Source organism: Felis catus, chromosome B1 (assembly GCF_018350175.1).
Source record: "Felis catus isolate Fca126 chromosome B1, F.catus_Fca126_mat1.0, whole genome shotgun sequence".
NCBI lineage: Eukaryota > Metazoa > Chordata > Mammalia > Carnivora > Felidae > Felis > Felis catus.
Window position 1 is genome coordinate 14,233,419 of NC_058371.1, and position 243,793 is coordinate 14,477,211.

General features: G+C 45.1%; 3 protein-coding genes, 1 long non-coding RNA gene and 1 pseudogene across 7 annotated transcripts; 3 read left to right on the forward strand and 2 right to left on the reverse strand.

Moving 5' to 3' along the window:
• Nucleotides 1–4,662: 4,662 nt before the first annotated feature.
• WWC2 (WW and C2 domain containing 2) lies at nt 4,663–214,960 on the forward strand. 4 transcript variants are annotated; one of them, XM_045055201.1, is made up of 24 exons: nt 4,663–5,056; nt 27,110–27,217; nt 105,895–106,004; nt 117,859–118,062; nt 118,876–118,952; nt 139,060–139,139; nt 144,667–144,796; nt 148,200–148,346; nt 149,374–149,447; nt 153,128–153,370; nt 159,028–159,117; nt 160,166–160,785; nt 163,847–163,976; nt 164,807–164,887; nt 164,986–165,072; nt 167,708–167,900; nt 169,534–169,698; nt 182,294–182,424; nt 184,595–184,793; nt 186,022–186,186; nt 187,568–187,660; nt 190,269–190,511; nt 209,512–209,639; nt 212,156–214,960. In XM_045055201.1, the coding sequence occupies exons 1-24, from the start codon at nt 4,926–4,928 to the stop codon at nt 212,220–212,222; spliced, it is 3,696 nt and encodes a 1,231-aa protein (XP_044911136.1). In that variant the 5' UTR covers nt 4,663–4,925; the 3' UTR covers nt 212,223–214,960. The 4 variants fall into 4 exon arrangements, with proteins under 4 accessions (XP_044911136.1, XP_023108084.1, XP_023108085.1 ...); XM_023252317.2 differs by lacking the exon at nt 27,110–27,217 and adding an exon at nt 14,602–14,888 and having other exon boundaries at nt 4,917–5,056; XM_023252316.2 differs by lacking the exon at nt 27,110–27,217 and having other exon boundaries at nt 4,664–5,056.
• LOC102901929 lies at nt 124,437–125,032 on the forward strand (annotated as a pseudogene).
• Nucleotides 214,961–215,723: 763 nt separating the features above from the next.
• Nucleotides 215,724–216,766, reverse strand: LOC101095096 (claudin-22). Its single transcript, XM_003984603.3, has one exon. The coding sequence runs from the start codon at nt 216,717–216,719 to the stop codon at nt 216,057–216,059; it is 663 nt and encodes a 220-aa protein (XP_003984652.1). The 5' UTR covers nt 216,720–216,766; the 3' UTR covers nt 215,724–216,056.
• Nucleotides 216,767–218,278: 1,512 nt separating this feature from the next.
• LOC101087918 (putative claudin-24) lies at nt 218,279–218,941 on the reverse strand. Its single transcript, XM_045055202.1, has one exon. It carries the CDS (start codon nt 218,939–218,941, stop codon nt 218,279–218,281), a length of 663 nt encoding a protein of 220 aa, XP_044911137.1.
• Nucleotides 218,942–222,777: 3,836 nt separating this feature from the next.
• Nucleotides 222,778–241,037, forward strand: LOC109498717. Its single transcript, XR_002155577.2, has 4 exons — nt 222,778–224,362; nt 224,672–225,583; nt 234,308–234,424; nt 240,809–241,037. It is a non-coding gene; the product is annotated as an uncharacterized LOC109498717 (long non-coding RNA).
• The last annotated feature ends 2,756 nt before the right edge of the window (nt 241,038–243,793 follow it).

A 243,793-nucleotide genomic window follows, 5' to 3' on the forward strand; every position in this document is an offset into this window, starting at 1 on the left:
CTTTTGGTTTTGGGGGTAGATTTCCGTGATGCATCGCTTACATACGACACCCGGGGCTCATCCCAACAAGTGCCCTCCTCGGTGCCCATCACCCATTTTCCCCTTTCCCCCCTCCCCATTCATCCTCAGTTTGTTCTTTGTATTTAAGAGTCTCTTATGGTTTGCCTCCCTCTCCCCTGTTTGTGTCTATTATTTCCCCCTTCCCTCCCCCATGGTCTTCCGTTAAGTTTCTCAAGTTCCACATAGGAGTGAAAACATACGATATCTGTCTCTCTCTGACTGACTTATTTCACTTAGCATAATACCCTCCAGTTCCATCCACGTTGCTGCAAATGGCAGGATTTCATTCTTTCTCATTGCCAAGTAGTATTCCATTGGATATATAAACCACATCTTCTTTATCCATTCATCAGTTGATGGACATTTAGGTTATTTCCATAATTTGGCTATTGTTGAAAGCACTGCTATAAACTTTGGGGGTACATGCGCCCCCATGCATCAGCACTCCTGTATCCCTTGGGTTAATTCCTAGCAGTGCTACTGTTGGGTCATAGGGTAGTTCTATTTTTAATTTTTTGAGGAACCTCCACACTGTTTTCCAGAGCGGCTGCACCAGTTTGTATTCCCACCAACAGGGCAAGAGGGTTCCCGTTTCTCCACATCCTCGCCAGCATCTATAGTTCTCCTGATTTGTTCATTTTAGCCACTCTGATGGGCGTGAGGTGGCATCTCAGTGTGGTTTTGATTTGCATTTCCCTGATGAGGGGCGACGTTGAGCATCTTTTCATGAGTCTGTTGGCCATCTGGTCTACTTTCATTTTAGATATCACTCATCTTCCTGCCCCCCGGGATTTAGACATTGACCGTGGGGGTTTTGTTTAATGGCAGCTCATCCCCTCAGACTATGACTACCAGGAAGGTGTTAAGCCAGGTAGAGAAGAAGCGAAATGAGGGCCAGAAAACAGACTCCTCAGTGGCCAGTGTATAGCTTCTTAGACTGGGGGAATCTGCTATCCTCTGCCACTTATTACCTGGAGCCCAAATGAAATCTGAATGTATCTATTTATAAAATAGGGATCATCTTTACTTCATTTTTATAGATATGAATATAGATGAAATAAGATTTCATTGTCTTGGGGCGCCTGGGTGGCTCAGTCGGTTAAGCATCTGACTTCGACTCAGGTCACGATCTCGCGGTCCGGGAGTTCGAGCCCCGCGTCGGGCTCTGGGCTGACGGCTCGGAGCCTGGAGCCTGCTTCCGATTCTGTGTCTCCCTCTCTCTCTGCCCCTCCCCCGTTCATGCTCTGTCTCTCTCTGTCTCAAAAATCAATAAACGTTAAAAAACAAACAAAAAAAAAGAATTAAAAAAAAAAAGATTTCATTGTCTTAACCATTAGGAATTCTCCAGGAGGTTGGTACTGTGCAATTGTGTGAACTCAGAACAGCAGAGTTCAAACTTGATCAAGATAAAAAAAAGCGGTAGAGGGCAGTGAGTTTCTTGTCACCTTAACCGCTTTTGTGCGACCAAATGTTTCCTGTGCCTACAAGTGGGAAAGAAGGAGTGAGCTTGTCTCTTAATTGCTTTAGAGTTTTGTTTATTTACTGAACGCACCTTTTTGAAGTCCCGCAATTTATGGAACAATAAATGCCATTTTACCGCGGTGTGTTATTTTGGTATGCTCATCGGTTTTAGAAGTTTGGGTAAAAATATTTATCTGAGGGGCACCTTGGTGGCTCAGTCGGTTAAGCAGCCCACTTCGGCTCAGGTCGTGATCTCACAGTTTGTGGATTCGGCCTCCGCACTGGGCCCTGTGCTGACAGCTCGGAGCCTGGAGCCTGTTTCAGATTCTGTGTCTCCCTCTCTCTCTGTCTCTGTCTCTCTCTCTCTCTGCCCTTCTCCCGCTTATGCTTGCTCTCTCTCAAAAGTAAATAAAGATTAAAAAATATTTATCTGAAAGCTTATCAAATTTGAAATTGTACCACGAAGTATTTTGCAGTTATTCATTCTAGTGAAACAAATTAAGTTGTGGCAACTGGAAAGTTACTTTTTTTTTTTTTAATAGCAGGATGTAGACATTTTAGTATAATACATGCTTTTTAATGGGTAGGTGCGGGAGCCTGGAAGGAAGGCTGAAACAAGAATAGTTTGGCTGCGTTGCTGAGTGATGTTATTAGTATACTAGAATGCAAATTTTAGCCATGCAAGTAAGTGAGCCAGTTCAGAGTGGTCCAAAACAAAGCCCCTTCACCTTCTCACACCTTAGTAGTGTGAGAGATTAGTTTCAGACAGGCCTCATTTTTTTCACACCATTCAGAAGTCCAAATTTAAGATTACCCACCAGGATGTCACATGTCACTGGGACCTGGAGAAGCTTGCCTTGTGTGATCACGTCTTGACGAGTGGAGTGGGGGCAAAACAAGAGACCGGGAGTTGGGGGCTTCTCTTTGGAAGACCTAGAAGGACAAAGGGATTGAATTCATTGGATGACTCCCTTCCTCACCTTCTGCTTTTCAGAGTTTCTGGTGCTTTAAAGTTTCCACGCCAAGTGCAAATACAACTCTAAGACTCCGGCGGGAGAAGGCAAGTCCAGTGGCTGCCGTGAAGCTGTTCCGAGCCTGGCCCTCAGTCCTTACTCTTCAGGACCTCACTCCTCCCTCCTCCACCTTCAAGACTGACTGCAGATGGCCGGACTCCCTGGGAATCTGAAAGCCCTCGACATCTCTGGGGCAGCTGCTACCCCAAACCTCGGTGTGCTGTACCATTGTCAATCCTGAGTCACTTGACTCCCTTACTGGTCTGTGAACCCAGGAGACAGGACTTTGGTCCAAACGCTCGGAAAGCCCCTGTCCCCTGTCCGACGCTGTGTCCTGCACAAGGTGGGGAAGTCATTTTGTGTTAGCCGGCAGGATTAAGCGAATTCATACCAGGAGGTGAATGACTGAGCTCCGGGACCCTTATTTTAGGGTGTTTTACTTTTAAAAATTTATTTATTTATTTATTAAAAAAAATTTTTTTTAATGTTTATTTATTTTTGACAGGCAGAGCATGAGCGGGGGAGGGGCAGAGAGAGAGGGAGACACAGAATCCGAAGCAGGCTCCAGGCTTTTAGCTGTCAGCACAGAGCCCCACACGGGGCTCGAACCCACGAACAATGAGATCCTGACTTCAGCGGGAGTGGGATGCTTAACTGACTGAGCCACCCAGGTACCCCATACTTTAAAAGAAGCTGTTAGTAACCCGGAAGAATATGAATGGGGGATGGTGTAGACCCAGCTGGAGAATACTTTTGGGCCTGGAAGACCCCCTCCCAGACCCAGGGGCTGGGGGCACTGAATGCCCTGCGACAGGGCTCTGCCAGTCCTACCGCTCCTGGCACTGTCCTACCCGGAGCCCGAGGTCCAGCCCCTGGTCAGTGCCCACCGGAACGCAGGAGGGGCTGAATAAAGAACTGCTTGTGGGCTAAGAACGATCCACGTTCCATCTAAGATTCATCCAGGGCCTAGGAAAGCCTGGCTTCCGGGCCGCAGTGGGCTCCCTCCAGCGTGGTGGCCCACACCTTCTTGGCCACAGCGGGGTTCGGGTGGGGGACTTCCCGCCGCGGGGGCTGGGCGGAAGGGACCGGTTCCAGGATTTGTCCACGTCCAACTGTCCTAAACCCCTGCAGCAGAGACCAGCGGCAGAGGGGCCCTGATGGCTGGCCTGGCCCCCGCGGGTTGAGCGGCCCGACCGGCGGGAGGCTAGGGTGCCTTCTGCTCCCTGGCCCGCGTGGGGGTGGGAGGCAGTCGCTTCCCAGGATCAGGCTGGAGTTTCCCCCACAGGCCACAGGGGCAGGCGTGTCACTGCGCTCTGGGACCGCTGGACCCGCCTTCGCTTTCCGCCGCGAGGCCCGTGGCCTCTGGGCTGAGGTCATGGAGGGCCAGGCGCCCTGCAGAGGCCCCAGGGGCGACACCGCCCCGGACACGCCACCGACACGCTTCTAAGCGCTTTCGGTGCTTTTTACACTTTTCCACCACCCCGAACCGCCCTCGGGTGCCGAAGTAGCCCAAGGAGCGGCGTGGGGAAGCCTTTGTGCCCTCGCTGCTTGCTGGGACTTTTTCTTCCCGAAGAGAGCTTCCCCCACCCCTTTCCTCTCGAAAGTCTTGTGGTTTCCCTAGAAGTCGGAAAGAAGTTGCGAAGGTTGCGGAGCGCTCTCTGGCTCTTTTCTGTCCCGAAACTTTAAAAATCCCAAGGCGTGTGGCCGCCGGGAGATACTTGGGGTCAAGGGGAGGGAGCGAACAGCGCATTCCTTCGCCCTCTTCCCGCCCACCTGGTCCCCCAGCTCCCCTCCACCGCCCCCGCCCCGGGCTCGGCCCGGCGCCCCAGTTCTTGCAGCAGGCCCCGGGAGCTGCAGGGTTAAGCCCTGGAATGTGGCGGCGAGGAATGTGCATGCAGATGAGCCCAGCGTGGGGAGGGGCGGGTGAGGGCGGGCCCGGGGCGGGGCGCATGCTAATAGCATGCAAATGAGGAGGCCCGTCGCCGCCGGGGCCGCCGCTCCGCGGAGCTTCCCGGATCCGAGCCCAGACGGCGGCGGCTCGGGCAGCCTGGGCGCCGCGACCCTCGGCGGCCACAGGGGGACGGGGAGGAGGAGGAGGAAGAGGCGGAGGCAGCGGTTGCAGCCGCGAGGAGGAGGAGGAGGAGGAGGAGGAGGAGGAGGAGGAGGGTTCGCTCGCCTGCTCCGACGCAGACATGGTGGACTGATCCCCGGCGGGGCCGAGAGCAGGGTTTCCTGAGGCGCCCCCCGCGCGTGGCCCCGCCGCGCCCCGCGCCCCGCAGCCCCTCGCCGGCGCCCGCGTCGGGTGCGGCGGTCGGGCCGGGCATTCGTGTTCCCGCCGCGTCCCGCGCCCGGTCCCTATGGAGGCGCCGCTCGCCGGCGAGGCCGCCGACCATGCCTAGGAGGGCCGGGAGCGGGCAGCTGCCGCTACCCCGGGGCTGGGAGGAGGCCAGGGACTACGACGGCAAGGTCTTCTACATCGACCACAACACCAGGAGGACCAGCTGGATCGACCCCCGGGACAGGTGGGCGGCCGGGCCGCGGGTGGGCGCGGGGACCCGCCTCAGTAGCGCGGCGGCTGTTGTCCGGGAGATCCGGCCGATCGGCGGCGCCCGCGGCGCGGGGGGCGTGGGGCGTGGGGCGTTGCCGGCCCCGGGGTGCCGGGAGGGGTCTCGGCAAGGAGGCGCGGGACCCTCAGCCGGCGAGGAGCCCCGTAGGGGGCCAGTTGGAGCCGCCCCTTCCAGGGCCTCTTTGCCTTGCTCCCTTCTCGACGCCCCCTGGGACCTTTAGACACTCCCGGCCGGGAGGCGAGGGTGGCATTGGCGCTCCGGGCTGGCACTCCGTGTCCAGTTAATGGACCCCGAGGGGCCACCTGAGCCCCGTGGCGAGCTCGCTTCCGCCTGAAGTGGGCCAGATTTGCGCTGGAGGGTGTCTTCGGCCTTTGGGAGGAGGGGACGGGCCGGGAGCCTCCTGGAGAAGGCCTGAGTGCAAGGTGGGGAACCAGCCAACCAAGCCACCTGTGGCATCTTCTCTTGGCTGTCCTTGGCTCCCTGCCTTGGCTGCAAGCTCTTGACGGGGCGCGCCACCGGTCAGGCCGGAGGTCCTGGGCGCGGAGGGGGGCTCCAGGCACCCTTCCTCGCCGAGCCCTGGCTGTGGGTGTGATAAGCTCTGCCCCTCAGAGTTTAGAAACACTTTTTTGGGGGTGGGGGGGGGGGTGGTGGTGTTACTGCGTACTGCCCTCACCAGAAACCTTGAACTGAGTCCCCACATCTTGAAAAGGCAGATTGTGTTTTGAAGAAAGAAATGCAGTGAACATTGGAACAGACTTGAGCTTATCACGATTTCTTGTAGTTTTCAACCCACACTTGTTAGCTCTGCTCGGAGGTAAAGAGGGGAAGCATCACCAAATCATCGTCTAAGAAGTTCCGGAGCTGAAGTTTTGCTGCATGTTCACAAATGTTGGTCCTTTATCCCGTCTTGTTACCCTTCAAAGGAAAATTTCTTATAGTGAGATTTATTATAAGAATAATAGATATTCCTAATTGTAAATTTGTAAGTTGGCCATTAAGGAGGCCAATTTTTACAGTTCCTAACTGTAAATTAGGGGTTTATAACCTTTTTTTTTTTTTAGGTGCTTCTACTAAACACTGCCCCGTTTCTCAATCTGAAGCTGGAAGAGTTTCATACTATATGTTCTCAATTAACTTTTCTCTTACGAATATTGTTTTTGAAACCTATTAACGAGTAATTATAAAAAAGTCATAAATGACATTATTAATTTATGGAACAGTCCTTATTAAATTATCCATGAAGGTATCAGTTTTGGTTTCCCTTCTGAAATGAGAAAAGGCACCTTGCTGAGGTTCTGGCTTGCCCCAGCCTGGCTGCCTGTTGCTGGCCTGATAAAAAGTTATGACAAGCATCACACCTTCACAGTTTCTCCAGACGTACTGGTTGTTGTCATAAACTTCCTGCTCCAGGTCAGTTATGTGACTTCTGCCCTTGCACTTGAAACTATTTAACAGATAGTAAATGTCAGTGATGATGGTGTGCACCCAGCAGTGACTTTTAAGGCACCTGTGTAAATATTTGGCTTTTACAGTCCTGTGGTCATTCTGCTTTCTGATACTTGGAGTTTCAGGCTATTGAAATCACAGTGAATTCTTGAAATATTTAGGCATTTCAGAGTCTCTTCATTTTGCATCTTCTATTATATTGTGTCATTTGTATTTACCAACAGAGATTACAAGAATATGTAATGCCCGGGGAAAGCAAATAGAAAGTGAAGTAAGAAATGACTTGGCTTATCCATATCACTACTTCTTAAACAAGTTAAGCATGCCTTTTATTTTAAACTGTTAATGGATTAACAATTATTATGAACTCTGTTTTCAGGAAACTGGGTAACCAATAACCAGTTCATTTGATGTGGATAAACAGTTTTGACTAAGATAACTTGTTATGATCCTAGTTTTCTGTGCAGCGGTTAGATCTTTAAGTATTTGGCAATATAAATTTGGGTTATACACATTTCTGGATCTCACTCTGAGTTTTAAAAGATTCTAGGAGATCAGGGTCAATATTGACAATACTTAGTTTAAATTTGATTGCTTGCTTTTAGGGCAACGAAGTGACTGTAGGTCTTGCTAAGTTGTGTGAGAGATGGTGGGAGAGGATATTTGGAGGATATATTGAACTCTAGTCAATTTTGTCAGACACGCACCAAACTTATGGAAAAAGAGATGTGACACGGGCCTTTTGGGGTGTGCCCATTCTTCTACAGGATCACATGACAAATCCTGAAAGAAAGTGAGTTGATAAACTGTGGGTAGGCAGTATTTTGGAACTTTCAAAGTCATTTAATTAAAATGGTCATGATGACTTACCCAGTTCTATTTATGTTAAGAAAAACTCTGACGGTCTATCAGAATTTGTGAAGTATTCCCGATTGTATAGATGAATATGCATATTTGTGTGTGTGGGGGAAGCTGGAGGCTTTTGTGAGAACGTAATTTTGTTCAGTAAGTAGTGATTTTGGAATACCGAAGTATTAAAATTGCCCCAGCACTTATTGACTGAGTAAGCTTAGGTGAGTTTGTGAGTCCCTCTAAACCCCCGTTCTCAACTCTAAAATGGAGGTAAGACCACCTACCTCATGGCTATAGTTAGGGATCCATAATTAGGGCCCAGCTGAATGGTCATGGGTGTGGTGGTGTCATTCCAGTTCACGAACTGAGGGGTGGTTCAGGTTACCCCTGGAACTAGTGGGTGTACCAGCACATATTTATTCAGTATTTATTGTGTGACAGTCACTGTGCTAAGCTCTTTAACAGTGATCTCCTTCTATTCTCCCATTAGTCCTATGAGGTCGATGCTAGGATTGTCTTGCAGTTACAGAGGAGATGGAGAGACGCCATGGCTGTTCAAGGTGGCCAGGATTTGAAGCCAGGTAGTTGGACTCTAGAACCTGTGTCCTATGTCATTCCTCCAGACTGCTGGAACACCTGGACGTGCTTAGAGGTGTCTGGGTGGAGTGGAACTTCTTTGCCCGGTGTTGATTTCTCAGGCCGATTGACCTGTCTTTATTGGTCTTCAAAGGTTCCTGTTAACTTTTTATGATTCTTAGATACATGTAGGATCTGGTTCATGAACGCTTTGAGCCTCATGGGTTGAAGGCCTGCCAGGTTGACCCCACTGAACAGCAGTGCAGGGCCAGCTAGAACTTGGAAATTCATTGCCCTCTTGGGCACATGAGAAGTTCTGTCTGGGGAAGAGTTAAGGGCTCTGTCTCGTTCCTGAATAGACGGCAATTTTACGATAACGGGCTTGACTTTACCCGCCCATCACCGTTCCTGGGGAAATCTCCCTGTCCATGATTCCTTGCTCCCCTCCCCCACCCCCCAGCGGGTCAGCTGTTATTTTGCGGGTCTACTCCCTCCCTCACCTCTTATTTTGCCCACCGTGGACACCCTTTTGACCACACCAGTTGGTGTTTATGGTGGCCCATGGATCATGGCCAAATGGTGTGGTGCTTAAAAAAAAAAACAAAAAACGGCTACATCCAACATAGGAGAAAAAGGTGGGATGGATTCATTGCCTCTGAAGGGACCAGGGGGCTAAGGTGGGCAGGCCTCAGAGACTTGGGTGAATGGTGGTACAAACTCTCAGTAGGATTTTTCTCATTTTCTGTGCTTGGATTGACTGTTATCCGGAGATACAATCACTTTGTCTAGGTGAACGTGAAAGATTTACCAGCACACAAAAACTTGCTGATTTATATAGTCTTTGGTTTATGGCTAGGGTCAGATATTGAGTGCCCTGTGTGCTTTCTAACTGAAGGGAAGAAGTTCTGGGGGGTGGGGAGGGTGACCGGGAGGAGGAAGAGGATGTCAGCTGGGTATCCTTGATGGCTGAGCTAACTCTTGGCTCTCTACACCCAGTTTATGGCACGTGATTAGGCTCTGAGGAACTCTGTATTGTCTTTCTTTCAAAGTCAAAGCAAGTAATTTTGCTAACCCTCCTGCTAGGGTGTAAATTCCTCAAGAGACCTAATTGCTTATTACTGCTTTCTGTGTCCTTTGTCGATGGTACGTGTTAAATGAATATTGCTTAGGTCAATTAATGAAGAAAGTTGTTAAATTAATGAAAGAATGCTAGTTGAGCTACTCTCTTATTTCCAGTTGCTTATTGTTCGGCTTTCCGAAAATAAACCCATAACCACCAACAACCAGAGACAATTGATTTTCCAGTTAGGTTAAAAATAATGAGAGAATGAAGCCGCTACATTTTGACTAATCGTATAAATATGGGAATTACTTCTAAGAGCAAAGAAAACAAAATCAGTCCTTAACAGTCTTAATCACGGCTGCCGATGTCATAGATTTTGCCGGAAGTCGTTCCTCCCCGGCCGGCCGAGTTCGGGTGCCAAGTGGTTACTGTGAATTATTTGAGTGATTATGGTTTTTGAAGTGTGGAGAGGTTGTTAAAAGAAGGGTTGTTTTTGTTTTTTTGTTTTTTTGAAAAAAAAAAAAAACAAAAAAACACAAAAAAACAACAACCCACTCTGGGAAGCACTAATTTAAACTCCACTGTGCTGTCTTCCAAAAATTCCCAAAGAAGTATTTCTTGTTTTCAACACAGTGTGCTGTAACGCTTGCAGGAGGGCATAGTGGTTGCTTCGTATTAGTACTGAGATTTCTGCAGTGACTTTAATAGTCCATACTTGGCAGTTTCATTTTTGTTGCAAGACCCAGGGCCATACTTGCTTTTTCCAGAAAGACTATTATCTATGAATAAGTGATTTTTTTTTTTTTTTTTTTTTTTTTTTGTAGCTGCAGATCACTAAGTTGTGAGTTACATAGTCAGCCCTTGTGAGGCGTGGCCTGCCAAGGCCCTGCTCTGCCTGCCTGCGCCTTAAAAATGGCGCCCTCTAACTCGTTTCCGGTAAATGTCTGTAGGAAAAAAAGATGCCACCATTAAAGAGGGGCGTGGCCACCTTCATTCTGCCGACGGGGGAGTTACTGAAGTGGTAGCACGCAGGGTGAGCCCTCATGCAGTGTAAATTCCTGCAGTTAGGGCCTGGGTCTGTGTATGCGCTGGTCCTGTGAACTTGATTTAAAATCGGTTGACCTGATTTCTTATTAGAATTTTGGACTAATTTCTTCATTTCTGAAGCTCCTGTTATTGGAAAAATGATCACAGACGTATATAGAATAGGAAAAGGGAATTTTCAGGACAGTGTATGTATAAGGTGTGGGTTAAAAGTAACATTTCAGAATGCTTTCACTGTCTTCAGTGGCTTTGCTTTCCAGTTACTTATTTTATTTTTTATCGACAGAAAAAAAAAATCGCATAAAATTCACCATTTTAACCATTCTCAAGTGTACCAGTAAGTGATTTTTAGTATATTCCCAGGGTCGTGCACCCATAGCCATCATGTAATGCCTGAACATTTTCTTCACTCCAGAAAGAAACCCAGTACCCGTCCGTTCTCCGCCACCCCGGCTGCCTCTGGCAACCAGCAATCCTGGACATTTCATGTAAATGGAGTCATAACAGTGTGTGTCCTTTGTGTCTGGCACAGTGTTTTCAGGATTCATCTGTGTTGTAGCATTGTGTCAGAGCTTCATTCCTTTTTATGACTTGGAAGAATATTCTGTTGTATGGCTACACCATACACACTGCGTTTATCCATTCGTCAGTTGATGGGCATTTGGGTTGTTTCCCCTTGTTGGCTCTTCTGAATAATGTTGCTGTGGACATTCACGCGTCGTTTTCGTATGGACGTATGTTTTCAGTTCGCTTGGGTAGATACCTACCAGTGGAACTGCTCCGTCATATGGTAATTCTATGTTTAACTTTTTGAGGGATCTGCCAAACCATTTTCCAGGGTGGCTGTGCCATTTCCCATTCCTACCAGCAGTGTCCAAAGATTCGAGTTTCTCCACATCCTCACCAACACTTATTTTCTGTGTGTGTGTGTGTGTGTGTGTGTGTGTGTGTGTTTGTGTGTGTGTGTGTGTTGTAAAGTATTTCTAGTGGGCATGAGGTAGTATCTTACTGTGGTTTGGATTTGCGTTTCCCTTTTCAGGGTGTTTTGATAGCCTTCATGTGACCCGAAGCTTCCCCGCCTTTCTTCTAGCCTTTTAGTCCTTCCCACTCTCCCCACCTTTTTGTGTCCTCTTGCTAATTACCTGACCAAGACAAGTTAGGTAAGAGACATTAGTTCTTTTTAGTCTCGCATCGTGCTTCCCTGTTTCCCCTTTCTGACCCCTTTGAATCATTTTAACACTGAAGTTGAAGATACAAGTTATTCAACAGTTTTTACTGTGCCAGCCAGCTAAGTGCCCTGGACTCCCCAGCTCAGGCTACTCACTGTGTCGTTTGCATAAGCACCATTTAAAAAGTGAAAGTAGGGGCGCCTGTGTGGCTCAGTGGGTTAAGTGTTGGGACTCTTGATTTCGGCTCAGGTCATGTTCTCAAGGATTGGGAGATCGAGCCCCGCATGGGGTTCCACACTGTCTGCTTGGGATTCTCTTTCTCCCCCTCTCTCTGACCTTCCGTGCTCAAGTGCACATACTCTGTCTTAAAACAGGTAAAATTAAAAAAAAAAACTTAAAAAAAATAAAAATCTTAATTTTTTTTTTTTTAAAGTGAAAGAAAGAAGATTTGGGTAGTGTGCGTTAGATTTTCTTTAGCTATCCCTTTAATTTAGCCTAACAGTGAGGAGGAAGAGTTGAGAGGAATTAAAAGTAGAAGACAGTGACAAATCATATTAACTTTTGTCTTCATCTCAAATATGTTTAAGAGGCATAGATGTGAATCATATAAATAATGAATGATGATGTATGTGTATATGTGTATAGCCAACTTATTAAAAATGATTTTGACGTTTAAAAGCTTTTAGTTTAGTCCTATGTGGTAAGATTCAAGTTCATTTTCATTATGTTCATTTTTTTATTTTGTAATTTTTTAAAGTTTATTTATTTATTTTGAGAGAGAGAGAGGGAGCGCAGGAGGGGCAGAGAGAGAGAGGGAGAGAGAGAATCCCAAGCAGGCTCCGCACTGCCAGGGTGGAGCCCGATGCTGGGCTCGAACTCATGAACGTTGAGATCATGACATAAGCCGAAACCAACTCAAAAGCAAACGTCGGACACTAAACTGACTGAGCCACCCAGGCACCCTATTAATTTTTCTTTTTTCAAACAGTTGGAGGAAACCTGGCAAACACTGCCTCAGCCAGGTGATCAAGGTGAATGTCAACAGTGATGGTGACTCCCGTTGAGGTACCCTTGATACGATGTGATGACAGTGGCACTTTTTCTAGGTGGTCTTCCTCCCCCCAAACTAGCATAACCCCAGTGTAATCATGAGAAAAGCACCCACCAAATCTCAGAAGAGGGACATTCTACAAAATAACTGCCCCATACTCCTTAAAACTATCGCGATCATCGGAGACAAGGAAAACCTGAGACACTGTCACAGCTGAGAGGAGCCTCGGGAGGCATGATGAGGAATGTAATATGGCATCCTGGATAGGGTCCTGGAACAGAAAAAGGACATTAGATAAAAGCTAAGGAAATCTGGAAAAAAGTATGGATTGTAGTAATAATAATCATAACATCCTTATAGGGGGAACCGAGTGTGGGATATATGGAAGTGATGCGAACTGCGTTTTTTCTGTAAATCTAAAACTGTTCCCCCAAAACAGTCGAATTTAAAAAGATTACAAAAAAAAACCACGCAAAACAGTTGGAAGTGTTTTTCTTTAGTCAAAATGTAACTGTGCTATATAATTATGGTTTTTATGGTATCCTCGAAAAGCAGGGGTGGCCAAACTATGGCCCAAGGGCCAAATCCCAGCCTGCAACCCTCTTTCCATATAACCCCCCAGCCAAGAATGGCTTTTACGTCATTAAAAGGTTGTAAACAAACAGCAACCCCGAAATAGTACGTGGGCCACAAAGCTTCAAACACCTACTCTGGCCCTTGACGGAACGATTTTGCCGACCTCTGATATAAAGTGAGGTGATAAAGTTTTTAAAATACTTTATGTAAGCATTTCAAAGAAACATTGATCTTCTGTGATACAATGGCATGTTTATCAGTCATCCTTGATCGTTCGTTTATGCCACAAGTAGCCCGGGCTCTGTGCACTGTGTGCTGTAATGATGAATCACACACGGATGCTGAAGGTGAGGAGTTGCCTTGATTTTCTTATCACTTTTCTTTTAACGGCACGCAGCGTGTCACGTGAAGTTTTCCAAACCCATTCTTCTCTGAAGTAGCTGGAATTGTACGCAGGGACCTGAGAAAAACAGGCAAAAATGAACTTTTGGAGATACCATAGTTGTACCGTTTGCCATTGGAAGGATAAACATAGTGATCCGTGGTGATGGTTGGAAACACTGATTTCCCCGTGATAGACTGATGGTATTTATAAAATCACCAAGTGGGTGGTGATGATCAAGTAGAAAATAAGTCCACGTTTGACCTTGATAAAGCGGGTGCCTGTCACAGCCAAGGGTGTTCCAAAGCTGCCGTGAAAGGCTAAGATTGTATTGCTCTGTGAATGAATTTTCCTGTGCTGTTAGCCCTGATGCCAATAAAGAAATCCTAGTTCTGAGAGACCCGTGGGGAGCAGCACTGAAGACGGAACCAGCTGGGCAGTTGGGCAGGATAGTGGGGTAACAGAGTTAAGCTCCGGGACCCGGTCTTTGACTCCTGTACCACTTGAGGAGTTGAGGTGGTCCCGACAGAGACTTTGAACAGAGGTGAACATCATTTACCTTACTTTGGTCTCAGTGGCAGTAGGGGTAGAAAATGTAAAGAAATGTATAGGTTATCTTTTTTTTTTTTTTCTTTTAGAGAGGGAGCGGGGGAAGGGCCGGGGGCGGGGGGGAGAGAGAGAGAGAGAGAGAGAGAGAGAGAGAGAGAGAGAGAGAATCCCAAGCAGGCTCCGTGCTGGCTCTAAACTCCTGATTAAGAGCCTGTCTTCGGGGGAGCCTGTGGAATGTGTTGTGCACGTCACTGACACGGCTCCCTTCTGTGAGAAGGTAACTTTATTAAGTGGCACTGATCCTCGGTAAAGTTTAAAGCTTGGGACACAACGCGTAAACCGCGGAAGAGCGGGAGAGCACGCGGTTTCAGGCAGTGTAAAACTTTGCTCTGCAGCTTCCTTAGTGGGATGGTTTTTCACAGAGGTAGACGTACACGTGGGCCTTTTTTTGTTTTTTCTTTGAAATCCTAAGCGCGAACGAACGTGTGGGATCCGTGTCGTGCGTGGCATCCCCGGGCTGCCGGTTTTGTCGGCTGACGGGTGTAGGCCGGTTCATCTGTGGCTGGTCAGCGGTTCCGTCCACGCTGTGGGTTCCTTCCCTTTTTGCCGATCGTCCGGGTGTTTGAACTTGCTGGGGGTTTGCTTTCTCGCCTTGCTTACTTTCTCCCCTCATTGCCTCCCTTCCCCCCTTTCTGCTAAGTGGCCCAGCTCATGACATTTCTCATAGGACCGATGACTGTAAACCGGTATTTAACTTGGCTAGACATTAATGCCCTGGTTTGCTGTTTGCAGATCCAGACTGCGGGGCTGACTTGGATGTCTAATACCCTGTCCGCACCCCCACCGGAGGGATGCCTTTCGATGTATATAGATGCATTCTTGAGAGATTTCCTAACGTCTCGTGTGTAAGGAGCATCTGTGTGTCTGCATCACTAATGTTCTCGTAAAATTGAGTTCAAGTCAGTTGAGGACGGAGACCCGCTTTGCACGTACGCCGTTCCTTTGTGCTGTCTGCTCACACTGCCGGTCCCCACGGGACGTTTAAGAACCGCAGAGCCCCGTGCCCCTATACACAAAATGTAAGTATTCGAAGGACCTTCGTCTTCTTCCAGCAGCCTCCATAATCTGTCCCCAGCCTACTCTTGACTGACTTGACCCTCTAGTCACTCACACACTCGTTGATTTATTCGACCCTTCATCAAAGATTTGTTAAAAACACTACATGCCTAACACGTGTCTTGGGGACATGGCATGGAAGGGGAGAGGCAAGGTCTCTGCTTTCATGGATTTTACATTCCAGTTCAGGGAAGAGAAAGGATAAAGGCAGTAGTGAACGTGTTTTGATGAAAATAAACAAGGTGACACGGTAAATGGTGTCAGTGGCAGCTGCTTTGGGCGGGGTGCTAAGGAAAGGCCTTTCTGAGGAGTGGACGTTTAACGAAGACATCAGGGTGAGAAAGAGCCATCCCTGGGAAGATCTGCGAGAAAAGTGGCCCAGGCAGAGGAGAAGGCTACGGGGAATCCTTGTGTCATAGCTGCTGGGAGTATGTGGCCATTTAAATGAATCAAAATTCAGTAAAGTTAGAAACCTACTTTCTCAGCCTCACTAGCCACAAGTTAAGTGCTCAGGGGCCACACGTGCAGGTCTAGGGCATTTCCATCAGGGCAGAAAGTTCTACTGGACTGCACTGTCCTGAAGAGCTAAGGAGGTTGGTACGTTCAAGGAGCTGAGTGACAGCCCGCGTGACTGAGGTGTAGAGACACAGAGGGACGAGGGTCTCGTGAGAATGAGCCGGAGAGGTGGAAAGGGGTCCGATCGGGTATGCCTTGTAGATCGTCAACGCTTTCAGGGCATTTGGGAGCCGTGGAGGAGTTTTAGGTTGAACGGAGGTGTGGTGTGCCTGTGTGTGTTCCTGTCTTTCCATTAAGGGCGCATCGCTTTGCAAGACCTTACCCATTTTTAAAAAGAGGTCACTGCTCTGTGGAGACGGAGTAGTGGATGTTACTGCAAGGAGGTGATCGAGGGGAGAAACCATGAGATCTTGGCTTTGGCGGTGGAGAGAGCAGTGAATGGATGGGGGTGTTTTTTAGGTAAAAGTGACAGAATTGCTCATGCGTTGGCTCTGTGAGGCGTGAGGAAAGGGGAGGAACGAGGGATTTGCTGGCACACCGATGGGGAAAGGGTGGAGTACGGCCGGTTGGGATGCAGTTGGGTCGGTCATCTGGAGTAGCTCTGTTTCAGATCCGTAGGTCTGAGATGCCTGCTAAGACGTACACATAGATACCCAATAAGCAGCTGGATATAGAGTCTGGAGTTTGGAAGACAGCTCAGAGCTTGAGATAGTAAATTTGGGTGTAGATGGATAGCATTTTTAAATGGTGGGATGGGATAAGGTCCCTGGGAGAGAAGGAAAAGAAGAGGGGCCAGGACTAAGGACAGGCCTGAGGCTCAGTACAGGTCTTTTTTGTTCGTTTGTGAAGCCTTGTTCCAACTAAGATAGATTGTTTACTTATCGTCATTGGAAAATCCCTTATACGTTGTACCAGGTGAAAAATGATGGGGACAGAGATGACGGTCATCGTGATGGCCATCACTGAAGCCTTCACGTATGTCATCTCGGGCCCCCTGAGGGTACGTACTGTGTCTGTCTTGTTCACCGTTGCATTTCAGCGCCTAGTTCTGTGGCTTCATAAATGTTTATTAAATAAGTGAAACCTTTGATAGGTACCGTTATTGCCCCCATTTTAGGAGGCTGAGGCTTCGCAGGTTGAGCGACTTGTCTCGGGCACAAAGCTGTTAAGGTGGTGGCGGCCGAACTCATCCGTGTCTCTCTGACTTCAGAGCTGCGTGTTCGGCTATGTTCTGCCTCTGACAACCACCAAGAAGAGCCCTTGGCCTCTTCTCTGGGGTTGGAAGTCATAACGAAGTTTCAGCACTTGGAGCTCTCCCTTAACAGCTTAGCCACATGCTGTCCGCTAATGCCTTCATCCTCGCGGGACTTGGTTTTTGCATCTGTATCGAACCAAATTGTGCACTGTGTTGTCACCGTTGGGTTAAGTCCCGTACACTGTGGTTTAGTCAGGTCCCTCCCAGGACAGCCAGCACGTCTTGTGAGTAACCTTGCGTTGATTCTGTCACTTGTGCCTTATTCCAACGCTTTGAGTTCCTTCAGAGGCCGAGATCCCATATGCGATATATCCTCTTTATCCTTGTCTTCTGGTGCTAAAAACCCTTTGACCTTGTACCACAACCTTCTCCCAATCCAGGCTTCTGTGGAAGCGTCCCTTTCGCAAGTGTGCCTTATGCTACCTGCACCCTTCCAGGTGAACGATTAGTAAGGATAGAGAATTTTCAAAGCATAAAGCTGAATCCCAGGTCTTCCAGATTCTTTTCTAGAGCTCTCTTTCATCAGTGTAAACCCTGGTGGGTGATCCATTCATTGTCTGAGAATACCTTGGTTTTACCTCGAGTGTGTACCTTACAGACCTTGACTGAAACTGCTTTTTACTTTGACTTGTGGTTGAGCGTAAGTCTTGGGGGGGAAATCATCTTTTTCTGTAAATTGCTATGCCCCAGTTTGCTTTATATTGCTTGGATTTGGAGTCAAGCTCTAGTCATCATAAATGGGAAGTGATAGAAACTGAGAGAGTGTGTGGTATATTTTTGTTTGATTTACTAATGCTGTGAAACTTACCTGGAAGAATACAAGCCCTACTAAAACGATGGTTCTTAAGGAACCTCGTAGCTTGTATATTCTTTAACCTCGGCACAAGTCGCCGCACTTGTTTTGGTCTTTGTGATAGCTAAACAATATATCGTGTATCTGCTTCTGCTTGGGAATCTAGTATTCTTACATTTCTACTTTTGACTTGGTTTGAGATCCAAGTTTGTGAATTTTAATTAAATGCTTAGATGATGCATGTGAAAAATCTTTTGTTCCTGTGTTGCTATGCGCAACGGTTGTTAAAGTTCACCTTCCCCTTTCTAAAGAAATGTAGACAAATAAATACATGAATTGTAATGCTCAGAAAAGGGTCATCATTTAGTGTTGTGACTGTTCTGCTTATAAAATAAATCGTTCCTGTGACCATAATTATCACAGCGAAGGGAAGAATGCAGTAGAAGTGAATAATCATCCGACACATTGACAAAACATTCCTAAAATACTATTCAAATGAGGAAAGACTTACGGGGCTGCAGCGAGTAGCCCAGCGTTGAGTCCTTTTAGTCGGTGCGTCTGACTGCGCTTACTGTTGTGGCTGAAAAGAAGCTGTGTGTAGAGTGGTTTGCATAGAAAAAACCATGACTTATCTGAAATCCCCCAACCTTTTTTCTTTTTTTTAAAACCCTGCCTCGCATCCCCCCACACCACACTTTATCTCACTCTTAGAAGACTTCTTTTGTCCTGACAGTATTTGTTTCGTTGCTTTCCACCCTCCTTCCGTCTAAACTTTACTGACTCCTGGTGATTGCTTAGGCTTGCCGTTTGATTCTGTTGTGTGATTTTTGATTACACTCCTTTGTGCTGTTTAAAGTAGCAGTGTTTACCTAAATGAGTGGTGGCTGCCAAGGACTCAGGTTGGCCCATTTGAATGAAAATCGAGAGAGCGTTGCCCGATGCATTTCCCTGAGCTCACTCGCCGAGGGGCGCTAGGAATTTGGCCGGACGGGGAAGCCAGCTCCCCGGTCAGAGGCAGGAGGGCTGGGAATGGCCGTCTTAGGGACTTACAGTGATAATGTAATTCATTCTCCCGAGGGGAATGCAGGACTCCGGGAAGAGACGCCCTTTGCCTCCTGCTTTCTTGCCTCCGCCCAGCCCGCTCTGGAGAACGAACCCCCCCACCCCCCAAGTGCCAATCCTTTACACGGTTTGCAGGGAGAAAACAGGACTTTCTTCTCCCAGATTTCAGCACCTCCTGCGGAGCTCTCCACCTCGAGGAAGGGGTGTGGGTTCCTCCGCACGCCAGCGTCTCTGTAGCCGCGTGCTTTGGATGTTGGGAAGCAGCGATTTCTGTTTCAAACGGAAGTCTTATTTTTAATTCTGAAAATATAAATTGGGCTTTTGCTTTTTAGTTTTTGGTTTAAGATGCCAGTTTTAAAAGCACAGGCAGAGTGTTAGCATGCTAACTCTGAAATACATTCTGGGGCGCCTGGGTGGCTCAGTTGGTTAAGCGTCCAACTTCGGCTCAGGTCATGATCTCACAGTCCGTGAGTTCGAGCCTCTCATCGGGCTCTGTGCTGACAGCTCAGAGCCTGGAGCCTGTTTCAGATTCTGTGTCTCCCTCTCTCTCTGACCCTCCCCCGTTCATGCTCTGTCTCTCTCTGTCTCATGCTCTGTCTCATGCTTTGTCTCTTATCTCAAAAATAAATAAAAGTTAAAAAAAATACATTCTGGGAGAAGAGTCGAAATTTAAAATGAGCATGTAGTATTTGGGACGGGTATTCATTCGCCCAAACCCTGCCTCTTGTGTACGAAGTTCATTTCCTTTCCACTCTTGTCAATTCTTTTCCAAGGGCCATCTTTAAGTCCTTTATTGTGATATTCACCCACGGTGTTTATTATAGAGTTCCTAAGCAATCTGTCCAAAGAACTTGAATTTGTTTATTGATGGGTTTTTCAAGAAAGTCACAGTGGAAAGTCACATTTCTGGCTGGAAATCATCTAGACATCTGGTTTTATCAAGGTATCAGAGGTGACGTCCTGGCGGTGGAGATGAAAAGTTACCTTTGCAAGTATGGAAAAGATGTTTTTACTACTTTAAGATGAACTCCTTCTAAGTTAACTAATAATTTCAGGATTAGGAAAAAAAAACAGGTAAGCTGGTTTTCCTTTTGTGGCCTTGAAGAGTAAAATGAAGAATCACTTCGTTGGAAAACCAGTTATTTAGAATTTTTAAGGTCACAAGGTCAGTTGTTTGAAAAAGGGTGTGTGTGTGTGTGTGTGTGTGTGTGTGTGTGTGTGTGTACATTTCATTGAAAAACACCTTTATTCATGTTGAACAGTCATGGCACATAGAAATGAAATACTGTGAACTGATAAAGACGTATGGGTGCCAAGATACAATGAGAAATCTCTGCTGTGGTCCCATCTGAGTTAAAGCATGAACGCACTCCTCCACACTCCTGCATTCTGATACTTGTCAACTGGAATGGTTTTGAGCAAGGAAGCTTTATTATATTAGCAGCTACTTCGGGGGAGGAAGACTGCAATTGGGATAAAAACTTGGATTTTCTATGATCACTTCTGGGCCACATTTATTATTATGTACATAACTTCTCACTTATTGAAACAAAGCTCCTCTTTACAGAGAAGAAAAAGCCCAAGTATTTTATAACTAAAGAGTGTTTGTTAAAATCATAATATCCCTAAATTTCCATTAATTAATATTGTATAATTTTCACCCCTCTGAATTTTTCAGGAAATTCTCTAAGCGCCTCTGGGATAAGACGGATGGAATAAAACACATTTATTAATTTGTGAATGTTATTTATTGTTCTTAAAACTAATATTGTGGAGGAAAACAATGAGATTGTTGATATGTGTGATTCTTGCTGATGATTGTTTCCCAAAGATAGAAGTAGGAAGATGTCCATAATCTGTTGGTTGTCTGTGGAGAGAACATTTCTAATATCTACATATTTTAGTCTTGCCAGGTAAAATAGTTTAAGTATTATGCAGTTGCCGGGTTTAGTTCGAAAATTAATTTAAAAAGTTACATTAAAAAAATAAAAATAAAAATAAAAAGTTACATTTTATTCAGTGGGTATCATCTACACATGAAATATCTTTCTTCTCTTTGAGTGAGGACTGTTCTAGGGGAGTGGACAAACCGTGGCCTGGAGGTCAGATCCTGCCCACATTTGGTTTTTTAATGGCCTGTTACCTAATCAAGGGTTTTACGTTTTTAAGTGGTTGAAGAAAAATCAAACGAAGAGGATTTTGTGATGTGAAAATTACGTAAAATTAAAACTTTTGTGTCCATAATTCAGTTTTATTGGAACATAGCCACACGGATGTGTGCATGTTGTCTACTTTTAGACTATAAAGGCAGAGTTGAATAGTGAGACAGAGACTCCTTGCTCCCAAAGGCTGACTTACCTGTTATCGGTCCTTTTTAACAAAAAGTTTGCTCAGCCCTCAAATAAGATAATACTAAAAAAAAAAGTAGGAATGCATTTCTTTGTGGAAAACTATTGATGACAGTGAGTCTTCTTGGTAAATCGTTTACCCTAATTTGGCCTCACTACATAGCATGTGTACTAGATCTATGGCTGTGTGTGTGTGTGTGTGTGTGTGTGTGTGTGTGTGTGTGTGTAAACCAACTCACCTCCTTTGCTTCTCTTTGCTGACTTTTTCTTACTTGACTTAAATTTCATTTTGCTATGTTATGTTTTTATAAGCCACCATCAATTGAACTCGTAGAATTGGTAACCATAACAGCATTCCAGTTATTTTTTGAGGGCCTTTTATGTGCCGGAAGTATGGTAGGTGTGTTAAATATATCATCAATTATCATAGCTTTTTAAAAAAGTTGTCAGAAAACACATAAAATTTACGATCTTAACCTTTTTTAGCATGTAGTGCGGTAGTGCTAACAACATGCACATTGCTGTTGTGTCACAGATCTTTAGCACCTTTTCATCTTGCAAAACGGAAGTGGTATCCCCTGAATAGCTCCTCTTTCCCCCTCCCCCGCTGCCGACAACCACCACTGGCGGTTTCTGAGAGTTTGACTTAGCTTCCTCGTGGAAGTGGAATCGTGGAGTACTTCCCTTTCTGTGACTGGTGTATTTCACTTAGCATAACGTCCTCAAGGTTCATTCATTCATGTTGTTGCACGTGACAAGATTTCTTTCTTTTCTAGGGCCGCATAATATCCCGTAACTTGTATATACCATATTTTCTGTTTCCATTCATCTGGTGATGGACATTTATTTATTTATTTAAATTTATTATTATTATTTTTTAATCTTTATTTTTGAGAGAGTGAGAGAGAGACAGAGTTGAGAGCAGGGGAGGAACAGAGAAAGGGGGAGACACAGAATCCGAGGCAGGCTCCAGGCTCCGAGCTGTCGGCACAGAGCCCGACGTGGGGCCCTGAACCCACGAACCGCGAGATCATGACCTGAGCCGAAGTCCGACACTCAACCGACCGAGCCACCCAGGCGCCCCTTACTTTCTTTTTTTTTTTTTTTTTTTTTGGTGATGGACATTTAGGTTGATTCCATCTCTTGGCTGTTGTGAAGAACGTTGCCATGAGCATAGCTGTGCACATATCTCTTTGCGATCCTGTTTTTAATTTTTTTTCGATACATACCCGAAGTGGGACTGCTGGGTCGTATGGTAATTCTATTTTTATTTTTTTAAAGAACTTCCATCGTGTTTTCCATAGAGGCTGCACCACTGTACGTTCTCACCAGTAGTACAAAAGGGTTCCAATTTCTTCACATCCTGGGGCTCCTGGGTGGCTCAGTCGGTTAAGTGTCTGACTCTTGGTTTTGGCTCAGGTCACGGTCTCGCGTTTCCTGAGTTCAAGCCCTGCATTGGGCTCTGTGCTGACAGTGCAGAGCCTGCTTGGGATTCTCTGTCTCCCCCCTCCCCGCCCCTCCCTTGCTTGCTGTTTCAGTCTCTCTCGAAACGAACAAATACACTTAAAATTTTTTTTAATTTCTTCACATCCTTACCAACACTTGTTATTTGCTGTTTCTTGTTTGTTTTAATTTTTGTTTAGTCGCTATCCTCATGGGTGTGAGGCGATACCTCACTGTGGTCGTGGTGCGCATGACTGCTGATGGTGAGCATCTTTCCATATGCTTCTAGGCCGTTTGTATATCTTCTTTGGAGAAATGTCTATTCGAGTCTTTTGCCCATTTTAAAATTGGGTCGTTTGTGTTGTTTTTGAGTGGAACAAGTTCTTTGTATATATCAGATATCAACCTCTTATCACATATATGGTTTGTAAATATTTTCTTCCAGTTCGTGGATTGCCTTTTTACTCTATTGCTTGTTTCCTTTGTTGTGCAGACTTCTGAAGTTTGATGTAATCATACATGTCTATTTGTGCTGTTGCCTGTGCTTTTAGTGTTGTAACCAATAAATCATTGTCAAATCCAATATCATGAATCCTTTCACTATCTTATATGAGGTTTAGTTTCTGGTCATGTCTTTAATCCACTTTAAGTTAGTTTTTGTATATGGTGTAAGCTAAGGATCCAAGTTCATTCCTTTGCCTCTGGAGGTCCAGTTTTCCCATCATTGTTTGTTGAAGAGACTACCCTTTTCCCGTTGTGTGGCCTTGGCACCCTTGTTGAAGATCCTTTGACCATACGCACAAGGATTTATTTCTGGGCCTTGTTTTCTGTTCCTTTGGTCTATATGTCTGTTTTTTATATCAGCACTTTTAGCAGGATAGGTAATATCCCCCTATAGATAAGAAAACAGGTTTAACTAGAAGATAAGGAGCCAGAATTTGACCACAGGCTTTGAGTTTATACAGTACACTAAGCTAGTTTGTCACTCTTCAGAAATCAAAAGGTCATTAGTACGTATCCCAAACAAGAAATATCTGAAGATGTAATGTGTTTCACTTTTAGGAACGATTATATGTGTATATAAGTATATATGCATGTTTCCTGTCTCTCCTGCTAAATTATAAATTGACTGAAGGTTGGAATGAAGATTTTTTGGTATGTTTCCCAGCACAGCATATATCACCTGCTGGTAACTAGAGGTTGGTATACACTTGTATGAATGTGACCTAGATGACATAATAATGATCTTGCATTTGTAGTGTTTACTATGAGCTAGGCACTCTTCTAGGCTCTCCACATGCCTTATCTCATTTAATTCTTACCAAAACACCTTGAGGTAGAGAGGTTCACAGTCTTCGGTGTTAGCCTTCTGACTTCGTTTGCTTCTTTATTCATTTATATGAAAATTCCATCACCTGCCCTGTCGTTGCTCTTTCTCCTAGGCTCTGCAGTTCCACTGTTGTTATGGTTCTGTCTTTAGGGGGTAAGTGAAATCCTCTTTCCCCATCCTAGTAAGAGGTGGAAGATGCCTCATTACTTTAGCAAGTCAGGATCAGTTAGCAATTTTTTCCCTTTATTTTTCAGTTTTTCTCATGTTTTGAATAGGTAATTACATGTTACACAATTCAAGAGCAAAAAGATAGTGAAAAGTCAACCTCCTTCCCACCCCTCTCGGTGCCCCATTTCTCTCTCCAAAGGGAGACCTCAATTACCAGTTTCTTGTGGATTCTTCCAGAGATATTCTTTGCATAAGCCTATATGAGCACAGGTATGGTTCTCCGAATATCTTAGCTTTTTATTTTTTGATACAATTGTACTGCCGCTCCGTGTTTTCCTCTTAGTAGGTCTTGGAGGTTGTTCCATGCTGTTGCATATAACCTGCCTCTTAACACTCTATTTTGTGGGTGTACTGAACCTTTTTGAACCATCGCTTCATTGACGGACGTTTAAGTTTCTCCCAGGTTTTGTTCTTCTATTACAACAGCGCTTCACTGACACTAATGTGTGTTAAGTTTCTTTAATGCAAGTGAATTTCTAGGAGTGAAAAGGCTGGGTCATCGGATTTGCACTTACAATTTTGATAGGTTGCTGTCCGTTGAGGTACCCGTTTCTGCTCCCGGCAACTTTCTAATTAGTGACTTTTCCCCACACCTTTGCCAACCATTATGTTTCAAAACATTTGGTATTTTTTACTGATAAGAGAGATGCAAATTAAAATGACAGTGAAATAGCATTTTCCACCTTTATGAGTGAGATAGAACATTATGTCACTTACTTAAAAGCCATTTATTTCTCCTCTTTTGTGAACCAAGTCTTTATATTCTTTTTTTTTTTTTTTTCAACGTTTATTCATTTTTGGGACAGAGAGAGACAGAGCATGAACAGGGGAGGGGCAGAGAGAGAGAGGGAGACACAGAATCGGAAACAGGCTCCAGGCTCTGAGCCATCAGCCCAGAGCCCGACGCGGGGCTCGAACTCACGGACCGCGAGATCGTGACCTGGCTGAAGTCGGACGCTTAACCGACTGCGCCACCCAGGCGCCCCTTCTTTTTTTTTTTTTTTAAAGGATTTTATTTTTAAGTAATCTCTATACCCAGTTGGGACTTGAACTTACAACCCTAAAATCAAGAGTTGCACACTCCACCGACTGGGCTAGCCAGGCACCCCAAGTCTTCATATTCTTTATTTTTATTTTTTTGCTATTACTGATTTGTAGACTTTATTTTATATTAGGAAATTGTGAAATCAGTGGGCAAAAATAGATTATTCAAGAAATGGTGCTGGCCCAATAGGCCATCCATATCAAAAAATCCCAATTCAGATTCCTTTGCTTTCCATACACAAAAATTTGTGGATTTATCAACGTGGAAAAACAGATTTTAAGCTACTAGAAAATTAGGTAGATGCGTGTCTGTGTGACTCAGCAGGGGTTAAGAAGTCCAGACTGTTTAAGAACAGGTTCATACATCTGACTACAGAAAAAACTTGACATGGCGAAAGTTACAAATTTAAAAGACAAAAGGGTAGGAGGGACAGCATTGCATATAACCATAGAAAGTTAGTATTTAAAAAAAAATTTTTTTTAACATTTATTTTTGAGACAGAGAGAGAGAGACAGAGCACAAGCAGGGGAGGGGCAGAGAGAGAGAGAGGGAGACACAGAATCCGAAGCAGGGCAGGCTCCAGGCTCTGAGCTGTCAGCACAGTGCCTGACACGGGGTTTGAACCCACAAACTGTGAGATCATGACCTGAGGCGAAGTCAGATGCTCAACTGACTGAACCACCCAGACGCCCCAAATGTATGGCGAAATCTTGATCTCACTAGTAATAAGCGAAACACAGAGTAAAACTCCCAACGAACTACCATCTCATTTTCATCAGATTTACTAAAGTTAATAAGTCAGGATAACATCAGATATGGAGAGGATGTGGGACTTAGGAGCTTTTATCACTGCGGATAGAAATGTGAGCTGGGGCACCTGGGTGGCTCAGTTGGTTGAGCGTCGGACTTCAGCTCAGGTCATGATCTCATGGTTCATGAGTTCGAGCCCCGTGTCAGGCTCTGCACTGACAGCTTAGAGCCTGGAGCCTGCTTCGGATTCTGCGTCTCCCTCTCTCTCTGCTCCTCTCCCGCTCCCGCTCTGTCTTTGTCTCTCTCTCTCTCTCAAATAAACAAACATTAAAAAAAAAAAAAAAAGAAATGTGAGCCGATAATATCACTAAGGAGAGCAGTTGGCAATGTATGTCTGCTTAAACATTTGTACTCCTCTAAGTCCAGGGTTCCATTTGCATGCCCTAGAGGAGGGCATATGTACAAGTGAGTTCATTGTAGCATGATTTGAAAAAGCAGAAAGTTGGCAACAATCCAAATGTCCATCAATAGGGGATTGTAATGCACAACTTTTATGGTTTAGTTATGTAATAGAATGCTATACAGCAGTTAAAATAAACGAGCTAGACTCTTCTTACATATATCAACATAGATAAATCTTGATGACAGTGTTTAGAGAAAAAAGCAAGTTTCAGAAGTGTATATTCATGTAAATTTTTTAAAAAACCCACAAAACTAGAGTCTATAGCATTTGTGGATACACGTGTGCGGTCAAGATGTAAAAACAAATGATCCACCCGGACATAAGGAAAGTAATTGCCTGGAAAGGGAAGGGTATGTGAGGGTCTGTCCTCAAAGAGGTTCATATTCTTGGGGTGCGTGGGTGGCTCAGTCGGTTGAGCATCTGACCTCGGCTCAGGTCATGATCTCGCCGTTCGTGAGTTCGAGCCCCTTTGCCGACAGCTGACTCAGAGCCCGGTGCCTGCTCCGGATTCTGTGTCTCCCTCTCTCTCTGCGCCTCCCACACTTGTGCTCTGTCTCTCTCAAAAATAAATAAATGTCAAAATATATATTAAAAAAGAGATATTCGTATTCTTTGTGTGTTTAAATCTTCGTTCCTTAAGTCTTGGTATTGTACACATAGATGTTCATTTGTCTCTATTCTTTGATACACTTTAAATATACATTTTGAATCTTGCCACACACCTTTTCACTGTGTAGAGACTTTGTGTTTTAAGCTAATAACATAGTGAAATTTATTGATAATTTAATGAATTGTATTAATTTTGAATTTTGATATAAAGCCCACTCAGTCATTTAAAAAGTGTATTTATTGCTGGATTGTTTTCTCTTACTTTATTTAGGACTTGTACAGTAATATTCATGAGAGTCATCTCATTTTTTTCTTCCTCTCTTTTGATGCTCCCTGTATTAGATTTCGGTCTCAGTGGTACGCTGACTTCCTAAAATCAATATGGAAACTTTCGTGCCTTTCCATGGTGCAGTTCAAGTATCGCTGGAATTGGGTGTTCCTTGCAGTGTGGTAAGGTTCACAGTTGTGACTTCCCGTATGTATTCGATCTGCTTTCCCTGAAGGGTTAGTTCGCGCATAACCGTTTTCATAGCGGTATGGCTGATCAGGTTTTGTCCCTGTCTTCAGGGATCAGTTCAGTATTTATATTTTCCTGGAAAATCATCAGGGTTTCAAATTTATTGGACAAGATAATCCCTTAATGTTCTTTTCCTTTCTACTACATCTGTGGTGGTTTTCCTGTTCTCATTTATTACTTCGTGTATTTGTGCTTTTTCACTTTTTTATCCTAGTTTAGGTTAGCTAATTGCTCAGCTATTTGGGTATTTCTTCTTAAAGCAACCAGCTGTTGAATTTATTCTTCTTAAGTCGTCTTTTTCTTTTTTTTTTTTTTTTTTAATTGTTTTTTCAACGTTTATTTATTTTTGGGACAGAGAGAGACAGAGCATGAACGGGGGAGGGGCAGAGAGAGAGGGAGACACAGAATCGGAAACAGGCTCCAGGCTCTGAGCCATCAGCCCAGAGCCCGACGCGGGGCTCGAACTCACGAACCGCGAGATCGTGACCTGGCTGAAGTCGGGCGCTTACCGACTGCGCCACCCGGGCGCCCCTTAAGTCGTCTTTTTCGAATTCAGTAGTTTTTGCTTTTATCTTTATTCCTTCCTTCCTTCTGCTTTGTTTCTCATTTTTTGGGTAATTTCTGGAGATTGCATAATTTATCCTCATTGTTATTTATCGGTATTAGCAGTTAAAAGCTATGAATATTCTTTGGATCTGATGGGGTTCAGGACATACTACCCCCAAATATGGCACACTCCTTAGTCTGTCATATTCCTCAACCGTTGTCCACTCTTCATCAGACCCAGCATAAACAGACACAAGTGTAACCACCTCTTTGGCTCGTCATTTCCTTAGGAAGGCTTCCGTGTCGCATAAAACCTATTACATACATTTCTATGTTTCTCTTCTATTAATTTGTCTTTGTCAATTTAGTTTTTTAAAGTTTATTTTTGACAGACACAGAAAGAGAGAGAGAGAGAGACAAAGTGCCAGCAGGGGGAGGGGCAGAGAGAGAGGAGACACAGAATCCGAAGCAGGCTCCAGGCTCTGAGCTGTCAGCAGAGAGCCCGTTGTGGGGCTCGAACCCACGAACTACGAGATCGTGACCCGAGCGAAAGTCAGATGCTTAACCGACTGAGCCACTCAGGCACCCCTGTGTTTGTCAATTTAATTTTTGGACCCAGCCAGGGACCTTAAGAGAGTCAAGGAAAAGTTTTCCCTGCTTTAGTTGTATCAGAGCTTCTGATGTGTTATGATTTCGTCGTTATTGTTTACTCATTCATCATTACTCAGTTTTGAATTCCTCTTTATGTCAGAATTTAGAATCTCTGGTAACTTCGGACTTTCTCCAGAGAAGCATAGAAATGACTAACCTGCTAAATTATTCAGATGTGTTGTGTAGCCAAAGAGATGATCCCAAGTGTGGGAAACGTCCCAAGTGTGGGAAACGTCCCCGGTGCTGCATCCCTGCCAGGGGTTTGGAGGTGACACGGGCTACGAGGCTGCTTGTAATGTGCGTGGGGCACTGGGGCGGGGAAGGCTGGTGCAGAATTGCAGTCTTTTCTTTCAGTTGCCTTCATTCCCCTGATAGCTCAGGGCTGGAGGCTCTTACATAGAACAAGGTATTTTTCTCGGAACAAGGTGCAGGGGCGTGCTCGATTTTGCCAGTTCTGTTTCCAAATGACTCCCATTCAGGGGCGCCGTGGGATCTGCCTTCATATGCCGAATTCAGGTTATCTGACACACAGTTTTAGCTGCATATGGGTGCTCCCTGACAACTGTTCTGTTTTGGTGTCGTAGCCGTGATTGCCTATAAAGCACTGTTTTCATAATTATAAAATTTTAGATAAGTTGGTTGTTATTTTATAAAAATGAATGCTAAAAAATGGAAGATACTCCTACGAGTGAAAAATATGATGACTCCTTCGCTTCAATCAAATGCTTATTTGATTTAAGGTAGCTGTGTCTATGTTCAGTTGTGAAAGAAAACCAAAATTAAAGATACTCATGTTGGCATTGTATCATACAATATTAGGTCTAAAATTTCATGATATCGTCTACTTCCTTGCCCCCTCCCGCGCCCACATAATGGAAGGCCTATGGAAAACTTTTCCTACTCAACTTAGTGTGTTTTTTTTTTTTTTTTTTTAGTGTGCTTTTCTAGGAATTTGTTTTTTAATATCAAAGCAGAAGATTCTGCATACTCCTTGCTCAAACTGCCTCCTGTGTGTAGGTGTCTTCCGCAGAATTCATGCTCCTTCTCATGTCCTTCCCTCCAAATTAGAGGAAGAGTAACCTCCCACCTTCTCAGCCGCGCCGAACGAACGGAAAGGCCTTTAAGACTGTAATGAACGCCCACGTTGGGCAGATGGCAAGTGTTGGCATCGGTCACGCCCAGGACTGGACGTGACCAGGACGCGGGACCCAAGGAACCACTCCCCCCCGTGCCGGTGCAGGTTTGGGGTCAGCCGTCGCATGGCGTGATGCCGAGAGGGAGGGCCTCCTCGAGTTTCGTGTCCTGGGGCCCCGGCTTGCCTCCCCGTAGTCCCGGCCCGCCTCCCTGTAGTCCCGGCCCTGTCCGCTTCCTCCGCCCGTGTCCGTCTTTCCTACTTCTGCAGAGACCGTCTCTGGGGGCCTGTTTGTCCTCCGAGTAACTGAGACGCCACCATCGGGTCCACTGAGGTACCCAGGTAACTTTTGTTCGCTGCCGACCAGAACCGGGTGAGAACCAGTTCTTGTTCTGGGTTGGTTTGAGAGATGATGCCAGTGCTGCTCTCCCGGGAGTGCACCCTGTGGAATCAAGATCTGCCCCTGGTAGCTTGTTTCTCAGTTGAGTCCTCCAAGACCCTATTATGGCAGGTGCAGTGACTGGCCCTTGTCCTTCTCGGCCCGGGAGGCATCCCGGTGCTCCTCAAAATAGGACTTGGTGGTAGACGTGTGATGTCCTCCTCTCTGCTGTGGTCATTTTCAAGGCTACTAAAACTAGAAGTTTCTTAGGAGTAGCAGAGGAGCTATTGTAGATGAAATGGAAGTGATTTCCTTGGAACTTTCCAGGATTTTCAGGTCAGAGGATAGATGAGCTTTTTTTTTTTTTTTCCATGAAGTTTATTTATTTTTGAGAGAGAAAGTGAGTGAGCACCAGCAGGGGAGGAGCAGAGAGAGAGAGAGAGGGATACACAGAATCTGACGCAGGTTCCAGGCTCCGAGCTGTCAGCACAGAGCCCGACCCAGGGCTTGAACCCAGGAACCGTGAGATCATGACCCGAGCCGGAGTCGGACGCTCAACCGACTGAGCCACCCAGGCGCCCCCGGATAGATTAGCTTTTACGTCAGATCTGGTTGAGTGAATAGGAAGAATAATTTGGAAAGTCTCTAAGGCCTGTGCATGCTCACACTAGTTTATTTTCACTTACGAGTGAGAATGGGGAGATGATTTGGAAAAGGAAGCAGAATGCTGTACCAGAACTCTCTATTATTTACTACGCTCTGAGATTAGTTGCATTTTGAATTAGGTGCAGGGATGAGTGTGGGTAGATATTCGGTGCATCAGTTATTTATTGCTGCGTAACACGCTACCTCTAAATTTAGCGGCTCGGGGGTGCTTACGAGTAGTTTCGTGACTCCCAGGCTCACTTGCACATCAGACTTCCTTCAGAGTATGATCCACGTTTCTCTAATGCGAGTGGGGTCTTCACTGTCCAGTGAACAGACACATTTGTGTTTTGGGCTTCCCACCGTCCCCGCTTGGAATTCTCCTGTTCCTCTTGTCATCCGTGTCCCGTGGATTCAGTAGGAGACACTTGCCGTTTTCGTTCTCTTTCAATACATCTGTTAACTCTTCATTCCGTCGCTGGTACTTAGTGTGTGCCCGTTGTGGAAATCCTACCCCTTTTGTTGAGGACTCGGTCAAGAATGGGCACGTGACCTGTTCTGTCCAGCAGTCCGCTGGAGGCCGGGGGCGGTGGGGGGTGGGGAGGCTGGACGAGAAGACGGTCTTGTTCTCGTCCATGGTGTTTCGCCTGGAACTGTGGCGTCCGTCGTGCTGCCCGGAGACGGTGAAGCCACGGACAGCGGCACGGTCCTTACCGTTGAGGCGCCGCAGCCGTCGGCTCTGGGGTGCCCACTGTCGCTGTGATCGGTGGAATAAAAGATTTTCTTACTGTCTGAACCAGCTTCAGGCCCAAAGCTTTTAGTGGCAGCAGAAAACTTGTAACCTCACCCATGGCCCTTCACATAGTATTGCGGTTCTAGAAAGCAGGATTTGGAATCTGATGGACTCTTAACTGTGTTTTGGTGCCTATGTAAGTGTATCACTTAATCCTTCCAGTGGGATCCTTTTGTAGAGTAAGGAGACTGAGGTTCCGAGTTAACTGAGCTTGTTGGGACTGAGCTAGGGCCCGAAATAAAATCAGGTCTATGTGACTCCGCTTCTCAGGGCCTCATCATTTAATGTGAAAAGTGGAGATATTCTATAATGCTGACCTCATAGGGTGGTTGGGGGGATTAAATAGGTAATTTAGAGTTTTAAGTATATGGTCTGCTGAACAGACATCAATAAACAGCTGCTATTATCATTCGTGTTACTGTTATTTTCCCCCATCGTGTGCTCACCGCTTCGTATGGTATCTGGCACGTTTCAGGCTCTGCGTAAGTATTTGCTGACTCATGAATGATTCAATGGCTAAGTTCTCGGATTCTGTGACTTATGGTGCTCAGGCATGTGGCACCTCATCGTGCGTGCCATTTGACTACTTCACTAAGATTTCTGGCCTCCCCAGTGCCATTGATTCGCATGTTCCTTGGCAGGAGGGAGCAAATCTTACCCATTTCAGTTCTCCTACGTGGTTCAGTGGTAGGCATTTGAAGGCTATTAAAAATTAAATACTTGCCGTATTAAGAAGTGTGTTTCAAGAACTTTTCTGTTTGGAACACTCGGCCCCTTGCGCTGACTATAACATTTTCATGGGAATTGAAAGTTTTGTAAAGTATCCTATTTGTTACCAGTTATTTGGGCCGGGTTAATAGATTGAAGAGAATTTATTTTATGGATCACTTCTGAAATTCCTGTTTGCCTTACGCTTTGTATCAGAGGAACTAAAAAATTCTTTAGAAATATTTCCTTTGTTTGTCAGATTCTCACTGAGACGTGAACAGAGATATAGCGCCTCCGTCTCATGAGTTGAATAACTTTTTTTTTTTTGGCCTTCTGAAAGACAACTGAATCTGAATTTTACTCTGAATTTCTGATTTCTAGCTTATTGTTAGGCACTACATCATACTTTCTCTCAGGAGCTATAGATCTGTATTCTTCCCTATGACGGCACATGAGAACAATGGACATTCCATTCTGTCTGCCCTCTACGCGAGAAGGTCATGGCACAGGTACAGTGAGACCTTGGAGGGATAGTTTACGTTAAATGTGGTTGGAACAGCCCAGTAAGCTCAACTTCTCTGTTTTAATCCATTGTTTTACTGTTGTGATAATCTTTTTTTTTTTCCTGCCTACATAGATAACTTTGCTGTATTTGTATTACCCATCAACACAGAAAAGAGTTGTCATTTTGTCCGTATGCTTCAGTAAATTAAGAAATGCTTTTGGGGCCTGGTTTCCTCTTTCTTTTTTAGGGATTTTATCAAGAATGGATATGTGTTGTTTTGTGAGAATTAAATCTGATTTGCCAATAATGAGTAGGGTTGGAATATACAATTGTCTTTTATTTCCGCGTCAAAGTGGTATTCAAGAAGATCGTGGATCCTTTGGGTCCTAGAGACCGCGGCTAAAAATGACCCAAACTAAAAGGCAGCTAAAAACGACCTTTGAAATACCTTGATGCTTCTTTTCTTTCTTTTAATTGCTCATCTCCTTGAAATAAATTCTTCCACATTCAACAGTCAACAAATATTTAGTGGGCATCTGCTCAGAAAATGATGTGACTGATGCTGGACTACTTAACGACAACAACCACCACCACCTAAAACCCCTGGTCTCGTTTTCCTGTTCCTTTGCTTTATTATACTCTGACTTTTCAAAAGTAAACAGAGGCATGGGAATGCAGGCTGGTGCAGCCACTCTGGAAAACAGTGTGGAGGTTCCTCAGAAAACGAAGAATAGAACTACTCTACGACCCAGCAGTTGCACTACTGGGCATTTATCCATGGGATACAGGTGTGCTGTTTCAAAGGGACACATGCACCCCCATGTTTATAGCAGCACTATCGATAAGAGCCAAAGTATGGAAAGAGCCCGAATGTCTGTCCATCGATGGGTGAATGGATAAAGATGGGGTATATATATAAATGGAGTATTACTTGGCAATCAAAAAGAAGGAAATCTTGCCATTTGCAACTACGTGGATGGAACTGGAGGGTATTATGCTAAGCGAAATTAGTCAGAGAAAGATATCATATGACTTCACTCATAGGAGGACTTTAAGAGACAGAACAGATGAATATAAGGGAAGGGAAACAAAAATAATATAAAAACAGGGAGGGGGACAAAACACACGAGACTCACAAATACAGAGAACAAACTGAGGGTTACGGGAGGGGTTGTGGGAGGGGGGTGGGCTAAATGGGGAAGGGGCATTAAGGAATCTCCTCCTGAAATCAGTGTTAAGCTATCTGCTACCTAAGTTGGATGCAAATTAAAAAAAATAAAATTAAAAAAAAAGTAAACAGTGGTCTTCTTAAATCCAGTGGCGAACCAATCAGGGCTGATTCAGGAAGACAGAAGCTATTCCCTTTTCTAAGGCATAGCGAGCCTGGGACGCAGTCAGCTGCGCATTGCGGAGCGAGGAGAAGCTAGTGTAGAAGGTGCAGGCCTGAACCAGCACGGTCGCTTCTCAGGGCTCCTGGCGGTGACTGCACCTCTGGCCGGCTTAGCTCCTCCGGCTTCAGGGGTGCAGTTCTCCCGATCTGGGGGGTCGGAAGGCTGCGGCCAGCCTCTGTTGGGGTTCCACCTTCTACCTTCTTTCGTGCCTGCTGATCTCACTGGAGCTCCTCTCCTTGCAAAGCCGCCGCGAACCCTCCAGGCGGAGGGGCGCGGGGCCAGGATTTGTGGCCGCCCCGGGTGGTGGGTGGGGGGACAGCCAGCAGTCCCGCACGAGAGCAGCCTGCTTCTCAGGCTTCCTTTCATGTAGGACACGGTGGCCCCTTTCACCTGCTTGGGGCTTATCTGCCTTGCCTTGCATGAGGGTCCCCCCCCACCTTTTGTCTCCTCTCCCTCCGTGTGTGGCCCTCTTCCCGTTCCCTCCTCCCTTCCCACCCACAAAGTTTTGTGTCACACGTCTTAAGAGCTTCGTCCTGGTGTCTTCGTTCTTCACCATGCTCTCTCCTTTGGGGGCCACTGTCGTCGTCACACGGGCGATCATTGTTTTCTGTTAGCGAGCCTCCCTGTGCTACTTACATCACGGAGACCAGGCGAGTCCCTCGTCTTTGCGTCGTTCCAGTAGTTCCCATAGTCGTAACTCCCTCCTTTACTGGCTGTATTATTACACAGCGGAGTCTCCTGCAGTCTCACCTCGAAAGAGGCTATATCGTTAGCAGTGTGTTATGTATTTGTCATCTTTTCTAAACAAAAAAAAATGCCTGTACTAACATATTTACTTTTTGTAAACCAAATGGGATAATATTAGATACGGTTTATAGCTTGAGCTTTTCACTTAATATCTTAGTTATCTTTCCCTATTCGTTCAGGTAGCTTTAATGCAAGCTTTTAATTAACAGCATCGTGTAGAAGTTTCTTATAGTATTTACTTGTAGTATTTACGTGTCTATTGATAGGCATTGGGATCGTTTCCAGTTTTTTGCTCTTGTAAATGATACCCCAGTGACTGTCCTTACGTGTACAACGGTGTGCGCTTTTGAAAATGTGAATCTTTTACGGTCCCTTAAGAGTCCGATTTAAGCTCAGGTCATGATCTCGAGGTTCGTGGGTCTGAACCCTCCATTGGATACACTTCGGATCCTCTGCCCTCTCTGCCCTTCCCCCTCGCGCTCGCTCGCTCGCCCTCTCTCAAAAGTAAAAAATAAACATGCAAACAAATTTAAATCCTTTATTTTGAAATTATTTTAATCTTACAGAAAAATTGTAAAAGTAGCACAGAGGACCCTACCTGACCTTTTCTCCAGGCTCACCAGGTATTGTGAACGTTTTTGCCGCATCTCCTTTATGATTTTTCTCTTTTGAAAATTTGTGTAGAACTTTTGTTTTCTGAACCGCGAGACCTTGCATATACATTTTGCCCCTTTCCCCCCGTGTTACTTCAGAATGTGCACGTTCAAGAACAAAGTTGTTTTCTTATCCAGCCTCAGTACGGTTTCAAGATTCGGGAAATCGATGCCGCGCTCTCATCTGCCGTCGGCACGGCATTTCATCAGTTGCTCCCGTGATGTCCTTCCCCGCTGCCCGCGTAGGGGTCAGAGCTGAGCATCGCATTTAGTTGTCACGTTTCTTTAGTTTCCTTTCGTCTGGAACCCGGATCATCAACCCTTTATGGCCCTGACATTGCTGAAGACTGCAGGTCGGTCGTTTTAGAACATGGTCCTCGGTTTGGGTCTGTCCGATGCTGCTCCGCGATCAGATTCTCGGCGGTGCGTCCTGGGCAGAGTATACTGTCACCTTGTGCCGTGTTGTGTCCTTTTCATGCGTCACAGCAGGGGCGCGCGGGGTCCTGGTCCCCCTCGGTCGTGGTCGTGCTGCGTTGATCACATAGCCGAGGTGTTGTCTCGTCTCTTCCCTTGCTTCTTTTCAGTCTCCCGCGTGCTCCCCTCGTTGCCAGCTCACCGGGAACCATCCAGAGGGGTGCTGAGAAATTATTCACTGTTTTCTACCTTGTAAGCGAACAACGGGTGTGGGGAAGACACTTTGAGAACGTAATAAAGTCCTGTTCCTCTTAGATTCAGCATCCATCGATGCCCACGCTTTGCCTGCCTCCCATCTTGATAGATTTCAGAATGTTGATTTTCTGTCCTTCCCATTCCCCCCACTTGTACTCCTCATCATAGTATAAGGACGAGCCTTCTGCTGTCACCTATTTTTACGTGTCCGTTTCATTATCGTTGTGGTCGATAACGCTATTACTGTCCTGCGGGTACTTAAATTCTGACCCCTTCAACGTGCAGGATCTTTTTGGAGGATACATTTCTACGTGTGAAATGGCCTTCTCTGTCCACGTACGCTTTTCATAGCTATTTTCAGTGTTGCCCTCACAAAGTGTGTTCATTCCCACCAGCAGTGTTTGAGAATGCTTGTTTCCCTCACAACTTTGCTGTGATTCTGGGGTCTGCCTGTCTTTCCTGATCTGATGGGGTGGAGTTGGGGGGGGGGGGGAGGGAAACCTTCTTTAATCGTTAGACTGGATTCTTTTAGTAGCCTCCTTGGAAAATGTTTTTCTCATGTTTAAATTTGGTTGTTTTTTTTTTTTTCTTCTTATAATCTGCAAAAGCTCATATTTAAATGCTTATAGCAGTTAGTCATTTGTTAATGTACTGTATTTTTTTCCATATAGATGTTATAGAGTTTTATGGTGTTTAATGTTTTGAATCTTTATTTAATGAGTTTTCCCAGTCTTTTCCCTTGTGCTTTTGGGTTTTGTCAAATGCCTATACAGGCCTTCTCTGTCTGAAGATTATGAAAATATTCTTCTATTTTTGTCTAGTCCTTAGAAACATTTTTTTTTTATGTTTTATTTTTTATATCTGAGAGAGACAGAACATGAGCGGGACAGGAGCAGGGAGAGAGGGAGACACAGAATCCAAAGCAGGCTGCAGGCCCTGAGCTGTCAGCACAGAGCCCGACACGGGGCTCGAACCCGCAAACCGTGAGATCATGACCTCAGCTGAGGTCGGACTCTTAACCGACTGAGCCACCCAGGCGCCCCTTGTCTCGTCTTTTTTTAAAAAGAAATTATTTTATACATTTAATCTTCAACGCTTCTTTCTTTGGCTCTTGCTAAGACACTCTCCTTGTTCTTCACCTTGATCTTTGACCCCTCCCTCCTCCCCCCCCCCCCCCCCCCCCCGCTACTTGGTTTTTTTTTTTATCAGGTCTTTAAAAATCAGTCTTTTTAAAATTCTGTGTCCGTAGGGGCCACGTACCCGTGACCGTTGCATCACCACTGCCAGCCACAATGCTTGGCACATAGAGGAGCTGCACTTCTTGAGTTGACTGGCTGTTCCAGGATTTTGACAGTAGCTCTCAGTTCGGTCTTTTTTATTAGTGTCTTAGAGGAACGTCTATCACATTACCAGATTGGGTAAAGTGGGGGAAAGATCAAGTACACGGCACATCACAATGCGTTGTGGATTTGAGTAAAGTAATGCACTCAGTGAAACCTAATGCAACAATGTACGGCCTTGTAGAAGGATCTAAAAACCTATTGTATAAGTCCGGTATTTCCTGATGGAAACGTAAGGGGAAATGACTTAAAAGTTTTCATTGATAACTTGGGTTTAACATAATTGAAGAGGGTGATCTTGTTTCTGAAGATGTTAAGGTGTCCTTACATGACCAGAGGAATAAATTCTGCTTTTTCCTGTGAGGAATTATATTTAGAATATTCTGTCTGGTTTAGGAATGTCAGTCCCGTGGAGCGCCTTCAGAGCCGAGGGCTTAGGGGATGGTGCGTCATAGGAATTGCGTCACAGGAGGATGGTTGGTGACAAGGCAGATGCTTAGCCTGAAGAAGAGAATATTTCAGGGGGCAGGGAAGTGTCTCACAACTGGATGATCATATAATTTTATTGTCTAACGCAGGACTCCTTGAGAGTGAAAGAGGTCAGTGTTAATAATTATGCCGGGATGATGGGCGTAAACTGGGACTCTTCAAGGCAAGTGGAAACATATGGTCGTCTACTTAAAATAATCTTCAAACATTTGAAAGTCTGTTATGTGAAAGAAAGATTAAACCTCCCCTGTGGGAGAGATTGGGCCAGTGCACACAACGACAGGAAGACGTGCACCTTTCTCCTTTGCTAAGGAGCCACAATCTCGTTCTGCTTCTTTGTTGGGGAATGGGATGGGCTGCTTACGAGGTGGTATGTTTCTCATCATTGCTGGTGCCGAGAATTTGTATAGCTGCCCTTTCTAAGTCGCGATAGTACACAGCTTAGAGCTTAGATGAATCAGTTTATACCAACCCATCAAATATTCGTGTATGTATTTTTTGCAGGTACTGTGCAGATGTCCATTTTCTCATTACCTGTAGCATAACCATTTGTGTGCTCAGGGTCCTGTACCTTTCACTAGAGGAAGTTAGAACCCATGCCTTTGATGGCTTTTATGGGGACCTCGCCCTGCGGTCGTGGGATCAGAACCCGTGCATTCTGGATTAGGGCGTGGCCCCTCCCGCCCATTCTCCACAGTACCGGCCGGCAAGCCCTTTGTCTCTGGCCTTTCCCCCCCACTTTCAGCTCTAGTGCTGTTGTCTTGTTCACTGTAACACCTCTCCTCCTAAATACCTTTCTGTTAAATGTTTTATTTCTGTGAGTCTTGGTTTTATGCTAAACAAAAGAGGTACCTTTTCTTCCTCGTGGCAGGGCCATCTCTTCAGCCTTAAGGGGTACAGACTTTGGATGTGCTCATTCTTTCTGTGGGTGCTGTGGTCATTCCTTGGCTTCCACCGGGCGCTGATGGGGTGCTTGGTCCTCTAGTACCCTGTTTAGCCCTTCACAACTGCTCTGAGTGGCACATGGGACTGCTTCCATTTTCTGTGTAAGGGTTGAGAAGGGTTCATCTCCGCTGGAGGTGACCCAGCCCGTAGGTATACCGATGGATCTAAGCCCAGGTCTCTTCCTTTGTCCCCTTATGTATGTATGTATTTATTTAAATTTTATTTGGGGGGGGGGGAGGGGCAAAGGGAGAGAGAATCCCAAGCGGCTGCACGCTCAGCGCAGAGCCCGATGTGAGGCTCGATCCCACGACCCTGGGATCATGACCTGAGCTGAAATCAAGAGTTGGATGCTGAGCCGACCGAGCCATTCAGGTGCCCCATCCACGTATGTATTTATTTGACCAGTATCAGAGTGCCTTGTGCCAGACTTCATCTCTCCCAGATTCGTAGCAAGTCTCCCCCCGCTTCTTCCCACAAGCACACGCTCGAGTCACATGGGGCACTTTTCCGTACCTTCAGAGTGGCAGATTTCTTCCTGCTGGGGTCAGTAAGACAGACCCGGCCACTGTCCCCATGTTGTTGGGGGTCTAGTTGAGTAAACAGATCGAGAATATGAGTTTTGTTTTACATATCACGATATTTAAGAAGACAAGTACAGAATGTAATGGCAGTGTGCTGTGTGGCCCTTGACCTACTCTGGGAGTCAAGGAAGCTTTCCAGGGGAGCTGAGGAAGTGCCATTGAGACAGAAACCTGAAGGATAGTAGGAGTTAGCTAGAGAGGAGTGGGATGAGACTGCTTTGGGGGACAGAGGACAGTGCACGTGTAGAATCTCTGGGGGAGAAACTTGATGTCCTAGAGGTTCAGAAGGAATCCGTGTGTGTGTGTGTGTGTGTGTGTGTGTGTGTGTGTGCATGCGCATCTGTATGAGGAGAGAGAAAGAGAGAGGGAGATGCTTGATACAAGACTGGGGAGTTACGCAAGGGCTAGATCAAGGTCTTGGTAGATTATCTGGACCACCAGGTAGTTTTTCTTTCCTTTTAATTTTATGTGTCTTTTGCATACGTGAGGTGATCACGTAATGGGATTTTCAAAGGACCGCAAAGGGCCCGGTAGTGTTGTCTCCTTCCCGCCTCGTGTCTTCCGCCCTCTAGTTCCCTTCCCTGGAGACCCCTGTAGCCTCACTTCCTGCGTGACCTTCCACAGAAGCTTGTGCACAGACGGGTAGATAGACGACGATGTATTTTTCCTCCCCCCTTTTTATGCAAATAGCAAAATACCATACAGACTGTTTGGCGTACGTTACTTTTTTCATTTAACATGTTTTAGATGCCGTTCCATGGCAGTAAAGGAACAGCTATTTTGTTGGCCCGCAGCCCTCTCGGTGGCTTCCCAGGTGTCATCTGAAACCGGCCTCCATTAGTGGAAGGCAAGGAGAGACCGGAGAAGAAGGCAGGCGCTCCAGGTGTAGGTGGCAGTTTTCACGAGCAAAGGAAACTGCCTCACAAGGCTTCCCTGGGTGGCAGCAAGACAAGTGGATCCCTGCACCGCCCGCCAAACCGTGGAAGTCTGTACGGAGGCCCAGCCCGGGTTCAGTCAGCATACCGTGCAGGTGTTCTCAACATCACATCGCTGTCACAAGGCTCCGTCCCTGGAGCAGCCTCTGGGAGCGGGACAGGCAAGCCGAGCCTACTTCCTAAGAACAAGGGAGGTGGTGGGGAGCCTCTGATGGCCCAGATCCGGTCATGGGTCACTCGGCAGCTATGTCTGTCCGATGACCTCTCTCAACCGATTTCATTCTGTCTTCTGGCTGCATGGTATTCTGTTGCAACTATATATCTAATACCAATATACCTGACGAGTGCAGTATTGCAGAGGTAGAAGATAACTAGTAAACCGTTAGTATTTCAGGCGGGAGATGATGGGGCCTTGGATTCAAATAGTGGGGGTGGAGCTCATAGGTGATCAATCGAGCTACAGCAAAAGAGGCAAGAATATATAGTGGGGCCAAAACCATAAATGTGAGACCTGCAACCATAAAACTTCTAAAAGAAGACATAGGCAGGGACTTGAACATCAGCCTTAGTAAGACATATTTATGGATATGTCCTTGTAGACAAGAGAAACAAAAGCAAAAATAAACTAATGAGACTGCACCAAAATAAAAAGCTTTTGCATAGCAAAAGAAACTCTCAACAGAACAAAAAGGCAACCTACTGAATGGGAGAAGATACTTGTTTGTTTTGTTTTGTTTTTAATTTTATTTTTAAAAAATTTACATCCAAATTAGGTAGCATATAGTGCAACAATGATTTCAGGAGTAGATTCCTTAGTGCCCCTTCCCCATTTAGCCCATCCCCCCTCCCACAACCCCTCCAGTAACCCTCAGTTTGTTCTCCATATTTATGAGTCTCTTCTGTTTTGTCCCCCTCCCTGTTTTTATATTATTTTTGTTTCCCTTCCCTTATGTTCATCTGTTCTGTCTCTTAAAGTCTTCATATGAGTGAAGTCATATGATTTTTGTCTTTCTCTGACTGACTAATTTCGCTTAGCATAATACCCTCCAGTTCCATCCACATAGATGCAAATGGCAAGATTTCATTCTTTTTGATTGCCAAGTAATACTCCATGTATATATATACCACATCTTTATCCATTCATCCATCGATGGACATTTGGGCTCTTTTCATACTTTGGCTGTTGTTGATAGTGCCGCTATAAACGTTGGGGTGCACGTGTCCCTTCGAAACAGCACACCTGTATCCCGTGGATAAATGCCTAGTAGTGCAATTGCTGGGTCGTAGGGTAGTTCTAATTTTAGTTTTTTGAGGAACCTCCGTACTATTTTCCAGAGTGGCTGCACCAGCTTGCATTCCCACGGGAGAAGATATTTGTAAGTAATATGTCTGATAAGGGGTTAATATCCAAAACATATAAAGAACTTACACTCAACACCAAAAATCCCAAACAATCCAATTAAAACGTGGGGAAGGACATTTTTCCAAAGAAGATACACAGATGGCCAAATGACGCATGAAAAGGTGCTCACTGTCACTCATCAACAGGGAAATGCAAATCAGAGCTACAGTGAGGGATCACCTGATACCTGTCAGAATGACTAGCCTAGAAAAGACCAGAAGTAACAAGTGTTGGCAAGGATATGGAGAAGAAGGACTTGTGAGCTGTTGGTGGAACGTTGGTGCAGTCACTGTGGAGAATGGTGTGGAGGTTCCTCAAAAAATTAAAAATAGAAATACCATGAGATCCAGTAATTTCACTCCTGGGTATTGACCCGAGGATGATGAAAACACTAATTTGAAAAGATACTTGCAGTGCTATGCTTATTGCTGCATTATTTATAATAGCCAAGATGTGGAAGCAACCCAAGTATCCATTTGTAGGTGAATAGATAAAGAGATGTGGGATATATAAATGGAATTGTATTCAGTCATAAAAGAGAATGGCAGTCTTGCCATTTGTGACAACATAGGTGGACTTAGAGGGTATTAAGTGAAATAAGTCAGAGGGACAGATTCCATATAATTTCACTTATATGTGGAATCTAGAAAACCAGATGAAGAAATAAAAAACTGAAAAAAACCAGACAAATACAGAGAACAAATTGGTGGTCGCCAGAGGGGAGGTGGGTGGGAGTAAGGGCGAAATAGGTGAAGGGGCTTAAGAGGTAGGGCGTTCCAGTTATAAGATGAGTAAGTCGTGGAAATGAGAGGTGCAGCATAGGGAATATGGTCCCTAAAATTGTAAGAACATCGTATGGTCACAGATGGCAACTACACTTACTGTGATGAGCACTGAGTAATGTATAGAATTGTTGAGTCACTGTATTGTACACCTGAAACTAAGAGAATGTTGTAGGTCAGCTATATGTCAATGACTTATTTAAAATTTTATTTATTTACTTATTTTTTCACAGAAAAATAGTGGTGATGGAAAGAGAGCTTAAGTGGCTTTATACAAGAGAGATTTAGTGTTAAACAACGGGAGGTTCTGTTGATTGATGGCATATTAGGGGTGAAACACAGGGCTGTCTTCCAGCCTTTCAAGCTTGAGCAGTTGGGTGGACGATGATGTCATTTTGTAGGTTGGTTAACACTAACGGAAGGTTAAGGTTGAGTTCAGTTGTACACCTGTTGAATTTAAGGAATGGGTGAGACAGTGGGTGAGATTGTGAAGTAGTCACTTGACTGTTGGAGCCCAGAGCTCAGGAGAGAGGATTAGTCCTAGGATATAATTTGGGAGATGGTATTGTAGAGTGATACACAGTTACAACAATGGTAATTCACATTTGGGGAACGGGTGAGGTCACCCTGGTCGGTGGCCTGATGAAAGTGTTGTTGTGGTGGAAAGTGCTTTAAAAAGCATGTCCTTGGGGCGCCTGGGTGGCGCCGTCGGTTAAGCGTCCGACTTCAGCCAGGTCACGATCTCGCGGTCCGGGAGTTCGAGCCCCGCGTCGGGCTCTGGGCTGATGGCTCGGAGCCTGGAGCCTGCTTCCGATTCTGTGTCTCCCTCTCTCTCTGCCCCTCCCCCGTTCATGCTCTGTCCCTCTCTGTCCCAAAAATTAATAAACGTTGAAAAAAAAATTAAAAAAAAAAAAAAAAGCATGTCCTTGTAGTTTTTGAGATAATGACATATAGCCGACCCTGGAACAACATGGGTTTGAACTGCATCGGTCCACCTACGTGTAGATTTTTTATAGTACAGGACTGTCATTGTTTTTCTCTGTCTTAGGATTTTCTTAACATTTTTTCTCTAGCTCACTGTATTGTAAGAATACAGCATATAATATATATGTATATATTATATACATATGTATATATACGTATATATGTATATACGTGTATCTATATATATATATACATATATATAAAACATACACAGTATGTGTTAGTAGACGGTTTATGTTATTGGCAAGGCTTTCCGTCCATAGCGGGCTATTGGTTAAGTTTCAGGGAGTCCAGTTATACGTAGATTTTTGGGTGCATGGGGTTCGGTGCCCCTAATCCCCGTGTTGTCCATGGGTCAACTATACCCAATGTTATAGGGTGTTATTAAAGTCCAGTGAGTGAGTGTGGAGACGATTACAGTTTGTTGTTTGATAACAATTAACATATGAATAGAGTTCCTTGGGAAGTTGGCTGTCACACAACTTGACAACAGCTTATTTATTACAAATGCATTACAGATAGTTGGAATCATTCATTTATTCATGTAACATGTGTTGAGTTCCCACCTCGTTCGGGAAGGATGTTCATATTTAGTGTTGTCTGGAGAAAGCCATTGTTTCCAGTTGCTTCTTTCACTTTGTAATTCTTGATTTCAGTTATTGGGGTGTCATTGTCTTCAACTGAGTTGTCGGAGTTATTTTAACTGAATGTAGTCATGCATGTTTACACCAAGGGTATCTTTTACCCCTATTTCCTCCTGACAAAACTTCAAACACACTAATTAGGGTTAAAATACGAACTGTCCCATATACGTGTTTATTCCTGAATTGGGAGGTATTTATAATAGTCATCCCAGACTTTTCTTAGATAGCTACCAGCTTTTTGTTAGTCCTGAGTTCTTTTTCCCAGAAAGAGGAGAAATGGTGGGTGGAGGAAGTGGCCTGTGAGGAATTTCGCTCCTTCAAGGTGGCTATCTTGGCCAAAGAAATTTCCGAGCCATTGGCCTGGTGTAATGGCTGTCAACTCTGAGGTAAGCAGTAACTAAAAAAAAAAAAAAAAAAAATTGTACATGCTTTGTCCTTACCCTAGAGAGAAACAACACAAAACCAACAAATTTTTAGAAATGGAAACCATTACAAAAAGCAAAAACATTGTGTAACTGTTTGGGAACTATGAACATTCTGGTAGTTAACGTATAATAGTTTTGTAAGGAAAGTAGGGAAGATGCAAAGTTTAATACTGTATTTGATAGACACAGTCCCTCTTTTGGGAGTCCTGGCTGTCTAAAAAACTGTTTTAACCACATTAAAACTGAGCTGTTTCTCACAACTCAGTGATTAGAAAACCGGCAACGTAATAGAAGGTGGCAAAAGATTTGGGCAGACTCTTGACCGAAGAAGATACAGTGACGGGAAAACAGTACCTAAAAGATGCTCAGTATCATTTGCCATTAAACTGCAAATTAAGTCCTCCAGAGGTCCCACCGCACACCTACTGGAATAGCTAAAGCAAGCAAGGCAGCCAGCTGTTGCTGACGCCGACTGCTGGTGACGACGTGGCCGCTGGACCGCTCGCACACTGCCGGTGCGCAGTATGGGACGGACACTCCGGTGAACAATTTCATCCGCCTACATAGTTCCATCCAGCAATCCCACTCCTCGGTTATTATTCAAGAGAAATGAAGACATGCGTCCACTGATTTCTCGTAAACAAACTGGCACTTCTATATCGAGATTCTGCTCAATCGTAAAAAGCGACAAGCTATTGGTACATGAGACAGTACGGATGCATCTCCGATGCTACGTCGGTATTTATCAGCCTTGAAAAATTGCTATACCTCTTCTAACCTTTTTAGATTCCCCCCCCCCCAACTGCCCATTTCCCTTGTGAAATTTTATTTATTTATTTATTTATTTATTTATTTAGGTTTATTTATTTTTGAGAGAGCGAGAGAGAGCTAGAGTGTGAGCGAGGAGGGGTAGAGAGAGAGGAGACACAGAATCCGAAACAGTCCCCAGGCTCTGAGCTGTCAGCACAGAGCCCAGCGTGGGGCTCGAACCCACGAACTGTGAGATTGGACGCTCAAACAACTGGGCTGTCCAGGTGCCCCTCCCTCATGAAAGTTTAATACCTCGGGCCTTATGTGCTGAGGCCCTTTGGAGGACCCAGACCAGTGGAATGTCTCAGGTTTTTGCACCTGCCCGGAACCAGTTTTTACCTCCTTGGGGACAGTATCGCTCTCACTTCCCCATTGAGAATGCATGGGCTAACTGAAGGAAGCCGAATTCATGAATTTATATGCCATTCTCAAAAAGGAAGAATTGTCAGGTCACAGGAAAGGCCCGTGCTTACCAGGGTAGAAGGAGGGGTCACAGACGGTCATGAGGCAACTTTGGGAGGTGATGGGAAGGTTCTGTTTCTTGATTGATTGTGGTGGTTGTGCTGCAGTATGCATTTGTCAGACTTACTAGAATTGTACCCCAAAAGACTGAGTGTTACGGGATTTACACTTCAATAAGCCTCCCTTTCCCAAACGTAGCGTCCTGGAGAAGCCTGGAATGGTTCGTGGGGAGTAAGAAGATCAGAAGCGTCAAAGGCTGATCACTTGGGAATCCTGCATCACCGAATGTGGTCTGTACGCTGAGAGATTAACGTATGAAATCATAAGTAAACCCACAAAACTTGCTGGAAACACATAGATGAGTGCGTGTGTGTGTGTGTGCACGCACGTGTGCACACAGGCATGCGCACACGTACACACACTCACCCAGTGGGAAGCCCAAGGGACAGTAAACGATGGTGTGAATAGAGATTGTCTAGGGAGTCCATGAGGGTTTGATGGCCCAGCCTCCTGAGGACAGAGGCTTGATAAATCAAGGTCAAAAGTCCTAGTTTTCCCTAGAGACCTGCCAGACCCAAGTGGAGGTTTGATTTGCAAGAACAGAACAGAAGAAAAGCTGCCTTCTGTTTCTTCGTGGGAGCTGAGCTGGCTTTTGGTCTGTCAGTGTGACTTCAGGTAAAAGTTCCCCAGTTCCTGTGATCCAGTCGGGGAGAAGTTTTTATGCTACATTTGCTTTTTGTTAATACAGTTTTTTTTTTCAACGTTTATTTATTTTTTTGGGGGGACAGAGAGAGACAGAGCACGAACGGGGGAGGGGCAGAGAGAGAGGGAGACACAGAATCGGAAGCAGGCTCCAGGCTCCGAGCCATCAGCCCAGAGCCCAACGCGGGGCTCGAACTCCCGGACCGCGAGATCGTGACCTGGCTGAAGTCGGACGCTTAACCGACTGCGCCACCCAGGCGCCCCAGTTTTTTTTTTTTAAAGTAAGCTCTGCGTTCAGTGTGGGGCTTGAACTCATGACCCTGAGATCAAGAGTCACTTGCTCTACTGACTGAGCCTAGCCAAGCGCCTCTACATTTGCTTTTTCTTCAGTTAAATCTGAGACTTTTTTTCTCTTACTGCAGTCTCCAACTGAAGTACCTGTTATCATCTTCTATCAAGAGGAGCCTGGCGAAGCCGGGCTGGTGGAAATACAGGTTTTGCTTTTGGAATATCTTTAACAAAGGTATTTGAATTTGCAAGTGTTGCCAAGCAATGGAGATTCCTCTCCCATTAAAGCTCTTCTGTGTAATCATTGTATGCATCTCTGAGCCAAATGCATGCATCTCTGTATGCATTCTGAGCCAAAATGTTATATTTTTTAAATGCTCTGGTGACAAATGAGCTTTTTTTTTTTTTTTTTCCTTTTCTTTTGAAAGCCCTTACTGAATTATCACCTATTTTGGGAAGTTTCGCGGATGGTGCTGTAAGGAAAATTCTGCTTCTTGTAATCTTTCTCTTGCGGTAGTAGGCATAGGGGTTGTAGTAAAGGTTGTTGACTAGTGCAGATATTAAGGACAGCACCTTATGGACTGCATCTTAGTATATCTGAAAGCCGTGAAGAAGATATTACTGACTTCGTTGATCACAGGGAGACACGCATCTTGTCAATACCTGTTGGTTGATATTTACAGCGTGCCTTCTGGGGTTGGAGAGCGCTTTTTCTAGGAACACAGGGAATACAAATGAAACTGAAGATATGCAGTCTTCAAGTTCAGTCACACTTTCAACTAGCCTCGTGGATCACCGGCCCCTAACCTGTCACCTACCGCCGTTACCACAAGTGCTTCTGTAAGATTTATCACTGTTGATGCGGCCTTTAATTTGGCTGAGGTAGTGTCTTTCAGGGTTCTTTTTGCTACAGAGTTACCTCTTCCTTCCCTCTTCCCCTGCTATACTACGTGTAGCCCTCACTTAGGGAGTGGGGGCTTATGCTCTGCCTCCTTGAAGGCACAGTATGTACATACATGACGACAGTGATTTTATAAGCTGGCAATAGAACATTTGAAACCAAAATGAAAACAGTAGCATTACCAAACCTAAGGTACACAAAACTACCATCTTTAAAGTGCCTAAAATGCCAGTGGAAGACACCAAGGGATACCTAAAGGAACGGGGAGACATAGTCATCGATGGGAAGACGAAATAGTACGGATGCCCACTCTTCTCAAACTGAGCAAATTCAATTCCCGTAAAAATCTCAACAGGATTTTCTTCCTGGATATACGCACGCTGAGTCTAAAATGTATACGAAGAGGTCAAGGAGCTAGAAAAGAGAAAAGAATTTGGCAAAAGAAGCGTAAGTTTGGAGGAATCACACTATCCCCTGATAAGACCTACTGTGCAGCTATAGTAACTGTATTAGGGTTCACCAGAGAAACAATCGCTAAGAGGTATGTTCAAGGAATTGGCCCACACAATTAAGGAGGCTGCTAAGTCCACGATCTGCAGGATAGGCCAGCAGCTGAAGACCCAGGAAAGAGCCGATGAAGCTTGAGTCTGAGGGGGTCTGTAGGCAAAATTTCCTCTTCTTCTGGGATCCATCTTTTTTTTTTTTTTCTCTTAAGGCCTTAACATCTAATGTGAATTTCTTCTAGAAAGTACCTTCACAGTCATGCCTAGGCTCAGGTTTGACCAAATATCTGGGTACTGTGGCTCAGCCAAGTCGACATGTAAAATTAACCACCAGTAACTAAGACAGCGTGGTACCATGAAGGGCAGACATGGAGATCAATGGGACATAATAGAGAATCCAGAGATAAACACACAAATATGGGCAGTTGATTTTTGGAAAAGGCTCAAATGCAGTTTATTAATGAAAAGATACTTTGTGTTCAACAAATAGTATTAAAACAATTGAATATCTATGCAAAAAAAACACAAACCTCCATGTAAACTTAACGTTCTGTACAGGAATGAATTCCAAATGGATCATACATGTAAAAGTAAAATATAATGAAAATTTTAGAGAAAGCATCAGAGAAAATTTTCATGACCTTCTGTTAGGCAAGGAATTCTTCGACATGATACCAAATACATGATTCACAGAAAAGAAAGGTAGCTTAGACTTCATCAAAATTAAACAGTTAAGTGAAAGATGTTAAGACAATGAAAAACCAAGTTAAAGGGGCGCCTGGCTGGCTTGGTTGGTGGAGTATGTATGTGATTCTTGATCTCGGGGTTGTAAATTCAAGCCCCACATTGGGTGTAGAGATTACTTAAAACTAAAGTCCTTAAAAGAAAAGAAAAAAGAAAAGTCAGCCTACAGATTGGGAGCAAATATTTGCCAATCACATATCTGACTATATTTTATGTAAATTACTCTTAAAACTCAACAATTGGAAGCATAGATACCAATAAAAAGATGCCCAAAAGAAAGCCTATATGAAAAACCCACACCCTCAATGTGGAAAAGTGGAGAGCTTTTCCTCTACAGTCAGGAATAAGACAGAGATGTCCACTCTCACCACTGTTAATCAACAGTACTGGAAGTTTTAGACAGCTATCAGACAACAAACAAGAAATGAAAGGCATCCAGATTGGCAAGGAAGAAGTAAATCCCTTCCTATTTGCAGACGACATGATGCTCTATACAGAAAACTTGTACGTATCCACCAAAAAACTGCTAGAACTGATAACAAATTCAGTAACGTCGCAGGATACAAAATCAATGTGTAGAAATCTGTTGCATTTTTATACATCAGTAATGAAGCCGCAGAAATTAAGAAATCAATGCCATTTACAACTGAACCAAAAACATTGAATAGCTAGGAATAAACCTAACCAAGGAAGTGAAGGCATCCACGCTCCCAGATTGGAAGAACAAATACTATTAAAATGTCTATACTACCCAAAGCAATGTACACATTCAATGCAATCCCTAGCAAAATACCAACAGCATTTTTCACAGAACTGGAGCAAACGATCCTAAAATTCGTATGGAACCGTAAAAGACCCTGAGTAGCAAAAAGTAATCTTGAAAAAGAAAAGCAAAACTGAAGGTATCACAATTCTGGACTTCAAGTTGCGTTACGAGGCTGTAGTCATCAAAGACAGTATGACACTGGCACAAAAATAGACACACAGATCAGTGGAACAGAATAGAAAACCCAGAAATGAACCCGTAACAATATGGCAGTTAATCTTTGACAAAGCAGGAAAGAATATCCAATGGGAAACAAGTCCCTTCAACAAAACAGTGTTGGGGAAAACGGGACAGCTACATGGAAAAGAACGGGACCACGTTCGTATAGAATACACAAAAACGAAATTTGAACTAGATTAAAGACCTTAAGTGTGAGACCTGAAACCATGAAGATACTAGAAGAGAATACAAGCAGTAACTTCTTTGTCATTGACCATAACAACTTCTTTCTAGATCTGTCTCCTGAGGCAAGGAAATAAGAACAAAAATAAGGTATTGGGACTTCATTAAAATAAAAAGCTTCCAAACAGCAAAGGAAACAATCAACAAAACTAAAAGACAACTATGGAATGGGAGAAGAGATTTACAAATGGTATGTGGGATAAAGGGTTAGTATTCAAAAACCAAATAATCCAATTAAAAAATGGGCAGAAGACATGAACAGGCATTTTTCCAAAGAAGATATATGGATGGCTAACAGACACATGAAAACATCCTCAACATCCCTGATCATCAGGGAAATGCAAATCAAAACCACAGTGAGATATCACCTCCCATCTGTCAGAATGGCTAAAATCAACAACCAGAAACAACAGGTGCTGGTGAGGATGTGGGGAAAGGGGAACCCTCTTGCACTGTTGGTGGGAATGCAAACCGGTGCAGCCACTGTGGAAGACGGTACAGAGGTTCCTCAAAAAGTTAAAACTAGAACTACCCCACGATCTAGCAATTGCACTACTAGGTGTTTACCCAAAGAATACAAAAATACTAATTCAAAGGTATACACGCCCTCTGATGTTTATAGCAGCATTATCTACAATAGCCAAGTAATAGAAAGAGCCCAAGTGGCCGTCAACTGATGAACGGATAAAGACGTGGTGTATGTATATGCTGAAACATTAATTACTCAGGCATAAAAAAGAAGGAAATCTTGTCATTTGCAACAACATGGACGGAGCTAGAGAGTGTTATGCAAAGCAATAGAAGTCAGTCAGAGAAAGACAAATACCGCGTGATTTCACTCATATGTAGAATTTAAGGGACGAACTGGCAAAAGGGAAAATTTTAAAAGAGAGAGGCAAACCAAGAAACAGACTCTTAACTGTAGAGACCCACTGATGGTTAGGGGAGGGGAGGTAGGTGGTGGGGATGGGGGAAACAGGTGATGGGGATCAAGGAGTGCACTTGTCACGATGAGCAACCCGGTGACGTACGGAAGTGTTGAATCACTATATTGCACACCTGAAACTAATATCACGCTGTATGCTAACTAACTGGAATTTAAATAAAAACTTAAAACAATGCTTAAAAGGTTTGAATAGACATGCCACCAGAGAGGATATACACATGGTAAATAAGAGAATGAAAAGATAAGTAGCATCATTAGCTTTTAGGGAAAGGCAAATTAAAACCACAGCTCTATTACCGCTGCCTGCCTATTAAAAAGGCTAAAATGAAAAAAAAAAAAAAGGTGACACAACAAGGGCTGATGGAATGTGAAATGGCACAGCCATTCTGGAAAAAAAGTTGCCTAGCTTGTTAATGGGGTTACACGCAAACTTAACATATGACCCAACGATCCCAGTTCTCCATCTGTTTTTTTTAGAGAAGTAAAAACTTACATTCATTCCAGAACCTGTACATGAATGTTTCTAGCAGCTCTGGTCTAAATGCCCCCTACCTAGAAACACCCAGACGTCCCTCAGTGGGTGCAGGAACACTGCTCAGCCGCAAAACTGAAGGCAATAGATTGGCTGGATCTCAGACATCTTACTGAGCGAAAGACTTCTGTCTCAAGAGGTTACAGACTGTCTGATTCCATGCATATGATATCCTCAAAAAGATAAATGTATGGGTGGTTGGGTGGCTCAGTCAGTTAAGTGTCCGACTTTGGCTCAGGTCATGATCTCAGGGTCTTGAGTTTGAGCCCCGCATCCGGATCTGTGCGGACAGCTCAGAGCCTGGAGCCTGCTTTGGGTTCTGTGTCTCCCTCTCTCTCTCTCTCTCTCTGCCCCTCCCCAACTTGTGTTCTTTCTCTCTCAGAAATAATAAGTGAATACACTTAAAAAAATAAATTTATAGCAATAGAGAACAAAGCAGTGTTTGCCAGGGTTTGGGGGTGGGTGGGCAGAGGACCCCGTAACTACAAAGAGATCAAATGAGGGAGTTTTTCGGCATGATGGAATTGTTCTGCGTTCTGTTCACGGGGGGTGGCAGCTCTAATCAATACATTTGCTAAAATTCACAGGCTGAACACTCTCCGAAATGCCAGTTTAATTGTATGTCAATTAAAAAATAGCTCATAATAAAAAGGACAAACACATTAAGGTCAACACAATGAAAACTTTATATGTATCCATGTGGGTGACTGTCACTCATTTACAAACATTGCTCTGTCATCTTATGTTATAGAGGTATAGCCCGGGGTTGGGGGGGGGGGGGTCCGTGTCCGGTTTTACCCTGTGAGGACAGTCCTACTCCAGGCGTATTTTACACGGCTCTTCGGGCACACGTGCAAGGGGAGATTCCCCAGAGTGCGTATCGAGGGCTGGGTCTGTTGGGCTGTTTCACTAGGTAAAGCCAACTTTTCAAAAGAAATTTTTTTTTTTTTTGTAAAGCAGTTGCCACTCCAGCAGCAAATGAGATTTCCCATTTGTATACATTCTTGGCAACACTTGAATTTGTCTGACTTCTAAACTTTCTTTCGTTGCGTGGGTTTCAACTGGGATCTTATTGTGGTTGAACATCTTATGTTTAGAGGCCATGTATTTTCCTTTTCCTAGACATTTCTGGATGGGCTTTTTTTTTTTTTTTGGTTGCTCACCTTTTTATTGGTTTGTTGTTTATTGAGTCTTAAGAGTTCCTTATATATTAAAAAAAATTTTTTTAACGTTTATTTATTTTTGAGATGGGGAGAGACAGAGTGCCAGCAGGGTAGGGGCAGAGAGATAGAGAGACACAGAATCTGAAGCAGGCTCCGGGCTCTGAGCTGTCAGCACAGAGCCCGACACGGGGCTCAAACCCGCAAACCGTGAGATCATGACCTGAGCTGAAGTCGGACGCTTCACCGACTGAGCCACCCAGGAGCCCCAGGAGTTCCTTCTATATTTTAGAAACGCATCCTTGTGAGTTATATGTGTTGCCAGTATCTTCTGGTTTGTGGCCCATTTTGTACTCTCTTTATGGAGTTTCTTGTGAATGGTAGTTCTTAAGTTAATATAGTCAGACTCGTCTATCTTTTCCTTCGTGATTGTGCCTGTTTCCTATTCAAGAAACCTGCCTCTTGTATCCTCAAGTCATAAAGCATCCTGCTATATTATCTTTGCAAAGCATTAGCGATTTGCCTTTCACATTTGGGTCTTCAAATCCCCAGGACTTTGGTTTTGAGTATGGGGTATAGGGTGGGGCCAGCTTCACTTTTTCCCCGGTGGGTCTAACTTGTCACCACAGCACTCTGTATCCAGACGTCCAACTTTTCCCACCCAAGCAGCCGTGATACCTTTTCCAGGTCAGTTTCTATACATCAAGTGTCAGTCTTTGTGTGGCTCTGGTTTTGTATTGCTGTTCAGTTCTAGAACAAATTTCAGTATTTGGTAGTGAAGGTCTCTTCGGCTATTTGTGTGAAGACAGTGACTACATTGCAAATAATGACATTTTTGTTCTTGTTTGCTGTATCCTTAATCCTTTTCCCCCTTTTTTCTTGCCATACAGTACTAGCTTAGATTTGCAATACAGTGTTGAATTCAAGTAGTAATAATGGGCAGCTTTGTTTTGCTCTAAATCCTACAGGAAATGCTTTCAAGGTAAATAGGTGTTTTGTGGATACCTTTATCAGGTTAAGGAAGTTCCCATCTATTCCTAGCAAGCTAAGAGTTGTTTTTTTTTTTAAATGATGTTGAATTTTATCAAAAGGTTTTCTGTTCTTCTTGAGATAATCAGGTGTTTTTTTTTTTTTTCCCTATGAATGGCACAAATTTCATTAAATGCATTAGTTGATATTTTAATGTTAAGCCAACCTTGCATTCCTGGGATAAACTTAAGTCGGTTATGAATTATTTTTCAGAGTTTCATTTGCCAGTACTTTTTTTTTTTTTTTCAAATTTAAAATGCTGTTTATGTAAGATGCATTCCTATTTCAGGGATGTTAAATTTTCTTCCTTCCTTCCTTCCTTCCTTCCTTCCTTCCTTCCTTCCTTCCTTCCTTTCTTTTTAAATGGCTAATGATGATTAGATTGTAAAACATTGTGGTTTTGAGAGAAGTTAAAATATTTGAAATGTTGTGTCTTGATGCCAATTAAATGTTCTAATATTATATGTTTTGTGTTTGTGTTCTTAAGTGAACTTGACCTACAGTTGTGCTTCCTCATTCTTTTCTTGTCAAACTTAGGTATTAAGGCTGTGCACTATAATAAAATGAGTTGAATAATGTGTGTACTTTTTCGATATTCTTGAATAGTTGATGTAATATTGTCTTTATTTTATTCTTGACTTCTTGGTTGAACAAGCCTATAAAATCATATAGGTGTAACATTTTAACTACTGATATAGTTTCTTTAATCCTTATGAAACTATTCAGGTTTTATTTTTTTCTTTATTTTAAAGTTTATTTATTTAACTAATCTCTACACCCAACCTGGGACTCAAACTCATGACCCCCGAGATCAAGAGTCATATGCTCTTCTGACCGAGCCAGCCAGCTGCCCTCTATTTATTTTTGATTCAGTTCTTTTGAGGAATTTGTTCATTTCATCCATATATCCAAATTTGTTAGCCCAAAGTAATTCATAATAGGTTCATAGCATATGGTTGTTTAATCTATGTAGCATCTATAGTTGTCTACTCTTCATTTGTGCTATTGTCTATTTGTGTTTTATTCTTTTTTCTTCACCTGTCTTTGTTAGACGTTAGTCAATTTCACTGTTCTTTTTAAAGAGATGAGTTTTGACCTTGACATTTTTCATTTTCTTTATCACTTGCTCTCTATACCAGTTATTAACATACTTCTACTTTGGGTTGATTTTGCTGACTTTTTAAAACTTCTTACAAGGGATATTTAACATATTACATTTTGGTCTTTTCTCTCTCTCTTTTTTTAATGTTTATTTATTTTGAGAGAGAGGGAGAGAGGGAGGAGGGGGCAGAGAGAGGGAAAGAGAATCCTAAGCCCTGATGCAGGGCTCGGTCCCATGAACTGTGAGATCATGACCTGAGCCAAACCAAGAGTCAGATGCTTAACCAAGTGAGCCACCCAGGTGCCCGTTGGTCTTTTCTCTTTAAAATTGCACTTGCTAGGGGCGCCTGGGTGGCTCAGTCGGTTAAACATCCGACTCTTGATTTCAGCTAGGGTCATGACCTCACAGTTTGTGAGTCCTGCATTGGGCTCTATACTGGTAGCATGGAGTCTGCTTGGAATTCTCTCCCCGCCTCTCTCTCTCTCTGCCCCTCGCCTGTGCACTCTCTCTCTCAAAATAAATAAGTAAACGTTTTTTAAAAAATAGAAAAAACAAAAATTGCACTCGCTAGATAATAAACTAAGTACACGGTGTTTTACTTGAATCATATATTTTTACATGCAGCATTCTCTTTATTGTTGTTTTATGAATTTTGTAATTTATAGCTATTTTTTTCTTTTACCCGTAACTCATTTTCCAAACAACTAAGGTTTGTTATTGATTTTGATTTCTGATATAATTGAAGTGGTGTCAGAGAATATATAATATATATAGTGCCAGTCTTTTGACTTTGTTGGAATTTGGTTTATGGCCTGTTACATTATCATTTTAGTGAACATTACATGTGAGCTTGAAAACAGTATGTATTCTACAGGCAGTTATTGCAATGATTTTTTTGTATACAGATTTGAGACCATTGCTTCCAAGGGACAGTGGTCAGTGCTGGCAATAAACAGAGAAAGACAAGGGCAGATTTGCTTCATTGTTATTCGTGGGAAGATATTGATCCACATGGGGTCATAGATATGAACTATTAACTTGGAACTTTTCAGTGCTGGCAAGAATATATTGAGATAACAGCTATTTTTTAGTGTATATATAGAAACATTCTTTTTTAATAAGCAGATAGAATTATGGTTTTACTATCAGATAAAATGATTTATGAGCTCTTATAGGAATAGCACTGGAAAGAAAAAAATGAATTACTCTCTCGATCTGTGCCCACTTTTGCTTTTTTTTTAAACTAATATTATAGTATGACCTTCATAATAAAAGCAACCACCTTTACAGGTTTCATTCTGGACCAGTCATGAGTTAAGAGCCTAGAGCCCAGAGTCAGGCTGCCTTATTTCAGATCTTGACTTCTCTGCTTAATAACTGTGACCTCTCTGTGCCTCAGTTTTCCTGAAATGAGGATGCTGGTTGTACACACTGCACAATGTTATTTTGGGAGCAAAATTTGATAATTGTGCTCCTAAGAATATTTGCCAATATTATGTAGCATTTACTCTGCTACGCGCTGTTCTGAACGTTTACCGTAAGTTAATGAGAGCCTCACCACAACCCTATGAGGCTGACGTTTAGATTTACGGAGGCTTAGAGAAAGGCACAGAGAGCAGTGAAACCTTTCCAGAACTGCTGACTTGTGTTACTAAAGCAGGGAAATCCTGACCCGAAGAGCTCCTCTGTGTGGATGAGAGAGGTTTGAGGGGAACCAGCTGGGGAGCATTTGACAGAGGAAGAGGAATGGGTTTCTGAAGAATTTCAAGGCTGTTAAAGATCATTTGATTTCCATCCCCTACATCTTAGTCGGCTCGGGCTGCCGTAACAAAATACCATAAACTAGGTGGCTTAAGCGACAGACGTTTGTTTTCTCACAGTTCTGGAGGCTGGAGGTCCAAGATCAAGGCGCCACCAATTGGATTTCTAGTGAGGGCTCTCCTCCTGGGTCGCAGAGGCCACCTTCTCACTGTGTCCTCACACAGCCTTTCTGTCTGAGTGCACATGGACAGAGGAAGATTCCTCTCTCTTTAGGCCACCAGCACTGCCAGATCAGGGCTGCATCCTTATGACGTCATTGAACCTTACTTGACTCCTAAAGATCCGCTTCCGTGTATAATCACAGTGAGGGTAATGGCTTTCGCATGTGAATTTTGGGGGGACACAGTTGAGTCGGTAGCATTCTGCCACCACCCAAGGAACACAGAACATCTTCCAAGACTAACTAGGTTCTCTGCTACCTTCTAGTGAGTGTCAGTATTTGGCATTTCTTTTTTTTTTTTAAGTTTATTTATTTTGAGAGAGAGAGAGAGAGAGAAGGAGAGAGGCAGAGGGAGAGGGAGAGAATCCCAAGCAGGCTCCATGCTGTCAGTGCAGAGCCTGACATGGGGCTCGAACTCATGAACCATGAGATCATGACCTGAGCCCAAATCAAGAGTCGGGTGCTTAACCGACTGAGCCACCCAGGCGCCCCCCAAATATTTGGCATTTCTATAGGTAGCAAAATGGTATTGTTTTCCTAAAATAAGGCAGACCGTGGCACCGCTGTGGAGACCCCCAGAGTATGTCTTTCTGTGTACTGGGAGGCGTGTATAATTATGCAGGTGTACAAATCTTCATGTCTCATGCATTTTTGAATAAACAGATGCAGTCTAGTAGTCATTCATTTAACAAACACGTAACTGCCCTGCTGTGTGCCCAGTACTGGCTCTGATAGTATCGTGAAAAGTGTATTCTCAGAGGGCCCTGCCTTCACAGACTGTATACTCTAGAAGAGGGACACACGTTTAACAGATAAAAAAATACATAGATGCATCTGTGCCGTGAAGGAAAAATACAGAAAGGTAGGGTGACTGAGGTTAGCAGTCTGGAGAAAACTCTGGAAAAGTGATAGGAAAGTAAGAGAGCGAGCCGGGGAATTATCTCAGAGACCAACGTTTTGGGCAGAGAGGACGAAATATGCTAGTGGGGCTATGCTGGGCAAGTCGTGCGAGGGTGATGATACCCGCTGGCCCTGGGGCCTCGGTGCCTTGGGAGAGCCCAATAAATGTTCAGTATCGCTGTGACTGTCGTCGTTATGGTCCAGACAGAACTGCGATAAACACAACTTTTTTTGCCCAAATGTACCCTTATTGGAAGCTACACTGTTAACAGGGATCAGTTTGCCTCCCGTCTCTCCTCTGAATCCAGAGAACTTATTTTTTCCGCGTCACTCCTCAGTTTACGTATGCTAATAGAGTAATATTGTGTTTCTCTAAGTTTTCCACCAAACTATTCTTAATGCGAAGAAGATTGAACCCAAAGGGTATGTGTGCATAAGCGTGTGTGTGTGTGTGTGTGTGTGTGTGTGTGTGTGTGTGTATGGAATCGTTCCATAAAGGGAACTTTTTTGGTAATCTCTTATTTTCTTCTAAAGATTCGTGCCGGTCTTCTATTCTTGTAAATAGTATTATTTGTGTTTATTTTAATATTTAAATAAAGTTGTAATTGCCCTGTCTGTTTTGTGGCTTTGAAGACCCTTGCCCCAGGTACATCACCTGGCCTGCAGCAGAATGAAACGCCTTGGAACAGAGCCATGCGGTGTATGTTCTGGCTTAGGTTCAGCAGCAGGCTCATGTTACCCGAGGGTGTTTGGGTGTGGGCTGGGTGGTTTTACTCTTCGGTATCCTGTAAAGCAACGCACGAGAATGTTCAGCTTCCTTCCATAAATTCTATATAAAGTAAAAACGAGGAAAATGCAGGGTTTTCACCCCCAGAATGAGCAGTATAAAGCGAAGCATCAGAAAATCCAATTTGCGGCCGAGAATGAGCCGTGAAACTCATCCCGTCACCACCAGAATTGAATCACCAGGTAGAAGGGGGAGCAACAAGCCTTTTCCCCGAATCACTTTCATCCGGTTTTGGAATTGATAATGTGATGCTCACTTCTACAGGCTCATTTTCTTCTTGAATTATGTTTCATTGAATTAGTGTTAAAATTAACTTGGCCGTCATCGAATATTTATTAATAGTGGGTGTAGGTGACAGGCCCAGTGTAGGCACCACCACACCCTTCACTCGCATCCTGGCCTTGGCTCTCTGCTGCCTAGAATCATCAACACCGTGCTCCAGGAAGTCGTTAACTAATTCATTAGAGTCATCCTAGAGATGAACTCATTTGCTAACTCTGTTAAGTACATATATGAACTTGATTAGATGATGGGGAGTCCACTATAAAATAGCGGACCCTGATGATCATTCTTTCGGTTGTATATATTTTTAATAATAGAAAAGCATTTTGTCCAGGCAAGAATTATGTTCACTTCCATTTCCAGGATACCAAATGAGATACACTGAAAGTTTTTCATAAAATTAAAAACGGTGCGCATTTTGAACGAAGCCCTGATTTTGCATGGGGTTGACGTTCTTGGCGTCAACTCTTCCTTAACGGGAAGGCCAGACTGCTAGGGAATATGAAATCAGGGTAATGGATCCAGAGACATAGAGAAGGAAATTAGAATAAACTGTTCTCCAGTATCTTCTTCAGGCACCTGTTTCAGAATCCTGTGTGAATGGGAACTTGTGGATATGCCATCGGCACATCCTCAGAAATTCTGAATGAGTTGTTTCCCTACTTTGAGTTACGTAATATTCGAAAGCAACAAAGGCAAGCTTCTTTAAAAAATTTTTTTTTTTAACGTTTATTTAGTTTTGAGACAGAGAGAGACAGAGCATGAACGGGGGAGGGTCAGAGAGAGAGGGAGACACAGAATCCGAAGCAGGCTCCAGGCTCTGAGCTGTCTGCACAGAGCCCCATGCGGGGCTCGAACCCACGGACGGCGAGATCGTGACCTGAGCCGAAGTCGGACGCTCAACCGACTGAGCCACCCAGGTGCCCCAAGGCAAGCTTCTTTTAAATAGCTGGTTAGTTCATTCACTACTTTAGTTTTTAGGTGTTTCCATAGTCCGAATCAGGGACCTTTTCCTCTGATGTGAATGTATGTGTTGAAGTGTTTGCAGAGATAAGAATGTAAGGTGAGAGTCTGATGAAATGTGACCGTTTTGACTTGAATAAGGCATAACTGTTTCCTGTGAAACTTCTGTGTTTAATTTAGTATCCAGTTGTAGTATTTCAGTTGCAAACTAAAAAAAATTTACAGATTTAGAGAGGATTTTATTAATAGATTAGTACTGAAATGACCTTGAAGAAAACTGCTTGCCATTAATTTCAGAATTTTGAAGCATTGCTAAATCATTCTTTGAAGGTTAAAATTAATATTTGAAAGTAATAATTAAGGCCTTGGCTGCCAGGACTAATTGAAATTTTTGTAGAGAGAAAATGTATGAGCCCAGATGTCATTACTCATTCATGATATGTCTTACTAATGAGAGATTATTCTGGCTTCAGTTGTTTCCATACTGTTTATAACAGGACAAGACTTGTTTAAGGACGTTGATTGTACATGGAATGCTATTCGTTGCATGTACAGATTGCATTGTAATTAGAAGAGAATTACAAACAAACATTATCGTTTTTGTTTTTTTTTTTTTTCCAACGTTTATTTATTTTTGGGACAGAGAGAGACAGAGCATGAACGGGGGAGGGGCAGAGAGAGAGGGAGACACAGAATCGGAGACAGGCTCCAGGCTCTGAGCCATCAGCCCAGAGCCCGACGCGGGGCTCGAACTCCCGGACCGCGAGATCGTGACCTGGCTGAAGTCGGACGCTTAACCGACTGCGCCACCCAGGCGCCCCTAACATTATCGTTTTTGAATTGGAAACAGTGTCACCTCAGTAACATCTCGGGCATTCATAAAGCCACTCTGCTTTTCTTGTATATCTAAGTACTGGCTAGATTTGGTTTATTTAGCTGATGAAATCTGAATCAAAAAATCCCAACCCAAGGAAGCATGGCCATCGGCAAGATAGTGGTGTGCTCGTAGGATTTTTTCTTTAGAGTTTGGACTCCGTTGGTAGAGAGAGGGTTTAATGAACTTAGCCCCACAGTTGAGAAGCCGACAGCCTGGTCGTTGAGAGTATAGTTCATATCCTGGCACTGGGAGCTACTAAGTAGCCCCGCGGTGAGTTTCTCTGCCTGTTCCCTCCTAGGCTTTTTTCAGGGGTTAAATGTGTGTTAATAAAACATTTAGGATCACCATTGCCTCATCGTCCCTGATTGTAAAGGACTTTTAAATACATTTAAAAATTCCAGGCAGTATTTATTTTTAAGCTTTTTTGAACATATATCTGGCAAACACTTTTTCTTTTATTATTGAAAAGAGAAGAGATCAGCAGTATTTGAAAAAAAATTTTTTTAATGTTTATTTTTTATTTTCCGAATCCGAAGCAGGCTCCAGGCTCTGAGCTGTCCGCACAGAGCCCGCCCGACACAGGGCTTGAACTCATGAACAGTGAGACCATGACCTGAGCCGAAGTCAGATGCTTAACCAACTGAGCCACCCAGGCTCCCTGAGAGATCATCAGTATTAAAGAGGAATTTAAAATAATTATCCATATACCCAGTTTTTAAAAGTAATGTTTGTTTGCATATTCTCTTCTAATTATAATTTATTTGTATGCATATTTTATGATATTGAAATTATGATGTATGTAGCAGTCACTGAAGGCAACCGAATATGATTGGTCCATCCTGGTCACATGCTTGCTAAGGAGTGGGGAGGTCATAGAGGTTGTAGCCATAGCCACATGGGAGGGGGCATGTGGTCTTCCCTCAAAGAGGGAGAAGGAGTGCTAATATAAGCTGCTGAAGGAAGAGATGTCCGCTATGATGAGCAGTGGGCTTTCTCCTACTGTGTGAGCGGTATTTCTTGTCCAGAAGTGTATGTTCATTAAACAGGTATAATCACTGTGGCAATGACAGCCTAGTACTGCAAAGACTCCATTTCCTTCGGGGATTCGAGCTGAGATCGTGATGTGGTAGGAGGAGTGTTAGACTGAAGGGCCAAGGGAAATGCCGTCTGAGCTGAATAACCTTGGACAAGCTTTCTAGGTCTGTAAAATAAAGCATCAGATCAGTTGATGTGCTTTTCTCCACCCCTACATTTACCCTGTTTAAGGTACAGACTGCTTTTTGATATTTTTGTTTTGCCATACTGCTTATTTAGGATCGTTGTATCAAGATGTTTTGTTTCAAGTTTTGTTGCCTTCCGCCCTCTTCTTTTTTTGTCTTTAAACATTTTTTAATGTTTATTTATTTTTGAGAGAGAGAGAGAAGGAGAGAGAATGAGCAGGGGAGGGGCAGAGAGAGAGGGGGACACAGAATCTGAAGCAGGCTCCAGGCTCTGAGCTGTCAGCACGGGGCTTGAACTCATGAACTGTGAGATCATGACCTGAGCCGAAGTCGGATGCTTAACCAACTGGGCCACCCAGGCGCCCGTGCCCTGTTCTTAATAGTGTCTGAACAGAGTAAGTAAAAAGTACATGTTTATCAAAATTGCCCTGCAGCAGTTTGTTTAAAGAAATGATCTCTAAAAAGAAGAAAGGCGTGTGTCCATTTTCTAAAAAGGTGAAAAAAGTGTACAACTTTTTTAGCAGTCAAAGATACAAGAGGGGCACCTGGATGGTTCAGTCGGTTAAGTGTCCAACTCTTTATTTCAGCTCAGGTCGTGATCTCACAGTTCATGAGTTTGAACCCCGCATCAGGCTTTGCACTGGCAATGTGGAGCCTGCTTGGGATTCTCTCTCCTCCCTCTCTCTCTCTGCCTCTCTCTCTTTTCTGCCCCTCCCTTGCTCACATGTGTGCTCTCTCAAAATAAATAAACTAAAAAAAAAAAAAAAAGATACATGAGGAATAAAACCAATTCTCCCGCTTTTGAAATTGACAAAGCCTTAAAAAAATCATTACACTCAGTGCTGTAAGAATATTATTATACTCAGTGCTGGACATAATGCAGGGAAATTAGAAACACGTAGCAGTAGTCAGACTGTAAGTTGACAGATAATTTCTGGAACAAATAGGGTGAAACAGAGTAATTTTCTGATGTGAACTTAATTAAAAATATAACCTCAGATTGTCATATCTGTTGAGTGCATATCTCTGACTTCACCTGTCAGAGATACACACGGTTCCCCAGGTTTTGAGGTTTTGGTTTGAGGTCTTTAAGTACTTACGATGATACTTGTAGGGATAAACTCCTCGGTTGGGTATTTCATCGATAGCTGGAAGATCTTGGTGCCAGTTTTGGTTTGTGTCTACTCCAGACTCCACCAAGGCAGAAATTGAAGTGGCTTATCTTTTAGAGACCCCTGGAACAACTCACTGCCAGGGTGATGGTCTTTGTCTTCTGTTCCCCCGAGTCTGGCTCTCATACTGAGTGGGTGCTGATGGGAACTGGTGAGTATCTGCTGGCAGAGAGCTCGTCTCTTGTACCCAAGCAAATTGGGCCACAGTTTCATTCTAATTATCAGCCTTGGGTATTGGTAGAACTAGACTTTGACAGGACGACATTCCAGAGAATCAGAAGAAGTAGGATATAGGTTACCAGGACTTGGAAATCACAGATGATGGAGTGTCTTCCTCAACTGGCTAATGCTTTCAGACCAGGCCAGCAGCTACTAGTTTGAACGCCTCAGGCAAGTGTCCGCCGTATTTATTTGCAGGATTGAGACTCCCTTTGTCTTGATTTGGGGCAGAATGATTGGAAAGATCTCAAGTGTGATGAGCTGCCTCCAGAACACTGGCAGTCTGTCCACCGAGGGGTTTTTGGATGAGCACTTCCTACAGTTGGGGCAGAGAAAGGGGGGGCGGGTGTGGACTCAGTTATGGTAAACAGAACTGCGAGTTTTGTCAAACCTTCGTCACTTGACTTGGAACACAATTCCAAGAAAAGCCTTAAAAGTGAGGTATAGGACATTCAGAGTTCTTGGGGATTCTTCCATGCCCCAGGTGCCGTGGATTTGGCAGAATAGTAATTTGAGACAGAACGGGGAAGGCTCACTTCGGTTCTGAGTGTGCATAGGCCGGCCTGCCCATGAGGGCATTGTACAGCTTGGGTGAATACCAGGCCCTTCTAGGTGTCTGTCTGTATCAGGGTGGTGCCGGGGGTGGTGATGGGACAGTTACCACATTGTCAGCGGGAGAGGAGTGCCAGGACGGGTAGCAACCGGCTGTGGTCTGGGAGGTGAGCCACTGAAGTCAAAAGTTGAAGCTACACGGCTGGGCAGTTGAAGGAGCTGGGGTGACCAGCAGGAAGGAGGAGGAAGCATGGGTTAGAACGTGGGATAAGGAATCACGAGAGGATGCTGCATGGAAATGCTTCGTCTCAAACGTTAATGTTCTTAGGCAACACCTGGAAAGCCAATAAAACATAGCTTCCTGGGCTTGTCCCAGAGATTCTGATTCGGGAGGTTGAGCTGGGGCCCACACCTTGAACTTGCATTTCTAAGAGGCTCCCTGCTCGTGTCAGTGCTGCTGGTCCTGGGACCACACTGGAAGAACCACTGTTTCAGATCTACTGGGTATCACAGGCAAGCTTTTCTCACCCCTCCAATCTCAGTGTTTCTGCAGAGAAGAGAAAGAAATAGGAACTTTTGAGTTCTATCCCAGATGCTTATATGTATGGAGAGCATCAGTTGATTTTCACAAACATAAAGTTGTATAATCTGTATTTTCTGTGAGGCTGTGGAGACTCAGAGAGACCAAGTAATTTGTCCACAGCCACAGAGCTCGTCTGTGTTTTGACCGGTTTTCCGAGTTAATGCCAACTCCTATTGTCACTCCTGTTATTTTCCTCACAAGGAACAGGGTGGAGTTGAGGGCAGCGGAGGTAGCCTTCGCATCTGTCGTCAGGAACACTCGGGTTACTCTGGTGTTGGTACAGATTCTCCATTCACCGAGACCCACAGTGTGTGGCACCAAGTGAATTTCAGAAATTTGTCACTGGTGAAACCTCTTCAACTTTTCGCTTAAAAACCTTGCAAGAGGACGCCATTATTAAAAAAGAACGGAATTTCGGAACTTTAGAGTCAAGTTGAAGATGGTACAGAAATTTCTGGCATATTTTATTCGGCATTTCCGTTAAATCTTATGCTGAGAGATTTGGGGTGAGGTTAAGACAAAGGGTTCTGCAGATAATTTGTTTCTTTTATAAAAGTCTGTTTTCTGAAACTTCATAAAGACAAACATGAAAGCGTATCGAGGCAAATAGAAGAACAATACGGTGAAACACTTTTTCAACAGCGAAGTATATATTTGCGCGTGCTAATAAATTTCACTCTGTCTCATTGTTCAGTGTGAATGGGAACAGCCTTTATAAAATGAATACTTAGAATGATTGTCCTGAATAATCCTTTTGTTTTGAATAGTCAAAAAAAGTAAAAGTAGGTTATAAGAAATTTTAGAACTCTGTGAAATTATAGTCCTGCGGTTAGTTGATCTTACTAAAACCGCCCTTAAACTCTGGTTTACCTCGCCGAGTACAAAAGATACATGTGGTGTGTGAGATCGTGGCTGTCCCACAGGGCTTTAGGTGTGCATATTTCCCCCGCCAGGTAAAAATACTGGAGTGGGCCAAAGTGTGGGGTTTTTTTAATATAAGAAGAATATTGTTAAAAACAAACAAATTAATTTGGTAATGACAGATCCCACGTTGATAATGCTGCTAAGGAACATTGTAATCCAGTACACTTGGAAAATAGGAAACCTGTAGATGTGGAACTTAGATTTTTAACTAGGCGAGTACGTTTAAGGTTATGCTGCTTCAGTATTCCCCTCCCCATTTTAACCTCAGGTAACGAACATCGAGAAACGGCTCTGTTTCTTGGTAAGCTAGTGTAATGTTTACTAAACTCCGCGTTTACGTTCCTTGCTGCCTTCTCCATTTCTCTGCTAGATTAAGTGTGGCTTCTTCCTCTCCAAAGATGGCACTGTTAACCGAAATAAGAAGGCTCCGGATTTCAGGGAGTGACGGCACGTCTTTGTTCCTTTGCATATATCCTGGCTCTTGCTCTCAGCTCGGAGAGGGATTATCCATGTGCCCGTGCCACTTCTGTCCCCTGGTTTGAACTTGTTGCAACAAGGACTTTCTTATTCAAGTTGGAATCTCTAGAAGAAGCTCTCTCTTTGCCAAACCAGGGTGTCCTAAACGAATTTGGCTACTCGCGTAGTCCTCTCGATTTGGGATGAATTTTCTCTTCGGAAACGTTTGGAGGGTTGTAGGTGTCCTCTTTTCAACTACTTCTTCTCTCTATTTTAGAGGAAAATAAAAGAAGAAACACATTGAAAATTTTTTCTCATTTGAGCTGGGCTCTTGGTTTTGTGGAACTGGACTGCAGTCCTAAGAATTTCTTTCCTTTTTTTTTTTTTTAATTAACTTTTAAAATTTAGATGTAATTGACCTGTATCATCACCATTATGTTAGTTTCAGGCGTACAACATAATGATTCAGTATTGGTCCATATTGTGAAACGATCACCATAAGAAGTCTAGTTAACATCCATCCCCACACGTAGTCACCCCCAGAGAATATCTTGAAATGATCTTGAAGCCCTTGTCCTGAATGAAGAGGAGAGAGAGGTCAGGTACAACCCTTGCATTTTCCCCAGTGCTGGATTTCTGTGTTCACCAGCAGGATCTCCATTCCTGCAACCGAATAGGTACGTCTCCAATGGAGATGTGCTCTTCGTGACTGCTGTCCTTGAAAATGTGGCAACATTTCATTAACTTAGATTTATCTAACCAACAGTTCTTTATCATTTGAACTGGACTAGACGGAGTCCACCCTTCTGTCCGTGGGCAGCATTTGCTGACTCCCCCTCAGGCCCTCCTCCCTCCCCAAGAGGGATAGATTATGCTGCCAATGGCTGTGTGCTGGGAGCACCGTGCCGCCACTGCTGCCTTGCCCACACTCTGGCTCCTGCTCTCAGACCTCAAGCACCGCTTCTCCCTGCGCCACCTTTGGCTTTACGCCTCCTCGAGAACCGTAATGCCTTCGATAGCTCTGTGTTCTCACAGCTGCGCCATCCTGTTGGATGGTAGAATAAGCACGTGCCAGAGTACTTGCAAAGCTCGAGCAATACAAGAATGAAAGTGGGGGTAAGAATGACGGGCAGGACTCAGATCGTCGATATTTAAAAAAATAAGAACTCTAGGGCTTCTCTATTCTTCCTCCTTCTTCCCCACCCCCCACCCTGCTACGTGCAGCAAGTTCTAATTACTGGAACTTCCAAGGAGAGGGAGAGGGTTGAGGTAGTGAAGACAGGCTTCATGGAGTTCGTGAGCCCCCAGGTGGGCTTTGAGGACCGCCAGGGCGAGTGTTAGGGGTCAGCGTAGACATGGTGGCCAGCCTTGGCTCAAGAGGAATTGGAGAACAAGTTTGGAGAAGAAACCGAAGACTAGATAGGAGACGCTGCATATTTAGGGTAAGATTTTTGAACCTGATTGTTTCTAAATGTCTTTCACAGGGTTTTGATAAAGGTGTGGTGGCATGGAGGGCGTATGTTAGAATTTGGACTCTGGAAGAGTGTGGTCAGAGAGATTGAAAAGGAGAGTGATGGGCAGGAGGGAGACTAGCTTAGGTAATATTATAATGAGCTAGGGATGAGGCGGGCGCCTGGGTCCCGTGCAGGTACTGGAATGGAGTTACGTAAGAGTTGCTCCGTCATTCTTTCCTCTGTTGGCAGTTGGTTAGACCGTGTGCATTTGAAAGCAAATAGCATGTACTTTACAGGGCGGCTGGGTGGCTCAGTCAGTTAAGTGTCTGCCTCTTGATTTCTGCTTAGGTCGTGATCTCACGGTTTGTGAGTTCGAGCCCTGTGTTGGGCTCTAAACTGACAGTAAGGAGCCTGCTTGGGATTCTCTCTCTCTCTCTCTCTCTCTCTCTCTCTCTCTCTCCCTCTCTCTCTCTCTGAAAATAAATACACATTGAAAAACCATGTACTTAAAAAAAAATGTCATATAAACTTTTTGCTTGGTTCCTCTCTGTATGAGGAGGAACCTCATACAGAGGTTATTAGCCTGCTGCTAATACAGAGTCTATTTATAGTCATTGTCCGTGGGACACCCAGCGAGAGGCAATAGTTTCTCCCTGGCAAGGCTGGTGTTTTAAATCAGAATTTTCCAACCTGTATTATGGAGCCTGCTTAGTTTACAAGGTTACTTTTTTTTAATTTCTCAATTCAGAGTTTTAGATGATACGCTGATGTTATTTGTGAAATTTCATCTCTCTTTTTTTTTTTGTTCTTTAATTAATCTCCTGTCTACTCTGCCATGGCCTTTTTTCCCCGGTGAATGAAGCAAGGCCTTGTCCAGAAAGTACACACTGGAAGCCTGGGCACAATTTCCCTCTTTTTTTCTCTAACTTGTTATTTTGAAATCATCTCGTACTTACTAAATAGTTGCAAAAAGAGTACAAAGAATCCTGGTTTACCCTTCATCCACATTCCTCAAATGTTAACATTTTACTGTGTTTGCTTTATCATTCTCTCTCTCCTCCCCTTTTCCTCCCTGCCACACCCACTGCCTTAGACACACTAATTTTTGCTCTGACATTCATGCTCTTAACGTTTGACAGTAAGTTGCAGACATGATGCCCTTCGGCCCCAAACACTTCAGTTTGCATTTCCTAAAAACAAGGACATTCTCTTAGACAGTCACAGTCCGATGATCCATTTCGTGTATTTCATTCGATGTGTGCTAAATTTGTAGCCCTACTTATGGTTCTTTATAGGACATTTCCCCCCCCCACCCCCCAGTCCACTCTACAATTCATACTCACCTGTTTTATTTAGTTGTAATGTCTCTTTATTCTCTGTTCTCCTGGGATAGTTTCTCAGTACCTGTCTTTCCTGCACTAAACATTTTGGAGGAGTATAGGTCATTTGTTTGGTATAATGAACGTCCCTCAATTTGTGTTTGTCCGATATATAATCATGGTTAGGTTCAGATTATGCATTTTTGCTAGAAATGCTCCAGAAGTGATCTTGTGTCCTTCGCAGTGCGTCGTGTCAGGGGGCACACGATGTCTGTCTGTCGCACTGCTGGTGAGGCCAACTTTGGTCTCTCGTGTTAGGGGGTGTCTGGCAAGGTTCTGACCGTGTACTTGCTTTACTGGATGACTTGGGGAAGACGGGAAGGATTTCCGTACCCCTCAGTGGTTGAGAAGTTTTTTGTTTTTTATTTTCCTTGCAGGTTCCTCAGTTTCCCTCTCGCTTTTGTAAAACTTCACCGTGCGCTTTCCCAGGAGCGACTCGCTTTTTTAACCTCATTTCCCCCCACACAGTTGTCTTTCCAAGACTGCCTCCTGGTGTCCAGGATGCACTTTTAAGGTTGCCTCTTTGCTGTAGTTCTCTCTTTAACCCCTCCGTTTCAGTGGGCTTTCCCGCTGAGCGCTGACTTTGGCCGAGCTTCGGGACCACAGCTACCGCCCCCTTCTTTCTTCCGCTCCGTTTCTCCCAGAGTCCCGTTGTTCCTGCTCTACTGCAGCATATGCCTTCCTAAGAAGTCATCAGGCTATGCCAGATGGCACCATAAAAGCCACAGCACCCGTGGGGAAGATGGGTTTGGGGGCATGCGATGGGTTGCCAGGGCCGCCGTAACGAAATACCACAGGCTGGATGACTTCAACAGCAGAGATTTATTCCCTTCTGGGGGCCAGAAGCCAGAGGTCAAGGTGTCGACGCAACGGTCGGTGTCTTCTGACATCTGTCTCTTGGCTGGTAGACGGCCTCCTTCTCCCTGTGTCCCCACAGGGTCTTCCCTCTGTGAGTCTCTGTCCTAATGTCCTCTTCTGATAAGGACACCGGTCGTGTTGGGTTAGGTCCCCCCTGGATGACTTCCTTTTACCTTAGTTACCTTTTTAAAGGCCCTATTTCCAATTCAGAAGTACTGGGGGGTTTTAAACATACACATTTGGGGCAGAGGGGACACACAATTCAGCCCGTAACGGGGTACAGCACTCAAAAAATGCCAATGGCACGTTTAAAGAAAAGATAGGAACCTAATAAAAACCGTAGCGCCATTTTGCCCATGTTGAGTCATTAGAAATACACATAAATACTCCAATAAATACGATGCTTTAGAGAAAGACCTGGTGTCTCCTTGTGGGAGTGGCTCCGGGAAGGACTGTAGCTCGTGGGTTATGTTACCAGGTGGAAAGCTGTGACAGCCGACCTGGATGGCGGTGGCTCAGAACTGTGGTGAACCCGGGCAGCTGGTAGGTTTTTGAGGGGTGCGGGCGCGTCTCCTAGTCCTCCCAGCTCGGTTCCGCCGCGCTAAATGCCGCTTTCTGCATTTACCCACTACTGTTTCTTACAGGTGAGGAGGCTCGCAAGCACATGGAGAACTCTCATTACGTTCTACTTGTTCCCTAACGTATCGATCATATTTGAACCCCAGGGTTTGCGTTTTCAAAAGAGTGTTACAGCTAAACTGACGGCAACTCACTGGGCTATGGTGTTTATTTATTTATTTTTAATAGATATATAGATAATCAGAAATCATTCTAGCCTTCTGGTTATCCCAAAGGCCTGGGACATATGGTTTTATTTGTTCTTGCTTCTTAAAGTTGTCTTTTTGCATTTTGGAGGATTGTTGGGAGATGTGGTGTAATTCCTCTTTGTAAAATACTTCAATCCCAGTAAGTTAATTTTGTCAGTTAATGTACTGTATAGTGAAATTTTATTGTAACACCTTCTTTTTCTCTCTTCTCTTTCCACATGTCTTCTATGACCTATTTGGTCAGACTTTAGGGTTCTTTTTTAATTTTTCCTGAAGTTTCATTGTTTCAATAAGATTTTTAAATTTTGTAGCCTCGTGGGCCTGAATACTTTTTAAAGATTTTTTTTTTTTGAGAGAGAGAGGGAGAGAGAGAACGTGTGCACACACACGCACACCTTAGGTGGGGAGGGGCAGAGAGAGAGGGAGGGAGAGCGAGAATCCCAAGCAGGCTCTGCACTATTGACTGGGGTCTGACGTGGGGCTGGAACTCGTGAACCATGAGATCATGACCTGAGCCGAGATCAAGAGTTAGATGCTTAACTGACTGAGCCTCCCAGACACCCCTCGCCTGAATAATTTCTAAGCAGAGTTTGGAATGAAATTAGGCAGCCTTCACTTTGAATGATTGTAATGCGCACATACATACGTTACCATGGTTTACTTAAATGATAGCAGTTCTGTGGCAACATGGTTTGCACTTCAGCTACCCCAGTCGATCAGCTGTGCCTGTGTGTAGTGTGGACTTTGCTCAGTGCTCAGATCATTGCCTAAATAACATGTGCACCGTGACCAGTGACAAAGCACAGCACCTTTTTTCAGCTCTCAGCGACCAGTCACTTTGTGTCTGTTAATTCTGTTCACATACAGACAACAAAATGTGTAGTTGTAGTGGTAAACCCACAGGTCATTTAAACATTTTTTTAACATCTATTTATTTTTGAGACAGAGAGAGAGAGAGAGAGCAATCGAGCATGAGCGGGGGAGGGGGAGAGAGAGAGGGAGACACAGACTCGGAAGCAGGCTCCAGGCTCTGAGGTGTCAGCACAGAGCCCGATGTGGGGCTCCAACCCACGAACCGTGAGATCATGATCTGAGCCGAAGTCGGACGCTTAACCCCCTGAGCCACCCAGGCGCCCCAACCCGCATGTCATTTTATAAGGATGAATAATTGAAAGGGGGAATTGGCCAACGAAAATGAAAGTGCAGCAAATAAATGAAAGGCGATAATGTTAGAAGTGAAATTGGATGTTTCAGAAGATTTGAGAACATTGACAGCAGGACCAAGAAGGGATGGATTGATTAACGTTGGACCATCAGGTGAAGCTATAGCAGATTGCAAGGATTAGGGAAGGCCACTGAAGATCGCCATTGTCGACTGTTTCAAGTTGATGACACACGTTGGAAGGCAACCCCATCAGGAACTTGTGTCACAAAAGACGTAAGATCTTGAAGTGGCTGTAACGGAGTCAAGGACAGGGTAACTTTTGCATTAGGAGGCAACACAAGGACTCCTTTAAATTAAAACTGGTGCTTATCTACCAGTCTGAGAATCGCAGAGCGTTAAAAAAAACACAAAGAAGCATCTCGACCAGCCACTTGGCAGGCGAATAAAAGATCCTGGGTTATAATCTCATTGTTTGAAAACTTGCTTCCATTGTGTTCTTGTCCAGAGGTAGGCACAATAATTTAATTTTTGAAGCATGATTGCTACTGTTAGATAATGCTCCAAGTCACCCTGCTTCTCTTGGGGACTTGAATGGATGGGAAAACTTGGGTTTTACTAGCAAACACAACTTCATTAATGGAGCCAGTGAACCAAGGAGTTATTTCAGCCAGTAGAGGCTAGTTTACTTCCTTCCTTCCTTCCTTCCTTCTTTCCTTTTTTCCTTCTTATAAAACCTAGGACCTTAAATGGACTTTCAGACAGGTTATTGATGCTACAGCTGGAGATCATGCCTTTTCTGTAGCTGAATTTTGGAACAGATACGACATACAGCATGCATTAGAAAACGTCCAGGCATCACAGCCAGAAGTAACAGTGACTAATATGTGCAGAATGGCAGCAACTTTTACCACACTCTGCAAATAAAGTGTGCAAATAAACCCCTTGAGGGATCGGAGCTGAACAGAAACAGAGTTGCAGAAGGAATAGCTGACCAGGCAAATGTTCTTCACCTGGCCGCCATTGGAGATACTGGAGATACGGAGCTATAGGAATCTGGTGAAGGCAAGTTTTTTGGCATAAAGGAGGCAAGGATCAAAATGTCCCAGAGGAAGTGATGCCACCAAATATCTTCGCATTAAAGGAGCTCTTGGAGATAATCATGAAATGACAAAGAGTAAAATGTTGGCAGCCAATCCAGACTTAGCAAGAGTGTGGCACGGGGCACCTGGATGGCTCAGTCAGTTAAGCCTCTGACTTCGGCTCAGGTCATGATCTCACAGTTCGTGGGTTCGAGCCCCGTGTCGGGCTCCGGGCCGACAGCTCGGAGCCTGGAGCCTGCTTCAGATTCCGTGTCTCCCTCTCTCTCTGCCCCTCCCCCACTTGCACTCCGTCTCTCTCTCTCTCTCTCTCCCTTAAAAATAAATAAACGTTAAAAAAATTAAAAACAAAAAAGTGTGACAGTTTGTCAAGGTATGGAAAAGGTTCTCTCTTCGTATTTTAAGTGATACAGCCTAAAGAAGGCAAGCCCTGTTCCAAGCACTTTTGAGCTTCTTACGAAGAAATAAACACTTTAATTCCCAGTTTCTAATGGTTTAAATCACAGCATGCTAAGTCAACATTCGTTTTACTGTTTTGTTCGTCCCTCTCTCCATTAATAGAGAGTCTTTAATATTTTGAATAGCGGGTTTCCAAGGTCATAGAACAGTTGTAGCCTCTCCCATTGATTACGAAGATGACTCGGCACGATTTCGGCCGGCACCTTCGCTTTGGCTGCACAGCACTGGCGGGCAGCGTGGGGCCTCGAGATACAAGTCCCTTGCCTTCATCCCTCCGGCAGCCACCGTCGGCTGTTTTAGCGTCTGCGCTGAGCTGCTGATGTGCTACCCGCCACCGCCGCCTGTCTCACATTGTCTCGCCTTCCCTGTCCTTGTCGTGGTCTGTTGAGTTGGCAGAGCTGTTTTCCGGGGGCCGTGTAGGTCGTCTGACTCGGGAGGAAGTACTCTACTCCCGGATCAAGTCTTCCTCTCCCTGCCCGTCTCCCCGCCCCGTAGCAGTGCTGTCTTCCCCTCGTGCAGCTGTGCCTTCGGTGGCCCTTTGCTTCCTGCGGCAGGTGCTTGGAGTCTCCTCCACAGTTTCAAGGTCTCATCAAGGCCTTTGCCTTTTCGAACGTCTTCATCTTTCGTCTGGGCTCCACCAGGCCTCGTTGTTTCCGATGTTGGATCCCTGTCCTTCTCTAGAGCGCCCTGGGGAGGTGAGACGGCTTCAGGGAGGAGCAGCCGTCTCGCCTGAGTGCCTGGCACCGCAGAGCCCTCCGACAGCCAGCGACTTGCATGAGGCACAGGAGGGGCCGGGGCCACGCCGTAGGACTGCTTCCTCGGTGAGCTGGAAGGACGGGGCTCCGGATGGGAAGAAAAGTGGCAGCAGATGAAGAGTGAAGCAGCCAGACCCCTCCACCTGGCCGCAGAGAGATCAGAACCTGAGCGTCTTGGAAAACGTGCCAGCGGGAGGAGCCCTCGCTGTCTGTCTGGTCCACACCCGCGCTCCCGCTGGGCCCGGGCATGCCGCTGGGAAATGTGTTCCCTCGCCTCCTCCGGAAGAAAGGCCCCGAGTCCACCGCTGAGAGGGTAATGAGAACGGAATGACGGCGGAAAGCTTGCCATATGGTGGGGAAGACCAGAGACCTTTATATCCGGAAACCGTGAGGGCGAGACTTCCGCCATCTGGTCTGGGGGCCTCACCAGGTCAGCACCCTGTGCGCTGACCGGCTGGCTCGCCGACGAGCTCTTGGAGCCTAACTCCGGGTAAGCAAGGGTGGCTTTTAGATGCGTTCAGCTCTGGGAAGAGACGTGGGGTGTTTTCGAGGTCATCAGGCAAAAGCGACGAGGGACCTAGCTATTGGGTGCCTTGTAATTTTACGACGTAATTATACTTAGAATTGAATCATAAAATACAGTGGCGGGATTAGAGGGAGCGGTCTGGTCAATGTTGCAGGTTGCGTTAATTTCAGATAAAATGAAATTAGTGTTCCTTCGGACTGTTGAGCCCAGTTACCGGATTGCTGTATTCAGTTGGGACTGACTCAATTTAACAAAATGGTACTTTCAGAGGTTTTGAGGGTAATGAGAAAATGGAACAGAAATTAAAATTCTCTTTCGCAGTTTGGACAAAATAATTTCTGTAAGCAGCAATTAAGAAGGTCCATATAAGAAATTCACTTCCTGCTCTAAATTTCATTTAGTAAGGTTTCATAACCTTAAACTGCCTTTTCTTTTGCCTGCAAAGCGTTAGGACTTAATGCAGGTCAGCGTCCTCTGCATTATGTGACTTGACCCTTTTTTAATGGGTCAGAAAGAGGTGGGAATGGAAAGAAGAGATTGGGAATCAGTCTTTAAAAGACAGAGAAAATTACAGCTAAATTAGAGATTCTTGCCTGTGTAAAAATCAGGAGTATTTGGGGAAACTCTGAAGCCAGTCTGTACCGTTGGAGGCAAGTTTTACGTGGCTTCGGAGCTGGCGGAGAAGTTTGTCCTTTCTTGTGGGTACGGGTCCTAGAGAAGATCAGGGGTAGGCCAGCTTGACCCACCCGTTAGGATGTCCCACAGTGGAGCCAGACCTCTGGGTATTCTTTGACATTCACTGGCTTCTGGGGACATAGGTAGATTGTTCAAAAGCCAGGCAAATTATAGCTGGCAGTGTGCCAGTTCTGTATGACAGCCTCCAGTGTGGTGACATCCACACTGTCATTACCATAATGATTTTTTTCTTGACCAGTGGTATCCTGTAGAAAAGGCACACTTTGGACATTCAATAAACCAGAAGTGCTGCCGGCTGTTACTAGGTGCTGTCCCAGAGGGTACGGATAGCTGATGAATGTTAGACTCATTGGAACGGTGTGCTAACAATCCCGACCTCTAATATCCCATCCACCAACATTCCCGAGCCCGTGCGCCTCACATTCCATTTCTTACTTGTCCTGGGTAAACGCCCGTGGGAACTCAAACCAAGGTTGGGCAGAGTTGATACGAGGTGGGTGAGGGAGCAAGGGTTAGAGAGGTGGAGTGGGGGGGTGGGGCGGGGGAGGGCCTCTCCTGACTTGGAGAGTCAGAGCCACGTTCACGTCCAACGGTGGAAAGGCCTCTTGATCAGGGTTTGGTATGTGGAGAATGGAAAGCCGAGTTGGTAAGCTTTCTTCTTTTCCTCCGAAATTCCACCCTGATAACGACAGAAAAGCATATTTGACCTGCACGGCATTAAAATATTTGAGCATTAAGAGTCAGGGGTTAGGCTGGAGGAGCTGTTGAAGCCGGGCTAAATGCAACTGTAGTGGAGATGCGGTATCTAAACACACTACGGGATAGGTGCGCTATTTCTATTAGTAACTCGTGTTTGATTTTTAAAGAACACAGCAGGCCTTTGAAGGCAGTTTAAGGACTGGGTGTGGAAGGGGGTGTGGGGGAAGGAAATCTCAGCAGAATGCTTTTAGATACTTCCTGTTATATAAATGCTACATACTTCTCATGCCTTCAGACCCGTAGCAAATGGGAATGGAGCCCGTTGAGGCTTACATTTAATTACTGTTACAAAGAAAGAATGTAGAAACTGTGTAGGTAATGAAGGGACCTTAAATACTGGCATAAAGTGCAAGTTTTAATTTTTCATCCGAATCCTGTGGGTGGCATTTAAAGATGGTATCATGAAATATACTTGGACAAAAAAATAAGTGTGTTTGAGGTTTTAAAAGTGCTTGTGTTTAGTCCGTAAGACGTTCTGTGTCAGTCCCAGAGTCCATCGCCAGGTGGACGTTCGGCACGATGAAGAGCCTCTTTTATTGTGTCCCCAAAATAGCTCGATGCGTTTATGTAGCGACCTTGTAACGTGTGCTCGTGATGAATGCGGTGCCGTGCTGATACTCTGGCACTTAACACTTTCTGCTTCTAAATTCCTTATTTCTCTCAGTTGTGTTTTAATTTTTCTCTTTTTACCCGACTCTGACATAGCTAGGTCTGTCTGTATCTGAAAGCAGATCACGAAAGCTTTTCTCCCTTTGTTTTCAGAAAATTAATAGAAACGCCTAAGACCCTGGGAGCCGTTTTCTGTTGTAGCCTGTGGCACTCGGGGATGAGAGTAGCTATGGACTGGTAACACCTCCTGTTACATGCAGGCCAAATCTGTCAAGTTCATTGCCGTGTGGCTGTGTGAACCGAGATAGTCCTGTGGTCAGAATGTGTGGATTTAAGAGCTGCCGCATCACTTAGCAGCTCTTTCTGGACAGTGCTCTGCATTTCTCTGAACCATAGAGTGTTTTGTACCATGAGGACTCATCATATCCATCTCATGGGATTTTTGTACATTAAGGAGTTGGAATACGTGGACAAAGCAGGCGTGACTCAGTGTGTATCTGAAGCACGTTTCAGCAGGGCCACGGAAATTCTTCCTTTCCACGTAAGTAAGGCTGCCGCACAATTTCAAGTTACTTATCGATTTTAAATTAATTCAGCCCATATTCATCGAGTGAGTACTATGTATGTTATTCTGGGCGCTCGGAGGGTACAAAGATCAGCGAGTACAGATCTGGACCCCACAGCGTCTAGAATGTATGACTAGAAATTAGCCAATATCCTAAGAAAGGAATGGATGAAATACTTCGGGATTCAGGGCGGTCAGAAGGCTATTGGATAGGAAGTAATCTCCCAGCTCTTAATCCTGAGGTGTAAGACTGCCAAGGGAGAACAAGGCTCTTCATGAAACATCTCCTCACAGATTGGAAACAGAATTCTGTAGATCTCGATTGAGGCTTAGACGTGTAGCTGTTACCAAAGCACCAAGTGGTGGGTGATAGGGAATCTGTCCCAACATATGACACCGTATGTGAATTTGGCAGAAGGGAAGTTTCATACCAGGACGAACCACCATAGTGTGTGAACGTGGCCATTTCCGAGGGAGATGGCTCTCTGGCGTGGCTAAGGAGCGTGGTTCTTCTCTGTGTGAACTATGGCGCTGATTTTACAACGTATGCAACCGACTTGAAAGAACCTAATGTACTATACCAGATTTAGACATACCTAGGAGCTCAGCCATTCATCGCATATTTACTGAGCACCTAGTATTTATGCTAGACCTTGAGGGGAGTATAATGCTGAATTATTTCATGACTCAGACTGGTAAGAGAGATAAAACCTGTTATACATGTAGCTCAAGTATACAAGATACGACCATTGAAAAGAGATACATAGATTCCTGGCGTCCTCGTGTCCCACCCAATTAACATCCTCTTTCACTGTCAAATCGTCCCAGTTGAGATGATAAGTTGTATGGTCCCTCTGGCTTGAGGATTAGGTAAAACTTGACTTTGTGGAGACAGAGAACAGTCTCTAGGTAAGGATAGTACCGTGAATTAAAAAAAAAACATGGGCAATGGGAAGGCTTTGGTGTTCAGTTTGGAGCTTTGGGAACAGGAAAGGGAATTATTAGAGATAAAAGTCGGGAAGGCCCGTTGAGGTTCTGGGTATACCTGAATGCCAGACCACATATATACCTTGCATTTTATGTAGCTGGCCACGGGAATGAGTGAACAATTTTTCTCTTAAGATTTATAAAGATCTTCGTATTTCCTTCCAGACAGAGTAAAGGGCTCTTTGGGGGGCACGGGGGTTTAAAACAAAATTGTTAGGGGCCCTGCCAATTAAGGATCGGATATATTTCTATCTAAGTCCGTGGGAAAATGAGATCTGAATTACTGCAATCTACAGTGAATATTGCAGAATCCAAAAAGTCATTACACTTTAGAGCATGAATTGACTTCGAATCAAAGCCTGTTGTTTTACAGATGAAGAAAACTTAACAGTCAAAGAGATTGTTAAGTGTTGGGCAGAGATAGATCCTCACGACCCTGATTTCTTGCGTAGTGAGTACTTCACTGTAGAGCTGTATTCTGGGGCCTCTGTGATAACGTCTAGCCCGGTGATACCAATGTCATCGTGTCTCGGCTTAGTTGTGATAAAGTAAAGATGACTACTCTACTTCAAGGATGTTGAAGCCTACTTTTTAAAATGCCGAGTGCCTAGAAATTCCTTGAAGAAAGCAGACATTAAGAAGGGAGATTGTGAAGCCATTTGCTTCTCGTCTGTCCCCGGGTGTCAGAGCGCATGCCACCTATGGTAGAAATCATTAAGGACAAAAATTAAGAGCAAGGACAGTAAGTACCATTTTCACACATTGAAACAGGATTTTAAATTATGGCTTGGGTAGAAATGCAAGAATTTTTTAAAAGTATCTTTCATTATGAAATGTTATCTTTTACAGCAACAGCAGAAAGCGTCATAGAGTCTAGATCTTTGTATTTTTAAAAACACTTGGAAATATTAAAATTAGCAAAATTGATCAAATAAGGACAGGCTTACAAATCATTGGCATGCGAGCACTTTATTTTGCTCTAATTAGACACAATCGTGATTGATACTCATTGAGGTTAGATGTGTTACTATAAAGCTGTAAAGGTCTGAGGAAGGACCAAAAGCATGTTTTGTGTATTTTTTTATACTTTATGGAAAGTTAATGTTTTTTTATCATTATATTTCTGGATGTCCATCAGAGAAATCCAGAGAAAATACCTTTGGAATGACCATGGTGCATACCCAAGCAGTGGGGTGAATATTTTCATGCGTAAAAGCCTAATTGTGTATATCACATAATATTTATGGTAAAGGAAGTAATTTTGGAGATTCAAGACTTGATATAAAGAACGGAAGTGTTATATGAAGTGCTACAACTTTCTCTTGTAAGCCATTAGTTGAATCATCAAATAAACGTATCATGTAAAATTAGGTTTTCATCCCAGGAACACTTTTGGAACCTGATGCTGGCTTATTTAATATAGTGTAAACAATCAGGTAGAAGTAGCTATAAAATCAGTAGTTTCTCACAGACATCACTTAGAGCTTCAAAAAGAAAGCATACTTCGAAAAGATGGTTTTATTTTCTTTGGGAACTAGGTTTCTCAAGTTACTTAGAGAATAATAGCTTTGGGAGTGCCTGGGTGGCTCAGTAGGGTAAGCACCCGACTCTTGATTTGGGTTCAGGTCATGATCTCATTGTTTGTGAGTTCAAGCCCCGCTTTGGGCTCTGTACTGACAATGCAGAGCCTGCTTGGGATTCTCTCTCTCTCTCTCTCTCTCTCTCTCTGTCAAAATAAATAAATAAACTTTAAAAAAAGAGAAGGAATAGTAGCTTTGTTGGACAAAACAAGCACACAGCTGCAGCAGAAATAATGGTGAGAGGTTTATTCCAGATGCATATTCCAAATGCTTATTAGAAACTCAGAAGGGCAAAGACATATTAGCAGTTGCTATGGCCTTGGCCAGAGAATGATTTCCACTGTAGAAAATAGTGGGTCTTCTTTGATCTGTCATCTGTCTTAAAACGTCAGTTTCAGGAGGCAGACGCTTGAAGTCACAACGGGGGATGAGCTAGCCAGGCCAGCCTGAGGCTCGAAAGGTATAGAAATAAAACATTCTAAAACCTTCCATGAGTGTGATCTCCAGATATCTGACAACAGCTGCAGGACTTCCATGGGCAAACTTTTCAGCTCTGAGGTCCTGGAGTTTTTGTCATTTGGAAGAATGTGTGGGTGGGGGGGGGGCAGTTGAGGGGGGGAGGAAAGCACGTTGGCCAGGTTTGGGGCCTGGTAGAGTACTGCAAAGAGGCGGGGACCAGGGGAACTCAGAGCAAGTCCTCCTGGGGGAACGCTGGAGCCTCGGATGTTGAAAGGCGCTTTTGGGGCATAGTTTTTCACTTATACTGATTTTTTATTTGATTTTTTGAGAGCGTGGTAGACATAATAGAGCAGAGAAATGGCCACCTATTAGGACATTTAAGAAGAGGGATTCCTTCAAATTAATGTGTATTTCTGCTTTTTAAATGGGGAGAGAGAAGGTAGCTGATGAGAGCTTAGCATGACAACCACCATTTCACATGCATCCAGATGGAATCTTTCTCTAAACTGCCTTCATTTCTTCATACCATTCACGCGGTCCTCAGCACAGACCGCCTTATGTGATACTATTTCTGTGTGTGCTTTATCTTCCCAGTTAGACTGTAGCCTCTTTGAGAACAGAGTCAAGGGTTCAAAAATGAAAATAAAAGCATTAGTGTTGTGCTTTAACAGTTTATGGAATACTTTCCATATATATTATTTGGTATCTCTTAATATAATGGTATATATTATTTGGTACGTGCATTGCACGTAACAGGCTTCTAAATAAAAGCTAGAAGAAAAAGATATATGATGTGTATTTTCTATTTTATTTGAGATTCACTAAAACTTGGTTTATACTAAAAGACCACATTGGCACGATTTTCAGATGTTTAGGTTATGTGCTTTCGAGTTCCAAAAAGTCTACTGTACGTAGGTTCCGAGCAAATGTAATGTTATCAATTTATATGAAATTTACTTAGAGATACATCTGAAATCAGTAAATAGAGACAATAGAGAAAGGTTTCAGACTTTTGAAATTAAAGTTGGAAACTTATGGGAGATTTTACAACTTTATTTCAATCCAAGTTATATCTGTAAGTGATTAATAAACACAAAATAAGTTTGTGGTCTCCTGATTGACTTTCTCGCACCCACACCTGATTCTCTCTCCCCAGAATCAAGTACACATGTAGATATTTAATGGTTTCTTTTGGTATTTACCTCTGTGTTTTTATTTTTTATTTATTTAATTTTTAAAGTTTATTTATTTTGAGAGAGAGAGCGCGAGAGAGCAGGGGAGGGGCAGAGAGAGGGGGAGAGAGAGAATCCCACGCAGGCTCCACACTGTCAGTAGAGTGTGGAGAATCCCAAGCAGGCTTGAACCCATGAACTGTGAGATCATGACCTGAGCTGAAATCAAGAGGCTGATGCTTAACTGACTGAGCCACCCAGGAGCCCCTACCTCTGTTTTTAAATAGCATATTTGTATGTCTTAATTTTTTAGTTGTAGGTTTTGAGAATCAACTTCCTGCTCTGGATGAGGATTCACCTCTCTTACCGGTGCCCTTCCTGCACACACACACTTCCTTTCCCCTCATCATCTCAGAGTATTCTGTAGCCTTGTAAAGAAATCAGTATTCAGTGTTTACATATTTGACTATGTAAATATTATTTCTGGATGACCAATCTAGTGTAATAGAATTGAGTTTCCTTTGTGTTTTTTTTTCCTGTGGTTAATAATTATCTCTTTTTTTTTCCCCATTGGTTCTATTTTCTATGTCTCTTCCACCAAGTAGCTGCCAAAATTATAAAGCTCCTCTCAGTGCATTTAAACACAACAGATGTTCTTTTGGTTTCAAACTTCCTGCCTCCTTCTGTTCTTGGTCTCCACTTCAGACTGGTTATCACTATAACTGCTACATGTCATATGTTTATGGGATCTCCATTTACTGTCATATCATAGATTTCATTTGTTGTTTACCTGTGCTAGATATTTTAATTTTTGGATCCCAGTCTTCCTGGTTTCTTCTGTCATTTTGGTAGAGTTCTGTTAGAAAGGGGCCATAAGAGATGAATTTGTAGGGGCTTCGCATCTCAGAAAATGCCACATTATTCTACTCTCATATCTGATTGATATTTTAGCTGGGGATATAATTCCAGATTGGAAATAATTAGCATTGAAAAATCTGATGATATTGCTCTACTGACTTGTAGCTTTCAGTCTTGTGTTTGAGAAGTCTGATGACTCTGATTCTTGCTTTTCCAGTTTTATTGAGAAATAATTGTAAGTTGAAGGTATACAACATGATATTTATTGTGAAATAATTATAGAAGGTTCAACCAATATCCATCATCTGATATGCATATGGCAAAAAAATAGAAAAAAGAAAATTTCTCCTTGTGATGAGAATTCTTCGTGTTTATTTCTTTTGCAACTTTTCTGTATATCATATAGCAGTGCTAGTTATAGTCACCATATTGTACATTCCATCCCTGGAACTTATCTATCTTATAACTGGGAGTTTGTACCTTTTGACCACCCTCCTCCAATTCCCCCTTCCCACACCTTTGGCCTCTAGCAACCACGAGTATGATCTTTTTCTATGAATTCGTTTGTTTTATAAGATTCCACATATAAGTGAAATTGTCCATTGTCTGTCCTTCTCTGTTTGACTTAGTTCACTTGCATAATATCTTCAAGGTCCATCCATGTTGTTGCAAATGGTTGAATTGCCTCAATTTTTAAGGCTGAATAATATTCCGTTGTATGTATATACCATAGCTTCTTTATCCATTCATATTTCGATGGACACTTAGGTTGTTTCCATGTCTTGGCTGTTGTAGAGAATGCTGCAATGAACGTAGGGGTGCAGACACCTCTTGGAAGTAGTGTTTTCATTTCTTTTGTCTATATTCCCACAAGTGGAATTGCTGGATCCTATGGTAGTTCTATTTTTAGTTGTTTGAGGTTTCTCCATAGTGGCTATACCAGTTTATATTCCCACCGACAGTGCACAAGGATTCCCTTTTCTCCACATCCATACCTACATTTGCTATCTCTTATCTTTTTTGATGATGACCATTCTAATAGGTGTAAGGTGATACTTCATTGCGGTTTTAATTTGCATTTCCCCAATGATGTTGAGTATTTTTTCATGTACCTGTTGGCCTTTTGTAGATCTTCTTTGGAAAAATGTCTATCTAGGTTCTCTGCCCATTTTTTTTAAATGGGCTATTTGCGGTTTGTTTGTTTTTGCTGTTAAGTTCTATGAGTTCCCCAATATTTTGGATATTAACTCCTTATCAGGTATATTGTTTGCAAATTTTTTTTTCTCATTTTGTAGGTTGTCTTTTCACTTTGGCAATGATTTCTTTTGGTGTGCAGACGTTTCCTAGTTTGATGAAATCCTACCTGTTTATTTTTTATTTTGTTGCTTGTGCTTTAGGTATCATATTCAAAAATTCATTACCAAGACCCATGTCAGGGAGCTGTATTCCTATGTTTTCTTCTAGGAGTTTCATGGTTTCAGGTCTTACATTTAAGTCTTTAATACATTTTAAGTTAACTGTTGTGAGTGATTTAAGACAGGAGTCAGTTACGTTCTGTACATGTGAATATCAAGTTATTTCGGCACTATCTATTGAAGAGACTGGTTTTTCTCCACTGAGTATTTTGCCTTCTTTGTCAAATATTAGTTAGCCTTATATGCTTGGGTTTACTTCTGGGTTCTCAATTCTGTTCCCCTGGCCTATTTGTTTTTCTGCCAGTATCATAGTATTTTGATGCTGTAGCTTGAAATCAGGCAATGTGATGCCTCCTGCTTTGTTCTTCTTTCTCAGGATTTCTTTGGCTCTTTGGGGTCTTTTGTGCTTCCATATAGATTTTCAGGGCGTTTTTTTCCTACATGTGTAAAAAATCGCATTGGAATATTGATAGGGATAGCATCAAATCTATATAAGGCTTTTGGTAGTATTGACACCGTTAGGATTCTTCCAGTTCTCTCAGCATGAGATACCTTTCTGTTTACTTGGGCCTTCTTCAGTTTCTTTCGTTAATGTCTTATAAATCTCACAGCAGGGGTCTTTCACCTCCTTGGTTAAATTTATTCCTAAGTATTTTATTGATTGATGCTGCTATGAATGGAATCCATTTTTTAAATTTCTTTTTCAGAAAATTTATTGTTAGTGGATAGCCTCTCTGGTTCTTAATTTGTTTGTTTTTGGTGACCTCTTTCCTCTCGGAAGCTTTGAGACTTTTCTCTTTGCCTTCATGTTCTAAAATTTAACAATGTTGCGCTCTGATTCAGGTCTTTTCTTAACCATGGTTCTGAGTGGGCCATAAACAGTTTAGAAACCTATGTCATTCCGTTCAGAGAAATTTTCTTGCACTATATCTTTGATAATATCTTCTCCTTCATGTATACCTTATTTTCTGTCTCTGAAACTCCAGGCTGTCAGATATCAGTCCTCCAATTTTCTTGTCTTTTCCCTTGATCTTACTGTCTGGGAAATTTTCTTAACTTGATCTAACACTTAATAATTGAGTTCATTTCTACTATCATATTGTTTATTTCCAAGAGTTTTAATATTCTGGATATTTTTCTTTTGATCTGTTGTAACTATCTGCAGGTGCTGATTGAAATGTCTGCTAAATTGAAATTTTCTCCTACGCGTTACATTGCCTGTTTCATTGTTTCAGTATGTTTGTTTTATTTTTTTATTTTTAATTTTTTTAGTGTTTGTTTATTTTGGGGAGAAAGAGAGACAGAGCACAAATGGGGGGTGGGGGGGGGTCAGAGAGAGAGGGGGAGACACGGAATCCAAAGTAGTCTGCAGGCTCTGAGCTTCAGCACAGAGCCTGATGCAGGGCTTGAACCCATGAGCCATGAGATCATGACCCGAGCCAAAGTCAGATGCTCAACCAACTGAGCCATCCAGGTGCCCCTCAGTATGTTTGTTTTAAATGTTTGTTTATTTATTTTGAGAGAGACAGAGAGACAGAGAGAGAGTGTGTGTGTGCATGTGTGTGTGCGTGTGTGTGTGTGTGTGTGTGTGTGTGTGTGTGTGTGTGTACATGAGCGGGGGAGGGGCAGAGAGAGAGGAGGAGAGACAGAATCCCAAGCAGGCTTTGAACTGTTAGCACAGAGCCTGATGTAGGGCTTGATCTCACAAACCAAGAGATCACGACCTTAGCCAAAATCAAGAATTGAACACTGAACAAACTGAGCCATCCAAGTGCCCCAGTGTGTTTGTTTTAGATTCTGCTTTTATTTTACAGGTTCTTAACTTCTATGTTAGACATAATTAATATCAGTCATTCTGGTTCTTAACTCCTTCAAGGCACATGAGAGGATTAACTTCCCTGCTTTTATGTGACTTGTTTTGGCCAGTGTAATACGAATAGAAGTGATGTGCATGTCTTCCCTGCCCACAAGATGCATGTAACCTTGGATGGAGGTGCCACAGTCACCCGGAATGTGTTCTGGAATGCTGAGCCATGCTATCGAGGCCAGTTGCCTAGACGAGTCATCCAGACTCACTTTGAACTTGGCTCGAGTGGGAAATGGGTGATTGTTCTGTTTAGCCCCTGAGACTGGCATTGTTTTTTACTGCAGCATCACCTGGCTTGTCCTGACTAGTACAGCTATCAGTCCTATTTAAGAATGAGGCATTTAAAGCTCTTTAGAAGCTCTGTGTGTGTGGGTCAGGCTTCACTGGGTAGCGATCGAGCTCAGGCTCCCTGCTGTGGGACTCCCAGACATTCGTGTCAACAGCTCTCTTCTCCCGCTCTTGTTAGTTTTCCCAGGAAAAGCTCCACCGTCCCCTACCTACCGGAAACGTAAGCCCAGCTACCAAGATTCTACAAGCTGGGTAGGGAGAGGGGGCTTGGGAGGCTGGCTGGGCAGTATGTAGACTGTCCCTTAATCCTCCTTTCTGCCGTACCAGCTGCCTGGAAGCCCACAGTCCCTCTCTGATTGAATCTGTCTAGAGAAGAAACCTGCAGTTGCTGACCAGGATGGGCACCGGCAGGCTGAACCTTTGACTACTTCCAGACGGACTTCCAGCTCGTCCTCCCAGCCCAGCCTGACGTCTGAAGTCCTCGATGCTGGAATTACAGAACCGTGTTAGGAGCTTGGAGTGTGGATCACTCAGCTTCCGAGCTTGCTTTCTTGCCGATTAGGTTTCCTATTTCACGCGTCTGCTAAGTCGGTTACTACTCAGCCAGCCATTTGCTTTTCACTACCTCAGGTTTTGTTGCACTTGTCCGTTGCTCTGCCCTTTGTCGTTTTGTGTTTATGCCTTTTTCCACCCCATTTGCTGTGTTCCAGAGGCAAACGTGTATTGAGTCTGTTGTGTTTATTGGAATTTCCTTAATGAAGGATGCTCCCCCACCTTTTTATTATAAAAAATTTCAAACAGACAAAAAAAGTAGAATGAATGCACATACACCTTCTACTTAAATCTGACAAATAACTTACGGCGGTATTTGCTTTATCCTCCCTTCGTCTGTTTTTACATACATGTGTATATTATATTTATATCTATGTTTAGCTTTTTTGCTGGAACATTGGAAGGTGAGTTAAGATACTATGACCCTTCCCTACTACGTAGTTTTGTATACATCTTTTAAGAACAAAAATATTCTCTTGCACATCATAATACCAATTATCACAGCTATGGAAAGTCAAAAAAGGTTCTATGATATTACCTAACATCTAGTATATTTAAATTACCTTAGTTGTTCTGAGAATTCTTTTATAACCTTTTTTTCCCCCTTAAAAATTGGAATCTAACTGAGATAAACATGCGGTAATTGGTTGTTATTTCTCTTTTGGACTAAAAGCAAATTCTTCAAACATTTTGGGTTTTGCGTTTTTTTCTTTTAATTCATCTTGACCAGTCCCAGCACCTATAGAACTGGATAAATAACTAAAGATGAGGTCCTGGTAAGGAGAGGGGAATGACCGTATGTGTGAACGGGCTGGGTTTTATTTTAGGAAGTAATTTTAGTGGCTTGTTTTTCTAAGTCAGGGGTTACTCATCTAAAAACTAACCAAGCAATATGCATTGCACATTCAGTTCATTAGCATTGTAGATAAAGAAGCAATATTTATCTTTGCAGTGATGAAGAACTATATTTAGCGCTTTTCCCGGCCCACCCCACTTCACCTTGTACCCTTTGCCAGCATTCAGCCTCATGACTTGTGTTTGCTTCACAGTGAATCTGAGTCGAAGCTCAGAGGACATGCATTTTTGTTTACGACGAAGGGCTGATCTCTGAAGGTAGTATAGTTATCAGACATTCCTGGCATTCCATATGTCTAATTCTTAGTGCTTCGAGGGCTTGGTGCTATGCCAGAGGAAAATAGAGAGTGAGAGCACAAGGAAATACCACCAGAGACAGTCTTCGTATAAGTTACAAAAATTCAGTCATGTGTTTAACTAGCCAAGCGAATGCTAGGTATGGAATTGATTTGTAGCGTGTTCGTGCCATCGCTTAGGCTGCTTGGGAACATTTCTTAGTTCTCTCAGATTTGATTCTTGAAATCCCAACCCTGGAGGTTTAAAAGATTCTGTGATTCTTTTGGTTTGTGTGTTAGCTGTCCTCGGGGCCAAGATGAGGTGCTTTTCAATGCAGAAGTCTAGTATCCCGAAGGTGATGTAGTGTGTGGTCGATGGGGGCATCGGTACGGATGCAGTGATTGGCGGAAAGCACATTTATTGATCGCGTGTTGAATGAACACCAGCCTTTATTCTGGACACCGAGGACTGCGGTGGTGGACAGGACGGTGGTGAGGAGGTACCAAGAAAGACCACATCGGTAAGCAAGACGAATCAGACCTGATAGTAACTTTGAGGAAATCAACTGAGTGATATGATGTACAGTGATTATTTTAGATAGACTTGTGTATTACTCAGCCCTGCTGAGTTAACAAGCAGCCTGCAAATCTCAGTGACTTCTACACAAACGTCTGCCTCTCGTCATATTATATCAAGTCAATTAAAAAACAAAATAAGAAGGAAGATAGTCACCTAAACTATAAATTGAAGGGATGGGGATTACACGTGATCTATTAAACTGGTCACTGAAAACATGTGCTTTAAACGAAACTTCAAATTTGGGGGCACCTGGGTGGCTCAGTTGGTTAAGCATCCGACTTCAGCCCAGGTCATGATCTTGCAGTTCGTGGGTTCGAGCCCCACATCGGGCTCTGTGCTGACAGCTCAGAGCCTGAAGCCTGCTTTGGATTCTGTGTTCCCTCTCTCTCTGCCCCTCCCCTGCTTGTGTTTTCTCTCTCTCTCTCTCTCTCTCTCTCTCTCTCTCTCGTTCAACAATAAACAAAGCCTTTAAAAATAAATAAATAAATGAATAATAAAAAATTCAAATCTGGCTCAGTCCAGTATACACATGTCACAGAAGAGGCGAATTAGGTCCCAGTGTTAATACCTTAAAATTATAACCTTTAAATTTGATAGAAAACAGTCTGTTACAAAGAGATGGAAGTAAACTGTAGGATCTTTGGTCAGAAGCTTTAAATGTTTGTTATACTCCTTTGATGTACACCAAGAAAAGTTTAAGAATGGCTAAATGATAGAAAGATGTTTTCTCTTCATAATGAAGACATTATACCTAAAATACTTGAATGGATGTTTCCTCCTCTTAACGGTGACATTATATATAAAATATGTGAATAGATACTCTATAGAAACTACTGACCACAACTTAACTAAGTTTAAAAAGTAGGGGGCGCCTGGTGGCTCAGTTGGTTGAGGGTCTGACATTTCATTTCAGCTTAGGTCATGATCCCAGGGTCGTAGGATCGAGCCCTGCGGCTCCGCACTGAGTGTGGAGCTTGCTTACGAGTCTCTCTCTCTCTGCCCTCCTCCCCCACTCGTGCTCACTCTCGGTCTCTCAAATAAATAAGTAAATAAATAAATTATCTTCAAAAGCCCGTAGCCGATGTTATCCCCAGAATTTCCAAGTAACACTTATGGGTCCAGGCATACATTTCTTGCCTGTTTATAAACAGTCAGCTTTGAAACCAGCACGCCTTCCAGCAGGTGCGTTTCCCCTGGTATGAGAAGCCTCAGGTACACAGAGGCCAAGGCCTCCTGCACCTCAGAGCTCTCTTTGGAAGCAGTCGGACGCGGTTTAATTTGTGGGAATCTGGTCAGACGTCTCCGTGGTCTTCACGTTCTCGAATACCTGTGTTTACCTGAGACTCCCTTCTCCACTCTGGGCCCCTGCAAGGTCCCTGACGGTGAAATGCTAGATCTCCACTTGGGTCGGTCCTCAAGAGACCCCTTAACGCAAGACCGACTGGGCTCTGCTAATAGGATCGCCAGAGCATCGAGGAAACTTTTCCAGTCAAACCTATCAGGAATGCAGTGCTCACGGGGCCAAACCCACACACTTTCTTGGGGCGTTCATCCGGGCAGGCTTGACAAAGTGGGGATCTGCTGAAACAACACGAGCTTCCCGTGACGAACAGTATGCCATGCGTTGGCTTTGTCCCTACGTGGAACAACGTCCGTAGACGTAAACTATAAATAGTCAAAACCAGAGGGTAGGAGTGAAGCACCAGATACGTCCCCACAAGTCACCAGGGCTTTTAATTCTCAGAATTCTCCAGCCTTGAAACCAGCGGCCTGCTCGTGGTGGCGGCCAGAACCCAGCCCGCCATAGCTGTGCCCTCCGTCCCACGGCCACCGGGCTCGGGGCTGCAGAGCCAGAAACTCCCCCACACCAGGCACCTCGGCCTGAAGTCACCTTCCCCTGAGGAGCTGCCCTCCTGCGAGCCTGTGGGTAGCTGTGCAGCGGGCAGTGCCTTCTGGAATATTCAGTCCGGTGTTGCTTTTAGATACGGTTCGAGTGTCCATCAGTACTGGACTGTGCTGAAAAGGCTAAATAAACCGTGATCTAAACCTGTCAAAAATGAGATGGCAAAGGAAAGGTCCCAAGTTACATTGTTGAATGAGTAAAGTGAACTGCAGAATGACACCTGCAGTGTATTATTTATGTTAACGCTGCGAATGGTTTTCTAGCTATGTGCAGAGACGGATCTGGAAGGATACGCACCGCGCCTGTAAGCGTGGGCGCTTCTGAGGAGAGGGGTGTGGGGACCGCGGTGAGAGCCGGCCGTCGAGGGAGGTGGAGAAAGTGAGCTGTGCGGGTGGAGGCTGCGTCTGGAGGCTGAGCCTGCAGGATTTCTGATGGACTGACTGGGGGGGGGGGGGGCGGGGGGCATCAGGAGCTGTGACTCCAGCATCTGGGTTGAAGATCATGGCATTTTGCAAGATGGGGAGTCTCAGGGAAGGAGTGCGGTTGGGGGTCACGGGTTATGTTTCATGGGAGTTAAACATTCCGTGTGGCTATAACCCCCCCCCCCCCCCGCCATGGAATTATCAGGTAGATGTTGGCTCTGATATGCAGGATCTCCACGGAGAGGTGTGGCTAGAAATCACTCGCTCACTCGTTTTCTCTAACATCTGTTGAGCCAATGCCGTGCTATGCGCTCAGAAAAAAACCCGGGAGGGACTTAGTGAACAGAATAGACAAGTGAACTAGAAAAATATAAACAGTGCGGAAAATGACCAATCTGAATGGGAAAACCAGTTCCCAAACCGGAGCTCACCCAGTGCAATTAAACGGCCCAGCCTCGGGGGCAGGAAGGCTTGCCTGGGAAGAAGATGCTTTCTGAATGACCTCTTAAGGAAGTTGGGTTTTAAAGGACAAGCGTAAGGAGAAACTGGGGAAGGAGAGAGCACTGGAAAAGGGGAGGGAGGGAGGGTGTCCAGGCCGAGGGAGCTGCACATAGCACACGAAAGCACGTTTCTGCTGCCTGTATGTCAGGCTCACGGTTTTTTGCTTCTTGTGGGCTCACTGAGGCTTTCAGCAGTCAGAGGAGCAGGCATCCGAAGTGCAGATGTCCTGCTTCCAGGCAAGCGAGGTCGTGTAGGACCGCCACCCTCTGCCAGCCGGCAAACATCGTGATTTTCTGGTGTTAATGAGGTTAATAAGCGACTCCCTTGTTGGTCCGAGCTGGTGTTTCCCTCTTCTCTCATGTTTTGCGTTTGTGGCCCACGGTGCCAGTAGCTCGTGCCAACCACGTCGTGAGACTTGGCCCTTCACGCCGAGCTTGAAGTCTGATCATTTTTTTTTTCTTCCTCTCGCAGACGCTAGGTTCGTTTGCACATGTTTATAGCAGCCTTATTCACACTGGCAGAAACAGTCCCAAAGTCTGTAAAGCCGTGAGCGGATACAAAACGTGGTACATCCATACAATAGAATGCTATTTTGCAAGAAAGGGAACAGATTCTTGCCACGCACACAGCAATATGGATGAGCCTCAAAAAAACCCAAACGACATGCTGAATAAAAAGACAGGCACAGGAAGCCACACGCCGTAGGACTCCGTTTAGGTGAAATTCCAGAAAAGCAAATCTGTAGAGACCGAAGGTAAATTGGTGGTTGCCCGGGGCAGGGGGTAGGGATCAGGGGGTGACTGCACCTAGGCACAAGGGATCTTCGGGGATTGGTGGGAACGTGCTAAACTTAGTTTGCGTGGTGTTTCTAACTCCATAGATTTACTCAAAGTCTCTGATTTGTACGCTTAAGCGACGGGCAGACTTTATGGTGCAGAAGTTACATTCCAGTAATGCTGTTTTTTTTCTTTAATTTTTTTAAATGTTTATTTATTTTTGAGACAGAGAGAGACAGAGCATGAACAGGGGAGGGTCAGGAGAGAGGGAGACATAGAATCCGAAGCAGGCTCCAGGCTCCGAGCTGTGAGCACACAGCCCGACACGGGGCTCAAACTCACGAACTGTGAGATCAGGACCTGAGCCGAAGTCGGACGCGCAACCGACTGAGCCACCCAGGTGCCCCTCCAGTAACGCTGTTAAACAGTACTGACAACAGCTGGGCTTGGGGTTACGAGGTCTCGGCACGAGCAGTGGCTGCTCCCCGCGGTCAGGTGGCAGGAGAGCACAGTAGTGAAGGCCTGGTCAGCGTGTGGAGGAGAGGCCGTCCCCGTGTCGCTTCTGCCCGCTGGGTTTCCCGGCTGCCGAGATTCCTTCCCTTTTAACAAACATGGGGTCGGTGGGACATAAGCCGGAGAGCTGGGTGCATCGGTCCGTGGAGAGTCTGATACGGTGTTAAGAGGATTACCTTGTGTTCGGCTGAACGGCCTCCCTCGTGTTAATTCAGTGATTTTCTGGTCGTACGACAAACAGGCACACACTCAGGGATGGGTTTTCAAAGCAAACACTTAGCGATCACGGAGCGAGAATTTTAGGCCAGGCCTACATCTAGAGGGCAGCCAGTCACCGGTCACCTGTGGAGAGACCACTGGGGGACGGACGAGACCCATGCCTCACACATCCTGTAAGTCCGGAGCTTGGAGGAGACGTTCGGTCAATATTTGGTGACCCGATGCACGCGTGAATGAAATGTTCCTCTGTGGGGAGTTTCTCATTACTTCCTATTGGCAGGAATGAAACGATCAGAGAGTGAACTGGGGCTTTTCCCCTCTTCCGGTGGAAGTCCGTTTTCTAAGCCTTCTTTTTGCCATCTGCTTTTGTCCGGTTGACTGTGGGCACATCCCAAACAAGGCCTCGTCTGGCTCATTGATCTTTTCCAGCTTCCCATCCCCCTGTGGAAATTTGGGTCCATATCTTACCTGTGTGTCCCTCTGCCACCTCACACATGGCATATCTTAAATTAATTCCCCATGACTTTGCTTACCCATCCTGATCTCGCTCTACTCAAAGCACAGAATCGGAGACTTGCTCAGTCAACCTCTTTCGTGTGCAGGGAGCGCATTGTTTCTGTAACACTCCAGCACTTCTTTATCCAGCTTCCACTTCCAAATATCCATGGCCGGGAACTCTGCATTTACTAGGAGGCTTTTCTCCTCCCCGGCAGCCTCAGATGCTGCTGTCACCTTCCCTAGACAGCCCTCCTGTCTGCCACCGTGTTGGTTTCCTTTCTCCTTGTCAATTGCCGTTGCTTACGACGTGATGGTAAAATGGAACCTTGGGATGTTTCAGCGTCTCTCCAGTCCAGGGCCTCTCATCCTGTAGCAGGTGTCGGAGGCAGGTGCAGGGTGCGGCCCCACCCTCAGAGTTCCTGACTTCATGGTTTGAGGGGAGGGGGTCGATCGCTTGCATTTCTAATAAGTCACCAGATGATGCTAACGCTGTTGGTTCGGGGACCACTGCTTCATTCCGTTCAGTGCTGTGCCGTTAGGTTCACTTTCCTAAATTAAAATCTGTCCCTGTTATGCCAACTCCTTGCTGGGGGTCTTCCACTGGTCTGGGACCAGGTTTCCCAAGGTGGGGGTAGTAGAACAGGGACATCACATTAGTCATATTATTTTTCTATTTTACTTTTCTTTCAGCTCTTCCAGTCAGGTAAAGGAGAAAGTCTGTCTGGCGCTAGTATGACTTCAACACCTTTCTGATTCTCATTAATTGCCTTTCCAACAAAGAGAGCAACCTGTAAGCTTAATGTCTCTTGTCAGCAGCTCTTTACAATTTCTCGTATGATTGTGTTCTCATGGTATTTATTTTCAATGGCAAGTGTTAAAGGACCACAATTTGAAACACTGGATGTGGAAATGGAACCCGGAAGTCTTAAAGAAGTTTTGTGTATCTTTTGTTCTAGTTGGTTTCGTACTTCAGTTTCATTTATCCCATGCGATTCTTTTGATTTATCTGGAATTAACTTATTTTGGAAGGATGATCTGGGACCTAGCTTTTTTCCCCTAACTGGCCATCCAATTTTCCCAACACTTTTATCTTATTTTATTTTTAATGTTTACTTATTTTTGAGAGAGAGTGTGAGCCGAGAAGGGACAGAGAGAGAGGGAGACACAGAACTCAAAACAAGCTCCAGGCTCTGAGCTGTTGTCAGCACAGAGCCCGATGTGAGGCTCGAACCCACAAACTGTGAGATCGTGACCTGAGCTGAAGTCGCACGCTTAACTGACTAAGCCACCCAGGTGCCCTCCCAACACTTTTAAATAATCAGTCTTATTATACTCATCGTAAACAAAGTTCACGGACAAGTAATATCCGTGGGAAAAAAATATTTGCAACTTGACAAAGGATTAATGCCAGCGTATATCACAGGTTGCTACAAAGCAATAAGAAGGGCAGACCGCACAGTTTCAAAAAGGTCAGTTTACGGACTCCTGGGTGGCTCAGTCAGTTGAGCGTCCAAGTCTTGATTTTGGCTCAGGTTTTGATCCCAGTCGTGGGATCGAGCCTTGCGTCAGGTTTAAATTCTCTCTCTCTCTCTCTCTCTCTCTCTCTCTTCCTCTGCTCCTCTCCCCTGCCCTTGATCTCTCTCTCTCTCTTTCTCTCTCTCTCTCTCGCAAATTAAAAAGAAAAGAGCAATTTACAAAGGAAGCAAATAAACATACAGACAGGGGCACCTGGGTGGCTCAGTTGGTTAGGCGTACAACTTCAGCTCAGGTCATTATCTCAGGGTTTGTGAGTTCAAGCCCCACATCTGGCTCACTGCTGAAACCACAGAGCTCGCTTCAGAGTCTGTTGCCCTCTCTCTCACTACCCGCCCCCCCCATAAAAATAAAGTTTTTTTTAATGTAAAAAAAAAAGAGAGAGAGGAAAAAAATAAAAGTTACAAACCTTACTAATAATTATTAGATTCCTCCTCCCCTTTCGACCATATCAGGGGTAATGGTGCACACTTCCATTGTGGATGAGAGTGCAAATTGGTAATGCCCACGTGGAGGAGAGTAGGTATCAAAATTAAAAAATTTAAGTGATGGGGCACCTAGGTGGCTCAGTCGGTTTAGCGTCCGACTCTTGATTTTGGCTTAGGTCATGATCCCAGGGTCGTGGGATCGAACCCTGTGTTGGGCTCTGCACTGACAGTACGGAATCGGCTTGGCATTCTCTGTCTCCCTCTCTCTCTACCATTCCTGTGTGCATGCTTTCACTCTCTCCCAAAATAAATAAGTGAACATTCAAAAAAATTCCAATGGTAATATGTCTTTAACGTCTCTCTATTGCACACTGACACTTTTGAATTTTACAAGTAGGTATGTTCTTTGACTCATTGTCAGAAATTTATTCTAAAAAATACTCTGAGAGCTAAAATATTTACAAGTATGTTCATTGAAGCATTGATTCCTCTCGAAGGAGGTTGAAACCGATGTCTGTTAATTAGTGATTAGTCAAATAATGGGCTGTAATCCATTCTGTGTATGTAGATATTAGAAGATTGAGGTCATCCTGTAGCGACGATCATTGAAAGGTTTCTAACTTGTATTGCAAACTAAATAAAGTCCTAGAAAATGCACACAGTATGAGCCTGTTTGTATGTTTGATAATCGCAGGTGGATTTATAGATGGATTGAAAAGAACCAACGTATTGGAATATAGATCATTGTATAGGGAAATGAAGGCAGGACTTTAATAATAGTTTATTCTATTTTATATATTTTTCATAATGAGAATATATTAGTTGCGTTTTTTAGGGCAAGGCTCAAAACTGTAGTGTCTGTATAGTTTATTTAGTTTAACACCAATCTTGTAAAAATGTGCATAATATTGTATGTGCTTCCGTATATGGGTGCATACGTTTATTTAAGAAAAACAGCCTGGAATGAAACCGCTTGTTACCTGGGGTTATCCCTATGTGATAAGGTGTTAGGGATTAAAAAACATCTTCCTAATTACTTAGTTGTTGTTGTGTTTTTTTAAGTTTATTCATTTATTTTGAGAGAGAGAGTGCAAGGGAGGGGCAGAGAGAGAGAAAGAGAATGAGAATCCCACGCAGGCTCCACACTGTCAGCGAAGAGCCTGAGGCAGGACTTGAACCCACGAACCGTGAGATCATGCCTGAGCCGAAATCAAGAGTTGGGCGCTCAACCAACTAAGCCGCCCAGGAGCCCTCTAGTTCCTTAGCTTTTGATCAAATGAGTGCAGGATCATTGCAACCATTCGGGAAGCCTCTTGAAGGAAGAGGACGAATCCAGCAAGGTTCTAGCCATCCAGAGGGGTGTGCTGTGGGTCCCTTCTTTGTTGTTCTGGGGACAGCACATCCTCCAGAGTAAGTCCTCCAGCGTCTTGCATTCTTGTCTGGGATGGAGTTCATGGTGGTTGTCCTGTCTGAGCGGGCGGCAGGAGGGCGGGGCAGTCTTGGTGGTGGGTTTGTTTGTTGGGATAATAATCTGTTAAGCCCTCTTCCTCTCGCCCGCATTCCTACCTTCTTTACCGACATAGCCACTTAAAACCTCAAGCTGTTTTCCAAAACCAAGTAATCCAGTGGGCAAACATTTCTTGACACTTAGGACACAGAAGAGGTTCAGGTTAAAGTGTGTTGACCACCCTGTTTTCTTCCGTAGGGTCAAATACTTGGTAAAAAATTGCCGGATTATTGAAACACCTGCAATAAATTCTCTTACCTCTCTGCAACGAAGAATGTGTTTTCTGTTTAGCTGTTCATTTGTGGTGCATGATGTAATTATAATAGGCTGAAATAAGTTACAGGGCCAGAGATTTTGGGGGCCATATTGAAAGATTTTTCTCCTAGCCTGTCCCATAGTTAACTCTCACCTTATTATCGACTGTTCATCCGCATAGTCATCAACTATCACCTAAATACTAACCTTCATCTTGCTCACAGTAAATGCATTTACTGTTACATTTATATACATTGAAAATTAAAAACAAACAAACCAACCAACCAACAACAGCCCTTCCGTAATTGTTTTCATTCCTTTCCAGTTCTTTCCTTCTAACCTTCGTCCATTCAGTCAGCAAGGATTCCGAGCTGGCTACGTATGAAGTGGACGTGATGCCGGGAATGCAGAGAAGAGAGCGGGGGGCCGTGCCTCTGAGAAGCTCAGAGAACAGGCTGGCGGGTGGGGGGGGGGGGGAGAGCAGGCCGTCAGCCGCCTTAGATGGCAGCCGAGCCTGTGTTGGAGTGGTCCTCTGGGACAGGAGTCAGGGGGACTGGGTAAGAATGGCATTCCTAGGGTAAATGGAGTCAGCATTTCAATGGTTTTTTTAATACTGCCAAACTGTCTCTTAAAAGGAATGTATCAAGTTGCGAAATTACCAGCAACAAATGAAAGTAACTGATTCCTCACATCCTCGCCAGAACTGCGTTTCATTAAGACAAAGCAAAACAAAAACAAAAACTTGATACCCTAATATATTGGCTGCAAATTAAATCAAGCCTCGTTGTTGTTTTCTTTGGCGCTTGTTTTTATTATTAGTGAAGTTATGCATTTTCACGCATTTTTATTATTTAACTTCCTCTTGTGAAAATACCTTACTCACTTGGAGTCTTTGCATTGTTATGACTTGTTCCTATTTACAAAAAAATAGTTTATTGAGGTTCGGTTCACACACCACATAATTAACCGCTTTAAAGCGAGCAGTTCAGTGGCATTTACGACAATTCCCAGGGTTGTGCAAGCACTATCTCTGTCTGATTCCAGAACATTTCTACCCTTCCAGAGTCTCTGTCCCCTCACTCCTCCCCCTAGCTCCCGACAACTCCTCCCGTACTTTCTATCTGTATGGATTTGTCTGTGCTGGGTACTTCATATGCCTAGAATCATATCATATGTGGCCTTTTGGGTCTGGCCTTACTTAGCATCGTATTTTGGAGGCCATCCGCACGGTAGCGTGTATAGGCACTTCCTTCCTTTTTACGGCGGGATAACAACACTGCGTTGCATGTACAGACCGCACGTCATTTATCCATTCATCCACTGATGCACGTTTGAGGTGTGGCCACTTTTTGGCTCCCGTAAATAGTGCTTCTGTGAACATGCATGTACACGTAATTGCTTGGGTACCTGTTGTAAGTTCTTTTGGGCGTGCACTCAGGAGCAGAAATGCGGGGTCATAGAGTAATTCCGTGTTGAACTCTTTGAGAAAGTGCCAGACTTTTCTGCCGAGGCTACACCATTTTACCTGCCCGCCCACGATGTACGGGGTTCCCCTTTCTCCACCTCCGTGCCAGCACTTTCGATGTTGGGGGTGTTGCTGCTTTTGTCTTACTCATAGCCATCCTGGTGGGATGAACTGGTACCTCATCATGTTATTTATTTTCATTTTCCTGACGACTACCGATGTTGAGTACTTGTTACTATTTTGTTGTATGCAGGTGAGAAACTGAAAGAAAAAGGAAAGCCTGCTTTCAAAGAACTTATTTTAAAATTGTTTCCATGTTCCTTGAGGGAAAAAAATGCTTACTTCAAATTAAATGAAGTGGCCCTAATCTGAGAATTATTAAGCCATTAATTCCGTAGTTTTCGTAATACGGGTATTTATGAAGCACAGGCTTTTGCCTCCAGTTTCAGTTTCTTTATAAAACATTTTTTAAAATTTTATTTATTGGGGCGCCTGGGTGGCTCAAGTCAGTTGAGCAGCCGACTTCGGCTCAGGTCATGATCTCACGGTCCATGGGTTCGAGCCCCGCGTCGGGCTCTGTGCTGACAGCTCAGAGCCTGGAGCCTGTTTCAGATTCTGTGTCTCCCTCTCTCTGACCCTCCCCCGTTCATGCTCTGTCTCTCTCTGTCTCAAAAATAAATAAATGTTAAAAATAAATAAATAAATAAATAAATAAATAAATAAATAAATAAATAAAATTTTATTTATTTATTTTGAGAGAGAGAGAGAACAAGTGGGGGAGGGACAGAGAGGAGGAGGAGGGGGGAGAGAGAGAGAGAGAGAGAGAGAGAGGAGAGAGAGAGAATCTCAAGCAGGCTCCACGCTGTCAGCGCACAGCCTGGTGTGGAGCTTGAACTCACGAGCCATAAGATCATGACCTGAACTGAGACCAAGAGTCAGAGGCTTAACCAACTGAGCCACCCAGGCTCCCCTCCAGCTTCATTTTTAAATGGAGTTTGTCTTCATTTCTCCATCACCTGGGTGGATTAGGGGTGTGATTTTGTGGTTTAACTGGTGGTTCTCAAAGTATGGTCCAGGGACCACAGCGTCACATCACATGGGGGACTTGTAAGAATCGCAGATTTCCAGACCCCAGCTCCCCAACTACTGAGGCAGAAACTCTGAGGGTGGGCCCAGCAATCTGTTTTAATAAGCCTTTCAGATGAGTTGGATGTACACGTAGGTTTGAGAGTCACTGCTTAACTCCACACTTTCAGTCTGAGCTTACATTAAAGAGCTCCTGTTGGAAATGTAATCCACGATTTTGACCTTATAGGCACCAACTTCTTTCAGTTAAAATAGGCAGACAGTATAACCAATTCAGGCGAACCATTTTATAACCTCCTGTTTCAGAATGGCGTGTGTAAATCATACAGTTGTATGTAGAAATTGCAATTCAGGGGCACCAGAGTGGGTCAGTTGGTTAAGTGTCCGACTCTCGATTTCAGCTCAGGTCACCATCTCACAGTTGTGTGACTCCAGCTCAGTGCAGAGTACAGAGCCTTCTTGGGATTCTCTCTCTCTCTCTCTCTCTCTCTCTCTCTCTCTCTCTTTCTCTCTCTCTCTCTGAAAAAAAAAAGGAAACTGCAATGGAGTCTACACATCATGTAAAAAAGATAAGTATCTTTTAAAAGCTACTTTCGATCTTTGGGCAAGTCTTCAAAGAATGTGAGAGTTGTGTGTCCTTGATCTGCCTCTTTCCTGCTCTCTGTGATTGGACTTTACCTTCTACTCCCTTCAGAGCCTCTGGTGAAGGTGGCTGGCACGAAGGCCCGTGTAGGGGAGCTCGCGACCATTACCTCCTTACAGGAGCCCCTCGGGCGGTGACTAGGGCCGCAGGGTGCTCCTGTGCCCCCTCGATGCTGCTTCAGCGTCCAGGCCCTTCTCCTCTCCCTCCAGAGCTTTTTAAAGGGGTCCCTCCCTTGCCACTTCTTCCAGAAGCTGGAGGAGAGTCACATGCAGATAGCATATGAACAGAGGAATGCATGCCTTAGAAAACAACAGTTACGGCCACATACTGCATGATACAGCAGATGGCTGGAAATGGCAGATGTTGACTAGAAGCGGTGTATGTTACCCAGTCGTCGTGTGCTTACTGGATCATAAGTAAAATTTTTTCCTATACGGGCTATTCATTTTTTGTTTCTAGTTTTTTTTTTTTAATGTTTATTTTTGAGAGAGAGAGAGAGAGAGAGCATGAGCGGGGGAGGGCCAGAGAGAGAGAGAGAGAGGGAGACACAGAATCAGAAGCAGGCTCCCGGGCTGACAGCTCAGAGCCTGATTGATGCGGGGCTCGAACTCACGAACCTGAGCTGAAGTCCTTACGACCTGAACTTACGACCTGAGCTGAAGTCAGACGCATAACCAAGTTGAGCTACCCAGGTGCCCCCTACACAGGCTATTCAGATGCAACAATACTTGTATCTACTTTGCAGAGTTTTATGAGGATTTAACGTGCACATTCATGTGTATTGACACATGTGTGTGGTACGTGGTAAACAGGGAGTGTTTTATATTTTCAGTGTAATCACTGTACGTAAAAGTCAGCTTCTTTTTACGTAGCATATTCTAAGCTTCGACATTTTTGCAGATGATGTCGCTGAGTCCCCAAACCAACAGCATAAGCAGTGTGCTTTTTCCAAGGTGAATTACCCACAAATACTGCCTTTCGGTAGTGTATTCATGAAGCAGCTATAGAAGGGGTTAGGTCTAAGGGAGGTGATAGGGCCTCCTAAAGTCCTCCACGGATTTCAGATCTCTAGGTTGGAATGAATAAATGATTAGGAAGTGAATGTCAAAGAGGAACCAGAAGATTTGAGGCAAGGCTTTTTCAGGGTGGAGGGATTGGATATGTTTGTAGGCTGCCGGGAGGAAAAAATGGACTCTAAGAGGGGAGATCCATACTTGATAATCATTGATGGGACGTGATTGCAGAGCAAGGAGAATGGGGTGGATTACGGACTGACGACTGGCAGGCTTTTGAGAAGAGAAGGAATTATGAGCTCGGTGAAGGGAACCAGTCATTTGGGTTCTAGGAGAGCAGGTTTGGGAAACAAGACTGTTGGGTTCAAATAGTTGAAAGCCCATCACATGGAAGAGGGATTACACTACTACTCTTCGGTACCAAGGGATACCAAAGGGATCAAAGGGATACCAAAGGGATAAAGCATGCACCAGCAGGTGAAAGTTACAGGAAGACCAGACCCTGGGCCAACACAGGGAAGGACTGTCTGGGAGCCCGGGCAGGTGCAACGAGTACTTGAACTCAGCCTGAAGAAATGGGCTGGTTGGGCTGCCCAGTTACACGCCTTCCCAGCTTTGAGACGTTGGGCGAGCCATTGATATCACGGAGCCCTGGTCTCTTCCTTGACCCGGTGTACCGGGCTCAGCGCTGTCCCTGTCTGTGGTTCTCCTATCTAACATGACTCCTTTTGAAGAATCTTAGTGAATTTCCACAGAGACACAGAGTTAACCTTCTTACCCTCCTCTGACTTGGTTTGTCCAGTTTCTCTTAAGAGTCATTTGCTCGGGATGCCTGGGTGGCTCAGTCAGTTAAGCCTCCAATTCTCGACTGCGGCTCAGGTTATGATTTTAACGGTTCATGGATTCAAGCCCCGTGTTGGGCTCCGTGCTGCAGCGTGGAGCCTGCTTGGGATTCTCCCTCTCCCTGTCTCCCTCTCTGCCCCTCCCCTGCTTCTCTCGCTCAAAATAAATAAATAAAGATTTAAAAAAAAAAAAAGGTGTTTGCTTCTTGCTGCCCCTCTTCACGCCTTCCTCTCATTCCCCTCTTTCTGTCCCTTTGCTGCTTCCCCGGACTAGCACGGTGATAGAAGCAGAGGGGCCTAATCAACATCATTATAAATTAAAATTAGAAAACATGTTGCCCTTCTTTCGAAATCCAAATCGTGAACCACATCCTTACTTCTTCCCTGTTGTTTCAGAGCAGTTCAGCAGTGTTAGTGTGGACAGATTCTGCAGTGATCATGGACCGCTCACAATACGAACTCTGCTTTGAGTTAACAATGGCCACGGCAGATGCTGTGAAGTAAAAATAACTGTTAGGACCTTTATTAACATTCAGGCCAAACTATACATTTGGGGGACTTGAATCGTGGCAAGAGTTCTGTTAACCTGAGAACGGTTTTCTCTGTCCAGTGCCTTATCTTTTAGTGCGGTGAGTACAAACTCCGTTCTGGTTTTGTGCTTGCTCACACACAGTGTTCAGCGTCACGTAATTGTCAATATTTAGTCTGTGTGGCGTCTCATGTCATAGGACAGGTATCCATGATTGACAGTAAATACTAACGGACGGCTCATGTACGGGGATGACACAATGCCCGCAAAGAGGGGAAATACCACGCGAAGTTCAAATTTCGTATGTCAACGTTGGCACAGTGCCGCAGTAAATTGCCATTTTCTTCACATTAGTCACGGTGCAAAAGAAGGCTGTTTTTAAAGCAAAGAGTAGTCTCTGGAATTTAGCATAAAGACTCTTGTTAGTTTCAGGCTTTTTGCATGATGTTGCTCCTTTGTGAGGAACCAACAACAACCACCACAAAACTCCATCGATGTTTACTTCCTCAACATCAGAGAAAGGCTGAATGTTTCAGAGATTCCTTGTCCAAAACAAGACGAAGAAGTTTAGAAACTAATCAACATTTCTGCTTACTGTGTTTGTTCTAGGTCATATTGTTTCTGATTTTGGAATGCACCTGTTACTTCTTTTTGTTTTGTGTTAACCTCTTACTATGTCATAGTAATATGTTCCCATTATCAGGATAACAGCATAATTGAGTGCTTAATTCTGTTTGGTACCTGAGAATGTCATTCTGTTTGTATCTTGTAATTCGGGTAAGAATTACATTCTAAAATTTTAAAATTTACCAATATGTATTTAATGGTTTTACTTATTGATAGAGTGCGGAGAAAAGCTAGCTATCTATCCAGGTAACAGAATATAAAGCATCTGATTGATTTTTGAAGTCACACTGCAAATAACTTCTATGTTAAAATTCCCGAGGATGGAAACGTCTGAATTTTTAACTGAGCTCATAATTACATGGGTACCTATAGATGTAATTCTAGTCTTGGAACAGTGACAGTTAATAAAACGCTTATTATCTACTGAACAATTAATAGGAGAAACTGGATTATTTCCAAGTGTAGTCAAATTACCGTAACTTGTAATCATAACCCATGTTCTGAAGCTTTTGTGACTTTTCATTCTTCGAGTGATAAATATATTCCTGTCCCCCTTGTGCTTAAACATGTTGACTTGGTACCAGGATAAAATTTGTGTAATGCCACTCTTTTGTCATTTCCGTGTCTTATTCATTGCTTTAGGATGTGTGTGCGTTTTAGACGGCATCGATAAAAGGGGTTAGGGAAAGAGAACAGAATAATATGCAAGGTAACTTGGCCAAGGGGCTTTATCTAATAATCCACTTTATCAAGGTAGACAGAGATCAGTCTTACAATGGGTGAAGACAAGGCCACTTCCTATGGTATGGAGATTTTTTGATACAGTATCTAATCCCTTGGTCACTTTTCCTGGGTGGTTTATGATCTGAGATGGAATTTAAGCACAGCTCCAAGAGCACAGGTTTTTTTTTTTTTTTGACTCCGATGGGGTTCAGATTGACTCCAGGTTTGCAGAGGAAATATGGCGAGTTGCCATATTCGGGCACGTTGCCCGAGGCTCACGTCACTAACGTATAATGTCTAATGTATATTGAAGCTCACCGTTTGTCAAGCATTATGCTAGTCAGGTCTCATTTAAACTTCGTAATCCACCCACCTTTGAAAAGAAGATCGAGAAACGGGTTTTTTAAGGTTAACAACCTGCCCTAGGTTGTATAGCAAGTAAGTGGCAGACAAGGAATTTGACCCATGTCTCTGGTGCCAGATTTCAAGCTCTTACCTCCTGAGCTAGTGGTTCCCAGATTTTCCATCACTGCCTGGAGAGTTCGATGAAACATGCATTGCTGGGCCCTAGAGTTTCTGATTCTCTAAGCCTCTGCTAGGGCCCAGGAATTTGTCCTTTCTGACCGGTGCCTGCACGTTGATGCTGCTAGTCATGAGGGCTATACTTTGAGAACCAGAGTCTGACTCCGTCCCTCTGAAGAACGAATGAGAGAACTCACGTGTTGTGCTGGTATTGACAATCTCTAACCTTTGTTGACCGTTTACCATATGTCCTCGACAGTGTCCTAATTTCATTCCTTTTTTATCTCACCTCAATCTTAGGAGGCCGTTAAATTGCAGGGAGAGGAGAAGGGAGTGTGATCACCGCTTGGAAGAGAAGGAAACTGAGGTAGATAGAGGCTCCCAGTAAGGTGGCCTCGTAGTGAATCAGTGACACAGCTGGTTGTTCTCATTATGACTTCGGCCACCTGACCTGGTTTCAAAGAACAGTGTCCCTGGAGCTCTGTCCGGATGCAGATTTCATGCTATGGGAGCATTGAGAGGAAAGGAGGCACTCCCTCCGTTTCATCCGTTGGTATTTTATGTCCTTGGAGGAGGCTCCTGTAGGCCAGGCCTGGGAAGAAAGGGTCTCTCTCCTTCTCATATTGTTCCTGCGGCGTTCTGAAGGGTGCAGACGACACAGTTTGTTACTCTGATGACCGATGAGGTTCTGGAAACGAGCTCCATTTCAGTTGAGCTCCGACATGGTTGATACTCGCGAGCGCGGATAAAAGGGACTCCGGGTGATTTTGTGTGTAGGCATTGTGCTGGTGTTGCTAGCACATTAAATCAGAAGGTGTGCCAACTCATGTTGGCCACCCAGGAACGGGGCATTCACTAGTCTGTAGGGTTAGCCTGCCCACGGGTGCACCGACAGCCAAGGAGAATCTCAGAATCAAAAATGAAGGAAGTGAGAGAGAAAGATCAACCCGCGATCAGGTTTGAAACCTGCTTAAGACACTGTAAGTTTCCCCATTCATTTTGAAGCTTAAAGAGAAAGTGTAAGGCAGTTTCAAAAGGTGACATCACATCGATACGTAAATACCTTGTGCATTTGCTTGCATTAAAATTCGTGTTGAGTGACTGTTGTGTAGAAGATACTTACAAAAATGAAATAAACTTGTCCCTCCCATCAAGGAGAACTCATAGCGGACCTCACAACCAAGGAAGTGTTCCATTAATTTAGGTAGGAGCCTCTAAATCTGAAGTTAGCGTAGGCTGATGCATGCCTTGTCTTGGGGTTACTGGTATGGTGATTTCCACGATGCCAGCGTTTGAATCCTGAGACAAAATCGTCTTCGTACTGAGATAGGCATTTAGCCGTAGAGCTAGAGCCTAGGGCCCAGGCGTCCTTACTGTCAGCTTGGAATGGTCTTATTCAGGGCACTTGGGTGGCTCTGTCAATTAAGCATCCGACTCTTCACGTCGGCCCAGGTCATGATCTCACGGTCGCCCTGGGCCTGGAGCCTGCTTCGGAGTCTCTCTCTCCTTCTCCCTCTGTCCTCCCCTGCTCGCTTGCAGGTGCATGTGTGCACTCGCTCTCTTTTTCTCAAAATAAAATAAAATAAAATAAAATAAAATAAAATAAAATAAAATAGTCCGTATTTATTTTTTGTATGGATTTACCGCCCAGTCTGAAGCTGTGAACTTTGAAAAGGATGTTATGACTTACTGCTCCTTTTCTGGATGTTCGTCTCTGTATTTTATCCTTGTTTTTCCCCTTTGAGATTCCAGACACAGCGGTGCCAACTCTAGATACAATCAAGAACAGCAGGGAAATGCGGCCTAGACATGTCTTCCCTTGTGGGGAGGGTAACTGAATGTTGACACATGTGGTTTGACAGAAAGAATCACCTGTACGTGTATTCTGGTTTGTTGTAGGTTAACGAAGCCCTTGTCGTTTGCCGATTGTGTTGGGGATGAACTTCCGTGGGGATGGGAAGCAGGGTTTGACCCACAGATTGGTGTCTACTACATCGATCACGTCAACAGTAAGTTTTCCATTTTGGTAACAGTAAACATAGCAGAACAGTGATCCCCCCCCCCCCCCCCCCCCATCTAGAATCATGCAAAAGCATCAACCCTCTACAAAGTGAACTTCTTTATTGTAAACCCCACTTGGTCAGTGACTAACATGAACACATATGCCTGTTTTGCAATCTGGGGCGCGTATAGAATTGGGCTTATGGGGGCAGAGACAGAGAAACGAATCTGTCTGTCCGTGTGCGTGTCTGCCTGGTAGGAGTTTCCCGAGCACCCGTCTAGAGGCCTGTGGAGACCATGAGCCATTTGCCTCGTCCCGTCACCACCGCCCCTCGGACTGGGTTTCCCCTTTTTCTCGTCCTTGCCACGGACAGAGTTGGGCGTGCGTACGGCCCAACATGAACAACTTTTTGAAACACATACTCGGGGTATTTTTTATATGTCTGTGTGTGTGTTTATGTTTGGGTCTCTATCCACCCCTTTAAAAAATTTTTTCAGGTGGACACGTGTAATACTGATACTCGCTTTGCTTATTTCACTTAAAAACTAACCCTTTTATTTTTCTGGGTTTTGAGTAATACCTCATGGTTTATACTCGGTTAACTTATTTCTCATAGGTCTCTTGCACTAAAGATTTATATAATGTAGTACTCTTTTTTAATATCTTTAGGAATAATATTATAGAAGAGTATCTGGGGCGCCTGGGTGGCTCAGTCAGTTAAGCGTCTGATGCTAGATTTTGGCTCAGGTCATGATCTCGCGGTTCGTGAGTGCGAGCCCCACATCGGGCTCCGCGCTGACAGTGCGGAGTCTGCTTGGGATTCTCTCCCCGTCTCTGTGCCCCCTCCCCCGCTCCCTCTCAAACATATAAATAAAAAGTTGAAAGAACAGAAGTATCTTATTTGATGCCCGGTTATTAGTGGTGGCTTGCAGCCTCCCTCGTGTCGGTCTATGATGAAGTCTTGAAGAGGCACAAAAAGCCCGTATTAATAACAGTTCTCTCTTAGAAACCTCCGTATGTTAAACATACAGAATAGGCTTACAGCACTTCTATCAGATCGGAGAAAATATCCTAGCACTGGTTTCCTGTCAGAATCTTTCTTTACCTGTGCAAATACTTCCCAGGACAACGGGGAAGGGTTCCAGAACTGATAGAACTGCTCCACTCCTACCCGACGCCTGCAGAGGCTGAAGGTGGGGGCATGTGCCGAGCTGGGGGAGAAGGCCTGGTGCCCCCAGGAGATCTGGTGGGAGGCTCCATTGCAGGGCGATCGGGATGCAGGTCCCCATTCCAGCAATCCACACCACAGGGAGGGGCTCTGCCCGGAGACCACCGAGAGCGGCGGGGAAAAGGCTCCCCCACAACCCAGTGGCCGCCAAGCAGCCAGAGGAGAGGGCAGTTAGGAAGTATGGCGAGGCGAGCGTGGGTTCCACTGCGTCGGGCCCGCAGGCGGCGTAGGGAGTCCTGTCGCGGGATAGGCCTGAGGGCTGGAAACTTGTCTGAGCCTCACACAGGTCGATGGGATGGAGGGATTGAAAGGAGCGAGGACACGGGAGAGTGAAGCCAGTTTTTCAGTGAACACCGACAGCCGGTGATCTGGGGCGTATAGTTTGGGAACCAGCTTTCATGCACACATTAGTTCGGTGTCAGTGCAGGTGACGGTTTCTGCAGGTTTTGCCGCTGTCTCTTTTCTGTGTCATTAGAAGAAGTGCGACTTTTGGGTAGAGAGATGTTTCCCTGAAAGTTGCCCCGGAGTCCGTGAAGAATTCATAATTGTGGGTTTTAAGGTTAGCTTTCATTTTTGTATCTTTCAGTAAACGCTTCTTTCTTCTTTAAAAATGTTCGTTTATGTTGAGAGAGAGCGAGTGGGGAAGGGGCAGAGAGAGAGGGAGAGAGAAGGAATCCCAGGCAGGCTCCGTGCTGTTATCGTGCCCAATGTGGGGCTCAAACTCATGAACTGTGAGATCATGACCTGAGCTGACATTGAGAGTTGGACGCTTAACTGACTGAGCCACCCAGGCGCCCCAAACCTTCCTTGATTGTATTATTGTAAGTGGGTTCTATTGCTTATCAGTGACTGACATCTATTTGAATGTTATTTTTTTTTAAAGATTTTATTTATTTAAAAAAATTTTTTTTTTCAACGTTTATTTATTTTTGGGACAGAGAGAGACAGAGCATGAACGGGGGAGGGGCAGAGAGAGAGGGAGACACAGAATCGGAAACAGGCTCCAGGCTCTGAGCCATCAGCCCAGAGCCCGACGCGGGGCTCGAACTCACGGACCGCGAGATCGTGACCTGGCTGAAGTCGGACGCTTAACCGACTGCGCCACCCAGGCGCCCCAAGATTTTATTTTTTTAAGTCATCTCCACACCCAGCGTGGGGCTCAAACTCACAACCGCGAGATCAAGAGTCGCGTGCTCCAGCAAAGGAGCCAGCCAGTCCCCCCCAAATATTTTAATGTTACGATGGAAGGGACTACTTTTGGTAAAATTCTGACAAATAAACGGTCAGCGGAATATCTGGAATGCGTCACTATTTAAATCTCACTTGCATCCTTACTTCATACGGACGCAAGTTTAGCTTGTCTTCTTTAAAGAACATTTGCGGAAGCAGAAAACGAGCCTACCTGCCCTGACTCGCCAAAACTGAACTCTCATGGTACCAAACGAGGAGCTGAACGCCCTCGGCTCCCCTCTCGCTCCCCACGGGCCACCTGTAGGGCTTCCTCCCCGTCTCGGGAGGTTCTCCTGCACCCCCATCCCCAGGAGCCCTCTTGATAACTTTTATATCCCATCTTCCTCCCCTCTTTCGTTTCTTTACCCGTCATTCTCTGGTTTTAAAAATTCCTCCCCCCACTTCTTTACCTAGTGCTTCTGTTGTCTTCGTATTTAAACTCTGGAAACTCAAAATAAAAACCAAACCAAAACTACCAGAAGAAACCAATAACGGCCGGCTCCCCCCGACCCCGCTCATTCATACCCAAAACCGTCTTTCAGCCCAAGTCCCTCGCCGGCCATGGCCCACTCTTTCTCCCCCTCTCGGCGAAGCTTCCCGAAAGCCACGGCCTGCGTGAGGCCTTCATTCTCCGTCGTGTCACAGAAACTGCCCTTGCTGAGCTTGCCTGAGACCCCACAAATGGCCCGATCCAGGCCACACCGGGGTCTCGTCTTTCTTCATCCGACAGAGTCCCTTGTCACCGTGGGTTATTTCCTCACAGTACCTTCTGCTGGGATTTATTGATTTATTTATTTTAACATACCTGGCTGCTCTTGCCCGGTTTCCTTTGCCTGTCCCTCGTCACCTGCCCCTGGGCTTCTGTGTGCAGCCTGCGGGTCCCCTTGGGTGAGGACCTCAGTTACTTCCTGAGACTGACGGCTGCCAGGTTTGTCCCTTCAGCCTTGTCCACAGTTCCAGATGCACGTACTTGATTCCTTGCTATGGGGCCCTTTCCTGTCTGCCCCCACAGGCCTCCACTTGCCTCCTTGCCTCTGCCCCGCCCCCACACCGGAGGACATAGCACCTGTGCTGGGAGCTTCCTTGCAACTATTGGCTCGAGCCCGGAGCGCTCTCGGCCCAGCCCCTCGGCTCTCCCTTTCGGCCACATCCTTCTCGACCCCTCTGCCCAGACCTCCCTGCTTCCCACAGACCTTCTCCGGCACCTTGCAGGTGCCCGCCGCCCCCCCTCTGTTGGGGTGCTCGGTCCAGGTATTTCTACAGTGCCAGGTACCTAGGGATTTTTGGAAAGCACGTGGCAAACGGCCTTTAACTTATTGATTTGTGTGTTCTCCTCGCCAAGTTGTGAGCTTCTTGTGGACAGTGCCTGTATCTTCATTTCTTTAACCTTGGGTGCCTAGTAGAAGGATAAACTCTTAAACGTTTGAAGGACGGAAGAGCTCGTTGTTTAACTCACACGCTAAAAGTTTTCTGTTTGTTTTTGAAGAAACTCAAGTTCATTTCAAGTGTATGTTGTGCTTCAGAAAGCACCACTGTGGGTATTTAAAAACTCAATTATTACAATGTAGGTTTTTAAATTTACCATTTTGCTTTAGTGCGATAATCGTATCCCGGTGGCCTGATGGACTCACTGTGCCCTAAAGTGCCCAAATTACCCACAGCGAGTAGTTTTCCCACTAAAAAGGATCTGGTCCATTATCTCATTAATCTTAAAGACAGTCTTGTGAAGTAGTTTAGGGAACAAATGGTATTATCTTCTCATAACAGCTGGTCCACACATATGTTGTGTCTTGACATTGTATAGTTTCAGCATTATTTTCTCTTTATTTACAAAAAAAAAAAAAATGAAATGAAGACTGTTTGGCTGTTTAATACTATTTCTGTGTAACACTGTTAAGTATCTAGAAGTAAAAGATTTGACCTTGACAATAAAAGTATTTTAGGCCTTAAGCGTTTTATGATAGAATCCACCTTTTCGTGGGTTTGTGTGGAGTGGGGGTTATGGATATTGGTGGGGGACATTGGTAACTAACGGAAAGGTAATTATGAAATACGGTTTATAAGGTTTTGATATTATCACTAGAAGCAGAAATAAATCACTTTTTAGTAGCTTTAGAGTTGTGCCTTAATGTTTTTGTCTTTCTTTTGATGATGGAGGTCTCATTGATAGAAAATACACAGCTGTTAAGTGCATCTGGGTGAATTGTGGCAAATGCATAAATCTTTTGTCACGGCCGCTCCGGTCAAGATGCGGATCACCCCCCTAAGTTCTTTCCCATCCCTTCCAATCACCCCCCCTCCCCACTGCTACGGATCGTCCTGACTTCTATCAGGATGGGTTAGTTTTGCGTGTTCCAGAACCTCACGTACACTGAGTACATTTGATTCCGTGAATGGAATCTTTCACTCAGCATATTTTTAAGGAATCGGATACTGATAGCACACGGTATCGTGGATGAATATTCGTGCCTTCATCTGACAGAGAAGCCATATCCAGGCCAGACACAGAACTCCTGGAAATCCACACTAAGAAGCAAATAACCGAATTTAAAAAGGGCCGACCTAGACACTCTCCCAACTCTCCTCTCTGCCATCTTGCCCCATGCCCTCTGGCTCTGCGGAGCCTCTCGTCTGGGCATTCTAACAGGTACTCTGTGCCTTTAGCCTCGCCACACGCTGCCGGCCGCTCCTCAGGACCGAGCGGACAGGAGATGAGCTGGCGCAGGGGGGACCACGCCACCACCGTTGGCCGCCACGGGGTTCAGCCCGTTTTCCCGGGCTTCCCCGGATGGTCGTGGGAGACGCGCCCTTCGGCACCCCCTCTCCCTGCCGGTCCTCCGACAAGGCAGAGCGGGGTCGGGCTGCACCCATTTGCAGTACCTGGGGGTATGGGAAGCACCAGAGGTGAGGGATGTGTAAAACAACAAGATAGGACTCACTGCCATGTGATGCTTCTGCGAGTTCCAGTTTCCTTCCACGATCCTCCTTGCTCTTACTTACCGTGCCGAGTCTTGCTTTGATTGTTTTCCGGACACTGTCGCTGTTGTTCTTGCTGTTTTGTTCTGCTGTCCTCGGTTTTTAGTTGTGGTCAGTCGGAGAGACCGGACAGCGTGCGCTTACCCCGTGTTAGCTGAGCCAAACTGCTCTGGATTAGTTGCGAAGCAACACCTGTTGTGTTTAAATTTGATGAAAAATTCTCAAGTGTTGGCGATATTTTATGTGGAGCTGTTTCCTTTAGGAGAAGGGAAATAAATTTGGGACCCTCCTGTTTCATCTGTGTCTTATTTTATCCTTTATGTTTCCCTAGGAGGGGAAACCGTTAGGATATTTTATAAAGAAACATTCTAGGCACTTAAGACATGCGAGTAAAACATTTCAGTGGTAATGATACTCGTTTTTAGTGAGAGTAACTAACAGTTGTCAGTATCACTGATCTGTAATAATCCACATATTTCACTTCCGGGATCTATTCTCAGTCGCAGCGGTCCTTTCCTTCCACCCAGATGTAGGGTTGGCGTAGGTGACCGTGCCTTTCCTCCTGAACCTGTAGCCTTCCTTCCTGCAGACTGTTCCCCCTCGCCCCTCATTTGCCACGCATTGAGAGTCCCTGTATCTTGTCGCTCCCCGAAGATGTGACCTCACCCTCATTCCCCAGCGTGCTGTCATTTATCTGCCGGACTGTTGTTCTTTGCCCTTCCCGTGTGAACGACTCTTCTGCCTTTATTTGTGGCTTTGAGGGTCCTAATATTTTGTCAGACATTTCATTTATAGGACACTGCCGCCTCTGTTGTCGTCAAAACTTGCAAAGAAACAAGTACAAAATGGGATTCTTCTGTTTTCCCTTTGACTTTATCATCTTTTGATACATTACAGTCTTCATGATTATTAACTTGAAAAATGTAGAATCGTTTTGTCAGTTCTTATAGAACTTTTATCTGTTATGTAATACCACATTTGCTCCTCTAACCTCTTTTCCACTGTCATTTTCCTAATTCAGACCCTCGTTACCTTTGCCTTTGCTTTCTGTCTCTTTTTTTAAAAACACAAATTGCATAAAAGTAATGCACGTGCATAGGCGAAAAATCGAAAATACAGGCAAATCAAAGGAAGAAAAGGATTGTCCATATTCACACCACCCAAAGAGAACTAAGTATTCTAAGTCTCTTCGTGTGTATCCGTCCAGACTTCATATTACTACAAACAGACACACAGAATTTTAAATATAATTTTATATCAGAAGTGGGAGTAGTATGCATACGGTTTTATAAGCTCTTTTCACTTACCATATAATCTTTTATCAAAAAAACTTGCTCAATTATACAGACTCTTCTGTAGAGTTAGTGCTGAGTTGCGCAGAGATGGTAAGACCTCACGTTTCTGTCAGACGTTCTTCCTCACATACAGCCAAGATCCTTTCCCGGCCTTGCTTAGAACCTTTGTGGTCCGCCATCGCTTACAAATGGAGTTTCATGTTTATTAACCTGGTATTCAAGAAACCACAGGCTCTTGGAGTATGGGGGAAGAAATGAGAAAATACATTTATCTGCCGGAAAGAACCGGAAAAAACATTTATCTGTGGAAAGAACCACCCATCGGGCCAGCAGAACAAAGGAGAACACGTGGGGCGCCTGGGTGGCGCAGTCGGTTAAGCGTCCGACTTCAGCCAGGTCACGATCTCGCGGTCCGTGAGTTCGAGCCCCGCGTCGGGCTCTGGGCTGATGATGGCCCGGAGCCTGGAGCCTGCTTCCGATTCTGTGTCTCCCTCTCTCTCTGCCCCTCCCCCATTCATGCTCTGTCTCTCTCTGTCCCCCCAAAAATAAATAAACGTTGAAAAAAAAATTCAAAGGAGAACACGTAAAAGTGCCCTGTTTCGGATGTCCTGAAGGGTGTCGCTGAGGCTGCTAGAGACAGTGCTTTGAGCTGATACCCAAAGAATGACTGAGTGAACCGGGCCTGGGGGAAGAGGGGCTGGGGTAGGGTTTGGGGGTTGGGAGAAGGATACCTTCCCGGAAGAAGAGAGACCACAAGTTAAAGCCGAAGTCTAGAGAGGCCACAGAAAACAGGGCTTGATGAAAGAAAGAAATGCAGAGCAGCTGAAGGCTGGTGTGTGTCTTTGTGGGGGTCTTGGGAGGTGACTGGAGAAGTCAACAGGAGCCAAGTCCTGAGGGGCCATTGTCTGGAACCTTCCAAAACCCGGTTCCATCACTGCCTGTTGCATGGAACATTCCTTTTCAACCAGAGAAAACCCTGTGTCTCTAAACGGCCGTGGCACCGCATTCTCCTCTCAAGGCTTTTGTCACTTTTTACTGCACAGACATGTGTGTGTGTGTGTGTGTGTGTGTGTGTGTGTGTGTGTGTGTTTAATTCATATGTCAGAAGTTTTTCTGTATTTTGTAAGTTCTTGAAAGGAGGGACTCACGCCTGAACATCTTGTTTCCCTGTTGTGTGTAGCAGGTGGTCGGTACTTGTCTGCAGAAGTAACAACAGATAATAAGCATAGCGGATATTTTCTAGAAAGGAAGACAAGGAAAGCTACTCATGTTTGTTTCATCCATTCTTCCCGAGCACGACAGAAAGGACAGAAATAGGCGTGATAGACAGAAATCACGTTCCTTTCAAGAATCTGATGTGATCTTCCATGGTAAAGCTCTTAGAACTCACAACCGTGTTCTCTGTCTGTAAAGTCCCACATCTAAAACTGACGCCATGTCCGTTCCCTCGAGGCACGTGACGTTTTCGCAGACATCATGCAAATTATACAGCATTCTGACACAGTGACTTCCCAGGGTCACCAGGTCTTAACACTAACATACCACGTCTTTATAATGCACTTTTTTAGTATTTACATTTAATAAAAATTCTTCACAGTCCGTTCAGCAGATACAACCAAATGGAGATGAAGCACGATCCTGCTTTATGAAGCCTTCGGAGGTGCCTTCGGGAACCCTCTTTGTAGCTCATATTTGATTTGTACGGCATTTGATTTGTACGGCATTTCAGAAATGTAAATGTTCCCGCTGCAGCTCTTGTAGCATATAGTATTTAAACCAGCCTACTGGAGTGTTTCTGCTGATCTGTCCAAATAAATGCTCGTTTATTATTATTGTTATTATTATTATTATTGTTATTATTATTATTGCACTTTATTCATTTAAATGTCAACGTTACTTTCAGTGTTTTGTGGCAATTTAGGCATCGACAGGTATTTTAGTGAAACTACACCAGTTCCCCAATACGTAGAGAAAATACGAGTAGACGAAACCTCTGAAGATACTGAGGGAGAACTCGGGGTACATATCTTCCTGTAACTATTGCAACTTACGAATATCTCAAGTTGTTCACCTGCACTTTGTTTTTGTATCATCCCTTTAGTTGTGTAGTTTATTAGTTATATATCTCACTGGGACACATCACCCCCAAACCCAGTGGCTCACAATACATTTATTACCTCATGGTTCCTGTGGGTGATGAGTCCAGGCAAGGCTTCGCGGGATCCTCTGGCTCGCCGCGTCACAGGCTGTCTGTCCTCAGGGTGTCAGCCAGGTTTGCTGGGGGAGGATCCGCCTCCACGCTCACTCACGTGGTGGTTGTCAGGATTCAGGTCCTTGTTGGCTGTGGGCCAGCGGCCCCCCCTCATTTCTTGTCACGTGGGTCTCTCCATAGCACAGCTTACAACATGGCGGTTTGCTTCACCACGGAAGGAAAGCCAAGAGCCAGGGAGGGAGGGCACGCACAAGGTGGCCCGCACGGCCTTTTGTAATCTAGTCCCAAGTGCCATCCCTGTCGTACTCATTAGAAGCAGATTACTAGGTCTAGCCCATATTCAAGGGTCAGGAATATGAGGAGGTGAGGATTATTACAGGTCATCCACAATGGGGAAAACTTTTCTAAGACCATAAATTCCCATTCGTTAGAGGATGAGTTCTGGACTTTGAGTCAGATGGCGTTTACATGTTGGAAATGCTTGGATAGCCGGAGACCTGAGTTGTAATGAATATCGTCAATTGAGAAGTTTAGGCTCTTGGGGCGCCTGGGTGGCTCAGTAGGTTAAGCCTCCGACTTCAGCTCAGGTCATGATCTCACGGTTTGTGAGTTTGAGCCTCGCGTCGGGCTCCACGCTGACAGCTCAGAGCCTGGAGCTTGCTTCGGATTCTGTACCTCCTCCTCTCTCTGCCCTTCCCCCACTTGGGCTCTGTCTCTCTGTGTCTCTCAAAAATAAATAAATGTAAAAAAAAAAAAGAAGAAAGAGAAGTTTAGGCTCTTAATTAGCTGACAACTGCCCGTTCTCCTTATTCTCCAAGGTGGCTGGGCTGCCCCACCGTGATGATGTCCTTGAGGATTCTGGGCTGGAGGGGCTGTCCAGCCGGGACTGTCCCCTCCTACATCTCTTTAGACATTGACTCCAGCATGTTTTTTTTTTCTCTTAATTACATGAGACATGCCTCTTTTGCATGTTGGAATATTTACGTCTTTAAAAATTAGAGTTCAGGGGACACCTGGGTGGCTCAATCGGTTAAGCACCCAACTCTTGGATTCGGCCCAGGTCACGATCTCACGGTTCCAGTGTGGAGCCCCACATCGAGGCTCCATGCTGGCAGTGCAGAGCCTGCTTGAGATTCTCTGTCTCTCCTTCTCTCTCGGCCCCACCCCTGCTTGCACTCCTCTTTCTCTTTCTCAAAATAAATAAACCAAACGAAACTTTAAAGCAAAATGAGAGTTCAAAATACTACTTTAGAGGACGCTCAACTTTTTGTACCAGTGATCGTGAAGCAGAGATTCTAGGCCCGAGTCAGTGGCTGCAATGTGTCTGGCTAACTCAGGCCATTTTGTAAATCATCCAAAGCCTCTCTAAGCCCTAAGGGGACCCAGGGTTCATAGCTGAACCACTCCAGTTTAGTGTTATCCTTTATCCCCAGACACCACATTAGTTAGAAGTTTCCAGAACCAGCCTGGCCCCTAGAGGTTCTCGTGGTCCACATCGGATTCCCTCATATCACTGTCTGGGTTTTGACTCACTGCAGCCTCCGGGGCCAACCAGTAATACTGAGTTGGGGTGCCGGAAGATTGGGCTTCACACGCAAAACATCTTAAACAGCACGTGTCATGGAACATTCCAGCAAATTAACAAATTAATTTTCCTGTCCTAATTGGTCGGGAACAGGTTCTCGTATTCATACAGCGGCAGACCCGCTTTGACACACCTGTTTTGGCGGTAACTGATTGAATTCAGAGAGGTGACTGCCTGTCAGCACAGGGAGGTCGGTGCCATGGAAGGAAGTTGTACCACAGTCCCCCTGTCCATGCTTGCAGGGCCACAGGGGGAAGCCCCTGGTTCGGTCAGGAGGCAGGAGCAGCAACGGAGAGAGCGCTGGCCAGAGCCTTCTTTGCGGTTTCCGTGGGGAGGAATGGGCGAGGCAGGGCGGGCAAGTTTGGGCAGGCTCGAGATTGGATCGTTTGGATAATTTCGTGGAGAAGGCAGTGTGTGGGCCATTGCAGAGGGGTTCGTTGGAATCTCTTGTGGAACTTTGAAGCCCGCCATTGCTTGGGTTCTACCCACAGAAACTCTAATGGGCTGGGATTTTCTTTTTGTAAGAGCTCTCTGGGCGATTCTAGTATCCAAGACTGCAGAACCAAGAACCGGGCCGTAGAGTGTTCTTCAACCAGGACCAGGCTTTGGTTTGGCTTTTTGGCTTCTGTGTTGGGCTTGTTTTTAAATGTCAAACCCACTGTGGAATGACAGATATTTTTGTAAAGTACAGTAAAAATGAATTCCTTGAAAAAGGGAAAAGAAAGTAGAAAATGCAAGCCCCAATATTATTAGAGTCATCACTATACAATAACTATATAAAATTGCCATGAAGATTTCAAAATGTTTCCTCGTGACTTCTCTACTTTTTGCAGTGGACGTGTAAGAGAGTTCGGGGACCCGTGTAGTCTGCCCGCAGAGACTCTGAGTAGCGCTGATGTAGAGGGCAACATGGCGTCCCGGATTAAGTAAATGGAAACATGCACCGTGGGAAGCGGATTGGGTTCAGATCACACAGGGCCTTGAATGCTGGCATAAATAGCTTGGCTTTTATTCTGTGGGTGTTGGGGAGCCAGAGAATTCTTGAGAGGCATGGCGGGACCCCAGCTAAGGAAGCCGACTTTGGCAACTTGGTGTAGGATGGCTTCCCAGTGAGATAAAGTGTTAATGATCTGAAAGGGAGTGGACTGTGGGGAGCCCTGGGGATAAATAAAACTTGTATCAGATTTCTGGAGAAGTCACTTCACAAATAACCAACAAACTGCCCAGAGTATATAAGACTTAAAGCTGGTAAGTTTTTTTTTTTTTTTAAAGCTTAGATAATCCAAAAAAAAAATCATTAAATTCTCAACAATAACCCACCTGGTGTATTTTCAGAAACCACACAGATTGAAGATCCACGAAAACAGTGGAGGGGGGAACAGGAGAAGATGCTCAAGGACTATCTCTCGGTGGCCCAGGATGCTCTCAGGACACAGAAGGAGCTGTACCACGTGAAGGAGCAAAGACTGGCCCTGGCCCTCGATGAATATGTACGATTAAATGACGCCTATAAGGAGAAGTCAAGTTCTCACACAAGCTGTAAGTGCAGTGCGGCTGTTCAGACTGTGAGAATGGGGACCAAAGTGTAGCTAAGAGAAGGCCACCTGCGTTTCGCTGGAGTTGCCTGTTGAGGCCTGTCCCTTCCTAGGCAGAAAAAGTCCCCGGAAGCCAGGAGAGAGGGCGAGGGCACCCCGCAGACTTCTCAGCAAGGCGCCTCCCCTCCGTCCAGGCAGCAGTCCCTCCCTCATTTGTGGATCATCAATCCCTGGTGGTTTTCACTCCTCTGCCTGTTTGCCTTTTATTTATTTATGAGTTAATGTTTACCTCTGCGGGTCAAGGCAAATAATTCGGCCCCCTTTGCTGCTCTTCTACAATATTTTAGTGGGAGGAGCTAGAACTGTTGGCTGGAATGAAGTTTTCTGTCGATCACCCGCTTACATCTCAGAAATGGATCGCCTGGAGCTGGTTTGTTTAAAGAAGCAGTTTTGATGTGAGCGGCTCAGAAGTTCTGCTTAAATTACCGGTTTCTGGGTAACGCACAGCTCTGACAAACCGTGTGCACAGGAAGGTCCTCTGAGAGTTCGTACATAGGTGTGAAATCCAGAAACCAGTAGGCTCCATGGTCTTTAAGGCATTCCTCTTTCTTGAGTTGTTTTTAAAAAAAAAGTATAAAGGTTTGAAGACTACTTTTTATATTTAGGTGTCTGATGAATGACAATAAAGGAGTTATAAAGTAAGTATCCACAAAAGCATGTAAATCTCGTTTTTAGAGTTTGTAAATTCCAAGCTGAGAGCTAGTTCTACAACTGGTAAAAGTTCTTTTTTTTTTTTTTCTTTTTTCTCTTTGAAAAGTATTCTCAGGATCTTCATCCAGCACTAAGTACGATCCCGATATTTTAAAAGCGGAGATCTCCACTACGCGATTAAGGGTAAGGTTTTTCTTTATCATGGTTCTATGTTTAACATAGGCATCGAATCTGAGGGTGACGGAGAGGGCTTTAGGGATCTGGCAGGAACGTCCTCCACTTTTCCCGGAAGCTGACCATTCTGCCTTTGTTACCACGTTCAGTGCCCGAGACCGTCCTTGTTGGAGACACCGTGTGTTCCGTTACTCGGGGATTGTTATTACCTGCATCGTGTTACGTGTATTATGCGCACCCAGTATGTTAAATGTACTTATTTAATGTACACTAATGTGACATTACAATAGACTTAGAATATTTAGTATATTAAATCGAAATTTGAGTCTCTGTAACCTTGCCTGACCATGCTGGACAGCGTCTTCCAGAGCTGAGGGTAACTGCCCTCCCGTTGGACAAGCCGGTGCTTACAGGTGCCCACAAATCGTGTTCCCACATCATCCCTTCTCTCGGTCAGACTTCACTCGTTCCTCACACTGCCTCATGGCTTTGTTTCCTGATCTTTACCTTGAATCTTTTTGACCGAACTGCTGCTAAGGCCAGACCTTGTGTATCCTTGATGTTTGGAGTCCGAAAGACCGTTCGTCAGGTAACTGCATTCATGCAACCAGGACGTAGGTCACGAAGTAGGTTATTATCGTGACTCCAGAAGCCCCCACTGCGTCCCTGCACCGACGCTGTCCTTCTCCCGAAAGGTAACACTGGCCGCCTCAACGTGGTAGGGGAATTTTTTGCTTGCTCGCTTTGGATTTTGTAAAACGGAATGTTACCGTACGTATCACGAATGGCTTCCCTTGAAGGAACATTTGGAGATTCATCCACGTTAGCCTTTACTGCGTTAAAGCATCCCACTTTTGTCTGCACACCCTGATTTCTGTATCTCGTCTAACTACCGATGTACGTTAGCGTTTATTCCGATTTCCGGTAATTAAAAAAAATACCTTTCTGTGATGCATGTCTTTTGGTGCACGTAAGTACACGTTTTCATTTGGTGTGAAACTCAGAGAGGACTGGCCATGTCGGAAAACACACATGCTTCAACTTAGCACTTGCTGACAAAGGGCTTCGGGCCTTCTAATTTCCTGATACCTGCCCTTAAGGTTTAAACTACTTTTTACACATAGCTTCTGTATTCATCCCCCAGGTTTTGAACTTTGTATTTTTATTATCAGTTCAAAATATTTTCTAACTCTTTATGATTTCTCACATAAGGGTATTAATTTTTAAACAGTTGAGGATTTTCTTACCTTTTTTTTTTTTTTTTTACTGATTTCAGCTTAATTCTCCACTGTGTCTTTTTCAGTTCTAAAATTTCTATTGGAGTATTTTTTATTTCTAGTTACTTGCCCACATTCTGCACACTGATATGTAGGTTTTTGAACAAAATAATCCGTTGCTTTTGAGCTCCACATCTTTATTAATGCAATGTCTAGATTTCCTATGCGGTGGATTCTTCAATGTGGTCTGTTTGTTTCTCGTGACTTTTGGTCACTATCTGGGCAAGCTTCGTATCGCTGCTTACTTTTTATTAAGAGCCACGTATTATGAATGAGGAAGTATAAGGATAATTTGAACTTTGGGATGATCTTGTCATCCTTCAGTGAGGATTCAGTTTTGCTTCTCATGGGCAGTTAGGCCAGGGGCCGATAATTATAAATCCGTCTCGGATCAAGCTCTCTGAAATCTGGGCTTCATTCTTCTTCTAAGAGCGGGTCTATTTCCCGTCTACCCTTTCTCTTAGGGCAGAGCTCTTCAAAATCCCAACTGAAATTTGAGAACGTTTATGAGGGCCCCTTCTGCTCGACTGAGGTCAAACTCCAAATCTCTCCCCTGAACCTCTCACCTCTATGGGATCGATAATAGCTCTGTACTTGTGGCTTCAGTCGCTGTCTTCTCCCACCTTTTCAGCCTCTCTGTTGTACACACAAATGCTTCAAAAGGAAAAACATCACCTAGTCTGGATCCTATGAGCTTTCCTTACCTTTTGAGTCTTTAGCACAAGTTCCTGCTGCCTTGGTAGTTCTCCCGTGTCTTCATGTAGATGTTTTGTTTTGTTTTGTTTTGTTTTTTCTCACAACTTTTCTATTTGTTCTCAGAGGAAGAGTGTGAAAACAGTTTGTATTCTTAGAAGCTGTATCTCCCTTCAGTTTGGATTTCTTGGTTTAATTTATGAAATCATTAATAGAAGTGTTCTGTGTCATTCTGCCATAAACATCCGTCCAGTGTATCACTGACCCTTTACTCCGTCAGCCCACCATATTCCTCTGTACGTTTCTTGAGAATATCATGCGATGGCTGGTCAGATGCCTTGTTGTTGTACCTCAGTCCTGTGTCTACACATTTCTGTGATCTGCTTGGCTAGTTACCTTACCTAAAAAATGGAAATGAGGATATTTTGTCCAATTTACTCTTAGTAAACTTCAGCACTCACTTGAGCTATGCACTTCTCAGGAAATGATCACTTATGATTGCCCTTTGAAATTTTAACAGTTTTTCACAGTTCTTATCTTTGTAAAACACGTTGTAAATGGAATATTACGTGAGGAATAGCGTTCCATTTTTTCCTTTTAGGAAAGATGTAAACCAAAGAAAAGATTTAAAAGCAAACGCATGTAGGCTATCTCATCCACATAAACCGTTTAGAAGGAAATGAAGCCCCATTGGAATTGGGGGATCCCAGGAGACCCCAAGTGGTCACATTCCCCAGACCTGTCTCCTAATGCAGCTGGCCCTCTTAGATAAAGCTTGTCTTGCCCCAGGTTTGATGTACTCTTACTATCAGCAGTCTCTATTTCATATATATATTTCATCACTGTGAGGCCACAAAAATGAGCTATAAGGGAGTGCCCGCCTCAAGAAAGCGCTTCCCTCCAGAAGAGGGTGTAAGACATTAATAACCAGCTGGAATGTGGGAGATCAGAAATGACTGTCTTCGTCTTTGTCGTTCGTGAATAGTTTAACACTTCCTGTCAGTGTAAATGCCTTTTTATAAGCACTCCCACAGAAATTGGCCCTTGTGGTCTATGCTGCTACTGTCGTGGTCTGAACACTGTGAATCAGATGGTGCCCTCGCTCTGCTGTTTGTGCACATTTTGGCCAGGTAGCCCTTTTGGAATGCCCCCGCCATCCGGAAGTGGATGGGTGACTTGGCAGAGTCTCATAGATGTTGGTAACTTGGCCCTTCTTGGCTTGCCTCCCCTTTAGAAATCCCTGTGTCTGTTAGTCCCTGTCCCAAGCTGATGCCACAGAAATAATAACTCATGAATGAGCTAACTCTTCCTTGCTTTGGGGTCTCAAGTACCTGCCTGCATTTTTGGTCACCAGCAGTTGTTCAGGCAGAGCCAAACACTAGCGTCATGCTTCATTATCTTGATGTAATGGCGTAAGTAGATGTCGTGCACTTGTTTTACTGAATTAGAGCTAGTTGGTCAAGTATTGGGGAGCTAGGTGCTTAGGAACATCTATCTAAAACATCTGTTTTAGGTCATAGGTATTGGTGATGATTGGGTTTTCTTTTCCCCCTTGGTCAAGGGAGAATAGTACTTCTTGACATCTTATTCCTCATTATTGAAATGGTGAAATAAGTAAGTTCATGCTTTTTATTAATATACTCATGAGTTTTAGAGGTGTCATTTAATGGTACGAGAAAATCTTTCTTGGGAAGAGGAACGTAAAAACTTTTTACTGCAAAATTTATTATTTCTACAGGGAAGTCAGCTATTTCTCAGGAAACTGGGAAAAAATACTATTTACTTTATTCATAATAGATACTTAGACCATAGCCTTCTTGGGATAGAGAATGGAATATCTCGTACAAGCTAAAACTTTAAATTCAGCTGATATTTTAAAAAACTTATACGCCATAACATACATTCATGGTAAAAACTCTCAATGAAGTAGGTTAGAGGAAACATACCTCAACACAATAAAGGCCAGATAGGAAAAACCCACAGCTAACATTGGACTCAGTGGTGAAACACTGAGAGCTTTCCCCCTAAGGTCAGGAACAAAACAAGGATGTCCTTTCTTAAACGGACTTTTATTCAACATAGTACTGGAAGGCCTAGCCACAGCAGTCAGACCACAAAGAGAAATAGAAGCCATCCAAACTGGTAAGGAAGAAGTAAAACCTTCACCATTTGCAGATGACATAATACTACATATAGGAAATGCCAAAGAGTCCACCAAGAAACTACCAGAACTGATAAATGAATTCAGTAAGGTTGCAGGATACAAAATCAGTATACAGAAACCGGTTGCATTTCTGTACACTCATAATGAAGCAGCAAAAAGAGAAATTAAGGAATCAATCCCATGTACAATTGTATCAAAAAAAAGAAAATACCTAGGAATGAATGTCATCGATGAAGTAAAAGATCTGTGCGCTGAAAACTATAAAACATTAATCAAAGAAATTGAAGACAACAAAAAGAAATGGAAAGACATTCCACGCTCATGGATTAGAGGAACAATATGGTTAAGATGTCTAAACTACCCAAGCAATTTACACCTTTAATGCAGTCTCTATGAAAATACCAACATTTTTCAGAGAGCTAGAGCAAACAGTCCTAAAATTTGTATGGAACCACAGAAGACCCTGAATAGCCAAAGCAATCATGACAAAACTAAAAAACAAAAACAAAGCTGTAAGTGTCATAATTCCAAACTTCAAGTTATATTACAAAGCTGTAGTGATCAAAACAGTATGGTGCTGACATAAAAATAGACACATAGATCAATGGAACAGAATAGAAAGCCCAGAAATAAACCCACAATTATATGATCAATTAATTTTCAACAGAGGAGGCAAGAATATGCAATGGGAAAAAGATAGTCTCTTCAACAAATTGTGCTGGGAAAACTGGTCAGCTCTCTGCAAAAGAACGAAACTGGACATTTTCTTACACCATACACAAAGAATAAACTCAAAATGAATTCAAGACCTAAATATGAGAACTGGAACCATAAAAATCCTAGAAAAATCATAGCAGCATCTTTTCAGATATGTCTCCTGAAGCAAGGGAAACATAAGCAAAAATAAACTATCGGACTACATCAAGATAAAAAGCTTCTGCACAGCAAAGGAAACAACAAAACTAAAGGACAACCTAGTGAATGAGAGAAGACGTTTGCAAATGACATATCCAAAAAAGGGTTCGTGTCCAAAATATATAAAGAAGTTGTACAACTCAAAAAAGCAAACAATCCAATTAAAAAATGGGCAGAAAACATGAACAGACATTTCTCCAAGGAAGATATCCAGATGGCCAACAGACACTTGAAAAGATGCTTAACATCACTATCATCAGGGAAATCAAATCAGAACCACAGGGATATGTCAGCGCATACCTGTCAGAGTGGCTAAAATCAAAAACACAAGAAACAGGTGTTGGCGAGAATATGGAAAGAAAGGAACCCTCATGCAGTGTTGGGGGGAATGCAAACTGGTGCAGCCACTGTGGAAGACAGTAATGGAGGTTCTAAAAAAATTAAAAACCGGTTCTGTGCCTACTGGTGGTGGCCACCTCACTGTCTGGTGGAGGCGTGGAATTGGCGGCTGTGGCTTTGGACCGGGATGAACTGCACTCCGCCTGGAGCCCGGGGCGCCGAGCCACAGCCATTGCCAGTACAGCGGTCGCAGTCGGACTGACCGTTGCCGCAGCAGGATTCACAGGCCATTATGTTGTGCAAGCCACGAAACGTGTGGAGCCTCGAGTAAGACCAGCTTTCCGAAGTCTACCAAAATCTGCGTCAATGGAGAATATCAGAGAGGTGGGTTTGAAGGGACAAAACGAGAAGCAGTGTTAATAGTAGATGTAAGCCCTACTGTTAATAAAGGAAAAATAAGAGCTGCTTATTGACAAATTATGCTTTTCAATCATCCAGACAAGGGAGGATCTCCTTATATAGCAGCCAAAGTCAGTGAAGCTAAAGATTGACTAGAAAGTCAAGCTAGTAAATGAAGTCAATGTGTGATGAATTTTAAGTTCTTGTTAGTTTACGTATATGAGTGCCAGCTTTTTGTAAGATGCCTCAAAGCTAAAAAAAAAAAAAAAAGAAGAAAGAAAAAAGAAAAATAGAAAAAGAAATCCAGGAATTGCACCACTGGGTGTTTACCCAAAGAATACAAAACATTAACTTGGAGAGAGATGTGCATCCCCATGTTTATTGCGGCATTATTTATAATAGCAAATATATGGATGCAGCCCAAGTGGCCATCGATAGATGAATGAATAAAGAAGGTACGGTGCATGTGGAATATTTTTTCACCCATAAAAAAATGAATGAAATCTTGCCATTTGAAGCAACATGGATGCATCTAGAGAGAATAATGCTAAGCAAAGTCAGACAAAGACAAATACCATAGTATTTCACTCATATGCGGAATTTAAGAAACAAACGATCAAAGAAGAAAAAGAGACCAAAAAACCCCAGAGTTTTAACTAGAGAGGACAAATAGATGGTTACCAGAGGGGAGGGGTGAAATAGGTGACGGGGATTAAGAGTCCACTTGTCTTGATGAGCACTGAGTGATGCATGCAACTGTTGAATTACTATATTGTACACCTGAAACTGACATAACACTGTATGTTAACTGCACTGGAATTAATAATAATAAAATTTAAACATATAAACACACACACACACAACTTATATTCCCAGTTACATATAGGTGAGAGTTGATGAAAATTTAGTGGAGAAAATAGGTGGTGAATTTTAAATTATTACTGTTATTTATTAAAGTGAAGTAAAATGTTAGAAGTGTAAAAGAAAATCCCTAGAAATACAAATGCATTTGAGAAATTTATTGAGCACTATAACATATTATGTGATCCAACTTTTACTTTTGCAAAAATAAATAAATAAATAGATAAATAAATAAATAAGGCCCCTTTAGTTAAATTATATACACTCCACTCCAAACACATGGCTGGTTAGTGAGCCACTTCTGTTAAAAACTGTGTACTATATTTTGTTCTCAAATATATTTACTCCCACATTGTTAAGGTGAATTCACTTTGAATTATTTTTAGCAGCGGTGATGGACTCGGAAAAGTCGTGTCTAATCTTACCTGTTTGTAATCTTGTGCATAGATTTATAAGAACGGCAGTTAAAGTTCAATTTGTCCCTTCCTGTGGATAGAGTTAACTCATGTGAACATCGAATTATTACACTTCAACTAACGATGTAACTAACACAAAAATCCTAGCGGTGTGCTTCCAATGAAGAAAAAAACATGCCTTCTGCGAATGTACATTGCTGCCGATAAGGCTTGTCTTTCGACCCGACACAGGAGGTGTCTTTATACTCACGCTACATTTAAGACTTAGCGGACGTCCCAAGTTCTTCCAGCTGTGATCTACCGGATATTGAAGGAGCTGGAGCAGTACTGAGGCCTCTGCCACCAGACCGTACGTTAGGCAAGGCTCTCGTTCCTTCAGGACGTTCAGAAATGAATTTGCATTGCAGTCGGTGCTGGGCTAGAAAATAGTACACCGGTCTCAATCGTGAGCGAAAGGAATGATGTGACTTGACTCACATCCCTTAAGAAAGAGAGAGAGCAGACTGAAAGAGAAAAGGAGGCAGGAGGACTCTACTGAATGCAAGAGCCACATTATAGTTGTCTCTATGATGACGTGCTAGGAACTTGAAGTAATTAAAATTCATATCCCAGGAGCGCTTTTTTTCGAAAACCGTATTCAGACCTTGAGGAAAGTGACTCTGGAACACTTCGTCACATCCATTGATTTCATCATATTTTCTTTCTCTCTTTCTCTCTAAGGATTTTGGTCTCCTTTTCTAGCTTTGACAGGGGCCATCCAGCAAGCGAAGTAATATATACTTGAAAAGAAATCCTTTATTGACACTGTGCTGTTGGGGAGAGGCTTCGTTTCTTCTCACCCAGATGAGCTACCATCTCAGCCTCTCTGGCCCTGACCTTCAATCTCCTCCCTCTTAACTCAAAAACATTCTTACATCCGTAATGCTGACGGCAATTTATAAAATGAAATGCAATTAACTTCTTTTATGAGAAAATATGTAGTCACAGGCAGGCAGGAAAATGATAATTCGTAAGCGATCAATTTTAAATGATTCTGTAAAGCCCGGAAACTCATTCTCTCATCTTTGAAAGGCCGTGGGAGTTCAGGTTTGTGAAACTGTATGTGATAAAGATACTACAATGAACATATTCAAACTAGTACTTATAGTCTGATACTTTTTCTTGATACTTGCACAATAAATGCATTGACCTAATGTGTTCACATAAATAAATAGCATATTTATACTATATGCATTTTGTAATCTTCAGCATTTTCATGTGCATGTTTATTTCTAGAGTTGAGAGCGGGAGACATGGTACTAACCGTTTCTACTTTATCAGAGAACCGGAATCAGAGAGCTCCTTCAAGGTATAGGAAAATAGAATTTCATGATTTGAGATTAGCCAATTGGACACCAGATTTAGATCATGTGCCTTTAGAGAGAGAAAGGAAGATTGAGGAGATAGGTCCAAAAGGGAGATATTTTGTAGGCTGTTGGAATCATACAAATCTCTTTTATCTTTTAATACATATACATTTTTAATGTTTGTTTTTATTTTGGAGAGAGAGAGAGAGAGAGAGAGAGAGCGAGTGCACTAGCGGGGGAAGAGCAGAGAGAGAAGGAGACAGAGAATCTGAAGCTGTCATCACAAAGCCCGACGCGGGGCTCGAAGCCACAAACCGTGAGATCATGACCTGAGCCAAAGTCGGGCGCTCAAGCGACTGAGCCACCAAGGCGCCCCTCCCACAAATCTCCTTTAAAAGCTCGAAATGGCTCAAATTATGGAAAGAGCCTAAATGTCCATCAACTGATGAATGGATAAAGAAATTGTGGTTTATATACACAACGGAGTACTACGTGGCAATGAGAAAGAATGAAATCTGGCCCTTTGTAGCAACATGGATGGAACTGGAGAGTGTGATGCTAAGTGAAATAAGCCATAGAGAGAAAGACAGATACCATATGGTTTCACTCTTATGTGGATCCCGAGAAACTTAACAGAAACCCATGGGGGAGGGGAAGGAAAAAAAAAAGAGGTTAGAGTGGGAGAGAGCCAAAGCATAAGAGACTCTTAAAAACTGAGAACAAACTGAGGGTTGATGGGGGGTGGGAGGGAGGAGAGGGTGGGTGATGGGTATTGAAGAGGGCACCTTTTGGGATGAGCACTGGGTGTTGTATGGAAACCAATTTGACAATAAACTTCATATATTGAAAAAAAAAATAAAATGCAAAAGAAAAAAAAAAAAAGCTCGAAATGGCTCGTTACAGCCCAGGAAGGATTAGCTGCTATAGGAATTGGCTTCTAACAGCTGACAACTAAAGAACTGGACAACATCTATAAAACAGCTGCTCTCAGACACTGGATAACAGGCAGTTGAACACTGTAATCTCTTACCGAAGTGAAACCGAGTAGGTGAGCCCTGAGATCACACCATCTCCAGTGGAGGGAGAAGGTCTAAAACATAGTCTCCTTGGGTGCTTGAGCGGAAGAAACAGAAGAATAAAGTTCGGTGAAGTGGAAGCGTCTGGAGTTTGTGGGGAATCCTAGAGAGGAAGGAGCTACAGAGAGAGAAGGAACAAGAAGAAGCCCTGGAGCCTTCCAGTGTGATCTCCTCAAATCTCTGAGTACTAAGCATGGTATAAAACATGACCAGAATGGGGAAGGAAAGCAGCAGGGCAAACAATTCTCAGAGCTCGTAGGGCTCGGAATAGTTTGTGGTCTATGAGCCAGAATGGAGAGACCTCATACGCTCTGGGGCGGTAGAAAGAGAGCCCAGTAGGGGGACCACATTAGTCTAAGACTAAAGGCTGCTCTTGAGCTGCCCTAACAGAAGCCACAAGCGAGCCTTGAACAGATCACGTTTATTTAAAACAGTTTAGCTCTGTGCTAGACTAAAGCCCAGCACTCTTTAAAAGAATACATCAGCATCCAGCACCAATGGTGTCAAATTCACAGTGGCCAACATCTAGTCGAAAATGTCCATGCACGTTGGGAAATGAGAGTAGTGAGGAGAGGCAGAAGGAAGGGCCCCCGAAGGGGCATGAGGAAGCTTTCAGGCGGATGATGGATATATTCTTTATCCTGATTATGTTGGTGGTTTTGTGGGTATATACAGGTCAGCACTTATCAAAGTGTATTGTTTAAACACACTTTATTATATGCCGGTTATACACCAATGAAGCCGTTAAAGATTGCCAGCCAAAGAAGCAAGAAAATATGACTTGTAAGAAAAACAAGAAGTGACAGCTGTTATTTAATTAGCAAGCAAACATGTTAAAATATATTATACAAATTGTTCAACAATGTAGAGGAAAATAGGAGAGAAATAAAAATATAAAAAAGCTCAAAATAGAAGTTTTATAGAAATAAAAATATAAAAAAAGATCAAAATAGAAGTTTTGTAGATTAAAAATACAATCTCAGAAATGAAAAATGACACCAGTTGAGAAGAACCTATATGCTAAGTAAGATCAGTGAATTTGAAGACACTTGACTAGTTAACTATCCAAAATGAATTACACAGATGAAAAAAGCCTGAGAAAACTTTAACAGCGCATTAGTTTCCTCTGACACAATCTCACATGGCCTAATGTATATGTTAGAGCCCCCACTAAAGAGCCAGGAGGAAGAAATCACAAAAAATACTTAAAGAAATTAAAACTATAAATCCGTAGGTACTCCAAAGCAGAATAAAAACAGAGATCACACCAAGGTATATTATAATTAAATTGCTGAAAATCAGTGATAAGGAAAAAAAAATCGTAAAAGCAACCATAGAAATTAAACACGTTACATACAGTGGAACATTAAACACATTACGTACAGTGGAACAAAGATGATCAGAACAGACTTCTCATCAGAAGCTATGCAAGCTACAAGACAGTAGAGTGATATCTTAATACTAAAAGAAAAAATGTCAACCTCGATTGCTACACTTAATGAAAATATCTTTCAAAACTGAAGGCAAAAACAAACAACCCACTTCAAAAATGGGCCCGGGACTTAAGAGACACGTGTCCCAAGAAGAGACGCAAATGTTCCATAAGCATATGAAGAGATGATCAACACTGCTATTCATTAGGGAAATGCAGATCAAAGCCACATGGAGATATCACCTCACACCATTGGGAGGTTTTGGTTTTTGTTTCTAAAGTGGAAAATAAACCAGTATTGCTGAGGATGCGGAGAAATTGGAATGCTTGTGCATGGCTGGTGGGGATGGAAAATGATCCAGCCACTGTGGAAAACAGTATACCAGTTGCTCAGAAACAGAATTGCCATGTGAAATAGCAGTTCTGCTTCTAGGAGTCCCCAAGCAGATTCTTGTACACCAGTGGCCATAATGACATTATTCACAATAGCTGAAAGGTAGAAACAACCTGTATTAGAGTTTTCCAGAGAAACAAAACTAAGTGTGTGTGTGTGTGTGTGTGTGTGTGTGTGTGTGTGTGTGTGAAAGAGATTTATTATAAGAATTGGTTCACATGATTGTGGAGACTGGCAAATCCAAATCTGCAGTGTAGACTGGCCAAAGATGTGGTTCCTATGCAAAGCTTACAGGTGGAGACCTAAGAGAGCCAGTGGTACACATGAAGTCTGAAGGCAGTCTCTTGGAGAATTCCCTCTTACTTGGGGAAGCTCATCTTTTTGTTCTAATCAAGTCTTCAGCTGATTGGATGAGGCCCACCCACATTATAGAGGTAAAGCTGCATACTCAGTTCATTAATTTAAATGTTAATGTCACTCAAAAACATTCCCATGTTGACACATAAAATTAGCCACTACACAGCTTGTGTATCCATCAGCAGATGAATGGCTAAACAAAATACGGTGTGTGTGTATGTTTGTGTGTGCGTGTTATTCAGCCTTAAAAAGAAATGAAATTCTGATACATATTATAACATGAATTAATTCTGAAAATATGATGCCTAATGAAATAAACCAGACAAAACAATACTGTAATCATTCCCCTTATGTGAGGTGCCTAGAATAGGCAAATTTAAAGAAAGAATAGTTGTTAGCAGGGACTGGGGGAGGGAAGAATGGCAAGTTAGTGTTTAATGGGTACAGAGTTTCAGTTTGGGATGATGAAGATATTCTGGAGATGACTGGTGATGATGGTTGCCCTTAATGCCACTACATTGTACACTTAAACATGGTTAAAAGGTTGGGGCGCGTGGGTGGCTCAGTCAGGTAAGTGTCGGACTTCGGCTCAGGTCATGATCTTGCAGTACATGGGTTTGAGTCCTGTGTTGGGCTCTGTGCTGACAGCTCAGAGCCTGGATCCTGCTTCAGATTCTGTGTCTCCCTCTCTCTCTGCTCCTCCCCTGCTAGTGCTCTCTCTCTCTCTCTCTCTCTCAATATTAAAAACATTAAAAAATAAAAATAAATACAAATAAAAATGGTTAAAAGGTGAATTTTATCATATGTATATTTTACCACAAAATTTTTTTAAGAGAAGGTAAGGTAAAGAATCTCTTCAGACACAAATTCTGTGAGAATTGATTTCCTTTAGAACTGTAATATACTAAATGCTAAAGGGAATTTCTTCAAGTAGGGAGAGAACAATACCATATGGAAATTTGGATCTCTATAAAGTAATGAAAAATGTAGGCAATAGTAAATAAGTGTGTGACTAGAAGACTTTTTAGTAATTTAAAGTCTTTTTAAATATATTTGCTTATTTATTTATTTTTTTTTCAACGTTTATTTATTTTTGAGACAGAGAGAGACAGAGCATGAACGGGGAGGGGCAGAGAGAGAGGGAGACACAGAATCGGAAACAGGCTCCAGGCTCTGAGCCATCAGCCCATAGCCTGACGCGGGGCTCGAACCCACGGACCGCGAGATCGTGACCTGGCTGAAGTCGGACGCTTAACCGACTGCGCCACCCAGGCGCCCCTATATTTGCTTATTTAAACAAACATAATAAAAATATGTGATGGGGTTTATGAAATATTTAGAAGCAAAATACAGGATATCGCAAAGGTTGGGGGAAAAGAAACTGATATTGTCACAAGGCACGTAAGAAATATAATACTATTTGCAGGTAGTCTGTATATTTTATATGCTAAGGCAGGAGTGGCCAAAACTTTTTTTTATAAATATCCAAATAGTTAAAAATCAGATTTTGAGAAATGTTAAGCAAAATTATAAGGTGTCCTCTTTGATTTCCTGTTTTCCCACCTTCCCTGGTAATAGTATATACTCTACGTAATCTCCAAGCTGAATATAATATGGTGGATCTTACTTTCATGATTAAGTTATGTTATATGGCATATTTAACTTAAAAACGGGAAGATCATCCTGGTGGGCTGGAAAGAATGACATGAGCCCTTTAAAAACAGAGCATTTCTAAAGGGAGACAGAGACAGAGAGAGAGAGAAACAGACTCTTAACTGTAGAGAACAAACGCGGTTACCAGAGAGGAGATGGGGGGGGGGGGCGGGGCAGGCAGATGGAGGAAATAGGGGATAGGGATTAAAGAGTACACATATCATGATGAAATAAAGTAAAATGATAAAATTTAAAAAACAGAGCATTTCTGTAGCTGGTTATAGAGAAGGAAGTCAGATGTTCAAAATACAACAGGCATTTAATGCACCATTTCTGTATCCAGGATGGAGGAACCCACAGGGAAAGGACCTGAAAGTGACGTTTGCTGATAGCCAGTGAGGAAACTTACTCTCAGTCCTTTATGGAGCCATGGGAATTAAACTCAGCCAATAGCAAGAATGTAATTAGGACTGAATTTTTCCCTAGAGCTTCCATATGTGAGAACTCAGCCTGGTTGACACCTTGATTTCAGTTTTGTGATACTTTGAACAGAGAACTCACAAGCTAGACCTTGCTCGAGCTATTAAATGAGTGTAATTTTAAGCAGCCAATTTTGTGGTAATTTGTTCTGCAGCAACAGAAAACTGATAGAGAAGGCCACATACAGTCTCTGCCCTAGGTTTTCTTTTCAGTTTTGGGGGAAATTATTAAAAACATGAAAACCATGGTTAAGTCATGAGCCATAAAAAATTAGGCCACAGGGTGTGTTTGACCCACAAGCTGTCATTTGCTGATCTCTGCCCTAGAATAACCACTGAGAAAATATAGAGATTTTAGAGTTATTACTAATAGTGGAAATAAAATGGAATCATAAAAAAGTTAGTTACTCCAAAACAAGGAAGGAATAGAGGTAGAAAGGATAAAAGAATGTATGTGACAAGTAGAAAACAAATATAGTAGATTTAAACCCAACTGTGTCAATAATCACACTAAATATAAATGGTGTACACTCTCCAACTAAAAGGCAGAAATGATCAGAATGGTTAAAATAAGACCCAACTTTATGATGGCTGCAAAAGAGCTATTTTAAATATGAGGGCCCAGATAAGTTAAAAATGAAAGGAATGAAAAATATCTACCATGAAAATGGAAATAGAAAGTTGCAGTTGCCATATTAACATCAAAGTCAACTTTAGAACAGGGTAGTATTACCAAGGATTTTATACTAATAAATCCGTTCATCAAAGGACGTAAATATGTGTGCACATAACCCTAAAGATGTATACACATAACAGAGTTTCAACTGGGTTTCAATATACTCATAATTGTATACCTTTAGCCACAATCTAATTTTAGAACATTTTGGTTTCCCCAAAAGGAACCCTGTGCTTATTAGCAGTTCCTACCCATTCCCCAGACCTTTCTTCTCCACCCACAAGCCCAAACAACAACTAATTTATTTTCTGTCTCCAGATTTATCCATTCTGAACATTTCACATAAATGGAATCATATACTATATGGTCTTTGTGACTGGGTTCTTACACTTAGCATAGTGTTTTCAACGTTCATCCATGTTGTAGCATATATTAGTACTTAATTCCTTTTTATTGCTGAATAATGTTCCATTGTACAGATATACCAGTTTCATCTATTCATTCATTAATTGGTGTTTATTTGGGTTGTTTCCACTTTCTGGCTATTATGAATAGTATGAACACTACTACACAAGTGTTTGCGTGAACATATGTTTTCATTTTCCTTGGGTAAATACCTGTGAGTGGAATTGCTGGGCCATATGGCAATTTACTGGCTTATTTTAATTACTTATAGGGATCTAGCATTGACCTTTTGTATTTTTATCTAATATGTGTATCTCGGGATAATATGTTTCATAAATATATCGTACGGTTTTTTCCACTGGCTTTTGTTTCATTTTCTTTTTATTGCTGTTAAAGTTTGACTTATATGTATACACACACACACATATACATACACATATATTGTATTCAGTCTTCTTGTTTCTGATGATGGAATCCTTGTATTAGTTATCACAAATGGCTCCAACAGCATCTGGGATTGTTTTCTCTATTCTTTTTTTTTTTTAACATATATATATCATATATATATACATATATATATGTATACACACACATATGGAGAGAGAGAGAGAGAGAGAGAGAGAGAGAGAGAGAGAGAGAGAGAGAGAATCTTAAACAGGCTCCATGCTCAGCACAGAGCCCGACTCAGGGCTTAATCCCACAACCCTGGGATCATGACCTAAGCCAAAATCAAGTTGGACACTCACCTGACAGAGCCACCCAGGCACCCCTGTTTTCCTCTATCCTTCAGTAAAGTCAAAAAATTGTTTATTATTGATCCTTTATCTATCTGGAGCTGATTTCTCATTTTCTTTAAAGGTGACTTGAGATGAGGCCGGGTGGTGAAGGATACTTAGTGAGGTGCAAGCAATTGTGAAGAGAAAGATTTCTGGAAGGAGCAAGTTGACAGTTGCCCTTTGTTGGTTTGCTAAAGGAGCTCTCGGCAAGACAGTAGAGAAAGTGGTGAAAAGGGAAGGTAGTCATTAGTAAAATGCCATTTTGCTCATTATAGTTTTAATGGTGCAAGGTTCACTTTTAGGGCAGATGTATGAAACCTGCCTGTCTTGTGATCCTTCCAGGGTTCACAGATTCCCGGAATTTACTTTTCTTTCAGTGTCATCTTCTTTCTCCTTCTTTTAAAATAAAACTTATTATACCAGGATTGTAAGAAACGATAAGAAACTGTGATTTCCAGTCACACTCATCACGTTTAATCACAGTATCTTCCTGGTTTTCAGAAATAACTTTGAAATCCATTTAAAATGTCAGTTGCTTTAGTGTAGTCAGTGTCGAAAGCAGGAAATGTGTAAAAGCCGTGGGTCTTTTGCCTCCAATTTGATACTCTGTGTTGTGAGATTTGATTCCTTAGAAGCAAGTCTACGAAATTAGATGGTCGGCTATGGCAGAACGTTGAGTGTGTAAGAGAAAAAAACATAGGCCCTAAGGCTTGTGGACTGTTCATGTGTTCAGTTTGGGTGGGATATAAGAATAATGAAGTTTCTAAGGTAAAGTAAGGGCCATAGGTTTTATTTGGGTCATTTTCCAAAATGTCTTTTGTATTAGCAAAATGTATTACCGTGCCATTAATAGCTAACGCTTGTATAATTACAGTTCGTTTAAAAATCCATCTCCTGGGTTCCGGATCGTTCTCCACTCTTTGGTAGCAGTGTAACCTTCCGCACATTACTTACTTATTCTTTTTTTGGTTTGAGAGTCCTCACCTATAAAATAAGAATTAAAACTACCTATAGAGTAGTTACGAGGATTTAAAATCGGCATTTGTATTTAGCACAATGCCTGGAATACATAAAGTCCCCCTGAATTGCAGCTCTTGTCATTGCTTCCCTACATTGTGCTAAATTTCCAAGTCCTTTAGCTTTAGTCCTTTAGCCCTTTAGTCCTTTAGTCCTTTAGCTTAGTCCTTTAGCTGTGATTGAAGGACGTTGGCGTTTACATTCCATGTCCTACCTTGAGGGCGAGCTGGAGAGTGAAAGAGTAGACACTGTGATCCTCTAGTAGCTAAGGGTGTCCAAAGGTTCTCAGAGAAGGAGAGTCTGAAAGGTCAAAAGTTAACTTTAGATTTTGAATGAAAAGTGTTTTGTTTTGTTTTTTTAATTTTTTTTTCAACGTTTATTTATTTTTGGGAGAGAGAGAGAGACAGAGCATGAATGGGGGAGGAGCAGAGAGAGGGAGACACAGAATCGGAAACAGGCTCCAGGCTCTGAGCCATCAGCCCAGAGCCTGATGCGGGGCTCGAACTCACGGACCGCGAGATCGCGACCTGGCTGAAGTCAGACGCTTAACCGACTGCGCCACCCAGGCGCCCCTTGAATGAAAAGTTTTGAAAGAAATTAAAACGAGTGGGTCGAGTGGGTCATCGCAGTCCAAATGATTTTAAGTGGAATGCTATTTTATGTCCATGAGATATGCTCATTGTTTTAATTTGGTTGTTTTAAGTGGGTTCCACATCACCATTGTTTTTATCAACGGTGTCTTCAAAGGTAAAGTCAGGCCTCGGCCAGGCTATTTGAGTTGCTCTTGATTTTGGGATTAACTGTGGTGGTTGTTGTTTTAAAATAAAAATGTTACAGTCTTTGGTAAACAGCTCTTTAGAGTGCTGTCAGAAGCAGAAGTTCATGTGGAAAGAGCTATTGATTGCTGATGGCTTTTTTGACATGATAATAATCGAATCAACTGGAAAGTCTTGAGGATCTGCTGTGAATGAGCTCCTTGCTGGTCATGAATATTCAAGCACTTTCAAAAATCCAGCTCCAAAGTCCCCTGCTTCTGAGGACAGCCACAAGTACTCCTGTTCTTTGGATTCTGGTAGCATTGTTTGCACCTTTCTTTGTAGTTCTAAATTGGGCCTTGCAACATCATTATTTGTTTTTTTTTCTTTTCCCTAATAAAATAGAAATGCCTTAGGACACAGACTGTTAGCCATTCAGATAAGCTCCACAGGTAATTTATCAACAGATGAATTACTGAATATCCATCATGCCCAAAGCCCTGTGCCTTAGGTGTACAAACAGGAGACTTACACAACTCTTGTCCTTGTCATTTTATTCTGCATAGTGCCTCGTCTCCTCCTTGACTTTTTTTCTCTCCTTTTCCGAGATGCCCTCTTTTCCCTCCAACTTCTCTTGCCACGACTTCACAGTGTGTTTTGTTCCTTCCTCGAGTAGACTTCTGAGTGATGGAGGTGCCTGAGGCGTGTTCCTGAACTCTTCTCTTTTCAATACGCACTCTCTCTAGGGGATCTCATTAATTCTCATGCATTTAAAGTATCATCTTTGTGTCAGTGACTTTCAATTTTATATCTCTGGTCCAGACACTTCTGAACATCCAGCCTCCATATTCTAATCGCCTTTGAAGTTTCATGGGTATCGGAAAATTAAACGTCTTAAAAAACACCCTCGGTGCTACCCCAGGATCTGGTCCCACCCTCCAGGAAGGCACCTTCGTGCACCCACCTGGCCATTAAAACTCCTGGCAGTGATCTTGGGCACCTCTTCTCTTTCACCCTGCACACGAGTCCATCACCAAGTCCTGTTGAGTCTGCCTCCCAACATATTCTTCCTCTGGGCTCTACTCTCTATTCACTGCTCAAAGGCCAGCCCGTGGTGCAGGTAGAACGGCCCCCTTTGGCCCCGCTGGTCCAATCACTTGAGTCATCACGGCGGTTTCTTAAAAATCATAAAGCAGATCATGCTTTAAAATTCCTCCTCAGCTCTCATTGTTCTTAAGGTTTAGAAATCTTCCCCATAGCTTCACGACTCTACCATAAGGCTTTCATTTCCAGTCCCAACACTTCCGTAATTCAGCAAATGGTAACGTCCTTTAAATCCCAAATTTGCCAAGTACCCTCCTCCCACAGTTCAGGGTTTGTCCGTGAGCCCTACCTTTTGAGGACCCCCTTTACCAAACGAAGCCCCGCCGACCCGCTCTGCTTAACCGGCCTTTCCACACACAGGCTCCACCCAGCTCCTCACTAAATCAGGTCCCGTTGTTCTTTTTTATCCTGAAGTATCCTGAACCCTTCCTTTATGTCCCCGTGGTAATTGGTAAGACTTAGGTCGTTAGATGATTGTTTGCCCAACATCTGGCTCCCCTGTTGTTCTGTAGGACCCATGAAGGCGAAGGTCTCGTCTGCTTCAGTCACACTTCAGGCCCAGTACCTGACATGGTGCAAAGTCAGTAAATATTTGTGGAACGGATAGACCGAAGAGGAAATAATAGTTCAAAAGCGCGTGGAAATACTGTGTAACCGAATGTGCTTAAAACTTAAGGCTATAATACGGAAATAAATTTCTGACAGCCCCGTGAAGACCTTTAGTTTGTGATGAAACCAGGCTTCTGCTCTTTTTTTGACCTATCACATCTTAGCATTGTCATTCCCAAGAATATATGGGACCACGGGGGAAAAAAATATATATCTTGTATCAGTTTGATGGCAAATGTTTATCGATCACACATTTTTTGTCGTTGTCGTTTTATTTCTCATGGTGCCTGGTACTTTTCTAGAAGTTTGGGATCTAGCTGGTGCGATATATGTCCCCTGGGGGACAGACAGTAAGCAAGAACACAGAAAATGTGAGTGCTTGCGAAATACTATACTATGAACTAAATAGAACAGAGTGATGGCATGGGTGGGATGGTTAGAGAAGTCCTATTTGAGTGAAAAGGCGACCTGGGAGCTGAGGCCTGAGTGACAAGAGTCAAGCCTGCCAGCCGGAGGGCAGAAGTACATGTGGAAAGAGCTATTGATTGCCGAGGCAGGTACTGCCTGTTGTGTTTGAGAAATGGAGCGATGGCCAGTGGTCCCGGAGCAGAGAGAAGAGCAGAGAAGGAGGAGTACACACTTTTGGGGGTAGAGAAGCCGGGGTTTCAAGTTCTGACTCTCCCCTTCCTGGTTATCGATCACAACAAAATGGAGGCCATCATGGACGCCAGCTCGTAGGCGATGTTGCTAAATAAGACGGTGAGGGTAAATGTTAGTAATAATGCACATCATTGATAATTTAAACATCATTAACCTACCTTCCATAGAACTTCTGTCCAGGGAAAACCGGTAGCCTGAATGTTAAACTAATGGCTGTGTTTCTGTGTTTAATAGCTTGCTAATAGACAGTCTTTTGAAACGGCGTTGCTACTTACTTACAAACATTCATATTTACATTGATGTCTCGCAAAAGGTTAAAAAGCTGAAGAGAGAACTCTCACAGATGAAGCAGGAATTGCTCTATAAAGAACAAGGCTTTGAGACATTGCAACAGTGAGTATAAAAATACTGAAATTCACTTTAGAATAATTGAAAGCCCCCTAACTAATACAAAGAAAATAGAAGTACATTGGGGCGCCTGGGTGGCTCGGTCGGTTGGGCGTCCGACTGCGGCTCAGGTCATGATCTCACGGTTTGTGAGTCCGAGCCCCGCGTCGGGCTCTGTGCTGACAGCTTGGAGCCCGGAGCCTGCTTCGGATTCTGTGTCTCCCTCGCTCTCTGCCCCTCCCTCGCTTGCACTCAGTCTCTCTCTATCTCAAAAATAAATAAACATTAAAAAAAAAAAAAAGAAAAGTACAGATTACATAAGAGATTTCTCCAAGAAACATGAAGTAAAAAGCTCAGAGCTCTGCACCAGAAACCAAAGAAAACCAATCAACCAACAAAAAAACGTGGGGGGAAATCTGTACACGTTGAAGAGGTCTGAAGTTTTATCTGTCATCAGAGATCCAAAGAAACCAGTGGGAATGTTAACTTTGTGGCCCGGGCACCTGCTCTGAATTTGAGGTATGGAACCAAGGGACGAGGCACAGGAAGTGCCCCCACATTGGGCTCCTGCGGCTGCACGAGGTGAGCCTCTGCTGCCCTGAGCCCGGGGTTGATCTCAGGGAGCAAGTCAGGTTGTCCGTGAGGAGCTTGAGTGAGTTCCTCATTTCCTGTGTCCCTTCTGTCCTTTCCAGTTCTGTAGTCAAGTCTGATAGGCTGGGCCAAGTTAAGGAAAATATGGCTGACAGAGGGCAGCAGAACCTGGGATCTCCCGCCCCATTCCCGGCCCCCAGAAGCCACTGTTCTCCCTGCTGACGAGGTGCGGCCCAGCTAAAGCCTGGCAGGCACACCGAACTTTCCAGCCCTCCCGATCCTACCACAGGGTCTCTGGTGCGAGGCAAGAAGCTGATGGTTTTCACAGCCACATGACTGCAGAGAGGATTAAAGGCATGATCCCTCAAAAGGCATTTAACTGTTTTTTACTTCCCTCCTCTGTGTACAGGGCCCTCTGCCAACTGCGGAGCAGGGTTTACAGAGAGAGTCCCTGATTGCCTGCTTGTTCCTCCCCCGCCCTCCCCTCTGTAGCCACCCAAGGCAGATGGCATTACCCTTTGAAAGATCCTGTATATTTGTTGGCCAGACAAACCACAAGCTGGGTGTTCTGTGTGTTTGCACGATGAGTTATACGTCAGGACGCCAGTCATGACTCTTGACCACCAGTCCCGTGACTTTGGCTTCAGAGACTGGTTTTATGGCTCAGTCTTCTTCCTGGCCACTCACTCATGTCATCATAACCATTTTATTCTTCCAGATGCTCCTGTCCTAGTGGTTTTCAAACCTGACTGCGTATCAGAATAATCTGTTTAAAAAAAAAAAACTATTTTTGGTCTCCATCTAGGTATATTTTATGAGATCCCCAGGTGGTTCTCAAGTATAGCTGTGTTCTAAGAACCTCAGCAGACTGCAGAGCCCCCCCCCCCTTCAAAACTGAGCAGATCTAGAATGCCACAGATGTGATATTTAGTAAATTGCGTATCAACATAAAGGAGGGCTTTGTGGTGCCAGTGGAGAGAGGACACAAACTTTGAAGAGTGCCACAAACCGTTTAGCTATACGGTAAACATTCTTAAGGCACGTGAAATTCTAACTCATGTCACCACCCGGGATTAAAGGTTAGCCAAACTTTGCTGTTTTTGTTATATTGATATAACAATGCTGTATTGTTTTAAAGCAGTTTGCTTGCAAGCAATTTTTATAGGAATCTGAGGCATGTTTAAGAATCTGTCAATAACATTCCACCAGAAAACAATAGACATCTGTTGTAGAAATCCAGGCATTCTCTTGCAATGATTCTAAGCCCTTGAACCAAAGGCAGAAAGATACGATATCTAACATCAGAGACCTCTCTTGTTGATCCTAACTATAGACAAAATAAAGCTGTTTTCATTCAGATGTTAACTACCATACTACTAGAACATTGGACAAAAATTGATTGAACCCAGAGACCATACTTTCCAAGAAACCACATTCCTGATACTATAAAGGAACTTTTACTTGGAGTTTTGACAGAAAATATGTTTCAGGAAAAGATGGAAATAGAATCCTACTGCATGCTTTACCACCTCTCATTTATTCACGATAGAGTGGAATATTTTTGCCAAATCTGGGGCTATAATATAATTTAAACTCAGGCTTTCATTTTACTGGGTACAGTAGTTTATGCTGGATGAATGAATGTAGCTTTATTCTCTACATTATTCATTTCAGTCTGTGGTCCCAAAGTTGACTTTGGCCTCGGCAATAGCAGAGCTTATGTGTAGATGGACATTTCTACTTTGCCACCTGCAGCATCCACTCAAATGTGGATAATGAGAAGGGATGGATGAAGCACTGAGCAAGCCAAAAGTATATACCTATTCTGTGAAAATTTGGCTCAGGGGGTACATATTTGCCAGGGAAGGTGTGCAAATGGGACTCTCTTATCTTTCGGGAGAGACGAAGACATAGGGGAAATTAAAAACGGTGCACAGAAAAAAAACAAAAGGAAAACATTTGTTTTTTATTTTTTTTAGGGAAGAATATAAAATGGCATTTCTCAAATCAAGAACAAAAAACACAGTAGTTTGTCTTAAAGATCAGCAAATAACGCCCATATTTTGTTTGATTTTTGTTTGGTTTTATTTTATGGTCGGTTAGGGTCGAAAAAGAGAGAAGAGGTGGGAGACGCAGAGTTGAGGAGAAAAAGAGGAAGAGGAACAGTTAGAGGAGAACGGAGGTGTTCAAAGGGGGAGGAAGAAGGGAGAGAAAGCCCAGAAGGAGCTCCGCGGTGGGCGCTGAGTTGAGATGGCCTGTCCTCGTCGTGTTTAGCACCCAACTGAGCGAGCAGTGGGCGGCCAGGAGATTTTTGTCTAGTTCTGAAGCTCTCTGAAATGTAAATGAGCAGGCTTGAAGTAGTCCTGCCTTTATTTTTAAGTGTTAAAGTTAATTTCTGAGAACGGCTCACCTACTTTTTTTGTTTTCAGATGTTAAAGTTGATTTGTGACTTCAAGACCTGTTTTGCGGTTAGATTCTGAAGGTTTTTCACAAATAGAAAGCAATCACTTGGGCTTTAGAAATTCCTTTTGACACAGTTTAAGAGTCCTGTGTTAGTAGCTACTTCATGAAATCTCAGGGCTTTGTGGGTTTTTTTTTTTTAATTAAAATAAGTTTTTTTGCCTCAACTACTCAGTTGGTAGATACAGTACTTAAGGGAGCCAACAATTTCCCTGATGAATCCTTTCCCAGAGAAATGGAATTCGCCAATATTCAAAGTACCCCCAGTGATTTTTATCGAATATTCCAAGTGTAATAGGAGAGCCCTAAGCCCGAGTCTGTCCTTTTGAGGATTATGCCCCGACTAGCTAAGTGTTTATGCAATCTCAAGGCTAACGTCGGGTAAACTTCCTGGTCTTACTTTTCCTACTTGGAGGAAGTGTGACTAATAGATCTCTAGGGTCCCTTCCCACCCTAAACACTGTGTGCGTGCGCACGCGGCTGCTTAATTCAGTGATGCCGTTGGTTGTACTGTATTATCGAACAACCTGATGATGAAATTTATTTGATCTTAGGTTAAGAGTGTTCGGCAATCAAATACTTACTAAAACGGTACTTGGGGAAGTAGGTTATCTACAAACTGCACTTGCTCGAGTCAACTTGGAAGAGTAAGATGGCATCATTGGTGGGTGGTTGTTTGGTTTTTGTTTTGTTTTTTCAGATCAGTCCCTTCACACTGACATAAATGTCCATCATTACATGTTTTAAACCGAACGAGCGCAGAGCCAGTTTTCTGTGGCTTCACGGATGCCATTTCTCTGTGGACAAGACAAAGAATTATGTCCAAGAGTGAGAGCTCTTGGCCAGTGGGGCAGAAGCATAGCCGTATGTTCTTCAAGTGAACCCTGAATTGTATTCAAAATGAATCCCGGGCAGCATCAGTGGCTGGAGAGTGATAGTGAGGGTCCTGTTAAACCATTTTTTTTTTTAACGTTTACTTATTTTTGAGACAGAGAGAGACAGAGCATGAACAGGGGAGGGGCAGAGAGAGAGAGGGAGACACAGAATCTGAAACAGACTCCAGGCTCCGAGTCAGCAGCACAGCGCCCGACACGGGGCTCGAACTCACGGACCGCGAGGTCATGACCTGAGCCGAAGTCAGACGCTTAACCGACTGAGCCACCCAGGCCGCCCCTGCCACTTTTTTTTTTTTTTTTTTAAGAATTAGGTAATTTGGTTGGGCCCTTCATGCACAAAGAATTAGGTTACTTGAAACCCCCTGACATAGGGTGACCATGCAAACTGTAAGGACATTTGGTGAGCAGATCTGCAGGGGTGACGGATGAGCTGGTGGAAGAACTCTTTATTCAACGTTAGCACCTCTGCTCTTCTGCCTGGTTCCTAGATTTGAACTCGTCCACAAGGCAAGCAGTTTTACCTCGACTCATAACGGCCGTAAAACAGAAGGAGCACTTTTCACGTATTTGAAAACCAACAGGAAACTAACCACACAATCCAAATATGTAGGATTCTCACTGGTATAAATAATAATCACTCCCGTTTACGCATCGCCCACCAGCTCCTAGGCACCGTACTTGGTTTTGCACAGACATCAGGGCATGTAAGATGAGGCGACAGTGAGGGATCTGCACTTCCTGTAGTTGTTCAGTTTATTGGCACCTCTGTCCTGCTAAATCCTTTCCCGGTGGCCTTAACCTGTCTCAGGGTGGAGGTCGGATTAGCGTGAGGTTTGAATTCAGCCAGTGGAAGGATCGCCCAAACTGACTCAAGACAAAATGACCGAGCTTGAAAATGTTGAGAAACGGACTGGGCGTGAGGTGGGCGATGGGGGAGTGTGAGCTAGGAGTGGTTGGAAGAGAAAATGGGAGAACAGTCGGCTTGAAAGCACGATGTCGGTATGTGGGAAGAAAGTCGCAAAGTCACCAGCCAACTACGATCGTCCAAAAACCAGCTCCTGCTGTTTGTGTAACTTGTACTCTGTCAACAGTCTTTAACATTTTTCTTTCTTCTTTCTTTCTTTCTTCCTTTCTTCTTTCTTCCTTTCTTCTTTCTTCTTTCTTTCTTTCTTCTTTCTTCTTTCTTTCTTTCTTTCTTTCTTTCTTTCTTTCTTTCTTCCCTCTTTCTTCCTTTCTTCTTTCTTTCTTTCCTCTTTCTTTCTTTCTTTCTTTCTTTCTTTCTTTCTTTCTTTCTTCCTTCTTTCTTTCTTCCTTTCTTTCTTTCTTCTTTCTTCTTTCTTTCTTTCTTTCCTCCCTCTTTCTTTCCTCTTTCTTTCTTCCCTTTCTTTCTTTCTTTCTTCCTTCCTTCTTTCTTTCTTCCTTCTTTCTTTCTTCCTTTCTTTCTTTCTTCTTTCTTCTTTCTTTCTTTCTTTCCTCCCTCTTTCTTTCCTCTTTCTTTCTTTCTTCCCTTTCTTTCTTTCTTTCTTCCTTTCTTCCTTTCTTCCTTTCTTTCCTTTTCTTCCTTTCCTTCTTTTTTCTTTTCACAGAATTGATAAGAAAATGTCTGGAGGCCAGAGTGGCTATGAACTCAGTGAAGCCAAAGCCATTCTAACTGAACTGAAATCTATCAGAAAGGCTATCAGCTCAGGAGAAAAAGAAAAACAAGATCTGATGCAGGTACGTTACAAATATTTTGTGAAGTCGGACAGCTACCTTCTGGGGCCCCAGAAACTCTTATCGGGGCAGAAGCTCTCCATCGGAATCCGGATGGCCCTTTATCACCCTGCCTCATTCACATAGAACTTGCTCCCATGGGAGATGTTTGTGGGCACTGAGGCAACAGGCTGCCGTGAACGCGTTGGTTCCGAGGTTCTGATGTGCTTCTTTGAAGGCAGGCTTTGGATGGCCTTTGAGACAGGACGTGCTGGATCCCAGAGTCCACGTGAGATTAGCATTTGGGGGCACCTGCAACTCACTGAAACTTCATGTGGAAACCAGATAAGCAGGGTTACCTAAACTGTGATCCTCAGCTGGGGACACACAAAGGGTACGTCACCTGTCAACAGCAGGTCGAGGATATGCCCTGAGGAGTATGGGAAAGGCATGTGAGGAGCTTCAAAAAGCTTTGCGCCACCCTAGGTGATTCTGAGGTGCCAGCTGGGGGTGGGGAATGCCGACCCAGCTGGGGGGTGCCCATCTAGTCATCATAGGAAAGCTGCCGGTGGCAGAAAATCCCCGTGTTAAACCTGTATAGTTCTCAGCCCAAAGGTGAGCCAGCCTTGTGGGTACAAGAAACAACCATTCAGTGATCAGTGTCCTGCATTTTAAACACGTATAGTCAGCAGGTGCAGTCAGATTTGGGGGGTTTTTAAAGAGCATATCTGTTCCTTCTCTTACCTTCCCTCCATCCCATAATGATCACAAGGTCCAAGAATTCTTTGTATTTCAGATATTTGGGGTTCTGAGTAAGGATTCAGTCTGTGTCTTTGGGAAAATGTTAGAGCCAGTGGCAATGTTTGCATTCTTAGTAGAACCTCTACATTTAAATACTATATTCAAGTACCTCATATCAGTTTTCAGAATGCCAACGGAATGTAGGTACATGTTCTTAAACACCTATACATTCGGGGAATTTTGAAATAACCTGCAGGAAGAGATCAAATAGAAAAGACAGTAGTGATAATGGCGAATCCTTGTAAGTATTGACTGTGTGCTGGGCAGTCTTCTCCCTGCCTTGCACGAAAGTAGTTCAGTTAATTCTGACAACAGCCCTTGGGCATGTATTGTTCTCACTTACAGACAAGGAAATTGCAGGACACAAAAGTTAAGTAGCCTCCTTAAAGTCACACAGCTCAGGAGTGGCAGGACTTTGGTTCAAACCTAGGCAGTCTTGCTCCAGAATATGTGGTTTTAAACATATATGGGAAACATAGAAAACTTTATTTGGATATATTTCTATTTTGTTCTAAAGCGATCCTGATGATTAAAACAGTAATTCCTAAAATGCACATCAGAGGTCCTTTGGAAAAAAATTAATAGTTAGGTTGAGCAAATTTATGTCGGAATTTTATAATTCAGCAATCTTAGGTTATCTTTGATTCTTCCAGTAAAGAAGAAATTTGGATTTATAAACAGACCAGATTAAGTTACAAGATTAGAGTCCTTTTCAGTTACTAAAGTATATAAAATAATTAACTAGTAGATACAGAAATCGAGAGTAGAGCTAAGAAGGACATTAGGTGGGTAGCTTCCATGACTTTCAGACCTCTTTGACCATGACCCACATGGTCATGGATACATTCTACGTGAAAACCCAGTCACACACAAATGTCTTTATGTTTGGACACACACACACATACACACACACACACCATATATCACAGATGTTTGCCTGCTCTTAATACTAGTAATGCGGTCTGAATTGACTTTCTAGTCTCTTCTTTTTCAGCACAAAACATGCCAGTCATGACCTACTAAATTGATAAGGTATACTGTCATCCCAGACAGGCTTGAAAAAATACCACTCTTTCCACTCTACAGGTGAAAAAATAGAAAAGACTTGCCCAAAGTCACTAAAAGGCTTCTATGTTCTTTTCTGTGATATATTTGATATGATCGTTGAAGTCTCATCCCTCTTGTATTTACATTTTGCATAAATGAACCCTTGAAAAAGAAAATAAAAAAGGCTAGGTAAAAGGCACTTGTCAGATCTCTGATATTTCTAGTTTTGGGGGGACACTTCTTATTTTTTTTTTGTAAAAATTGTAAATATCAGGATTAAATCCTGGCTTAAAGTTGGCAATAATGAGCTTCTTACCATTTTTATTAGTGTTAGGGCCAGGGGAGGGTTGGGAACAATTTAGTTAAGATTTTTCTCTTTCTTTTTTTTTTTTTTTTTTAATTTTTTTTTTTTAACATTTATTTATTTTTTGAGACAGAGAGAGACAGAGCATGAATGGGGGAGGGGCAGAGAGAGAAGGAGACACAGAATCGGAAGCAGGCTCCAGGCTCTGAGCCATCAGCCCAGAGCCTGACGCGGGGCTCGAACTCACAGACCGCGAGATCGTGACCTGGCTGAAGTCGGACGCTTAACCGACTGCGCCACCCAGGCGCCCCAAGATTTTTCTCTTTCTTAATACTTTCACTTGCTCACATCCTCTCTTGAAAGTAAGCTCAGTATATTAAACATGGGTGGCAATGACAGGCCCATTCATTGTTGATTTATTCACTTTACAAAACCAGACATTATCACCCTGGCATTGCCGTGCAGTCAGTGTAAAGATGGGCTGGGACCAGCTGCCAGCACTTCAGCTTCTGGGCCTCAGTTTCCTCATCTCTGACGTTACCAGGAGCGGATAATCTCTTGGGTCCCATCCAGACGTAAAATGGCATAATTACGGAAGTCCGCTAAGTAGGAAGTTTTCTTCTATATCTAAAATGAGATTGCACTGTAGGTATTCCACATTTACATCATTTCTGCTGTATGAAGTGAGTAGTTAAGATGAGTCATTTTAAAATAGAGATCTTTTTGGGGCTCCTGGGTGGCTCAGTCGTTAAGCATCCGACTCTTGGTTTTGGCTCAGATCATGATCTCACGGTCGGCGCGTTTGAGCCCCACATGGGGTTCTGCACTAACAGCGTGGAGCCCGCTTGGGATTCTCCCTCTCATCCTCTCTTTCTGGCCCTCTCCCGCTTGGACTCTTTTTCTCTCTCAAAATAAATAAATAAACCTTACAAAATAAATACATTTTAAAAATAGAAATCTTTTCGATTGTTAAAAATAAGAAACGTATGTACTAAATGTAAAGGTGCCATTAAGCACAGCGTGAATAATTCCAGCTTGGGAAAGGTAAGATAATCTGTTTATTATGACCCCACACACTTCCAGAGTCACACGGGTGTATGTGGGAAATTAGGTTCTAATCGTATTTTTTCAATAATTTAAAGTGATACATACCTGTTAAAGTAGCTGTTTTTTTTTCCTATCGAGATCACTTCTTTCAATTTAATTTTACCTGCTGGGTGAGTCTTGCCATCCTAAATGTTAAGTTTCACGTAAGACTTTGTGTTTCCTGAACAGAGTCTCGCTAAGCTGCGGGAGCGGTTCCATTTGGACCAGAGCACGGGCACATCCGAGCCAGATTTGAGGTCCAGTCCTGTGAACTCCCATTTATCTCTCTCCAGACAGACCCTTGACGCCGGGTCACAAACCAGCATTTCTGGAGATGTAAGTTACCCACGTGAACGGTTGGCCCCAGCGCTGGCCATGATGGGCCTGAATTACAACATGGATGGCAAGTGGGACGGGTGCTCGCTAGGTGGTTTGAATTCCAACTGTGTGGGTTCAATATTTCATATTCAGAGATCGGTTTTAAAAATAAGAGCCTTATCTTTTCTGTCTGGATGTCACACGTATCAGGATTTGTCCGTATGAATGGTTTTGCTCAGACTTTCTCATATTTATTCAGAGACATTATTGAAAGGTTACAGACACATAAAAATTTAAGTTTTCCCTATTAAATTTAGAGTCTTAGAAATTTAGAGCTTTTCAATTAAACATTGAGGCTGATGAGAAACAAAAAAATATGCCTTTAAAAGCTAACAGATTTTTTTTTTATATCCAAGGTTGTTTATATTAAAATGCATGTATGGTTTATGCCCAGCATTTGAAAATATCTACTATGGCTTTGAAAACTATTACCTATTTTGCCTTCTCTTTGGGATGCTGTTTAGCAGACATTTCCTTTTCAGTACGTTCCCAGTTTGCGTATTCTGTTCTGCGTCCTTGAATTCTGTGCTATGAAAATAAAACAGGCAGAGATCAGCAGTAGGACTTACCTGTTTGAAAAATCATTTTTTGAAGTTGTTTAGTTAATATCATGCCTTTGGAAGCTAAATGATGGAAATTTTGGCTCATGGAGACGAAATTAGTTTCAGTTCGTAAATTTTATTGACCTGTATTCCCTTCGTAAACTCTAAGATACCGGAAACATTGACATGATACTTTTTATCTTGAATCTGATGTGTGGAGAAAATGATGTTGAAGTCTTTCAAAAACAGGCAAGCTTGAATTAAAAAGAAATGTTTTGCCCCCACTGAGACTGGAAAGTAAGTGCCTTTTTAACTGGCGTTCCTGATCTCAAGACCATCTTCGTTAGCTTTCCAATTACTTGTGCTTCCTAGAAACAAAAGCAGTTTACCTTCATTCATTAGCAGACTTAATTGACTTTTTTTCCCCTTTTGTTTTTTACCAGATCGGAGTGAGAAGTAGATCAAATTTAGCTGAAAAGGTCAGGCTGAGCCTACAGTATGAAGAAGCCAAAAGGAGGTAACAACAGGGGAGCTCTTCAGCGTTCGGTGGTCAGCGGGCGCAAACAGTATTTTCTTTTCCAGAATTAATCTTTACTCGTATAGTGACATCTGCTGGGTGCTCCCCACGCCTTCTTACCCGGTCTGCTCTTCAGGGTTTTTGGATGTAAGGGTTGCAGAGTTCCCCCTCTGCTCGCTGTCTCCCCCTCACCCCAGAGCTGAAGGAAAAGGAGAATTAATGAGAACCGTGGGCATGAAATTGCCCCCTTGTCTTTTGGAAGAAAGAAGCTTTGAACTTGCCCAATCCTTACTCACAAGAACAAGCGGGAAGATTGGCTGCTTAGGTGGAGTCGTGATATCGGCTCAGGTACAGGACTTAATAGTAGTTGAGCTCTCAGGTAAATAGCTTTAATTCCTTTGATTTGAGGGGAAGACTTCCTGCTAAGGTGCTTGAAGATGCTGCAGTGTCTGTCCCGGCGACTGCCTTCAGGGCAAAGGAGAGATTCTATTTCCCTCCATTCCCTTACAACCCTGTGCTTTCTTTTCGTGCTTCGTGATTCTGTGGAAGGTTCAGGAGACTTCTCCCTCCTCATCCAGGGCACGGGCTCACCTTGTTTTCATAATATGGACACCTTGCTCATTTTGTGGGGGAGGGTCATACAGCTATGTTTGATTTCATTATTTTCCTCTTAAGAGTTTTAAAAATGCTACTGATTTGTGATTTGGGAAGACATTGGCGGGAGAGAAACTTCATTGTCACCCTGTAGGTGACAGAGAAGCTTATGTTCCTCCTCAAGAACATGAAAAGCTCAGCTGAGAACCTGCTAGAATGTCAGTTTCCTCTAAGACCATCAGATAGATATTGAAGTATACCCATTATTATTGGTGATGAGGATTATTTAAAAGTAATTAGCAAAAATTCTTAGAGGTTATCTGGCTTTAACAAAGCAATTGTTTGATTTGCCTAAACACAGAATTTGCCTCTTTATAGCCTCTGCTACTGCTATTACTGGGATCTTTGATTTACCGAAAAAAACAAAAAAACCCTAACTAAGCTCTGTTCCACAAATTATTAACTGTGTGAGTTTGAACAAGTCACTTAGCCTCTCTGAACATTTCACTCAGCTGATTTTAATGCTTGTAAATTTTCCTTGTCAGATTTTACATTTCCTGAGGTTCTGACAAATCCGGTATACTTTCTGGCTGCTTCTCAGTGCCCAGGCCATGCCTTGCCCTCCACCATAAGGATTGAGGATTGCTTTGTGGTTTTGTGGCCCGGTGACGTGAAAGCCTCTGGTGGATGGTGTTTGCGGCCCTCCAGCTGTGAGCACACCAACCCCTTAGCAGCCACAACTCCTGGGCTCTGTTGTAAACAAAGAGCGTTCTGTATCTGGTGTTCTGAAGGAGAGTGGCCGTAACTCAGAATTAATTTTGGAGAACCACGCCTCATGCCCTGGGTTCTCTGGGGCTCCACTTGACTTCCCTTGGCTCAGCTTGAACTTTCGCTTTACTTTTGCTGCTAACAGTTGATTCCATCTGGAGTTTATACACAGCTCTTCTCTCCCCTGGGTGTCCCCAGAAATCTTCATCATGTCTCGTTCCCCAGATTTGGTGTGCTCTTTCCAAATAAAATTCAAGACCCACCTAATGCCCGATCACGCAAGTAATAGGTGCGTTTCTTTCCTTCATTAAGTCGTCGCTCCCAGTTCTGTTGTTAAGTCAGTCACATCAGAACTTAAGACATTGGTTCTTTCCCACTTGGTTGCCTTGCTGGCCTATTACCATTTGGGGTTTTATTTTAAAGTCACTAGCGATGCTGATGAGAGGGTAGATCTCGAGGGTTTGTGCATATGTTGAAAATGCTTTTCTTCCTCAATTCCGAGTACGTGAAGAGGCGGGTTGGATTTCCCTGCAACCTGTTTTCTCCTCCAGCCGTTGTTTTATGTGCTTAATGAAGCTAATAATATCATGCTTATTTAGCATTTTGATGATTAATTTTCTAGTACATTGAGACAGTTGCGTATGGTTTTGTGGTTAAAGCTGATGTTACATCTATGGGAAGTGCAGACGGTGGGGGAAAATCACAAGTATGTTGTATATGCAGGGCCAGCTTAAGATGGGAGTTTTTTGTGTTGTTGTTTTTTTAAACTAAAACCAGAAACTGTGGAACTACTTCCATCTTTGTCCAGAAAACATTATTTTGTTCATCTTTTTCCTTCCCTTCTACAACTTCTTCTGTCTAAAAGTAAAAAAAAAAAACAAAAAAAAAATACCCCCTTTCTATCTACTTCTCATATTCCAGTATGTGCTGTAACAGCATCCAAAGTAACCATCCAGCTTTGTTTTTTAATAAGAATATAGATTCCTTGTGCTAACATCAGTTGCGTTCATAACTTACCTTGATGTTGTGCTCGTGGTCAAAACAGCCACGTGCCATTTACCTCGTGAACAGTCCTGATGGTCCTCACGGTGCCGCAGAGCAAGTTCTTTGATTCAGACGGTCAGAACGTTTTTTTTAAGTTTATTTATGTACTTTGTGATTGAGAGAGAGAGAGTGGGGAAGGGGCAGAGAGAGAGAGGAAGGGAGAGAATCCCAAGCAGGCTCCACACTGACAGCACAGAGCCTGACACGGGGCTCGAACTCACGATCCGTGAGATCATGACCTGAACGGAAGCCAAGAGTCAGACGCTTAACCGACTGAGCCACCCACACGCCCCCAGAACATTCTGGTTCAGTCAGAAGTTAACTTTACCAATTAGCGTTAAGCAGTAGACATAGTAGAATCGGAGGTCAGGCAAAATTATGAAACCAGTGAAGTTCCCCTTTGCTGGTTTTTCCTCCTCCTCCCCCTTCTCCCCATCCCTGTCCCCCTCACCCCACCACCTGCTGTCACCGTGGTGGAGCCGCTCCAGCTGCCCGTGCAGGCGAAGGTCCACTGGGAGCTGCGTGCTCCTGGACAGCTCCAGCATACTCCGGGAAACCGGGTCAAGTGCAGGGATGTCTGCGGCACTGGCTCCATGAGTGCTCCGCAACCGATGTCACAGTGCACAGCTTCCGGGCAGCAGGAGGCCTGGGGCGAGGCAGGGCTGCTCCCTTTCCCTTGGCGACGCGGAGCCTGCTGGATCGACTTTGTTGTATTACTGGTCAGCCAAGCCACCGCTCCGTCTTCTCCCCTCATCCTCCCCGACGGGCTGATAACCCGGCTGCCCCCCCCCAGCCGACCCCGGGGACCCCCATCTTACTAGGGGACAGCGTCTTCACCCAGAGGAACAAAACCTATAGTGATGTCACGGTAGCCATCATTTACCTGAGTCGTTTTTTTTTAAAACAGAAGCCATCTGGGTATCCCTCCTGCCACCCTACCCAAGCAGTCACACGTCCCGGCGGGCCTGCCGGGGCTCCCGGCGCTCTCTGCTTTTTAAGCTTCGGTGTACTTTGACCTTCCCTCTTCTTTTTAGCTAGGCGGGTTTGCTAACATGCAGCAGACCGGAGCCAGGTGTGGGGCGTCCCGGGGCTGGAGGGCAGGCTGCGGCTCTTACCTGCCTCCCAGCAGGCGATCACCACCCCCCCCCCACCCCGGGGAGGGTCACCGGGTAGAGTCGGGAGGGCATCTAGACCCCCAGCCTTGGCTGGGTTGTGTCTTCCCTTTCCTGGGAGTTCTAAGTCTGTGCGCCCCTCTTCTTATCGCTTTATTTTAGTATGGCCAACTTGAAAATTGAACTGTCAAAACTGGACAGTGAGACCTGGCCCGGGGCGCTGGACATCGAGAAGGAGAAGCTGATGCTGATTAACGAGAAAGAAGAGCTTTTGAAGGAGCTGCAGTTTGTCACCCCACAAAAACGCACCCAAGATGAACTGGAGCACCTGGAGGCCGCCAGGCAGCGGCTGGAGGAGGAGCTGTTGTCCGTGAGGGGTCCGCCGAGCCGGGCGCTGGCCGAAAGGTTCGTTTTCCTCCCTGGGGCCCCGGGCCCGGCAGCCCCCGGGGGTGCGTCTTCCCGGGCCCGGGTGCCCACGCCCCTGGTCTCTGCAAATCTGCATTGCGGCCGTCCTTAGTGGCCCGAGCCCTGGCACCCAGGGCCTGCCTTTCTGTAGGGCGGTGGAGCGTTACCCTCCTGAGGCCCCGTGGTGTCAGCTCCCCTGTTGGGAACGTGAACTGCCGCGACAGACGTTGAATGAGTAAGGAATGTGGACATAAAACCAGGAATGCAGCACGTCGCTGACTGAGTGTGATAACAATGGCTATAAACTCTTGCACCCTGATAAGAAAGATTATCTGGACTGTTAGAGCCACTGAAGCTTCCTACTCTGGGTTTTACGACTCACAGGAATGCAAAAGTTTATTGCCTTTCATTTCACAAGGCAAAGACAACTTGCTCCCTTTGGGTGTCTTAACAGGTCACAAAATGTTCGCTTGGATTTGGTTTGTCAGTCGAAATCCTCCTGTGAAGCAGGTGAAGATGTAAAGGGAAATACTTGAAGCAGTTTCCCGATCTTTCCGTGGGAGGGTGTGAGTTGACCACTCCACGTAAAACAGCCAGTTGTGTGAGCGGGAATATCAGGCAGGCGCTGTGCCCAGGAGCCCCGTGTCCAGGCCTCGCCGACGGACGTGGTCGGACGGACACCTGTCCAGCCGTGGACCGTGCAGCCTTTCAGAACCACTGCACCAGGGGCGTCCGGGCGGCTCAGTCGGTTGAGCGTCCGACTTCGGCTCAGGTCTTGATCTCGTGGTTTGTAGGTTCGAGCCCCGCGTCAGGCTCTGTGCCGACAGCTAAGGGCCTGGAGCCTGCTTCCGATTCTGTGTCTCCCTCTCTCTCAGCTCCCCCACTCACTCTCTGTCTCGCGCTCTCAAAAATAAATAAAAACGTTAAAAAAAAAAGTTAAAAAAAAAAATCACTGCGCCAGCAAGCGCTTTAGGCCAGCAGGTGAGGAGCAGTGCCTGTCCCGGAATGACAGGAAGGAAGGTCACGTTCATATAATTTCAAGTGACCTGGAAGTAACTTTAAGACACCCAGCCATAATCCAACCGCCTTTTTTTTTTTTTTTTTTTTTTTTTTTAATTTCTTGGCCTCTTGCCTTCTAATTCCTTGTCCCCTTAAGGTTGTGCGGCTACATAATATCAAAATATTTGAAGTGTGGCACGGGAAACAGTAGGAAGGAGAACCGCTGACGTTCCCGGGGACTTGCCTGCCCCGAGTTTAATCACCTGGGGAGAGTTGACTTCTGTCAGTTAAATGCTGGTCGAGAGGATGCCTGGCCACAGCTTTACGGAGCAGGCACACGCGTCAGAAGGGAAAGCCTCTGCACCTCACATTCCTGAAAGAATTCTCGTTGCCCACCTGCCTCTTCTTTCCTCCCCTCCTGCTCAGACATCTCTGTCTAGCAGTGCCGGCTGAAGGCTCTCCCCAAAGGTAGATGTCAGCAAGGCCGGCCAGGGAAAGATACACCCAACAAAGAGCAGAAGGAACAAAAAGTTCCGGAGAGAAGGCAGAGTCCCGTTGTGTTCCTGAACTACCTTGATGTCCTGTCCTGTCCGTGTTTACAGGTCTTAAATTTCTAGGGTAAGAGTTTGATAATCACCAGTGAATAGGACGGAACGAGTAGTTTTTGTGTGGCCCACACACAAAGCAGCAAGCGTATTTGCGTCCTGTGTCACGCTTACTGAGTGTTATCTAATGACACATGCCTCACGGGGCCAAGTGCGTCCCAGCCATTGTCTGTGGTGTGTGTCTGGGAAGGGCCCCTACACGGCCTTTACGTTTGTTCTGGGAGAGAGAAAATAGGTGTGTGTTTGTTTTAATCAGAGTAGCGTCTTGTTTGTCTTTTTTATTAGAGCTAGAACTTCAAAATGACTAACGAAGTAGCCTTAGAAATAGTTTGTTCCCAAGCGCCGAGGCTTTGGCTTTCGTACTTTGGCTTGCGCATAATCCAAGAAATAACTGGAAATAACTGCCCAGATCCCAGCAGAAACAGTAGGTGTGAACCCCTCAGGAAGAGGAACTATGAAATAAATAAAAAAGTACCAATTTAGTGAGATCCAGCCCTGGGTTTTGTATCGGATGGGGAGTAGGCAGTTTGACTCTCCTCCTGACTCAGGATACCTGCGTGACCCTGTCTCCCACAATCGGATGTTAGCGTTAGCAGGAAGGGAAGTGTGTATGTTTTATGTTCGTAGTATGTTGTTGGCCAGAAGCAAATCTCCATCGTTGTGTCGTAGTTTGAGGTTGAGGGGACTAACACCCTCTTGCTTGAGCAACTTAAACTTTCCTCACTGCTGTCCTTGGATGCAAAACGGCCCAGCGTCTCCCATGTCCAAAAGAGCAGAGCCACCTGCCGAAGGGAGCACTCTGGGAGCACCGAGTCTTTTGCTGCCCAAGTAGACCCAGATGGGTCGGCTTTGGAGTTTGTGGTCGTCAGCCGTTCTCCTTTACTCCCCTGCGCTCTGTCACCTTTTCTACTTCTGCGTTATTTCCTTCTACTGTCTGTGCATAGAGTATTTCCGCTCTGCTTATTATCACTGTTGAACTGAAACGGGTGTCTTAGAAGGCAAGAGGGTGGCTCTTAACAGCGGGCTTCCTCGGTGCTACAGCAGGTGGTGGCCGGAGACACTTCCGGGAAATAAGGGTCACCGCACAAGCCTTGGTTTCATCATAGAACAAACTGCTTCACCAGTACGAAACCCCTCAGTCTCCCCTTGGCATCTGCACGGCCGTCAAAGAAACCACTTCTGGGTCCCCCCCCCAACTCTCCCTGTTTTCCATTTATGTTGTGGGTTTCTCATCATTTGCGGGGGGGGGGGGGGGGTGGCCTCAGGCAAGACTCTGAGCCATGACTGAATTTACATCTCTGAAAGGAGCTAAACTCTCCCGAATTTCCTGACCCCAGAGACCCCCAGCTTTGTGCCCCCAGCACCACCACTCTGTGGGCAGAGCACTCAGATGAGGCGAGGACGCTCCCACCTAGGGCAGCAAAGCAGTTTGGGAAGAGGGAGGCCTCCCTGTGAGGGATCAGCAGCAGAGAGAAATGGTTCTCAAATGAAAAACGTCACGGCGTCTAGGATTTCTCACGCAGCTTCCGTATTCTCTCCATACAGCTGCTGAAATTCTAAAACCTCTGTGCTTTTCCGCAGCTGATAAGATCTTAACACTGCTCCGTCTTTTCTGACAAATCTCGTCTTAAATCTTGCCGAGATGTCTTCGTTGTTCCTTAATTATATGAATGTTTTTGTCTCTGCTTCTGAACAAATGTTAAAGCAAGTAGGTGGGGGTATGAGTGTCATTTATTTTTTAACGGAAAAGGAACGGCTCACTCGTATAGATGGCGTGACATTTTCCCTAGGTGGAAAGTTCTGGGTAGTCATCATCAGTCTTCATCAGTCTTTAAAGCACCTCGGGCAGGTGCTTCTGGCTCTCAGGGAGTGAGGGCAGAGAGAGGGCGGAGTGAAGGCCCTGCCCGGGTCTTGTGTAGAGCAGAGGAATGGAGAGTGTGGACGGTAGGACCAACGGGAGGGGCCGAGTTGAAATGACCCTTTCTCAGCTTGGAGAAGGGCTTGCGGAGCCTGGGATGCACCCGCGGGAAGGGGCTGATACCTGAGCAGTTTCTTCTTATCCCTGGTCCAGAGGAAGTTGGGGAGAACGCTTCCTACAAAGGACCCCTGGGATCTGAGGGAGGCTGCGGGCTTCAGTGACTCCCTCAGAGACGAGGGCCAGGTGCTTGACCGAGGACGGCCACTCCACGGGAAGGGCTTCGGCGACTCTCCCGGGTGCTTCGTTGTGCTTCTCCCAGCAAAGACACAAGCACAAGGGAGTGTCTTCAGGCAGCCCGGGCAGACCTGGGGCTCGCTTTCCAGGAGCTTCGGGTCTGACTGGGGAGCATGCAAACAAGAACACGAGGCCGGGTCTCAGTGGCTCAAGTGACCATAAGAGGGCCTTCGCAGTCGGCTGGGGGAGGCCGCAATGGGGCCGTCGCTTGTGCCTGAGAGGCGGAAAGCTTTGGATGCTAAATTTCGCAGGAAACACGGTAATGTCATACCGAGGCCTTCTTAACACACTGGAAAAGCCTTCATTTGTTCGTGCAGGATTTAGTTTCAAAACTTATCTAACAATGTTTCTCCTGTTTCGGAAGACGTGGATTTGGGTAGGTTCTTGGGCTTTTTCCAGACCTTTATACCTTCTGATTCAGTTAATCTAATTCATATTCATTTTCTCCCCCGTTGAGTTTTTGTTTATATTTAAGAGATTAAAAAAAAATAGGGACTGTATTCCTTTTCGAAATACACCTTTGAAAGCTGGGAATTAAGAATTTATCATGCTTTGAAGTGCTAAACAAAATGACAAGAATTGCTTTTTTTTTTTATTTTAACATATAATGAAATTGTGTGGGTGACACATCAAAGGACCGATAGCTATAAATAAAATATGGGCATGTTTCCTTACTGCCTAAAACATACATTTCAAAGAGGTGAGAAATTAGGGAGATTTTCTCTTTCTCCAAAAAAAAAAAAAATCGCTAATTTTTATATCCCCACCTTGCAAGGCGTGCTGAGGCTCTGAACAAAAAGCATGTGTTTTGATGTCTGTGGAGTACTTTCTCGTACATCACTGCATTTGATCCCTTTAACAGCCCTCGCGGGCAGACACAGTAGGATTTTAATCGCCGATTTGCAGAGGAGAAAACTGGGACCCCTTGACTAAAGTGACTCGTTTAAGGACACACGGTTCACAGCAGCAAATCCACTGGAAACCCTGGTGGTTTTCTGGGTCCCACTCTGCCGTGGTTGGCCGCGCCGGACGGGCTCAGGCCAGGGACGTCTGAAGTCCTTCAGCTGACACTGACCACAGGCCCGTTAACGTCTTAAAATAACTTAGTCAAAAACACGGTTCTCTAACCCTCAAAAAAAAAATTTTTTTTTTTTTAAACTTGTTCAGTTGAACGTGGATGAAATTTCACGATAATGAGCACAGGCGATGAGATGCGTTACGGTAGGAACCGAAATCACTTTTGTGCCTTTTCCTTGTTTAAACTGTTAAGCCCAAATGAGCTCACGCTGGCAATATGGACTCATTTGTTTCTTAATCGCTGAAATTCTCATCCAAGTAAGATTGGAATTGTTGTCACTAAATATTAGTCCGGAACGGTCCTTGTCAATTCCAGCCCTCACAGTGGTCCTTCACAGATTGGCTGTCGCTCCTGTCAAGTGTCGTAGTAAATTTAAGCCCAGGTCCCAGGCCTGTGGAAGGATTCTGTAATCTGTGTTAGTGGTTTGTGGTTTTCCTCCTCGCTGTCTTTCTCTACCTCATAAGGGCACTGGGGCTTTTTTTTTTTTTTTTTTAATCCATTTAAGAAAATAGCAGATTATCAAAAGTTTTAAACTTCCCAGTAAAGTGGGAGACTCGGGCTAGGTGTCCCTCTTCCTCCGGCGTGCCTGTGGACTCTGATGCCCACCTCACTCCTCGCTGCCCTTCTGTCGTCTCTCTGGCCGACCCATTGGGATTTCCCCCTCGTGGCACATAATGTCTATGGAATCAGAATCTTTTCCTTCGGTTTCCACGCCTTACCGTAATTGCATGGAAGTAAATGCATTTGTTTCTTTTTTTTCCAGATTGCAGTTGGAAGAGCGAAGGAAAGAGCTGCTACAGAAACTTGAGGAGACTACTAAATTAACTACTTATTTGCACTCACAACTGAAAAGGTAAGCCTGTTCGGCCCTTGAGGGAACAAGAACATTCAGGCATGTTTTGGTCCATCCTTGATGACTTGGGTCGACTCTTTGAAAGTAAATAAAATAGTGACGCCTGTACAGCTGAAACTTGGATGATCAAATTTCAAGTTGCATAGATTTTTTTTTTTCCCCCACGAACCCCAAGGTCACAATGTGGAATATGTGTGAAATACGTTGTGGGAAGAAGATCTATTGTAGCTATGAGTGCATACTTAGGAAAAGGACACATTTCTCCACCTCACCTTTTCCTTGAAAAAGGGAGGGCGGGGATGACTTGCCTTCAAATAATCAACTGCCCATTCACTCCTTCAGTGTGCCCACAGAGGAGAGGAACGGACAGGGGGACGGGCTTGTGTGCAACCCCCTTATTCTTAAAAGGTTGCCTTTTCCCTCTCTAGAGACTAAAAGCTTTATTCTTTAAGTAGAATAACTGCATTAACTACCGTCTATGCTTTTTCTCCTCCTTCAATATTATTATTTTAATTTTTTTTTGAGTGTTTATTGAGAAAGAGAGAGAGAGCATGAGCAGGGGAGGTGCAGAGAGAGAGGGAGACACAGAATCTGAAGCAGGCCCCAGGCTCTGAGCACAGAGCCTGACATAGGGGCTAGAACTCACAAACCGTGAGATGGTGACCTGAGCCGAAGTTGGATGCTTAACCAACGGAGCCACCCAGGTGCCCCTCCCCCTTCCACATTATTAAACTGTGTAGTTGCTTCTCGATATCTGTGCAGGTAGATTTATCAATAAGTAGTTATCAGTTTTTTTTTCTTTTTTAATTTTGCAACAGGGAAATTAGTCAGAACAGAACTGCTATTTTGAGAGGACTCAGGGAGCCAGCCTGAAAGTGCTCAGGAGTCACCAAGGCTATAGGTGGTATAGTGGCAGCCACCCCCCCCCCCACCCTGCCCCCGTCATGACGTTATTTGGCGCCTCGGGGGGCCGGAGGGGCCGGAGGGCGCGGTGCTCGGGTGTTGCGTGTCGTACCAGGTGTCACAGTGAGTGCTTCCCCCCCCTCAGCCTCTCTGCCAGCACCCTGTCCGTGTCATCCGGGAGCAGCCTGGGCTCCCTGGCCTCCAGCCGGGGGTCTCTGAACACCTCCAGCAGAGGGTCGCTCAGCTCCCTCAGTTCCGGAGAGCTCTATTACACCGGCCAGAGCGACCAGGTAGACGCGGATTATCAATGTAAACTGGACCTCCTTCTGCAGGAGAAAGGCGGCTACATTCCTTCTGGACCCATCACCACCATCCATGAAAACGAGGTGGTCAAGTCCCCCAGCCAGCCTGGCCAGAGCGGCCCCTGTGGGGCGGCAGCCACAGCCACAGGCCACACTCCCCCACGGACTGAGGCCCCCAAGTCTGTGACGTCCCTGTCCTCACGGTCCTCCCTCTCCTCCTTGTCCCCTCCCGGCTCCCCCCTGGTTCTGGAAGGCACGTTCCCCATGTCTTCCCACGATGTCCCTCTCCATCGGTTCACTGCTGACTTTGAAGACTGTGAATTGAGTAGCCGTTTTGCAGACATTGGCCTCGGTGACAATCAGATCTTGCTGGACTCGAACTCAGGAGGAGCGTCCCAGTCTCTCGCAGAGGATAAAGACCTCAGCGAATGCGCCCGGGAGCCGTTGTATGAAGGAACTGCAGGTGAGCCGAGACCTTTGCTTCCACGCTTTCCCTCTTAATTATTTTCAGAAGAGTGACGGGAGGGTTACGTTTTCCACATAAACAAATTGTGCTGGCCCCCTTCTCTGTCTGCTGCGAATTCATTTTGGCTTCACTCGAGGAGGAGTTTTTATTGATATACCCGGACTAGACATTTTTTTCTTTAACAGCTAAAAGTCACTTTCCCTATTTAATAGACTTAATCGTTAAGTATCTGTCCTGTTGTCCGGAAACCCTCTGTACGGTGGCAGCTGGCTGGGAACATGTTTGGTGAACACACGTCATACTTCCACACAGATTCTCGTTCTGAAATAGCAAGGCAAAGAAGAGGGCTTTCTTTTAAAAGTCGCTCTAAAACAGATTAAAACCAAGGCAATTAGCATACCAGCTAATTAGTACCGGGGTTCAGTGTTGGGACTGCTCGGGGAATTCTATATAAATACAATTTTTGTTTCGTGCCAGACTCTCCCTTTCTGCCTCAAGTTAATTTGGGGGAAAGCCGGTTCCGAGGTGCCGGTGTTACCCTGCCATCTTGTGGCCACGTTACTTTTTGCAGCCCGGGGAAGGAGCTGCCCATTGACTTCTCGCTGCTGCCTTTGTAGTCCGCCACAGAAACAGAGGGAGAATCGAATTCTTTTTCTTTTCATGTTTGTATCCCTTTGCAAGGCGGAAGCTTTCCATATATTCGGTGTGGCTGTAAAGGAAACAAGATGCCTTGCCTTGCTGGCAAATGACCATAGCTGTGGGCCTGAGGAGGACGGTGGGTTTCGGGGCTCGCCCGGCACAGAATGTGAAAGAAAAGCCCCCGGTGCCGGTCCCCAGGAGCCCCGCTCCGATCTGCACTCGGCTACCTCGTGCGCCCACGCGAGGGGACAGACAGGCCTCTTTACAAGCATTTGCCTGCCCTTTCGAGAAGACTGTTTTGTATTTCTGGTCCTAAGAATTCTAAGCATGAATGGATTGGCCAACCCAGACGTTTAAAGAGAGAGGCAGATCCATCGCGTTTGTGTGGTTTCTAGTACTGAAGGCCGAAGCGCCACCTGTTGGTGGCCCGGAGCAGGGGCAGAGGCAGGGCACGCGGGACACGGGTGTGGTTTGTGCGGCGCTGCCTGGAAGGAGCCAAAGGTACAAGTCCCGTGTTCACTCAGATCATCAGCATCAGAGACCAGAAGCACAGGAGTGGCGTTTCCCTAGTGGCCAGGAGGGAGCAGAAGCCAGCTGTGGGGCCGCCCTCCTGCCCCCCGGAAAGGAGTGCGGTGTGTGGGCCGTGCGTTCGGGCCCCGGAGCCGGTTCGGGCCTGCGCTCTTACTTTCGTGCAGTGAGCGTGAGCGCCTCACCCAGGCCGTCCGCCTTGTTGCTCCTCCCCTGCACAGTGGGAGTGACACCGTGTCCACCTCGTGGGGTCCTGGGAGGACGGGTGCCATAGCACCTGTAAAGCATCTCCCTGCGCCGGCGCTCGGCTCTCAGTTCACGTGATTAATACCACCGTGTCACCAGAATTCTGTGCCATTCGTCTGTGCTTTGCACCTGAAGGATCTTGAGCGTTGCGGCTCTTTGCCCTCTTTGTGCGTCTGGAATTCTCTAGCGACTCTTCTCCACACTCAGTTCTCAGGGGCGGGGCAGGGAGGCCGGCCCGACAGTCGCCCGGGGTCCGAGCCCACCTGGGTCCTTCGGCCTCTGCCCGGCCGTAGCCTCGCTCCTGCCACTGGGTCTGCGGCTGTGTCTGAGAAGTCTGTGTCCGGAGCCCAGTGTCGCGGAAGCTTCCGGGGCACGGCTTTTAGCTTTGAAACGCATATTCGATCGGAAAAGCTGCTACTAAAAAGTCCCCCTAAAAGAATTACGTCCGAGAGTTTTATTTGTGAAGAGTATCCGGTGTCGAAGACAACTAAAAAGCACGTTTTTAACCGTAAAGGCTAGTAATCCCCTTCAGGCCAGATCGCCAGCACTGGGTCCTCTCAGGGAGCGTCCGCCCTCCGTGCGGGGGCGGGCGGCCCATGGGGGTGACACGGCTCGGTCCCCATCACCACTCTGGAGTCTTCCGCAGGTAAAGTCGGACTTCCCTCATGCGCGTCTTGCTGGAGGACAGAGACCCCGTCGGAATGACGACGAAGTCCTTCCAGTCGGTCTCTGTCATGGTCAAAGTCAATTTCAGCTGCTGTGGCTATTCCTGGGGGTAATCAATAAATCATGCCGTCACCTTCACCCCTCACAAAGGGGAGGGGGGGGTGGGCGGAGAGCGGCACCTCGTCATCAAGGAAAGAGCATTCCCGCCGCCGGAAATAAAAGGGGAAATGCAGCAATCAATCCCGTAATCTGAAGCCGTAAAACTTAAACGTCTTAACAAGATGTAAAGTCACGACTCAGAAGGGGGGCGAAATGCCTACCAGTCCTGATCCCTGCTCCCTCGCTGGAGGATGAAAGCGCTCCACGGGCTTGCTGCTTATTACATAGGATCGCAGCTTTAAATGAACGCTTCTTGGCTGACTGCAGGATGCAGAGTATGAATATGAGTTAGAGATAAAAGTTAAGTGGTAGTTGGTGCTAAGGATTCAGTGGCACAAAGTTTTTTTCAACGGTGTTAGCCGGTGAGGAATTCTAGAAGTCAAAGACATTTTTGTTTTGTTTTTTTTTTTTTTTTGCTTTTACTTCTGTGAGAGACGCAGAATATGGTGAGTACTAGGTACCCTCTGTTGCAGAAACACCTTTAATATTGGAGGGACGCGGCCTCCTTGCCGAGTGCGTGGTAACTGCAGTGACAGAGGCCGAGGGCCCAGTGAGGGTGTCTGTCGTCTGCCCCTTCCCCTCACGTCCGTCAGGACAGAGGAAAACCGTAGTCTCTCCAACGACGACCAAACTAACCGGCGTCCCGAGAAGTCCCGGTGCCTCGAGTCAGCTACATCTGTTGATTCACAAGGCAACGTCCTTGAGTCTCAGGCGGAAGGAAGTGTTTCGGGTTTCTCATGACCAAACCGCGGGTGTGGTTTTATACTTAACTTTTCTGAATGATAAATCCTAAGAGGAACTATCGCTCGCCCCTCCCTAGATGTGGAAAAATCATTACCAAAAAGAAGAGTGATCCACTTGCTTGGGGAGAAAAGTGCTTGCGTGTCAGCTGCTGTGTCCGATGAGTCTGTGGCTGGAGACAGCGGGGTCTACGAAGCTTTCGTGAAACAGTAAGGACTTAGCGGGAGTGCTTTTCGGTGACCCTCATAGCTGCGCACGGAGGTTGGGGGGGTGGGGGGGGGAGGACTCTGGACTGTGAGTGCACCAGCGCCGTTAGTCCGCTCGTGCAGTGGTAAGGGTCGTCGGCCCTTAAGAGGGGGTAAGGGTCGTCGGTGTTAAAGAGGTGAGGTGCCTGAAAATTTCTGTACACCAAAAACATCCCACCTGACCTGCTTGGAGACTTAAAATTTGATTAAAAAAATTTTTTTGTTAATGTTTATTTATTTTTAAGACAGAGAGAGAGATAGAGTGTAAGCGGAGGAGGAACAGGGAGAGAGGGAGACATAGAACCCGAAGCAGGCTCCAGGCTCTGAGCCGTCAGCACAGAACCCGACGTGGGGCTCGAACCCACAAACTGTGAGATCGTGACCCGGGCCGAAGTCAGATGCTTAACTGACTGAGCCACCCAGGCGCCCCTAAAACTTGATTTTAATGAGAATATTGGAGGCGTTGGCCAGTACCCAAATGGCACATGAAGTTCCTTGTGTCTTTCTGAGAGCCTGGAGTATGTCTCGGGGTGTGGTGGGCCCCAAGGAGGCTCAGGAAAGTCTCAGGCATCAGGAAGTCTTTCCCCTCAAGGTTCGGAAGCAGACTGCTCTCGAAAAGGTGAAGAAAGATTTAAAAGAGTGAGCTCTCACTGGGGTCCGGTCCACTGGGTGGTGTCGGAGGGCTGTGAATTCAGGTTTTCATTCGGAATCATTAAGTGGCAAACGGTAACCATCACGGTCAATACCCCTGCTCCTAAATGGGTCCCCTACCCCCGCTGTCACCCTGTCCCTAGGCCTAGTGAAGTTGAAGATGTTCCGTACAGTGAAGGGGATGTCACCATCGTGGAGACTGCCCAGGTGCAGATCGGACTCAGGTAAGGGAAGGCCCCCCGGGGACGGACGGTTCTGGAACTCGGTGCAGTGACGAGTGGCCTGTGCTCTCTCCTGGTCTCATCAGCTCCTCTCTTGACAGATATGATGCCAGAAGGTCAAGTTTCATGGTGATTTTAGCACAGCTCCGAAATCTCCATGCCTTCCTGATACCTCACACTTCAAAAGTGTAAGTAAAATTAGCGAAGAACAAGTAGGGGAACTGAAAATTGTTCCCGTCTGATAAATTGTCCGTTGTAACCGAGCAGTTCATCCAGATAAAGATGAGAAGGACATGGCCGGGCCGACCACGTCTTAATCCACAGTGGATAAAACAAAGAATCGGAGAATGTGCAAAAACCATATTAGATGTTGATCCTTATGCAGCGAATTCGTTAATTAGCCTGGGAACCAAGATTTTTGAATCTCCCTTTACAGCCAGAAATTCTATATTGTGCTATGTTGGGGCCTGGTTGTTGTTGTTGTTGTTTTTTAATTTAATTAAAATGTTTGTGGTTGCCTAATTATGACCGCTGTTGGTTTGCAGGGATTTTCTGATCTGTTACAAGAAAATGTGGTGATTAAATTTATCAGTACAACTTTGCCAAACACCTTATCGTGTTACGTGTAACGCGTCCTTAACATCAAGTATTCGTTTCCCCGTGACCATTAATTTCTTAAAGTTACTTCACGTCGTCAAATGAAGTGATGTCATTACTGCTCCGTGGTCTGTTGCTTAGGGACTGTGTTTCCTGACAGGTATTTCTAGCAACCTTTACCACCATTCACACTTTCTGGAGTTAGCGTTTCAGGGACTCTCTTAACAGTCCATGGCTATAGAGCACCAGAAAGAAGCCAGATTTCAACTGAGCACCTCTGACTTCGAATCCAGAATCCATATGTCCTACAGCCTTGCACTCAATAATATGTTCAGTTTGCCAGTACAAGGGCTTGGAAAGAAGAAAGTCCTATTGAGGGGTGACTCCCCCCTCCCCAGACTCTATACCCAGCCAGGTGGATGTTTTTCTCGTTGATAGAGTGTATTCCTCAATGAGAAAGACATTGAACAGAGTAAATGTAAGAGTTCTGGATGCTTTCCCTATGGGTTTACTATTAACCACACCTGAATATTCTAAGAATCGTCAGAGAAAAACTAGATCTAAATAAAAATGTAGCTAGATGGAGATCATTCAGTAGGCAGTAGATTAGAGCTAGTGGGTGTCTGTGTGTTAATGATCGTCAAGGCCGGAGGGGCGTAAGGTTCCAGGGTGGGGAGTGGGCTCACAGGACCTCCTGAGTCAAGGTGTGGGTGGGATCCGCATTAATAGCAAGACCAGTAAAGAAGGAATGCTTACTGGGGAGTATCTGGATCACCCCAGAGAGCCTGCTTCCCGAGACTGAGATTAGGAAGTCCAGCCAGGGTAGACTGGCTTCGTATTGTTATTTGTGACTTCTCCCTGCCAGTAAATACGCGGACATACTGGGGCGTTGGCAGCCTTTTCATTTCAGGGTGGCGGGTCTGGGAGATGACGGTTCCCCCAGGGATCGAACCTATGAACAGGGAGAGCCAGCCCACAAGCCCAGGAGACAACCACAGAAGGGCCCAAGATCAGGCATTTTCTCAACCTCGTCCTGTCGGGGCAGGGCTCCCCAAATGTCCTGCCGCTGCCACTCCGGTCACTCTCACGTTCCCCCCAGGGAGTCACAAAGCGCCCCTGAGGTACGGTGACAGCCAGCACAGCTCAGGACCCGTGTCAGCACTCAGGCAGTGAGTTCAGCAGGCTCTTCTGCAACCCCCACCCCCTGTCCCCGCCAGCTCGCAGGCAGTCACTCCTCTAACTGGTCTGAACTTCGCCGAGACGCATAGCGCCACGTTCCTAAACCGTACCTGAAAGCCTTGGCCCAAATAATGACACTGCAAAAAGTGACAGCTTGTGTGAAATATCTTCGGCCAAGGCCCACTAGTCTACCAATGCTGAACCTCCGTAATCAGTGTCGATGTCAAATACGGAAATAACGTGACGTGCCTCGGCCCTGCACGTGAATTTACAGCTTTCATAATTGGAGAAAGGCCTCTTTTAGAGTATGAATTAGACAAGGCTGGAATTGGGGGTGGGGGAGGGACTCAAGGGGTGTTCTCTTTCTGGGATTGAAAAGAAAATACCTCGCGCTGTTTCTAAGAATTGTGAACCCTCACCCAACGGGTGCTTAGAAAAATCATTTGAAGGTAGTGTTAGAAGTTACCGTTTTCCGCGAACTCTTCCTCCGAATTTTACAAAGCGTAAGCCTCTTAAAACAGTTTGTCGCATCTGAAACTTCCGTGATGCTAGACAATTACAATTTTTAAGTTTTCTTATATGCTACTTAGCCTTTCTTTTTCACTAGTAGGATAATGTAGTCCATTCCTGGGAAATGATCATAAACACCTCTTGTGTAACACTGAGGGTGAATATTTTTTGGGACAAAGACAGCATGATTCTGTCTTCCCAGGCTCAGGAAGCTTTATTTTGGAATTGGCTGTACGTGGGCAGGTGGGACGTGAAATTCGTCCGCCCCACAGATTTTCTTCCTCTTCCCTTTCCCATCGTGCGCCTCTGCCGCAGCCCTGTGGCGAGTGGCAGGCTGGGGCATAGCCCGCCCGGGTGGGTCACAAACACGGCCCCTCTGCCGCCGAGCGCGGACGGACCCGTTACGGCACCAGTCACGGTTGACCATGAGCTCCGTGTTCCCGTGTTTCTCTCTTTTGCGGATCATTTCAGACGATAACTGTGAGTCTGGGATCACTGAAGGGCGCGTGAAATCCGTTTTACTCTTGTTCTTCGCAGATATTTCAGGGTTGCTCTGCTTCCCTCCTCAACTGACGTCAGCTGTCTGTTTCGAACGAAAGTCCATCTAGCCACAGAATCCATTCTGTTCAACGATATGTTCCGGGTGGCCATCTCCCAAACAGCCTTACAGCAGAAGACGCTGAGAGTGGATCTCTGCTCTGTCAGTAAACACCAAAGTGAACAATGCCTGGTAGGTCGTGTTGCAATTAACCATTATCAAGTCACACCTCTGGTTGCATATCGTGACAATAGCCGTCTAGCTGCCGTTTGCCAGCCCCGGTACTGCTCTAGATCCGCCCAGTGCCGTGGACACACCCAGTGACGGGTTCCTTTTTTTTTTTTTTTAAATCTGGAGTAGTGATTTCTGGCTTTCATCCTCTTATTCGAGAACTTTCAAATCTGCTTCTTAACTGTGATTTGCTGGAAACCTCCCCAGTCTACCCTTTGGCTAAAGCCGAACTCTGAGCTCTGTCACGACTGTCACTCCGAGCGTGTTTATTATTCCCAGCACGAGTGTTGTGCTCAGTGCTCCGTATGCGTTCTGTCATTGAATCCTCGAGACCGTCCTAGGGAAAAGGTACGATGACCCTCCTTTCAGATAAAGAACTGCTATACGAGGTAGCGTGTCCGGGGTCACACAGCTGGTGAGGGATGGAACCAGGTATCAAAACGCACCCCACGCATAATGCACCGTCACAGATTGAAATAAGGCGGGAGTCTGACTGTGTAGTCCCATTATTCTCCCCAGCCCTGACGTTGCAGCTTCTAGGAAGACTTCAGTGTTGCTGTTGAGAGGAATGTGATATTTAAACACTAAAGCAAAAGACTTATATATGTCACTAAAAGTGAGTTTTGCCCACCACTGTACATAATAACCAGAGAACCGTTGCACAGCGGGAAGGTGACACAGGGGGGTCAGATGTGAGCCTCTAGAGGTGTGCCCGTGCGTTCAACAACAGCACGGGTCTCTGGTTGACTCTCCTTGGCGGTACAATGGGAAGCCCGAAAACACGCTTCATGACGAGCAAAGTTTAAAAGGTAGAGAGACTTCTTGTAAGTATTTCCTTTTCTTTATATGAAAACAATATTTGATAATATTACCTGAGAATAAAAAAAAAAAAGAAGCAAAGCTAACAGACAGACTCATTAGGCTGTCAGAAAGGCGTGTACCACAATAGATATGGATGTCGGGAGCGCTATAAAATTAGTAGGTATGTTAATTAATCTCCTTCAAAAAAAATGATACAGTTCAGTTAGATTCTGGCTCATATGTGTGATTCGCTGGAATGTAAAAGCTTTTTTTGACGTACTACTAACTTACCCAAATTAAAATTTTGCTGTCTGGTCTCTCATTTAAGAACCACTATAGAGTTTTTATTTGTTTTTGAACTTTACAGTGGACAGTGGGTTTTTGTGAGTAATAATCAAATGTTGCAGCGTATTGCAAGAGGTATTATGGTTTCTGCTTAGTCGTTTACTCTTTCAATTTTCATTTTTTGTCTTTTCATTTAAAAATAATTCCACACGTACAGAAAGTTGCGTGCTCTGTCATTAGGTTTTGGCAAAATAGTATCTCACAAAATAATCCTAGGGTTGGCTTCTAGATTGGGATTATTTCTTATTTAGTCGCACCTAAAAATATAAGACATCTTCAGGTTTAAAAAAAAAAAATCCACCGATGCTTTAGAACATGAGTATTGCATGTTTTAAATCCTAACGCGAGCTTTCCCAATAATCTTAATTGTATGAGAGGAAGCAAATATGAATTTAAACATGTTACTTTCTCTCTTCTTTGCTCCCCCTGCCCCCTTCATTTCACATAGGCTGGAACTCAGATCAGTTTGGCCGACTTACCGTTTTCCAATGAGATTTTCACTCTGTGGTATAACTTGCTGCCTTCTAAACAAATGTCTCGCAAAAAGAATGGCGAAGAAAATGAGGATTCCGTGTTTCAACCAGACCAGCCGTTAATCGAACCTATAGACTTGGTGAGTCACGTTCGGAGAAAGGGCTCATAGTATGACCGGATGAAACCGTGCCGAATGGCCGCGGTGCCCGCTTGCTCCCACGCGCTGTCACATAACTGTCCTCTCCTCCTCTGACTGCTCACCCTTCCTCCCGGCTTCCCAACAACGAAGACACCAGACGCTCATTTCTGCTCACACGTCCTTCCGTCACAATAAACCGATGCAGAGCCTTCATTGGTATAGGTGACCGTGGAAGACCTTTTGATTTCAATTTATACTTCCGTGCGGTTGTGTGAGTGTCTTTGATTCCTCTTCCAGGTTATCTGTTCGGAAGTCTGGTAATTTGCAAATGTTAAATCGTCAAGGCCAAAGAGGGCCTTCGTTTCTATCCGTGGCATCAATATCCATAAATAGTTTTCCAGGAAAAAGGTTTTTTTGTAACCAACAGCCATACTTCCAACGTTTCAGAAAACGTACAGAGGGGCATTTGGGGAGGCCGCTCGTCGCTGACTTGGCATTTGTGAACCTTGTTACCGAGTTCAAGTTTATTTTCGATTATCTGTGGGGAAAGAGCTTACTAAGCAGCAGTCAGATAATCACTGATCATCGACCGTGTGCAGGGCGCCAGAGTGGACGTCGCGGTGGGTGGTGAAGGGGACGCAGATGCCGGGAGAGCTTGCACTCCATGCCCACGGCCGGCCCGGCGTCAGGCCCCCAGGATGATGGAATGCGACGTCGCCTTTGAGAGTGCTTCTGTAATGGTCACACTGTGGGGAAATGGCTGCTCACAGCTCGATGCAGTGTAACTCACATACCACACGGTTCCTCCACTTAACACGTACTTCGCCCGTCTGAAGCACGCAGTTCAGTGGCTTTTAGTATGTTCACGGGGTTGGGCCTCCAGCACCACAATCTGGTATTAGAACATTGTCGTCATCCCTGAAAGAAGCCCTGTGCCCGTTAGCGGTCCCTCCCCGTTCTCCCTAACCCCTCTCCCCCAAGGCAACCACTCGTCTTTCTGTCTCTGTACATTTGCTTGTTACGGACATGTCAGATAAATGGGATAAGACGGTATTTGTTCTTTTGTGACTACCTCTTTCCCTCAGCGTACTGTTTTCAGGGTACATCCATATTCCAGCATGTATTAGTACTTCATTCCTTTTTATTGCCAAATAATACCGCATCATTATATAATACTGCAAAAAGGTGGATATACCACCTTTTTTCTGTCTGTTCATCAGCTGATGGGCATTTGGGCTGTTTCTGCTTTAAAAAACTTTTTTTTAATGTTTATTTTTTGAGAAAGAGAGAGCACAAGCAGGGGAAGGGCAGAGAGAGGGGGAAACACAGAATCCGAAGCAGGCTCCAGGCTCTGAGCTGTCAGCACAGAGCCCGACGTGGGGCTCAAACCCACGAACCGTGAGATCGTGACCTGAGCTGAAGTTGGACACTTAACCGACTGAGCCACCCAGGCACCCCGTTTCCCTACACTCTTACCACAAATCTGGCCTTCTGATTTTAGCCATGTTAGTGTTGGGTGAAGTATGATCTCATTATGGTTTTGATTTATACCCCTAATGACTAATGATACTGAGCATATTTTCATGGACTTACTGGTCATTAGTATGTTTTTTTCTTCTTTAAATCCAAGTTAGTTAACATACAGTGTAATAATGATTTCAAGAATAGAATTTAGTGATTCATCACTTACATATAACACCCAGTGCTCATCCCAACAAGTTCGCTCCTTAATGCCCATCACCCATTTAGCCCAGCCCCCCACCCAATGCCCCACCAGCAACCCTCAATTTGTTCTCTGTATCTAAGACTCTCTTATGGTTTGCCTCCCTCTCTGTTTTTATCTTATTTTTGCTTCCCTTCCCCTATGTGCATCTGTTTTGTGTCTTAAATTCCACATATGAGTGAAATCATATGATATTTGTCTTTCTCTGACTTGTTTCGCTTAGCATAATCCACTCTAGTTCCATCCACACTGTTGCAAGTGGCACGATTTCATTCTTTTTGGTCACCAAGTAGTATTCTATGCATATATACACCACATCTTCTTTACCCACTCATTAGTCGATGGACATTTGGGCTCTTTCCATAATTTGTCTATTGTCAAGAGCGCTGCTATAAACATTGGGGTGCATGTGCCCCTTCGAATCAGCATTTTTGTATCCTTTGGATAAATACTGAGTAGCGCAATTGCTGGGTCGTAGGGTAGCTCTATTTTTAGTTTTTTGAGGAACCTCCGCATTGTTTTCCAGAGTGGCTACAGCAGTTTGCATTCCCGCCAACAGTGCATTCCCACCGCATCCTCGCCAACATCTGTTGTTTCCTGAGTTGTTAATGCTAGCCATTCTGACAGGTGTGAGGTGGTATCTCACTGTGATTTTGATTCGTATTTCCCTGATGATGAATGATGTTGAACATCTTTTCATGTGTCTGTTAGTCATCTGGATGTCTTCTTTGGAAAAGTGCCTATTCATGTCTTTTGCCCATTTCTTCACTGGATTATTTGTTTTTTGGGTGTTGAGTTTGATAAGTTCTTTGTAGATTTTGGATACTAACCCTTTATCTGATATGTCGTTTGCAAATATCTTCTCCCATTCTGTCGGTTGCCTTTTAGTTTTGCTGATTGTTTGCTGTGCAGGAAGCTTTTTACCTTGATGAGGTCCCAATAGTTCATTTTTGCTTTTATCTCCTTGCCTCCAAAGACATGTCAAGTAAGAAGTTGCTGCAGCCGAGGTCAAAGAGGTTATTGCCTGTTTTCTCCTCTAGGATTTTGATGGCTTCCTGTCTTACAAATTTAGCTCTTTTGTCCACTTTGAGTTTATTTGTGTGTATGATATAAGAAAGTGGTCCAGGTTCATTCTTCTACATGTCACTGCCCCGTTTTCCCGACGCCATTTGTTGAAGAGATTGTCTTTTTTCCATCAGATATTCTTTCCTGCTTCGTTGGAGATTAGTTGGCCATACGTTTGTGGGTCCATTCCTGGGTTCTCTCTTCTGTTCCATTGATCTAGGTGTCTGTTTTTGTGCTAGTACCATACTGTCTTGATGATTACAGCTTCGTAATCTGGCTTGAAGTCCAGAATTGTGATGCCTCCAGTTTTGGTTTTCCTTTTCAACATCACTTTGGCTATTCAGGATCTTTTTTGGTTCCAGACAAATTTTAGAATTGTTTGTTCTAGCTCTGTGAAGAATGCTGGTGTTATTTTGATAGGGATTACATTGACTATGTAGATTGCTTTGGATAGTAGCTACATTTTAACAATATTTCTTCTTCCAATCCATGAGCATGGAATGTTTTTCCAGTTCTTTGTGTCTTCCGTTTCTTTCATAAGCTTTCTGTAGTTTTCAGGGGATAGATCTTTTACCTCTTTGGTAATTTGGTTTATTCCTTGGTATTTTATGGTCATAGTGCAGTTGTAAATGGGATCAGTTCCTTGATTTATTTCTCTTTCTGCTGCTTCATTATGGGTGTATAGAAATGCAACCAATTTCTGTACGTTGATTTTATATCCTGTGATTTTGCTGAATTCATGGATCAGTTCTAGCAGTTTTTTGGTGGAGTCCTTCGGGTTTTCCATGTAGAGTATTGTTTCATCTGCGAAGAGTGGAAGTTTGACTTCCTCCTTGCCAGTTTGGATGCCTTTTATTTCTTTTTGTTGTCTGATTGCTAAGGCAATCAATACTAACACTATGTTGAGTATCAGTGGTGCGAGTGGACATCCCTGTTATGTTCCTGACCTTAGAGGGAAAGCTTTCAGTTTTTCCCCATTGAGGATGATATTAGCTGTGGGTCTTTCGTATATGGACTTTATGATCTTGAAGTATGGTCCTTCTATCCCTACTTTCTTGCAGGTTTTTATCAAGAAATGATGCTGTAGTTTGTCAGGTGCTTTTTCCGCATCTATTGAGAGGATCATGTGGTTCTTATCCTTTTATCAGTGTGATGTACCTCATTAATTGATTTGCGGATTTTGATAAATCCCATTTGATCATGGTGAATAATTCTTTTCATGTATTGTTGTTTCTGGTTTGCTAGTATTTTATTGAGAATTCTCGCATCCATGTTCATCAGGGAAATTGGTCTGTGGTTCTCCTTTTTAATGGGGTCTTTGTCTGGTTTTGGAATCAAGGTAATGCTGGGCCATTAGTATATTTAAAAAAACTTTTTTGAGAACTGTCTATTCAGATCCTTTCTCTTTGTTTTAAATTCTTTATCATTTTATTTTATTATCTCTTTATTATTATTTTAGTATTGAGTGATAAGACTTCCTTGTGTAGTCTTGGCACAAATCCTTTATCCAATAAATGACTTACAAATATCCTCTCTCATTCTAGGGTTTCTTTTCACTTTTTAAAAATTAGTTAGTTAATTAATTTTTGATAGAGGGCAGGCGCAAGTGAGTGAGGGGCAGAGAGAGAGGGAGAATGAGAGAGAGAGAGGGAACCCTATGCTGACAGCATGGAGCCCAATGCGGAGCTCAAGCTGACCTGACATGGGGCTCAAACTCATAAACCATGAGATCACGACCTGAGTCAAAGTCAGACGCTTAACCGACTGAGCCACTCAGGTGCCCCTTCACTTTCTTGATGGTTTTGTTTGAAGTACAAAATTTTTAATTTTGATAAAAGTCCAGATTGTCTGTTTCTTTCTTTTATTGCTTCTGCTGTTGATGTCATATCTAAGAAGGCTTTGCCTAACCAAACATCACCAAGATTTATGCCTGTGTTTTCTTCTGAGTGTTTTACAGTTTAGTCTTATTTTTAGGTCTCCAGTCCACTTGGATTGTTCTTTATGTGTGATGTCAGGAGTGTGTCCAACTTCATTTTCTTGTGTTGCGGGTGTGTGATTGTCCCCAGTACCACTTACTGAAAACACTGGTCTTTCCCCAATGAATTATCTTGGCACCGTTGCTAAAAAATCAGTTTGCCGTAAGTGTGATTGTTTATATTTCTGGACTCCAAATTCTGTTCCATTAATCTGTATGTCTGTATTTATGCCAGCACCACACTACTGTGATGACTGTAGCTTTGTAGTTATTTTAGAATCAGAACATGTGCATCATCCAACTTTGTTTTTCTTTTGTAGGGTGGTTTGTCTTATTCGTGGTCCCTTGCATTTCCATATTTCTGCAAAAAAAAAAAAAGGCAGCTAGTCTGTAGGTCGGTTGAGGGGTGGGGTGGGTATTGTCATCTCCACAGTTTCAACTCTTCTTATCCATGGATTTGGGATATCTTCCCATTTATTTAGGTCTTCATTAACCTCTTTAAAAAATGTTTTCTAGTTTTCACAGTCCAAATTTGCGCTTCTTTGATTAATTTTTTTCTTTTTGATGCTATTGTAAATAGAAATATTTTCTTAATTTCATTTTCAGATTTGTCTTGCAATCCTACAACCTTACTGAACTGGTTTATTGGGTCTAATAGTGTTTTCGTGGATTCCTTAGAATGTCCTGTACATAAGATCATATCTTCTGCAAATAGAGTCGGTTTTACTTCTTCCTTTCCAATTCCTCTTAACTTCTTTTTCTTGCCTCTTCATCCTGGCCTGAACCTGCAATACAATATTGAAAGAAATGGTGAGAACAGACAAAATTCTGTTCTTTGTCGTGTACGTGATCTTGTAGGGAAGCTTCCAGTCTTTTTCACTATTACATATGATTTTTGCTGTAGTTGTTGTAGTTGCCTTTTGTTAAGTTGAGGAAAATCCTTTTCCTAGTTTGTTGAGTGTTTTATCATAGAGACTGTTGGATTTAACCAGTGCTTTTCTTCTGCATCTATTGAGATGACATGTGTTTTTTGTCCTTTATTCTCTTCATCCGGTTTACTGATTTCAGATGTCAGACCAGCTTCTCGTTCCTAAGATAAATCCCACTTGGTCATGGTGTATAATCCTTTCTCTATGATATTAGATTCAGTTTTCTAGTATTTTGTTGAGAACCTTTTTTACATCTGTATTCGTCGTTTTCTTCTGATCACCTTGTCTAGTTTCAACATTAGGGTAATTCTGGCCTCAGGGAATGAGTTAGGAAGCGTTCCCTCCTCATCTACCATTTGAGAAGAATTGGCATGAATTCTTTATGTTTGGTAGAATTTGGCAGTGAAGCCCTCTGAGTTTGGACTTTGTGGGAAGTTTTTTGTTTACTAATTCAATCTCTTGTTCTAAGTCTACTCAGAATTTTGTTATAATACCACTTTGAGTAGTTCGCGTCTTTCTGGAATGTGCTCACTTTATCTAGTTTATCCAACTTGTTGGCAGACGGTTGTTTCTAGTAACCTTTATCATTCATTTTATATCTCTAAAGTTGATAGTGATGTTCCCTCTTTTGCTCCTGATTTCAGTAATTTGAACTTTCTTTCCATTTTTCTTGGTCAGTCTAGCTAAAGGTTTTTACTTTTTTGAATCTTTTCAAAGAATCGACTTTTGGTTTCCTTGATCTTCTCTAATATTTCTCTATTCGCCGTTTTGTGAATTTCTACTCTGGTGTTTAAATTTTTTTTTTCAACGTTTTTTTATTTATTTTTGGGACAGAGAGAGGCAGAGCATGAACGGGGGAGGGGCAGAGAGAGAGAGAGGGAGACACAGAATCAGAAACAGGCTCCAGGCTCTGAGCCATCAGCCCAGAGCCCGACGCGGGGCTCGAACTCACAGACCGCGAGATCGTGACCCGGCTGAAGTCGGACGCTTAACCGACTGCGCCACCCAGGCACCCCTACTCTGGTGTTTATTATTTCCTTCCTTCTGATTGCTTTAGGTGTACTTTTTACTCTTTTTTCCATTTTCTTCAGATGGAAGGTTAGGTTATAGATTTGCGATCTTTCTTCTGTTTTAACACGGGCACTTAACACTGTAAATTTCTTGCTGAGCACTGCTGTAAGCAGCATCTTACAAACTTCAGTATGTTTTAATTTTCATTCAGCTCTTACATATTTTCTCATTTTCCTTGTGACTCCTTTGACTCATTGGTTATTTAGGAGTGTGTTGATTTTCACGTCTTTGTTATTTCTTATTGTTTCCTTCTGTTACTGATTTTTCATTTCCTTACAGTGTGGTCACAGAATATATTTTGTAGGACTTCAGTCCTTTTAAGTCTGTTGAGGTTTGTTTCATGGCCTGGCATGTTCTGCCATTCCTGGAGAATGTGCCATGTGCACTTGAGAAGAATGTGTATTCCGCTCTTGGTGGGTGAGTTTTCTATAGGTGTTTGTTAGGTCTCGTTTGTTCACAGTGTTGTTATATGCATACATATGCCTTCTTATTACACTTTTTATCGTATCCTAATCTCACTTTAACTTGTTTCTTTTGTGGAGGGGAGTGATGGAGAGATTTATAGCAGAGCGTACAGATCTGATATGAATTTTCCAGTGACTTTTCACAAAGCAAGCACACCTGTGTAGCTCCCACCCGCATGAAGGTATAGTGCATTATCGGCACCCCAGCGCCCTCCCTGGTGCCCCCGTCCTAGTCATTTCCACGCTCCCCTAAAGGTAATCTCTACTCTGACGTCTGTCTCTGAACTTTACATAATGGAATCTTTCAATATATGTTATGTTATGTCTGGCATCTCGTGCTCACCATTATGTCTGTGAGAGTCATCTATGTTATTTTGTGTGATTGTAGCTCGTTCGTGCTCACTGTTGTGCAATATTTCATTGTGTAATTTTATCACGGTTTATTGATCCATTCTGCTATCGATGGACATTTGAGTTTCTGATTTGGAGGCTACTAGGATTCGTGCTGCTCTTACCATCTTGTACATGTCTTTATCTTTCATTTTAGCCATTGTGGTAAGTGTGTAGTACTCTCATGTTTTTCCATTTCCCTGATTATAATATTTAATGGCCAAATGGATGTCCTTTTTTGTGAAACGTCTGTCCAAGATTTCGCCCATTTTTCTGTTGGATTCTCTCTCTTTTTTTTCAGTAGGTTGGTAGCCGTTCTTCATTTTAGATTTGAGTGCTTTGTCAAATATGTCTATTGCAAGTATCTTTGCCCATTCTGTGGCTTGCCTTTTCATTTTCTTAATGTTGCCTTTTGGTGAATAGAAGTACTCAGGTTTAACGCAGTCTTTTTTATCAGTTGTTCCCTGTCTGCTTAGCGCTTTCCTTTGCTATTTAAGAACTATTTGCCCACCCCAGGGTCATGAAGATGGTTTCCTGTCTTGTCTTATAAAAGCTTTATTGGTTTACCTTTCACATTTAGATCTGCAGTTCATCTGAAATTAATTTTTTTGTAAGGTATGAGGTAGGGATCGAGATTTATTTTTATCCACGTGGTAGCCCATTGGCCCAGCACCATTTGTTGAAAAGACTTTCTTTCCCAGCCGCATTGCATTTTCATCTTTGTCATAATCCACTGACCTGAACATGTGGGAGTCTGTTCTTAGGTATTCTGTTGTATTCCATTGGCTTAGTTGTCTACCTTTGTAGAAAATACTCTACTTTTTTCAAAGCGAAAGCTTTCAGTAATTCGTCGTGTAGAATGATTTTTCTGAGGCTCTGTGTAGATAATCACTATCAGATTAAAGAAGTTTCTTGCTCTTTCTAGTTTGCTAAGACTTTTTATTATGCATGGATATTGAGTTTTCTCAAACATTTTTACTGTCTACTTAACTCTTAAATTGATTACAGAGTTGTTCTCTTTTATTCTCTTAGTGTGCTAGATTGTACATTGATTAACTTCTGAATGTTAAACCACGCTTGGATTGCTGGAATAAAACAGACTTCCTCGTGATGTATTTTATATGTGTTTTTGTATATGTTGCTGGTTTTGATTTCTTGATTTTGTGTTTGGGTTAATTTTCATTTATGTTCACGAGAGAGGTTAGTCTTTAATTTCCTTTTTTTTTAATGTTGGGTTTTTTTTTTACTTCAAGGTTTACCAGCCTTCCTAATGTAAATTAGAAAGTATTCCTTTTTCACTTCCTGCGGAAGGTTTTGTAAGGTGGGTATCATACCTTCCATAAGTCATTGGGAGAATTCCCAAGAGAATTTACCAGCCCAGTCTACAATTTTCTTTGTGAGAAGCAGCCTTTCACAGCCAAGGCTCTGCAAGAAGTAAACATTTACCAAAAAAATATTTTCGATGACTATTTCTTATTTCTCCCAAGGATGGCACATAACTCACACCATTTTAGATGTCATGTTTTGTTTTGCTTTAACATAATGGATGCTAGAGGGCACAAGGGCTTAACTCTAATGGAATCCCAGTTGAAAAGGGCTGGTGGACCATTTTTTATTATAGATTCCGTTTCTTTATTAGATACAGAACTATTCAAGGGGCGCCTGGGTGGCTCAGTCCATTAAGCGTCCAACTTCAGCTCAGGTCATGATCTCATGGTTCATGAATTTGAGCCCCGCGTCAGGCTCTGTGCTGACAATTTGGAGTCTGTTTGGGATTCTCTCTCTCTCTCCCTCTCTCTCTGCCCCTCCCTGACTCATGCTTCTCTCTCCCTCAAAGTAAATAAATAAACTTAAAAAAAATATATACAGGACTATTGCAGCTTTCTATACTTGTATTCATTTCAGTAAGCATTATTTTCTACAGGATTTGTCTATTTTACCTAAAATATCAAAATTTATCAAAATATCCAAGGTACCCTTTAATTTTTCATATATACAAGGACTTTGCTATGTTTCTGTTTTATTTCTCACATTGGCAAATTTGTACCATTTCTGCTTTTTTTCTCACTCTTGCTAGGGACTTGTCAAATGTTTTATTTTATTCAAAGAAACATCTTTTGGCCTTGTTGATTCTTTTTCTCTATTTATACCTGTGTTTTCTATTTTATTAGTCCTGCTCTTTTCTTTATTATGTCCTTGCTTCTGCCTTCATTAGGCTTAATTTGCTGCACTTTTTTTAACTTCTTGAGATAGGTAATTGTTCAGCAATCTTCTTTTCCAATGTATGCATTTAGGGCTTAAAAATTCTTTTTGAGCACAGCTTTGTCTGCTTTTCACAAGTTTGATAATATGATATTATCAAAATATCACTGAATTTAAAATAGTTCTTAATTTTCATTGTAATTTCTTTTTTGAGCTATGAGGGTTTTTTTTAGAAGTATATTTACTTAATTCCTAAACAGTGGGGTTTTCTAGTTATCTTTTTATTATTGATTTCTTCTAGCTGTATTTCACTGTTTTCAGAGAACAGAGAACATACTATTCAATCATACAGAATATTGAAATTTCCTTTATTCCTTAGTATATGGTCAGTTTGGGTAAAAGTTCTGTGTGTTCTTAAGAGAACATATTCTACAGCCCAAGTTTGTCAATTTTTGTCTTTCACATCTTCTTCAAATTTTTCAATTTGCTTATTTTACCATTATTGAGAGAGATATTAAAATCCTCCAACATGATTGTAGATGTCTGTTTCTCCTTTTAGTTTGTTAGTCTTTGCTTTCTGACTTCTGTGTTTATGTTCACAGATGAATATAAATTTAGCGTTGTGTTCTATCTTTCTGTTCAGCTGGCCCTTTCATTGTTATAAAATAGCCCTCTTTATCTGTACTAATACTCCTTGTTTTAAAATCTGTTTCGTCTGGTATTGATAAAGCTGTATCCACCCTTTTTCGGTTAGCGTTTTCACGGTTTATCTTTTTCCATCCTTTTACTTTCAATCTTTCTGAATTCTTAGATTTAAAGTGTTTCACTTGCAAGCAGTATATAGTTGCTTTTGGTTTATTATCCAGTCTTATAATCCTTACCTTTTAATTGAAATACTTCGTTCATTTACATTTAATGCTATTAGTGATATATTTGGGTTTGAACATATTATCTTACTCTTTTTTTTTTTTGTAAGGAAAGGAAAATTTCATTTCCCCTTCTATTAGATCATTAGTAATACAGTCTTTTATTTTTTGCTGTATCCCTAGTGATTACAGCATGCATCCTTGCCTTCTTAAGAGAAGCTACCTTAAATTAATGCTTTTACTTTTTCCCACACAGTACAAGAATTTCAAAAGACTTGAACTCCATTTATGCCCTTTCTTCCTCCTGCGAAATTATTGGTCATGCGCTTTAGTTCCGTATATTTTAACGTATATCCCACAAGATACTATTGTTCTATTGCCAGTCAATATTCATTTAGATTTCCCCGCATCTTTACCCTTCCTGGCGTATTTCATTTCTTTCTGCATTAGTGCACTCCCATTTGGGTCATTTTCCTTCTGCTTGAAGAACTCCCTTTAGGATTTCTTTTAGTGCACATCTATCAGTGTCTTTATTTCCACTTGAAAAGGAATTTTTTTTCCCCTGCATATTCAGAATTCTAGGTGGGCAGTTAATTCTCTGAACACATTCCAGATACCATTTTGTTGTCATCTGGCTTCCACTGATTCTGTTGAGCTGCTGGAGAACAGTCGATCCTTAAAAAGGAATACATCTTTTTTTTTTTTTTCACTGCTGATAAGATTTTCTCTCTTCCTTTGCTTTTCAGCAGTTCCACTCTGATGTGCTAATGTGGATTTGTGTTTACACTAGTGAGATTCTCCACCATTTCGTCAGTTTTCCTGAACACATTAACTGTAAAAACTTAAATTCCTTCTCTAAATAATGGCAGTGTATGGACCACCTGTAGGTTGCCTCTTTTATCTTATCCGTTGTTGTTCTTGGTTTCCAGTGGATGCTGGATATTATGTATGGAGGATTGTGGAGGCTCTGGCTGATGTTTTCCTCCAGCGAGGATTTAGTATTCTTCCAGAAGGCAGATTACAACATGGGCAGATCACCTGAGTCACTTGGAGGACCTGAAGTCCAATTTTTCTCTCCCTAGGACCGTGAAGAAACTGAAGTCCCTGCCTACTGTTTTAGCCCCCCTGCGGCTGGGCTTTGCTTAGTTTCCCACTTCTTGCTGTCGGATCTGCAGCTGAGGAGTGGGAAATACCGCAGCAAGAACATCGTGCGGAATACAGGACTCCCCCTTCCGTTCGTTTCCCTGGGCCCCAGTGTGCTGGCTGCCTTGGGGGCCTTCTCACTTTTCATCTTCACGTTCTATCGATAGTGCCGCTGTTCTGCACAGCCACAATTTTAGCCTATGTGCCTCAACCGCTAGAACTGATACACGTCCCTGAGGGGAAAGGGTGGCAGTGATGTCGTTTCACCTGCCTGCGTTTCTCCTCTCCCCGGGGTCTCGGCCTCCAGTCCTGATTGCCTGTGTCACTCTCGGTTGCTTTAAAAACGCCGGATGGGGCGCCTGGGTGGCGCAGTCGGTTGAGCGTCCGACTTCAGCCAGGTCACGATCTCGCGGTCCGTGAGTTCGAGCCCCGCGTCGGGCTCTGGGCTGATGGCTCGGAGCCTGGAGCCTGTTTCCGATTCTGTGTCTCCCTCTCTCTCTGCCCCTCCCCCGTTCATGCTCTGTCTCTCTCTGTCCCAAAAATAAATAAAAATGTTAAAAAAAAAAAAAAAAAAAAACGCCGGAGGTTGGCTTGTTGCCTTTTGTTTTATTTCCATCAGCTTTCGTATTTGTTCTCGGCAGGAGAATTGGGTCTGGTGCCACCTTCTCTTCCACAACCGGAAGCTTCAGTCCCCATCTGATGAGTTTTTGAATCATTTCTCACAACATGTGATGTTAACTGCCGTCCGTACACCTTCTGTTCTCCAGGATGCCGTGTCAGCCCTCCTTGCAAGAACATCAGCTGAGCTGTTGGCTGTGGAACAAGAATTAGCACAGGAGGAGGAGGAAGAAGAAGAACCAGGGCAGGAAGAAGAGGAAAGGGGTCCAGATGGAGACTGGTAAAAACCCTGGCTTCCTTTTGCTATTCGGGAATGCAAAGAGGGTGTGTGTATCACAGGGAAACCTTTATAGGTTCAGATATTACCCTGGAATTATGGAAAGCGGTGCCGTGTTTGGCTGCTACCACTGAAGGAAGGACCCTCTTTGGTCATTAGAGAGTTGAGGAAGGTAACAGCAAAATTGTGGGCCGCGTCAGAGTTAACACAGGAAGGACTTTCTTTGTTCCTGCCTCCGTACGTTCTGACACTCTTTCCTGGGCTTTTTAAAATTCTTGGTCTCAGCTACCTGTTATGAGGGGCGCCCGGGTGGCTTAGTCAGTTGAGCGTCTGACTCTTGATCTTGGCTCAGGTCATGATCCCAAGGTCCTTGGATTGAGCCCCGTGTCGGCCTCAGCACTAAGCGTGGGCCTGCTTGGGATTCCCTCTCTCTCCTCTGCCCCACTCTCCTGCTCTCTCTCGCTCTAAAATCATCATCATCACCTACCTGTTTTGAAAGGTGTGGTAGTTTATTGTCAATTCATAAATAAAGTTAAAAACTTACTTTCTTTTTCTTTAAATTACCAGAAGTACCTCTGTACCATTTAGGTTCAGGTAAAGCAAAGCACATATCTGAATACTCATTTTCCATTTGTTCACCTCTGCCTTCTTTTTCTGTTTCCACCTAATTATCCATACCCCGTCCTTTGAAAAAAGAAAAAAGTTATTTATAGATTTTGTCCAGAATCACATATGTATAAAGAACTGCCTTTCCTGGTTTGCATTGTTTTCTCTAAAAACAAATTTTAATGAATGCATCCGTTTTTAAAGTATAGATGTAAAATTATTTGGATTAATTTCAATGTATATGTAGTTGCTTATACTGTTGTGTTTGATTGAACTCCTGTTAACACATATGCACATACATATACAGCATGCGTTTGTGTGTGTGTGCATGTGTGTATAAAACTTGTTACAAACGAAGACTGGCAAGATACGTCGTAAATAACAAAATCTTGGACATTTGGAAGGAACAGCTCACTACAGTTAGGCAAAAAGGTACAGATACACATTGTTCTTGTCAGGAGCCTTTTACAGTGATTACCAGTCAGAGCACTGCAAAAAACAAATAACTATGAGAGTGATTATAAGGCCCATCATGATATATTTGTGTGTGTAAAACACAGTTTGTTTCACATACATTTACAAAAATACACCTGATTTGTAGCAGAAAGGAATTTATAGCTTGTGGAATCCTTTGCTAGCTTCCCTGTGCTCATCTCCTGACTAGGCAGTTAATAACAGGCGTGCGCCCATCTGCCAAGAGTCTCACCAATCACAATTACAGCCCACCCTTCAGTTATCAGTGGAGAAAATGTTACTGTCCCAAGGACATGAAACTCAACAGACCATGAGATATTCTAAGCCACGCTGGTACCCAGGCTTTCCTGTCGATGCAGTTTATTCAGAACATAAACCCGTATGTACATTCTGGGGCCCCGCTTGTAATACCACCCAAGCCCATGCTATGGCTTTGGTTAGAGACAAGGTCACATGGCCTTAGGATTCCTGTTATTTCAGGTGTAAAAACCCTTGACGCAGGGTTTTTACCCCTGCTAGACTGTAAGCACAGTTGTTTTTTATAAAGTTTTTTTTTTATAAAGATTTTATTTTTAAGAAATGTCTACAACCAGGGTGGGGCTCAAACTTGTAACCCCGAGATACAGAGTTGCACAATGCGCCGAGCCCGCCAGGTACCCCGACGATGGATATTTTCAGTGCTTGTGTCTTTATTCGCTTTTAGCGAAGTCACTCCGTTCTGCTGGAGGATTAATTTTATAACAAGTAAACAACTGAAATCAAGTTACATTAAAGTGAGTGTCAGTGCTTTTAAATGGCGGGGCTCAATGTTGTACGTGATTTTCAGAATATTTCTAATTTAACGCCTAAGAATTCGGTCCGATTCCATTAATGTAACTTTGTAGTACCCAATTATGGTGATTTTGCTGCATATTGCTGGAGGGTCGGTTGCTGATTTCATTTTGCGTGTAGCAGTTCGAGCCGGGGAGATGGCTTGAATCGTTAACGTGAGTCTCATTCCTTGTGGGAGAGCGGTGTCCGCCCCACGTGGCCCTGCTCACGCGTGCACCTGCCGGACCCAAGTTGTGTGTGGTTCTGCTCCGTCTCACCATAGGTTGACAATGCTGCGGGAGGCCTCTGATGAAATCGCGTCTGAAGAAGAGGCCGACGTGAAGTTGCCCGAGGGCGGTCGCCGTGCAGGAGACCTGTGCTCGCGCCCCCGCGGGCCCGAGGCGGAGGAGGACGTGGGCAGGAGAGAGGACGGCGGTGCTGAAGGGCGCGGCAGCCGGCCGCCCGGCGGGCCGTCCACCCTGGTGAGCACTTTCAGCCACACTCCCCACCGGCCTGACCTCCGGCGGCAGCGCGCAGGCTAAGTCTGCCTCCTCGGGTGTAAATCCATACCAAGATCTGTGCCATAGCTGCTCACGGCAGGTGTTTGTGAAAGGAGGCTTTAAGATGTTCATATGGGCCCCAGTATTCATTTGTGACTTAAGTTGTATGTAAGAAGATGAACAGTGCTATTTAGAGCTGTGTAAGTGGTCTGGGAGGATTTATTAAAAGCGTTTCCAGAATTTCCCGGCTAACACCAGGACGACCACTGAATTGCGTCACGTTTCGTAAATGTTGTGAGTGGACACGTTCAAGTCCGTCTCGGTGACGTGGTGCTCTGACCGGAATCTGCTCTGGAACGTGGCAGGTCGCTCGGTGTAGGGATGGGTGCTGGTTACGGGAGGGACGTGTTGGTAGAGAGTGCATCCCCGGAGGCAGGAAATCATTTTCAGGCTTGGAGGATGCTTGGGATGTCGATGATGGAGTCTACAAAACTCCAGCCCTTTGTTCCTGAGGAAAATAGTATTTTGCCCTGACGCAAGACTTCCTCCGATAAAGCAGCAAACCAGCACGAGGCAGCTTTTGAATCCTTTTATGCACATGAGATCAACAATAAACGTCTGCCTGTGCCTGTAGAGTTAGTGCCCTGAGAAACTTCTGTTTTTACTTAAATTTTATTTTTTATTACATTTCCAGAGGTACAGCGAAAATCCAAACACAGCTTCACAGCAGTTGCTGTTTCCGTGTATGCATAACTGCGTATTCTGTGTAAACCTGTAACTTTGTAGTATATTTTCATTTTCTTATATGCTGATTACTTGTATCGTTCTGAAAAAACAACCACCACAAAACCCAGGGATCAGCATGTTGAACGGTATTTCGTGTTGAAGTACTCCTAAACAAGATTCTCTACAGAACCACATTTACCCTGTGGAAATTGAAGGCTTCCTTGTGTAGGTCAGATGTGTTGGGGGGCACCTCCATCTATGGGTGACACCGTCCTGCTCACTGCATGTCGGTCACTTCCCGCTCGGCAGGAAACCATCTCCCGGGGTCCCGTCGGGAGGAACGCCAAGCCTGTCTCTCAGAAGCGGCCCTAGTGCCGGATGAGGCTCTGTTGGGAGATCAGCTGTTGCCTTTGTACCTGGGCGAAAGGAACAGAAATGTATCCTCATCCATCCGCGCCTGACAGATGTCTGACTTCCGTTCTAGGTTGATAAAGAGACAAACACGGATGAGGCAGGCGACACCAGTGTGGCAGTTCGCCCCAAAGACCGCAGCGGCCTGAGCACTCGGCAGCGCCCCTTTGTCCGCAGCAGCGTGATCGTGCGCTCCCAGACCTTCTCCCCGGGGGAGCGGAACCAGTACATCTGCAGGGTAAGGGGGACACTGCCCCCCCCGCCCCCGCCAGTGGGTGGCCCGCCGACCACCAGGGACAGTCACCGGGGGTCTTCCGATTCCGCCTACCAACACGGATGGGTAGAAATGCCCCGAAATATACATGAAATACCACACTCTCATGGGTCTTTCAGTTTGGGTTGTTTTTTTACCTTTTCTTAAATTTCATGTCTCATTAACTCTAAGCCATTTATTTGGCAAATAAGTGAATTAAGGACCTGGCTGCTGAATATATTTGTACTTCAGTGTGTATTTAGAAGCTTCAAATGACCTGAGACTTAAATATTTCTGCCGCATATCATACATGCCTCAAACCATGTTAATCCTGCAGAACCAAAATTAGGTTTTAGAACAAAAATCATCTTTTAATAATGCCTCTAGACACTGAGTCCCATCCCTCCCTGCCTCTGTAGACAATATGGTGGGCCTTGCATCGGTTTGCCAAGTTCTACTTCCAGAAGAAGTCATGAGTGATAGTAATAGATTAATATTATATTATTAAATATTATTAAATTATATATTATTAAATTATGTTGTTAAATATTATTATTAAATTATGTTATTAAATGTATTAATATTATATTAATAAATATAATGTGTATTATTAAATATTATAAATAATATTATATTATTACATGGGTTAGAAAATACCCTCAAAATTCTAAACTTAGTGCAGCAAATATTTTTATTAACCATCTGCTGGTAAGCATGTTTCTAGACACTTGACTGGACTTCCTCTGTGAACAGAAGAGGCCCAGAGCCCTGCCCTAGCACAGCTTACACCCCTGTGTGTTGAGGCACAGTTACCGTGAACAAGTTGTGAAGTGTCTTAGGTGGGGACCGATTCTCTGGAAAACAGTAAAGTGAAGGAGGTTTGGAAATGGTGAAAACGAGGGTCTCAAGTTTAAAAGTAGGGTCCGAAGCAGGTGAAAGAGTGAGTACAGGCTGTCTGGGTCAAGAACATTCTAGGTTGTTCTAAACTGTGACTGAAATCTGGCCTGGAACTCTGTATCTTATACAGACCCTACTTTTGAAAACTGAATATTGCAAATTAGCTAAAAATACAAGAGATACTTTTATTTCAAAGTCTGTATGATTATCTTAATGCATGAGTTCTGATGACTGCCCCCAAATGGCAGCTGCTGAAATTATACGTAAGAGAACTTAGTTGTTTAAGGAAAGCACAGAACAGAGAAGAACTTGTTTAGCGAGGATTTTCTTAAAGAAACAAACTCCTGTAATCACCACCTGCTTTATCTGGTGAGCTTCTCAGTTCTAAACCGCTAGCACGCTGTTTTGCAGTGATTTTCTTTCTTTTCTTTTCTCTCTCTCTTTTTTTTTTTTTATCCTTTGTTGCCAGTTGAATCGAAGTGACAGCGACAGCTCAACCCTGGCTAAAAAATCACTGTTTGTGAGAAACTCCACCGAACGGCGCAGTTTGAGGGTCAAAAGGGTATGTATTCCTTTCGCAACATCTCACTGTCTCCGACCAACCCAGAACCACAGATCGTGAAGCATAAGTCCCAGAACTCCTGAGCGTCATGGCTGCACGCTCTTGGGCTACTGAATGAGGCCCCCGTACTTCCAGAGAGACACAGATGTCGTGTTAGTTACGGAGATGGAGGGAGGGTGCCCCGGAGAGCGGCCACTCAGTGCTGATTTGGATCCTGTGCCAATTAAGCCAGGAGATTCCCTCTGCGGTATCCATGGAGAAGGGGCTTGCCTGATGGTTGATGGCTGCTAGGTCCCCACCCCACATCTGGCTCTGGAGCAGTTGTGGGAGTAGTGTAACACCCAGTACCTTTTTGGAAGGACCGATGTTCTGGTACGGGAGTGCACGGTTTTAGCAGCTTGCTTGAAAACAGATATTTCGGGAAGGTTAAGGTTAACGTGGGTGGGAAAGCTCCAGCTGACCTGGGGACGTCGGGCTCTGGACTGGCCTTAAAGGATGAGTGTGAGAGAATGTTTAGATACGTTAAAAGGTTGGACTGTTCGGGGTACTTCAACAGTTCCTGCTTACTTACAGCTGAAATACTGATGGAGAGTTATTTTCCTGCTAATAATTTGTTTAGTAATTTATTAAGCCATCGTATTGCAGCTTAGATGTGTTGTTTAAGTGAGAACGAAGCATCGTGTGTGCTGAGCGAGGCAGACATGGCCGCAGGAGTTTCCAGTCTACAGGAGGCATCCAGGGAGCACACAGGGCTGGGAAAGGTGCCTGGGTGAGAGAGAAAGGACTGAGCTCATCTGGTTGTGGGAATCTAAAAGGCTTGATGGGGGAGGTCTGTGGCCTTGACCCCTGTCTGAAATCTTAAAAGAAGATAGTAGCTCTGTGGGAGGTGGGGAGGAGGGATACCTGTGCGGTCTTCCCAGTGCAGTAACGTCGCGTTTATAGCATGAAAACTGGGATGACAGGAGTAGTTACACCATGGAAATCAGCAAATTCTTACAAACCCAGGCTGCTGCTGCTTTTTTTTTCTGAGAGAGAGAGAGAGAGAGAGTGAGAGAGAGTCAGTGCACCTGCACAAGCATGAGAAGGGCAGAGAGAGGAGACAGAGGATCCCAAGCAGGCTGCGTGCTGCCAGCCTGGAGCCTGATGTGGGGCTCGATCCCACGACCCTAGGATCATGACCTGAGCCGAAATCCAGAGTTGGATGCTCACCTGATTGAGCTACCCAGGCGCCCCCGACCGGTGCTTTTTTCTGCACCCGTGCCCCCACCCAGAGCTGCTTGTTAAACATCGGCCAGCACAACACCGCACGCGTACACATAACCACTAGGAAGGATTTCTTATTCTGAAAAAAAGTAATACGGCCAAAGCCCGTGTGTGTCTAGGTGATTCTGCTGTGTAATAAGTTTGTTAGAGCAGAGACCAAATACAGGGGACCTAATAAGATTATAGAATGTTCTAGAACGTTACAGCAATACGTGTGGGACGAGGAGGAGGGGGTACAAGCTATGCAGCCCTGAAACAGGAAGAGGGACAGCAGGCCTCCCTCTGCCATCTGTCATGAGCACCCCTGTCGTCCAGATCTTCAAGCCCGAGTACTTCTCAAATTTGAGTCCCTCCTCTCTCACACCAAAGAGTACCGGTTTTTACTCTTATTTTCCATTCCCACTGCCAGTGGTCTGGACAAAAAATACCCTCCTCGTTCCCCTCTGCTCATGCAACCTTCCCAGCCTCTTCTGACTTCCTGTCGTCAAGTAGGCGTGACCAGCTGTGAGTGGTCTCTCCCTTCCTGTGGCGCAGAAGGCGCTACCTCACAGCTCACGGCTGGACGTCTTCAAGGTCAAGGACTGGGTCTTCTCTCCCTGGTGTGTGGCCCACAGCCAACCCCCCACCCCTACCCAGCAGACATTTATTCACACGTATTCAATCATTATTTCTTGGCAAATGGGTAAGATTGGCCCCAGGAAGAGCACCAGTGACTCGCTGGTGAAAGTGCCTGTTAGGCAGTGGGAACTCGAGGAAGGGGTCGGGGTTTGAGCATATCGATGGGGGAGGCGCTCAGACCCTCAGCCGTGCGGAGCAGCTGCATTCTGGCTGGCGCTTCCGGAAACGAGGGCCCGAGGAGTGAGCAGTGGGGTGGCGCCGCGTGTCCTGAGCTGGAGGGAGTGTAAGTTTCTTGTGTCTTGCACAGAGGGCAGGCGCCGGCTGGTAAAACGGTCAGGCTGAGTGAGGCTTGTGCTACGGCAACAACTTCACAAAGCCTCTGCGGTCCGAACCAACACGGGTTCGTTTCTTACTCAGCTGCTTGTTCATTGCCGGCTGGCTAAATGCTCTCTCTGCTCATTTTGTCTCCCCTCGGGACCCGAGCCGACGAGGCCTCCGCCCCCGAATCTTTGCCGTCCCTCTAGCCGGGGACGGAAATGTCCACCCGTCACACCGGCCTCGAAAGGCCGCCGCCTGGCGGCGCCCGGCACCGCCGCTCACCTCTCCTCGGCCGCTGGCGCCTCCCTGCCCGGAGCACGGAGACGTGCCAGGAGGGACGAGGAGCCGGATGGCCACCACCAGCCACCGTAATGAGGGTGTTGTGCTGTTGTGTCTTCTGACCCTGCAGACGGTGTGCCAGCCCGTCCTGAGAAGAACGGCGCAGGAACGGCCCGTGCGCACATCCCTGGACCTAGAACTGGACCTTCAGGCGTCTCTCACCCGGCAGAGCCGCCTCAACGACGAGCTGCAGGCCCTGAGGGGCCTGAGGCAGAAGCTGGAGGCGCTGAAAGCCCAGGGGGAGACTGACCTTCCACCGGGCGTGCTGGAGGACGAGCGCTTCCAGAAGCTCCTGAAACAAGCTGAGAAACAGGTACCGGTCTCCGTGTCCCCGCTGGCCCCGAGGGGCGTGCAGAGATGGCTGCTAAAGCCTGTCCCGTGGAAGGTCCCCAGCTCGCCCTCGCTTTGACAAAGTCTGCAGGTGCTTTTCCTGGAACCCGGAACTCTTTTTTCCCCCTTGGCGTAGGCCTATTTTTTTTTTTTTGACCTAGGATATTGCTAACAGAGCAGCACTGCCAACCCCCCAGGTAGACAGCAGGTCCCCCGACCACTCCGCCCCCACCCCTCCGGCCACCTGCCGGCCGGGAGCATGGCCTCGAGGGGGAAGTGGCCATCCGTTCCTGCTCCGAGGTTCTCACGGTCTCAACACGAGACTGGGCAAAGAAACTCAGTGGAACTTTTCACATCGGTGACAGATTTCATCTGAATCTTCTGAGTAGCCCTTGAGGACTCATTAACCACCTCAACTGTTAACGCCTTGTCAATTTGAAGGCTTCAGAATTTTCACAGTCTTTCTTCCCTTCAAAAAAGATCACACGTCCCATATTGGCATTTTTGCCTCTCACCCCACAGGTAACCGTACAAAATAAGATCCGATCACCGATTAAAAACTAGGGTATTGTTAAGGGAGTATTTCTATTGTCCTGCCACCTACCTGCAACCAAATTTTTTTGGAGCCTGCTTTGTTGGTTTATTCTCTAAAGTTTAGAATTCGTATTTGGGCATAAGAGAGTGTGTCCGCAGCCGTGTGTAACGTACAAACAGAACTTCCCACGTAGCCAAAATATTACAAGTGCCAAAACATTAGTCTCTTTCAATCACATTTGATGGAAATCCGAAATAGATTAGAAACTTTCTTAAACTAATAGAAATTCTTGTCCATAGTATAAACTTCCCTTTTTTGGCCCCTCGTTGTTATTTGGTCACTAATGTGTGATACTATGGAGAAACTGAGTCATTTAATTGACTAGCACTACTAATCCTGGATGGAACTCAGAAAGTTAATGAGTTTTAGGGATCAAACTGATCCCAATATTTTTTTAAGGAAAGTCCAAGCAACAAAACATATCACGCATCTGTATTATGTCCCAACCGACAGACAGAAACCTGGGCATACAGTAGAACGTCGTTAAGTATCTGTTCAGTGGGGAGTTGAATTATACGCCCTACGTTTGGTACTTGAGAGACTACCAGGGTGATTGGACGCTGTCATGCCCTCCTAGGGCTTGCGGTTTGGTAAAGGCGATGAGCCAGATAGACCAGGTCCTCAAGAGAAATCACTTTCTAGCGAGGTCGGGAGAGGTTTCATGGAGGAAGTGGCGAAGTGGTCTTGAAGGCGAGTAGTGGGACTTCATCCACAGCGGTGAGGAGGCCAGCAGGCACGGGAACCCGCAGTAGTCAATGTCCGGGGTAGCTCATGACAGTGAAGGGAGAGCCCAGAGCCTGGCTGTCCCTTTGCCTAATGGAAAATTGCATTAAAAGCCGAAGTCACCAACTCTTACATTTGTCACCTTGATAATAATAACCATTGCTTTTATTCTCTTGAGTCTTTCGATTCACCATTAGCAATCATTTCAAAGCCTTGGTTAACACTGACCAACTTTAATATCATGGAGAAGCATCACAGACCTTTGACCCCTAAAGGTCAAAGGCTTTCAAAGCTGGATGAGAGTTTTACAACTACAGATTTAAACAGAGCCTTGCATCTTTAGGGGTTTTTGTTGTTTGTTTTTGATTTGCCACAGTCTGAAGTTCTAGATCCTTGGGCAGCAATAATTATAAAAACTATGGGACTTTGTGCACTTCATGTCATATTGCTAAATTCATCCATGAATCGCTTGGACAATTATTCTGGTTTGTTTCGACTGCTTTCTAACCTCCAGTGTGTAGAGAAAAGTTCAGTACAGCTAACGTTGGTTATTTGAAAAAAACTAAAAGAAAGAAACAAAAATAGACAAAGCTCTGGCAAGATCCACGAAGAGAAGATACACATAAAGACAACTATAAAAGGAAAGAGGGATAGAATTACAGGTAAATTTGAGATATAAAAGATAATGAATAATATCAAAGATAAAGGCCCACAATTTGGACAAATATCTAGGAAAATATAACATATTAAAACTGATGAAAGGGGGAAAAAAAGATTAAAAACCCTATACCTCTTTAAGAAATGAAAGCAGTGATTAAAAATCTATCCGCAATGAAGACATAGGTTTAGATGTTCTGTAGGCAAGTTCCACCAAACTTTCAAAGAATAGATTATCTCAATTTTATGTAAACTCTTCCAGATGCTAGAAAAAGAGAGAACACTCCACAACTTATTCTATGTGACCAACAACCCTAATACCAAAACTAGACAAAGATACTATCAAAAAGGAAAATTATAGGCCGGTTTCATCCATAAGTATAGAAATAAAAATCCTAAATAAAATATCAGTAAATCTAACCCAACAATATATTTAAAAGATACGACATTTTGGGGCACCTGGGTGGTTCAGTCGGTTGGGCGTCAGACTTCGGCCCAGGTCATGATCTCACAGTTCATGGGTTCAAGCCCCCCATCGGGCTGTGTGCTGACGGCTCAGAGCCTGGAGCCTGCTTCAGATTCTGTGTTTCCCTCTCTCTCTGCCCCTCCCCAGCTTGTGCTCTGTCTCTCAAAATAAATAAAAACATTTTTAAAAAATTAAAAAAAAAAAAAAGATACAACATTTTGACCGTGCTGAATTGTGCAAGGCTTTTTTCACATTAGAAAAATCTGTTAGTGCAATGAATCCCCTCAGCAGATTAAGGAGAAAAACCAGTCGATGAAAGAAATATACTGACAATCGTCAATGTCCATTCGTGTTTAAAACTCTTGGTAAGTTAGGAAGAGAGGACTTCTTTAACTTGATAGAGAGTAACCAAAAGGAAATACGGTCCTAAAGAGACAAACACTGGAATCATCACCTTTAAAATCAGATGCAGGCGTTCAACGCTCTCCTGCTCAACATTGGATTGGAAATTCTAACCAAAGTAAGGCAAGAGAAAAGTGGAAGCAGAAGGATTGAAAGAGGAGGAGATAAAGCTGTCACCACTGGCAGGCACACCTGGATTGTGTACGTTAAAGATCTGCAAGCGACTACGAGGAAGAAGAGAGTCTAACAAGAAGCGTAAGTAGAAGAATCATCTACAAAAGTCTGTTGCATTGCTGTATGCCAACCGGAAACAACTAGACATTTTACTTACGAAGATGTTTTTTACCACAGTGTCAAAGAATATCAAGTATCAAGGAATAAACGTAACAAAAATTTGCATTACGGGGAAAACTTAATAACCTTGTGAGAAGAGCGGAGGGGAAAAAAACCTCTGAATTCATGGAGACGTATATGCCACATTCATGTAGAACAGAGGTCAGCAAACTTTTCCTGTAAAGGGCCGGAGAAGGAATATATCACTACCTCTCAACTCTGCCATGCAGCCGCAAGAGTCGCCACGGACCAGGTGTACCTGAATGGCCCGTGTTCCAAGAAAACTTGGCAAACACAGGTGCAGGCCTGAGTTAGCCATCCCCCGATCCGGAGGAGGAGTTATTACTGTGGCTGTAGTCAATTCTCGCTAAAATGTACACAGATTCCATGTCACTCCAAGCAGAATGCCTACATGCATCTACATGGAAATGGATGAAACTAACGGAAGAAAAAGGTCAAAGAATAGCCTTGAATGCTGTGATGGGGGGCCACCAAACGCTTCTTGAGAGGAGGTTTCTTTGGGAAGCCTGTGGTAGGGATGTGTGTGTGACATCCCTAGGGCTAGTGTGGGAACCCCCCCCCACGCCCATCCCGTCCATTTTCTGCAAAATACAACTAAAGGAGCTTGGGCGACATCTAAGCTGTCTAATCCTGATTGGAAGAAACGGGATCGAAGCATCCTTTCAAAGATAAAAGTATCGTAGATGCACTGTTTCTAAGTGGGCTTTTTAAATCTTTCATCATATAGAATTCTAAGACTTTTACTGGTGTTACTAGAGGATTCAAGGTTTGCAGGTTTTTCGGGTGACTCTTGTTTTCCTTCCTCGTTAAAGAAATCCTTAGCACAAGTGGATGGAAACGGGGAGGGCTGTAGAACAGCAACCACGGAGATCTTCAGGGCCACCCTAGGCACGTTGCTGAGCCTCTAAAAACCTGAGTGTGTCTGTTCTCAGCTGCAGAAAATTCCAGGAAGGGTTTCCTGGGGAACTTGAGCAGAACTGTTGCCTGCAAAAGAGAAACAGCTCTTGAGTGAGAGTCTTTTCTCTCCTGGGTGCCTCTGGCCTAGCGGGTGAGCTCCCGCGTAAACCCCCCAGGGCAGTGGCGGGGCCACCCCTTGTATCACGATGCCACCACAGGGGATGTTCCATCTGACCTTGGCAGAGGTCTCTTCTGCCTCATGAAAGCCCGCTGACTTGGCTTACCAGCCAAGATTTTATCCCGTTTGGAGTTTTGCTTGTCTCTTCTTACCCGCCACTGGAGCATACAATTGCCCCTGACTTGCTGGTGGATGGGTAAATAGAGCATAGACAGGATGAGGACGGTCGGTGGCCCCAGGGTAGCCCGGCCACCTGAGGCCTAGTCCCCACCCTCAGGGTTAGGCCCGGCCGTGGTGTGGGCATCTTGGTCTGGGCTGTGCCTCCAAGCTCCAGGAGTACCAGGGTCCAGGGCTGTTATCAGGTCAAATCCAGGGGCTTAGGTAGGACACCGCTTTGTGCGTGAGCCTCAAGAGTTCTGAGAGACGGTTCTGAAACAGGGATTTATGCTGTTCTGATCCCAGCATCCCATGTAATGTTCATAGTCACGATCTAGGAAAATAATGGCCGTGATACAGAGAAAAGTGGCCTGCTCACGCTTTCCGGGCTGCCGAGATCCTTGACTGCCCTCTGTTTTCAGACCTGTCGATCGGCCCCTCTTCCTGTCCTCACCGGCAGAAGTAATCCTAGGAACATCAGGCAGATTTCCCAGACGTAATACGAGGTTGAATTAAATTCCCTTGGAAGTGGCCTCTCTGAAAGCTGTTAGAGCTCGGTCATTCGGGCAGCCATCTGTGTGACGTGGGTGGTAGTTTCACCTCCCGTGTCCTAATTATCAGCCTTTTGATTGTCCCCGTGGTAAGCCACCGTCTAGGAAGCGGGCGCTGCTGAACCACTGGCGGCCGCTCTCATCTCTGCGTCTAACCCAGGGCCACCGTTTCCACGAAGGTGCTGCTGTGGGTGTGTGAGGTTTTTACGGGCCTCAGACCCCAACGCAACCCAGCACACTTCTGTCCAGAGTCGTGTGGCTGGCCTGGCCAGCCGAGTTCACCTGCACACCATGTTGGATGCATTTGCCCACGGAGTGGGTCTTCTCCTACCACCGGGTGACGCTCACTGAGAGAAGGTGGGAGCTGGGCGCCCGGCCTTACTGCTGCCGAGGGACCCTTCAGAGTCCTGGGCCTCGTCTGTCTGCTGCAGGGAAGCAAAGATTCCCCGTCCCTGGACGCTTGTCCAGCGCAGGATAGAAGCACGTCTCGTTCCGGCTTTGGGAAGTGTCTTAGAGGAGTGACACTTGAGAATTCTCTCTTGTGAAATGGTGGTTGGTTTTTATATTAATCTGCAGTTGTTTAGTCATTACACTGCACCCACTTATGCATGATTCTGGCCTCATAATACGCCACTGATGATTATAATCATCCTTACAGAAGTTGCATTGATGGTTTTGCTTAGAAATTTAATTATATCTTAATAGAGGTCTTCTCATCTGTGTATCTGATGAAGTAGTGCCGAGTTGGGTTCGTAATCAGCGCGCACAGCGAGATCCCAGGGGGAGAGAGGAGCCCAGGGAGGATTTGCTGGCGACAGTGCAGAGCAGGAGATAAACACCCCCCGTCGCTCTGCGCCACCCACGGGCCGCCGCCCGGGGAGCAGGGAGGGAGGAAGGAGGTGGCGCCTTTGTGGGTGCCAGGCAATCCCATGGCACGTTAGGGCTTCAACAGGGAAAACCCACGGCAGGGACTGGAGGCTCGGAGAAGGGACACGAGGGGAGGCTGTGCCTTCGTGAAGTCCCCAGGGCCCCACAGGGAGCTGATGTCCCCCGAGGGCAGCGGCAAAGGATGAAAAGGCCTGGGCTGACGTGTTAGGAGTGTTGGATTCAGAGAGAGACTATGGTTTTCCAGTTCTCGTCGGGAAAATCCAGCGGGACGAAGCAGGGGTGTAGCCAAACAACTAAGGGCCAATAAGAGCTGAGGTAGTTGTTCGTCTTCATCACTTTTTTCTTCAAATGTCCCTGCCGTCGCTGTTATTTCCTAGATTGTTACTGTGGACGTCAGATGCAGATTCTATTAATACCGCAGGACGCACTCCTTTGCTGGGGAGTTGAAGTTCACAGTGAACAGCATGCTATGCTTGTGTGCACAACGCAGGGCGAGCTCTCTACCCAGCCTCCTGATAAATAGTGAAAAACGCTCCGGTAGACGTTGGGGGCCTCGGTGAGCGTCCCAGTGTGAAGGTAGAGAGTGACTGTGACAGCGAGGCTGGCCGGGCCCTCCCTCCCCTGCGCTGGCTCTGTTTTCTCACCGCGGGCCCCTTCCTTCCTGCCACAGCTCCCTCCCGTGTTTCTAACAAAAATATGAACACAGATCCGCCTGAGAAAATGCCATAAAAAGGTGCCTATCTTCGGCTTCTGTGTTCTCCGTGCTCAGGTGGAGTTTCACATCCTCACCTACAAAATAGGAGGATGGGACTAGATGACTCCCAAGACCCCTGGTAGCGGCAAACTCTGTGATCTGTTTGTTTGCGATCGAATCCAGCACGTTCGCAGGATGAGCGAAGGTGCTGACCAGCAGGTGCGCCTGGGAGGCCACGTGGCCCAAAAGCCAGCCCTTGAGGGCACGTGCCGGACCTGGGTAACTCGGAAGTCTGCGCCGAGCTGGGCTCCCCGCTTCTCCACCCGAAGGCGCCCCCCAGTCGGCCCTCCCACTGGTCACCGGGGCAGCGCTTGCGGCCCCGCTGTCCCCGCACCTTGACCCACGCCTACCTCGGGCCGTTCCCGCCGCCGCCGCAGCGGGAAGACCGCGCCCCCGGAGCCCGGTGTGCCCTGGCCCCGGGTACAGTGATGGGGGTCCCGGGGACGGGAGTTCTTCCTCACGGCTGCCAGCCCTGCTCGTGTGGGCCGCTTGAGTCGCGGACCTCGCTTTCCCACCACCCAAGTTCGCGGCAGCCTCGCCCGTGAACACGCGGACGATTCCGGCGGCGTCCCCTTTTCACCGCGGCCGCCAAAGTGGGCAATCGCGGCGGACTTCCCCGTCCCGCCGGCCCGTTTCCGCACCCACGTGCCTGTGCACACGCGGACCCGCCGGCACGCACGCCCGCCGCCCTTCGGCCCGGCTGCCCCCTCGCGGTGGGGATTTGTCGGGCGCGCGGCCGCAGGGCCATCAAAGGCGTGACGGTGAGCGCAGAGCCTGCCAACGCCACGAAAACTACAGCGCCCGGAAGAGCGGTTCGTTGAAGGCAGCGGCAGGGCCCCGATCCACCTCCGTCGCCCGGAAACCCGCCGGGGCCCAGGGTCGCGCCCCATAGCCCCCCTCCTTCGTGGCCGGAGGTCCGATTTGCAGCTCGGAATAAAAACCGACGCAGAGCCCGTGGCTTCGCGTGTCGCACGACGCCCTTGGGCAGCGGAGCAAGACACGCAGGGCTGTAGATGAAGACGGGACTGCGCTCCTTAGGCCGGTGGGCTTCTTAACGCGGCTGTGGCCAAATCACCGGACGTTTCCGCAGGCCAGGCTCCCGTGGCCAGGCTCTTCTGGAATCTGGGACGTCGGAAGTGGCTTCCTGTGCGGGCCCCGGGCAGCTCGGTCACGACCCGTTGGGGGAGAGGCGAGAGGGGTGCCGAGGAAGGCTTGGCGTTTTTCCAAAAGAGCCTCGTGTTGCTTCCGCAGCAGAAAGTTCTTGTTCTTCCTCAGGGTGATTTCCCTGTCGAAATGCCTTTTTTTTACAGCTTAAAATGATACAGATGTTAACATATATATATATATTTTTTTGAGTTAGAATCTGCTAAGAAAATGACGTGTCAAAGATACTAATACACGTCGTGGGACAGAATAAATCTTAATGGTCACAGGGAATTGTCCGGCATGGAGAGGTAACCGCCTGAAGGTTGGCTACCCTGGATGATTAACAGCTGGCAAAAACTTTATGACGCATTGTGTCGCCCAGATTTTTAGAGAAAGATTCACAGAGATCAATGTAGTTCTCAGTGAAGTGTGTTCTTGCACAGCGGGGAAAGGAACGTGTGCCACGGTCGGTCTTAACTTCGCACAGAACAAAGCCGAATTTCTCAGTGATTTCGCAGCGACCGCAAACACGCTAGTAGTTGACAAGTCAGCAGACGTCAGGCTCCGTAGAGAGACCATCTCACCAAGGCCCTTCCGTAGAGAGCAGAACAGGCCCCCGCGCTTCCATTCCTGCGGAAGGCAGCCAGGGGCACAACAGGATCCGGGGAGCCCGTTGTTCATTCTGAGCTGATAAAAGACATCCTGGGGAACCTGGCCCAGGTTTTCTTACTTAAGTATGGCCAGCACGTACCTTCCTGTCTGGCCTCTCGCGATCTGCCCATTACTTAAGTCAATAAGCCGATGGCTATTTCAAGATTGGTTTATTCACGTTGTAAGTTGCCAAGAACTAGGAAAACTGGGCAGACTCTCCAGTCTGCTCAGCAGTTCACCACTGTGATGGAGCCCGCAGCACGGCAGAAGCCAGGGGCTTCTCTTTACCGAGTCGGCTGCTCCTCCTCTGGGACCTCACGAAGCACCGAGTGACAGCTCCCCGGCCTCGTCAGTGGCAAGATAACCAAGAGAGAATTACCGCTTGGCAAATAAAGGCCGCTTTCCTAAACAGAATCCTCCCAATCAGGGAATGGGGAAGGGGGACAGTGAAAAAGATCCGGCAAAGGGGTCCTTTGCGGTGACAGATGCCAGCCGCTAACTGCGGGGGACGAGGAATGCCCTTGTGCTGGACATGTAGCTTCTCACAGAGCCACGTGAGTGTGATTGGTTCTTCATAGGCACTTGCTGAATAAATAAATTTTCAAAAATCTCATCTTTCCTAAAAGTGCCTCAGCATTTTTACTTTCAAATTTTAAATGAGTTAGTATGCTTACACTTTGAGAACAGTTTGAGATTTAAAAAGATTCTCAAAAAAATTAACATACGCTTATTATAACAAGTCAAATAGTAACAGACAGAACTGTTAACCCTCCTTGAAGCCTCATTCCCGCAGGTATTTGTGCCTCTGGCTCTTTGTTAGCCTCTAGGGTTAGTTGAAAGGGTTACACAAAAATAGGGTCATAAAGACAAATTGTTGCAAAACTTGTTTTTCTCTCCTCCCCCCCCCCCACTTAATTCTATATTCTTATACAAACAACAGCTTTCCTGGGGCGCCTGGGTGGCTCAAGTCGGTTGAGCGCGTCAGACTCTTGATTTCAGCTCGTGTCTTGGTCCCAGGATCGTGGGATCGAGCCCTGCATGGGGCTCCGTGCTGAGCATGGAGCCGGCTTAAGACTCTCTTTCTCCCTCTCTCTGCCCCTCTTCCCCGCTTGCACTTGCCCTCTCTCTAAAATAAAATTTAAAAAAGAATAGCTTTCCCGGGGCACCTGGGTGGCTCAGTTAAGCATCGGGCTTCAGCTCAGGTCATGATCTCTCAGTTCGTGAGTTTGAGCCCCGCATCTGGCTGTCTGCTGTCAGCGTGGAGCCTGCTTCGAATGCTCGGGCTCCCTCTCTCTCTGCCCCTCCCCTGCTTGTGTGCTGCTCTCTCCCAAAAAAGTAAACATTAAAAGAAAAAAAAAAAAAGAACAGCTTTCCATACTAGTAAATGCTGCTGTAATTCATTATTCTTAAGGCATTCGCTTGGTGGCTATGTCATAATTATTTAGTCATTCTAATGAGAGTTTCCCAGATTTTCGGTTATGGACAATGTGCAAATGAGCATTCCTGTATCTTTCTGGATTCAGTAGTGTTTCCAAAGCTTAAATACCTAGTAGAAGAGTTGCCGGTCCTGAGAGCTTGGCTGTGAACCATGGTCAAAGGTCTTGTCTCTGCCATGTCTGAAGACCTCGTCCTTCCGCTTCCTGGCCTTGACAGTGTCTGAAACAGCGGGCGTGTGTGGGAAGCCAAGACCCTTACATTTTTGCCAACACCAGTTTATCTCCTTCTAAACGTTATAACTGCCCAAGTTAGTAACAGGGGGACTTGGCTTTTTCGAGCGCAGAAGGTTCTCCGTGGTGGGATTGTCCAGTCAATTTAGACTGCAGGCTGCAGGCTAGCGCCCTTAGCAAAGCAGTTTTTCCTTCCCTTTCCTTGTGCCAGTGCTGACTTCTGGCCTGAGTCAATCTCCCTCTAGTAAGACTTTGCTCCAAGCTACAAACAAACACAGACGTTTCCTTTACAGTTCCGGCTGCTACCACCATGACCAGTGGCCTCCACTAAGCAGGGCCACGTTTTATATTCTGTCACTGGAGCGCAGCACTTGGGAGGTCATGGCGAGAGAGGCTGACCAATGCTGGGGCGGGGGGTGGGGGGCTCCCAAATGAGCCGAGTCTCCCCAGCCCCTAGCTCCCCTCCCCCACCCCAAAACCCCCTTGGTGCGGTGGGGCGGGGCGGGACGGCAGTTGTGACTCCAGATGCCTTTTCCTGGCTCAGTAGCAGCACAGTCCTCTCACCTGTGGAGGCTCAGGCGTTGGGACATCCGCCTTGCTGTCCCCATGATTCCGGTCCCGTAACTGTTCACAGTGCGGTAGGTGAGAATGGTAGCACTTCGGTGACACGCGTTGATTTGCCATTAGTGTTTATTCCGTGTGGTGCCTGCTCCTGCCCAGTGTCCTTTTTCCTGTTGTGTTTTTCTCCTTGGAAGGCCTTTTGGACACCTTTCTGTTATTTGAGTTAAAAATGGTTTTGTTCATGCTGCCATTTGCCTTTTGAACACCTTTCAGATGACAGAAGTCCAGATGCTTGTTTGAGTCTAAATGCATCAGTTTCCACTTTCTGACTTTCTGGAGAGCTGTGTTGGTAGTAACCACTGGAAAAAACCCAAGGTGGTTCTAAACCTTTTGAGACTTACTGAGGCCTCTTAATCTTTAAAAGATGGTCACCTAAAAACCCGTTTTCCCCAAAGACTGACACGCATTCGTTCAGACTGCGTTAGCTGTGCCCCCGCTGTGTGCAGTGGAATCTCCCACTGGGGATTCCGGCACTGAGGGGGCCAGACAAGTCCCCACCCTGAAGCCACTTGAGAAAGGAAGGCAGGGGCAGGGTGCCTCTTAAAGAATCTCTAGGCCCTGTGCTGCCCGTGGGTATCACTGAGAAAATGGCCGACGCTTAGTAAGATGTGCCAGAAAGCGCTTAAGACACGTACTGGAATAAACCAAGTCACAGCCCATCTTGTCCAGGAGAAAAGTGGCAGTTTCTGTTGAAATCAGAGCTGCAAGGGGCGCCTGGGTGGCGCAGTCGGTTGAGCGTCCGACTTCAGCCAGGTCACGATCTCCCCGTCCGGGAGTTCGAGCCCCGCGTCAGGCTCTGGGCTGATGGCTTGGAGCCTGGAGCCTGTTTCCGATGCTGCGTCTCCCTCTCTCTCTGCCCCTCCCCCGTTCATGCTCTGTCTCTCTCTGTCCCAAAAATAAATAAAAAAACGTTGAAAAAAAAATTAAAAAAAAAAAAAAGAAATTAGAGCTGCAAGGCGTGGGTTCCCTCCAGCACGAGGCAGCTTCCCAGCGCGTGCTTGGCCGGCTTGCTTTCCCCAACACCCTGGCAAGAAGTAGGAGGGAAAGCGAAGAGGAAAGTTACCCTGTATCACCACCCCAAACTTTGTTTAGACTTCCTTTTTCTTAAAGCAGCTTTCCAAACAAATGCCAAAAGTCAACACACATATTTATTAGATCTCACTCTCCCTCAGAACGCAAAGTAATTTGAATTAGATTTTTGTTTCTGTCAGGTGCGGACAACTACTGTTTGGCGTTAAGTACGCGTTGGCAAAGCTGCTTCTGGATGACATTTCCCCTCATCTGAGTACGTAGGTCGCGTGCCGTCTCCAGCCACTTGACGTAATACAGTTCATTGTATAACGCAACATCACGAGCAGCTTCTGCAAATATAGGCAGCTTTCGAAAACAAACCACGGGCTTCAAAATCTTTACTGAGCGCTTGAGCCTCTATAAATCATGTCAAACAGATGCAGTCCCTGCGCTTCGGAAGCTTACGGGCCCATGTAAACAGCTCGGACCCCAAGGCAAACCATGAGCCAAAACCAAAATTAACAACCAGGCAGCCTCTTGGCTTCACCTGCAAGTGGGAGTCCGGGCCTTGGTGGAGGCCGGCGTCCACATGATGAACAAGCCCCATAATTTCCAAATAAGAAGGTAGGAAGAGTAGTAAGTAGCACGTTTATACCTAAGCCTCATTTCCTACTTCACAGTTTATTTATATAGCTAAGGAATTGTCTTTTTAGTTGATGTACTTTTAAGCTCTAAGTATAACTGAAACAAAATTGTGATTAATTTTTCCCCGAGATAGTCGGGTAGTATAAACATACACACACCGCACACACACACACACACACGCGCACACACACACGCACACGCAGATGTACTTATTGTGGATAGTTTTCAGAATACACAGGACATGCCTGTGTCCCCTCTACATCTGATTTAACCACATGTTCATTGATCTAGATGTTTAAATGCTAAATCCCAGGTGAATGAACATTGCAGCCTGGAAATAATTGAAACGTGAGATTCTAGAAGATTAGCTCAATAATTACGCCCCAGCTATTAAATACAATGCTACGAAACTATTAAAAAGTTACGGACTTCCATTTCCTGGTCTGGCCTGTTAGGAGCTTAGAAGTCACTACTCTGCCCTAACAACAAGGAAAGAAGCTGAACCAACTGAAAAATCAACAGCTCTTCTTTTTTTTTTTTTTTTTTTCAACGTTTATTTATTTTTGGGACAGAGAGAGACAGAGCATGAACGGGGGAGGGGCAGAGAGAGAGGGAGACACAGAATCGGAAACAAGCTCCAGGCTCTGAGCCATCAGCCCAGAGCCCGACGCGGGGCTCGAACTCCCGGACCGCGAGATCGTGACCTGGCTGAAGTCGGACGCTTAACCGACTGCGCCACCCAGGCGCCCCATCAACAGCTCTTCTTAGATCTGTCAGGAAGATGAGGTCACAGGTCAAAACGTTGCCCCCCCCCCATATTAGAGAGACAGGCAGCACAGACAATGACCATTCACGAGAGCAGAAACTCCAAGGGGGCCAGTACTGGGGTCCGAGAGCCTGAACTGGAATTGGTGAACTGCGGGAGGTTCCCGGTCAACAAGCCTAAGACCTAAAACCTCCAGGGGGCAGCCATGGGGAGCCCCCCACCCCGCACTTCTGTGAATTTTCCATCTAGGATCTCTACTAGGTCCTTCAGGATCAGAAAAGAAAACCTGTGCCTCCAGCAGCGTGAGGGGAAAGCGACCATTCTGAAGTAGGCTGGAGCATTCTGCTAACAAGACCCACCCTCAGGAGGAGCTAGAGTCTAACCTACAAGGGTTTTTAAGAGAGCCTAACCAACGTGGGGGTAGGAAAACACCCACTCCAGCCACCCTGTCTCACCTAAGGGGGGGTTGGGGGACTGACAAGCATTTGTGAAGTTCTCATTTGGGGACACAGGCCCACCAAGAGACTGACCGGATTCAGACATGGCGGGGATGTTGGAATTATCAGACCAGGAACTTAAAACAACTGTGATCAAGGCTCTAAGGGCTCTAATGGGAAAAGTAGGCAACATGTGAGAACAGATGGTCAATAAAAGCTGAAAGAAAAAGGCAATTCTAAGAAAGAATCTAAATGAAATGCTGGAGATCAAAAACACTATCAAAGAAATGGAGAATACCTGTGATGGGCTTGTTACCAGACTAGATATGGGCTGAGGAAAGACTCTGAGCTTGAGGAGATGTCAGTAGAAACTTTCAAAACTGAAAATCAAAGAGAAAAAAGACTGACGGGGAAAAAAAGGAAGAGGGTATCTGAGACCTGTGGGACAATTACAAAAGGTAAAACTCACACACAATGGAAGTACCAGAAGACAGAGAAAAACAGAAGAAATATTGAAAGAATGGTTGAGAATTTCTCTAAATTCATATCAGACACCAAACTACAGACCCAGGAAGCTCAGAGAACACCAGGCCAGCTAGATGCAAGAAACTCTGCACCTAGGCATGTAACATTCAAACCTCAGAAAATCACAGATACAGGAAAAAATCTTGAAAGAGGCCAAAGTGAAAGAACACTTAACTTATATAAGAGCAAAGATAATAATTATACATACGACTTCTCAGAAGCCATGCAAGCAAGAATAGAGTGGGGTGAAATATTTAAGGTGTTGAGGTGGGGGGTGGGGACACCACCAACTGAGAATTCTATACCCAACAAAACTATCCTTCAGGACTAAAGGAGAAATACTTTCTCAGACAAATGAAAATTGAGAAAATGTGTTGTCAGGAGACCTGCCTAGCAATAAATGTTAAAAGAAGCCCTTCTGGGATTAGGAAAATAGTGTAGGTCAGCAACTTGGATCTGTATAAAGAAAGGAAGAGCACTGAGGAAGGAATTAGTGACTGTAGAGTTAAAACTTTTATTTTTCTTATTCTTAAATGACCTAACAGATAACAGTTTGTTCAGAATAACAATAGCAACAATGTATTTCACATATATACGCTTCCGTATAAGTGAAATGACTGACACCAATGATACGAGGGACAAGAGGGAGATGTTAGGAATATTTTATTATTATATGGTACTTGCACTATCCATAAAGTACTGTGGTGTTTTGCATATTACAGAGTATTAGACAACCACTTAAAAGTTTAAAAAAGAAGTACAATTGACATGCTAAGAAAGGAGAGAAAATGGAATAATACAAGTTGCCCAATTAAAACCACAAAAGGCAGAAAAAGAGTAGAAGGCAAAAACAAAGAACAAGGGCAGTGACTAGAAAACAATAATAAATATGGCGCGTATCAATCCAGCCCTATCAGTAATCCCTTTAAACATTGATGATCTGAATTTGCCAATTCAAAGAAATTGTCAGCGTTGAACAAAGGACAAGACCCGACTACATGTTGTCTACCAGAAACCAATTTTATACATAAAACACATAGAGGCTAAAAGTAAAGGCATAGAGAAAAATATGCCATGCTAACACTAATCAAAACCAAATTAATCCGAGACAGACACCTGAGCATAAAAAGTGTCCGGTATAAAGAAGGTCGTTGTATAATGACAAAACAGCCAGTACTTTTACTGTTGGAGACTTCAATGCCCCCTTTTCAGAAGTGGACAGATCCCAGCAGCAGAAAGCCATCAAGGATGTAGTTGAACTCAACCATTAATTAGCTAGACACAACTGACATCCATAGACTACTTCATCCAACAACAGCAGAATTCACATTCTCCTCAAGCTCACATGGAACATTCATCAAGATAAACCACGTTTTGTGCCATAAAATATAACTTAAAAATGTAAAAGAATACAAATCATACAGTGTCTACTCTCAGACCACAGTGGAGTAAAACTAGAAATCAATAACGGAAAAATAGCTGGAAAATCCCAAAGTACTTAGAGACCTACGACACGTTTTTAAATAACACATGGGTCAGAAAAAGAAATCTCAAGAGAAAACATATTTTCAACTAAATGAAAATGAAAGGCCAACTTATCAAAATTTGTGCAATGCGGCAAAGAGGAAAATTTATAGTAGTCAATGTATATACTAGAAAAGAAGAAAGATTTAAAATCCATAATCTAAGCTTCTGCCTTAGGAAACTAGAAAAAGAAGAGTAGATTAAATCCAAAGCAGTCAGAAGAAAAATAATAAAAATTAGGTAGTTTTCAATTAAATTGAAAACAAGAAATCAATAGCAAGTTTGCAGGATACAAGGTTAATGGAGTCAATTGCTTTTCTGTATGCTAGTGATGAACAAGTGGAATTTGAAATTAAAAACAATACAATTAGCACCCCCTAAAATGAAATACTTAGTTATGCATCTAACAAAATATGTATAAGACGTAAGTGAGGAAAAATACAAAACCTGATGAATGAAATCAAAGAACTAATAAATGGAGACATAGTTCATGTTCATGACTAGGAAGACTTAATATTGTCAAAATGGTCTTCCCAAATTGACCTCTAGATTTACTGCAATCCCAATCAAAATCCCAGCAAATTATTTTGTGGATGTAGACAAAATGATTCTGAAGTTTACATGGAGAGAGAAAAGACACATGATAGCTAACACAATATTGAAGGAGGCAGGGTTGTGGGACTGACATTACCCGACTTCAGGACTTCCTGTAAAGCTAAAGTAATCAAGACAGTGTGATATTGATGAAAGAACAGATACCTGGAGCATAATAGCCCAGAAATAGGTCCACGTAAATGTGGATACAGGCAACTGACCTTTGACAGAGGAGCAAAAGCAACACAACGGGACAAGAGAGTCTTTTCAACAAGTCAAACAACTGGACATCCACATGCAAAAAAAAAAAAAAAAAAAATCTAGACACAGACCTTACACCCTTAGCAAAAGTTAACTAAAAATGAATTGTAGGCCTAAATATAAAACACAAAACGATAAAAGTCCTGCAGTGTAACAACTTAAGAGAAAACCTAGATGACCTCTGATATGGCAATGACTCCTAAGATACAACACCAAGAGCATGACCCATGAAAGAAAGAATTGGTAAGTTGAACTTCATTAAAATTAAACACTTCTGCCCTGTGTAAGTGTCAAGAGAAAGAAAAGACAAGTCACAGAGCGGGAGAAAATATCTGCAGAAGACACATCTGATAAAGCCCTGTTATCCAAAATATACAAAGGACTCTTAAAACTCAGTGAGAAAATGAACAGCCCAATTAAAAAGCAGACAGGGGCACCTCAGTGGCTCAGTCTGTTGAGCATCCAACTTCGGCTCAGGTCATGATCTCATGGTCTGTGAGTTCAAGCCCCACAGAGCCTGGAGCCTGCTTTGGATTCTGTGTGTGTGTGTGTGTGTGTGTGTGTGTGTGTGTGTGTGTGTTTCTCTCTGCCGCTCCCCCACTTGTGCTCTCCCTCTCTCTCAAAAATAAATAAACTTTGAAAAAAAAACTTAGAGCAGTGCAACCAAGAAATCTCTCCTGTTAACATTTGGCAAATACACTTTCAATCTCATTCATCTTTCCAAACCTTTTTTCTTATATTAGCCATTATAAAAACAGTTTATTGGAGTAGAATTTACATACACGATTAGCTTCTTTTACTTAGTGATATACATGTAAGTATATCATGTGTTTCCGTGTGTTTCCATGGCTTATAGCTCATTTCTTTTCAGCAGTGGATAATATTCCATTGTTTACAATCACCACAGTTTACCTGCCTGTCACTCACTAGAGGACATTTTGGCTGCACCCAAGTTTTGGCAACATTTTTTTTTAAGATTTCATTTTTAAGGGGCGCCTGGGTGACTCAGTTGGTTGAGCGCCCGACTTCAGTGCAGGTCATGATCTCATGGTTGGTGAGTTCGAGCCCTGTGTCAGGCTCTGTGCTGACAGCTCGGAGCCTGGAGCCTGCTTCGGATTCTGTGTCTCCCTCTCTACCCCTCCTGCACCTGCACTCTCTCAAAAGTAAATACACATTCTTTGAGAGAGATTTCATTTCTAAGTAATCTTAACATGGGGCTTGAACTTACAACCCTGACATCAAGTATGCACGCTCTACAGACTGAGCCAGCTGGCATCCTCCCCCCGCAAGTTTTGGCGATTATAAAGGAAGATGCCGTAAACATCTGAGTCCACAACTTTTCAACTCCTTTGGGTAAATACCAACAAGTATGATTCCTAGATCATACGGCAAGAGCATGTTTATTTAGCTTTGTAAGAAAACGTCAACCTGCACCTTAAACTTAAACCACAGTATATGTCAATGGTATCTCGATAAAGTTGGGGGGGGGGGGAGAATTGAAAACAATGCCAAAGTGTCTCCAAAGAGGCTGTACTATTTTGCGTTCCCACCAGCAGTGAACACGAGCTCCTGCTGTACCACATATTTGCCAGGATTTGGTGTGGCCAGTGAACTGTCAGTGTTTTGGATTTGGGCCATTCTAATAGGCGTGTGGCCTTAACTGGTTGTTGTTTCAATTTGCATTTCCCTAATGACATGCGACGTGGGGCATCTTTTCATATGCTTATTTACCATCTGTGTATCTTTTTTGGTGAGGTGTCAGTTCAGGTCTTTTGTCTACTTTAATCTTTTTTTTTTTTTTTACATTATTTAACATTTATTTACATGTAACATTTAATGTTTGTTTATTTTTGAAAGAGTGAGGGGCGCCTGGGTGGCGCAGTCGGTTAAGCGTCCGACTTCAGCCAGGTCATCTCGCGGTCCGTGAGTTCGAGCCCCGCGTCAGGCTCTGGGCTGATGGCTCAGAGCCTGGAGCCTGTTTCCGATTCTGTGTCTCCCTCTCTCTCTGCCCCTCCCCCGTTCATGCTCTGTCTCTCTCTGTGTCCCCAAAAAAATAAACGTTGAAAAAAAAAATTTAGAAAGAGTGAGCGCCACCAGGGGAGGGGAAGGGGGAGAGGGAGACAGAGGATCCGCCGCAGGCTCCAGGCTCTGAGCTGTCAGCACAGAGCCAGAACCGGGGCTCGAACTCATAAACCGTGAGATCATGACGCCGAGTGGAAGTCCCAGGCTCGAGCCACCCAGGCACCCCGTCTTCATTTCTTTTCTGAGGGTTCTTAGGCTTTCCAGATGCAATAAAACGATCACATATTACCCGTGTAGTAAGATCTTTCAAATGCGCTGCGGTAAACTCGTCCCCAGCGGCGGCCGCGCCACACCTGCAGGGGGAGCCGCGCGGGACTGTCGCTGCGGAGGCTGCCCTCCGGGCTCAGCGCCCAAGCCCTCAAGCCTTACACCCTGTCTCCGGGACTTTCTAATTAGCGTCCTGTGGGGGTTTGTTTTTATTTCCTTTGCCAGGCCGAACAGTCCAAAGAAGAGCAGAAGCAGGACTTGAACGCCGAGAAATTGATGCGGCAAGTGTCCAAGGACGTGTGCCGGCTGCGCGAGCAGAGCCGGAAGGTGCCGCGCCAGGTGCAGTCCTTCAGGTAAGCGGCCCGGGCCCGCCGGTGCTCCCGGACTGTCCTCCGCGTGGTCTCGGTTCGGCGGGAGCTCACATCAGCAGTGACAGCGGGTGGACCGTATGTGCTTCCATTTGCTCCTTTGTGAGGTTACACCCCCCGCCCCCACGACAGCGGTCCTGACCCGATTAAAGCCTGGCTCCCCAAGAACCCAGGGTGTCCCCGGCGCTTAGAAGCAGTTGGCACATCCCGCTGAGAAATCTTGACGCAAAATACGAAGAGGTATATATCTTTGGGTCTTGTGTTGTTCACTCACTCAACAGCCGCCTCCCCCCCCCAACCCGTGGACGTGGATGCCCCTCACCCTGGCCCCCCAGGCTGTGCTGGGCTTGCGGGGGGTTGGGGGGGATACACGCCGAGAGCCTGGGGCACAGGCCTGGGTGGGAGAGCGGGATACTCTGCCCCAAGCATGGGGGGGGGGGGGGACAGTCCTGGTTTCACCTGCAGTCAGGGGCCTCGTGTTCCCCAGCCGTCTGATTTGTCAAGGGAAGTTGGAAATAGGAGTCCTACGTGAAATATCTCAAATGTTAACATTGGCAACTGACTCTGGTATGTAAACCCCGCCTGAGCCAAAGAAACCCATTAGCAGGGAGTGTTCAGTTTGTGGTTCCACCTTAAGGCTTTCAGTGACGTCATGATCAGGCTTACTTGCCTTTTTTTAATTTTTACTTTGTATTTTTATTTTTTAAGAGTTTTTTTTTTTTTTTATGTTTGAGATAAAGAGCAAGTGTGAGAGGGCAGAGAGAGAGAGAAGGAGAGAGAGAATCCCAAACAGAGCGGGGATTAAGAGGAGAAACCACAAGAGCCAGATGCGTGGGGAGGCGCCTGGGTGGCTCAGTCGCTTGAGCGGCCAACTTCGGCTCAGGTCATGATCTGGCGGTCCGTGCGTTCGAGCCCCGCATCAGGCTCTGTGCTGACAGCTCAGAGTCTGGAAGCTGCTTCGGATTCTGTGTCTCCCTCTCTCTCTGACCCTCCCCTGCTCGTGTTCTGTGTCTCTTTCTCAAAAATAAGTAAACATTTAAAAATTAAAAAAAAAAAAAAAAGCCAATGAATTCTTAGCCGACTGAGCCACCCAGGCGCTCCAAGGTTGTTTTTTTGTTTTCTTAAGTAATCTCTACACCCAGCGTGAGGCTCGAACACACAACCCCAAGATTAAGAGTCACTCACTCTACCAACTGAGTCAGCCAGAGGCCCCTCAGTTGCCTTTTTTTTAAGTTTTGCTTTTATCTCTTCTGGACTCGAACAAGTCTAAAGGATGCAATACCCACAAAAATAACTCATTCCAGTTTCCGCAATTCTGTCATTGCCCCTTTCTTCTCTTCCTTTTCCTTAGTCTTTTGAGCTTTTCCACCTCAGTGCCTACTTCTTTGACCCCACACTTCCTCCACCATCTAGACAGACCCGTAGTTTCCCAAAGGAAGGCTGGTGCTGTATTCTTTCTTTTCTTTCCTTTTTTTTTTCTTCTTTTTTTGCTTTGTTTTTCTTCATGGCTGCCATCGTGCCCCACATAATGTAACACATCCTCAGTAAATGTGCGTTGACGGGGTACTCTGTATGACAGGAACACCACGTACCAAAGTGGATAGATTGCTCCTATCTTTCGTAACTATACAATCCCAAAACCTTATTTATTGTTTTGGGGTTTTTTTGTTTTTTTTTGTTTTTTTTTTTGTTTTTTTTCAGTATTCTCCTAACCTCTGAAAACCATCCTGCCCTATTTTCTCAGCTTCTCCCTTTCGGGCTGCTTCTCCTGAGCGCTGTTTCAGGGCACAGGACAGACCTGCCTTTACCACAGTCACGCTCTTTCTTTCCCCTTCGTTTGGAGTCGCGACATCACTCCACCCTTTCCTTAGCACAGTACTGATTTTAAAGGACTTTCCCGATATCACGTACTTCGCTACGAGGCCCTGAGAAGTCCCCTGGGACTTTGGACTTCCTGCATCCTTGACTGCCTAGTTCAGAAGCACTCCTAACTGACCCGCTGATGGTTTAAAAACTGTCTCACACTGGAGGGGCGCCTGGGTGGCGCAGTCGGTTAAGCGTCCGACTTCAGCCAGGTCACGATCTCGCGGTCCGTGAGTTCGAGCCCCGCGTCGGGCTCTGGGCTGATGGCTCGGAGCCTGGAGCCTGTTTCCGATTCTGTGTCTCCCTCTCTCTCTGCCCCTCCCCCGTTCATGCTCTGTCTCTCTCTGTCCCAAAAAGAAATAAACGTTGAAAAAAAAAAAAAAAAAACTGTCTCACACTGGAAATCCAGGAGGGAACGTACTGCCTTTGTCTGTAGGTGATTTACCGTAAGCCAGAACTGCCCTTCTCCCGCGTTTCATCCTGTCGTAACAGGCAAAGACGATCTTGACCTTACGGGGTTCTGCCTAAGGAACAGATCCCCTATCCAGGCTGGCAGAGCTCTTGGGACTATTTTCCATGGCCACAGAGTATTTTCAGCTTCCTACTGAAGTCCATTTATTTCTCACCCCTGACTCTAGGGAGAAGATTGCCTACTTCACCAGAGCGAAGATAAGCATCCCGTCCCTGCCAGCCGATGATGTGTGATCACATCGCTGAAGACATTACGTTGTCTCCTGTTCATTCTTAGGGAGGGTACAAGACTGAACGTTTGTTTTGCTTCGGGGGGTTCTTTTTGTAACGTAACTATCAACTCTTAAAGAGCTTTTATTTCACAGCAGATTTTCAACATGTTAATTTGTAAAGTATCTTGAATGTAATTCTTATATGTTTAAAAAAGAAAAGAAATCCGATAACCAAAACGATCTGGTACACGAACGTCCAGTACCTGCGTTTTGCCAACGGGCTGCAGTTTATAAAAGTGGAACGGAGGCCGTGCCCCGTGCATATATATCCCAGTGGCCCAGCTGTTGAGAAATGGCTCGGTTTAGCAGAAGGTGATTTTTGCTTTTCCTTGGTTGTCCCACGAGCAGACTGAGGATGGCAGCCGGCCGGGCGGTATTTTTGTACCAAGGGGCGGCTCTTTGAGTTTGAACTCAAACGTGAGTACGGTTCCGGCTCCACCTGAAACAGGTGTCTGCGCTCCCGTCCGCCACCTGTGTCAGAGCCCCTCGTTTCTTTAAAACAACTTCCTTTTTGTCCTTTTCTTTGAGTCTAAAGAAAACAAACCGCCGGAGCAGTGCTCCTGGCCGCGGGGAAGGCCTTTTGATGGGTCACCTCCTGAGCGGGGAGAGGAAGGGGGAGAGCCGGGGACCCTACACACACAAGTCACCTCCTCGGCGAGCACCTGCCGCCTCGGACGCAGCCCGGGCCCGCGTACGTGCTCCGAGGGCCGTGCCCAGCCTGCGCCCTTGACGCCGCGTCCTGGGCGCGAGGCTGGTGCCCCGCACGGCGCCGTGGTGGCCGGCGCTCTAAGCCCAGAGCGCGCGGGCGATGCGGAGGGAAGCGCGTCAGCACGCATCTGGTGAACCTGGGAGTCCCGATTGGATCAAAGTTGCCAAAAAAAAAAAAAATTTTTTTAAACTTTATTAAACAGATTTCTAACATTTACTAGAAACTATTTGGCAGCTCTCGTGTTTAGGGGATCCTATCTGTAATTTGTGGTGAGGAGGCCAAGAGAAGAGTGTGCCTGGGGACATTATTAACTTGAAATATCAGCCAAGGCGGTTGGTTAAGAAAACAATTCTAGATGATCTCGTGTCGAGAGGGGAAAAAGGCTCTAGGTCGTCCGTGTAGAATGTTATCCCACCCGCCCCAGGCCCTGCTTGCGAGAAACGTATCTGCTCTGCCAGCATAAAGGCTTTCGAAGTAAAGAGTATTTGTGCAATTTAACTCATACTTATCATTCGGTCAGTTCTACTGGAAGAGGCAGTTTTTGGTCAGCCATCTTTCATAGCAAACTAAATCTTGGTGGTTTTGCTTTGTTTTGTTTTGTTTTTTGAGAAGTACAAAAATCCTCTTAACGGAATGGATCCCTTAAAAAAAATAATAAGTTCTATTTCTAAGATAGCATCCTCAGCAAGAATTCTTAAGTTTCTTGAAAGTAATTCTACATATTCTGGAAAGTTCGTTTTATCAGAATCAAAATTCGAAGTAAGCAATTTCTGAGCCGAGAACTTTAATTATCTCTTCCTAAGTTATCCCACCGCTTTCATCTAAAATGTCTCCGAAGCCATAACTGGATGTGACACCACTCTGGACAAAAACCCGCCTCGCGACTGCGCACCGTCCTTCGAGGCCGCGCGGCCCATTCTTTCAGATGACTAAGGAAAACCAGAGCAGGAATGCCATTCCTCCTTGTCAAGGTCAAATGTGAAAGACAGAAGTTTATTTAATATAGAGCTAAATGAAGGTCAGCCGTTTTCAGCTTCGTAGTGTGGCCGTGAAAATGTTTATAGAATTATGTGTAGTTGTACCGTACGATTTTATTTTCTTCATTTATTTATTTACGGTCTTATTTATGTTCTGTTTAATATATAGTTCGGTTCTGGCCATTTGAAATGTTTGACCCAGAAGAGGCTATATTGGACTATTTACACCTTTATAAATCTTCCTCAGATTAGCAAATCACTCTTTGTCATACAAAAAGCCTCAGACCAGTATACAAGAATTAAATCTGTCTCAGGCTGGTAGTTAACAGTTGTGACCAAGATGCTTTAGGTTTTATTTCACAAAATGTGCTCCTTTCTAACATGAGAAACGAACTTATTTTAGTATAATCCTTTTCCACACGTTAAAAATCAGCAATAGTGTTATGTATTTATAGGCAGCTTTTTCACAATGCTGTCATTTGTACTAACCCAAATGATTCACAGTGACAAAACATTTTAATAACTTGATCACAAAACCGTATGAACAATATGAATTTTAATATTATAAATACTATTTTTTAAAGGTAGAATTTATTCTGCACAGGGTAAAAAGAATGTAATATTTAGGTCTCAAGTTTGAATTATCAGTATGTTATTATAATTTTGTATATCAGAATCTAAGTTGCAGGTACAAAAAAAAAATATTGGTAGCCAAATGAACAAAGTTTAGCTGAATCTCTGTGGCATGCAAATCAAATTTAAAATCTTTTTTTTTTCGCTATTACTTTATCTATATTGTATTAAATATCAAAAGCTCAGGACTGAACTAAATATTTAATCAGGTTAAATTCTGAATATGTTTCTGTTTTAATTTGTCTCGTTTGTAAAAGTATGCAAATACATCACATAGATTAACTTTGGTTTCTGCACTTTCCCTGTGTTTGTGGGTGGACAAAAGTTCGGTGGGTTTTTTTGTTTTTGTTTTTTTTAAACAAAGATGCATATTGCCTCATACTTTATTTCAGTGTCGTTTATTGCTTAATTTCCCTAATTGCTGCAAACAAGAGTTTTCTTGAGCCACGTACCGAACAAGTATAAAATCTCTCACGAGGAAATTCCCAACCCCGCAGTTTGCTATGGATAGTTCTTGGTTGGAAGATATGTGTTGCTGAGAGGAATAAAAATGGCATATTTTCATAGTGGGAGTGAAAGAAGGGGCTTCCAAGGTGAGTTCTGGGGTCCCCGCGCATCCCAGCCTGTGATCTGGTCGGCTGGCCGGGCCGTGGTCCCGGGAGCTTCTCGGTCAGTGCACCCCGCCCTGACCCTGAGTGCCCCCCCGTGGCCGCTCACCGAGCCAGGGGTTGGCCGGGCCGTCAGTTGTCTGCAGAGCACAGGACACAGAAGCCAAAGCACACCTGTGGGGTAGGTTTTCCGTGACTCTTCCCATGCACCAGACCGCCCCCCTCTGCTTCTGCCCCGGTGAGGAAGCATGAATGAACCCGGCTGGCTCTTGGAAAAGGCTCCGTAGAGGCGCTGAGGTCTCCGAATAAAAAGGAGATGGCGCGTCCCACATCGCTTACCTCCCAAGCTTTCAAAGAACCAGCAAGTTTTTAGGATACTCTAATGACATTTGCAATCGATCTGCAACAAGACTTTAGTTTCAGTATAATAGGTGATCTTACACACTTAAAAGCAGTAGGCGATCAGCAGTAAACTTTCCAGCTGCCAAAGTGACCCATCTCTACGAATGACACCTTCAAAGATACGGAGGCACTGATATAAGGCTTTATTTACCGGTTCTGTGCAATCACTGAATCTATTTTAAAATTGAGAAAACTCATCCACAGTAATGAGTGTGATTACTATCGAGTCTTGAGTGGTTTTGGTCTCAGAATAGAAGAAGACAGTGGTTTACTCTCCTAGAAGGAAATTGCAATGTAAGAAGCCAGTAGCCACAGTGAAAAAAAACAAAAAAAAAAAACAAAAAAACAAGTGCATTTTAGAAAATTAAACAGCTCAGTGAACGGGCAGCTGTGCAACAGGAGATCCTACCAAACCCAGACAGGAGTGAGCTTCACTTGAAGAGTAGACGCCACTGATCCTTCCTGGCTTAGACTTTCAGACGGGCTTTTTTCATCTCCAGGTGCTGACGGTGACACTGCGTTTCTACCACTGCGTAGGGGCCCGGAGCCGGAACTGCCTGGGTAACGCAGGCCACGCAGTTCAGCAGGCAGCCTCCCAGGAGGAGGGAAAACCCAGCAGACCAGCCCAGAAAGAGGGCTTCCCCAAACTCCCACCGGGGCACAATCTCTGGCATGGTCTCATCCCAGAACTCCTGGACGGTCACGTGGGCGACCCAGGAGACCGGAACCAGGGTCGCGACGCCTGCTGCCCAGAACACAGTCCCTCCCAGGATCAGCAGTCCCTTCTTGAGGCCTGGCCGCGTCTCTCCGACCCTCAAGCAGTCCAGGCCGAACCCAGAGGCCAGCAGGCCCAGGAGCCCCAGCCCGTTGGACAGGAACATTAAGATCCTGGAGATCCTGAGTTCGGCAGGCAAAGCCAGGAAGGATTCAAAGTCCTTGCACTGCGTCCCCCCTTCCTCTTGGACGACACAGACCTGCCAGAGTCCCATGGTCCAGTTCTCCATCTCGTTTAAGTCCAGATTGAGGTTTTTCCAATGTGGCAGGTAGTTTGTAAGACAGGACAAAACCCATCCCAGCAGAGAGAGTGAAATTCCAGCTAATTGCGCCACGCTTCGAACTACTAAAGCCATTGCAGATCCCCAGGAGCTTGAGCCAAACTAACTCCTGCCTTTCGATCTCTGCGTGGGGACGTGTGACACCTTACGCTGTCACTTCAGAGCTCGGAAATATTTCTTCATTGTGTGTAGAGGATTCTTGCCAGAGCTGCTATTGTTTGAAAAGGTGTTGACTAGGTTTCAGCAAAGGATACAAGGAAGTAAGTCTGCCAACCAGTAATGCCCAGGTGTGGCCAGCACCGTGCCCGTGTCCTAGGAGCTGACTCCGTAGTAGCAGTTTTGTCTCTGCAATAACATCAGGTAGGACCGATCCTCCTTTCCTCGTTAACATTGCTAGCTTTCTAGCGAGTCAAAGAGTGAAGAAGTCTCAACGCACAACGTGTACCCGACAGCTTGGGCTCAGCTCCCACCGCTCGCTTTCTTAGCAATTGCACCTGTCCAGATTGCCATCTGCTGCCGCTCTCCTGTTCCAAGACGTACGTCGCGGTCATACCGGATGTTACCATTTTCTAAAAGCGAGTTCCAGAAAAGTATTTCTTATCGGAAATCTCTCTAGACCTTGCATCGGGTCTGTTCAGAAGACCCGTAAGCTACATCCACCACATAACATAGGAAGCAGTACTGAACTCCCAACCCCAAATACCCAGTCTACTTACCTACACGCCTTTTTGTCAGATCCGTGCACGTGTGCGTACGCACTTGTTATTTATTTATTTTTTTCCCCCTACGTGGGCTTTCTGCATCGTGGATAAGTTAAGCTGTAGGACTTTGTAGGTCAGGATGGACATCTCCCCTGGTTCACTTCCTAATGTATGTATCCCCATGTCTGTCATTTTTCACTGAACCAAGGAAAGTTGTTACTGAGCAAACGAACCGTCACTATCTGGATAGCAAGCAAAATATTTTTGGAGTTGTTTATTTTATTACTTTTTTTTAATTGGAAACTTTGGAAGGGAGAGACAGGAGAGACTGGCCAGTATGTTGACTCTTGAGAGTATCGTGATATACTGAAAACCGTAAGCCCCCTAAAACCCTGTCACACAGGGTACCTAGTCATCTCCTAGATGCAAACCACCTGTGTTCAAAGAAGACCAAAGTCCCTGCGGTGGAAATAATACTTTGGGACAGGCTTAACAGGGGATATTGCTAATGCAGAATGTTTAAAAGATCACAGATTGGTTTTTTTTTTTCCTTAGGAAATAGAAGCTAATTATTATTATTCCCAGCTATCAACAAAAGCAAAGTTCCTGATATAAAATTTAACACATCAAAGCTTAATTCTGATTAGAATGGACGGCCACCGCCACGTTTTGATTTAAATAACCGGGTCGATGAAATTATCTTTGCTCATCCCTGTGTAATGCTTCCCATGATAGTTTCCTTTTAGATATAAGACTTGCCTCTTTCTTACTTCTCCAGATTTGGGGAGGAAGAGGGGACCTAGGATCGAAAAGTAGTTACTAATGAGAAACCGAGAGCAGCACAGATTTAATTACATAACAAAGACCCCTTTCTAGCATAGACCCCACCTCGCGGTTGATGTGGAAAGATGTCTTTCTGCTCTTGCCAAAGTCTTACACTCTCGGGTCTGCAGTTCCATTTTCCAAGTACAGACACTGAATTTGCATTTCTGCCACCGTATAGGGGCCCGGAGCCGGAGCGGCCTGGGTAGTACAGGCCACGCAGTTCAGCAGGCAGCCTCCCAGGAGGAGGGAAAACCCAGCAGACCAGCCCAGAAAGAGGGCTTCCCCAAACTCCCACCGGGGCACAATCTCTGGCATGGTCTCATCCCAGAACTCCTGGACGGTCACGTGGGCGACCCAGGAGACCGGAACCAGGGTCGCGACGCCTGCTGCCCAGAACACAGTCCCTCCCAGGATCAGCAGTCCCTTCTTGAGGCCTGGCCGCGTCTCTCCGACCCTCAAGCAGTCCAGGCCGAACCCGGAGGCCAGCAGGCCCAGGAGCCCCAGCCCGTTGGACAGGAACATTAAGATCCTGGAGATCCTGAGTTCGGCAGGCAAAGCCAGGAAGGATTCAAAGTCCTTGCATTGTCTCCCCACCTCCTCTTGGACGACACAGGCCTGCCAGAGTCCCATGGTCCAGTTCTCCATCTCGTTTAAGTCCAGATTGAGGTTTTTCCAATGTGGCAGGTAAGTTGTAATAATGGACAAAACCCATCCCAGCAAAGATAACGAAAGTCCAACAAGCTGCGTCGCCACTCTAAAGACTAAAGCCATTGCAACAAGCCTTACAACTTTGGCCACCCCTGTGGGAGTCCCTGTCTTTCGTGCTTCACAGCAGTGTGACCGTTTTGGTCCTATGCTGCCCGGAATATAAGCTTTGGCCATTAACTCTTTGGAAACTCTGAAATGCGTTTTTGTTCTTCTCGAATATAATGTTTCCTGTAAAGGACGAAGGACCCTGTTAAAACTATGAGTTAGGCTTTCTGATAAGGATTTGATCTGTTACCTTCCAATTTGCTTGGTAAAATTATATCCCCAATGCTTGATGAGTATAAGTCTGAGGATGAACAAAGAGGGCTCTGTGACCCCTCACCCTAAAATACAACAGAAATCTTTGTGCTTCGATATGGATTAATTAGATTTTAAGTGGTGATAAAAGGCCGGCTCTTGCTGCAACAGGACTTCATTGTGATAGCTGAATCTGAGGTTTCAGGGATGCAGAACAAGACCTTGTAAAGAAAGGTAGACTGTTTCCCTATAATCTTTATTCTCCTCGGACTTCCTCAACCTACACAAGGGCCTGGCCCTCCTTCTTGAGTGTCACAGGCCCTCAGTGGGGACTTGGCAGGAAAGTTGCCCCAGATTCCTTTGAAAGGTAGAGGCGGGTTCACTGGGTTCATTAAAATGAAAAAGACCGACGACTGATGCCCAAGAGGTGCTAAGTGAGGAGGGGAAAATCCTGGGAAGCTCTGGGTCTCACTCTTAAGATTTTCTCCATCCACATTAGGGACTTGGTTTTCCAAGTCCCACATTAGGGACAGTGTTTCTCGGTATCTGAGAGGCGTGTGTGTGTGTGTGTGTGTGTGTGTGCCCCGTCCAAAGCTGAACTGTGTTTGCTGTCATTTAAGCCACACAGACAAAGCACCACCAGGCAGGAAGACTCCCGACGGGTCCAACACAAAGGTTCTGGTGAGAAAACAAAAGCCACAAGGGGGCTGACCTTTGAGGCTTCATCTTGTTTGTTTTTTCGATTTAGGCCCCACCTTGAGAGCATACTTCTGCAGAGGGTGACCCCTGAGAGAATACAGGGCCTCCCAGGTGGGACAAGAAGTCACGTGCTCCAGATTCCCAGGGCTGCTCCAACCCCTCTCTGCAAGGGGCCCCGGGACTCCTGCACCCACAGCGGGAAGGTCGGATCTGATAGGCTTGGGGGGGGGGACAGGACAGGAAGGTTCCTCAAATGGAGCCGTTGCCCTGGAGGATTCTAACCGGCTGAAACAGAACCACTGCCCGTCACGACCCAGTGGTTGAGTCTAGTCCAGGGTCAGAGAAGAGCTTTTATGATATTGCTCAATGGGAGATGGGAGAGAAACAGAACCCAGAGCCTGATGCAGCCAAAGAAAGCCTCAGAGTCATTAGGTGAATGGTGCTGTCTCGAGTATTTGCCATCATTTTATGTTAAAAAGAAAAAAAAAAAGATGAGTTCTTAACTTTTACAAATTTTCAGAATCCCTTAAGTATATTGCTGTCCTCAATGAACTAGAAAGGTGGTTCCAGTTTGCACAAAGACGTAAGAGTCCACAAAGGGCTAGCGATTTGTCCTGAGCCTTTATCACCAGGAGCTGGGATAATGGTAAGTTAGGGCTTTCCTCCAGGCAGGTGGCCAGGATGTAGAGAGCTCTGGAGAACAACCACTAAGAGTCACGAGGAGATGATTCCGAATATCACAATGAGACGTGTGTGTGTGTGTGTGTGTGTGTGTGTGTGAGAGAGAGAGAGAGAGAGAGGGAGGGAGATGGAATGGAATAGGCCGCCCTGGGAGGCAGTGACCCTTCCTTCCCAAGGGTGTTTTAAAAAGGCTAATTCTCACCCGTCCGGGCTACCGTGGGGGAGGTTTGTGCCATGCTGGGGGGGGCGGATGTGTGACCCCTCAACTCCTTTATTCTTTCAGCATTTAGAAAAATATTTTCGAGCACCTCCTCCTGGCCAGACTGTTGAAGTGTGAAAGACACAATCAAGACCACGGTGGAGGCAGGCCCCGCCCCAGGGGCTGGCATCCCAGTGGGAAGAAGCCATCGCGGAAACACGTGAGTAAGAGAATTCAGAGAAATACAAGGAGCAGGGGAAGTGAGTGCTCAGGGCGGGGAAACCCCAGTGCAGCGTCCCTGGGACTGGAAGGTGCGAAGCCCCGACCCACAGCCGCCTGCGCCTAGGCCGGTGTGTGGGCTCCTGCTGAGGCCGCGCTGGTCCCGGAGTGGGTGTGGGGGCGGAATTTGGAAAACAAAATTACCAGCACAACGTTCAGTGAGTGGAGGACCACACGATCTCTGTCTCCCAGACATTAATCTGAAAACAAAAACCCCAAGGGCGCCTGGGTGGCTCAGTCAGTTGAGCGTCTGACTCTTGATTTCAGCTCAGGTCGCGTGATCTCAGGATCGTGGGATCAAGCCCTGCGCCGGGCTCTATGCTGGGCGCGGGGCCTGCTTAGGAATCTCTCTCCCTCGCCCTCGGCCCTTCCCCCCCAACTCGTGTGCGCCGTCCGTCTCTCTCTCTCAAAAATTAAATGAATGAATGAATGGATAAGTAAAATTAAAACAAAAAGCCCTGTTTACCAAAAGTCACACACCTGGGGACACCTCTCAGTCCAGAGCAAGTGTTGACGAATGTCCCCAAGTAAACCATCCGTAAATATAGTTGTTTGAAAACAGCAATCACGTAGATGTATTTACTCGCGAATCTGCAGTCTGGGACAACGGTCTCTGCTCCCAGTGATGTCAAGTGAGGCTGAACATCACCCTCACAGACAAGGCTGTCACAGGGGCCTGCTCCATCCTAGGAGAGGGACAGAGAGGCACCGTCTCTCGGGGAAGCAGCAAGTCTCTGGAAGAACTGTGGGACTGGAGGTACTTTCGTGGCCATTTTTGGAAAACAGATCTGTCGATGCAGCTGTGAGCCAATCTAGATCCTAGGAGACACATGGCAGGCATCGCGTGGGGAACACGACCTTCCTTTCCCTCCTGGGTTTTATGTTTTCACGTTCAAGGTGAAGTCTGTGGTCGCAGGCAAAATGGGTTGCTTGCCCTGCCCTGCCTGCTGTCCTGGGACCTGCCGTCGGGGAAGGGAGTCCCTTCGAGGGTTCACAGGTTCAGCCTCACGCGTTTGGGCCCCCGCTCTGTGCCAGGCAGCACATGAGAACCAGGGTTGGAGAGAGCGGTCGTCAAGCAAGACCAACCCAGAGAAGAAGACGGGATGCTGAACACCCTGATAGGGACAGCGCTGGGGCAGGATGGCTGTTTTAGGGGAGGGACGCCGGCAAAGGTGTCTGGGGGTCGCTCCCGAAAGACAGTGGGCCGGAACAGCTGGTGCCTGGCCGGAGACCGAGGGCGCCCGTCGAAGATGAGGCCGGGTCACGGGGCACCGTCATGCAAGCTAAATCATTTGGAGTTTAGAATATAGATCATCAAAAGCCTTTGCAGGATTGTAAGCAAGGGTCATTTATGCACAACCTAACCGGTGTCCCCAGGGACGAGCTCCTTTGTACCATTAAGTCACAGAAGCCCCGGGGACACCCAGGTGGCTCAGTCGGTTAAGTGTCAGACTCTTGGTTTCAGCTCAGGTTGGCATCTCACGGTTCCTGGGTTCGAGCCCCATGTCGGGCTCCGCACTGACAGTTCAGAGCCTGCTTGGGATTCTCTCTCTCTTCTCTCTGCCCCTCGCCCACTCTTTCTGTCAAAATAAATAAATAATTTTAAGAAGAAAAAAACGTTTTAAAAAAAATGGAGCGCCTCGGTGGCTCGGTCAGGTAGGCATCCGACTCCCGCTCAGGTCATGATCTCGCGGTTTGTGCGTTCGAGCCCCGCGTCGGGCTCTGTGCCGACAGCTGGAAGCCCGGAGCTGCTTCCGATTCTGTGTCTCCCTCTCTGCCCCTCCCCTGCTCTCTCTCTTCCTCTCTGTCTCAAAAATAAACATAAAAAAAGAAAAAAAAGACACGGAAGCCCTAAGAGCAAGACCACCTGAAAGCTTGGCTGCGCAGGTGGCCCCCTGGGCAATGGCAACCCTAATGCAGGGGAAGATGAGCGGGGAGAGGGATTGAAGAGAGAAGGGGCCGGGGCGCGAGATGTCTTTTGAGAGCGTTAGAGTCTGAAGGCAGTGGAGGCACACAAGCCCCGTGATCTCAGAATTTCCCTAAGAAGCCCCATTGGCCCTGGGAGATCAGCGTGCACCTTCCCGGGGCCCAGCGAAGACTCTGGAATCCGCATTGTGGGGACACGCGGGGGGAACAACCAACCACAGAAACTACAAACGTCCCTCTGCGTCCCGTCTCCCAGCGGGGGCTCCGGCGCTCGATGAAGGGGGAGAATCCGCCTCTGTCGTAACAGGTGCTCAGGCCTCCCTGCCACTTTGACATAAGAGAGAGACAAAGGGGTCCTCCTGCCAAACACAATTGTTTTGAGCAAAAGAAAACCTGTGGTGGATGACGTTTCTGAAAAACATCCCTTGGCCTGCTAAACAGAGATTCGCACTCTTGAATCCTGGGAGGGCGCCCATGAGGCTAAGACACCCTGTCGCCCTCACAGCCCCCAGGGCACGATGCCTTGGGTTCAACAAATAGTTGTCTATTAAGTAAAAGAGGTGGGTCCCTCTAAATGATAGTGAATGGAGACATACGGTCCCAACGCTGTAATAAATGCCCATCGCCGCCGATTCCCTTTCGTGACGATGATGACACAGCCTGGCCGTCCTGGTTTATCTGAGCATGACCGGTGGTAGGAAATGTTACCCAAACATCATGAGTTAGCAAACAAGAGTGTCCTGTTCCGGAAGGGAGTCAAGATTGACCTATTCTAGGTTTGGGAAAATGCCAGAAAGGCCGGGGGTGCACCGAAACGTTCACTGGGTGCTAAAGGTGGGGGCTTTTCCTTTCCCACATTTTCGTTAGTTGTGTTTTCTAAATGTTCTACAAACCGTGCAGGATTCTCAAAAGAAGGGTTATAAAAAGGGGGGCGGGGAACTGTCGGACTAAGCTTTTTTTCTTTTGTCAGATCATAATAATAGGTTGTTACCTATTGCCACATGCTTTCTGCTCCCCAGGCACTGTCCCGGGGGCCTGGAACACACGGTAGCTCGCTTTGTCCTCACGATCACCGAACGCGGAGGCACTAGCCGCAGACCCATTTTGTAGATGACAAAGCACACACAGGCGGGTAACTTACCCACAGTCACAGGGTCCTTTACAGAGCTCTGGATGCAGGCGCCTACATTCTTTTCCCAGAGCACAGATGTGGGCTGGGGCCCGGTCCCCAAGTCTGCCTTCAGCGGAGTTGCTCTAAGGCTCTGGGCTTCAGAACCTCCTGAGGGACTTCGTTCCAGCTGGACTTCGGGGTTCTGCCCCCCAGTGGTGCGCCGGTAAACATTTCAGCAGCGGCTCCTGGGCTGTGGGAGCCCCCGTTTTTAGCCTTTGCCAGTTTCCGTGGTGTAAGTACTCTTTTTTTTTTTTATTTAATTTTAATGTTTATTTTTGAGAGAGGGAGAGAGAGAGAGGGAGACACAAGAATCCGAAGCAGGCTCCAGGCTCTAGGCTCTGAGCTGTCGGCCTAGAGCCCGACGCGGGGCTCGAACCCACAAACCGCGAGATCATGACCTGAGCCGAAGTCGGACGCTCAACCGACTGAGCCACCCAGGCGCCCCAAGACACCGATGGTTTAAAAACAAACAAAAAACTGTGTTAAAGTTTATAGCCCTTATCCATCACTTGAACTGACTGGTTTGATCTATCATTGCCAGGCAGTCTATTCGTTGAGCGTCCCTGAAACTGTCACCAAACAACTTTGAGAAGAGAGCAAAGGAAAACGATCCAGTCCTTGCCAACTGGAATCAGAGAGAGAGAGAGAGAGAGAAGAGGACGTCGAATACTGTAAAGAAAAATATCTCTATATGTCTATAAACAAAAACAAACTATTACTGCTCTGCAAGTGGGAACACGTGTGCCTGGGCCTTTAAACTTGAAGCCAGTAGCTTGCTTGGATCTCTGGGGGGTCGGCGCCAGGAAATTATTCCCCCTGGCCTGCCGTGTTGTGCCCAGGACGGTTCTGGGGGTGAACGCAGTGAAGCAGGTGGCCGGGGCGGATATCCGGGGCACGGATCGGGGAGGAGGTGTGGACCCTTTCCCCGGATGCGCCGTCCACACGCACCGGTTCTGCTTTGTGAGCAGCTCCAGGGTCGGTTTCAGGCGATGGCATTTAGGGCAGGAAGCAGAGGAAGCCTGGTCCCCGTTAACCGATCCCCCCTGGCGTGCCCCGGCGTGAGGGGACGTGTGGGGTTCCAGCGGCGGGTCTGAAAGCCCTTTTTCATAGCTGGGCGTGTGGGGCTGCAGTGTCTCTGAAGGCCCCGTCACCTGACGTTCCCGAAGTCCCAGCTGAGATTTGGTTCCAAGCCTTGAGAAAACTGAGGCTGAAAAACTAATGTGAGGCCTCGACTCCGGGTAGTGAAGGGAGCCTCCCGTCCATGCGGCATCTGCTAGGGAAAAACAGAACAGAACAGAACAGAACAACCCAGAATGAAGGCTAATGCCAACAGCCAGGATTTGATGAGCGCTTCCTGCTGGCCGGGCGTTGGGATGAGGATTGTATCTGTGGTACCTTCGTCCTCCTCACGAGAGCTCTATGATGTAGACGCTGTTATTACTCCATCTAACAGGTAAGGGGTCTGAGGCTTAAATAAGCCAATTAGCCTCCCATACATAGAGCAAGGATTGAAGCCCAAACCCATCCAGCACCAAAGCCCAGGCCTTAACCCCTTCAGCACCGTGGAAGCAGCCGTCAGCCATCGTCGGCTTGCCTCTCCGTTTTGTCCAGACGCTTTGCACCCGCGGGGCACCCTGCTCCCTCCTCGAACCAGGGTCAGGCGCTGAGCGCACCTCGGCTTGGCGCCACGAAGCCCACCCAGGCTTTAGGGCTGGGAAGTTAGCAGCTGCGACAGCAGGGGCGCCCGGGGGGGCTCAGTCGGTTGAGCGTCCGGCTTCGGCTCAGGTCATGACCTCGCGGTTCGTGCGTTCGAGCCCCGTGTCCGGCTCCGTGCTGACGGCCCAGAGCCCGCTTCGGATCTCTCCACTCCTGACCCGCTTGCGCTCTCTCTCTCTCTCTCTCAAAGTAAATAGAAAGAAAGAAAGAAAGAAAGAAAGAAAGAAAGAAAGAAAGAAAGAAAGAAAGGCACAGTTTTGTCCTTCCGTTGGGGAGAGGGACAGGGGAAAACAAAATGAGCACAAATCTGTGAGAGTCATGGAGGCTGGTCCAGGTGTCTGAGAAAGTGACATGTGAGCCAGGAACTAACTGATCAGTCAACCAGACAAAGACCCGGGGGGGGGGGACGGGGCCAGGCACAGGGAGCAAGAGTGGGAAGTTGAATGGGAACATGCTTGCCGTGTTTCCGGAACCCAGCTGAGGGCGCTGTGGCAGGAGAGCGGGGAGCAAAGTGAGGTGCTGGGGGGCCAGGTGAGGCCACCACACGCCCACCGGGGGTTGTGGAGGGGGGCTTGGGTTTCACCGTGACTGCTTCCCTGCGCCGCAGCCCGGAGCACGGACGTGATCCAACGTGTGTTTTGAAGCGATGACTTTGGCAACTGGAAAGAATGGCCAAGGCAGCGCTTTGCGCGGCCGAGATGATGGTGCCGTCCTGGGAGGACGGTGAGAAACGGAAGAATTTCGGCTGAGCTCTCCAGAGGTTGAGTGGGGAGGACGTGTTGACGCCTGGCAGCGGGGGCTGAGGAGTGGACGGGGACCCAGGATCTTGGCTTTAGCCCCCGGGTGGCTCGTGGCACCGTGTACTGAACGGGGAGAGACTTGAGGAAAGGACAAGAGAGAGAAGAGGCAGGAGTTCTTGGGGCCTGTCTTATATTTGCGATCCTGCTTGCCATCCACACAGGGATGCCGGGTGGGAGGCTGGATAGACGCGTCGTGCGCTCGGAGATCTGAGCCGGAGGCCTAAATGGGGCGTCTCTGGCCTTCGGGTGGGATTTGGGAGCATGGCCAAGATTTATGGGGGATTCGGAGGGAAGAGAAGAGGGCTCACAATGAAGCTGTGAGGAACACCAGCCCTGGGGACGGACTGTGACATCTTTGACCCAGACGGGAGCTAGCGGGGCCACAGGTGGGAAGGTGGGGACGGGCAGAACTGAGCCCGTGTGCCTGTGGCACCTCCCTGTGGCTTTAGGGGTCTTGTGCTCAGGGGAGAAGCTGTGGCTGCTGGTGGAGTTTCTAGAAAGACCAGCGGATAAGAGTTGAAGCCCTGGGCTGGGATGAGCTTCCTCAGAAAAAGGATGAAAAGCAAGAACAGCAGAAAAAAAACTTTAAAAAAAAAAAAGGGGGCGCCTCGGTGGCTCAGTCGGTTGAGCCTCCAACTTCAGCTCAGGTCGTGATCTCCCGGTTGGTGAGTTCGAACCCCGCGTCGGGCTCTGTGCGGTCAGTGCAGAGCCCGCTTCGGATCCTCTGTCTCCCTCTCTTTCTGCCCCTCCCTGCTCACTCTCTCTCTCAAAAATAAATAATTCTTTTTTTAAAAAAAGCTTTAAGAACAGCAGAGGCTCTCTAAGTGCAAGGTTCCCCACGGTGGACACAATACACGGGACTCTTCAAGCCTTCGGTAGATGAGTAGGATCCTTGGGACTGTCATGCCCTGGGGAGTGGCCGCAGGATCTGTTTACAGCCTTTCTGGTTCTGGGGCTCACTTTCACAAAACTTGGGTGTAGACTCCCGCTGACAAGTTCCTGGACTCGCTCGTGAAGGGTGGGGGCCCCACTCGATCAGCATTCCCCAACCTTAGGGAGCTCTGGACTCTGTGAACAGAGGGGGCTCTGGTCCTGTATTCCAGAATGACTTGACTTTATTTTATTTTATTTATTTAATTTTATGTTTATTTTAGAGAGTTGGGTGAAGGGAGGAGCAGAAAGAGAGAGAGAGAGAGAGAGAGAGAGAGAGAGTGAATCTCAAGCAGGTTCCATGCTCAGTGTAGAGCCCGACATGGGGCTCAATCCCACGATCCTGGGATCATGATCTGAGCTGAAATAAAAAATCAGGGGCGCCTGGGTGGCGCAGTCGGCTAAGTGTCCGACTTCAGCCAGGTCACGATCTCGCGGTCTGTGAGTTCGAGCCCCGCATCAGGCTCTGGGCTGATGGCTCGGAGCCTGGAGCCTGTTTCCAATTCTGTGTCTCCCTCTCTCTCTGCCCCTCCCCCGTTCATGCTCTGTCTCTCTCTGTCCCAAAAAAATAAAAATAAAAAACGTTGAAAAAAAAAATCAGATCCTCAACTGACTGAGCCAACCAGACTCCCCCAGAAATTAAAATTAAAATTAAAATTAAAAATTAAAAAAAAAATTTTTTTAATGTTTATTTTTGAGACAGAAGAGACAGAGCATGAGCAGGAGAGGGGCAGAGAGAGACAGAGACACAGAATCCGAAGCAGGCTCCGGGCCCCAAGCTGTCAGCACGGAGCCCGATGCGGGGCTCGAACTCATGAACCACGAGATGACCTGAGCCAAAATAGGATGCTTAATGGACTGACCACCCAGGCGCCCCACCCCCAGAATGACTTTAAAGGAAACATCAGCCTAAGGACCTGTACCAGTCTTAGCCAGGAGTAACGAAATGAGGAATTTCTGGGAACAAAAGGTAAAATCTGAATTCGCATCGCTGCCCGGGTCAAGTTTCCCCGAGGTCACTACGTAGGGGGAGCCATTTATATAGAATGCTGTGGAAATACTTGTCCCTGGAACTGGGCAGCCCGGTGAGGTGCCAGTTCTGTTCCCTTTCTTTAAACACCACCACCACCACCACCAACAGCAACAACAACAAAACAGGAGGCAGAAAACGTTAAGAGTCTCAGTCACATGATCCAGAGTTTACTGAGGACCTACGGCCAGCCACAGGGCTGGGCCCCGGTGGGGAGGGGATGGTGGTGATCACGGGCAGTCATGGTGCCCGTCCTCCTGGAAGGAGTCTAATGCATTTTGGCTGGAAATACGAACTCAATGCCTAAATGAAGCCATCTATGGAAAAGCAATCGATTGAGTTAGGTACCTATAAGCCATCCATGTCTGGTTTTAAGCTTCTGGGAACTCTGATCCCCAGCCCAGCAGGGTCAGTACACTCAGACGCTCACCAGAAGAGGGGAGAGACAGCCACCACGAGGTGGGGGTCTCAGGGGACAGGGAAGGCCCTTCTCAGGGCAAGTGGGCCTTAGGGAGCTGGGCTGGGGAAAGCTCTGTTTCAATCATGCCCGAACCCCAAATCTCAAAGAGTGTGGGGCAGAGTGGAGGAGCTCAGGTCACTTGCTCACAGGCCTTTCCAGAGCAGTGAGCCTTTCTGGGGACCCATCTTAGCGGCTGTGTCCTGAAGACTTGAGCCCCGGAGGAGGAGTGTCTCCAGCTCAGAGCCAAGTGGGCGCCACCCAGCCCTCTAGTGGCTGAGTGTGGGCTGTGGAAAGGGTCTGTGGGACGGCAGTGCGCACCTGGGCCTCCCCAGAGGACACATCTGTGGCCACCGGGTACACGTCTCTCCCAACACAAGGCTCTTTGTTCTGCCAAAAGGCTGTTCCATCCTGGTTTCCCAAAGACGCTGTGCTAAGGGAGTCTGAAGGAGGTTTCTCTCTTAATTCCCCTGACAAAGGAAATCACTTGTATCCCAGTGACATTATTTTTGTCATGGCCTTTTCCTTTAGAAGCTCCTTGTTATTGAAACCGCTTCAAAGCATTGAGTTGAACAAAAACCAAAATGGCTGCACGAATGCTTCAGTGGAGCTCGGGTTTAAAGTAACCTTTTTCCTCTCTTCCACAAACCTCCCCACCTCCCCTCTAAGCTTTTTGTTTCAGGAACTGGGTACCACCCCAAGGACAAGACAGAGGAGGCTGGCAGCAATCTCTGTCAGAACGAGCTAAATCCTGAGGCTCCTGGACAGCTCAGTCAGTTGAGCATCTGACTCTTGATTCAGATCCCAGGGTTGTGGGATTCTCTCTCTCTCTCTCAAAATAAATAAATAAACTAAAAAAAAAAAAAAAAAAAAAGGAGCATATAATCTTACAGGGAAGACAAGACATTCACCTGGCAACCACCATAGAAGGTAAAGATGGGGAGTCCCCTAGGCCAGGTACAGATTACAGGAAATGCCTCCAAGGGGATCAAGGGCCAACGATGGAAGAGAAGCAACGGGTTGATTTGGGAAGGCGTCACTAAGAAAAGTGGTCTTTGAGCTTAGCTCAGGAAGTTGGGCAGGATTTGAATAATATTGATTTCATATGGTTTAATCCTTGCCAGGAGAGAGTAATTCCAGACTGGAATTCTTTATCTTACTCCTTGATATTTCCTTATTAAAGGTCCAGCTCACCCTCCCAGGTATTGTGAATAAAGCTTCCTTATCTAAATTTTATCCACTGTGCCTTCAGCATTTGATGAATGCGACCGTGACCTCTTACATAATTTGAATTTTACTTTTGTAAGGGTGACAACGTGAAGCTTTCAAAGAGTTCCACGACCCTTACAATAAGCAAAAGATAAATGTATTTTATTTCACGTGTGGAATTCATTCAGCTCCTGCTCGCATTTTTAACAACGATGAAGAAAATCATGGTCCTGGGTGGGGAAAAAAAAAAACCTCTCTTGGCAAATGTTCAGACCTGTTCTGGAAAAACAAAAGTGCATCAGGAAATTAAAAATAGAAGTAGATCTTCTACAACCGGGGACTTTGTTTAATGCCAAAAAGATATTGCAAAATGTGAGACACGGTGGTAATACGTCATTCATGTGACCCTCAAAACCGGAAAAGAATGGACTGGGAAGTGTAAGGATATGTACTCTAGCAGTGGTCTTGAAACTTGAGGAATGTGTAGGGAAATAATTTTGTTTTAGTTCTCTCAGAATTTGTTCACGAAACCCAGTTTGTGAAAACATAGACTTGAGAAACGTAAAATCTTCTTCTAAAAATATCAAATGTAAATTCTCTTAGTGAGTTTTGTCTTTAAAAAGTACTCATCTTTGGCTCGGAGCCTGGAGCCTGTTTCCGATTCTGTGTCTCCCTCTCTCTCTGCCCCTCCCCCGTTCATGCTCTGTCTCTCTCTGTCCCAAAAATAAATAAAAAACGTTGAAAAAAAAAATTTTTTTAAAAGTACTCATCTTTAAAAAGTATCGCTGGGGCGATACTTGGGTGGCTCTGTTGGTTGAACATCTGACTTTGGCTCAGGTCTTGATCTCACAGTTCAGGAGTTCAAGCCCCACGTCGGGCTCTGTGCTGACAGCTCAGAGCCTGGAGCCTGCTTTGGATTCTGTGTCTCCCTCTCTCTCTGCCCCTCCCCTGCTCACTCTCTGTCTCTCAACAACGAATAAACATAACAAAATTTTTAAAAATAAATAAGTAAATAAATAGTATCGCTAAAACGAAACTGCGAAATTAAAATTCAGTGGGTGTGTAACCATTTATGATTCCCAGTTTGAGAAACGATTTTAGAAAATTATAATCAAGGCAAATTATATCTCTAATTGCCTGAGAAATAGTAGTAGCTGTTGTCTTTAAGTACGTGATATACTGAAAAAAAAATGTAAACTTTAATTATAAATGGCTACAACCTATGGTAGAGACAGAATAGTAGGACCAAGGGAGCCTAGTTCCACTCTGTAGTTTATACTCTATATCCCACGTCACCTACTACTTCTTTAAAGAGTCTGAAGTTGGCTAAGACAATTAAAACCTCTGCAAAACAACACTGTGGCAAAAACTTCCGGTTTTATTGATGTATCTCTTTCGCACAGAGTACGCGCGACTTCAAAATTTTGAAGATTGCGTTAAAAGATTGGTTTATGCTATCAACAAAAATTTTTAATCTTTATTTATTTGTTTATTTTTATATAATTTATTTTCAAGTCAGCTAACATCAGCATATACAGTGTTTTGGCTTTGGGAATAGATTCCCGTGATTCATCACTTCTATACAATACCCAGTGCTCATCCCAAAAGTGCCCTCCTCGATGCCCATCACCCATTGCCCCCCACCATCAACCCTTAGTTTGTTCTCTGTATTTAAGAGTCTCTTATGGTTTGCTTCCCTCTCAGTAACTACCTTTTTTCCTTCCCTTCCCCCATGGTCTTCTGTGAAGTTTCTCAAATTCCACATGAGTGAAAACATATGATATTTGTCTTTCTCTGATGGACTGATCTCGCTTAGCATAATACCTTCTAGTTCCATCCATGTTGTTGCAAATGGCAAGATTTCCTTTTTTTTTTTTGATTGCCAAGTAGTATTCCATTGCGCATATAAATACATACATATATATATATATATATATATATATATATATACCACATCTTCTTTATCTATTCATCAGTTGATGGACATTTGGATTCTTTCCATAATTTGGCTATTGTTGATAGCACTGCTATAAACATTGGGATACATGTGCCCCTGTGAATCAGCACTCCTGAATCCTTTGGACAAATTCCTAGTAATGCTATTGCTGGGTTGTAGGATAGTTCTATTTTTTTGTTTGTTTGTTTGTTTTTGTAAATTTTTTTTCAACTTTTATTTATTTTTGGGACAGAGAGAGAGAGAGAGAGCATGAACGGGGGAGGGGCAGAGAGAGAGGGAGACACAGAATCAGAAGCAGGCTCCAGGCTCTGAGCCATCAGCCCAGAGCCTGACGCGGGGCTCGAACTCACAGACCGCGAGATCGTGACCTGGCTGAAGTCGGACGCTTAACCGACTGCGCCACCCAGGCGCCCCAGGATAGTTCTATTTTTAATATTTTGAAATATTGTTTCAAATATTTTGAATATTGGAAAACACTGTTTTCCAGAGCGGCTGCACCCGTTTGCACTCCCACCAACAGTGCAAGAGGGTTCCCCTTTCTCCACATCCTTACCAATATCTGTTGTTTCCTGAGTTGTTAATTTTAGCCACTCTGACTGGTATGAGGTGGTATCTCAATGTGGTTTTCATTTGTATTTCCCTGATGATGAGTGACGTTGAGCATCTTTTCATGTGTCTGCTGGCCATCCGGATGTCTTCTTTGAAAAAGTGCCTATTCATGTCTTATGCCCATTTATTCACCGGATTATTTGTTTTTTGGGTATTGAGTTTGATAAGCTCTTTACAGATTTTGGATACTAACCATTCATCCAACATGTCATTTGCAAATATCTTCTCCCATTCCACGGGTTGCCTTTTCGTTTTATTGATTGCTTCCTTTGCTGTGCAGAAGCATTTATCTTCATGAAATCCCAACAGTTCATTTTTGCTTTTATTTCCCTTGCCTTTGGAGACATGTCAAGTAAGAAGTTGCTGCAGCCAAAGTCAAAGAGGTTATTATTGCCTGTTTTCTCTTCTAGGATTTTGATGGTTTCCCATCTCACATTTAAGTCTTTCATCCATTTCGCATTTATTTTTGTCTACGGTGTAAGAAAGCGGTCTAGTTTCATCCTTCTGCATGTTGCTGTCCAGTTCTCCCAGCACCATTTGTTAAAGAGACTGTCTTTTTTTCCATTGGATATTCTTTCCTGCTTTGTCGAAAATTAGTTGGCCATATATTGGTGGGTCCAATTCTGGGTTCTCTATTCTATTCCATTGGTGTATGCTACCATTTTTAATATAAAAAACATAAAAGGTAAACTCTTGGCTTAAGCGAAGACTAATGTACAGCCTGTCTAAGCTGACAAATAAAAAAGTTGTTGTTCACATATTTACCGTCAGTGTAAAAAAGTTAACTGATCATGGATGGGAATTAATTTTTGTTTTTCCCAGTACGTGTGGGTGTGACTAGTGGCCTGTTTCTCTGTCTGCCTTCCCTGCTGACTGGATAATTGAGGAAGCCCTGGAAGGCGATGGCCATATTCTATTCCTTTCTGGAAGGTTTTTCTACTCCTGGTGCATTTGGCTCTTGAGACTGCATTTTGCAGTGACGACTTAATGCAAGGCTTTGACCATACAGCCTCCCCTTGACCGACACCTCTGGTCCATGCCCTCAGCTCTCCTCTTTACTGGCTACGTTCTTGAGAACTTTGGTTTGGCACTCCCTTGGCATCATCCTTCTTGTTCTTAGACCTCGACTGAGCACCACTCTCAGCTCAAATCTACTGTTATTTGTTTGGTTTGTTTCGTATTCCTTGCAGTTGCCTCAGATTAGAATTTCTGTACCCAGCCACCCAATGTGAGGACGCCCACCGTGGCCCACAGGGATTCTGGAACTTTGCATTTGCTCATTAACGCTTGTGGACTAAACCCAATGCGGTGGCAACAAGCAGACTTGGACCGCCAATGGATGGGGTACATGTGTGACGGTTGGTAGGGTCTTTGTAGATCAACCTGGAAGAAAAGCTGTTTCCTTGGAACAAGGTTGTGATTCATGGATTTTTGTGTATTTTGTATTTTCTGGTCTCGTTTCATAAAAGCCATTAGAACAAAGACGAGAGCCTGAAAAATGGTTGGAGGAAGTGATCCTAATTTCACTGAAGCGGAAAGATAACCATGGAACTAGTCTGCCAGCCCTCAACCCTGTCACTGAAGAGGTAGGTTCTTTCCCTACTGAATGCCTTTTGCCAAGTGACTGAACAGTATTTGTCAGCAAGTAGGTAACTTATTCAATGGCCAGAGAATGGAGAAGGGGGGCTCAGGCTCTAAAGGCACCTTCTCCCCAAAAGGTCTCATGGTCAGGAGGTAATGAGTTTGGGGTCATTAAGGGGCCCAGATGCAAGCTGACCTGGGAGGTTTTGGGGGGAAGGAGAGAGGGCTTCTCAGAATCAGAGTGCCACCTCTTTTCTTCCCTTAACTGGGCACAGTCACATCTGTCCCCACACTGATAGGTGTGTTCATGGTCATTACAATCAGAAGTGACGATCCCGAGGTCTTGTGGGGAGTTAGCCTTGCATCAAAACTAGATCAAACTGGTTGAAAACTAGTTCATTAGGGCTTGTTTGGAGCTTGTTACCGTATCCATGGTGACCACTCCTTCCCCTGCTCCTGCCCCAGGAGTCGGGCTCGTCTCTGGGCTCTGAAGTGAGGAGCACCCGTGGGCTCCCTTGTCTAGAACGTCTCACAGATTTCTGGTTCCGCCCCGGGTTGCTGGACACTGTGAGCCCCGGCGGCCACTGTAAGTACCAGGGCTGATTAGTTCATCCTCTCATCGATTCACCCATTCTTTCACGAAATCGAACCACGCCCTGGTCCCAGGGAAACATGGCACCAACCGCCACAGTCCAGTAGGACGCGTGCAAGAGGGACAGAGGGCAGGATGCTGTGGGAACACAGACAGCAGCTCCTAACCCAGAACTTCTTGGAAAAGATGACCCACATTTATAGGTATTAGCAAGAGCTGTGAGCAGGGGGAGGCGTCCTGGCTGAGGAACCAGCAGGTCTGCAGGCTGGGGACTTAGGTCAGAGGGGAAATGCACCTGGATGCTGGTGGCGCTTTCTCAGTGAGCCCCTCCTCCTTCCCTGGGTGGGGCTCACTGCCTGCTTTCCTGCTGGGGTCCCCACATGGACCTTTGGACGTCTGGCCCCACGCCAAACTGGTGGATTTCAAACTCCCGGCAATGATAGAAATGTCACTTAAAACAATCTCCCGGGGCGCCTGGGTGGCTCAGTCTCTTGAGCGTCCTACTTCGGCTCAGGTCATGATCTCACGGTTCGTGGGTTCGAGCCCCAAGTCGGACTCTGTGCTGACCTCTCGGAGCCTGGAGCCTGCTTCAGATTCCGTGTCTCTGTTTCTCTCTGCCCCTCCCCCACTCATGCTCTGGGTCTCTCTCAGAAATAAACAAACATTAAAAAAAAAAAAAAATCTCCCACCTATTTAGCACAATCTTTTTTTTTTTTTTAAATAGAATAAAGGACAATGCTGGCAGGACTTTAGGGAAATGAGCACATGCTTACATGGCTGGTGGCTCTTCACAATGTTTCTCCTCTTCTTGAGAAAAATTGGACAACAGGTAACAAGAGCTACAGAACTGTTTGACCCGGTAACTCCGCTTTGGGGAATATGCTACAGGAAAACAATGCTTAAGAAGAAAGAAAAAAAAACAACAACAACAACCTAATATGTACAAATATATACACGGCAGCTGCAATTTAACATGGTATAAAGCTGGGATCGGGCCAGACACGCAGAAAAGGGGAAACGGCTGAGCAAATTGTACAGTGATCTCAAATACCCCGCGGCCAGTAACGACGAGGACGCGGACCACGTCAGTGCACTCAGGTCTGACTATTTAAGCCACGGCGGAGGGTAAAAGCACCCTGCGTGTGCGGAGTGAAACTCTTTAAAGCATAGAAGGATTCCGCAAACACTACCCAATGGCTTAAAAGGAAGTAAGTGTCATTTACATGTTCACTGGCTCATTTCTTTGCATAGACATTCAAGTTCATGGTTTACAAAGCACGGTTTTAAGAGGCAGTTGTATGACCATCTCTTCAGAAGGAAAACAACCCGGACCTGGGAGCGAGGGGGCCCTACGCCATGGCCCGGGACGCCCCCTGAGGGCTGCAGTGGGCGGTGGGTGCTGCTTGGTTTCGGACTTGCACCCCAGGCTTGCACACCCGCCTCGGGCAGATTACACACAGCTCTCTTCTTCTCGCACCGTGGGGCGGCCCAACGCCGGGGAAGCCACGTGTCTCCTTTCTGCGGCCGCATCCTGCTGGCAGGAACTAACAAGGGAGGCAGGAAATTTCCAGCTTGATTTAGAATATGTCGAGATGTCCTCCTGACCTCCAAGACAATCCGTCTGGCTGGGCTGGCATTTGCTGCGCCAGGATGTAAAGAAGTCACTCACGAGGAAGTAAATGAGCAAGAGGCCGGTATTTAGGATATTTAAATGGGTCGAGTAACGAAGACGTACGGGCTCCGGTCCTGATGCAGACTAGACCTTTCAGGAAATAGTCGCCATCAATTCTCTTTTCTTCACTGCGTTGCTATTAAATTCCAATCCAAAGGCTACTTTTGTGGTAACGGCTTTACTTTTTTTAAATTTTTTTTTTAATGTTTATTTATTTTTGAGGGACAGAGAGAGACAGAGTGTGATTGGGGAAGGGGCAGAGAGAGAGAGACACACACACAGAATCTGAAGTGGCTCCAGGCTCCGAGCTGTCAGCACAGAGCCCGACCCGGGGCTCGAACTCACAAACCGCTAGATCATGACCTGAGCCGAAGTCGGAGGCTTCACCGACTGAGCCAACCAAGGTGCCCCTGTGGTAACAGCTTTATTAAGATGTAATTCACACACCATACCATTCCTTCATTTAAAATATATGATTCAATGGTTTCTAATATACGTGGAGTTGTGAAATTATCACCACGATCAGTTTTAAAACAACTTTATCACCTCAAAAAGAAACCTCATACTCTTTGGCCATCACTCCCTAATCACCCCTACAACTAGGCAATTAGATACCTTCAATCTCTATCAATTGCCCATCCTATATGGAAATTGCCCATATTTCCTATATGGACTCCTACAATATGTGGTCTTTTGTACCTGGCTTCTTTCTCTTAGCATGAGGTGTTCCAGGTTCATGTTCATGTTGTCACATGGAACAGTACTTTACTTCCTTTTTATGGCAAAATAATATTTTATTGTATGAACATATTATCTTCTATTGATCCATTCATCACTCGATGAGCATTTGGTGTTTCTACTTTTTGGCTATTGTTAATAATGCTGCTGTGAATATTCAGGTACAAGCTTTTATATGGACACATATGGACACATTCGTTTCTCTTGAGTATGGACCCAACAGTGGAATTTCTGGGTCATATGGTAACTACGTTTAACCTTCTGAGGAGTCACTAGACTGTTTTCCAAAGTGCCTGCACCGTTTTACGTTCCTTTGGCAGTGTATGAGGGTTCTAGCTTCTCCACATCTTCGCCAAGACTTAGTGTTCTCTTTTGTATTCTAGTCATTCTAGTGAGTGCGAAGCGGTAACTCATTGTGATTTTCTTTTCAATTTGACAGAGAGAGAGAGGGAGTGCAAAAGCTGGGGACGGGGGCAGAGGGAGATAGAATCCTAAGCAGACTCCATGCTCAGCACAGAGCCTGACAAAGGGCTCGATCCTACGATTCTGGGATCATGACCTGAGCCGAAAATCAGGAGTCGATCGATGCTCTACTGACTGAACCACCCAGGCGCCCCTCCTTGTGATTTTGATTTGATTTCCCCAATGATGAGTGCTGTTGAGTATCTTTTCATGCTCTCATTAGCTATTCACAAATCTTCTTTGGAGAAATGTCTGTTTAGATCTTTTGCCCATGAAAAAACAATTTTTTTAATATTTATTTATTTCTGAGAGAGAGAGACAGCATGAGCATGAGCATGAGCATGAGCAGGGAAGAGGCAGAGACAGAGGGAGACACAGACGCTGAATCGGGCTCCAGGCTCTGAGTTGTCAACACAGACCCTGACGCGGGGCTCGAACCCATGAACTGCGAGATCATGACCTGAGCCGAAGTCGGACGCCTAACCGACTGAGCCACCCCGGCCCCTTTTTTGCCCATTTTTAAGTCCGGTTGTCTTGTTATTATTGAGTTCGAAGAGTTCTCTATATATTCTAGCTCCAAGTCCTCTATCAGGTATATGATTTGCAAATATTTTCTCCCATTTGGTGGGTTGTCTTTTCACTTTCTTGATGGTGTTCTTCAAAGCACAAAATTTTAAATTCGATGAAATCCACTTCATCTATTCCTTAGTTGCTCGTGTGCCAAAGACTCTTGCAGACTTTGGTTGTACGGAGACATTCATCCGGTCCTGAACTTTCTGAAGAAATTTAATTTAAAATTTCTGGACTCTTACCGTATCACAAACCCCAGTTCTGCATTCAGAAAGTTATCAAGGCTGTGACTAGACTCCAGCGCGATTCACTGGAATTTCAACTTGCCAGGCTCTGAGTTTTAGAACAGGACTTGCTGAGCGATAAAGAGAACATCCTGTCCTCAGGAAGCCCCTAAGCCGACCTCCATCACTGCTTCTCTAAGTAACTTGCCAAAGTCTCCATCGGTACCAGAAGAGGAGTCGGGAGCAGGCCTAGGCCTCCTCTGCAAGCCCTCCCTCGCTGCCTTGCGCTGTTACCTCCTAAGATAGTTCATGGCTCCTGGAGGTTGGTTTCTTCCCCGGGCTGCAAAGAGCCTTCTGCGTTCATGTCCCACCTGTCACCCCTCAGACCGGTCAGGGCTGTTGTGGGGGATTCGATGGAATAATGCACGTAAAGCACCTGTCACAAACTAGGCTTTAAATGATGGTAGTCTACTGCGTGTCCGATGTGTGGCTCATCCCACCGTCAGTTCAATTCAGGCAGTAACTGATCCTCGGTGTGAAAAAGAATGATCATGTAGACGATCAGTAGCTCACACATTACGAATCCACGAGGTTAGTCAGGGCTATGAGCCTTAGAATTCACAAACCAGGAATCCACAGACAGACTGTGTGCTTTGTCTGGGCTTTCTCAGTATTTCTGTACAATTGAGATAATATTTTAAAATGCAGAGGATCTGGGGCCCCTGGGTGGCTCAGTCGGTTAAGCGTCCGACTTCAGCTCAGGTCATGATCTCATGGTTCGTGGGTTCGAGTCCCGCATCGGGCTCTTTGCCGACAGCTCAGGGCCTGAAGCCTGTGTCTCCCTCTCTCTCTGCTCCTCCCCCACTCACACTCTGTCTCTCTCTTTCAAAAATATATAAACATTAAAAAATTTTTCTGGCTTCTGCTTGGGGTCCAGAAGGCTTCACAAAAGCACTGGGCCACCCGCCCTGCCCCGGGGCTCCCACCAGCTGTGCTTTTGATATGTGCAGACAGCTTCTTTTCGCCACATCTGCTGTGTTCTTTATTTCAACTAGAAAAACCTTCATACCTAATCATTTTTCTCAGGTCTTGTAAATGAATGCCTTCTTATTCCTGTTTCATATTGCCAATAGCTTCATTTTCTATAAAATAAATATAAGGAGCGTTTTAAACTTTTTCAACGTTTTTATTTATTTTTGAGAGAGAGAGAACGCGCGAGTGTGAGCAGGGGAGGGGCAGAAAGAGGAGACACAGCATCCGAAGCAGGCTCTGAGCTGTCAGCACAGAGCCCGATGCAGGGCTCGACCCCACGAACCTCGAGTTGATGACCTGCCCTGAAGTCTGACGCTCAACGGACTGAGCCAGGCAGGCACCCGGATAATTAGTGCTTCAAAGCCTTGCTCATCTGTTCCAATACTTCTGCTTTGGATGTTATATGTTGTCCCACTTTTTGGTCCTTCTTTTGTGATATTTTGCTCCTTGGAGAGCCTAAGTTCGTGTTCCGCTCGTACCCCTTCTGTAGGTGGTGCCCATTGGGGTTCAGGGCCAATTCCTGGTGCCTCTTGGGAAGCAAGGCAAGAGAAGGGATGAGCCCTAAGACACAGAGTCACAAACCCCGAAGACCCCTGGTTAGCCATATTTATCTGTAGGTGTAAAGAGTGTTCCTACACATTTAAAAGGAAAGCGAAGCGTATCTGTGTCTGTTTTTCTGACACCTGGCCCATGTGAGCCTGTCCCCTGTGAGCATCGGAGTTTGTCACCTCCCTGCCAACGATTGTGTGGGCTTGACTCAGAGGCACGTGCCAACCGAGGACGGTTAAAGGGGATGTGTGTGACCTACAGCCAGTGCTGATTTGTGCCGATTCCTGGTCGAAGGGGAGACAAGGGGTGAGCAACTCGCTGAGTAGAGTAGAAGCCCTCATATCGACACGATCGGCGTTGGTAGTTGGTCGTCTCATGGAAACAGTCTCGAAGCGGGGAATCGTGAAAAATGATACACGTTCACCTTAGTTGGGTCATTTCACTTTCAAAGACATAGATATACACTCACCCACTCACCTGGTGATGTCAGGCCAGGCTGTTCATGACGGCGTGTCCGCTGACCCGAGCCTCTTTGTACTCTCTCGTGCAGAAACTACCCCTGAACGCGCTATCCACCAAGGCTGCTCCTGGGTTCCTTAAAGTGGAGTGAAAACTTAAAGCACGTGAACATTTCCGGTGCAGAAGACGTGAAGATTCTTACGGCTCTCCCCCAGTCTGTTAACGACTGTTTCACCCATACCTGCTCCCATCTTGAGATCCCCACCTTTATCGTTTTCCCCAGCGCGTCTGCAGAGAAATAAACTTTATTGCCACTCGTATTGAATCGGTGTAGGTGAGATCTAGCTAAATCAAAACCAAAGAAAAATGGCCCTAAGCAGGTCTAATTCGAGGCAAGCACACAACTGAGCGGGCGGGAGCCAAGTGCTGGACAACGGCCTGCACTCTGAGGGCCGGAGGCCCGGGCTGGCCCGTCTGCGGACTCCCGAGGGGCTGGGGAGTGTCAGCTCACCCGGCCGGTGGGCAGCGGGGGGAGAACTTCGGGCTGAATGTCTTCTTTTAGTGGCCCAAGGCAGGGGTGGCACATTGGGAGAAGCCTTGCCCTGAGAGTCAGGGGACCTGAACTCTACCCGGGTTCGTCCCCTAACTGAGTGACTGGAAGGAAACCTTTAGACCTCCCGGTCCCTCCCCCCTGCCACACTGAGCCGTGGGGGCTGCTGGAGAATCACAGGACCTTGCGCCCTAATGAGTGACAGCGTGACAGAGGCCGTCACAAGAGACGTCCACACACTCTGGCCATCATATTACGTAGCCACCCCTGTGCATCCCACCCGCCACCTGTCAGTATTCACCTCTGCACTCTGCCTTCCCTCCTGCGAGGAGGTGGGGGCTGTCACTGTCCTTGACCGCGAGAGCCCATAACCCCTAGCAATTCTCCCCACCTCTCTCTGGCATCCTCAGTTTCCCCCCTTCACTGGGTCTAGATCATCATCATCCTGTAGTTGCCCCCACAAAACAAGGGCAAAACCCTCCCAGCGACCAACCGCTGTCTCTCCTTCCCTTTACAGCAAGCTCCTAAAAAGACTCGTCTACGTTTGCGTAGACATTGTCTCTTCCCTTTCCCCCTGGAACCATGCCCAGCAGGCTCTGGTCCCCAGGCGTCACCTGCAACGGATCGTTTCCTCTCCTCAGCTGACCCAGCAGCCACACCTGACACCCCTTCCTTGAACCACTTCTGCTCTTACGTTCTGGACCAGCTCATTCTGTGGCAGCTCCTCGTCGGTCTCTGTTACCAGAAAAGGCGTGTGGCAAACCTAACTTCCAGTCGGAATGTGACTTTATTTGGAAACAGGGTCATTACAGATGTAATCGGTTAGGTAAGTGAGGTCACCGGGAGTAGAGGGAGCTCCTAGGCCGACGTGATTGGTGTCCTTGTAGGAGGACGACACAGGGAGAAGACACACGGAGAAGGCCAAGGGAAGATAGAGAAAGAGATTGAGTGACACCTCTACGAGACAAGGGACACCAAAGATTGCCAGCCTTCACCGGAAGCCTGAGAAGGGACAGCCCAGAGGACACCTCCACGCCAGACTTCTGGCTTCCGGAACTGTGAGACAACCCTTTTCCGTGGCATTAAGTCACCCACTCTGTGGCACATGGTTACGGCAGGCCTTAGAAACTAATGCCGTCTCCCTTCCACGTTTCATTTCTCCCAACGCTGGAATGTTCCAGAACTCAATTCTTGGACTTTCTTCCTTCTCTACATTTGGTGATCACATCTACTCTTCAGTACCTATATTCTTTAAAAAAAAAATTTTTTTTTAATGTTTATTCATTATTGAGAGACTTCTCTCCCTCTCTCCTAGCCTACATCCAATCTGTCCTCAAAGCCCGGCGGCTCTAACTCCAGATGCATCTAGAACCCATCCACTTCCGGTCACCATGTTGCCTCTCTTTCATGTCCTTCCTGAATAAAGCACACGCCTTCCACTCCTCCCCGCCGTTGCAATCTCTTCTCTGCCAGGAGGCAGACTTCTACAACAAAACAAAACAAAACAAAACAAAACAAAACAAAACAAAACGTAAGATAATTCTAATAGTCAAGGTTCCTCCAAAATATATGACCAGTAGTCAGTTTTCAAAACTGTCCCTGTCATCAAAAGCAAAGAACATCTGAGAAACTGCCACAGCCAGAGAACGATGAAGAGACAAGGCAACTAAATGCAACGTGGTGTCCTAGATAAGATAAAAACTGTGGAAGTCTAAATACACCCTGCGTTAATACAAAGGCATCAATTTTCATTTGTTAGTTGCAACAAATGTATCATGCTAATGTAAGATGTTAGTAGTAGGGGAAACTGGGACATGTGGGAACTTTCTATACTAAGTTCTCAGCTTAAAATTTTTTTTTAATGTTTATTTTTTTGAGAGAGAGAAACACGGAGTGTGAGTGGGGGAGGGGCAGAGAGAGAGGGAGACACAGAATCTGAAACAGGCTCCAGGCTCCGAGCTGTCAGCACAGAGCCCGAAGCGGGGCTCGAACTCGCGGAGCGCGAGATCATGACCTGAGCTGAAGTGGGCCACTTAACCGACTGAGCCACCCAGGTGCCCCATATTCTATGTTCTCAATTTTTCTGTAGATCTAAAACGGTCCTTTAAAAAAATAAAGTCTGCTAAAAAAGGCTTTAAGTCATTTCAAGTCAAGACCCTTTATCGGTTTCCCTTTCCTTATGAGAAAACCTTATGGTTAGACTCACTTCCTCTCACATCTTGACGTCTGTGACTTCCCCACCTTCTCCTTGTGGCTGCCTCAGGACCTTTGCACTTGCAACTCCCGCTTCCTAGGATTGCCTAAAGATATTCTGATAAGTTTTGAAGAAACATGAAAAGAAGTAGGAGATTAGGTCTTCATGACAGGTTGTCTAAAGAGCAGAATGTCTTCTGAGACACTGAGTGAAGGGGCAGGGCTATGCCAGGAGGACTTGGGGACCCCCAAGGTATTCTCAGCATCGGAACCTTCTGGCCAGGATGCAGACTCAGTGTGAAGAAAAGTTCTTACACGACCATGGTCTAAGGT

What these genes read in the sequence shown, in the direction of transcription:
- WWC2 (XM_045055201.1), top strand. Translation starts at nt 4,926, where the DNA reads ATGCCTAGGAGGGCCGGGAGCGGGCAGCTGCCGCTACCCCGGGGCTGG. An exon ending in CTACATCGATCACGTCAACA is followed by an intron (nt 106,005 to 117,858) that starts GTAAGTTTTCCA and finishes GTGTATTTTCAG; the next exon opens with AAACCACACAGATTGAAGAT. An exon ending in AAACCAGCATTTCTGGAGAT is followed by an intron (nt 148,347 to 149,373) that starts GTAAGTTACCCA and finishes GTTTTTTACCAG; the next exon opens with ATCGGAGTGAGAAGTAGATC.
- LOC101095096 (XM_003984603.3), bottom strand. Translation starts at nt 216,719, where the DNA reads ATGGCTTTAGTAGTTCGAAGCGTGGCGCAATTAGCTGGAATTTCACTC.
- LOC101087918 (XM_045055202.1), bottom strand. Translation starts at nt 218,941, where the DNA reads ATGGCTTTAGTCTTTAGAGTGGCGACGCAGCTTGTTGGACTTTCGTTA.